Raw genomic sequence first — 288,358 nt, forward strand, 5'->3', positions numbered from 1 at the left:
TGGCAAACTCCGCTCCGACAACTTGGATGGAAAATTACTGAGGATAATAGCGGACAATATTGTCACTACTATTTGCCATATCTTCAATTTAAGCCTACTAGAAAGTGTTTACCCTCAGGCCTGGAGGGAAGCAAAAGTAATTCCCCTACCTAAGAATAGTAAAGCCCCTTTTACTGGCTCAAATAGCCAACCAATCAGCCTGTTACCAACCCTTAGTAAACTTTTGGGGAAAATGGTGTTTGACCAGATACAATGCTATTTTACAGTAAACAAATTGACAACAGACTTTCAGCAAGCTTATAGGGAAGGACAATCAACAAGCACAGCACTTACACAGCGATTGGCTGAGAGAAAATTATGATAAAAAGATTGTGGGGGCTGATTTGTTAGACTTCAGTGCAGCTTTTTACATTATCCATCATAGTCTCCTGCTGGAAAAACATATGTGTTATGGCTTTACACCCCCTGCTATATTGTGGATAAAGAGTAACCTGTCTAACAGAGCACAGAGGGTGTTCTTTACTGGAAGGCTCTCCAACACAATGCGGGTAGAATCAGGAACTGCAGCTGTCTAGGCCCTTACTTTTTTCAATCTTTACAAAACGACATGCCACTACACAGTGTGTCTGTGTATGCGGATTACTCAACACTATATACGTCAGCTACTACAGCGACTGAAATGACTGCAACACTTAACAAATAGTTGCAGTTGGTTTCAGAATGGGTGGCAATGAATAAGTTCATTCTAAATAGTTTAACATTGTATTTGGGACAAATCATTCACTAAACCCTAAACCTCAACTAAATCTTGTAATGAATAATGTGGATATTGAGCCAGATGAGGTGACATATTGATACAACAGTCTGTCCATAATAAAGCACTGCTCTGCCTTCTTAACAGCAAGGCAGGTCCTACAGGCCCTAGTTTTGTCGCACCTGGACTACTGTTCAGTCATGTGGACAGGTACCACAAATAGGGACGTAGGTAAATTGCAATTGGTTCAGAACAGGGCAGGAAGAGTAGCAGCTAATAGGGATCCAAAATAAATACATAATATAAAATGAGACATTCTGAATCAGGGGAAGATGAAGGCCCTAGACATGCATTGCACCTCTCAGGCTAATGTGACTGTTTCGTCTAACTTGGCATGGAAATATGATGACATTGCTAAAGTAGGCAAATAATTAGTAGGAAACAACTTGATGAGATCAAATATTAGGTACAGATATCCAATATGAAACCAATTTTCCCTCAGTATGACAACCCTTTTCATATGACCTAGTCTAGAACATTTGAGAAGATGAATGATATAACAAGAGCATTGAGCCATTGAACAACTAACAGGACGACTGGTCCAGACTGGTCCATTTCGCTGAATTCATCAAAATCCAGATGTGTGGGTGAGGAGGCGGAGCTATGTTACTCTCTACCCTCACAATTTTTGTCACGCGCAGTCCGTGAGATGCAGAGAACAGCGCAGCAGGGTTTGGACACAACAGTCTATATTCCATAGTTTCTACTAGAACGCAGGAATTGTGGGAAAGAGGTTACTTTTCGATATAAGTGTTGCCTTCGATTTGCTGTGGAATTCGTCCTTCGTGCAGGCTAAGGGACTCAGTAACGTAAGAGTAACACATTTCATAATGAAGACTTTATTGGAAAGAATGGTAACAACTGTAATTTGTTCAACTCGTGCAATTGTACGGAGAGAACCACATCACTCATTAACAATAACTTTTTGCCCAACATAAGATGGTTGTATACTGTACCATGATGCGAATTCTATTGTCTTGCTCGTTCATAGCCTGGGCAAACAGCCTAGACTCAGGGGTAGACGTAACATAGTAAATGTAAATCCGGGATACATACTCTAATTAGTATGATGCTGTATGTTAAGTTCCATTGGTACTAATTTGATGATGTCCTTCATCAATTTCTTATGTTATGAATTGGAATTCGTACAATATGTCACGAATCTGCAAAAACGTATGATTTGTTACAAATCCAATTTGTTGTAGCTGTAGTTAGTTAGGGTGGCTAGGTTGCTAATGTTAACATTAGCTAAGTGATTAACTTTAACTAGGCTAGGGGTTAAGGATACGGGTTAAGGGTTAGGATTAGCTAACATGCTAAGTAGTCACAAAGTAGCTAAAAAGTAGTAAATAGTTACAAAGTTGCAAATGAGCTAAAATGCTAAATTAGCTAAAAGTTGTCTGTGAAGTGATTCAAACACGAACCATTGGGTTGCTAGACGTTCACGTTATATATGCCTATCCTGACCAACCACCTTACTTTATTTGTTTTTGCCTTAGGTATCCTTCTGTCTTATGTAACCATACCAAACCTAACATTATACTAATTTATACTAATTTGAGTGTGTCAGATTTACATGTATTATGTAACATCTAGTGTGAGAGACCAGGCTGGGGCAAATGTGAAGTTCCACTGCAAACCTTCAATGTTCTGCCACTTTTGTGTCAGGCTTGTGAAGATAGCAATGGGCACAACATGTCACAAGGTAGCCTATTTCTTTACTACTAATTTACCAATTAGTAGTAAAGATCAGGATATATGTACAAATGTTAGTATGGGATTGTGTCTGTTCCTAGAGAATTGACATTGCACTTCACATTTGGTGATTGTTAGCCATATCTTTGACTAAGAAGAGATACAAAGAACTCAGATTAGAAAACATATTTTCTTTTTAGTCATAGATATGGCTAGGTGATAGTGTGACGTGTATGTCTGTTTAATGACTGGATTATGTAAGTGGGCTATGTCCACTGAACTCTAGAGGGACTCATTTGTTCCTATGTCCATGTATTGTTTACATGTGTGAGTGACACAAAGGGACGGACACAAGGGGGCAGTCAGTGCTACCATGGCATGCCCATCTCACAAACACAGCTGACCATGACAGTCTGGTGTTTCTACAGGCACATAGGCTTTACAGACCAGATGAGATGGGGTGTGTGCGTTACGTGTTGTATGCAGTTGTGCACACGGCACAACCATGCATTCTGTACACAAAATAAAACACAGCCACACAAATGCGGCCAATTAGATGTATGTGTTTGATTCAATATCAATGATGTAGATCATTGACCGGATTTGATCAGAAGACAAAGGTCACTTCATTCATTGAACTGCTCTTGTTCGATGTTGCTGTTAATAAGACAGAATGGCCCATTAGTTTAGAATGAAATTCGATAGGTTTAAGAAGGCTACCTGATTTATTTACATGGGGACCATGCTATTTAGGAAGCTCAAGACAAATGGATGTTTAAGCACAGTTTCATACAGAATAATATTTGTGTTGTGTTGGCTAGTGAGGCACGGGTTGACTCATACCCTGCAGTTCCCGCGGTTATATCCACTGGGCAGATGGGTTTAGGGTCATTAAATATTGTGTGGATGAAGGGCGGATTGAATAAAGAGAAAAAAATACCTTAAAAAATCCATAAATGTGTAATTATTGTGCAATTTATATCTATAGGCTATAGGTTTTTCTTTAATTATTTTAGGCTAAATGGCATTAGTGCGTAAGCCTATAAGCTTTAGGGCCTAACCGTAGGCGTGCCAAATAGTCTACACGCCAATCGCCACATGTTTTTGGGAATGGGAACTCGTCAATCCACAGAGGCAAAAAGGACAATGTCGCAGTTTAATTAGAGAAAAGCTGTGAAATGGAGAGTTGAAAATAAAGAGGGACAGAAAAGTAAATGTTTGGGAAAGATTTGGTGAAATGGTAGGCTAAAAGAGGATGATAGCAGCTATGTTAGGACTATATGTGATGATTGTCAAGAGCCATACAAATTCAACAGTCACAAGATGGGGACTTCAAATAGGGAAATTCAAGGGAACTGTAGCCTACTGTTCAGATGGGTTAAATCTTCAGCTGTCTTTGACTGTAGCCTACTGTTCAGATGGGTTAAATCTTCAGCTGTCTTTGACTGTAGCCTACTGTTCAGATGGGTTAAATCTTCAGCTGTCTTTGACTGTAGCCTACTGTTCAGATGGGTTAAATCTTCAGCTGTCTTTGACTGTAGCCTACTGTTCAGATGGGTTAAATCTTCAGCTGTCTTTGACTGTAGCCTACTGTTCAGATGGGTTAAATCTTCAGCTGTCTTTGACTGTAGCCTACTGTTCAGATGGGTTAAATCTTCAGCTGTCTTTGACTGTAGCCTACTGTTCAGATGGGTTAAATCTTCAGCTGTCTTTGACTGTAGCCTACTGTTCAGATGGGTTAAATCTTCAGCTGTCTTTGACTGTAGCCTACAGTGCATTTTCTATATTAGTGGGCTAGGGCCGGGTGCTGGCCTCAGATTTTTACCTAATCACATATAATCTGGTGGTTGACGATGGGTTATTAGCAATTGCAGAAGGGTGCGGGTGACCCGGGCACCACTAGTGTTGGCATGGTGATGCTGACTAACAATCTGCTGACTGGGTCCCAGAGGGTGATGCCCTGGATTTATAGGGAAGAGGAACTGCTAGTGGAGATCCTCTGCTGACTAAGGTGCACATGCAGCTAGGTAGAAGGTCAACAGCTGTTGATTATGTTACTGCTCCCAGGGGCGGATTTAGTGATTTGGAGGCCCTATGCCGAGGCCAGTCTGAGGCCACTGCCCATGTCTATTAAACACATTCATGGCTACTGAACGAAGAGCTTTTCGGGTGCCGGCTCTTTTAGATGAATGAACCAAAATGAAAAGCCTAACTGAAAAGATTTGAAATGCCCTTTGCTAGTAAGGTCTTTGTATCACTACATTGAACAGCAGTGGGCAATACTTTTGTTCCGAGGGTCACATTGAGGTGTCAGTTTTGTTCCGGACCCATTTGTTAATCAAAAGCAATTTGCGGGCCAGAAAAGGGCAGTTATTTTTAAATAGATTAGTCCATTAACATTTCTACATGTTTTCTATTTAGTTTTAGATGTTCAAGTTAGGGACCATAGACAACTCATCTTTTGTCCCATTATGGTGTCTGTGAGAGCACCGGACAGCACCATTGAGGCCATCTCCATTTTGAAGTACTCAATTTTCTTCTTCTACTACTTCTATGACTTGGTAAACAAACTTAAATGGTACATACTGCCACCTGGAGTTTGTTGTTTGAACAGGTATAATGTCCATGTTGGTGATTTACTGCCACCTGCAATTATGGAATGCTCACAAGTAGAATTCATTGGCTGAGCCCACCTGATGACCTAGATGAGATCATGTGATCCGTCCTTAACCCAAGTCCCACCCAGTTGAATACTTCAAAATGGTGGAAACGCTCAATGGCAATGACCATGCAAAAACGGGTTATTTCCAAGTAGTGATCTCTATCCATCTCTATGGTGGATAGAAATTCCGGCCAATACCTACAGTACCAGTCAAACGTTTGGACACACCTACTCATTTCAGGACTTTTCGTTATTTTTAATATTTTGCATATTGGAGAATAATAGTGAAGACATAAAAACTATGAAATAACATGTAGTAAATAATCATGTAGTAACCAAAAAAGTGTTAAACACATCTTCAAAGTATCACCTCTTTGCCTTGATGACAGCTTTGCACACTCTTGGCATTCTCTCAACCAGCTTCACCTGGAATGCTTTTTCAACAGTCTTGAAGGAGTTCCCACGTGTTACATTTACATTTAAGTCATTTAGCAGACGCTCTTATCCAGAGCGACTTACAAATTGGTGCATTCACATTATGACATCCAGTGGAACAGCCACTTTGCAATAGTGCATCTAAATCTTTTAAGGGGGGGGGGGTGAGAAGGATTACTTTATCCTATCCTAGGTATTCCTTAAAGAGGTGGGGTTTCAGGTGTCTCCGGAAGGTGGTGATTGACTCCGCTGTCCTGGCGTCGTGAGGGAGTTTGTTCCACCATTGGGGGGCCAGAGCAGCGAACAGTTTTGACTGGGCTGAGCGGGAACTGTACTTCCTCAGTGGTAGGGAGGCGAGCAGGCCAGAGGTGGATGTCCTGTACCAGTCAGGTTGATATATCAGGTTGATATGTCCTGTACCAGTCAGGTTGATATGTCCTGTACCAGTCATGCTGATATGTCCTGTACCAGTCAGGTTGATATGTCCTGTACCAGTCAGGTTGATATGTCCTGTACCAGTCAGGGTGATATGTCATGTTGATATGTCCTGTACCAGTCAGGGTGATATGTCCTGTACCAGTCATGTCGATATGTCCTGTACCAGTCAGGTTGATATGTCCTGTACCAGTCAGGGTGATATGTCCTGTACCAGTCAGGTTGATATGTCATGTACCAGTCAGGTTGATATGTCATGTACCAGTCAGGTTGATATGTCCTGTACCAGTCAGGTTGATATGTCATGTACCAGTCAGGTTGATATGTCCTGTACCAGTCAGGGTGATATGTCCTGTACCAGTCAGGTTGATATGTCCTGTACCAGTCAGGTTGATATGTCCTGTACCAGTCAGGTTGATATGTCCTGTACCAGTCAGGGTGATATGTCCTGTACCAGTCAGGTTGATATGTCATGTACCAGTCAGGGTGATATGTCCTGTACCAGTCAGGTTGATATGTCAGGTCGATATGTGTTGAGTACTTGTTGCTTTTCCTTCACGCTGCGGTCCAACTCATCCCAAACCATCTCACTTTTTTTGCATCAAACCGGGAGTGAGTCTCATCAATCGGTAATAGCTTCCGTTCAAAAGCTGGAGCCAAATTCAAAGAAACAAAAGGATTTTGAGATGCGTCAGATGATACATTTTTATGAACAAAACAGAAACCGCTCCGTTTACTGCTAATAGCGTACCTCGGAGGTAACTCACGAGTGGAGGAAGGCCTCAAGTGGAGGAGGCAAGATAACAGAGAAATGATGTATCATTAAACTAAATAATGGGAAGTTCACGAGGCCCCTGATGGATGCGAGGCCCCAGGCAATTGCCTTAGTTGTCCGCCACTGACTGCACCAGATATGATATTGTTATAAAACCATTCTTTTGCATGAGATGAGCCAAGGTTTATTATGTTTCAAACTTCCATGGCTACTTAACATCTTTATTCAGGTCTTTTATAGTGATTCCATCATCATAAACTGCATAGATTGCTCAGTTGCTCTGTAAGCATTTAAGGAGGTCACATTACATAGCCCATGGCCTGGTTCCTTATTTCACATGACTCCAGGAAGATTCTCTCTGCCAGGGTCATGCTGGTCTGGATAATGTTGATGTTGACAAGAAGTCCCATTGTACAGTATATCCAGCACTCCAGGAATGTCATGCTACACATTCTACGGGACAGAATGTGCGTAAATGGCAGTGGGGTGTGAATGAATGAATAACCAGAGTTTCTGCATACTTTGCATGCGTATCACATCCGACACAGTACTGTACGTCTTAGACTGCAAACACATCCGTGCTCGTGCTGTAAGTTCCTGAATCTATTTAATTCAGTGGAACCCAACCTTGTTGATAACTGCATGGTATTGCCATTGAGGCCTCTATATGAACCAATAATGATCTCTGGGCTCTTTCATAAATATCTGTCAATATAAACAAGCAAATCCATATAGATGACCCCAGGTCAACTTTGGGAGGAATGTGACTGAGAGAATAACACAACAAAAGTTAATCATTCTTTCCTAAAGAGTCTTTTTCTCTGTCTCTCTGTCTGTCCCCATCCCATCTTAAGCTGCAGGAAATATGTCTGTTTCCTTCAGCCTTTCCCTTCCAGGCAACATAGAAGCAGAAGCCTGTTCAAATAATGTACCCTTTCAGACCAGGGATTTCTGTATCCACGGTAAATGTGTTCTCAAGACTATGTCATTGTAGCTCCCGAAATTCCACAACTTGTTGAATGTCAGCATGTGCTTAGTTTAGGAAACGAAGCATGAACATTCCAGTCACATGGCAAGACTGTTTTCCTATAATGCCACTGAGTGTGGATTGGTTATTACTTGTTAGCCCCGTATGCATGTTCTAAGTTAGAGGTATGGTGTCATTCCGGTTGGACAGGAAGCCTGAGGATTAGTGAGCAGCAATTGGGAAAAAAGCCATCAGCACAGATCAGGATTTTGTGTTTATGGAAAATCTTAGCCTTTCTACTCCAGCACCACTGGAAAGTGCAACATTAAAAACCTTCAAACTGACCTCGAAGTTGATGTCACAACTTCAAATAGACACACACGTGATGCCATAATGTAGCTTCTGTTGGAAACAGTTGCTTCAGAGTTTATTCATGAATTATTTTTTCTGTCAGTAGTATATTTCAAGCCTGGCTTGGATAATCAATGCAAACGGATGCAGAGTTTAAAGGCACTGTAATAGAGAGAGAGTGGACAGAACACAGACTACAGCGGGAGGATATGATTCACTAGCCTGAACTGTGTGAGTCACATTTCCTCAGTAGGATGTCTTCGTAGTGTAGTGCAGAGGGCATTCTGCACATTGAGGTTTCTGCTCATGTGGACCCCACCTATTCTCAGAACCATGGTCTCTTAAAGGAGCACTTCATTGATTTTCTTCTCCCTATGCTAGAAGGAGGATACTCCAACCTCACTAATACGTCTGGCATGGATTCTTTGCATTCTTGTGCAATCACTGGAATGTGGATTTATCTACCATAAGGCAATTCCACGTTAAAGGAATTTCATTGAGACTCTGATTTTTCGCTTTAAAATGTATTCCAAACAAAAACAATTGATTTCAAAGTTTAACAAACCAAACAACTCTATGCACAATGACTACTTTGAACAATTTATACAGTAAAATAAAAACATTTACTGGAAAAACTTGTAGATGAAAAGTTTGGTAACAGTTTTATTCTGTTACCAAACTTTGCATCTGCACAGTTTTTCCTGTAAATATGTTTTTGGTAAATCTTCAGTGGAAATTGTTAAAATTAGCACAATTGGTGCAGCTCCACTTAAGAAATGCCTCATTGAGGTAAGAGTCTGACACTTGCTTTAATCTATGAAACACACCCATTGACAGTTTAAGATGTCATACCACCTGAAGTTCCTATTTGTTACTACTGGTTTGGAAAGACTCCGGCTTCTAACAAAGTTGAGAAACAAAGAAAGGGTGAGTGAGAGAGGGAGAAAAGGGGAGGGTCAGGGAAAAAGAGTCATAGAAAGAGAAATAGAAGGGAGGAAGTGTCCAAGAGAGAGAGACAGACAGGACAAAAATGTTTGTGTGTGAGGGCGAGAGAGAGACGGAGCACTCATATCAGATTCACTGCGAAGGATGTGATCATATTGGCTAACAGGCCTGAATAGCTGACTGGGTCACTCTAGGGTTGGGCAGTATCCATATTTTCATACCTTTATACTGTTCCTGTAGCATACCGGGGTATACGGTATTACCGGCAGTGCACATATGGGGCGTTATTTCTTTCCAAAAGAAAACATTTAATAAAAAATAGGCATCAGGGATCTTCATCCAGGAGGGGGTTGGTTGTCTCTACTGTAACCAATCTTGCAAGCTAGCCACTTAGCCAGCAAGTTAGCAAACCAAATAAATAGCTGGAGCCCTGAGCTGGAGATAATACATTTGGCACGTTTTAGATAGTTAACCTATAGTTAGTTCTAAGCAGTGGCTTATAACTCAAGCTTGACGGTATTGAAAATCATACCATCGATATTTTATAATACCCTGGTATACGGCAAATACGGTATACCGCCCAAGCCTAGGTCACTCCCTGTCTGTCTGTCCTCACAAAGTTGCCAATCTGTCAGTCACTAATCTATATCCCAATGGCACTGAATACTCTTTAAACCGCAGCTCCAAGCAACAATGGCACTGAATCAGTATACTCACAGAGCTGTTGCAAATTCAGCAAGTATGACACCAAATGTACTATGCATTATCCCATATTATGCTGATGGCGGTTGGTTGCAGCAAATTTTACAGAATGGCTTTTCAATTGAACATGACTATACAAAAGCCTTTAACTTTTTCAATCAAAGTCAAAGGAGGCTCGGTGATCGTCTATTAACTGTCTTGTCTATCAGTAAATTCCCCTCTTTTCACATTCGTCCATTATAACTTTTCACCTCATTTTTGTGCTGGCCCATGGGGCTTAATTTCTGCCACATGCCGTCCATCTCCAGTTGCATGACCTGCAGTCCGATCTTACGACCTCAGTGAAAGACACAGCGATAGTGACTGATATTTGAGCTTGCTGTCTGGGACAGGGCATAGGCCTACTAGTAGTGTGCCCTCTATAGAACTCTGTCCAAACAGTCAACACTCAGAACTGAAGTGGAAGTTATAGTTCACCCAACTTTAATTTCTGTTTAATCTTGATCTTATACTGAAAGTGGTACAGTTGAAGTCGGAGGTTTACATACACTTAGGTTGAGTCATTAAAACTTGTTTTTCTACCAGTCCACGCATTTCTTGTTAACAAACTATAATGTTGGGAAGTCAGTTAGGACATCTACTTTGTGCACGACACAAGTCATTTTTCCAGCAGTTGTTTACAGACAGATTATTTCACTTATAGTTCACTGTATCACAATTCCAGTGGGTCAGAAGTTTACATACACTAAGTTGACTGTGCCTTTAAACAGCTTTGAAAATTCCAGAAAATGATGTCATGGCTTTAGAAGCTTCTGATAGGCTAATTGACATCATTTGAGTCAATTTGAGGTGTACCTATGGATGTATTTCAAGGCCTACTTTCAAACTCAGTGCCACTTTACTTGACATAATGGGAAAATCAAAAGAAATCAGCCAAGATCTCAGACAAAAATTGTAGATCCACAAGTCTGGTTCATCCTTGGGAGCAATTCCAAACGCCTGAAGGTACCATGTTCATCTGTACAAACAATAGTACGCAAGTATAAACACCATGGGACCATGCAGCCGTCATACCGCTCAGGAAGGAGACGCTTTCTGTCTCCTAGAGATGAATGTACTTTGATGCGAAAAGTGCAAATCAATCCCAGAACAACAGCAAAGGACCTTGTGAAGATGCCGGAGGAAACAGGTACAAAAGTATCTATATGCACAGTAAAACAAGTCCTATATCAACATAACCTGAAAGACCGCTCAGCAAGGAAGAAGCCACTGCTCCAAAACCACCATAAAAAATATTGTACTTTTTGGAGAAATGTCCTCTGGTCTGATGAAACAAAAATAGAACTGTTTGGCTATAATGACCATCATTGTGTTTGAAGGAAAAAGGGGGAAGCTTGCAATTCGAAGAACACCATCCCAACTGTGAAGCACAGGGTGGCAGCATCATGTTGTGGGGGTGCTTTGCTGCAGCAGGGAATGGTGCACTTCACAAAATAGACACCCCAGCAACTAGCAACTAATCGGGATGGCCGATTAATTAGGGCCGATTTCAAGTTTTCATAACAATCTGTAACCGGCATTTTTGGATGCCGATTATGGCCGATTACATTGCACTCCACGAGGAGACTGCGTGGCAGGCTGCCCATCTGTTACGCGAGTGCAGCAAGGAACCAAGATAAGTTGCTAGCTAGCATTAAACTTATCTTATAAAAAACAATCAATCTTAACAATCACTCGTTAACTACACATGGTTGATATTACTAGTTTATCTAGCTTGTCCTGCATAGCATATAATCAATGCGGTGCCTGTTAATTTATCATCGAATCACAGCCTACTTTGTCAAACGGGTGATGATTTAACAAGCGCATTCGCGACAAAGTCACTGTGGTTGCACCAATGTACCTAACCATAAACATCAATGCCTTTCTTAAAATCAATACACAAGTATATATTTTTAAACCTGCATATTTAGTTAATATTGCCTGCTAACATGAATTTATTTTAACTTGGAAAAATGGTGTCACTTCTCTTGTGTTCTGTGCAAGCAGAGTCAGGGTATATGCAGCAGTTTGGGCCGCCTGGCTCGTAGTGAACTGTGTGAAGACCATTTCTTCCTAACAAAGACCGTAATTAATTTGCCAGAATTTTACATAATTATGACATAACATTGAAGGTTGTGCAATGTAACAGCAATATTTAGACTTAGGGATGCCACCCGTTCGATAAAATACGTAACTGTTCCGTATTTCACTGAAAGAATGAACGTTTTGTTTTCAAAAATGATAGTTTCTGGATTTGACCATATTATTGACCTAAGGCTCGTATTTCTGTGTGTTTATTATATTATAAGTAAGTCTATGATTTGATATTTGATAGAGCAGTCTGACTGAGCGGTGGTAGGCAGCAGCAGGCTCGTAAGCATTCATTCAAACAGCACTTTCCTGCGTTTGCCAGCAGCTCTTCGCTGTGCTTCAACCATTGCGCTGTTTATGACTTCAAGCCTATCAACTCCCGAGATTAGGATGGCAATACTACAGTGCCTATAAGAACATCCAATAGTCAAAGGTATATGAAATACAAATGGTATAGAGTGAAATAATTCCTATAATAACTACAAGCTAAAACTTCTTAACTGGGAATATTGAAGAGTCATGTTAAAAGGAACCACCAGCTTTCATATGTTCTCATGTTCTGAGCAAGGAACTTAAACATGAGCTTTTTTACATGGCACATATAGCAATTTTACTTTCTTCTCCAACACGGTGTTTTTGCATTATTTAAACCAAATTGAACATGTTTCATTATTTATTTGAGACTAAATTGATTTTATTTATGTATTATATTAAGTTAAAATAAAAGTGTTAATTCAGTATTGTTGTCATTATTACAAATATATATATATACAAATCGGCCAATTAATCGGTATCATCTTTTTTTTGGTCCTCCCAATAATCGGCATCGGAGTTTAAAAATCATAATCAGTCGACCTCTACAAGCGACAGCAACCAACTTCAGCATATTATACAAAGCTAACGCTGCATTCATAGCATCTCATATATTCGTAAATGTGAACATACAACTGGGAATAATCCATTTCAACGCCCCTCCAAATCTTAATTGATAGGTGGAACTCTTGTGTCATTTCATCCTGAGCTCCGTGATGAACTCTGACGTCACCTAGGCTCTTAGAAAAAAATGGTTCCGAAAGGGTTCTTCGGTTGTCCCCAAAGGAGAAGACTTTTTGGTCTCCACTCTGTGAAAAGGGTTCTACATGGAATCCAAAAGGGTTCTACCTAGTACCAAAAAGGGTTCTACAAAGGGTTATCCTATGGGTTATTCTATAGATAGCACCTAGTATACTAAGGAAATTACCTCAATAACAGCATTATTTGCTGTTAAATGCAACAACAAAACATTATTTATAAAAATACATCTATTAATATGGTTTCTGAACACTATAAATTGGTTATGAGCATGATAGCTGTACTTTTAGTTCATGGTTGACCCAGCTTGTTTGCCATTAGCCAATTAGGGGTTCTCACCAAGTTCAAAGCATGTGAATGGACACAACTTGTTGCTCCCAGTTCGCAAGTAGGATTTTCAGAGTTTCAGCATAAAAGGATGTTTGTTTTTCTTTTACCCTTCCTGAGTTCAGAGGAAGTTCCTCTTCGGGCAGTTCCTGATGAGTTCCTCTTCTTTTACCCCCCCTGAGTTCAGAGGAAGTTCCTCTTCAGGCAGGTCTTTGACAATGGAGACCCTGCTTTCACGATCTTCTATTTTAGTGTTGTGTATCTTTCCAATAATGCTTTGTAGTTCCTCCAAATCAAACCAATGCATAATTTACAGACTTATTTTTACATTTTGTTTCAATTGTTGTGGGTCTCTGTTTCACTCGTATGTGTCACAACATGAACATTGCACGATTTTTCTCTACCTCTAGCTCACCTTTATTGGTTGCCATGGCGGCCAAGGCATCCAAAGGGAAGTGGGAGGCCCTAAAGGAGCACCTGACCAGCAGCCCCCCGGACCCAGATGCTCACCTAGAGGCCAACTTGGAGAACGCAGATCCAGAGCTATGCATACGACTGCTACAGGTACCCACGGTGGTCAACTACTCAGGGCTGCGGAGGCGTCTGGAGGGGAGTGACCAGGACTGGATGGTGCAGTTCCTGGAGCTCAATGGGCTGGATCTGCTGATGGAGGCCCTGGAAAGGTTGTCTGGCCGTGGGTGTGCCCGCATCGCTGATGCCATCCTCCAGCTCACATGTGTGGCCTGTGTGAAGGCAGTGATGAACTCCTCCGCTGGGCTGCACTTTATACTGGACAATGAGGGATACGTCAGGACCCTGTCACAAGGTGAGAAAGAGGGCTCGTAAGAAGGGTGGCAAGAGTTTTGGCAAAGGTCTGTCTGTCTGTCTGTCTGCCTGCCTGCCTGTTGGAACATGATCTCTTTTTTTGATTGGCAGCACTGGACACGTCCAACACCATGGTGAAGATGCAGGTGTTTGAGCTGCTGGCAGCCCTCACCATGTTCAACCCACAGGGACACCACCTGGTCATGGACGCCCTGGATCACTATAAAGTAAGGTGTAACCCTGCCATCACCTTTTTTTATACAGAACAGCATAAATATACACAAAGACCAATTCTGATCATTATTTTCATATGGTTTACTTTCAAAGCAAATGTCAGCTGAAGCAGCATTGATACCCCCTTGAATTCATACAAAGTATTAAAGGAGGCCTGTGAAAATGTATTGTACCTCGTCTAAGATAAGGAAAACCTACTTTAGATAAGGCATCTCCCTGCTCTTCATGAATTAGGGATGCTGACTTATGTTATCTTCATAACTATATATCTTTGTCAGAGTGTGAAGATCCACCAGTACCGCTTCAGCGTCATCATGAACGAGCTGCATGCGACGGACAACGTGCCGTATATGGTCATCCTCATGAGTGTGGTCAACGTGATCATCTACAGGGTACAGGACCTGAGGAAGAGGGACAAACTACGCAAAGAGTTCATCGGTATCACTACCTCTTCATCATGATTTTTCAACACTCACATACATAGTGAAGCACGGGTGTGAATGGAGACCCTTTCACTACCTCCAATTGTAGTTTTGTGTATCTTCCCAATAATGCTTTTTATGATTTAGATTCACGTATTGTTTCTTGAGAAAGGTTTCCATTGCCATGTCTACTTGACCTTCCAATACTGTTGCCCAGGAAACGGAGAGGCTTAAGGAGTGTCTGTAGCCCTTTAAAGATCAACCATGCACAAATGTATTACTAGTATCAAGAAGTACCACAATAATGCGTATATACAGTAGCCTACATGGTGTAGAGTGCTTCATATGTTGAAAAATCTATCATAATGATGAAGATATTGCAGTCGTTATAAACAATAGCTTGAATACAGGAAATAGAGATGGACATTCATAGAATTAAGCATTAGAGTACTAGAATGGTCATGAACCTTCTTATGATGGCATTAAAGGTCAGCCATTTTGGTCAGGGAGTTGGTCAACCATGGTTTGCCCGTGCTGCGATAAGATATTGTGTAAAATAATGAATTTGAAGAATTTATCTGCACTGTATGTTTGTTAGTTTGATAGCCAGCCAGTTTTAGAGGAATGATTCCATTAATTTGTTTAATTGCCAGTATGCCAATGTCCAAACAATACAGTCCACAGCCATACGCTGGCGGAAATCAGTAGATGATAGGACTTAGAAAAGTTGTAAATGTAACAAGCACTGATATTGTATCAAATAATAGGGCGGCAGGTAGCCTAGCCGTTAGTGCAGTGTGATAGTAACCGAAAAGTCGCTGGTTTGAATACCCGACCCAACAAGGTGAAAAATGTGTCGATGTGCCCTTGAGCAAGGTATTTAACCTTAATTTGCTCCAGTGGCGCTGTACTACTATGGCTGATCCTGTAAACCAACACATTTCACTGCACCTATCAGCAAAATAGTTAAACATATTTTTTGATTTATTATATATACACTGTTTACACAATAGCATGTTGACATGTTCTGTTTAAATATATTTTAGATGCTTTTTATACAAAAAAATGGTATAAAACCTGTTTAAACAGTATTTATAATTATATGACAATATTTTAGTTTGACAATAATTCTATTACACAATTTATGATATATATCACATGCCTTTCTTTATAAGTAAAATCAGGATTATGCCTCTACTGCCATTAATTCAATTAGACTGGTTTGGATTTCTCCCTGTCCAATATGGCTGCCATTTTCATCCCATTGTAGAACTTTTAGGATTTGTAACATAGCCACTCTAGTAATTGAATAGGATCTCTATGTGGACATGTCAAACTGAATGAAAATGTCTAACTGTGACTTATTCTTTGTCTCGCAGGGCTACAATTACTGGATTTACTTCCAAAACTGAGGTAAGTTGAGTCTTTTGCAAAATACATTTTTATTTATTTCAAATATATATAAACTTTTTCGGAATAAGCAAATGCTCTGTTATGCACAGCACACCAATTTTCTTTCACACTGCTACTTGTTTTTTTCCTGTGGAAATACGTATTTGTGTATGTTTGTGTGTGTGTTACAGGGAGACGGATGATGTGGACCTGAACATCCAGTGTGAGACCTTTGAGGACACCATGGCATATGATGATGCTGAGATGGAGAGCATGTACGGAGGTATTGACATGAGCAGTCACCAGGAAGTCTTCGCCATACTCTTCACCAAAGTAAGCACCAATTAAGGGTGTATTTATTTGTAATTAAAACCCACAGCAGATAATACAAGTAATCTAACCCCCTCCCCTCGCTCCAGGTGAGTAGCTCCCCTGCCTCGGTGCAGTTGCTGTCCATCCTGCACGCGCTGTTGTTGTTGGGGCCGGAACACAGCGAGGTGTGGTTGGCCCTGGAGGCCCTGGCTGACCGTGCTAGTCTGCTGGCACAGGAACGTGAGTCTGAGATCAATCATCTTCATAGTCCATAAAAACATCATTTTCACCATTTATTTAGTGTGGCCATGTACGCTGACATGTTTTGGCTGGTTTATATTATGTCACTCTGACATTGTCTGTGTGTGTGTGTGTTCTTTAGCTGAAGTTGACTCCACCGAGCGCTTGATGGAACGTCTGGTGTCCTCCAAGGCTCAGCAAGGGTCACCTAAGGTCAAGGTCAAGACCACAGACAGGGGCGTTCAGATAGACCTGAGAGAAAGATTGACCGATCATTTGGTCGTCCTCGTTAAAGGATCTACCTCCCCTGTTGCCACCCCTCCTTCTCCTCCTCCACCACCACCACTACAAGGCATGGCAGCTTTCGGCACACCCCCACCCCAACCTCCACCCCCACCACTTTTTGGCTTCTCTGGGATGCTGTCCCTTCCCCCTCCCCCGCCTCTCCCCGGTCTCCCTCCTACCCAACCTCATCTACCAGGGATGGGGTATGGGAGTCCACCGCCTCCCCCACCCCTGCCTGGCATGGGTCCCTACCCACCACCACCACCACCCCTGCCTGGGATGGGTCCCCCACCACCACCACCCCTGCCTGGGATGGGTCCCCCACCACCACCACCCCTGCCTGGGATGGGTCCCCCACCCCCACCACCACTGCCTGGTATGGGCCCCCCACCTCCCCCTGGTGGTGGTGACATGATTATGGCCCAGAGTGTGCAGACGCTGGGCCGATCCTACTATGCCCCTCCACCCAAGGCGGGCCGCTGCCCCACACTACGCATGAAGAAGCTCAACTGGCAGAAGCTGCCATCCAGAGTGGTGACTGGTAAGGGACCTGTCAGATTGTGTCACCATTGAATTAAACCAACAAATACAGTTGACCCTGACAAGTGCAAATTGGATACATTTCAACTCAAGAGTGTAGTGTATAAGTCATAATTCAAATACTGTACACCATTTTGTTCTTTTGCTCCAGACAGTCACTCCATGTGGACATCGGTACAGTCAGATTCTCTGGAGCCTGACTACTCCAGTATTGAGGAGCTCTTCTGTCTGCCAGTGACAGAGTCAAAGGCCAAAGGCAGCGCCCCTGCGGTCAAACAGGAGCCCAAAGAGGTAGAGAGAGTAATCAATGTGGTCTTACCCCATCCCATTAGACTTTGAAATGGCCTTATAATCTCACTCTCTCTTCTCCCTTCATCATTATTGTCATTTTCCTTAACACATCCCCTGTTTTAATTTCAAGCATCACACTTTTTCTCCATCAACAGATTTCTTTCATCGATGCCAAGAAAAATCTCAACCTGAACATATTCTTAAAACAATTCAGATGGTGAGTATTTTCAGGCAAGAAATATGAAGAAGAGAGTCTTAGTAAAGGAGGCAACACAAGAATTGATAGGTACTGTAGAAGAGTGTTGAAATACAGTGCTTTCAGAAAGTATTCGCATCCCTTGACTTTTTGTTTTGTTACAGACAGAATTTAAAATGGATGACATTTTATGTCACTGGCCTACACGTACAACTCTATAATATCAAAGTGGAATGATGGTTTTTGAAATTTGTACCATTGAATTCAAAATGAAAAGCTGAAATGTTTTGCGTCAATAAGTATTCAACTCATTGTAATGCCTGGGATGTAGTGGAGGAAGAAGGCAGACGCAGGAAACAGAGAGTTCAGAGTAGCGATACTTCTTTATTCACCACACAGGTGAAAACGACGCCACTCAAACAAATGCCCCAAAACACAGGGGAATTAAACAGTCCCTGCACTAGAGTACACATAAAACAATCACGCACACCCAGCAGGCGGGCCGGCTGGATAATAAAGCCCAACCAATTAACCTAACTAAAACACAGGTGTAACTAATAAACAGACATGGGGGAGGAAAAGGATCAGTGGCAGCTAGTAGGCCGGTGACGACGACCACCGAGCCCCACCCGAACAGGAAGGGGAGTCGTGACAGTTATGTCAAGCCTAAATAAGATCAGGAGTAAAAATGTAAGTAGCATTGGACTCACTTTGTGTGCAATAATAGTGTATAACATGATTATTGTATGGCTACCTCACCTCTGTACACCACACATACAATTATCTGTAAGGTCCCTCAGTCAAGCAGTACATTTCAAACACAGATTCAACCACAAAGACCAGGGAGGGTTTCCAATGCTTCGCTTTGAAGGTCACCTATTGAAAAAGAAGGAAGCCTGTACAGAATTAAAATATTTCAAAATATGCATCCTCTTTGCAATAAAGTAAATAAAGTAAGTTTTACTAAAGTAAAACTGCAAAAAATATGGCAAATAAATTAACTTTATGTCCTGAATACAGGTTAAAGTCTGCTTGAAAGAGCCGCTAACCTAGCTAAGCTGCTAACGTTAGCCATAAAGCTAACAAAGTTAGTCCCAGATGAGTTTTCCAATGGGGCCCTCTTTGTCTGGAGAGGTAAATGAACGGTTCCAGCGCTGTAGGAGTTGTATCTATTATTCTGTGTTTTAGGACAAACTGGATCACTCAGAGTTACAATGCGGCAATTGTTTGCTTGTCGAGGATTATAGGCTTGAGGTGGCTTCCTTGATCCCGCAGGTAGCCAGCCTACGTAAGAAATTGGGAAAAACGCAGAGTGAAATGTTGACCTTTTCTACGCCGGTGGCTGGATGGCTTCCGCACATGTTGGATGCATCTCCGTCTTGTCGTTTGTCGTTATCCGACTGGCCGGTGTTGCCCAGGGGGTTGTTCGCCAGGGGAGCCATTTCCTGCCTCTTCTCCCCAATCTGATAGCGGAGTCGAAGGAGCACAGCAAGAGGAGCATGGCAATCAACTATGGTCGCATGTCACGAGCCATGTAAATCGAAGACAGCGGCCTGCTGCAAAGCAATACTACACTCCCAATGAGAGGCCTGGAGTGGATACAAACAACGAATAGTTTTGCTGCCCTGGGGCCTGATCTTCCTGCACCTTCGTCGCTGGGGTTACCTGTGTCTGCAGCCGCTGTGCCTACTCCGTATGGGCTTCAGGCAGAAGTCATCACACTTTTTGATGTATTGTGACTGCCGTTTCCTCTGCTTGGAGCAACAGTGAAGTGGGCAGTATGGATTTCTTCTCTTACATCTGCAAGCAGAGTCTGAACATCAGACAGGATGGCATTGTCTCCCTCAATCCGTGCAATGGCTACTGCTATAGGTTTCAGGAGTTTCAGGCTGCTTACCACTCTCCCACAAAATAAATCATCCAGGAGGATGCTCTTGATGGGGTTGTCCATATCGGCAGACTGTGATATGGACATTTCTTGGAGAGACTCCTTCCCCTACAGGAGACTGTCAAACATGATGACAGCACCACCCCAACAGGTGTTGCTGGGCAGCTTCCATGTGGTGCTCTTATTCCTCTCACTTTGCTTGGTGAGATAGATTGCTGCTGTAACTTGATGACCTTTCACATACCTAACCATTTCCTTGGATCTCTTGTAGAGTGTATCCATTGTTTTCAGTGCCATGATGTCCTTGGGTGGGTGTGATGTGAGGGTAGGACTCCTCCACTTTAGACCAAGCATTATTGTCTGTGAAAATACCTTCTGTTGTCATTGATGACTGCCTTTAGCTCACCTGCAATGTAGAGACCAGTGTGTCTGTTGTCCCTTGTGTCTGTGCACTTGTAGAATACTGGTTGAAGGGTGGAAATATAGTTCATTATTCCTTGCCCACGAACATTCGACCACCCATCAGAGATGATTGCAATATAGTGTGCTTTCTCTATGATTTGCTTGACCTTCACTTGAACTATGTTGAACTCTGCATCCAGCAAATGAGTAGATAAAGCATGTCTGGTTGGAGGGGTGTATGTTGGGCGAAGAACATTCAGAAATCTCTTCCAATACACATTGCCTGTGAGCATCAGAGGTGAACCAGTTGCATACACAGCTCGAGCAAGACATTTGTCAGCATTGCTCTGACTACGTTCCTCCATTGAGTAAAACAAACCTTCTGATTCCAGAAGGACCATGAGCTGTTGCTACCGATAAGGTGTCTGATTCATAATTTTCACCTCAAATAGAAGTAGAGGGACTTTTGTCAGAGGCTGCTTGTTGTGAGCACTGAGGGAACTTTATGCACTTGGCCAGATGATTCTGCATCTTTGTTGCATTCTTTACATATGATTTGGCACAGTATTTGCAAATGTACACAGCTTTTCCTTCTACATTAGCTGCAGTGAAATGTCTCCACACATCAGATAGTGCCCGTGGCATTTTCCTGTAAAGATCAGATTTTTTTGTTGTAAAAAACGCCAAATAAACCCTATGTACAGATAAATAGTTAAGCAGTTAGATTAAACAACTCCTTTGTAAGATAAATCTTTTCAAATGAAACATGTATGGAAACAGGCGAATTAACACTCCTCATTTAGCAGGCTCAAGCAAGCTAGATCCCACATGGTAGCAAAAACTAACTAGCAGAAATTGTTAGTTAGAAATAATTTAAACACACTTTGCTGTAGGTTACTATTTACTAATTAAGAAAAAATAATGCATGTCAAATAAAATATATTCACATCACTGAGTATTGTAATCAAAACTTACCAGAAAGAATGTAATCCTTGGCTTAGACAGTGTAGTAGTGTGGGCTCAATAGCATCTCATTAGGGTGGAAGATCTTAAGAATCAGCTGTACATGTGATGGAAGAGTGCACTGCACATGTGATGGAAGAATGCACTGTGCATGCAGAGGGTTTTAATTCCATTGAATTGGGGATAGTTTAACCAAAATATGCCACAAGACCTAGAATTGCCTTAAAAAAGGTTCACTGTTATAAGCTTTTTTGAGGAATTTTATCCAAATTCACCAAATTCCAGGGCTTAAATTCCCATGGAAAATGTTGTACAAATTCCAGAAATTTACTGGAAAGTTTCCAACCCCTTGCAACCCCTAGTTGAGAGGGATGAGGCAAAAGGAATGGAAATTAATTCTGGCTGCACAACCGATTGGCAAACGTACTACAAACTGAGAAATCATGTGACAACTGAATAAATAGAAGAATAAACTACACTATGAAACAAAGATAAATGACAAAGAATGATAGTAAAAAGCACCGTCAATGAAATGCTGGGAAAAAAGGCCAACTCAGCTCCATCATTCATTGAATCAGATGGCTCATTCATTACAAAACTGACTGATATTCCCAACTACTTTAATACTTTTTTCATTGGCAAACTTGCCAGCAACATGCCAGCCACAAACGCTGACACTACACATCCAAATATATCTGACCAAATTAGGAAAGACAAGAATTGTAATTTTGAATTCCTTAAAGTGAGTATGGAAGAGGTGAAAATGAAAAAAATATTGTTGTCTATTAACAATGACAAGCCACCGGGGTCTGACAACTTGGATGGAAAATGACTGAGGATAATAGAGGACGATATTGCCAGTCCTATTTGCCATATCTTAAATTTATGCCTACTTGAAAGTGTGTGTCCTCATGCTCGGAGTGCAGGAAATGTCATTCCGCTACCTAAGAATAGTAAAGCCCCCTTCACTGGCTCAAATAGCCCACCAATCATCCTGTTACCAACCCTTAGTAAAGTTTTGGAAAACATTGTGTTTGACCAGATACAGTTCTATTTTACAGTAAACAAATTGACAACAGACTTTCTGCACACTTATAGGGAAGGTCATTCAACAAGCACAGCACTTATACAAATGACTGATTGGTTGAGAGAAATTGATAAAAAAAGATTGTGGGAGCCATTTTGTTAGACTTCAGTGAGTGTTTTGACATTATCCATCATAGTCTGCTGCTGGAAAAACTTATGTGTTATGGCTTTACACCCCTTGCTATATTGTGGATACAGAGTTACCTGTCTAACAGAACACAGGGTTTTCTTTAATGGAAGCCTCTCCAACATAATCCAGGTAGAATCAGGAATTCACCATGGCAGCTGTCTAAGCCCCATACTTTCTTTCAATCTTTACTAACGACATACCACTTGGCTTTGAGTAAAGCCATTGTGTCTGTGTATGCAGATGACTCAACACTATTATACACGTCAGCTACTACAGCAACTAAAATGACTGCAACACTAAACAAAGAGGAGCAGGTAGTTTCAGAATGGGGGACAAGGAATAAGTTAGCCCTAAATATTTCAAAAACTAAATGCATTGTATTTGGGACAAATCATTGTGTAAATTTAGCAAGTTGAGGTGACTAAACTGCTTGGAGTAACCCTGTATTGTAAACTGTCATAGTCAAAACATATTGATACAACAGTAGCTAAGATGGGGAGAAGTCTGTCAATACTAAAGCGCTGCTCTGCTTTCTTGACAGCACTATTAACAAGGCAGGTCCTACAGGCTATAGTTTTGTCGCACCTAGACTACTGTTCAGTCTTGTAGTCAGGTGCCACAAAAAGGGACCTTTGAAAGGTATTAACATGTTGAAAAGCACCGAGCTGTCTGTTTAAAACAACTAGCACACAGTTCAGAAACCCATGCATACCCCACAAAACATGCCACCAATGGTCTCTTCACAATCCCCAAGTCCAGAACAGACCATGGGAGGCACACAGTTATACATAGAGCCATGACAATATGGAACTATTCCACATCAGGTAACTGATGCCAGCAGTAGAATCATTCTTTTTAAAATACAGATAAAAATACACCTTCTGGAACAGCGGGGACTGTGAAAAAACACAAACATAGGCACAGTCACATGCATATATACACATTATATTTGTGTTGATTTTGTGTTGTTGTTATGTGGTACTGGAGTATGGGCCTGAGGGCACACACTTAATCTGTTGTGAATTCTGTAATGAATGTACTGTAATGTTTAAAAAAAAAATTATAACTGCCTTAATTTTGCCAGACCCCAGGAAGAGTAGCTGGTGCCGTGGCATTAACTAATGGGGATCTTTAATAAATACAAATACAAAGTGTTATGTTTGCAGTAAATCCAACACATCACTGAGTACAACGGTTCATATTTTCAGGCATGGTGGTAGCTGCATCATGTTATGTCATTATGGGGTATTGTGTGTAGATGGGTGAGATAAAAAAAATCAATTTAATACATTTTGAATTCAGGCTGTAACACTACTAAATGTGGAATAAGTCAAGGGGTATGAATACTTTCTGAAGACACTGTCATTTGTATGTCCCCTAACAGCTCACATGAGGACATTGTGGCCATGATCCGAAAAGGGGACCGCTCCAAGTTCGATGTGGAGGTGCTGAAACAGCTACAGAAGCTACAACCAGAGAAGCATGAGGTGCGTGCCGGCACAGGAATCCCTGCCAAGTTCATTGGTTAATTTCAAGCGGCCACACTGTATTTCTAGATCTAAATAAATTTCCCGTTTTGATAGGGACATAGTGTTGGGAACCAAATGTTTGTTGTCAGTTTATGTTCATCGAAAGGTTTTTTCCTTCCCACCACTCAGATGGATAACCTCACGTCCTACCAGGGAGAGAGACAGAAGTTAGCTGGTGTGGACCAGTTTTATCTACAGCTCCTAGCTGTTCCTTGGTAAAGTTCTCCACCTTTTTGCTGTTCAATGAGCTAGGACCGATTCACCCTGGATGTTGACCTTGGTTGTGTGTATGTGTTTGAACTCCAGCTATGCCCTGAGGATCGAGTGCATGTTGCTGTGTGAGGAGATCAGCTCAGTGTTACAGATGATGCAGCCTAAAGCCGAGCTGCTGGATGAGGCCTGTGAGAGTAAGTCCAGGCACCAGGCTGGCTGCCCTACAACTCTCATCACCCCTACGACTAATTCAAATTCCTTTTATTTTATTCTCTTTAATCGGTTATTATTTCTATCCTATAAGGTCTGAGGGTGAGCACTCGACTGCCAAGCTTCTGCAAGCTCATTCTGGACGTTGGAAACTTTCTTAACTACGTAAGAATCCATAACATGTGATGCCATATAGTACTAAACTCAGCAAAAAAAGAAACATCATCTCACTGTCAACTGCGTTTATTTTCAGCAAACTTAACATGTGTAAATATTTGAATGAACATAAGATTCAACAACTGAGACATAAACTGAACAAGTTCCACAGACATGTGACTAACAGAAATGGAATAATGTGTCCCTGAACAAAGGGGGGGTCAAAATCAAAAGTAACAGTCAGTTTCTGGTGTGGCCACCAGCTGCATTAAGTACTGCAGTGCATCTCCTCCTCATGGACTGCACCAGATTTGCCAGTTCTTGCTGTGAGATGTTACCCCACTCTTCCACCAAGGCACCTGCAAGTTCTTGGACATTTCTAGGGGGAATGGCCCTAGTCCACACCCTCCGATCCAACAGGTCCCAGACGTGCTGAATGGGATTGAGATCCGGGCTCTTCGCTGGCCATGGCAGATCACTGACACTCCTGTCTTGCAAGAAATCACGCACAGAATGAGAAGTATGGCTGGTGGCATTGTCATGCTGGAGGGGGTACCACATGAGGCAGGAGGATGTCTTCCCTGTAATGCACAGCGTTGAGATTGCCTGCAATGACATCAAGCTCAGTCCGATGATGCTGTGACACACCGCCCCAGACCATGACGGACCCTCCACCTCCAAATCGATCCCGCTCCAGAGTACAGGCCTCGGTTTAACGCTCACTCCTTCAACGATACACGCGAATCCGACCATCACCCCTGGTGAGACAAAACCGCGACTCGTCAGTGAAGAGCACTTTTTGCCAGTCCTGTCTGGTCCACCTATGGGTTTGTGCCCATAAGCAACTTGTTGCCGGTGATGTCTGGTGAGGACCTGCCTTACATCAGGCCTACAAGCCCTCAGTCCGGCCTCTCTCAGCCTAATGCGGACAGTCTGAGCACTGATGGAGGGATTGTGCATTCCTGGTGTAACTCGGGCAGTTGTTGTTGCCATCCTGTACCTGTCTCGCAGGTGTGATGTTCAGATGTACCAATCTTGTGCAGGTGTTGTTACACGTGGTCTGCCACTGCGAGGACGATCAGCTGTTCGTCCTGTCTCCCTGTAACACTGTCTTAGGCGTCTCACAGTAAGGACATTGGCCATGTCTGCAGAGTCAGTAGAAAGGCCTCTTTAGTGTCCTAAGTTTTCATAACTGTGACCTTAATTGTCTACCGTCTGAAAGCTGTTAGTGTCTTAACGACCGTTCCACAGGTGCATGTTCATGAATTGTTTATGGTTCATTGAACAAGCATCGTCAACAGTGTTTAAACCCTTTACTGTGAAGTTATTTGGATTTTTACCAATTATCTTTCAAAGACAGGGTCCTGAAAAAGGGACGTTTCTTTTTTTGCTGAGTTTATAACCAAACACAAAAAGATGGTCTCACAACAACGTTGTTAGTTGTTAGTGAGAGAACTGTCTGTCTATCTCTGTTCTACAGGGGAGCCACACGGGGAACGCGGAGGGCTTCAAGATCGGAACCCTGCTAAAGCTCACTGAGACCAAGGCCAATAAAAGTCGCATAACTCTGCTCCACCACATCCTACAGGAGGCGGAGCAGAACCATGATGACCTGTTGAACCTTCCAGATGATTTGGAGATCTGTGAAAAGGCTGCTGGGTATTGGAAAAAGCTGTATACAACATTGTGGAGTCTAATCAAAGCTTGATACGGAGGCTATGCTAACCTTACCACGTTTATTGTTTACTTCCATAGTGTGAATCTGGAGTCTATCCAGACAGAGGTGAGCTCGCTCATCAAGCGGTTGAAAGATTCAGAGAAGAAGGTGGCTTCCTCTTCTGTGGAGGACATCAAGGAGCAGTATCTAACAGCAATGCAGGTGGGTTGCAATACCTCTCCTCACCACCAGAGAGCAGGTGAATTTGTAGTTTCGCAAAAGCTCCCCTTTAATGGTTTTAGAGATTTGTGACTTCATCGTGATTGTTGCCAGATCATAACTAAATAAATCCCCCTGAATTGACTGTCTACTCTAGGGAAGCCTGGAGGCCTGCAGGGAGCTGGAGGAGAGGTTTTTCTCCATTGACAGGAAGAAGGAGGATCTGGCACTGTATCTGTGTGAGGACTCATCCCGTCTCTCTCTGGAGGAGCTGTTCAGCACTATAAAGACCTTCAGGGGACTCTTCATCAAAGCTCTCAAGGTGAGAGAAACAAATAACTAATGGACCTACTTCACCTATTGACGTTCCTATATACAACCATTCAATTTAAGTATATCTTTCTGTGTTTATTCCACAAACCGGGTCATACATTTTGACTGCATAGGTCCTCTAATTTTGTTCAGAGATTAAATACCACATTGCTATGGTTTCACATTCTGGAAACCTGTATTACTGTGTTTTCTCTTGCTTTTTAAAATCCCAGGACAATCAGACCCGCCGAGAGCAAGCCATCAAGGCAGAGAAGAGGAAGAAACAGCAGGAGGAGGAGGATTCCAAGCGACCAAGAGGGGATAACGGGAAGATAAGTGAGTCTAACCGCCAGCCAACACTCCAAATAACACTGTTACCTCAAGGTACTCCCTGGTTACTATAGTCATAACTCAACAGTGTCCCATTACCAACATCATAATCATACATGGATCATTTGTAGCTTCTGAAAGGGATTCTCCCTGGCTGTGTCTCAATAGTCTTCAGAAGATCCCTTTCCTCGTCTCCTCCTCCACAAAATAGAAGGTTTCCATTGCCTTTAACTGTCCAGTCTTTCAGTGCAGATTAAGGAAAGGAGACTAGGAAATTATGCCACTTTCTAAGGACAGTTGACACCTATAAGTGCATGTTTGATAATTGAAATTCACCAGTCCAAATTCAAACGCACTACCAGAGCATTGCATGTATCAGGGTTGGCTGTTTTGAGATGAACCCTCTGTCCCTCAACCCCAGTTCGTAAAGCCCCCCCAGTCCAGGAAGAGGGCTGCATAATCGACCACCTGCTATCTGACATCAGGAAGGGCTATGCACTGAGGAATACCAGGCCCCGGGCCGACAGGACAAGCCTGCCCTCTGCAGACAAGAAAAGGGACAGCAGTCTGCCGGGTGAGCATGAGGATGGGTCTGGCCATTGATTCTGCTGCTGCCTTGAGCTGTTTGAAAGATATTACTAAGGCCCTGTCCAGAAACACCCTCTTACCTCTAAGCACTAGGCACTTGTGTAGATCTGAAAGGCTTGCATGTAGAATGTAGAAGAGGTTTGTAGAGGAGGTAAATGTAGTTAGTTGTGCTTTATGTTAATATCTTTAATGTATAATTGTCCTTTCTCTCCTAACCCTAGAGCAGGGCACACAGCCTGAGGGATTGCCTGCTATAGATGCTAAAGATGGAGATGAAAAGGTGACATCACCCAATGACCAAAGACAACAAGACAGAGATTCAGTCGTAGGGGAGTCCTCATCCGGCCTCCCCACACACCCCTCACTTATTTCACATTCACCCGAAACCTTAGGCCCCTCAGACCTCCATACCACCACCACCAAGGACCAGGGAACCTGTGATCACACACAGAGTGAGGACCTCAAACCTGGGATGGATTCCTTGGCTGACCGCCTGGTCGAGGAGGAGTCCCCAGAGGTGGAGAGGGTTAAGGCTGCTGATTCAGAGGTTGAGGATGTGAACAGGAATGCATTCTCAGTTGGTGGGGATGTTCCAAAGAGCGGAGACACAGAGATAGATGGGAACCAGGAAAGTGGACTTGATGGAAAGGGGTTAGAGGAGAGTCAATCATCAGAGTCCCCCTCAAACACAGCTGCTGGTGACGCAGAGCCCAAACCACAGGCACAGAAACGGGGGGATACTAAGAGACATAGAGAAGGTAATGTCTTCAGAACTAGCCTCATCTTGATAGAAAATGAACCATTCTTGCTTATCTAGATTTTTTTTGTCCTGTAAGGAAAACTTTGTTTCTTTTCTTTAATTCCCTAAAAACAGACATGGGCTATGGAAAAGGCCACACTAAACCTAAAAAGAGTTGTGTGTTACATTGAGGTAGGTTCTCCTCCTTTCAGGCTTTTCAGAATCCCAGAAACACCATCCACTAACCCTGCATGGATCTAACCAGGTAGCCTAGTGGTTAGAGCTTTGGACTAGTAACCGAAAGGTTGCAAGATCAAATCCCTGAGCTGACAAGGTAAACATCTGTCATTCTGCTCCTGAACAAGGCAGTTAACCCACTGTTCCTAGGCCGTCGTTGAAAATAAGAATTTGTTCTTAAAACTGACTTGCCTAGTTAAAAAAAACGTAATAATAAATGGGTGATTTAAGGGTCCTGTTTCACTGGTTTCCTTTCAATTCTGTGTCTTGTCCATCCTGCATATCCCTCCCCTTTCCTCAGTGACCTTTCATACACCAGTTACTGTTCCTGCTCCAACTCTCTTCCATGTCTGGGGGGTATGTGGTGTGGTTAGCCTGGCTGGCTATGGGTTGGTGCTTTATGGATGACTCCCAGGGGCTTTTTGTTGGTTGTGTATATTGTCTGTCAGCTAGCACTGGGTGGTTGGAGATTTGTAGGTTTGCCATCATTGGATCCCCCCAGTACCCAAGGTGACCTTATGATGGGAGATGTGATACACCTCGCGCCTGGCGGAACGCATACCGACCTACTGAACACTGCAGGACCTCAGTCGGACTGCCTGTTCTCCCTACCAACAACCACCACCACACACAAACACATGCACGTGCACACACACACACAGAGTAAATCATTGAATTAGATCAGATCTGGGCCAGTGGTTTTGTGGGTCATTTCTAGGTTGTTATTGATTCACTCGGTTTGAGCAACATTTTGTGTATGTTACATGTAGTGCCTAACAAGGAACAAGTCTCTATAAAAATGATGTTGCATTTGATGTTAAGAACAACCCACTGGGCACAGACGCTATCTATTCCATGTTGGTTCAATGTCATTTCATTGAAATGGTGTGGAAACAACAATGATTCAACCAGTGTGAGCCCAGTGGGAACTTACTACTACAAACTAATCCTTTTTACCAGATTTTCCCCCATTCTTTGTTTCTTTTATGAATTTTTGCCCCCATTTTTATTTGATTTTATAAATGAACATGTCAGGGAAGCAATTTGTCGTCAGTTTGCTGTAAATCTTTGTCACTCTGCTAAGGGATGTTAAAATCACAGATGTCCGCTGAAGATGACATTCCTGTGGGGTCTATGGGTCTATTATGTTCTAACCGCCAGTGTGCAGTCTGGAGAGAGGGACTGCTATGGGTCTGACGCTCAGTACACTTTCCTTGTTATGTAAACACTTGAGGCAGAAGTTGTCCTTATTCACAGATTACCATTTATCGTTCGGGCAATTCAAATATCTGACCCTAGATCAGTTGTCAGGGGACAATTCTACCGACTTCACCTGAACGTACACAGCTTCACTAAAATCCCACAACATCAAGCTTAACCTATATTTGTGTCCTTGTCTCCATAGTTTGGGGGTGCTTCCTTTCCATGCGCTCTCATCTTGTTGATTTACTTTACTTATTCCTTTCAGCTCCTAGTGTAGCAACGGGTCTCAACTGTCTATCGTCTTGTATTCTGGGTGAAATTAAATTAGCTATAGCTGTGTGGTTGGTATATGCAACAACACTGATTCTATCTTGTATCTCTATTTCTAGGTGGACGCAAGAAGAAGGACAAGACCAAAGGCAAAAAGAAACAATGAATGTTGACGCCATCTTCCAGTGCTCCACCCCTGTCTGCCAAACAAATACTATGGTATACATTAACATTATACTGTACTTACAAATATCTATATCAGCCATGCATGTTTTTCCTACTTTTTTCAAAGGATTACCTAATGAACCTAGGTGATGCTTGTTTTTCCAAAATGGAGACTTCCTTATTAACCCCCTATAGTGGGGTCTTTGTATGATTTACTACATCAATAACAGGATTTGACAATGATATGACAGGAACTGCTTTGCAACCAACCCCAGGAAGTATGGATGATGATGATGATGGGATAATTTGCATGTTACAATTTCATCATGGACATTCAATGTATTGGACACAATTTCATTGAAATATTATACATTATTTGACAAAAATCAACATGTCTATAATAATAGAATGTTTCAATTTGATACTGAGACAAATGTTTACAGTAGGTCTACATGTTATGTTTACTTGTTGATACAGACTCTCGTTTCATTTGGCAAATAGAGGGCCCCTCATTTCATTTGGCAAATAGAGGGCCTCTTTTGCCTACAGCCAAGCATTGTTGTAATGACTGTAATGAATATTGGTTCATGATCAGTTAGCCATTAAATATAAAAGGTAACAGCATAGATAGACCATAATAATAAACTCACCTGTTTTTCCAGAAACAACAATGTTATAGTGATAATTTGCTCTAGTCTCTTTTGTAACAGTTATTGTTTCTTATTGCACTCTGCATTAACACTGTCATTTAAAAAAGGCTATGCTAATCAGGGATTTAATAGGCTATAAAAATACTCTAAATACAATAAAATAATCTGATACACTCCCATGCATTTTTTTATTCGATTTCTCTATCTCGTTTATATGTGTGCTAATAGCTAGGGACAGTATGTTCACAGTTAAAATTGTTGCATATGGCCGGTCCAGTGGTTCAACATAGTGTGCGCAACGTGTGCAAGTAGTTTCGTCCAAACGAGACTAGCACTCGGAGAATGATTAGGCCTACACTATATGAATTCTCATTGGCTCTCGCTTTCGTGGTAGTCTTGACCAACGGATAAGGGTCTGACGGTAAATATAGACACGAGTTCATGTGCAGTCTAGACTACGGTTGGTGTACCCCCTCGTAATCAGGCGGCAAACCCGTTTTTGGTTAGACCGAATTCTTCTTGAGCACTGAGGGGACCTTTTTCTCATCACATACGAGTTGTCATTTTACTGCGAGCAGTGCGCTGGCGTAGGATAAATATGTCTCACAAAAGTTGTTATACAAACCCTGGCACAGGGGGGAAGCGACCTCGAAACGACAAGGGGAACAAGGTGACAGTTGTACTTGGTGCACAATGGGGCGATGAAGGGAAGGGGAAAGTGGTGGATTTGTTGGCGACAGAGTCGGACATCATTTGCAGATGCCAGGTGAGGAAATAAAATACATAGAGAAATGTACTCATTGTTATATGTGTCTGCGTTTTTCTTTATTTGAGAAGTTTACACTTGCAAGACCTTTATGTTTATTTGGACACGTTGTTTTACGCACCTGTTAACAATTACAGGTGCTCCGCTGTGCATCTCTATGCATTGTCAGTCAGTGTAAAGTAGGTGCCATTGTGAAAACTGTATCTATTGATTCATAGTGCCTTAACGTTAATTTTGTTTCCAGACGCATGAGAGAAAGCAGATTGGGCATTAACTATTTCAACGCAGCACCGTGAAATGTTGGGTTGAAAGACCCTGTGTTTATTCAAGGAAATACCTGTCTGTTGTAACATGAACCCGGCTCAACAGGAGTTAGGAGCTCTTTTTATGTGCTATAAGGGCTCTTTATATTTGCTTAAGGGCTAGGGCCCTTTTTTCAGAATTTCTGCCTGACTGATGTGCCCAGGACCAGCCATGATATGCATATAATTGGTACCATTGGATAGAAAACACTTTGACGTTTATAGAATGTTAAAATAATGTATGAGACTATAACATAATTGATATGGTAGCCGAAAATCCCATGCTCTTTCAATGGAAAGCTATGGGTCCGATGCAATTCCAGTTTCTAGAATGCAATTCCTAAGGCTTCCACTAGATGTCAAACTCTTTGTTCAAGGTTTCGGGCTTGTTTCTTCCAAAACGAGGAAGAATTTTGAGTTTTGGTACAAGGAGTCACAGTTGGAAATCAGTCTGTGGGTGCACACTTTTACTTTTCAATCATACTTCTTTCCGTATGAAATATTATAGTTTAATTCGATTTTAGGGTACCTGAGGATTGATTAGAAACGTAGTTTGGCTTGCTTTAACAAAGCGTTTTAGCGGTAGCTTTTTGGACTCCTTTGTCTGCATGTTGAACGAGTGGATTACTGAAATCGATGGTGCCAACTAAACAGACTTTTAGGGATATAACAAAACGACCATTACTATTTCCTACATTGTAGAATAATAGTGAAGACATCAATAGTATGAAATAACACATATGGAATCACATAGTAACCAAAAAAGTGTTAAACAAATCAAAATATATTTTACTTTTGACATTCTTCAAAGTAGCCACCCTTTGTCTTGATGACAGCTTTGCACACTCTTGGCATTCTCTCAACCAGCTTCACCTGGAAAAATGCTTTTCCAACAGTCTTAATGGACTTCCCACATATGCTGAGCACTTGTTGGATGCTCTTCCTTCACTCTGCGGTCCAACTCATCCCAAACAATCTCAATTGGGTTGATTGTGAAGGCCAGGTCATCTGATGCAGCACTCCATCACTCTCCTTCTTGGTAAAATAGCCCTTACACAGCCTGGAGGTGTGTTGGGTCATTGTCCTGTTGAAAAACAAGTGATAGTCCCATGAAGCGCAAACCAGATGTGATGGCGTATCACTGGAGAAGGCTGTGGTAGCCACGATGGTTAAGTATAGAGGTCGACCGATTATTATTTTTCAATACCGATACCGATTATTGGAGGACCCAAAAAAAAACATACCGATTAATCGGACGATTAAAAAAAAAATGTATTTGTAATAATGACAATTACAACAATACTGAATGAACACTTATTTTAACTGAATATAATACATCAATAAAAATCTATTTAGCCTCAAATGAATAATGAAACATGTTCAATTTGGTTTAGATAATGCAAAAACAAAGTGTTGGAGAAGTAAAAGTGCAACATGTGCCATGTAAAAAAGCTAACGTTTGAGTTCCTTGCTCAGAACATGAGAACATTTGAAAGTTGGTGGTTCCTTTTAACATGAGACTTTAATATTCCAAGGTAAGAGGTTTTAGGTTGTAGTTAATATAGTATTTATAGGACTATTTCTCTCTATACCAATTGTATTTCATATACCTTTGACTATTGGATGTTCTTATAGGCACTATAGTATTGCCAGTGTAACAGTGTAGCTTCTGTCCCTCTCCTCGCCCCTACCTGGGCTTGAACCAGGAACACATCGACAACAGCCACACTCGAAGCAGCGTTACCCATCGCTCCACAAAAGCCGCGGCCCTTGCAGAGCAATAACTACTTCAAGTCTCAGAGCGAGTGACGTTTGAAACGCTATTAGCGCACACCCAGCTAACTAGCTAGCCATGTCACATGGGTTACACCAGCCATTAGGCTGATAGGCTCGAAGTCATAAACAGCGCTGTGCTTGGGAAGAGCTGCTGGCAAAACGCACAAAAGTGCCGTTTGAATGAATGCTTACCAGCCTGCTGCTGCCTACCATCATTCAGTCAGACTGCTCTATCAAGTCATAGACTTAATTATAACATACTAACACACAGATATACAAGCTTTTGGTCATTAATATGGTCGAATCCGGAAACTATCATTTCGAAAACAAAACGTTTATTATTTCAGTGAAATACGGAACCGTTCGGTGTTTTATCTAACGGGTGGCATCCCTAAGTCTAAATATTCTTGTTACATTGCACAACCTTCAATGTTATGTCATAATTACGTAAAATTCTGGCAAATTAGTTCGCAATGAGCCAGGCGGCCCAAACTGTTGCATATAGCCTGGCAAGAGAAATGACACAATTTCACCTGGTTAATATTGCCTGCTAACCTGGATTTCTTTTAGCTAAATATGCAGGTTTAAAAATATATACTTCTGTGTATTGATTTTAAGAAAGGCATTGATGTTTATGGTTAGGTACAGTCATCCAACGATTGTGCTTTTTTTCGCAAATGTGCTGTTGTTAAATCATCCCCCAGCGTTGCATCGATTATATGCAGATAAACTAGTAATATCATCAACCATGTGTAGTTATAACTAGTGATTATGATTGATTGATTGTTTTTTATAAGATAAGTTTCATGCTAGCTAGCAACTTACCTTGGCTTCTACTGCATTCGTGTAACAGGCAGGCTCCTCGTGGAGTGCAATGAGAGGCAGGTGGTTAGAGCGTTGGACTAGTTAACTGTAAGTTTGCGAGATTGGCTCTCCGAACTGACAAGGTGAAAATCTGTCATTCTGCCCCTGAACAAGGCAGTTAACCCACCGTTCCTAGGCCGTCATTGAAAATAAGAATGTGTTCTTAACTGACTTGCCTAGTTAAATAAAGGTATAACAAAATTTAAATAAATAAAAAATCGGTGCCCAAAAATACAGATTTCCGATTGTTATGAAAACTTGAAATCGGCCCTAATTAATCGTCCATTCCGATTAATCGGTCGACCTCTAGTTAAGTATGCCTTGAATTCTAAATAAATCACTGTCACGAACCTCGCCGAAGATGGTGCCTCTTCCTGTTCGGGCGGTGCTCGGCGGTCGTCGTCACCGGCCTATTAGCTGCCATCGATTCCCTTTCCGTTTGTTTTGGGTTATTGGGTAATTGGGTACACCTGTTTTGTATTAGGGTTTGTTTGTAGGGTATTTAAGGGCACTAGGCCCGCTGGGTATTTGTGCGGGCTTGTTTTTGTTACTCTGTGTTTGATGGTGTGAGTTATTCGTGTATTTATTCTCCGGACTATTTTGTCCTGTTGTTTGGACTGGCAATTTATATACGCCCTGTGTGTTGGCGTGACTGTTTTGTTGCGCTGGGGAATACATTTGAAAAAAAGACTGAACCCTGCTCTCTGCGCCTGATTCCACCCACCACTCCTAGTTGATCGTAACAATCACAAACAGTGTCACCAGCAAAACACCCACACACCATCACACCTCCTCCTCCATGCTTCACGTTGGGAACTATACATGCGGAGATCATCCTTTCACTTACTCTGTGTCTCACAAAAGCACGGCGGTTGAAACCAAAAATCTCAAATTTGGACTCATCAGACCAAAGGACAGATTTCACTGGTCTAATGTCCATTGCTCATGTTTCTTGGCCCAAGCAAGTCTCTTCTTATTATTGGTGTCCGTTGGTAGTGGTTTCTTTGCAACAATTCGACCATGAAGGCCTGATTAATGCAGTCTCCTCTGAACAGTTGATGTTGAGATGTGTCTGTTACTTGAACTCTGTGAAGCATTTATTTGGTCTGCAATCTGAGGTGCAGTTAACTCTAATGAGCTTATCCTCTGCAGCAGAGGTAACTCTGGGTATTTATTTTGTGTTGTCGGTATTCATGAGAGCCAGTTTCATCATATCACTTGATGGTTTTTGCGACTGCACTTGAAGAAACGTTCAAAGTTCTTGAAATATTCCTCATTGATTGACTTTCATGTCTTAAAGTAATGTTTCTCTTTGCTTATTTGAGCTGTTCTTTCCATAATGTGGCCTTGGCCTTTTACCAATTAGGGCTATCTTCTGTATACCACTCCTACCTTGTCACAACACAACTGATTGGCTCAAACGCATTAAGAAGGAAAGACATTCCACAAATGAACTTTTAACAAGGCACCCCTTTTAATTGAAATGCATTCCAGGTGACTACCTCATGAAGCTTGTTGAGAGAATGCCAAGAGTGTGCAAAGCTGTCAGCAAGGCAAAGGGTGGCTACATAGAATAATCTCAAAAATAAAATATATTTAGATTTGTTTAACACTTTTTTGGTTACTACGGGATTCCATATGTGTTATTTCATAGTTTGATGTCTTCACTATTATTCAACAATGTAGAAAATAGTCAAAATAAAGAAAAACCCTGCAATGAGTAGGTGTGTCCAAACCTTTGACTGGTACTGTAAATATTTTTGCAATAGTGAGGCACCGCCCCTAATGCTGTAATGGACGGGCTGCCACTGAGTCCGTCAGCTCACACTTTATAGATTGCTAGGTAAGTTAGTCTAGCCAGCTGTCTGAACCTTGTAGTAATTATAGCAAAATGCTAATTGTTTTCTCCAAATCTTGCTTAGGCCTCCCAAAAAGCTAGAAACGGTCCTGACTGAAGGGGATACATTACTTATTTATTGGAAAGGCTCCTGTCAACATATTGCAACCAATTAGGGTGACAGTGTGGTTTCTGGGATTTGGACCCTTGTTTGTCCCCCTGTCAGTGCATCCCTTTGCAAATGGACCACAAGCCTTTGACAGTTTGCAGCCATCGTGTCAGTGGCTCCTGACCCCTTCCTATGGGATACAGCTTATAATGCATTCCATTATGCAACTCTAGCCCCACTGTATCTCTCCTACTTCTGACACCGATGTCACCCAAGGGAATTTAATCCGTGTTATAGTTATGCAAAGTGACAGAGACATGTTGGCTTTCGTCTGTGTTCTCTGATTAACACTGGGGTCTTCGGAATGTTTTGAGATAAAAGATGTTAAAATCAGGAATAATTTTAGCAGCTTCAGCATTTTTACCATTTGGTCACAAAAAAGTTACTGCAGTGGAAAAATACAGAGTTTTCCCCTGGCGTTTCATCCAAATTTATCTAGACTCTCTTGAGATGCTTGGGACATTAAGTGACCACTTTGTCCAGCGACAACACAAAACTACAAGTCAGCCGCGCCGTCGCTCCAAAATCTCCCATCAATTGGACGCCGAAATATTCTCTATCCGGTATTCAAAACCATGGCATTTTTGAAGAGTGGTGTTCAGTCATCCTAATTGAGAGTGTTTGGCAGTGAAAATGGGCAGCAGTGTCCTAAGGTCACTCAATGCTATCATTCTGAGTTGTCTGTGTAGATAAGGCTGTTTTCGTGGATAATCTAATGAATGATGTTATTGAATATCGCCAAATGGTGTTTAATCTCAGAACTTTTGTTGGCATGTTTGACTAACGTAAGTATTTTTCTAGATTCATTCTTTCATACTAGCCTCACGCTGTTCACTCCGTATTCATTTTCAGTGCTCCGGTGGAAATGATTTGAATCAAGAACTTTCTGGTCCTTTGACTGGCTTTGACTGGCAACACTAGTCTTTGTCGGAAAGTAGCCTTACAAATATGGCAGAGCGTGTTTATAGTAAGCTTCTGCTGATGACAGAGATGTATTCATGTTTATTTACTGTAATTGGCAGAGGTGTTACACGTGTTGGTCAACATTAGCACATTTCGTTTCCTCTTTGTCTTTGTCGAAGGAAGGGATTGAGACGGGTATTGGTAAACCTGACAGCGTAAATCTGTGATCCCACTGGTGGAGACGTAAGAGAGGTTCCTGCAGAAAGACAGGATTGAAATACAGCTGCAGAGGGGACACTGGAAGTAACAACATACTGTACACATCACATTTAGGACAATGATGCAAGGTCCTTATATGTAACGTTTAACATCCTCAAACAAAGATACTTCAAATTGTGTGTATTGTGAATTTTTTAGATATTACTTGCTAAATATTACTGCACGGTTGCAGCTAGAAACACAAGCATTTTTCGCCTACACCCGCAATAACATCTGCTAAACATGTGTATCTGACCAATAAATTTTGATTTGAGTGTCAGTTTGGGATGCCCCCATTCCTCCAGTGTGTCTGCCAGCCTAGGGGATAAAGAGGAGTCACATGCCTGGGGAAGCATGGATACATGAGAAGGGCATACTGCACTCCACTCCCCATATCCCAGACTACATGGAGTACGTGGGGGTGTCATGTCACCTTGTCCCGATCGTTGCTGCTGCTAAAATAGCCTATAGTCTAGTTCTGCAGACTGCCAGTTAGTTTGATCTGGGAAAAACGATTTCCCCAGGCACCCTTCCCCCCAGGGCATGTTATAGAGTGACTAGTCAGTCTTGTGTATCTGCAGGCAGGGGGGGCTGGAACAGAGAAGAGGGGATTGGGGGATGGCCTAGATAGGGGAGACTTGTTGGATTAGATAAAATAACCCATACGTTTGTTAAATTCCTGAGTGCCCTCTCTGTTCTTCTTGTTTTTCGGACCACAGGGCGGTAACAACGCAGGTCACACGGTGGTCGTGGATGGGAAGGAATATGACTTCCACCTCCTCCCCAGTGGGATCATCAACTCCAAAGCTGTTTCTGTGATCGGTGTGTACATTTCTATTCCCTATCACCAGCAGTTTGCCACTGTTCACCCTGACCAGTCACTCTGCTCTTTGGTTTGCCGGGAAGATGTAGGCCTACTGTCAAATCATTCAGTTCCAGTCCAAAGTTTGGACACACCTACTCAATGGTTTTTCTTTATTTTTACTATTCTACAATGTAGAAAATAGTCAAAATAAAGAAAAACCCTGCAATGAGTAGGTGTATCCAAACTTTTGACTGGTACTGTATGTAAAAATAATATCAAATCGCATCTATTTTTACGCAAAACATCCCTTCTGTCTCTGCAGGCAATGGTGTGGTCATTCATCTGCCAGGCTTGTTAGAAGAAGCGGAAAAAAATGAAAAGAAAGGTTGGAAGATTCAGATATCAATGTTAAGTGGTGTAATTAGCCTATAGTTTGTCTTAGAATGTTCACATTGATCATCTATTTAGAAAGGAACAGCAGTCAGCAGATGAGAGGACAGAGTGATTTTGCCTCACTATTTTATGTTTCCTTCCCACAGGCCTTAAAGACTGGGAGAAGAGACTGATCATCTCAGACAGGGCCCACATTGGTAACTAACTGTCTCATGGGAAAACAGCTGCATTTAAAAGAGAGGGCAAAGGACATGTAGTTAAGATAGCACTTAAAACAGACAAACAAGCACAGTAACGGATGTGATTATTGCTGATTGTTCGCAAATCAATTGCTAATTGATGTATATGTTTGTACTTCATGTCATTGGTGTTGTGACAACAGTTTGTCAACAGTTGTTGCAGATAATTATAGAACATGGAGATACATTTATCCCATAGACTCTCATGTTGCTCACATGTTCCAATGACACGTTCTGCTGTTGTGTTTATGTGTCCATGGCGTGAAATAACCTGTTTACCCTTTGGACAGTGTTTGACTTCCACCAGGCAGTCGACGGGCTCCAGGAGGTACAGAGACAAGCACAGGACGGGATAAAGTAAGAACAGTAAATTACACCTTTTTCTGCAGGGCTCAAACAACACTACTAAAGCCTGCAGGTGTAATGCATTGAGGTTCATTAGTTATGCCAGTGGTGGAAAAAGTACCCAATTGCATTACTTGAGTAAAGTTAAGATACCTTAACAGAAAATGACTCAAGTAAAAATGAAAGTCAGCCAATAAAATACTACTTGAGTAAAAGTCTAAAAGTATTTGGTTTTGAATTTACAGTACGTAAATATCAAAAGTAAATGTAATTGCTCAACTACACTTACTGTAGGTATCAAAAGTAAAAGTATGCATCATTTCAAATTCCTTATATTAAGCAAACCAGACAGATTTTTTTTCTTGTTTTTATAATTTACCTATATCCAGAGGAACACTCCAACACTCAGGCATAATTTACAAACTAAGCATTTGTGTTTAATGAATCTTCCAGTTCAGAGACAGTAGGGATGAGCAGGGATGTTCTCTTAATAAGTGCCTGAATTGGACAATTTGTCTGTACTGCTAAGCATGAACAATGTAACGAGTACTTCCGGGTGTCAGGGAAAATGTATGAAGCAAAAAAGTACATTATTTTCTTTAGGAATGTAGTGCAGTAAAAGTTGTCAAAAATATAAATAGTAAAGTAAAGTGCAGATACCCCAGAAGACAAACATAATTAGTACTTACATGACACCACTGAATAATGCATTGTAAGACTTGTCATGAATCATGATTCATTACAAAGGCACACAACGCTTGTCATGTCCTATTAAGCATTACCTGCAGGCTTTAAGCAAAGTGTTACCAGATTAAGTGTTTTATTAGCATTCCTGTAGTGTTGAAATATTATTTTCCTCAATTCTAGTGTTATAATTCAACATTTACTTCATACAGTATTGGAACCACAAAGAAAGGCATCGGACCGACCTACTCTAGCAAAGCGTCACGTATGGGGCTGCGTATCTGTGACCTCTAGATGATTTCAAAGACTTTTCTACGAGGTAAGGTTATGGGGAGGACCAGTTGGCATTTGGCTCTCTGGACAATAGGAACATTTATTATGAAAATAACAGTATATTCATGTTCTTCTGATGGTGACTTGGTTCTAGGTTCAAGAACCTTGCTCAACAGTACCAGGCCATGTTCCCCACACTGGTGGTAGATGTTGACGGTCAGCTGAACAAATTAAAGGTGAGTTTCATGAAGTGCACTTTTTTACGTGTTTGTTTGTGTACACTATGTGTTGACATGGCGATGGGGTAAACAACCACCCTCAGCTAGTAGAAAATGTCTGTCTGATTTGGGCATACTCCTAACTCATCATAATCATCATCACCCCATAATGACCCTGAAATGCACCACATCATGGGGTGATGTCTAAATTTAGCATCGGAGAAGCAGATGACAATTACAGTAGCTCTGCTCTCATGATCCATCTATCCATATAAACAAATCTCACCTATGCACCCTGTCTAACCTTTTAGGAGTATGCTGAGCGGATAAGACCCATGGTGCGAGACGGTGTCTATTTCATGTACGACGCTATTAATGGACCCCCTAAGAAGATTCTGGTGGAGGGCGCGAACGCTGCCCTGCTTGACATTGACTTTGGTAAGGAAATAATATACTCCCCTATGGCTGACCGTACGAGGTGGGTATAGATGCATGAATATGAGTAAGCACTGTTGGCCCAAGAATCATGGTATGTTCATAGGCATGGTATGTATCCTTAGAGTAGGTTTGTGTTTGGGTCTACACAGTCCTTGTTTACACCTGTTGACACCACATATAGTCATTATAATGGACTAAGGACATTTCAAAAGTAGACATTGCCCGATAGTTCTGGGTCTGGTGCACATCCAGGAGGCTATCACACATGCATTCCTTTAAAATCTTGCGCTCGTCTCCCAGGTACATACCCATTTGTGACATCATCAAACTGCACCGTGGGTGGTGTGTGTACAGGACTGGGCATCCCCCCTCTGAACATTGGTGATGTGTACGGGGTGGTGAAGGCCTACACCACTAGGGTGGGCATCGGGGCGTTCCCCACAGAACAACTCAATGTGAGTCGAACCCCAAACATGATACATTAAATACAATTTAGAGGAGATCTATATTGTAGAACATGATGTTAGAATTCAACTCGAAGTAGTCAAGTCTACACAGAATAGAGTAGTTGATTGCTCAGACCAGCTTCTCTGCTGTCATCCGTTCTTACAGCAGGTTGGGGAGCTGCTGCAGACGCGGGGCCATGAGGTGGGCGTGACCACAGGGAGGAAACGACGCTGTGGTTGGCTGGATCTGGTCATCCTGCGTTACGCCAATATGATAAACGGCTTCACGGCGTGAGTTTCACTGCAGGGTTTGCTCTGCTCTACGGTTGTGCAGTCCTTTATTTTTAATAGAAACGTTGGGCTACTTTGCCACCTAGTGGATCTTATTGGGAACTTTAAGCTTAGGTGCCATTTTTCAATTACATTTTCATTTTTTATTTAACCTTTATTTAATTAGGGGTTGACAAGAGATTAGAGATATATGTTACGTTTTTACCCTGTTTTTTTTCAATAACAGGTTTGCATTAACCAAACTTGATATCCTTGATGTGATGGATGAAATCAAAGTGGGAGTGTCTTATAAACTCAAGGGCAAAAAGATTCCCTATTTCCCAGGTAAGACTGACTGTCTACAAGTGTACATATTCTCTTCATACATGTATACGTGGTGAATCAAACAAAGAAGATGATGTTGGCGTTATAAGATTCATTTGGAAATTGTTAACACGAAACCTTTCTCTATATTCTGTATGACCCATGTCCCCTCAGCTAACATGGACGTCCTGCAGAAAGTGGAGGTGGAGTATGAGAAACTGCCTGGCTGGAAGAGTGACACCTCAGCCTGTAGGAAGTGGGAAGATCTGCCAGGCAAAGCCCAGAACTACATTCGCTTTGTGGAGAACCACGTTGGTGTACCCAGTAAGTATTCTCTTCCAAATGCAGGACTTACATGTTATTTTAAAAGTCAATAAATCAATACGGAATCAACTTTTTCTCTTTCCAGTCAAATGGGTTGGAGTGGGCAAGGCCAGGGAGTCTATGATCCAGATGTTCTAGGACACAACAAGACCTTTGTCCTTCTTCTCTCCATGAAGGTGAATTGAGGTGGTATGGCTTGATCTTCTCTGGTCAGATTTCTTCTGTTCTTCTGTGCAGCAGCTGCACAGACCCCAACTCCTGGACTAACAAACAGGTTCAAATGAGTGTGTGCAACCACCATGCTCTACTATACATGCAACCACCATGCTCTACTATACATGCAACCACCATGCTCTACTATACATGCAACCACCATGCTCTACTATACATGCAACCACCATGCTCTACTATACATGCAACCACCATGCTCTACTATACATGCAACCACCATGCTCTACTATACATGCAACCACCATGCTGTACTATACATGCAACCACCATGCTCTACTATACATGCAACCACCATGCTCTACTATACATCCAACCACCATGCTCTACTATACATGCAACCACCATGCTCTACTATACATGCAACCACCATGCTGTACTATACATGCAACCACCATGCTCTACTATACATGCAACCACCATGCTGTACTATACATGCAACCACCATGCTCTACTATACATGCAACCACCATGCTGTACTATACATGCAACCACCATGCTCTACTATACATGCAACCACCATGCTGTACTATACATGCAACCACCATGCTCTACTATACATGCAACCACCATGCTGTACTATACATGCAACCACCATGCTCTACTATACATGCAACCACCATGCTCTACTATACATGCAACCACCATGCTGTACTATACATGCAACCACCATGCTCTACTATACATGGTTCAAAAAAGCACAATAACGTGAGCAAATAATAGTTATATTGATTGTGTCACAGTAGTTCTTCTCTGTTGCAATTTACAAACCATGAAATTGTCTTAGGTGAGTTCAAATAGACTTGTTTCTGTTCCAATTCCGTTCTCTGCACTGATACAGCATTTTCGTCTTTTGCGGAATATTGTTTTGACTTGATATTGCCGTCATGTCAGCTAACCTACGTTGTTTAGACTTGAATTAACATTGGCCAGTATCTGATGTCTAATATAGTACTTGCATGCTAGAACTACAGCTGATATGTCAAACTATTTTGAACAATGCAATGTGCAATGGCCAGAATGAGGTAGTTGTATGACATGTTGTTGTCACGGTGGAAGTCATGTGTCCTGATACTTGTCCATGAACTGAAGTGCAATACTGTGTTTTGCTGTCCACACTATGTTGAAAAATCACAGGACCTGTTCTTTGCTTCTGTGACACATTTGGTTATATAAAACAAATGCATTGTTGTAGCAATTAGAGCTCGGTTTCTATGGATCTTTCTGCCAGTCAAATTGATTTTCCCCCCAGTAATAGTATGTCCCCCATTGACACTGTACTGTAACAGCTAAGAAAATGACACTGTGATACCCCAAAAGTTTTCTAGTGCAACACTTTTACAAGTGGAAATCTGATATGCAAATAAATCTGCTACATCACATACATTGATCTGTTGTGTATTATCTATGTTTTGTTTGTCTAGTTTGAGAAACAGATGCCTCACAAGTCCTCAACTGGCAGCGTCATTAAATAGTACCCGCAAAACACCAGTCTCAACGTCAACAGTGAAGAGGCGACTCCGGGACGTCTGTTTCTCAAACTAGACACTCTAATGTACTTGTCCTCTTACTCAGTTGTGCACCGGGGCCTCCCACTTCCCTTCTATTCTGGGTAGATCCAGTTTGCGCTGTTCTGTGAGGGGAGTAGTACACAGCGTTGTACGAGATCTTCAGTTTCTTGGCAATTTCTCACATGGAATAGCCATCATTTCTCAGAACAAGAATAGACTGATGAGTTTCAGAAGAAAGGTCTTTGTTCCTGGCCATTTTCAGCCTGTAATCGAACCCACAAATGCTGATGCTCCAGATACTCAACCAGTCTAAAGAAGGCCAGTTTTATTGCTTCTTTAATCAGAACAACAGTTTTCAGCTGTTCTAACACAATTGCAAAAGGGTTTTATAATGATTAATTAGCCTTTAAAATGATAAACTTGGATTAGTTAACACAACGTGCTATTGGAACACAGGAGTGATGATAATGGGCCTCTGTAAGCCTATGTAGATACTCCATAAAAAAATCTGCCGTTTCCAGCTACAATAGTCATTTACAACATTAACAATATCTACACTGTCTTTCTGATCAATTTGATGTTATTTTAATGGAAAATAAAAATAAGCTTTTCTATCAAAAACTGACATTTCTAAGCGACCCCAAACTTTTGAACGGTAGTGTACATCTCTGGCTCACCCCTCTGTCAAGAAAAGATAACAGTAGGAACAACTGGCGTATACTGGGGAATTGACATCATGTACCGCACTAGATTATTTAAATTGGCTGCATATCTCTACAGTCTGAAGGGGTTTCCTCTTTCTATCGCCTTACCTTTATCTGCACCATTCTGAGAACACAATAGGTGGACATAATACATAGGAAAATGTCATTCAAGGGACTTTCTTTCCACCTCTCAGAACCTGAAATCCCTCTATTTATTTGGCATCGGTGTGGATAGTAACCTGCTGGTGAGTCAGTGGTGATGGGAACATTGTCTCTATTTAGTCTCATCAGACAGGCCGGTACGACTGCACCGCCATTCACTGCTGAAATGGTGGCAATGAGGCTCCTGTTTGGCCATTTCAGGTTATCTCATTAAGACCCTTTGAAATTAAATCACAGCCACTTGTCCCTTTTACCACACCTGGTCCCCATGACCCTCCCACCTGCTCTTGAGTGTCACCCCAGAAGGCTACCGCCACCCGCTGTCACTTCCCTGAAAATAGCCAGAGACCGTGACCCAGGGATGGGCTGTGTCATTCGAAGGTTAGAGCATATTAGATACAAGCCTGCTGGAGTTTCTCATCCGGTTAGCAGGGGGCCATTGTGTCTCTTTTACTGACATTAAATCCATAGTTGCTATGAGAAAATGTTCCTGGAACTGTGTCCCTGCAGGGGAGGAACAGGAGGTATTTTCACCTGTTTCGCTACTTAATATCACTTTCTCTACTTGTACATTTATATTTATGTGTTTGTGCCTTCTTTTCTGGATGTTTGTTGTTATCCCTGTTGTGTTCCTCTGGTCCAGCAGGAGCCAATACTAACGTAATGTTGAAGCGAGGTCATATCTTTGCTTCTGGCTTTATACTGGCTGTTGGATAACTTTTAATTACCGATATTGAGGAGGATGTCCACGTTCTTTATTTCTTGTAATGTAATTTACAACAGGCTAGAGTCTGGGTTTCAGAAGCACCTCAGAAAGATATGTACGATCTAAAATGGCTCTGATTTCAAACAAAGCCATTAAATCCCATATAGAACTTGAACAGTTGAAGCACAATACTGAAATTGAGGTGAGTTACATTGCAATTACTTTAGATTGTAGTTGCATTACTATTACATTGTTGTTGTAGATTGATACTGTAGGTGTGGCTCAATTACAATAACCTTCCCAGTAGGACCCTCACTATAAGTGGGTAACACAGCAAAGACAGATTGGGCTTGAAGAGAAAAGGTGCTGTGTGTGGCTTTCTTTCACAGACTGGCACTCAGTATTTTGCACAGTAGGGGTGTCGCTGTCTTCTGTCACACCATCTGCCTCCAATTCTGCTGTTGCTCTATCTTTCTATTCACCTCACATTCTTCCTCTCTCTCTTGCTTTCTCTCTTTCTCACTCTCCCTCTTGCTTTCTGCCCCCCCTCTCTATCTCTTGCTTTCTCTCGTTCTTTCTCTCTTTGCTTCATCTGGGAAAACATCCAGTCATAATAACACTCAAAGACCTGACAGATATTAGTGAAAAATAATTTCTTGCAGCTTGAGTTAAAACATACATTAACCATACTGTGGTTTTGCCATGGAAATTCCTTTTTGAAGAGGTAGCGATGTGTAAAAGTGAAAGCTGTGGTCAATTAAAGTGTTAAATGACACCTAAAACAGTTCTCGGCAGGTGTCTGTTGCCTTGGGCAATACCGTATTTCTCTTTTAGAAGAAAACAAAACCTTGCATCACTAAATGTGTCATCACAAAGACCCAAGGGAGAAATGGTTATCTTCTCATTAATTGGATTTAAGAGCTCTATTTTTTTCTGGCTGTGTGTAATTGTAAGAAAAACACTTCAGGGGAGAAGAAGGTGCCAGATGCTTTGGCAATCTGACCTTTGCTTTGGGGGGCTGAGTTCTTACCGGAAAAAAATAATATATATATATATATACACAGTGCATTCAAAAGTATTGAGACCCCTTCACTTTTTCATTTTTGTTACGTTACAGCCTTAAATTGTTTCCCCCCACATCAATCTACACACAATACCCCATAATGACAAACAAAACCAGATTTAGACATTTTTACAAATGTATTAAAAAATACACTGCTCAAAAAAATAAAGGGAACACTTAAACAACACAATGTAACTCCAAGTCAATCACACTTCTGTGAAATCAAACTGTCCACTTAGGAAGCAACACTGATTGACAATAAATTTCACATGCTGTTGTGCAAATGGAATAGACAACAGGTGGAAATTATAGGCAATTAGCAAGACACCCCCAATAAAGGAGTGGTTCTGCAGGTGGTGACCACAGACCACTTCTCAGTTCCTATGCTTCCTGGCTGATGTTTTGGTCACTTTTGAATGCTGGCGGTGCTTTAGTGGTAGCATGAGACTGAGTCTACAACCCACACAAGTGGCTCAGGTAGTGCAGCTCATCCAGGATGGAACATCAATGCGAGCTGTGGCAAGAAGGTTTGCTGTGTCTGTCAGCGTAGTGTCCAGAGCATGGAGGCGCTACCAGGAGACAGGCCAGTACATCAGGAGACGTGGAGGAGGCCGTAGGAGGGCAACAACCCAGCAGCAGGACCGCTACCTCCGCCTTTGGGCAAGGAGGAGCAGGAGGAGCACTGCCAGAGCCCTGCAAAATGACCTCCAGCAGGCCACAAATGTGCATGTGTCTGCTCAAACGGTCAGAAACAGACTCCATGAGGGTGGTATGAGGGCCCGACCTCCACAGGTGGGGGTTGTGCTTACAGCCCAACACCGTGCAGGACGTTTGGCATTTGCCAGAGAACACCAAGATTGGCAAATTCGCCACTGGCGCCCTGTGCTCTTCACAGATGAAAGCAGGTTCACCCTGAGCACATGTGACAGACGTGAAAGAGTCTGGAGACACCGTGGAGAACGTTCTGCTGCCTGCAACATCCTCCAGCATGGCCTGTTTGGCGGTGGGTCAGTCATGGTGTGGGGTGGCATTTCTTTGGGGGGCTGCACAGCCCTCCATGTGCTCACCAGAGGTAGCCTGACTGCCATTAGGTACCGAGATGATATCCTCAGACCCCTTGTGAGACCATATGCTGGTGCGGTTGGCCCTGGGTTCCTCCTAATGCAAGACAATGCTAGACCTCATGTGGCTGGAGTGTGTCAGCAGTTCCTGCAAGAGGAAGGCATTGATGCTATGGACCGCCCGTTCCCCAGACCTGAATCCAATTGAGCACATCTGGGATATCATGTCTCGCTCCATCCACCAACGCCACGTTGCACCACAGACTGTCCAGGAATTGGCGGATGCTTTAGTCCAGGTCTGGGAGGAGATCCCTCAGGAGACCATCCGCCACCTCATCAGGAGCATGCCCAGGCGTTGTAGGGAGGTCATACAGGCACGTGGAGGCCACACACACTACTGAGCCTCATTTTGACTTGTTTTAAGGACATTACATCAAAGTTGGATCAGCCTGTAGTGTGGTTTTCCACTTTAATTTTGAGGGTGACTCCAAATCCAGACCTCCATGGGTTGATAAATTTGATTTCCATTGATAATTTTTGTGGGATTTTGTTGTCAGCACATTCAACTATGTAAAGAAAAAAGTATTTAATAAGAATATTTCATTCATTCAGATCTAGGATGTGTTATTTTAGTGTTCCCTTTCTTTTTTTGAGCAGTGTATATAAAAATATATCATTTACATAATTATTCAGACCCTTTACTCAGTACTTTGTTGATGCACCTCTGACAGTGATTACAGTCATGAGACTTCTTGAATATGACGCAACAAACTTGGCACACCTGTATTTGGGGACTTTCTCCCATTCTCCTCTGCAGATCTTCTCAACCTCAGTCAGTTTGGATGGCAGCACAGCTATTTTCCGGTCTCTCTAGAGATATTCAATTGGGTTCAAGTTCAGGCTCTGGCTGGGCCACTCAAAGACCTGTTGGAAGGTGAACCTTCGCCCCAGTCTGAGGTCCTGAGCGCTCTGGAGCAGGTTATCTTCAAGGATCTCTCTGTACTTTGCTCTGTTCAGCTTTCCCTCGATCCTGACTAGTTTCCCAGTTCCTGCCGCTGAAAAACATCCCCACAAGATGATGCTGCCACCACTATGCTTCACTGTAGGAATGGTATTGTCCAGGTGATGAGCGGTGCCTGGTTTCTTCCAGACGTGACGCTTGGCATTCAGACCAAAGAGTTCAAGCAGAGAATCTTGTTTCTCATGATCTGAGAGTCCTTTATGTGCCTCTTGGCAAACTTCTAGTGGGCTGTAAATATGCCTTTTGCTGAGGAGTGGCTTCCGTCTGGCCACTCTACCATAAAGGCCTGATTGGTGGAGTGCTGCAGAGATGGTTGTCCTTCTGGAAGGTTCCACAGAGGAACTCTGGAGCTCTGTCAAAGTGACCATCGGGTTCTTCTCCCCTGATTGCCAGATCTAGGAAGAGTCTTGGTGGTTCCAAACAACTGTGTTCTTAGGGATGTTCAATGCTGCAGAAATGTTTTGGTACCCTTTCCCAGATCTGCGCTTCGACACAATCCTGACTCAGAGGTCTACGGACAATTTCTTCGACCTCATGGCTTTTGCTCTGACATGCACTGTCAACTGTGGGACCTTATATAGACAGGTGTGTGCCTTTCCAAATCATGTCCAATCAATTGAATTTACTACAGGTGGACTCCAAGCAAGTTGTAGAAACATCTCAAGGATGACCGATGGAAACAGGATGCACCTGAGCTCAATTTCGGGTCTCATAGCAAAGGGCCTGAATACTTATACAAATAAGGCATTTCAGTTTTTTGCTAAAACAAGGTAAATGTTTTCCCTTTGTCATTATGGGGTATTGTGTGTAGATTGAGGATTTTTAAAAATTTAATCCATTTTAGAATAAGGCTGTAATGTAACAAAATGTGGAGAAAGTGAAGGGGTCTGAATACTTTATGAATGCACTGTAAAGAGAGAGAGAGAGAGAGAGAAAGAGAGGGCGAAAGAGAGAGAACGAGTGAGGGGGGTCAATATACAGTATAATATACAGTAAAGGTTTGCTCGTTAATCCATTTCTGTTGATTACGTTATACAACAGTAATACTATGAAAGCCAAACTCTCTGTGTCACAAAGTAAAGTGGTATGGAAATAAACAACCTACATATAAGCTTCCTGATCTCATAACTAAACAAATGATGACTGATAATGAAAGTGTAGACATTTAAGGAAATATAGTTTCTTTTTGAGACAAAGTCTGTGAGACAGAACAGTTAGACAGCAGTAGCCTTGTTAAGCATATAACTACTCCAAATGAGGTCAATGAACCAAAGTGGTGTCACAGAACACTGAAAAGTGTCCGAGTAGTTTTCCAATAACAAATAGCTCATGAAGCACGGCTGTGTGTGTGTTTCTCGTAGTTGAGCCAGCTGAATGGAGGCCTTTTGTCCTGCTGGCAGACCCACTCTGCTCTGACTTCTTGTTTACCGGCTGAGGCTCTGACAGGGGATTTCCTCTGTGGCAAAAAAGAATCCCTAAATCTCATCATGGAGGATTTTTACCGAAACTGTGTTGAAGTGTTGTCATTGTGGCATTACCTTTATTACACACTTACACCTTTATTACACACGTTCATGTGTACTATGAGTAGGCACACACACACTACTCCCCCACCCCACACACACAAACGCTGCTCCATAATTCTAATGCACTCCCTCCCAATTATTATGGTAAATATGTGCCAGTCATGTAACCTATCAAGAAAGAAGAGCCCAACTAATGGTTTGCTATACTGTAAACTGTAAGTAATTACCTTACATAACTAACTATTTTTCGGCATCAATTATAGACTCATATTGGGTATTAATTCTCATTTTAGCAATAATGATGATAGAATATTCTCTCAATTAAATAAAATATTCTCTCAATTACCCGTAAATACATTAGATAGATACAAAGCAAGTTGTTTCTGCCTACAGTAAAGTGCTCAATTTGATCATCATCATCCCATATAACGTTCTAGTTTAACAACACAGTCCCAGAAAACGTGGCATTTTGCATCTTGAGTGACACACTCAATGCAACGCACACACTGAACTCTTGAAACGGGTGAAAAGGCAAATGAGGTTACGGTACAGGTATAGGGTTGGCTTTAGGACCCAGGAGCGATTCAAATGTCGTTCAGACATAAGGCTCGGTTGGTTTAATGGGAGAAAGGCTAGACTTCTTGTGCACGAGGATACATTAACGAATACGCATGGACATATCTGCTGATAAATTGTCAAAGAGTCCAAGCAATGGCCCGGAATAACATTTGAATTGGTTAAGGTAAAGTACTGTGTTTGATTTCTTATTTTGTTTTTTCAGTCTTCAGTCATGCCAGAAAGGGTAGTTCCCATTGTAGTCAGTGGGATGCGGATATCTTCTTCACCCAATCTACTGCTAGGCCTAGAACTGTAAAAAAAAACGAGCCAAAATATGAGAAATATTTACAATTCGGGATATTGTTCCACTTAGCCGACTGTGTGTAATGTGTAGCTTTGTGACGCATAGCTCATTTCCACAGTAATGCACGTTATTACATTTCTTACATTATATTTACGAAGAGTTCACATAATTACTGTAAAATCTTATTTATTTTAGGTGTCGCGCACAGTGCTCGGGAAACTAAAGTCATTTCCCTGTCATGAATTGTTATGTTAGTAGTACATTTGCTTTAATGCTGCTTGGCATCAGTTGGCCACAGCAAGGAGTGTAAATCCGCCGTACAGTGTTATTAGTGACAAGTCCAATAAGTTTTCCAACATCTTTTTGTTCTTTGTTGAAGCTCAGCCTATTCACTCATTATTGTCTTGTAGCCTAATTTAGTTGAACCTTCGTTTCATTATTTTATTGATGAACCTAAAATAACTGACCGGGGCTTGAAGGTTGTTCCATTGATATATTTTCTACATTGTAGGCTAACCATTGAGAATAAGGGAACCTGCTTTTTGCAGTAGGCTAACACGTGTGCTTTAACCCTACTGTAACAATGGCCCCCACTTATTGCGTTATAGTGTGGAAACATTGTATCCATATCGTGTGTCAACCCTAAAAGATTGGCTGAAACGTTGTATTCAAACGGTGATTTGATTACAAAATGTATTTCATGAAAAGCAACCACTGTATGAAGTTCTAAATGACTTATTTTAGTGCATTTAAAAAATATATATTTCACACTATCTTTGCGTGATAGATTTGTGTCATGAGATGCCATTTGCAAAAATGATGTGATGTTAAACTGTCAGATTTACAGTGCATCTGCCTATTCTCAATTATGGATTTTGCCACAGGCGAGGAAGTGCAGTAATCACCATGATTCTTTTTGATTTTTTTACTTTTACTCCATATTACTTAGAGAACAAAATATAGAACGTTTAGGAGATAGTGAGATTGTGTGATTGTGTTGAAGCATTTAAAAACAAGATGTGATGGACAGAGGCTAGTATTCATTATCAATCTCCAGGAATAATTGAGCTGAAATTATGCCTACAGCAAAAATACCTCTCAAAACACTACAATTACATAACAGAAAAAATTACTTAAAATCCTTACACTGACAAAGTGACCGGTGAAAATGTAGCAAGGCTTTCCTCTGGTACCCAACTCAGCATCTTTCGATACCAATGTCCAAGCCAGGGGCAGGGTTATTGTGAGCATAAGGAAAAACACGCAAATTAAATCAGACACCACGCACACACGTTGTCTCTCTCACACAACTGCTATCTCCTCTTAGACATGCTCCTAAAATCTAGTGTGTGTGGATTACCTTGAGAAGAGAGTGAGCACACACTAACAAGGAGGTCAGACAGGATTCAAGGCAGATTTGTGGTGATGCCAGGGTACCACTGACAGTTTTTCGGAGGAGGAAGGGGGAGCATATTGAGGCTTAAAACAAACAAGTTGCCATGAAAATAATCCATTCCAGTTGGGAACAGTTCTCCACTAAATGTCAATATCTTTGTTTGATCATGGTCAATACTCACAGTTGTTGCTAAACATGGCAGATAAATAATTTTGAAGCCAGAAATGAGATGGTTACGAATGTCTCACATATAACGTGTGTGCCTGGGGTTGTTTTGAGGAACAGGAGACCTAAAACATAAGGAGAGTATGGAGAGTGCAAGAGACAGGCTGTGACAACTTTTTGAAGTAAGCAGTAGTGTGAACTGTTTGCCCTGTGGATGTAAATACCTCATATTTGGTTGTAGCCTGAATATGAGGAATGTCTCTGGAGTCTGCTGCTGTAGCACAGACAAGCGTATTGTGCCGGTCAGCGAGCCAAGAGGTTCAGATGTACTATCAGACAAATGGCAAGAGGAGTTGTTGTGTCAACCGCGCTTGACACACACACATTCACACAACCTCCAGATCTCATGACATTTTGACAAGGGGTCCACCCTCACCTCTTACAACCCTCAAAGCATTTCACTGTCTTTGTGTGTTTGGGAAAGATAACCCTTTGAATCCCATCAGAGGTCAAGGAGTGGGGCAGCATGAAGGATATCAGTCAAACAACATGTCAGTATTTGAGTCTTTCAACCCAATTTATTGTCTAGACAGATGAGGTCTGGAAGAAACGTCTAATCATGGCTACTTCTCAAGGGTTTACGAATTAACTAGCCACAACCACCTTAAAACAGACACTTCTGTTTGTAATCCATAGTCAGTCTCTTTTGAACTCTTTCTCACGCACAGACATCCAGTCAAGCTTACAGCGCCAGCCTAGTTGTTACACCCAGTAATAGTATCTCTTAACTAAGCTGAGTGTATTTCATATGCTTATGTTTTACAGGGAGGTAAAATATGCTGTACACTAATTGCATAAATAAGCACTCTGTTACCCATCTTCACGCTCGTCAGGAAAAATGTGGCGACTCACTCAAGGTGGTCCATTTGAAAACAAGGGGGGTGGTGGTTGCTTAGTTACCTAACATAAAAACAAACAACAATCTAAACACTGTAATTCAGAGGCGAACCACCCTGTCCAAAGTCATTAGAATTCAAGGAATGGATCTGGAAATGAGTTTTATATTTGGGTCCTGTAAATGCTCCTTCTATGCTATTCACCCAATCATTGTTCCCTTTTGCTCAGCCTGTTCCCGAACATGAGCAATTAATGCAAAGGATGTTGACAGCCTACTGAATGTGAGGATGTTGACAGCCTGCTGAATATGAGGATATTGACAGCCTGCTGAATGTGAGAATATTGACAGCCTGCTGAATGTGAGGATAATGACAGCCTGCTGAATGTGAGAATATTGACAGCCTGCTGAATGTGAGAATATTGACAGCTTGCTGAATGTGAGAATATTGACAGCCTGCTGAATGTGAGGATATTGACAGCCTGCTGAATGTGAGAATATTGACAGCCTGCTGAATGTGAGGATATTGACAGCCTGCTGAATGTGAGGATATTGACAGCCTGCTGAATGTGAGAATATTGACAGCCTGCTGAATGTGAGGATATTGACAGCCTCTTTTAAACAACTCTTAACAGAAGTTACCTCCACACTGATTACATGAGTAACGTTTGTCACGTTTCTGTCTCAATTGATTCTGGCAGATTATTCAAAGTTGCCAGACATGATTGGAAACAACAGTCAATCTGAAGAAAGTCGCACCACACAGGATTGGGGGTCTTTCTTTAGAATATTGTGTACTAGAAGGTGAGGGATCATTAGCTAACATGGTCAGTGGTCACCTGGTTAGTAACCAAACAGAACAGCAAATAAAATAGTAGGTCTAGTATGGGCAACGTGGCTGACTCTTGTATTTGCATCATTTCACCCATTTAGTGGAATGAACCTGGGGAACTCTACCTGTCAGGAACTGTACCTGGCAGAAACAGCTGCTACATGTATGAGTTGTTAGGACTAAGGGTGATTCCACATAAAAGTCCTCCCTCAGCCTTTACACTGCACACACTGGCTCATGCACATTATCTACCGTCTGCAGTTTCGGGCCTGGCAGACTTTGTATGTTAACTCAATCCATTGACAAAACTGCAGGTTTATTTGCCTGCTATCATCCTTTTCAAGGGCCAACATCTCCTGTACTTTGAAAGGCACACTTGCACAGAGCCGCTGCTGGGATGCACCCTATTCACCATAAAACCCTGCTACTCCACATGTTAATTAATGTCAAGGCATGTCCACTGACATCCCCCAAATCCCAGCTGTGGATGTGCAGCTGCGTGGCATGAAGAAGAGTCCATCCTCTTTCTTGCTGTATTTTATACACTCCCTCTCTCTTCTCTGCAGCAGCTTCCCTGGCTCCCTGACACTGGGGCGCGTGGTGCACACTCCACCATGACGAGGCCACAAATGTCGAACTAGGCGTGGCGGTGGCAGCCCTAAGGGGCCTCTGTTTTTCCTCTTTCCCTCTTTCTTTCCCTCCCTCATTTCCCATTCCTCCCTCTCGTTCTCCCTCCCTCTGTATCGGTCTTTCTCTTGCTCCTACTCTTTCTCCTTCTTTCTTCCTTCTCTCCTCCCCTCCCTCTCCTCCCCTCCCTCTCTGGCTTGGCCACGTGACCAGCTGTGAGGGCGTTGGGTTCATTCGAGTGCTGCAGTGTGTATGTGTGTGTGTGTGTGTCTGAGGGAGCGAGTGTTTTGGCCATGGGCCAAGTCTCTTTTCCCCTTAGCAGCCAGCCGGCAGTGGCGGGGTGGGCGGGTGGGGGGGGACGTGCAGGCGTCTTTGGGAAGGGTGGAGCGCTCTGGGCTGCAGGAGTGTGCCTGAACCAGGAGGAGATGTCAGTGTGAGGTCCTAAGGGACGTGTGTATGTGTGTAGTCTGGTTTTGTGTGTGCATGACATGACCATTTGTATCAGCCTATAGGTGTTTTTGTGAGAATGTGTTTACTGCACATGTTTCTATGTGCTCCCATGTGTTGGGCTGCATGCTGTTGATAAGGTGTGAGAGGAGTGAGTGTTTCTGTTTCGTACATGTTTTGTATGTCTGTTGTTGGATGATTTAGTGTTAGCTGTTTTGTGTGCATCCATGTGCTTCTGCTGGCATAATACGAGTGTGTGTTTGTGCATCCGTGTGCTTCTGCTGGCATAATAAGAGTGTGTGTTTGTGCATCCGTGTGCTTCTGCTGGCATAATACGAGTGTGTGTTTGTGCATCCATGTGCTTCTGCTGGCATAATACGAGTGTGTGTTTGTGCATCCATGTGCTTCTGCTGGCATAATACGAGTGTGTGTTTGTGCATCCGTGTGCTTCTGCTGGCATAATACGAGTGTGTGTTTGTGCATCCGTGTGCTTCTGCTGGCATAATAAGAGTGTGTGTTTGTGCATCCGTGTGCTTCTGTTGGCATAATACGAGTGTGTGTTTGTGCATCCGTGTGCTTCTGTTGGCATAATACGAGTGTGTGTTTGTGCATCCATGTGCTTCTGTTGGCATAATACGAGTGTGTGTTTGTGCTGCACGTTGGGGCAGGGGAGTTAACCACATGGGCAAGAGGGCTGTTGTTAAAGATATCTGTCGTTCACAGGAACACTGTGGTCTCTTTCTGTGCGTACCAAGGAAATCGGAAAGGGACCATCGCGCTCTCCCAGAAGTTTGGTTGATGCGTAAAATCGGTGAATTCACAAAGCAAAAGGGTGTGATGGGTCCGCACTAAAGAATGTCACATAAAGCTTACTTTGTTTTTCGAGGAGCCAGACATTAGGGATGGACATTTGACCTTTTTCAACTGTTTGAGTACTCGCACTACTTTTTTTTTTCTTCCAGTACTCTTAATAGTAAATAAATAAAAGCTGTTTTTAGAACACATTGCCTGCACTGGAATTTGTTTGTGGTGAATTTGTCTACATGCCTAGGTTTCCCATGCTCGGTCTTGGGCACCCAAAGGGGTGCACATTGAGTTTTTGCTCTAGTACTACACAGCTGATTCAACTAATCATCAAGCTTTTATCATTTGAACCTTCAGCAGTGTGGTGCTTGTTTGTAGGAGCCTATGGCTGTGGAATGGCATAGCCTTGTTTTGTTAATTTAGCAGACAAGATGCTCTTATTTCCCGAGCCCTTATCACAGTCAAGACACATTTTCTAGTAAAAAATAGAACAGAAGTGATGCACATCTCCTGTCTGGAACACTTATTCTCAAACAGTGATCATTTGAAACTGGGCTCAATTTGGAGAGTTGAAAAATATTTTTCAGGGGTACAAACCAAAAAAATCGGTCTTCTTTTCGATATACAGACATTTTGATTGAGATTATCCTGACTGTTAACAATTCCACATTGGTCACCAGTGTTTGGTGAGTAGGTCTGTTCTTAATGATTCTGACGAAAATATGAACTTTGTCTTTATCAAAATAATGTTTTAGCATATTTTCAGTCTGGAACCTGTCTATTTAGGGTGGTTATACCCTAGTCTAACCAATTCTAAATGGCACTAGCAATTTGCAAAGTAGGGGTCATCACTAGCTACCACAGCCACAAAGTCATAAACAATAAATCGTTAATCATGAACCCTGCCTGTTTCTAAATCAAATCAAATTGATTTGTATAGCCCTTCGTACATCAGCTGATATCTCAAATTGCTGTACAGAAACCCAGCCTAAAACCCCAAACAGCAAGCAATGCAGGTTGTAGAAGCACGTTGGCTAGGAAAAACTCCCTAGGAAGAAACCTAGAGAGGAACCAGGCTATGTGGGGTGGCCAGTCCTCTTCTGGCTGTGCTGGGTGGAGATTATAACAGAACATGGCCAAGATGTTCAAATGTTCATAAATGACCAGCATGGTCAAATAATAATAATCACAGGCAGAACAGTTGAAACTGGAGCAGCAGCACGGCCAGGTGGACTGGGGACAGCAAGGGGTCATCATGTCAGGTAGTCCTGAGGCATTTCTACAATTTCTCTTTTTAAAATCAGATGTTAAACTTAACCCTGAACCACACTGCTAACCTTATGCCCAACCTTTCATGAGTTTTTCTAATATAGAGACTTTGATTTTGTGACTGGCAGCTAGTGACAACCGCAAAGTAGCTGAAGCGGGAAATTACGCAATTGTTCCAAACTTGCAGCTCATTATTGTAACACATATTTCGCTACTTCAGTCAACCAGTCTATTTTACATTTGTGATAAAACTGTCGTCATCCCATCAGTTAGATATGTTTTTAAATGCATTTATTTCTGTAGGCACACTCCAGTGTGTAGAGGGAGCGCTCAGAACACAATTGAGTGAGACACGGAGGTGTAAAGGCTTTTAGGGAGCAGAATGTGTGATGCTTGGCTTGGTTTGTTTTTTCTTGTGTCCCGCAAATGCACAGGTACAAATGGAACACTAGAGTTAAAGTAAATGAAGGTTTTGGTCAAGACAACATTTTGACCAAATAGTTTTACAGTTACAGTAAAAAAAAAATATTTTATTTTTTATCTCTGGTTAAATATTGAGTTTTGACGTCTGTTTGAGTACTCGATTATTCATGCCCACCCCTACCAGACATTGATGGGTGGTGGGTGTGTGTGTAGCAAGGAGAAAGGAAGGAAGGAGGAAGAGGGGTGTATGCTGGGGGCAGCAGGATTTTTCTCTGGAATTAGTCTACCTTTTACCGTCTCTGTTCTCATTGGCTAGTCCCAGTCAATAGGGCCCTTGCTGCACCCCCCTTGCTATCACCGGATCATCTCAAAGCAATTCCTCTGGTCTGCCTATAGGTCCGTCTGAGATTCATTACACTGTACATTCCATTCTGGGTGAAAAAACATGACTTCAAATCAAATGTACAGTCGTGGCCAAAAGTTTGGAGTATGACACAAATATTAATTTTCACAAAGTCTGCTGCCTCAGTTTGTATGATGGCAATTTGCATATACTCCAGAATGTTATGAAGAGTGATCAGATGAATTGCAATTAATTGCAAAGTCCCTCTTTGCCATGCAAATGAACTGAATCCCCCAAAAACATTTCCACTGCATTTCGGCCCTGCCACAAAAGGACCAGCTGACATCATGTCAGTGATTCTCTCGTTAACACAGGTGTGAGTGTTGACGAGGACAAGGCTTTGATCCCCAATCTGTCATGCTGATTGAGTTCGAATAACAGACTGGAAGCTTCAAAAGGAGGGTGGTGCTTGGAATCATTGTTCTTCCTCTGTCAATCATGTTTAACTGCAAGGAAACACGTGCCGTCATCATTGCTTTGCACAAAAAGGGCTTCACAGGCAAGGACACTGCTGCCAGTAAGATTGCACCTAAATCAACCATTTACCGGGTCATCAAGAACTTCAAGGAGAGCGGTTCAATTGTTGTGAAGAAGGCTTCGGGGCGCCCAAGAAAGTCCAGCAAGTGCCAGGACCGTCTCCTAAAATTGATTCAGCTACGGGATCGGGGAACCACCAGTACAGAGCTTGCTCAGGAATGGCAGCAGGCAGGTGTGAGTGCATCTGCACGCACAGTGAGGCAAAGACTTTTGGAGGATGGCCTGGTGTCAAGAAGGGCAGCAAAGAAGCCACTTCTCTCCAGGAAAAACATCAGGGACAGACTGATATTCTGCAAAAGGTACAGGGATTGGACTGCTGAGGACTGGAGTAAAGTCATTTTCTCTGATGAATACCCTTTCGGATTGTTTGGGGCATCTGGAAAAAAGCTTGCCCAGAGAAGACAAGGTGAGCGCTACCATCAGTCCTGTGTCATGCCAACAGTAAAGCATCCTGAGACCATTCATGTGTGGGGTTGCTTCTCAGCCAAGGGAGGGGACTCACTCACAATTTTGCCTAAGAACACAGCCATGAATAAAGAATGGTACCAACACATCCTCTGAAAGCAACTTCTCCCAACCATCCAGGAACAGTTAGGTGACGAACAATGCCTTTTCCAGCATTATGGAGCACCTTGCTATAAGGCAAAAGTGATAACTAAGTGGCTCGGGGAACAAAACATCAATTTTTTGGGGTCCATGGCCAGGTAACTCCCCAGACCTTAATCCCATTGAGAATGTGTGGTCAATCCTCAAGAGGCGGGTGGACAAACAAAAACCCACAAATTCTGAAAAACTCCAAGCATTTATTATGCAAGAATGGGCTGCCATCAGTCAGTATGTGGCCTAGAAGTTAATTGACAGCATTCCAGGGCAGATTGCAGAGGTCTTGAAAAAGAAGGGTCAACACTGCAAATATTGACTCTTTGCATCAACTTCATGTAATTGTCAATAAAAGCCTTTGACCCTTATGAAATTGTCACGATGTTCGTAATAATGATGGTCGGACCAAGGCGCAGCGTACTTCGAGTTCCACATACTTTTAATGAATAAAGTGAAACTTAAGCATATACAAAACAAATAAAGAACAAACGAACCGTGACAACAATGCAGTGCGAACAGGCAACTAAACAAACAATATCCCATAACCCACAGGTGGACAATGATAACCAGCTGCCTCTAATTAGGAATCATGCAAATCACCAACATAGAAAATCAAACATAGAACATATAAACGAGAACAACCCCCCCAGTCCCGCCCTGACCTACTCTACCATAGAAAATAAAAGCTTTCTATGGTCAGGACGTGCTAGTACCCCCCCCCCCCCCAAAGGTGCGGATTCCGACCCCAGAACCTGAAACAAAAAGGGAGGGTTAAGGGGGGTCTCTAGTGTCGGTGGTGGCTCTGGTGCGGGACGAAGTACCCGCTCATCCGCCAGCATTGGGGGTGGCTCTGGTGCTGGACGAAGCACCCACTCATCCTGTGGATCCAACCATGGACCCAGGCTGAACACCGTGTCTGGACTGGGCATCGGCGCAGAGGAGGACTCCTGCCATGGAGCTGGACTGGACGCCGTGTCCGGACTGGACATCGGCTCAGGGGAAAGCTCCCGCCATGGAGAGGGACTGGATGCTGTGCCTGGACTGGGCACCAACACAGAAGAAGACTCTGGCCTTGGAGCTGGACTGGAAGCCGTGTTTAGACTGGGCATCGGCGCAGGGGAAGGCTCCGGCCATGGAGCTGGAGGTTTCGGACCGTTGACCGTCGCAGGAGATTCCGGACCGTGGACCGTCTCAGGAGGTTCCGGACCGTGGACCGTCTCAGGAGGTTCCGGACCGTGGACCGACGTTGGAGGTTCCAGACTGTGAAACATCACCGGAAGCTCTGGACTGGGAAGTGTCGCCGGAAGCTCTGGACTTGGGAGGCGCACTGGAGGCCTGATGCGTGGGGCCGGTACAGGTGGCACCGGACTTGTGACACGCACTTCAGGGCGAGTGCGAGGAGCAGGAATAGGATGCACCTGACTGGAAAGGCACACTTGAGGGAGAGTGCGAGGAGCAGGAACAGGACACACCTGACTGGGAAATTGCACTTGAGGAAGTGTGCGAGGAGCAGGCATAGGACGTACCTGACTGGGAAGGCACACTTGAGAGAGAGTGCGAGGAGCAGGAACAGGACATACCGGACTGGGGAGGCGCACTTGAGGGAGAGTGCGAGGAGCAGGCACAGGACGTACTGGGCTGTGGAGGCGCACTGGAGGTCTGATGCGTGGGGCCGGTACAGGTGGCACAGGACTAGTGACACGCACTTCAGGGCGAGTGCGGGGAGGAGGCACAGGACGTACTGAACTGGGGACATGCACTTCAGGGAAAGTGCGAGGAGCAGGCACAGGACGTACCTGACTGGGAAGACGCACTTGAGGGAGAGTGCAAGGAGCAGGCACAGGATATACTGGGCTGTGAAGGCACACTGGAGACCTGGTGCGTATAGCCGGCATGAATTGTACCGGAACTATAACACACTTCTCAGGACGAGTACAGGGAGTTGGCACAGGATGTACTGGGCTGGGAAGGCATACTGGAGACCTGGTGCGGAATCACTTCTACCGGAACTTTAACACACTTCTCAGGATGAGTACGGAGAGCTGACTCAGGTGGCTTTAAATCGATAACACGCTCCTTATGGCAAATGTCGTGCATCCTCCACCAATTCAATAACTCTCATTTCTCTCTCCTCCACATTCTGCCTCAACTCACTGACAGTCTCTGGTTCACTCCCCTCAACTTTCTCCGACCACTCCTCGCTCAATCTGTCCCAATATTCCTCCTCAGTCTCTGACTAACCCCTCAGCGTCGCCGACCACTCTGTGTTCCCCCCCCCAAATTTGGGTTGTCTTTTAGGCTTGCGTCGTGGCCGCGAACCCTGGTGTCGTCGCTGTCCTTCCCTCACCTCTTGCGTCTGTTTCCACGGAAGGCGATCCTGTCCTGCCAGGATTTCTTCCCAAGTCCAGGATCCCTTCCCATCCAGAATCTCGTCCCAGGTCCAGGATACTTCCTCCTCCTGGGCACGCTGCTTGGTCCTTTGTAGATGGGATACTCCGTCACGATGTTCGTAATAATGATGGTCAGACCAAGGCGCAGCGTACTTCGAGTTCCACATACTTTTAATGAATAAAGTGAAACTTAAGCAAATACAAAACAAATAAAGAACAAACGAACCATGAAAACAATGCAGTGTGAACAGGCAACTAAACATAAACAATATCCCATAACCCACAGGTGGGAAAAATGCTACTTAAGTATGATCCCCAATTAGAGACAACAATAACCAGCTGCCTCTAATCGGGATTCAAACAAATCACCAAAATAGAAAATCAAACATAGAACACCACATAGAAAATATAAACTAGAACAACCCTGGCCTACTCTACCATAGAAAATAAAAGCTTTCTATTGTCAGGACGTGACAGAAATGCTTGTAATTATACTTCAGTATTCCATAGTAACTTCTGACAAAAATATCTAAAGACACTGAAGCAGCAAACTTTGTGGAAATTAATATTTGTGTCATTCTCAAAACTTTTGGCCACAACTGTACAGGCCTGTCTGATTTGTTGAAGACTACATATGTCTTCAATGTGCCTTAAAACATCACAACGGATGTAGTCTGACCTATAGTGTGGCTCGCTGAGTTTGTACATCCTATGGAAATGTGCGTTTTATGTTGACGGACAGTTCCCCACAAAGTCTAATCACTGAAAAAACACTGTCTCGCAATCTCCCCCTTCCTGGCTTCCTCACCTTAACCTCTGCTTAGTCCTGTCAGCATTCTTTCTGTGCTGTGCAACATGAGTGTGGTTTGACAGTGGGGCTCCATGTACTGCAAGGCAGCAAGCAAAAAAGGTCACTGCAAGGTCTCTTAACTTCATGTTTGCCTCAACGCAGACAAAACATGCCTCTCTGGGAGCTGTGTACGACCTCCTGGTGAACCCCTCCGGGTTTGTTCGCTCTCTCCTACAGGCAACTCATTACACGAGACATTGCATACACACAACCTCTTGACCCTTGGCTTGCCCCTTTGTACAGCACAGATTGAAGCCCTACCAGGGCTAGAGAATAACGTGTAGATTTCTAATATTTTGCAATTTTGCCTAACTAGTTAGATTTGACTGGCCAATTGCAACCACCTTGCAATAGTACAGGATTTCTTCAAACTCTACCAATGGGAGATGACAGCCTTTAAGCAGCCTTGCTTGCAACCAAAAACCCACAAGAGTAAACCTGCAGATCCATCGATCTCATGTTTGCTTGATTTAGTTACACATTTTAGATGTGGACAGTTCAGGGATGTTTTATTTTCCCCTCTTGATAAGAAATGACTATTAATACAAATTATTAAAGTAATTGTCCAGTGTTTCCAGATTTCTATGAAGTTTGACTTATATGAGTGAAATAGTTTTCATTACCAACATTTTTGGAATTATGTATGTTAAAAGCAGCTTTTCCGTGTTGGAATAGTGTGGGCGTATCCCAACAACAGAATGGTGTGGGCGTATCCCAACAACAGAATGGTGTGGGCGTATCCCAATAACAGAATGGTGTGGGCGTATCCCAACAACAGAATGGTGTGGGCGTATCCCAACAACAGAATGGTGTGGGCGTATACTGGTCATAAAATAATAATTATACTGATAGTAGGCTGATTGGCCAGCTCATCCTCCTCAGGAGTATGACATACTTTATGACATACTTGGTCTGTTTTATATACAGTTTAGGGTGTTTTTTTGTGTGTGTTTTTTCTTCAAATTATGCTTTGGCCACAAATACAGGATCAGTCAACAACATTTATATGGGTATGAGTTAACAGAATAAGAACTTTTAAAATGACATTTTCACTGGACAGTTACTTAGCACTTGTATTGATGGTTTAACTGGAGCTCCCCTAGATATAATTTGGTGACGACTGATGGTTGCAATAGGCCTGGAGAGAGGTTTTCAAATGAAGAAATCAGAACATGGCTAACAGCTAGTTAGTTAAACAGAAACAAATAGTCTGGTGGGCTACGTTTGACTGAATGGCCATTTTGTAAACATACTTGCTCCTCCTGTCTTTCATGTCTGTTTGTTTTGGGCTTCTGAACAGTTCACTATGGGCATCTGTTATTTTTTATCCTAGGTGAAATGATACTTGATCGGTAGATCAAAAACATGAAGCTGCATAGTAAAGACAGTTTCAGGTTGTTTTATGTAATTAGCTGCTAGATGGAGCATGTAGTGTTGTGCAGTGGGGAGGGGTGTTCTGTCTGGGCTTCGTCTACAGAACTGCTGCCTCCTTCTCCAGCCCTGGGCCTTGAAGTCATTGGATGACATCTTTACCATCTCAGCACAACCACATCAACATGCTATAACCATCCTGTAATTTGTATAGACGTGCAGAAAATGTATATCTGGAATGCATCCATTTCCATACAGAGTTTGACAGTAGCAGTAGAAACACTTGGCATATTGCTGTGCTAGACAGCACCTGCTGTCTGTTGAAGCCATATTAAATCATGTGAACCTGCATTAACCCCTCTCTATATCGTACAGATCTTCTGCCAATGCATTTATAAGCTCTTTTCATGGCTAGTCATATCATTCTGATGAACAGGGGTGTCATTTAATATAATATCATTGGGTTGCAGTCAAGGGGCAGGATTTCAACAACCAGAGGATTAGGACAAATAAAGCTCTGCAAGGCTCAGCAACGGTTCTCTTTATTTTTTTAGCCTAGCACTAATATTAATCATGGTGATCATAGTGTAGTTATAGTACAATATTAGAATTTTTAGGCCTACCAATTTCCCTAATTCCTTGAATATACCTTATTTAGTTTGGTCCAACAGCAGAACACCCAACCTGTGAACCACCTTGGTTATTATTTAATTTCATACAACGGGTGTTTCTAATGCTGATTGGTTAAAACTGCATTTCAGCCGGTGTCTTTTCTGTTCCATCTGACTGCACAATCCACTGTCTCATCAGCCCAGCCAGGCAATTTGTAAACTTGATCTCCACTATAAAAATACGTAATCTCACATTTTATTTTTAGACTAACACTTAGTTTTCTACAGCGGAGGTTTGTATAAACCTAGCTGTCTGGCTCTCTGACATTCGATCTCAAGCTGTCCCATAGTAATGAACGTGTTGGGATGAGACAGACAGGCAGGCAGCTTTTCTTAGCCATTCGAAATCATGAAAAAGCTGGCATCATTTTTATGGATATATATATATACACAAAAAAATGTCAATTGAGAAAAGAAAATTAAACGAAGTGCAGCTAGCTTGTAGTCTTTCCAGCTTCAGTTTGAAGTGATTGTATTAGTTGTGTTGTTGGCTAACTCCTCTGAACAACAGTGTCCTGATGAGAGAGCACATTTTCTATGCCAGGCGAAATCGCGCCTATGGATGCATCCAAATAAATGTCACTAAGAAACTGCTTAACTTCTTGCATCGAGCAATCCCGTATCCGGGAGCATAATCATAGCCTCAAGCTCATTACCATAACGCAACGTTAACTATTCATGAAAATCGCAAATGAAATGAAAGAAATATATTCACTCACAAGCTTAGCCTTTTGTTAACAACACTGTCATTTCAGATTTTCAAAATATGCTTTTCAACCATAGCTACACAAGCATTTGTGTAAGAGTATTGATAGCTAGCATAGCATTAAGCCTAGCATTCAGCAGGCAACATTTTCACAAAAACAAGAAAAGCATTCAAATAAAATAATTTACCTTTGAAGAACTTCAGATGTTTTCAATGAGGAGACTCTCAGTTAGATAGCAAATGTTCAGTTTTTACAAAAAGATTATTTGTGTAGGAGAAATCGATCCGTTTTGTTCATCACGTTTGGCTAAGAAAACCCCCCGAAAATTCAGTCATTACAACGCCAAACTTTTTTCCAAATTAACTCCATAATATCGACAGAAACATGGCAAACGTTGTTTAGAATCAATCCTCAAGTTGTTTTTCATATATCTATTCGATGATAAATAATTTGTGGCAGTTGGGTTTCTCCTCGGAAGCAAATGGAAAAATACACGCAGCTGGAGATTACGCAATAATTGCGACGGAGGACACCAAGCGAGCACCTGGTAGATGTAGTGTAAAATGGTCAATCTTCCAATGATATGCCTACAAATACGTCATAATGCTGCAGACACCTTGGGGAAACGACAGAAAGTGTAAGCTCATTCCTGGCGCATTCACAGCCATATAAGGAGATATTGGAACACAGCGCCTTCAAAATCTGGGGCACTTCCTGTTTGAAATTTCATCTTGGTTTCGCCTGTAGCATCAGTTCTGTGGCACTCACAGATAATATCTTTGCAGTTTTGGAAACGTCAGAGTGTTTTCTTTCCAAAGCTGTCAATTATATGCATAGTCGAGCATCTTTTCGTGACAAAATATCTTGTTTAAAACGGGAATGTTTTTTTATCCAAAAATTAAAAGAGCGCCCCCTATATCGAAGAAGTTAAACAAATGCAGCTACTGTTCTGGCTGCACTGTTTGACATGACTGTAAGTTAGCTGTAGTTGGCTAGCTAGCAAGCTAGGGATAAGAATGTTGCCAGCCAGTATGGCAATGGAACATTTAGAATGAAGACCTGTGTCGCGTCCATAGATACAGAACAAAAAGACTGAACGACTGGGTCGCGTCCATAGATACAGTACAAAAAGACTGAACGACTGAGTTGCGTCTCTGGCAACCAAACCGATAGAACGAACGACCAGCTGGCTTGGGTAGCAACTCTAGTTCTGTGTCGGGACTATATCTTGTGGAAGGATGAAATAGTATGAATACATTTATCAAAATATATTTTTTAATTAAAATATGTCGATCTTTATTTGAATATGTTGGTAACTCGGTTTGCCTCCCCTCAACTTTGTCTTGGGCCTAACAACACCCGTGCCAATATATCCTTCAAACACCGGCTTCAAGGGCATTATCACTTAAACGTATTAAATGATCTTATTTGGCATTGCACAAAGTAGGCTATATATCCAAGGGACAATTTTGGTGCAATATTTCCACTGTTGATAGATATGGAGGGATACGTGGGGGTGGTAGCCGTAACAAGGTAGAAAGATTTGACAGCTGCTAAACGGTCTGCATAGTTCTGTGTCTTGGTGCCATCTGAGTAAAGACCCGGTCTTCTAATTTAACCAATAAGGCATGAGGGGGTGTGGTATATGGCAAATATACCACGGCTAAAGGCTGTTCTTGTGCACGATGCAATGCGGAGTGCCTGGACACAGCCCTTAGCTGTGGTATATTGGCAATATATCAGAAACCCCGAGGTGCCTTATTGCTATTTATTATAAACTGGTTACCAACGTAATTGTACAAATAAATATACGGTCTTATAGACCACGGCTGTCAGCCAATCAGCATTCAGGGTTTGAACCACCCAGTTTATAATTATAAATACCAGACACTTGTTCAGTAGGGTGCAACGCTACAGAAAATACAGATAGAAGTGGCAACACTACATGAATTTGTCCTTATTCATGTGTAGTAAAACTGTAATTACTCTAACATTGTATTTTGTTACATAGTGATTTAATAATTGCTTTGTAATTGTATAGTAAGTGATTTTCTGGAATAATAACTGATTGCCATTTGTAGTCCTTGTTTCTTTGTATTTTAATGTTGCTTTATCACTGCCTGTGGTGTGTTAATACAGTGGGGCAAAAAAGTATTTAGTCAGCCACAAATTGTGCAAGTTCTCCCACTTAAAAAGATGAGAGAGGCCTGTAATTTTCATCATAGGTACACTTCAACTATGACAGACAAAATGAGGGGAAAAAATCCAGAAAATCACATTGTAGGACTTTTAATGAATTTATTTGCAAATTATGGTGGAAAATAAGTATTTGGTCAATAACAAAAGTTTATCTCAATACTTTGTTATATACCCTTTGTTGGCAATGACAGAGGTCAAACGTTTTCACACACTGTTGCTGGTATTTTGGCCCATTCCTCCATACATATCTCCTCTAGAGCAGTGATGTTTTGGGGCTGTTGCTGGGCAACACAGACTTTCAACTCCCTCCAAAGATTTCTATGGGATTGAGATCTGGAGACTGGCTAGGCCACTCCAGGACCTTGAAATGCTTCTTATGAAGCCACTCCTTCGTTGCCCGGGCGGTGTGTTTGGGATCATTGTCATGCTGAAAGACCCAGCCACGTTTCATCTTCAGTGCCCTTGCTGATGGAATCTCACGATACATGGCCCTATTCATTATTTCCTTTACACGGATCAGTCGCCCTGGTCCCTTTGCAGAAAGACAGCCCCAAAGCAGGATGTTGTCACCCCCATGCTTCACAGTAGGTTTGGTGTTCTTTGGATGCAAGTCAGCATTCTTTGTCCTCCAAACACGATGAGTTGAGTTTTTACCAAAAAGTTCTATTTTGGTTTCATCTGACCATATGACATTCTCCCAATCTTCTTCTGGATCATCCAAATGCTCTCTAGCAAACTTCAGACGGGCCTGGACATGTACTGGCTTAAGCAGGGGGACACGTCTGGCACTGCAGGATTTGAGTCCCTGGCGGCGTAGTGTGTTACTGATGGTAGGCTTTGTTACTATGGTCCCAGCTCTCTGCAGGTTATTCACTAGGTCCCCCCGTGTGGTTATGGGATTTTGTCTCCCTGTTCTTGTGATTATTTTGACCCCATGGGGTGAGGTCTTGCGTGGAGCCCCAGATCGAGGGAGATTATCAGTGGTCTTGTATGTCTTCCATTCCCTAATAATTGCTCCCACAGTTGATTTTTTCAAACCAAGCTGCTTACCTATTGCAGATTCAGTCTTCCCAGCCTGGTGCAGGTCTACAATTTTGTTTCTTGTGTCCTTTGACAGGTCTTTGGTCTTGGCCATTGTGGAGTTTGGAGTGTGACTGTTTGAGGTTGTGGACAGGTGTCTTTTATACTGATAACAAGTTCAAACAGGTGCCATTAATACAGGTAATGAGTGGAGGACAGAGGAGCCTCTTAAAGAATAATTTACAGGCCTGTGAGAGCCAGAAATCTTGCTTGTTTGTAGGTGACCAAATACTTATTTTCCACCATAATTTGCAAATAAATTCATTAAAAATCCTACAATGTGATTTTCTGGATTTTTTTCTCTAATTTTGTCTGTCATAGTTGAAGTGTACCTATGATGAAAATTACAGGCCTCTCTCATCAGTGGGAGAACTTGCACAATTGGTGGCTGACTAAATACTTTTTTGCCCCACTGTATATGCAGCATTGACAAATGTGCAATAGGGTGTCCTAGTTCAAATCCATCTCTTTGTCTTACTCCAATAGGTAACCAGTGCTGTCTGAAACCTTCCCCAGCACTAGACCGCTTCTGATTTGAGTGAAGGGGACCAGCGTGTCCTCTCCTTCTGTGGGATTCCCTCAGTGGACAGAACCTCCCCCTTACCCCCATTCCTCCGCAGACCACCATGGGCGAAGTAGTCATTGTGAAGGAGGGATGGCTTCACAAACGAGGTAAATACATATTCCCTCAATCTCCCCCACCCTCTTAACTAAGGCTTTGGAAATCACACAATCTTCCATTGATTCTTCCCCTGTTTTGATATGAAATAAGTGTAGATTTCTTTGTAGATTTTTCTGCTAATTTTTGCATCTTTTTCAATTAGCCAACTTGTTGTTTTTTGACCTAAATGGGCAGATAAAGTCGTCTCACAAATTCCTGAGATTGCTTCCTGTTGTTTCAGCTCCATTCATAGATAACCAGGTCACCAATGCAAGTGATGCAATGTCTATGGTCCTCAATATTTTTTATGGTCTATAAGAATGTTTACTATTCTGAAGTATTTAATGGCCTCTACGAATGTTCATGGTCCATAAAATGTTTGTTACTGACACCTAAGGCCTGTGAATACATCCTGTTAGTGCACACACACTAGTAGAGCTTATATCAGGACTTGGGTGGGTGAAACAAAACATTTGCCCTTTTCTGGATAGAAATGCACTATTAACTTCAAAGGGTTGTTTTTCAACCTTTTCTATTGTTTTGGATTAGTCTGTGTGTAGGTTGAACTCTGGGTCTCTGCTGTGACCCAAGCCAAACCTTGTGCATGTTTTCCACTTGCACCTGCTTCACCTTTGACCCTTTCTGTGTTCTATAAACAAAGAGGACACCCCCCACTGTATGACTGAACTGTCGCCAGCGCACGCCGCCTCACCTCGACACAGCTGTAGCCACGGGGAAGAACGGATTGCAAAATGAAGGAGTTCAGAGAATGACTGACAATGACAAACGATGGTTTCAGCCACTTATGTTTGTTTTCACATATGAAATCCTCTAATTGCCTACACGGGATATTTCCGAGTGAATTCTGTTATTGGGTTGTGTACAACACCCTTTTTCAATCACAGAGGCACAACTTAACTTTCTGCAATGGAGTAGGGATAAGGGTGTGGTGGAGGGCGACAGCAGCAGTAAGACTCCTACACACTCTGTGGAAGTTGGACGGTCGAGGAGTTTGCAAGGCCAATGGGTTATTACGGGAGAATCCTCCCTCCTCCCTCCCTCCAGCCTCGGACAGTCGGACAGTGTAGCGCCGTGTCTAGGAGTTTGGGGGTCATCCCAGTTCAGCTATGCAGACAGACACCACCCGGAATGGCTCTGGGCCCTGTTCAAAAGGAAGGCAGCCGACGCTGGATTTGTGCCGCTTAGTGTGGCGGCAAGCCTGTTTTGCCCACAAGGGATTTGGGGGGAGATGTTTTTTCTCTCTCGATGTGGCCATGGTGACATCACCCATGGGAAACCATGAAGGCTGCAGGGTGGTGCTGTCAGGCTCTTTCAGCTCGGGGTGCATTTAAAAAATGCTCATGCTTTGCCCACCTGTCACTCTCAAACTTTATACAACAACTTTAGTTTAGGAGGGTCATGCTCATTAAAGCACTGTATGCCAGTCACCTAATTTAAACATGCCAATGTGCATCATGTCTCCTCTGTATGGTTGACAATATGCTGAACTGGTTTGTATGTAATGGAAGCAAGGTATATAAATGTAGCCTGAATGACCCGATTATGCCAGGTTTCTTGCTTTCATCAGATAGGGCTGTATTTTAGCGTGAAGTGGGTCAACTACTTGGGTTTAAGCGATTACTGAAGGCATTGGTTCCATCACTGCAGACCGAGTTTGGACTTTCCCACTGTTCCAGGGATAATCAAAGCCAAGGATGGATGCTAGGACGACCTCCATGGGACTCTTCACATTGAAACACGGCAGGGGCTCCAACCAAGGTGTTAGTCAACCATTGGAAAAGCTCTGAGGAAAACATCTGGACTCCCTGGAAAGCATCTACCTTTCCCTTTTTTTGCCAATATCTCAGCATGGCTCGGAGTCCTCTGATTCCAAGCAAATGAGTCATACACGAGGTAGGAGAAAAATGTGGTTTGGATGTGACTCCTGGACTCAAAATTCACAACTGGAAAGGCTTATTCTTAAATCCCATCCTCAGCCTAAATACTATTTAGTGTCCTGGCAGCTGGTTGGTTCCTGATATGGCAAAGTAGCCACACCCTTTAGCCTGTGGCTATGTGGCTTGCGATGGTGTGCCACTCTTGCCTGATCAAAGCATTCAGTTCGCAAACGTTGCAGAGGAGACGGGTACACCGAGATCAGTCTGTGGAGATTGGCAGTTACAGTTGGTGCAGAGGATTTGTAGGTTGGGGAGAGGGTGGTCATGTGTCAGCCAGGCCAACCAGTACCTTCCTTACCAAAAGCCTCCTCAGACCCGTGTGTGGTTGAGCACACTACGGGTTCAGGTGAGGCATATTGAGGAGTGGCTGCAAGGCAGAGACATACTGGTAGTGGTGGCTCCTCTTAACACTTACATATGGATGAGAAATGTGTGGTGAGTTATCAAAGGGATACACACAGCACTTACTGTACCACATTGTTGTGTTACCGAGGCCTAGCATAAGGTTCATATTTGCTTGCAAATGGGACCGCTGACCAGAGGACGACGGGCGCACTCGGTTGTCTGCTTGTGCTTGAAAGGAAGAGTTCAGAGACAGGTATGATATCTGACTGATGTTTTAACCCACTTGTCTATCTCAAAGTATAGACAGGAACTGTCTACCCTTGCATTCATTCTGCTCACAAGCAATTTGCATGGCATACTCTTTTCACAGTGATATATATATATATACAGTGGGGGAGAACAAGTATTTGATACACTGCCGATTTTGCAGGTTTTCCTACTTACAAAGCATGTAGAGGTCTGTCATTTTTATCATAGGTACACTTCAACTGTGAGAGACGGAATCTAAAACAAAAATCCAGAAAATCACATTGTGTGATTTTTAAGTAATTAATTTGCATTTTATTGCATGACATAAGTATTTGAAGTATTAAGTATTCTTACCAACCAGTAAGAATTCCGGCTCTCACAGACCTGTTAGTTTTTCTTTAAGACGCCCTACTATTCTCCACTCATTACCTGTATTAACTGCACCTGTTTGAACTCGTTACCCGTATAAAAGACACCTGTCCACACACTCAATCAAACAGACTCCAACCTCTCCACAATGGCCAAGACCGGAGAGCTGTGTAATGACATCAGGGATGAAATTGTAGACCTGCACAAGGCTGGATGGGCTACAGGACAATAGGCAAGCAGCTTGGTGAGAAGGCATCAACTGTTGGTGCAATTATTAGAAAATGGAAGACGTTCAAGATGACGGTCAATCACCCTCGGTCTGGGACCCCATACAAGATCTCACCTTGTGGGGCATCAATGATCACGAGGAAGGTGAGGGATCCGCCCAGAACTACATGGCAGGACCTGGTCAATGACCTGAAGAGAGCTGGGACCACAGTCTCAAAGAAAACCATTAGTAACACATTACGCCTTCATGGATTAAAATCCTGCAGCGCACGCAAGGTCCCCCTGCTCAAGCCAGCGCATGGCCATGACCATCTGGATGATCCAGAGGAGGGATGGGAGAAGGTCATGTGGTTTGATGAGACAGAAATAGAGCTTTTTGGTCTAAACTCCACTCGCTGTGTTTGGAGGAAGATGAAGGATGAGTACAACCCCAAGAACACCATCCCAACCGTGAAGCATGGAGGTGGAAACATCATTCTTTGGGGATGCTTTTCTGCAAAGGGGAAAGGACGACTGCACCGTAGTATTGAGGGGAGGATGGATGGGGCCATGTATCGCGAGATCTTGGCCAACAACCTTCTTCCCTCAGTAAGAGCATTGAAGATGGATCGTGGCTGGGTCTTCCAGCATGACAACGACCCAAAACACCCAGCCAGGGCAACTAAGGAGTGGCTCCGTAAGAAGCATCTCAAGGTCCTGGAGTGGCCTAGCCAGTCTCCAGACCTGAACCCAATTGGTAAATCTTTGGAGGGAGCTGAAAGTCCGTATTGCCCAGCGACAGCCCCGAAACCTGAAGGATCTGGAGAAGGTCTGTATGGAGGAGTGGGCTAAAATCCCTGCTGCAGTGTGTGCAAACCTGGTCAAGAACTACAGGAAACGTATGATCTCTGTAATTGCAAACAAAGGTTTCTGTACCAAATATTAAGTTCTGCTTTTCTGATGTATCAAATACTTATGTCATGCAATAAAAATGCAAATTAATTACTTAAAAATCATACAATGTGATTTTCTGGATTTCTGTTTTAGATTCCGTCTCTCACAGTTGAAGTATACCTATGATAAAAATGACAGACCTCTACATGCTTTGTAAGTAGGAAAACCTGCAAAATCGGCAGTGTATAAATACTTGTTCTCCCCACTGTATATATACATACACATACATGGATGATCGCTCCCCGAATAAAGGTGGTGGTACTTAGTTTGAGTTGCTGCTGTTGTAGCTATTCACATGCATACAACACAATAGTGTACAGTGTTTGCCTCTTTTAGAAGGAACTGCCTATTCGAGGGGCCTGGTTACCACACTGTAGGCTGAGCTGAATTAGATTAGGCCTTTGTGTGTGTGTGTGTGTGTGTGTGGGTGTGTGTCCCCGAGTGGGCGTGTATCAGAGCGAGTGTGTGTGGGTGTGTGTTTCCGAGTGTGTATGTGTGGGGGAGGTACAGGAGGAAGTGGATTCTTATTATAAGCCACACAGTTCCTTTGAAACCACATCCTCCTCCTATCCCAGACTGCACTGGTATCTCTTATCTTCCCTGTCACTGCACCACTATGCTCAGCCACTGTTGACTTATGTCAGCAGTCATAGAATTGCTATAGCGCCATCCACCCTATGAGAGAACAACTGGGTCCTACCACAACCCTTACTACCTTACCCTCACATCCCCTCATCAGCAGTACCACAGCTTCTCATAGTGGACCTCCCAGAATTCAGACACTCAGCACAAGAGTTGGGTAACCAGACCCAGTGTAACTCCTCACTACCCACACCAGCACATTCCCCTCGTCAGATAGGTCTGACCAGACCTCCCTTACATCCCAGTCCCAGAGTGCCAGCGGAGCCATGCTGGGACCCTCAGGAGAGAGGAAGACAAGGAAAGGCCACCTGTGTTCACCCCCTACTCCACTCCAAAGAACATCACTCCAGACACCACAGCCCACAACAGCAGCACACAGTCAGAGCACCCTATGGCTTTTATTTTGTGACTCCAATGACACATTTCTCAGAGAAACTGCTTTTCCCGAGCATGTAGTGGTTAGTGATTAACCAAATGTTTTTTTCCAGTTATTAAACAGCCAATTGACCGACGTCTGATCAATTACTTGAGTTCCATTTAGTTTTTTTTGTGAGCCCAATGCGCCGTTTCTCTGGAGGGAAATCAAATCATTCACAAGATAAATTAAGTCAAGAACTATATGGGAAGCTGGGCTGAAGGGAGCTGTTTTACTTGAGCAACCAAGTTCAGCAACTAAACGTGGCAATTAACTACACTAACCATAATCCATTGTGCCTGTTCTATTCTGGCTCGGACACAGATGGATACACTTTTACGCCTGCTACTTTAGGCTACTTTAGGTTAGATACACACACACCACATACGCCGGCACATGAGAGGAATGTAGACAACACAACGATGAGAGGAAGGGATAGAGAGTTCATTAAATGACTGAGCCCTCTCCTGTACTCCCTGTTCACCCACGACTGCGTGGCCATGCACGCCTCCAACTCAATCATCACGTTTGCAGACGACACTACAGTGGTAGGCTTGATTACCAACAATGACGAGACAGCCTACAGGGAGGAGGTGAGGGCCCTCGGAGTGTGGTGTCAGGAAAATAACCTCACACTCAACGTCAACAAAACAAAGGAGATGATTGTGGTCTTCAGGAAACAGCAGAGGGAGCACCCCCCTATCCACATCGACGGGACAGTAGTGGAGAGGGTAGTAAGTTTTAAGTTCCTCGGCGTACACATCATGGACAAACTGAATTGGTCCACCCACACAGACAGCGTCGTGAAGAAGGCGCAGCAGCCCCTCTTCAACCTCAGGAGGCTGAAGAAATTCAGCTTGTCACCAAAAGCACTTACAATCTTCTACAGATGCACAATCGAGAGCATCCTGTCGGGCTGTATCACCGCCTGGTAGGGCAACTGCTCCGCCCACAACCGTAAGGCTCTCCAGAGGGTATTGAGGTCTGCACAGCGCATCACCGGGGGCAAACTACCTGCCCTCCAGAACACCTACACCACACGATGTCACAGGAAGGCCATAAAGATCATCAAGGACAACAACCACCCGAGCCACTGCCTGTTCACCCCGCTATCATCCAGAAGGTGAGGTTAGTACAGGTGCATCAACGCAGGGACCGAGAGACTGAAAAACAGCTTCTATCTCAAGGCCATCAGATTGTTAAACAGCCACCACTAACATTGAGCGGCTGCTGCCAACATACTGACTCAACTCCAGTCACTTTAATATTGGAAAAATTGATGTAAAAAATGTATCACTAGCCACTTTAAACAATGCCTCTTAATATAATGTTTACATACCCTACATTACTCATCTCATATGTATATACTGTACTCTATACCATCTACTGCATCTTGAAATCTTTATGTAATACATGTATCACTAGCCACTTTAAACAATGCCACTTTTATTTGTTTACATACCCTACATTACTCATCTCATATGTATATACAGTACTGTACTCTATATCATCTACTGCATCTTTATGTAATACATGTATCACTAGCCACTTTAAACTATGCCACTTTGTTTACATACCCTACATTAGTCATCTCATATGTATATACTGTACTCGATACCATCTACTGCATCTTGCCTATGCCGTTCTGTACCATCACTCATTCATATATCTTTATGTACATATTCGTCATCCCTTTACACTTATGTGTATAAGGTAGTTGTTGTGAAATTGTTAGGTTAGATTACTCGTTGGTTATTACAGCATTGTTGGAACTAGAAGCACAAGCATTTCGCTACACTCGTATTAACATCTGCTAACCATGTGTATGTGACAAATCAAATTTGATTTGATTTGATTCTGCAGCATACTTAGGCAGGCTAGCCTAGCTAAATAGGATGACTAAAGACAGTATAGTATGGGGAGAACAGAGATGATGTTAGATGGTTGGCTGGCTGGCTGCTAGTGCCTGAGCAGAGATGAGATGATTACTTTAAGGAATGAAAAATTATAAAGTCATCAAATAAAACTAAGTAATATACACAATTGAAATATATTTGATTTAATAGTCATTTCCTACTTTTCTATGTGGCCCTGACCGAGACAATGGAATATTTTCAAGGTTTTGGCAGTTGAATGTTCACAATTTTTGGCTTTGTTATTTCCATGAAAAAGCACTAATAATTTAAATTTAATTATTTCATAATTAATTTAATGTTTAAAAAAAAAAGCATAAACCGTGATTGTTCTTTTAATGATTGAACTGAAACCGAACTGACCTTAAAAAGCACTAAAAGTTCAGCACTACTGGCATGTCAGTCTGTCAAGCAACACATTACATGGGGTCAAACGTATTATAACTCACACAGCTACTAGTGATTTGATGGCAATGAGAAGACATGTAGATCCTGCAATGCAGCAAGTGGCAGCCAGAGTTGGATGGATTAACTAACACAAAATCACTGTGTCCACCCTGTTGTTACGTGGAGATGTGCCCTTCCACATTTATTCAGAGCAACAATGCTGAGCTGGCTATAGGCTGTGCTCTCTTTGACAATGTTTACCGAGCGAACCACTGTGACATTCACCCCCAGCTGATGTACAACCACAACCTAGTACACTTGATCAACAGGGTGTCAAGGTGTTTGCTAGAAAACTGAAAGAAACTGCTCTGGGACAAACCAAAAACCAAAAATAAGAGGAACTTTGCCATACATCCTCCAAGATCAAGACCACCCAGAGAAACAAGCACCACCCTGCACCACCAGCCCCCACCCAGAGAAACAAGCACCACCCTGCACCACCAGCCCCTACCCAGAGAAACCAGCACCACCCTGCATCATCGGTCCCCACCCAGAGAAACCAGCACCACCCTGCACCATTGGGCCCCATCTAGAGAAACCAGCACCACCCTGCACCATCGGGCCCCATCCAGAGAATCCAGCTCCACCCTGCACCATCGGGCCGCGGGCAGAGAATCCAGCTCCACCCTGCACCATCGGGCCCCATCCAGAGTGGCCAACACCACCCTGCACCATCGGGCTGCGGGCAGAGAATCCCGCTCCATCCAGCACCATCGGGTCCCATCCAGAGCGGCCAACACCACCCTGCACCATCGGGCCGCGGGCAGAGAATCCAGCTCCACCCTGCACCATCGGGCCGCGGGCAGAGAATCCAGCTCCACTCTGCACCATCGGGCCCAATCCAGAGTGGCCAACACCACCCTGCACTGTCGGGCCGCGGGCAGAGAATCCAGCTCCATCCTGCACCATCGGGCCGCGGGCAGAGAATCCAGCTCCACCCTGCACCATCGGGCCCCTTCCAGATTGGACAGCACCCGCATCCCACTACCCCCATGCTTACAGGACAACACCCCAATCAGAAGCGACCAGCAGTCCAGAAGTGGAACGAAGAATAGAGCACCGTGCTGCAGCTGTCATGACTTCTTCCCTCTCCTTGTTCAGGCGGCGTTCGGCGGTCGAAGTTACCGGCCTTCTAGCCGCCGCCGATCCACTTTTCATTTTCCATTTGTTTTGTCTTTGTTTTACACACCTGATTTCAATCCCACTATTACTTGTTCATTATTTAACCCTCTGTTCCCCCATGGGTTTTTGTGAGTGATTGTTTATTGTATTTTCGTTCTGTCATGGTGTACGTGTATTTGACATTTTGAGTAAAAGTACGTTGATTACTCATATCTGCTGTCCTGTGCCTGACTCTCAACACCAGCTACACATAGGATCCATTACAGCAGCCGAGCTAAACCAGGCATCTGCTTAACATAATCTCCTCAAAAATCGATGAATTCCTTTTGTTAATTATCATAAATAGAATTATTAGAACTCCAACCTATTTATCATTGAGTTCAGTTTTATATAAGCTACCCCAGAAAGGATTAAAGTTAGCTCATATAAATATATCTAGCCTCATGAGATGAATAATTTGCTAATCTAAGATAAAAATTTATATATTAGCCTTTTCTGAGGCTGACAGCACCTTTGATACAGCAGTAGAAATACAAGGATATAACATATACTGAATGAAAATATAAACGCAACATACAATAATTTCAAAGATTTTACAGGGTTACAGTTCATATAAGGAAATCAGTCAAATGAAATAAATTCATTAGGCCATAATCTATGGATTTCACATGATTGGGAATACAAATATGCATCTGTTGGTCACAGATACCTTGGAGAAAAAAAAGTAGGGGCTTGTATCAGAAAACCAGTCAGTATCTGGTGTGACCACCATTTGCCTCATGCAGCGCGACACATCTCCTTCACATAGAGTTGATCAGGCTGTTGATTGTGGCCTGTGGAATGTTTTTAGATATTGGCGGGAACTGGAACACGCTGTCGATCCAGAGCATCGCAAACATCCTCAATGTGTGACATGTCTGGTGAGTATGCGGGCCATGGAAGAACTGGGACATTTTCAGCTTCCATGAATTGTGTACAGATCCTTGCGACATGGGGCCATGCATTATCATGCTGAAACATGAGGTGATGGTGGTGGATGAATGGGCCTCAGGATCTCATCATGATATCTCTGTGCGGATTCAAATGGCCATCGATAAAATGCAATTGTGTTGGTTGTCCTTAGCTTATGCCTGCCCATGCCATAACCCCACCGCCACCATGGGGCACTCTGTTCACAACGTTTCCATCAGCAAACCGCTCGCCCACACGGCGCCATCTGCCCGATAAAGTTGAAACACGGAATTCATCCGTGAAGATCACACTTCACCGTGCCAGTGGAGGTGAGCATTTGCCCCACTGAAGTCAGTTAAGACACTGAACTGCAGTCAGGTCAAGACCCTGGTGAGTGCAATGAGCACGCAGGTGAGCTTCCATGAGACCATGTTTCTGACAGTTTGTGCAGAAATTCTTCAGTTGTGCCAAATTCTCTAAAACGTTGGAGGCGGCTTATGGTAGAGAAATTAACTTTCAATTATCTGGCAACAGCACTGCTAGACATTCCTGCAGTCAGCATGCCAATTGCACACTCCCTCAACTTGAGACATCTCTGGCATTGTGTTGTGTGACAAAACTGTACATTTTAAAGTGGCCTTTTTATGTCCCCAGCACAAGGTGCGTCTGTGTAATGATCATGCTGTTTAATCAGCTTCTTGATATGCCACATCTGGCAGGTGGATGGATTATCTTGGCAAAGGAGAAATGCCCACTAACAGGGATGTAAACAAATTTCTGCACAAAATTAGAGAAATAAGCTTTTTGTTGCTTATGGAACATTTCTGGGAACTTTAATTTCAGCGCATGAAACATGGGACAAATACTTTACATGTTGCGTTTTATATTTTTGTTCAGTGTATATTGAAAAGACAGGAATGTCTAGGGGGGAGGTGTTGCTGTATATATTCAGAGCCATATTCCTGTAAAGCTCAGAGAGGATCTCATGACAAATGAAGTAGAAGTGCTGTGATGCAGATTCACCTGCTACACCTGAAGTCTCTTATTTTAGGGTGCTGCTATAGGCCACCAAGTACAAATTGTCAGTATGTGGAGAATATGTGTGTGACGTTAGATAAGGTCTCTGATGCAAACAGAAATTTATTTTCTACCTAAAAATGGTAAAGCACCCTTTGCTGGCTGTAACAGCTGCCTGTTCTTAGTAAGCTGTTGGAGAGTGTTGTGTTAGAACAAATACAATGCTAACTACAGACGCTCAGCATGCATATAGGGAAGGGCACCTAACTTGTACTGCATTGACTCAGATGACTGATGATTGGCCCAAATAAATGGATAATAAGATGATAGTTGGAGCTGTATTGCTAGATTTCAGTGTTCCGTTTGTTATTGATCCTCATTTGTTATTAAAAAAAACTCTATGGCTTTACATCACCTGTCATCGCATGGTTGGAGAGTTACTTATCCAATATAACTCAGTACCTTCAATGGAAGCTTCTCTAACATCAGATATGTACAGTGTTGGGTCGTTGTCCTGTTGGAAGGTGAACCTTCGCACCAGTCTGAGAGCAGGTTTTCATCAACAATCTCTGTACTTTGCTCTGTTCATCTTTGCCTTGATCCTGACTAGTCTCCCAGTCCCTGCCACTGAAACACATCCCCACAGTCCGATGCTACCTCCACCATGCTTAACTGTAGGGATGGTGCCATGTTTCCTCCAGATGTGACGCTTGACAGTCAGGCCAAATAGTTCAATCTTGGTTTCATCAGACCAGAGAATCTTGTTTATCGTGGTCTGAGAGTCTTTAGGTGCCTTTTGGCAAACTCCAAGCATGCTGTCATGTGCCTTTTTACTGAGGAGTGGCTTCCGTCTGGCCACTCTACCATAAAAACCTGATTGGTGGAGTGCTGCAGAGACGGTTGTCCTTCTGGAAGGTTCTCCCATCTCCACAGAGGAACTCTATATATAAAAAATGTAATATTTGGAGGATTAGAAATGATGCAGACAATTACATTGATGATCTAATACATGCATGATAGTCTTTCATGGTTGAGAAATTGTCTGACTACTATTTTTTAAGAAGTAATTGTGTGTTGAAAATGCCTAATCACTTGCATAATCTATTTGTATACACTTCAAACAGACATACAGTACCTACCCCACCAGACATGTCACTATGGCTTTCTTCACTGTACCCAAACCAAAAACAGATTTAATGCATCGCTCGGTTATGTATAGAGCCATGTCATCATGGAATGTTCTGCCACCACAGGTTACTCAAGCAAAAAGCAACTTTAACTTTAAAAACAGATACAATATGTTTGTCTTAGAGCCTCTCCTCTTTCTAAAGATCTAATTTAACTGTACTGAATATGTATACACAGTGAACAAAACATTACAAACACCTTATTATTGAGTTGCACCCCCCCTTTGCCCTCAGAACAGCCTCAATGACCTCTAACCTGTACCCCCGCACACTGACTCGGTACCGGTACCCCCTGTATATCGCCTTGTTATTGTGTTACTTTTGATTATTTTTTACTTGAGTTTATTTGTTAAATATTTTCTTAACTCTTTTTGAACTGCACTGTTGGTTAATGGCTTGTAAGTAAGCATTTCACGGTAAGGTCTACACTTGTTGTATTCGGCACATGTGACAATTAGAGTTTGATTTGAATTCGTTGGGGCATGGACTCTACAAGGTGTCGAAAGCATTCCACAGGGATGCGGGCCCATGTTGACTCCAATGCGTGCCACAGTTGTCAAGTTGGCTGCATGTCCTTTGGGTGGTGGACCATTCTTGATACAGATGGGTAACTGTTGATCATGAGAAACCCAGCAGCGTTTCAGTTCTTGACGCACTCATACTGGTGCTCCTAGCACCTACTACCATACCCTGTTCAAAGGCACTTAAATATGTTGTCTTTCCCATTCACCCTCTGAATGGCACACAGACACAATCCATGTCTCCATTGTTTAAAGGCTTAAAACTCCTTCTTTAACCTGTCTCCTCCCCTTCATCTACACGGATTGAAGTGGATTTAACAGGTGATATTATTGTCATGGAAAGAGCAGGTGTTCCTAATATTTTGTACACTGTCAATATATATATATATATATATTTTTTATCTTGTGGTCTTTCCTATATATAACTCATATTTATTTTGAATTGAATGTACTATCTCATGTCGTTCTTGTCTATTACTGTTCTGTACTTTGTCATGTATTTGTACGTTTTGTGGACCCCAGGATGAGTAGTTGCTGTGTAGTAGCTAACGAGGATCCCAATAAACTGAACTTCCTGCCTGCCTGGGTAGCTCTCCATCATTTATGCATTATTAGTGTGCATCTCAATCTTCTACTGCGTCTTCCTCGACTTCCCTCCTTTACCCCAACTGCACCGATCTGGCATTAGGGTGGAGGTGTATGGATGGATTGCTTTCACCTATCCAGTTCTGTCACTAGAAATCACTGTCCTTAGAGTATCTATTTAGCAGCACACTGCACAGGTACTTACAGCACAGTACATTATCATAGGCTCACCCACTTAAAACATGCACCTTCAAACATGTTTTCAGGCTTATGTGCTGTTTGTAAAGAAATGGGTTGGAGATGAGTGGCATTGGTGTGTGAATCTAGACAGGCACCATGCAACAACACTTAATAGACAGAGATGGATTGACTTTATAAGTTAACAGCTTGTTCATTAGCTCACTCTTTGCCCCAGGAGCATCCTGTGCACCTGCAGCTGTTGGCTATGTGAAAACACCATCCGGTCCATGCCACGTGCATGCACACACGAAAACGTGCACAGGCTCGGTAGCATGCACACACTCCGCTGCTTTATTCATTAGGCATGCCATTGCAGTGTGTGCGTGTGAAAATAAAACTATTTTCTGAGGATTCTGATCTCATCGCACCTCCTTTGAGCGGTTAACAAATGAGTCAGCAGCAGCACTGACATTAGACCTGATTGAGGTTTGTTCTTTTCTAACTGTGGTGTTTACCCATGCTGTTAGTGTGTCACTTCCTGTTTTCTAGAATCTGGTTGTTGATTACCAGAAGTACCTCTAGCCACAGTTATAAAAATAAAAAAACTGGGTGAGACCCTGTGTTTACTAGCTGCCTGTCTTAAAGCTACAGTACAGGTTGGCAACACACACCATAATGTGTAAAGAGGAGATAAACTAGCAATAATACAAATACATAAAAAGGAGAAGGAAAAGGCCTAATGAGAGAAGTTCCGTTTTCTCTGAAACCACCAGGAGAAAGGCCTCAGTTTGCGGTCAACCAGACTGTGAGAGAATCTGTCTTTCTCACACACTTGTCCAAGGTGCTATCATTACTAGCTCACCCTAGGGTCAGCGACAGCGCTGTGTTGTTAATGCTCTTCTAGGATTGCACTTTCCAAGGTTGACAGAGTATTGTCCTTTCTGATGTGATATGCACTCGCTCACTCTCTGTGTCTCTCTCTTTTGCTCTCTCAGGAGAGTACATAAAGACTTGGAGACCCAGGTATTTCTTGCTGAAGAGCGACGGTACGTTCATTGGCTACAAGGAGCGACCGCAAGACATCGACCAACTGGAGACGCCACTCAATAACTTCTCAGTAGCACGTAAGGCAACCCTATGACACTCTCTGCCCTAACCACAAAATTTTACAAAATAGTTGTGCAGTTTCTCAACTCTGGTCCTCGAGTTCCTTCGAGGTTCCACATTTTTGTTCTAGCCTTGCACTACACTCTGTGCATCCCTGATGTTTCACTTGACCGCATGACATATCTCTCGCTCGCTCCCTGTCTTTCTCTCCCTCTCTCTTTCTTCTTCCTTATGACCAGCAGAATGTCAGCTGATGAAAACAGAGCGCCCTAAGCCCAACACATTCATCATCCGCTGCCTGCAGTGGACCACTGTCATAGAGCGCACCTTCCACGTGGATAGCCCCGAGGAGAGGTAGGTTACACACGTGCACACACAGGACTCTATTTTAACGAACCTAACATAATGGTAAATCTTAGCGCTGGCGGTTGGGTCAGGGGTGTGTCCGAAGTACTTTAGCTATTTTCACAACCAGAATTATGGGCGCAGTAGCTGACGGTGTTGCGAAAGGGCTGGGTTTTGATTGATAAGTAACTTGTGGGTGTGTCTAGGCTTGATCCCTGGCTGGCCAACCAGAATGTGCTCCATGGCTAAATATGTGGTTGCTTCAAGTTGTGTATGTAAAGGATTTTATGTATTGTGTTTCACAACTCCAATTCGAGTGTTAGTCTGTTGTAGCCTAGTTTGTTAAATAGCCTACAGAAACAAAAAAACAAAATGTAGGCCTATCCCATATTTTCTAAATATGTTGAGCATAAGAAATTGCACGGCTTCAAAATGGATTCACACTGAAATAGGCCTACTGTAAAATGCATTATGTCTGAGCCATGGACATGCCAAACATGGTCCATAATCAATATTAAATTCATTATTGAAGAGACCTAAAAAGACAGTGAATAATTCTAATAAAAAATGTGTAACAAAAAACAACAACTTGTTTTAAAAAGGCTGTCTAAATACAGTTACAGGCACCATAATTCTTCCACGTGGGCATATGATATTAGGCCTAAGACGACGTAGACTATGGAGGGTTTTACACACATCCAAACTTTTCATAGGAGCTGGAAGAAGATCAACTGTAAGGAAAAAGTGGGAATGTCCACTCACTGTTATACTGCTCCCAAATATACAGTACCAGTCAAAAGTTTGGACACACCTACTCATTCAAGGCTTTTTCTTTTTTTTTAAATCCTATTTTCTACATTGTAGAATAATAGTGAAGACATCAAAACTATGAAATAATACATATGGAATCATGTAGTAACCAAAAAAGTGTCAAAGAATATCAAAATATATTTTATATTTGAGGTTCTTCGAAGTAGCCACCCTTTTCCTTGATGACAGCTTTGCACACTCTTGGCATTCTCTCAACCAGCTTCATGAGGTAGTCACCTGGAATGCATTTCAATTAACAGGTGTGTCTTGTGAAAAGTTAATTTGTGGAATTTATTTCCTTAATACGTTTGAGCCAATCAGTTGTGTTGTGATAAGGTAGGGGTGGTATACAGAAGATGGCCCTATTTGGTAAAAGACCAAGTCCATATTAGGCAAGAACAGCTTGAATAAGCAAAGTAAAATGACAGTCCATCATTACTTTAAGACTTGAAGGTCAGTCAATGCTGAACATTTCAAGAACTTTGAAAGTTTCTTCAAGTGCAGTTGCAAAAACCATTGAGCGCTCTGATGAAACTGGCTCTCATGAGGACCGCCACAGGAAACAAAGACCCAGAGTTACCTCTGCTGAGGATAGGTTCATTAGAGTTACCAGCCTCAGAAATTGCAGTCCAAATAAATGCTTCACAGAGTTCAAGTAACAGACACATCTCAACATCAGCTGTTCAGAGGAGACTGTGAATCAGGCCTTCACGTCGAATTGTTGCAAAGAAACCACTACTAAAGGACACCAATAAGAAGAAGAGACTTTCTTGGGCCAAGAAACATGAGTAATAGACACTAGACAGGTGGAAATCTGTCCTTTGGTCTGATGAGTCCAAATTTGAGATTTTTGGTTCCAACTGCCGTGTCTTTGTGAGACGCAGAGTAGGTGAACAGATGATCTCTGCATGTGTGGTTCCCATTTGTGATGACATGGAGCAGTTGGTTGTGATGGTGTGGGTGTGCTTTGCAGGTGACACTGTCTGTGATTTATTTAGAAATCAAGGCAAACTTAACCAGCATGGCTACCACAGCATTCTGCAGCAAAATGTCATCCCATCTAGTTTGAGCTTAGTGGGACTATCATTTATTTTTCAAAATGACAATGACCCAACACACCTTCAGGATATGTAAAGGCTATTTGACCAAGAAGGAGAGTGATGGAGTGCTGCATCAGATGACCTGGCCTCCACAATCACCTGACCTCAACCAAATTGAGATGGTTTGGAATGAGTTGGACAACAGAGGGAATGAAAAGCAGCGAACAAGTGCTCAGCATATGTGGAAACTCCTTCAAGACTGTTGGAAAAACATTCTTCATGAAGCTGGTTGAGAGAATGCCAAGAGTGTGCAAAGCTGTCATCAAAGCGAAGGGTGGCTACTTTGAAGAATCTCAAATATATTTTGACTTGTTTAACACTTTTTTGGTTACTACATGATTCCATATGTGTTATTTCATAGTTTTGAGGTCTTCACTATTGTTCTACAATGTAGAAAATAGTAATAAAAAAAAAAGCCTTGAATGAGTAGGCTTGTCCAAACTTTTGACATGTAATGTGTATACAGTGCCTTGCGAAAGTATTCGGCCCCCTTGAACTTTGCGACCTTTTGCCACATTTCAGGCTTCAAACATAAAGATATTAAACTGTATTTTTTTGTGAAGAATCAACAACAAGTGGGACACAATCATGAAGTGGAACGACATTTATTGGATATTTCAAACTTTTTTAACAAATCAAAAACTGAAAAATTGGGCGTGCAAAATTATTCAGCCCCCTTAAGTTAATACTTTGTAGCGCCACCTTTTGCTGCGATTACAGCTGTAAGTCGCTTGGGGTATGTCTCTATCAGTTTTGCACATCGAGAGACTGACATTTTTTCCCATTCCTCCTTGCAAAACAGCTCGAGCTCAGTGAGGTTGGATGGAGAGCATTTGTGAACAGCAGTTTTCAGTTCTTTCCACAGATTCTCGATTGGATTCAGGTCTGGACTTTGACTTGGCCATTCTAACACCTGGATATGTTTATTTTTGAACCATTCCATTGTAGATTTTGCTTTATGTTTTGGATCATTGTCTTGTTGGAAGACAAATCTCCGTCCCAGTCTCAGGTCTTTTGCAGACTCCATCAGGTTTTCTTCCAGAATGGTCCTGTATTTGGCTCCATCCATCTTCCCATCAATTTTAACCATCTTCCCTGTCCCTGCTGAAGAAAAGCAGGCCCAAACCATGATTCTGCCACCACCATGTTTGACAGTGGGGATGGTGTGTTCAGGGTGATGAGCTGTGTTGCTTTTACGCCAAACATAACGTTTTGCATTGTTGCCAAAAAGTTCAATTTTGGTTTCATCTGACCAGAGCACCTTCTTCCACATGTTTGGTGTGTCTCCCAGGTGGCTTGTGGCAAACTTTAAACGACACTTTTTATGGATATCTTTAAGAAATGGCTTTCTTCTCGCCACTCTTTCATAAAGGCCAGATTTGTGCAATATACGACTGATTGTTGTCCTAAGAACAGAGTCTCCCACCTCAGCTGTAGATCTCTGCAGTTCATCCAGAGTGATCATGGGCCTCTTGGCTGCATCTCTGATCAGTCTTCTCCTTGTATGAGCTGAAAGTTTAGAGGGACGGCCAGGTCTTGGTAGATTTGCAGTGGTCTGATACTCCTTCCATTTCAATATTATCGCTTGCACAGTGCTCCTTGGGATGTTTAAAGCTTGGGAAATCTTTTTGTATCCAAATCCGGCTTTAAACTTCTTCACAACAGTATCTCGGACCTGCCTGGTGTGTTCCTTGTTCTTCATGATGCTCTCTGCACTTTTAACGGACCTCTGAGACTATCACAGTGCAGGTGCATTTATACAGAGACTTGATTACACACAGGTGGATTGTATTTATCATCATTAGTCATTTAGGTCAACATTGGGTCATTCAGAGATCCTCACTGAACTTCTGGAGAGAGTTTGCTGCACTGAAAGTAAAGGGGCTGAATAATTTTGCACGCCCAATTTTTCAGTTTTTGATTTGTTAAAAAAGTTTGAAATATCCAATAAATGTCGTTCCACTTCATGATTGTGTCCCACTTGTTGTTGATTCTTCACAAAAAAATACAGTTTTATATCTTTATGTTTGAAGCCTGAAATGTGGCAAAAGGTCGCAAAGTTCAAGGGGGCCGAATACTTTCGCAAGGCACTGTATATAGCTATAGCCTACCATTGCTATTTGATATGCTTTGCCATGTGAAAGGTAAACAAATGGGCAAATATAGCCTACAAGCGGATTAAGCACCACAGACAGCGATCAGATCTCCCACAATTTGACAGTTTGGTCTGGCAGAGGAAAGTGGAAGATTTTTTGATCAACAAAAACAATAAGCAGTCTTTTTCAATAACTTGATGTTCCTAAACAGGCTTCCTACAGTTACAGACACCTTTCATGCGCATCACACATAATGAGTCCAAACTTTTCACAGAAGCTGAAAAAAAAGAATGTCCAGAGTAAATATAAAAGGGGAAGTTCTGTGACTGTTTTGCTGCTCTGATATTTGAATAAAACATTAGTGATGTACACTAATGTAAGGCTACTGTTTGTGCCTCCGCTGGCAAAATCAATGCCGTAACCAATTGAGATTTTGGTTGGCCTTAAATATCTCTAGTTTCACTGACTGAATGTTTTTTTGTTTTTTTTGCTTACCAAAATTGGCTTATTATTTCCATCCCTCCCACCTCAGCGCAAGCGAGTTGATGTGAGACAGGTAAATGACCAAACCTGGCCTAAGGGGGGGGAAATGAAAGTGCGTCCGTTTTTACATGACGAAATTGCAAACTAATGTTCATTTGACACTTGCGCTTCCTTAGCACCAGCCGAAAATAGAGCCCGTAGAGTCATCCCCCTCTGGTTCCTTCCATCCTTAGGGAGCAGTGGACGAAGGCCATCCAGGAGGTGGCTGATGGGCTGCAGAAACAGGAGGAGGAGAGGATGGACTCCTCGCCAGACCCCATGGACATGGAGATGTACCTCACCAAACCAAAACTTAAAGTGGTGCGTACACCCAACCCTAGCCCTAACCCTTTCTACTCAGCATTTTTTGTTACTTTAATACAAGACAAATACCAGGGGCGGAGTTTTAGATATGGTCAAATAAAGTTAATCCAACTGTTCTCAACTCCTAGACTATGCCTGACTTTGAATACCTCAAGCTCTTGGGAAAAGGCACTTTTGGGAAGGTTATCCTGGTGAAGGAAAAAGCCACAGGAAAATACTACGCTATGAAAATCCTCAAGAAAGAAGTGATTGTGGCGAAGGTGAGTAGACGAGTGTGTGCGTGTGTCTTTGTCTCAGTTTGTTTCTGCACACACTGGTATTTCCTTTACTTGGATCATGCTCATCTCCTTACTCTTTTCTAGGATGAAGTAGCTCACACGCTCACTGAAAACAGAGTACTGCAGAACTCCAAACACCCCTTCTTAACGGTGAGAGACCATTCCATTGATGTGCATCAGCAAATGTGTTCCCTCTGTTTACTGTTATCCTAATATAAATGGGTAGCATTGTGTTTCTTAAACGTTTTCCTTCTCCTTACCATTAAGGGTCTGAAGTACTCCTTCCAGACGCCTGACCGCTTGTGTTTCGTCATGGAGTATGCCAATGGAGGAGAGGTGAGTACTGTGTTGCATTTTACCGGGGGTATAGGTCTTATCAGTGAGGTGAAATACTCTGAACCTTGCAGATTAACTGTAATTGGGTGCGTGCTGGTGGCAGGGAAGTCAGGCGCAGGAGAACGAAATTGGTATAAACGGAGTTATTTAATAAATGCTTACAAACTCCGAAAACCAACATACAAAATAAAAAAAGTGGGTAAAAACCCGGCACACACCATAACATACTTGGCACCAATACATACAACGAACAATTCCCGACAAGGACGGGGGGGGAAACAGAGGGAAAATATACAATATGTAAATAAGGAATTGAAACCAGGTGAGTGTGAAAACAAGACAAAACAAACGAAACATGAAAAATGGATCGGTGATGACTTGAAGGCCGGTGACGTCGACCGCCGAACATCGCCCAAACAAGGAGAGGAACCGACTTCGGGTAGAAGTCGTGACAATGTAATTGACACAATCGCCATCTCCTTCCACCTAGCTGTTCTTTCACCTATCACGAGACCGTGTGTTCTCCGAGGAGAGGGCCCGGTTCTACGGAGCGGAGATCGTGTCGGCGCTGGACTACCTCCACTCGGAGAAGAACGTGGTTTACAGGGACCTGAAGGTAAGTTAAGGAGTCGGAAAACGTTTCGCAATGGACAATAAAAATACGTGTTCTTATTGGAACCTCCCTAACTCTCTCTCTACTGTAGCTGGAAAACCTGATGCTGGACAAAGATGGCCATATCAAGATCACAGACTTTGGCCTGTGTAAGGAGGGCATCAAGGACGGGGCCACCATGAAGACCTTCTGTGGGACGCCAGAGTACCTGGCCCCCGAGGTAAACACCTACCCATCAACCCTGTTCTTCCACTGATAGAAAGCTATCATCAGTGAATCAGAACCACTAACATAGAAGTTAAGGGTTTGAAAGCCCTTCCAGAGGATCTACTAGCCACTACTAGCCCCTAGAACTGACACTCATGTTCTACCTCCCCCTTTCCTAACACACAGGTGCTGGAGGACAATGACTACGGTCGTGCTGTGGACTGGTGGGGTCTGGGTGTGGTCATGTATGAGATGATGTGCGGTCGGCTGCCCTTCTACAACCAGGACCATGAGAAGCTGTTTGAGCTGATCCTGATGGAGGAGATCCGCTTCCCTAGAACCCTGGGGCCCGAGGGAAAGTCCCTGCTCTCTGGCCTGCTCAAGAAGGACCCCAAGCAGAGGTAAGACAGGGGTGTGTGTGAAGTATGTTTCTGCATGTGTATGTGGTGGCGTTACATACCCAAGCAAGAAAAGCAAAAATGGTGCTAAACAGAAGGGGAACTAACAAAGAGTCACTGACCAACAACCAAAACGAAACGGGGGGTTTAGGAGCAATAACAACTGGAACCTAAAAGACGTCCACTAAATTTGCCCAAGAAGAGGCAAAAAGAATCTTACACCAAACTTAAAGATAGGAAGCAAACAAAAAAGGTGGAGCAAAATTAGATCAGGGAAATCAGACAAATTAATGTTTTTCTAGAAATCAAATAAGGAGAGCCAAATAAAGGTGTTGACCCTCCACATCTCTCAAGACAACTGGAGCGCTGGGCTAGACACTCTTAAATAGCACCTGAGCCAGCACAGATGAAACGCCTTCCCACTAACGAGATGGCAACCAGCACAGGTGTAACACTGACTAAGGTAACACCAATCGGAGCGCCCTACGTGCTAATGACCAATACGTGCTAAAGCTGTCCTCCACTCTGTATAGCACTTTGTGACATCGGCTGATGTGAAAAGGGCTTTATAAATACATTTGATTGATTGAAAGTACAACCTCAAAACACCTTGCTTGTAACAATGGTCATTCAATAAATGAAGTGCTATGGCAGCCTGAAAACTAATGGCTCTTAACTATAGGTAAAGTATTGCAAGACACTGAGTCAGTGTGTGTGTCTGTGTGCGTGTGTGTCTTTAGGTTAGGTGGAGGGCCTGATGACGCCAAGGAGATAATGCAGCACAAGTTCTTCGCTGGGATCGAGTGGCAAGACGTGTATGAGAAGAAGGTATCCTTAGCTTTCTATGTGTTCTCATCGCAGGAGGTCGGTGCTACCTTAACTGGGGAGGACGAGCTCATGGTAATGGCTGGAGTGGAAGAAATGAAATGGTATCAAATACATCAAACACAGGGTTTCCTTGTGTTTGATGCCATTCGCTCCGTTCCAGCCTTTATTATGATCTGTCCTCCACTCAGCAGCCTCCACTAGTTCTCATTGTTCTCATGGTTATGACAAGTGTTATGACATGTAGGTACCCACTCCTTCCTTTTCTTCTCAGCTGGTCCCGCCCTTCAAGCCCCAGGTCACCTCGGAAACAGACACCCGCTATTTTGATGTGGAGTTCACCGGGCAGACCATCACCATCACGCCTCCAGGACAAAGTACCCTCCCTCCCCTTATATATGTTGTATGTTAAGCAAATGGGGCAGCAGGTAGCCTAGTGATTAGAGTGTTGGGCCATTAAGCGAAAGGTTGCTGGATCGAATCCCTGAGCTGACAAGGTCGTTCTACCCCTGAACAAGGTTGTTAACCCACTGTTCCCCGGTAGGTGGTCATTGTAAATAAGAATTTGTTCTTAACTGACTCGCCTAGTTAAATAAAGGTAAAATAAAAATCCACTCATGGAAACACAACATCACTATCAGCGAAGATGATTGGAGAGATGGACTATCCTGCTAGAATAGTCACTGCTTTGCCTGTCCCGTTCTTCTCATCCGCCTCTCTGCTTGTTTCGCCTGCCCGCTTCTCGCTTTAGAGGCACTAATTCATCCAATTTCAGCAAACTCTGTACACCATTCCACAAGCAAGGTTCAAAATAGCTAAAGGCAGATTTACCTAACTCTGTTGAGCTCAAAGGGATCTCCAGAGTTAGCCTGAGATGGTGTCTGATATCTGGTATTTCTGTAGGTTAACAGAGAAGTGGGGTACGGTGGTAGTTTATGCAAAAAGGCTGTATAAACAAAAAACGTGCAATGCATCGATCTACAAGACTTCAAAGAGGATCTGCCTATTTTCTGATACTGAGTGCAGTAATTTGTGCCCTGGCGGGCCATATGTTTGACACCCCTGCTTTAAAGAGTTTATGGATTTATAGCACAATGACTACCCCTAGTGGGCTTAGTAGCTTTCATACTACTAGTTAAACCACAATTTGCCTTAATTGCTTTGTTGTTGAGTTTTATTATTTTGGAACATGAATGTCAGTTTTGAATTAATTTTGCTATAACTCTCTTTCTCAAACTTGCCCTCCTTTTCCTTCCCAGATGACAGCATGGAGTCTTTCGACAGCGACAGGAGACCCCACTTCCCCCAGTTCTCCTACTCTGCCAGTGGAACAGCCTGAACCTAAACCGAAGCCTAGACCCCCTACCCTTTCCTCACCCTCTTATAGACCATACTGCTCTCACCTTAATGCCCCAATCTCTGAACAGACCTCATCCTCATAGGCCATCTATGACCTCACTCATGTTTATCTTCTTTTTTGTCTGTTTGTTCTGTAATTGTTGGGGCACATCTCAATTGTCTAGTGTGGCTTCTTAGCCTGTTCTCCTCTTCAGATGAGTCCAGGGGAGGAGAGGAGATGAGGAGTGGAAGGCCACTTTCGACTATTGAGTCTCCCTTGTTGTCACCAGTGTTTCAAATACTGTACTTGTGTTGCTTAGAGGGGAGGAGTCGGTTGCCTGCCAATAGGAACACACTTGGACTAGAGGTCAAAAGTCACTAAGATACAGTGGTGACCGGCCAACCTAATTCTTCATGGCAACATGATTTCCTGTCAATGATACATATGCAGCTAGCCTCAAAAGAGAAAAAGAGAAGCACAGTTATAAACAATCTTTGAAAATGAGCTTTTTAAACGGTACACTATCTATTTCTACAAATTATTAGCTTTATATTTTGATGGAGCAAAGGAAACATCATAGGGTGATCTTTTGAAATAGTCCTCCTTCTTCCCATCTTCTACTAGCCACCACTGCCATTGTGCTCTCAAAGACTCACAGATATTCAGAGGTTTGTGAGAGGTAACACTAAAGCTCCACACCTGGGTTGTGTTCAGTAGGGCACCACAAAGCAAAACGTTTTGAAATAGAAAATGAAAATATGTGTTCTTATTAAACAAGTTCCCGTAGCACAGGGATGGGCAACTTTGGTGAGGGTGGGGGCCACAAAAAAACGGGACTCATCACGAGGGGCCGCAGTGGCTCGCGGGTCTGCTTACCCAAATCCATACCCACACATGCAGTCAGTCCGGCCCTAGCCTTTTGAGGGGCCCTAAGTTAGAATTGCAATTCTACACATTTTGCCTATGGGAGGAGAGAGAATTTTTCAGTTTTACAGCTAATTTGCTACTATTCTACACATTTTGCCATAGGGTGGAGAGAAATGTTTTTAATATGCAGTTTTGCAGTTTTTAAATATATCTGAGTGAGAGTGACTAATAAAATCAATGTGGGCCCCCGGCCGTTAAATTGACCATAATTACTACAAGTTTAGATAGCTGGTTAGACTAACTACCAATCTATAATATCTTAGCTGACATGGGCTAATTGAGGGACTGTCAGTGACTGATATAACAAGAGAAACTGCTTATGCACAACCTAATTTCAAAATTGCACCTTGTGTATTCTACTATTATTACTCTAAACAATCAGATACTTTGTTTTTGGAAAGCTGCCCATCCCTGCCGTAGCACCTCCTGTTTGCTTTCTCCTATTTTGTGACTTCTGAACATGACCCTGCTGTCTCTCACCTCTCAAATGTTGATCCTCCCAAACACACACACCTTCTAGTAGCAGTGAGGACTAGAGTACTGAAATGGAGTCTATAGAATGATCTGTTATTCTACTTTTCTTCAGTGTTACTGGCCTCCCTCGCCTTCTGGCCTAAGCTTTCCTTAGTTAGAGTGACTACAGTACAGTGAAAGTTTGGTGAACGGGATCACACCATCTGTGAATTGGCGTGGCGCAGTGACATTCACAAAACGATGTGTGGATTATAAAGGACATTTTTGTGGGGTGTTGGTGTATCTGGCTACTTTTATGATTTGGGAAATAGATTGTTTTCATGCGAATAGCAATCTTGGTATTCCGGTACAACTCAGCGGGCAAAAGTTGCTGCTGCAACCACAGTAGGGAAGATACGTATTTTCCCTGATACATATTAGGTTGTATGGTGAAATGACTGGATGTACGTACATATTTTGTTAGAAAGGCCACTATATCCATTTACCCATTAAACAAATGGGCTCTGTTGAAATCATGTGTAAGGAACCCTTTTGTTGGTTTATATTTCTCTATCAAAGCTATAGACATATACAACTTCAAAGTACATTGAGATGAGATAGCTAATAAAAGTCACTTTTTATATCTAGCAGAAAACCATGCTCGTAGACCTGTTAGCTGCTAGCTACATGTTGATAATAGAAATCAACTTAAAAAAACAAATGTGTTTTTCTACCAGCATGCCATTGAATGCTGACACATGCATGGCTTTAACAACGGAAGAGTCTGAAGCTCGCCTGTAAAGATTTTAAAACAATTTACCAACCAAGCAGTTGCTCCACAACTATCTGGTATTGAGAGCACAGGTCACAGTCCGAACAATGTATAACAAAACTCTTACCAGCCATGTTCCAGTACATATTCTGAAGACCCTTAGCTTGGTGGACAGTTTCTGTAGACTGTGGGAAGACTACCTGGTCTAAGTAAATGTAATTGTGCAATAACATAGGGCTGTGATATGAGAGGAAAGAAGGAGCAAACATATGTGTGACTGGAATCCTCGTGAGGGTAGATGGGATAGGGGGCTGGGCAAAGCTGATACAAAATGGATGGTTTGAAATGAATGTCTTTCTTTTAGCTAGAACTGTGACCAAAGTCTTGTTTAGTTTGTGTGAGATTTACAACCTCGCCCTGACCCTTAACCTTACCGGAGTCGCACTGACTGACAACTGGGGGATATGATCATCTGAAAGGCATGCTCATGTACTGATACGAACCTTTGGAATTGAGTGTACAAAATGAATGGTGTGAATGTTCTGTTCTACCAACAAATTGACCTTCTCTTTGCTGTTAGATTGTCAACAGGTAGCCTATTATTTGTTTGTACGTTTAATTGTTCTATTATTTTGCGATCCTTTCCAGTTATTGGGTGTTTTCTCCCCAATGCTTTTAGCAACACCTCACTGAGGTCACTGTTACAGTACTCAACCCTTTTAGACAGACAGCTACTGTACATAGACAGTTACTGGTGCAGCGAAACACACCAAGGCTGTGACTATCCACCATCAAGGAAGGATGACTATGTTTTTGTGTGTGTGTACACAAGCGATTGTGCGGACAGGTCTGTGAGGCCAACAATTCAATGCATTTGTATCAGTGATTTGTCACAAACTCACTGGCTATGTATGGTATGTTAGTCAAGGAAAACAAATGAGAATCTTAACTTTTTACCTATTAAATCACAAATATTTGAGACGTCAATACCTCAATGGTCTTAATTGAATCCAAGTGAGGGTATCCACATTTTGCTAATGGTAATTTACGTTGTGTCCAGATGCCCTAGATTCTAGTTTTGTTAAGTGTTAAGGCCTTATTTAATTTGAAGTTAGTTGAAACCCCTCTGAATATAAATTATTTATTTAGGAAAAGGTTCAAAATGTTCACTGAACAATACAATTAATAATTAATGTTAAAGAAATGATCAATGAATGTAAAACATATATTTAATTTTGTTGACCCATTCCAGTTTTGTATATTTACTTATTTTTTTACTTCCTTATTTTGAAATCCTTGACCTAATTGTTGCTTATCGACCGGTGATTCACCATGTAAGTTGGGGGGGTAAGAAAATGTTAAAGAATTTATATTTAAGTTATTTCATTCCCTTTGATGCCCCCTTTGTAGATGAGAAACTGAACAATTGAATGCACCAGCTTTTGTGAACAAAGAACCAGTGTAGGCTGCTGAAGGGAGGACGGCTCATAATGGCTGGAACGGCGCTAATGGAATGGCATCAAACACATGTAAACCATGTGTTTGATGTATTTGATACCATTCCACTGATTCCACTCCAGCCATTACCACAAACCATCCTCCCCAATTAAGGTGCCACCAACCTCCTGTGCAAAGAATGTTTTCCTTTGCTGTGTGGGCATAAATGTGGCATTATTTTTCATTGGGATTCAGAAATAAAGACTTTTTGGACAAATATTATGATTTTGATTTGTTCAATTCACTCAAGCTCCCCACTTGTATAAAGAGTATATCAAGTAGCCTACAAATATTGTCCAGCACATAATTTGTTGGCTCATCCTCTGGATCTCTGTATTGGGCTGACAATGGCGGCCCAGAGCCAAGTGCAGAATCCCCAGGCCAGCCCAGGATAGGGAGCAGAGGTCTAGGGAGACAAACACAGGGTTTTCGGGGTCCAGCTGTGAGTCTAGCTCGGTTCTGGAGCTCCATGTGGAGGAAGCAACACAGCCAATTGCTGAATTCTCAATTGGCCCCTAGCCCTTATCCTAAAAAAAACAATCCTAGATTTGAAGGACATTTTACATTACATTTGGGATGTTATTTCTTCAGCTAGTTCCTCAAGGAAATTATATTTCAGCAAAGCCATATTTGGCATGCATAGTGCGCCATCTTCTGGCTCAAAAGGCTATGCAGTTTATTATTGAATGTAGTAAATAGTGAAGGTTGCATTATTTGCCGTTAATCTTAATCAAGATAGGCCCATCTTGGATAAAGTGTAATCATAACAAGATCACAAAATAAGAACACACATGAAAGGTTAAGCATTAGATTTTTTGGGGCACATAATGGACAAATTAAGCATCTAAATCATCCATGACATGATAGTTTTACAGGAAGCTGATTTGAATTCATTATTTATAATTGACCATTAACAGAAATTACACCAATTTCAATAGCCTCCTGTAGGCTACTATGTAATCAAGGGCGTGGATTTACAGGCTATCCAAAAGCGCGAGGTACAGACATGCAGTTTACCAGGCCAACCTGGCAGTCCGGGTGGGATGAGAAGGCACAGTCAATATCCGTAATAATAACAACACTTTTGCAACATTTTAATTCGTATCAGCAATTCAAAATTCGCTGTCAGCCTACACTACAATTATTTTTTTATTATAATGAAAACAAAAGACGTGACGTCATCACATAACGGTGTCCAATGCCCCTCGCGTGAATGATTTTGAAACCACATTTTCAATATCCAAAAATATTTCAGCAAGAATCTGCAACGAATCTTCGTTAGACAACGCTTGTTCATATTTATTTGGGATAGACATAGCTATATCATTCTGCATTCGGCATACATTAGAGCAGGTGCACCACCAGATAACTGAGCATCTGATATTCGCCGTTGGTCCTGCTGGGCGTTTGGAGGCGGCGCGCTGGTCAGACAGAAATGCCATAACAGCAGCATCGATATCCTCACCCGAAGTGCAAGTTGTTCACCTGGACCCGCGTAACGAGATCGATTTGAAGCCATATTTGACCACAGACTGGGCTGGTGCGACACGGCTGGTGCTGTCTATTTGATGGTGACATCGTTTGTTGCTTTTTTTTGTGGGGAGCAGCATCTGGAATATTGTAGGTAGGTCGTGAGGATTTCAATATTAGAAAATTACATTATTTCATCATGCCAGTGGCCTAGGCCTAGCTTATTTGGTATGGTCGACGGCGATATATTTTGGGTTAAAACGATAAAGATCTAGCTGGTCCTCACTGAATGGGGCAGTAGCCTACTCCAGCCTTTTGGCGCTAAACGCGCCTTTTTAATGTTAGCTACATTGATTGTAGCATTCTGTCCATGGCATCATATCGACAGTTGCATCCTCTGCCTATAGCTATTAGGCTATTGCGCCCAGTCAATTGTATACGTTGTATCGCAGTAGGACTATTTGAACTAACAATAGTGCTGGGCTGGGCATATAAGGCAGACATCATCCAGTCGGTTTGGCTTCTCACTGACGCGAGCATCCGGCACCAGCTGCGCTGTCTGATCCGGTTATTTAATGAACAAATTTAAAGGCGTTGGAGAAACTATTGAAGAAGCGAGTCAGGTCGCCTCAAGGACACATTTAGGTTGAGCTTGAATGTAACTGGGATTTCGATGATCCTATAACGGTGCATGTTTTAAAGAGGGCATGCAGACATTATGTAGGCTATCACGTGCATCTTATTGGCTACTGACACCGGCCTGTAAATGTAGTGTGGAAATTGATGCGATGCCTATTCTTAGTATGAATAATACGTGTGTTTATGAATCATTAAGATTTGCTTCAGAAATAGGTTCCATTGTTTCCATTTGAGATGACCCTAACATTTGCTTTCTTATAGTCAGTATGTTGCTACCTATTATGCAGTAATAATATTCATCACCATAGGCCTACATTGTTATTTGTTATGGGCAGCTCTGGTTTTGGGTGTCTGTAAGGCTTACTTAGCAGCAATGCCACTTTCTCGGGTGTTCACTGTAACACGGAGCTATTGTAGTGAGGATTCTAGTTAGGGACAAACTATTGAATGTGAGAAACCTCAATGAAATGTGATATTACACAAAACCGTGGTCTTAAGAAGTAATATCACAGTGCTGTAGGGATAGGGCAGGGATCTTCCATCCACGTTCTAGCTGCTATAAAGACCTCTCCATCTTCCTCTCTCCATTTATTTCTAATGTGAGCATTGTTGCCTTCGTTTTGGTATCAGAGCAACACCACCCTTGTCCATTGCAGTACATTGGCCCTTTTTTAAGCTTAAACCTCCCTGTTGAAAGACAAGCATTCAGATTACAGATCAAAGGCCTGCGATGCTGTTTGCTGCTATTAAAGCCCCTCTTCATTTCAGTGCTATATCGCTATCGCCGTGCTAGCAGTATCCCCCTGTCCTTTACAACCCTGATCTAATACACGTGACTCAGCATCCTGATGAGCAGCTAATGAGTTAAATCAGGCGTGTTAGAGCAGGGCTGGAACAAAAGCTTGAGCAGCCAGTAGCTCTCTAGGAGAGGGCTGGCCCTCTCTGGTCTAGGGCGTGGTTCCAGTGTTTTAGTTACAACGTAGCATCTTGGGCCCTCTGTTTCACATCCCTTGCCACCAGTCCCAAAGCTTGTGGTGTCATAGCAGCGCTGACTTCTAAACAGAGGGCTATGGGCTTACCTACACCACTGACCTAGCTACAGTACCATTCCCTGTTGGTGACATTGAACCATTGCAAAGGCACACTGACAGTAGTTACTGATCATTCTCACGGAATGCTTCATTAGTGTCATTTGAAAAAATGCTCTCAATCTCATTTCCACCCAAGCATAAGCCTGCCTTTGATTTTTCACTGATACCACCACCCTTTCTCATGTTATTTCCTGTGAATCAGCATCCTGCACGGCATGTTGGGACTGCAGTATGAATAGTCCTGTGAGTGAACAAGTGAACTCAAATAACAGGTCAATCACTTCATGCCCTGCTCCCTCAAGGGTGTCCATAGCCAGGCCTACGTTGAGCAGATCAATGTACAATGGATAGTGACAGCATTGAAATCAGCAGTTGATAGTTTGTTGGTTGAGTTGATGAATAGGTTACGGTTCTTTGACGTTTTCTAGACATCGTTTAACTCTATTTGCTGAAGGCTTGACAGTGTGCTGGACTTTGTGTGTTACCACAACACTGGAGCAATGTAAATATTTATGTGCCACAAAATGTCTATCTAATGGAGAGATCTGCCCATTGGATGCATTTTATGATGGCAAAAAAATGTTTAAACATATTTTAAGGGACAATTGGTCAGTATGATCGATTGTTCATAATTATGGTGATGGCTACCTCCCTGAATGGATACCATACTGTACGTTGCACGTGTCCTACCCTGACATACTGTATGCGTCTCCTGTGTGTCCCAGGATGCAAAGGGGTTTCCCAGGGGGCCTGTGAAGATGAGCGTGACATCATGGTTCCTGGTCAGCAGCTCTGGCACCCGCCACCGTCTTCCACGAGAGATGATCTTCGTGGGCCGGGAGGACTGTGAGCTGATGCTGCAAGTAGGTGACGTGGCCCTGGCCCCGACGACCTCCTTTAAAAAGCTTCATATTGATGTTACTCTCTAATCTAATGCATCATCTTACCCTCAGGCGCAGATAACTAGAGATACTATTGTATACCATGTAGTCCTCTTCTTCATGAGGAAGAGGGGGAGTCTGTGAGTAAAACTCAGTGACTACGAAGATCATTCAGAGATGGTGGCTGGAGTAGGGCAGTAAATAAAACTGTGTTGTCTGTCATGCTACACGGGAAAGCGAGAAAGGCTGAAGAGGGTTGTCTGATGGGGTAGTTTACTCACTGTCCCATGGGCACCATTAGCAGAAGGTAGTTGTGCCCATGGGACAGTGAGTCATCCACCCAGTCAGAAAAGCCTCTTCAGCCCACCTCAGCCGCTGTCTCTTTCCTGTGTAGCATGAAAGACAACAAATGGATCAACACTCAAAATATGTCAATCTATCCTCCTTCTGAAAGCATGCTCACTTTTATCCGATCATGTCAGCTATTGCTGTCTGGAGGACCTGTGCAAGGGTTTCTACAGTGCAGTAGCATAGACTAGTATTTTTAAAATTCAATCAGAGGAGCCTTCAGGGGGTGCCCAATTTTGTTGTATCCCACTTGATTCAACTAATCAAGGGCTCAGTGATTAGTTGATTAGTTCAATCAGGTGTGTTAGTGCTGGGCTAAGAGAAAATGGGAACCTCCTCAGAATCCTTCCAGAAACACTGGCTGACTATTTGTAATGGTAAAGGTTCTTTTTATGACAATCTGATTGGCTACCATACAGTAGGAAGGGGTGGCATAAAGGGGAAATGGATGTCAAACATCACAGAAATCACTGAAGTAAGCAGACGCCTCTCAACAAAGGTCTCTTATTTTGGGATGGTCAATGAGATGGTATGTCGATAAGGTTGTCATCTGGTTTAGGGCTAGCACTCTGTCTGTCGGCTGGAGATCACTACCTTCCTTATTGATGTGTGGGTGGAACAGCAACGTCATTTTACATACAGATATTTATAGCCACATTGATGTACCATTTCACTGCATAGTTCAGATGACTGTAACGTTACTCTGAACAAGACGACTGGCTATCTACTATTGGTGTCAGGCTTTGGCCAGTCAAAGCCTCAGCCCTTGATATGACAAAAAGCAACACCCAGATACACTCTGATTTGCTACTTAGAGGAAGACCTCAGTTATCAACAAAAGTCTGAAGTGAAAAAGAGGCCGTTTAGAGAGCTGGGAGTTATTAACCTTGGCATGTTCCAAAATGCGGCCTATTTTTTTTCTAATTTTTATGTACAGTATACTGTATATAGTTCCTACCAGTTGCCGTGGCGCCAGCTCGGAGATCCTGATGATGCAGAGCTGTCTGCCCCACAGTGTCTCCCGATGTGGCCATCTGTTGCCAATAGCAACAGCTGAGATGGACTTTTTCCTCACACGGCGAATGGTTGGCCTGTTGCCATCCGGGAACAATATTGTGTTATAGGACTAATGCTTTCTCACCTGCTCCTTCAATCTAAACCCAATTTGTTAGTATACCTGCACTTTAAAGTTAGTCTCATTATCCTCCCGAAGCCCTCTGAAGGGGACAAAGGTCTTCTCTTCTCTGTGTTGTGTGTAACTTACACTTCCTCCATATTGCTGGCCACAGATAACAGGCCTTTGTCCTTCCTACCTGCCGAGCCACAGCAGTGTCTCTGATTCCAGCACTATTTATCACCTTTTTTTATTTGTTTAGCGGTGAAAGTTACCTCATACATCTGGCAACAATGATGGTATTGTGTAGCTCCAAACACTATTTTGTATATATGACGCTGGTGCAACTACACCATTTTATTGAACTGGATTATTTGTAATGATGTTATTATTAATTGAAATACAATGCTTGTACAAAGCTACTGATTTGATAGTAGACTGCCATTGTGGCCCTTAGCCATTTTAGTGCCATTACTGCCATAGAGTATTTTGTTCAGTGGTATGGGGCCCCTACCTGAGGTGGTTCATGACTGAGTTGGACTACCACCCTTTGTCTCTTGTATCAGGCTTCAGTATCACGAGGTCTTTCATCATTATGTGTTTAACAGTGATGTTTGCACTGAACTAGCCTAGCAACTTGGCTAGGCAGAATGCTTTTGGTCTCTGTCTGAAGCACTCTGGATACTTGTCTGGATGGTGGCTCCTGTCATGATGTGGTTGAGTTTCGTCTCTGACCCATTTCACTTCCCGGATGTAACCACATGGAAACATTTCCCTCTAGCCTTCTCCCCTGTCTGTCACGTTCTTTCAAAATCGAACCCAGAAGCAGACCAGGACAAGGAGAGTAGGAAGAAGGTGAGTATTTATTTACAAGTGAATGTGAATGGGTAGATATATCCAGGTGGCGTAGCGGGCAGCAGTGGTGAGTTGATGGGAGTAAATAGGTGGATCCAATGGGGTAGCGGAATCCTCCGACGACCAGGCGGGAATGGGGTAAATGATCCGGGTGAGTAATGTTCATGGCTAACGATCCGGCAGGGAATGGATGTCAGGTCAGAGCTTTTGAAGGGGAGAGGTGATGATCAGGACAGGTGTGCAGATTACTGATGGGATACAGGTGCGGGTGAACATCAATCTCCCAACAAGCTAATTCGCCCGGCAACCAGACAGGGTGCGTTCCAGGACACCGGAAACACACTCCAGGACAGAAACACAGGCAAACACAGACTCAGGAAGCGGGATTCGTGACATTGTCATAGTAGGGAAATCCTTTTCAACTGACATGGCCAACTTTTTAGTAACTGTACCCATTAATGTGTTTTGTGGGTGGGGAATGTATTGAGAAATGGATAGAGAAACACTGCTCTTTAGTAGTGACTATCAAGGCAAACGCCCGCCATGGTGTTAGTGTACTCAGCACAGGCATGTTCAAGGCAGTAGTGAGTAGGAGGATGGGAATGTAAAGGACATTTTCTTTTGCTCATCATTCATACAATTCACCAAATACAACTAGATGCTATTAATGATCTAGTGTGTCATTCTCCAGTTCCCTTGCATTTGTATAGAGGCCTGTTGGACATGCATCGCTCCGATTCCTGAGACACACGCTTTTAGATGGTGGGGTTGAATTGTTCCTCTTTTAAATGGTGTTATGGTTGTGAGAGTGTTGTAACTTTTGCGTAGTCGCGTCCCACGAGAAAATAACACGTGTGGTTAATGGAATCCACGTGGCTTAGTTTGAGGAGTCTTATGATGAACTGTATTGAATTGAGTCTTTCCTTCACATGTAGTTGAGAAACAGGAGTTTGGCTAGATGTCGTCTTGGCACGAGTTTGCACTTTTGGTTCTGTTCCGTTGGTTCCCATAGGGACTGAATCAAGTATTTGACATATGCGCCTGTAACTGTTAACTTCCTAGCATGAGGGTATAGAGTATCATACACAGTATTGACATGTTGCTTACTTCATATGAGTAATGGAGGTATTGAAAATAGTCTTGCAAATTGCATCACTGCAGAATGTAAATGATAGGATTTACAGTCACTGTCATGTGTAGTAATGGTACATCTTAAGGTACAGGTGTAGGATCTTAATTAATTTGAGCCAGTTTTCTTTTGAGCCAGTTTTCTACAGCAGGAAAATAATCTTGTAGCAAGATAAAATGTGGATTATAATTCATGGACATTTTTTGTAGGGGTTGGTACATTGTTTGTAAGGGAAAATTAAGTCTTTTTAAACCTCAAATGCACTACAAGTTTAGCTTTTTCTGCATTGCAGGAAATGTATCCTGCAATAGGGTGATCAAATTAAGGTCCTCCATCTGTAGTATGAAATGTATTTAAAAAGAGATTGTAATTGTAGGGCACAGTGGAATTAAACCATCCATGGTTCTCTCCTTTTCTTTTCCAGTCTCGAAGTGTGGACAAGCAGCATGCCGTCATCAACTACAACCCTGCTACCGATGAGCACCTGGTCAAAGACCTGGGCAGCCTCAATGGAGTGAGTACCCAGGGGAGGGAGGGGTAAAGAGGAAGGTACAAGCTAAAATACTTTCAATAGAAAGTTAAACGGTCTTTGGTACAAAGACTCCCCTTACTACACACAGATAAAAAGGCCCTAGATGTTTCAGTGTTCTGTTAAGTAGTTCTAAGCTTAGCATAGTAGACAAGTGCCATTACGTGCTTGCTTAAGCTGGTTATCTATTTTACATGGGTGTGTTAATGCTAGCTAAAAGAAGCAGAGAATTATGAATAAGAGCTGTCCTATGACGTTAGAAACACAGAAACTATCTGCTCATGCTGTATGTAGGCTACTGTGCAGTGACAATGTAAATGCTAGTTCTAAGCTTAGCATAGTAGATACGTTCCATTAAGTGCTTGCTTAAGCTGGTAATCTATTTTACATGGGTGTTTATAAACTGGATGGTTAGAGCCCTGAATGCTGATTGGCTGAAAGCCATGGTACGGTATATCAGACCGTATACTACAGGTATGACCAACAACAACAAAAACGTTGAAATAACTTTTTTACTAATTATGTTGGTAACCATGTAATAACAGCAATAAGTCACCTCGGGGGTTTGTGGTATGTGGCCAATATGCCACAGCTAATGGCTGTATCCAGGCACTCCACTTAAGAACAGCTCTTAGCCTTGGTATATTGGCCATATACTACACCACTTCATGCCTCATTGCTTAAAATATACAGTGCCTTCTGAAAGTATTCAGGCCCCTTGACTTTTTCCACATGTTGTTACATTACAGCCTTATTCTAAAATGTATTAAATAAAAATGTTCCTCAGCAATCTACACACAATACCCCATAATGATAAAGTGAAAACAGATTTTAGACATTTTTGTAAATGTCAGAAATATTTTATTTACATAAGTATTCAGCCCCTTTGCTATGAGACTCGAAATTGAGCTCAGGTGCATCCTGTTTCCATTGAATTTCCTTGATCTTTCTACAACTTGATTGGAGTCCACTTGTGGTAAATTCAATTGATTGGACAGGATTTGTGAAGGCACACACCTGTCTATATAAGGTCCCACGGTTGACGGTGCATGTCAGAGCAATAACCAAGCCATGAGATCGAAGGAATTGTCCGTATAGCTCCGAGACAGGATTGGCTCGAGAAACAGATCTGGGGAAGGGTACCAAAAAAATTCTGCAGCATTGTATGTCCCCTAGAACACAGTGGCCTCCATCATTCTGAAATGGAAGAAGTTTGAACCACCAAGACTCTTCCTAGAGCTGGTCGCCTGGCCAAACTGGGCAATCGGGGGAGAAGGGCCTTGGTTAGGGAGGTAACCAAAAACCGGATGGTCACTGACGGAGTTCCTCTGTGGAGATGGGAGAATCTTCCAGAAGGACAAACATCTCTGCAGCACTCCACCAATCAGGCCTTGATGGTAGAGTGGCCAGACGGAAGCCACTCCTCAGTAAAAGGCACATGACAGCCTGCTTGGAGTTTCCCAAAAGGCGCCTAAAGACTCAGACCATGAGAAACAAGATTCTCTGGTCTGATGAAGCCAAGATTGAACTATTTGGCCTGAATGCCAAGCGTCACGTCTGGAGGAAACATGGCACCATCCCTACAGTGAAGCATGGAGGAGGTAGCAGACTGTGGGGTGTTTTTCAGCAGCAGGGACAATCGAACATCTCTGGAGAGACCTGAGCTGTGCAGCAACGCTCCAACCTGACAGAGCTTGAGAGGATCTGCAGAGAAGAATGGGAGAATCTCCTAAAATACATGTGTGCCAAGCTTGTAGCGTCATATCCAAGAAGTCTCGATGCTGAAATCACTGCCAAAGGTGCTTCATCAAAGTACTGACTAAAGGGTCTGAATACGTATGTAAATTTGATATTTCCATTTTTAATACATTTGCAAAAATGTCTAAACTGTTTTTGCTTTGTCATTGTGGGATATTGTGTGTAGATTGTTGAAGGGGGGGGGGGGGCAATAGAATACATTTTAGAATAAGGCTGTAACGTAACTAAATGTGGAAAAAGTCAAGGGCTCTGAATACTTTCCAAAGGCAATGTACCAAGGCTAAGAGCTGTTCTTAGTCACGACGTCTTATTGCTATTCTAAACTGGTTTCCAACCTAAATAGAACAGTAAACAAGTATTATTGTGTCATACCCATGGTATATTGTCTAATCAGCATCCAGGACCCAAACTACCCAGGTCATAATGACATACAACATCACAACTGTAGACCAACAGTGCTGCTGAGTAGTCAAGCAGCCATTTTCCCTTTAAATTGTAAAAGCCTCTGGAGAGTGCTGTGAGATGGGAAATTGTAGGGTCGGAGCAGGAGATTAGCTGTTATATAGTTCACTGAACTGTTTGTTGTGCAGCTGATGTAGACTTCCCTCAGTAGTAGGTGGGCAACATGGACACTTTCCAAGTAGCTTCCACTAGACTGATCATGTCAAATTAGCCCAGCGCTACCGTTAGGCTAAGGGCTTGTATCTATGCGTTGTTAAATCTCGAGCAAACATCTCCTGTTTGCATCCGGGTTGTTTTCTCTTCACATATGGTCCAGTGGGCTGTGCCACTAGTTTACCCTCGCCTTAGCCATACAGTTGTTCTTCTGTACTGGACTGAAATACCACTGAAATTCTTGCTCTTGTGTTGAAGGTGGATGAGTGGTGCACAGTGTCTATCCCAGGACCTCGTGGAGACTCATGTTACATGTGATCCTTCAACATCTCCTGTTTACAGTAACCAACTATGTTGTGTTCCCCTCTAGACCTTTGTGAATGACCTGAGGATCCCAGACCAGATTTACATTACCCTCAAGCTATCTGATGTCATTCGCTTCGGATATGATATCCTTTTTTTCCCCTCACTCACGTCATCAGTGCATAATTCTTGTGCCATATATGCGTAATCAACATTGGCTTTGGAATTTGGTTGAAATTGCTTTGTCTTTGATGTGATTGGCTATTGCCTTTAACCTAGTATTTACATTCCCATGTGTACGTCCTGGAGAAGAGCCAACACAAAGTCCCAGAGGAGGCACTCAAGGTCAGCTTTCTATGCTAATGCAAACCTCAACTGTATTCAACAATAAACCCTAACCCGGACTAGCTTTTCAGACCGTACTGGTCTACCATCGCGTCATTTAGCTGGAGCTCTCTTAGGAAACCTGAGTGTGTTGTTTTTTGAATTGTGTTGCGCCTCCTGCTGTTTCAGCATGAGAAGTACACCAGCCAGCTGCAGATGGGTCTGAGAGCCTCAGAGGGGAAGAGGGCTGAGCACCTGGATGACAGGTCCAAGCTAGAGAAGACGGACAGGAAATCTCTGTGTCAAGGTGAGCGTTAGCGAAGGCTTCAAACCTGTTTAAATGCTCTTCCACCGTATATTTCCACGGTATGTGGTTTTTTTCTATCATAAAACAAAGCTCATTAGTAGGAGGTCTAGATACATGTCGTGCTCATATTTATAGACCTGTTTGGATAACTACATGATGTGTTAGAAGCTTTGAGCTCATGACAACTCCGGGAATTGGGACATAGTGGGTTGCTCTCTTTTCATTTATCTCACTGATTAATCCTTAAGATTGCGTCAATCTAATGAACATAATATTTGATTTTGATTTAATACAAAAATCCCCATCGAAATCCGTCAGCTTAAGCTAGAGAGATCTGTTTTTGGGCTGCGTCTCAATCCACTGCATCCGCCGATGTCGCCCCTCCGCGTCTGCTGTGGAGGGACATGGTGTGTTTTTGGGCTGCGTCTCAATCCACTGCATCCGCCGATGTCGCCCCTCCGCGTCTGCTGTGGAGGGACATGGTGTGTTTTTGGGCTGCGTCTCAATCCACTGCATCCGCCGATGTCGCCCCTCCGCGTCTGCTGTGGAGGGACATGGTGTGTTTTTGGGCTGCGTCTCAATCCACTGCATCCGCCGATGTCGCCCCTCCCCGTCTGCTGTGGAGGGACATGGTGTGTTTTTCTATTTATTTTGGGATGATACTAACACAGCTGTTTAACTTGGCTGAATGATCCAGGATTATTCTGATTTATAAACTGTGACTTGGTAATATCTGGAAGGGTATGGTGTGTGAGGATGATGAGTATTTGAACTTTGCTCTGCTCCTCAATAATAAATAAATGTCCCTCGACCATGATGTCAGCATCAGCTCATCCTATTTCAACATCCTCCCCCTCTTTGTCACCCCTCTCTCTCCCTCGTCGGCGGCTGCATGCGGACACCTCCAGTCTCCATGGTGATGGCTACCGCACCCATAGTCTCAGCTCAGCACCGATGGCCTGCTTGATTTTTTTTTTGCTCTGTAATTCACACAGGCATCCCCACTGCCAATTGCTCTGCCAGAGAGTAATCCTTACGTCATAAACAGGTCACGATCAACTATCTATCTTACTAAAGGCTTTATAGGCTGCCTGTGTTGTGACCTCTGGCTGATGAGTCCCTGATACGTTATGCTTTCCCTGCGAGGCTGTGACGGCATGAGTATAATCCAGTGGATAACAACTGAATCCATCAAATCAACACACAATTATTCTCCTTGTTTACTGTAGCCTCGGCAGTAAAAACCTTGAACGAGCGCTGCCTCAAGATCAACTGGATGTGCTGGACACATTGGATGAAATACTATGTCATAAATAACAAGCTTTATGTGTGTCTGATTTGATGTATTCTAGTGGGATAGAGACAAACCTTGAATATTCTTTCTCTAAACTCCCAGTGGACCAATAGTAGATGATGACTGCTGCAGAGAAATGAGTCCTCTCGTGTGTGTGTGTGTGTGTGTGTTGCGTGTTCAGAGACTCCAACCTCCCGGCCCACTCCATTGTATGGCCAGCCCTCATGGTGGGGGGAGGAGGATGCGGCCAGCAAAAGACAACACAGTGAGGGACATCGGTCAGAGGAGGGTCACCCAGGTCAGTGAATCTTCCATTCACACCATTTTCATTTAGGAAATATCATGTAAAAATGTTTGCATTTCCTTTTTTAAAGAATAGAAATGAACAAAGAATGGTTTATGCTTGTCTTTTGATTTGCTTGTGTAGCCTCATTGGTGCTTTCATACCTATCCATTTGCAGAGATTCCTAAAGAAGGTTCAGCGTTAGATTCAGAGGTGAATGGCTCCCTGTTAGAGTACAGGGACGCCCAGGGCAAGTCCAGCTTCTCCTACCATCGGGAGCCCAGCTACTTTGAGATCCCTACCAAGGAGTTTCAGCTGCATCCCAAGTCCCCGGGGGCAGAGCTCCACGAGATCCCCACCAAGGACACGGACACGCCCCATGCCCCTTCCACCCCCACCTCGTCCACTCCCCGTGGTGCAGAGCCACGCCTCCTTCACCATAGAGTTTGACGACTGCACCCCAGGCAAGATCAAGATCAAGGACCATGTCACCAAGTTCTCCTCGCGCCAGAGGAAACAGCAGCAGGTGTCGGGCAAAACTCTGGCCACCACGCCCACTGAGGAGATGTCAGCCGAGTGCAAGGTAGCAGATTGGTTGGTGCACAGTGATGTCAGAATGATGAGAAGGCGTCCAACGTGTGAGGATGTTTACAGTGTCAAGAGTGACCAGGCCGTAAACATCAAGAGCCTCAAAGGTAAGAGAGTGGTACTTTAAAGAAGAAATGTTCATAGAATTCTGTACGGTGTTGGGAGGTTTGGGAAGGGGCTGTGTGTGTGTTTTCTGTTCCTCATTTGTGGTTTGAATGTATCTGTTTCTAGGACACCAGCATGACGATGGGACCCAGAGTGATTCTGAGGACCCGGTTTTAGGGAAAGGGAAGCAAAGCAAGTCACACCACCGAATCCAGTCGCAACATTCGATCCAGTCTGAGCTTTCCCAGTCAGAGCTGTCAGAACCGTCACAACAGACTGTGCGGTCATACCAATTAGTTCCGTCACAGCAGACAGTCCAGTCGCACCATTCAATTCAGTCTGACCAGTCAGTGCCGTCACAACAGACAGTGCTGTCAGTCCAACCACACCAGACAGTCCAGTCAGTTCCATCACAAATGTTACTCCAGCCTCAGTTTTCTCCTCCCAAACAGACCCCAGTCTCTCCTGTGGTCCCTGAGAGGCCCCTGTCTGAAAGCCCGCCTGAGGTTCGCTCCCCCACCATGGGCCCCTCTAAGCCCGACCCCCAGGAGCCACTCAGCCAGCAAGCATTCATCATCGAGTTCTTCGATAACCCGCGCAAAAAACGCTCCCAGTCCTTCACGGCCAACCCCGCCCACGCAGACTCTTACTCCACCCTCAAGGCCAAGCTGGAGCGGCGGAAGGGCGGGGAGAGGCCAAACTCCATGCACGGACACATCCCCCCCACCCAGCAGGTGACTGTTCCTCTGAAGGGCCATGGCGGGCCTCTGAGGTCGAGCTCCCTGAAAAGGGAGAAGACAGAGGAGCCCCTGAGTGGAGGTAGTGCCTCCTCTTCCTCCGGTTCTGGGCCTTCCTCTCGTGCTTCTTCTGGCATCACCATCAAGCTGTTTGGCAGTGTGGGGAAGAAGTCCAAGCTGGCCCAGGAGTTTGCAGCAGAGTTCCTGATGAAGGATGCAGCCCACAGAGCATTGTCCCCCACCAGAGATAAGACGTCTCCTCCCATGTCCGCTCCCCCGGTGATGATGATGTCACCCTCTCGCACCCGCATTCCGTCTCCCTTAGACCCCCCTTCCTCTGTTTCCTATCCCTCCACCCCCTTGCAAACTACAGCACCACGTTCCTACTCTCCAACTCCTGCCCCTCATTCCCCAGCCCTAGCCCTCTCTCAGCCCCCGTCCCGCAGCCCTGTCCAGACTGCCTCTCCAGTTCGCTCAGCCGTCCCCTCCACGACCCCTCTAATGCCGCTGGGTCTGGGGGTGTGGGGTGGACCCAAAAGCCTCCAGGGTGGTGAGGAACGAAGAAGAGGACAGTCTGAGTGATGCCGGCACGTACACCATTGAAACAGAGTCCCAAGACAAAGAGGTAGAGGAGGCACGCAACATGATCGACCAGGTGAGATTGTAGCAGCCGGAGGTTCACCTTAAACATTCTCAATTTTTAAAGTCTGTCACCACCATGACTTCTTTGTTGGGATGGTGGACCTTTTCACATGCTGCGTATAATTATTGTACTGTATCTTCTCCACTGTTTGGATTGCTACAATTCTAACAAGTGGTATAGTTCTAGAATAAACAATACGATACCTTAATAGGAATACCTTGAGGGACGCATGCTGAGAACTTCCTCTCCTTACCCAGTATCCCCTTCCACCCCGTCCTTCCTTCTACCCCTTGCAAAGTCCCATTGTCCCTTCTCTTCTCCTACCTACCTCATGCATGCTCTGTCCCTCCCTGACAGGTGTTTGGTGTCCTCGACTCACCGGAGTACAGTGGTGCCGGAGTGTATAGACCCATCATTAATGATGGCAAGGACGAGCCGGCAATGCTCCGGCCTAGTGACGCTAGCACTGTGGATCAAATGAAAGCAGTGTCTATGCATGGCTTTAACCCAGCCGCTCTCAGTGGGGCCCCCTCAGGCCCCTTCCAGGTAACCTCACCGTCCTACGCTACTGGAGAAATAAGGGACTTAATAAGTTTATTATTTGTCCTTCCTGGCTTCTACAGTGTCTCTCCTTACAATGTTAGGATTGTTCTTGGAAGGAGATTATAATGGTGGGTATCCTTCGACGTTGTGCTCTGTATAACTGCATCTAATAGTTTCCTACATGGTTTCAGGTGCCGTCTTCTAACACTGCAGCGCAGGAGGAGGGGCCTAAGTGGGTTTCTCGCTGGGCCAGTCTGGCAGACAGCTGTGCAGAACCAGGCTGTACTCCACCTCAAGGGGAATTTGCAGACGGAGGTGAGTCGTCTGCACCCACTGACCGCTCTGCTCAGAACTTATGTGAGCCAACTGGAATTAAAATATGTTTCTGAATTCAAATATGTTTCTCTTTCCTAGATTTACGATTGATGAGTCGGTTGATGCCTAGCCACAGCGTGGATAACTCTGAGTCAGATGGGAGCCAGAGTTGTAGGATCAGGAGGCTGCTTCCCCGGGTTCCCCCTGGAGACGGAGACAAGCCAGAAAGCCCCACCCCCAGCATCCTGATCCGCCACGAACCCCCCTACCCAGGCCCCGAAACCCCCCTGGAGAGGAGTAGTGGTACGCCTCGGCATCAGGACTCCACCCAGAGGCTGTGCATCCAGGATGATGTAGACCCAGACAGCTTGAGTGATGCCAGCCGCTCTGACGATGGCTCTGTACTGGAGAGGACCAGGAAGAGCCAGGGGAGGACGAGTGCCGCTACCTCGCCCGGGGACGCTGGACCTCACTATAGGGGTCAAGATAAGCTATCTCCGACTCAGCCTACCAAGTCCACCTCTTTTTACATTGGTTCTGAGGAATGCAGCTTAGGCAAGCCGGACCTGGCCCGAAGCCCTTTTCTGTCTCAGGGGCCTGATAGGGGCGAGATGCCCCTGCCAAAACCTTCCCCACCACCGTCCTCATCAGGCACTTGAGCAGCCACGAGCCCCGGAGGTTGGGCATCAAGCCGAACAACTCAGCCCCCAACCTCCACTCCCAGCAGGACAAGGAGTCTAAAGTCCCCAGTAAAGACTCTCTAGGGACTTCCTCGTTCGTCAGGCAGGAGAGCTTCACCAAGGAGCAACCCAGTGACGACATCCAGATTAAGAGGCTCCCCCACATCTCCAGTCACCCCACCCTGAGGGACATGGAGCAGAGGAGAGAGACTGCAAAGGACCCACAGCCCTTCCTCCGGGAAGCAGCAGACGCCTCTCTCTCCTCCCTGGAGGTCAAGTTACCATCCTCAGGCTCCGGACACAGTTCTAAGAGAGGAGGTTCCTCCAGTCACATGGACGACTCTCTGTCTGGGGAATCCGATGTGGATACAGCCAGCACCGTCAGCCTGGTCAGCAACAAGAACACCCACGTCACCACAGGCCCCAAGAAGAGGACGGCCGCCAGGTCCTCCTCCAGTCCGTCTGTCCAGGAGAAGGGCCACCGCCAGCCCACGGCCCGCGAGCGCCTGTCAGAGAAACGCCGCAGCCACACAGCTGCCGGTGATAACTCCAGCAGCAAGGCCGAGCAGGCCAAGCGCTTCCAGATGCGGCGCAGCACGGGGAACTGCGGTTCCCTGGAGCTATCAGAGGACCAGCAGAGTTCTGGCCAGCACTGGCCTGACACTGCCTCTGACCATGAGACCGGCTCCCGGCCCGCCAGCCGCAACAAGAAGCTCATAGCTCCCCTACAGAAAGAGGACAATGGGAAGACCCCCAAGAGTGCAGCACAGCAGGCACTGATCCGCTCCAACAGCCTGTCGGCACCACGGCCCACCAGAGCATCCATGCTGCGCAGGGCGCGCCTGGGAGAGACCTCTGACAATGATGGTACTGAGACTGACCGGGGATCCCAGAACTCAGACCACATCGTTGCTCCCTCCAAGGTGTCTGCTGACGGGAAGAAGCTCCTCTCCAGACTGGACATCTTGGCCATGCCCAGGAAGCGAGCAGGCTCCTTCACTACGCCTAGTGACAACGAGTCCTCCATCACCACCCCTTCAACCCGGCCTGGCTTCTCCAACCGGAGTGCAGAATCAACTGGGCCGGTCAGGAAGACATCAGTGGGTGAAGCAGGGGCAAAGCAGGGGGTCACAAGAGGGTCTGGAGCCCCTGGGAAGCAGCCCCTCACCCGCACACGCTCCAGCGGGACTAAATACTCCAGCACAACCAGTGAGTATTATTGAAGTTACCATTGAGTAACTTCTCAATCTGCATAGCCATGCTATTTGCTTGCACAAAGCAATGCAGAGAACACGTTTTTGTATCTTGAATTGTAATTTGTGATTTAAAAGTCATAGCACCTTTTTTTTGTAAGAGTGTAACTAGAACCTGAAGGATTCTTCAGCTGTCCCCATAGGAGAAACCTTTGAAGAACCCTTTTGGGTTTTACCTGGAACCCCAAATAATTATACTTTGGATCAAAAAGGGATATCTTATGGGGATAGCCAAATAACCCTTTTTTCTAGAAGTGTATACAGTATGATCAAATTTAAGACTGACTGGGGATTGTCATGATACAAATTCATATTTTTATGATACTGGGATGTTGTGTATGTGTTCTTAATTACTGTTTTAAGGTTACTGCTTTTCATGACCATAACTGCCTGCCTGCCACTGGCTCAATACAGACTTTCTCTGCAACTGTCAGTGCAACAGACACCTTTCCACATTACACTAAAGAATTGTTATTCATGATTTAAAAGTCCTACACAGTGTGTCACGTTCTGACCTTAGTTCCTTTGTTTTGTCTTTTGTTTTAGTATGGTCAGGGCGTGAGTTGGGTGGGTTGTCTATGTTAGTTTTTCTATGATTTGCTATTTCTGTGTTTGGCCTGGTATGGTTCTCAATCAGAGGCAGCTGTCAATCGTTGCCCCTGATTGAGAACCATATTTAGGGAGCCTGTTTTCCATTGTGTTTTGTGGGTGGTTGTTTTCAGTCTTTGTGTGTCTGCACCAGACAGAACTGTTTCGGTTGTTTTGTTATTCAGTGTTCAGTTTACTTTATTAAAAAGATGAACACGTACCACGCTGCGCATTGGTCCTCACCTTCTTCCCACGACAGCTGTTACACAGTGCTGTGAAAAGGGATTTGCCCCCTTTCTAATTGTCTCTACTTTTACATATTTTTCATGCTGAATGGTCTACAACCAAAACCTAATATTAGATAAAGGGAACCTGAGTGAACAAATAACACCAAGACATACTTATTTAATTTATTTCATAAACTAAGTTATGCAACACCAAATGCCCCTGTGTGAAAAAGTAATTGCCCCATTACACTCAATAACTGGTTGTGCCACCTTTTATCTGCAAGGACCGCGTACACAAGCTTCCTGTAATGTTTTTGGTTTTGCAGCGTTTGGTTTTCGCCAGGCATAATGGGACCCATGTTGTCCCAAAAGTTATACTTTTGACTCATCTGTCCATAAAACATTCTTCCAGGAGTTTTGATGATCATCCAGGTGCTTTTTTTTGGCAAACTGGAGTCTACTTTTTAGGCGACATGGGTCCAATTATGTCTGGCGAAAACCAGACGCTGCATTCCACAGAAAGAACCTCATACCAATGGTCAAGCATGGCAGTGGTAGTGTGATGGTTTGAGAATGATTTGCCGCCCCAGAACCTGGATGACTTGCCTTAATAGAAGGACCCATGAATTCTGCTCTGAATCAGAGATTTCTACTGGAGAATGTCAGGCCATCTGTCTGTGAGCTGAAGCTGAAGCGCAGCAAGACAAATTATCCAAAACACACAATCAAAACTACGTTAAAATGGCTAAAAAGCAACACATTTGAAGTTTTGGAATGGCCAAGTCAAAGTCCAGACGTGATCCCAATTGAGATGTCGTGGCAGGATTTGAAACGAGCATTTCCTGTTTGAAACCCTACAAATGTCACTGAGTTAAAGCAGTTCTACATGCAAGAGTGGACCAAAAATTCCTCCACTGTGATGTGAGAGACTGATCAACTACTACAGGAGGCATTTGGTTGCAGTCATAGCAGCTAAAGGTGGCAGCACAACCAGTTATTGGGTGTTGCATAACGTTGTTAATTAAATAAGTATAAAAAAATGTCAACTCCGGTTCCCTTTATCTAATATTATGTTTTGGTTGAAGATCTGATAACATTCAGTATTAAAAATGTAGAAAATCAGAAAGGGGGAAAATACATTTTCACGGGACTGTATATGATCAAATTTAAGATTTGAAAACTAATTCAGGTGCACACAAAAACACAGGGCCACTGAGTATTGAAACAAGGCCTGACAATGAGTTGAAGTGACCTTTTCCACCCTTCATAGTGAATGTGACTCAGTCTCCCTTTTGAGATGCATGCTGGTAGGCTGTATTTTGGCTTGTCCTGTAGGAGCTCAGTGTAGTTGCTACGAAGCAGTGTGATGATGCCCTCTGCTGCCTGCTTCCGTTTCAATAGAAACACAGCCTCTGGTGGAAGCAGACTGAACCAGGTTTTCCTCTAGGATTTTGCCTGTGCCTATCTCCATTCTGTTTATTTGTTATCCTGAAAAACTCCCTAGTCCTTAATGATTACAAGCATAGCCATGACATGATGCAGCCACAACTTTGCTTTATATGGAGTGGTACTCAGTAATGTATTGGATTTGCCCCAATCATAACACTTTGTATTCAGGACAAAAAGTGAATTGCTTTGCCACATATTTTGCAGTATTACTTTAGTGTCTTGTTACAAACAGGATGCGTGTTTTGGAATATTTTGTTTATTTTTAGACTTCCTCCTTTTCACTGTGTCAATTAGGTTAATATTGTGGAGTAACTACAATGTTGTTGATCCATTCTCAGATTTCTCCTAACACAACAATTAACTTTTAAAGTCATCAATGGCCTCATGGTGAAATCCCTGGGTGGTTTCCTTCCTCTCCGGCAACTGGGTTAGGAAGGATGCCTGTATCTTTGTAGGAAGGATGCCTGTATCTTTGTAATGATTGGATGGTGTATTTTCTTTTGACCCGTCTACCAATAGGTGCCATTCTTTGCGAAGCATTGGAAAACCTCTCTGATCTTTATGGTTGAATCTTTGTTTGAAATTCACTGCTCGACTGAGGGACCTTTATAGATAACTATGTGTGGGGTAAAGAGATGAGGTTGTCATTCAAAAATCATGTTAAACACTATTGCACACACAGTGAGTCCATGCAACTTATTATGTGACTTGTTACTAAGCACATTTTTACTGAACTTATTTAGGTTTGCCATACCAAAGGGGTTGAATACTTATTGACTCAAGACATTTCAGCTTTTTAATTTTAAATAATCTATAAAAAATCAGAAAACACAATTCCACTTTGACATTATGGGATATTGTGTGTAGGCCAGTGGCACAAAAAAAACTCAATTTAATCCTTTTTTTTTATTTAAGTCTGTAACACAGCCAAACATATAAAAAGTCAAGGGGTGTGAATAATTTCTGACGGCACTGATAATTAATGACCCATATTATGCAGAGCTGGTGTATTGCGTTTTTAATATTGTGGCGTAGTATTTGCAATCCCAAGGGTCTGTCAATGAATAATGTTGTTCATATTATAAAGGTGGTGCTGCTGGGAGTCCCTATTTCTGCAGAAAAACTATTATTTTTTTTAGCTGAAATGTTTTTATTTATTTTAAACACCTTTCCCCTGGAGCAAATTAGGGGGGTTGCCGCACTTCATGGCTGACCCTTTAAAACAAAACAAAAAAATTGTATGTATCCTGTAACTGCATGAGATATGGATCAAATGAAAAACCGTGCTGTTATCTGGTAGGTTCCCGTCAAAGGCAGAAGGGTTCAGACTACACCTCCACATCTGAAGAGGAATATGAGGCCAGCTCTGGAACCCCCAAACACAAACGCTCCTCCCACATGTCTGCTGCCAAACAGACCCCCCGGGCCCAGAAGGAGAAAGCGGCTGCAGAAGTTGCCCGGTCCAAGTCCGGCTCAGTGGAGTTGGAGGAGGACGAGGTCCAGAATGAGGATGACCACTACCAGAACTGGACCACACACAGCGCCGAGATAGCAAAGTAGGGTGACATAATGGCACTATGGATCACCTGGCTGAAACCACATATTGAGCCTTATGATTGGCAGCTGTAGAACATGCATTCTGTACGTATGTATTTTTTTATGTGGTCGTGACTTGTGTTTCTGTCTTCCCAGGCTCAGTCAGGACTTGGCCAAGGACCTTGCCATCCTGGCCCGTGAGATCCATGAAGTGGCGGGGGACGGGGACTCTCAGAGTTCCTCTGGAATGGGCACCAACCCCTCCCCCAGCTCTGCACCCAACACGCCCGGGCCCGCATCCACCATCCCCATTTCTAGCCGGGAAGAGGTGAGCCCGCCCACTACCCATAATACACTTCAAACATGCACCTGACCTGCACCTCACGCTATGTACAGTTATTTCCATCCCTTTGTAATGTTCTAATGCATAATACAACTGCACTGGAGCCTGTGGGAATTTTCTTCCCTCTCTATAAGTTATTTTAACCATGTGCCACTAAGATCTTACATCAAAATGATGTACAAGTCCAGTGACGCGTGCAAAGGATCCCTCATCATCATTAGATGATCATGAGCATATTTCTGTTCTCTACTGTACAGAGGCCATGTACATCTTTGCGAGGGGTCCTCCCATCTCAGGTGCATACCTCAGATACGTCTGTGTCTGTCTCTGTCTGTCTCCTGCAAAGGTTGATATTTGTTTCCTTCACCTCCCACACTCTTCAGGCTATCATCACTAATCCAAACACTCGTATGCTGTTGGATTTATCATACTGGGATGTTCTATGTGTTCTTAATGAGTTTTTATGGTGACCGATTTTCTGGACCATAATTGCTTACCACTGGCTCACTTCAGACTTTCACTGTCACTGCAACAGACACCTTTTCACCTTCCACTAATGTCGCTTTTTTTTCATGGGCTTGTATCCCAGCAAAACTCAAATTCACTGCTCACAGTTCAACTGCTCTCACTCCTGCATGTTGCCCTGGTGCATGCAATCACAAAGCACTAGTCACACTGGTCGATTTTTCTCTAGTACAGAATAACAGAGATATTGTAACTTCTTATTCTCACTGTGCCCTTGGAGTACAGTAGAAGGCCTTGAGGCACTGACTCCCTCAGTAGTCATGGCCATGTCAGTTGTTCAGAACGTGCGGACCATGCACTGATTCTATTCTCTTTCCAGCTGGTCCAACATATTCCTGAGGCCAGCTTAAACTACCAGAAGGTTCTACTATCGCCAGGTTCTACCGCTGTCATGGACCTGGATCCTAACATGAATGACCAAGACCCAAGCTCTAAGCCACGGTGGAACCGTGAAGAGGTCACTTTCCTGTCACCCTTGTTTCTCCTCCCTTTAGAATTGCACTTTCACTAATTATCAATGATTTGGAAACGTAGGCTCACTCAGAAACAAACTGGCACTCAGGCTACACAAAATGAGCTGTTGCAGTTAATTTTGGTCTTCTGGGAATTAGACTGAAGTATATTAATGTGTGTGAAACTACTTTGCGAACACTTTGGGTGTTTGACATTCACCATTTTCTTCCTCTAGGTGATTTTAGACAATCTGATGTTGAACCCTGTTTCTCAGCTCTCTCAGGCCATTCGGGAGAACACAGAACAGCTGGCTGAGAAAATGAAGTAAGGGAACTTGATGTACCTTGGCTCTTACCTTGTGTAATTTTAGCATTGTATGTTAAATGGAAAAGAGCTAGTCAATGTATTCCTCTCTGCCTGGCTCTGAAGGATTATACAGTATTTTGTATTTTGTTTCTGTCAGGGTTTTATTCCACAACAAGACTGAGGCCTGGGAGGAGATCGAAGCGAAGATCAATGCTGAAAACGAAGTCCCCATCCTCAAAACATCAAATAAGGTACAGAATTGGTAGACAGTCACATCTTACGTTGATAGTGTAAAACTGATGACATTATATGGGAAAATGTGTAATCGTAATCATTTTAATTCTACTGTCACAGGAAATCTCTTCCATCCTGAACGAGCTGAGAAGAGTACAGAAACAACTAGAAAGTAAGAGTTACACATGGGTTTTTCTTTGTAGATAAAAAAAAGAATAATAATCTTCCTAAAATGTACTGGGAATGCGATGTTGAATTGCTTTTCCTGAACAGCTTCATGTCTGCATGACCTATTCAGGACATCTAAATGAAGCTGAACACATATGATCCAGCAGGCCTACGGAATCTAATAGAACATGGAATGTTCACTTTGTTGTTGTAGTGATCAACAGCATTGTGGAACCCGGTGGAGCTGGCAGTGGGAACCCTAAAGTGGCAGCAGTGGCTACTGCTGCTTCAGGAGGACAGGCCACCAGGTCCCCCTCACGGCAGAAGAAATCCCCCAGTAAGCCCACTGGGCCTGGGGACAGACAGCGTGGTGCTGGCCCTTCAACCAGCCCCACCACCTCCAAACCCAACGCCAACGAAAGCACCAAGAGGACCACTCGAGGCCCCAAAGGGGCGAACTTTATGGCCTGATCAGAGTTCCCAGGTTTCTGTAGCATCTGCTGGTGGCGACTGCCTCCCTTCACCACACTGTCATTTGTAATGTAAAACTATCATGATATACAGTATACTGTATCTGTTTTGACTGGTAAAGGTGTACTGTAATTGAGTACCGCTGTAACTGAGTACCACTGTTTAGAATGGCTTCTTCCACATTTGTACAAGCTCAACTAAAAGTAGGCAAAGCTGAGTAAAATAAGTTGTAACTTGTTGCTTTAATAAGTGGATTGTGTACAAAATAATGTCCATATGCCTTGTCTACTTGTCCTGTACAATGTGTAGTAGCTCAGTACTGTAGGCTTGGCCAGATGCCCAAGACAAGACAGGCTACATTCTTGCACCAACTTTGTTACCATAGTAATAATCCTGATGAAAACAGTCCTAGGTGTCCATGAGAACATGTGATGGACTACTTCAATGACATGGCAAAACAGAGCAGCATTAGAGAGGTTGGTTGCAGTGTTCTGTGCTTGTCTTGTAAAATATGATTCATTGAATGTTCCTGAATGACTTGGATATTTTACTGCTTGGAAAAAAAGCTACTGAATGAACTGACGGACCACCAGTCTCCCTTTTCTCAACTTGATTGTCTGATATTGTGAATATGCTGAAGATTTGTTCTATATGAATGCTGTGCGCACAGAATGTTAGGATGGTGTGTCATACAATGTTCCAGATCCCAAATAAATGCAGTATACACTATACAGCATCAGAAAGAGGGGAAAGAGCATACTTAGAAGGCCAGCATCCCAGAGTCGCCTCTTCACTGTTGACGTTGAGACTGGTGTTTTGCGAATACTATTTAATGAAGCTGCCAGTTGAGGAATTGTGAGGCGTCTGTTTCTTAAACTAGACACACTAATGTACTTGTCCTCTTGCTCAGTTGTGCACCGGGGCCTCCCACTTCTCTTTCTATTCTGGTTAGCGCCAGTTTGTGCTGTTCTGTGAAGGGAGTAGTACACAGAGTTGTACCAGATCTTCAGTTTCTAGGCAATTTCTCGCATGGAATAGCCTTCATTTCTCAGAACAAGAATCGACTGATGAGTTTTTGGCCATTTTGAGCCTGTAATCGAAACCACAAATGCTGATGCTCCAGATACTCAACTAGTCTAAATAAGGCCAGTTTTATTGCTTCTTTAATCAGAACAACAGTTTTCAGCTGTATTAACATAATTGCAAAAAGGGTTTTCTAATGATCAATTAGCCTTTTAAAATTATAAACTTGGATTAGCTAACACAATGCGCCATTGGAACACAGGAGTGATGGTTGCTGATAATGGGCCTCTGTACACCTATGTAGATATTCCATTTAAATATCTTCCTTTTCCAACTACAATAGTCATTTGCAACAATAACAATGTCTACACTGTCTTTCTAATCAATTTGATGTTATTTTAATGGACAAAAAATGCGATTTTCTTTTAAAAACAAGGTCATTTCTAAGTGATCCCAAACGTTTGAACGGTATGGAACAAAAGAGCAAAGCCTAGGTCAAATCTTAGATTGTTCCTATGCTTCAAATTAGTAAATTGGCCCAAGATGACTGTAGGCCGTCTCCTAAATTGACTGTATTGTAGTGTGCTAGTAGCTCTGTAAAGGTAGAATGGAGCAGTTCCTTATTATACCCACTGTGTGTGTGTGTGTGTGTGTGTGTGTGTGTGCGCGCACTAAGAGCGCCTGTGAGTTATGTAGCTGTTGTGGGCTAAACCAATGTCACAGTTTACTCCCTCCATCTGCAAAGGCAGCAGGGATATGTGGGATTGTGTGTGAGGAATCCTGTATAGATGTAAGTTAAAGAATAAGAACAGACAAAAAAAAACATATTTTAAAACTATTTTGTGAAAGTGCATGTGTAACATAATTATATAGTTTAGTTGGGTGAGAGTTCAGGCTAGTTTGCCAAATGTGCACTTTTTCATTTTGAGATACACCTCATAAGCCATGCGTGGAACTGAAAATAAAGCAGTATGTTTAATTAAGCAGTAAAAACAATGACTTGTAGCTGAAATGTAGGTTTAACAGGCTGTTTTAGAGTATTGCTTATCAGTTTGATATCTGTCAAGTACTTAAGCCTACAACAGATCATATCTATGCTAAATGCAAAGCTTCTTTTTTTTTACAGTCATCAATGGTGCCATGGTGTTCACTGACCCTAAAGCTATTGAGAATGTATGGATTTGTCACCTACCCAGAACAGACATCTGACTGGCTATTGGTGTGACTATGTCACCACTGCTGCTAAGGGTGATGTCAGCTTTGGGCTTACTTCTCAATATTAATTTTGTTTTTGCTACAATGCATGTAACTCAAGTATAAGTGTATAAAAATACTGCAAAGTGCTAACCAAACTGTACGTAAATATCTGGTGGTATACATCAAAAACATGTTTTTTTTTATGACTTTGAGGTTATGTTCACACTGTTCTTCCAAATTATTTATTTAATATTTGTGTTGTACTGAATATATTTACAGATGTTATGCCATGGATTTTACATACCAGTTTGTGCACATCATGAACATTGATTTGTACCATTATATAATTTGTAATAAACTGATTTCAGTCATAAATGCTTTATTGTATTCTAGATGTTATATTTAACAACAAAAAATGATGACCTACAGAACAATTGTACACTACTGCTGCATCATGGTGTTAGTCTCTAGACAGCTGGGCTGCCTCCCACAATGTACCAAATACTGTTTGAGCTTATAGTGCTGAAACAGTGCTGTTGCTGCCCTAGGTCTGGGATTTCCGAGACTGTCACGTTGTGGGTAGGCCTACACTTTGTTGCTGCCCTAGGTCTGGGATTTCCTAGACTGTCACGTTGTGGGTAGGCCTACACCTTGTTGCTGCCCTAGGTCTGGGATTTCCTAGACTGTCACGTTGTGGGTAGGCCTACACTTTGTTGCTGCCCTAGGTCTGGGATTTCCTAGACTGTCACGTTGTGGGTAGGCCTACACTTTGTTGCTGCCCTAGGTCTGGGATTTCCTAGACTGTCACGTTGTGGGTAGGCCTACACTTTGTTGCTGCCCTAGGTCTGGGATTTCCTAGACTGTCACGTTGTGGGTAGGCCTACACCTTGTTGCTGCCCTAGGTCTGGGATTTCCGAGACTGTCACGTTGTGGGTAGGCCTACACCTTGTTGCTGCCCTAGGTCTGGGATTTCCGAGACTGTCACGTTGTGGGTAAGCCTACGCTTTGGGAAGGAGTGAAGAGTTTGGAACAAAAGAGCAAAGCCTAGGTCAAATCTTAGATTGTTCCTATTCTTATCACTGTGGCTTGTCGTAAACCAGACCCACACCAAGTCTCTACATTTCTGCTATGTGACAATATTTGAAGATTGCTGTCCAACAATGATCCCCAAGCAAACATATTTAGCAATTTTGTCAAGAACTTCAAGAATGAATAGCCTAATGTTGCCTCTGGTGTATAAAGCATGTACTTCCACAAAGTTGCTGGAGAGACACTTTAGTCCAGTAGGTGGCCGTAATGCACCATTAATGTTGGTAGCCAACCACAACATCACCACAGAAGAAAACGTGTTTCTTCTGGGCTTTCGCAGATTTGTTAGGCTAGCTTTATAAAAATGGTTACTCCCATATTTAGGCGTGATCCCGTCATTTTTGGTTAAAAGTAACAGGCTTTGGGGGGCTTTAATGTCAGGTGCAGCTAATTTAAAGACCTTTAGTAAAGCGGGAACCAGCTGGTAAGTAATTTCTGAGAAAATTGCTAGCTAGCCATCCGATTAGCCTAGCTAGTTACCTGACTGGACAGCTGCTTATATTTTGAAGACATTACAACGTTAATCGGCTACCTAGTTATCAGATGTTTACATTTTGACAGCAAAGTGGGCCACTAACGTTAGCTAATAAGTAGTGTGTCCGCTAACTAGCTTGTTTTCTTTTTTTTGGTTTAGCCAACTATGCTAGCTAGCTTTTAAATGTAGGTCAGGTCTCCAAGGATTGGATTAACACATTGGCAGTGCCTGGGTCGTTTAGCCCAAGCTCTGCGTAGAAGTTCATCCAACATTTGGCTGCAGTTAATACTTACCTAAGCAATAGCTAGCTGGCATTAAGTTGGTATGTACACAGATAGTACTATTAGATTGATGCCAGGTCTTATACTCATGCCAAGGGACAGTTTTCCAAACACACACGATTTGGGCTATACACACAACTTCATATATTCTTCACTGTTTGAACCACACACACTCACACCTCCTTTCTCTCCTTCCCCAGGCACTTTAGCCGGACGATGGACGAGCTGGTCCATGACCTGGTGTCGGCGCTGGAGGAGAGCTCGGAGCAGGCGGCGCGGGGGGGTTTTGGGGATGGGGGGGACCACGCGCTGGCTGTGGGCTGCCTGCTGAAGAGACAGGCCCGAAACGCCGTGGGAGGAAGAGACGCTCTGACAATCCCCACCCGCCCTGGGAGACTGGCCACCTCAGTGAGGGCTCCGAGTCCAGCCTGGACGAACATAAGGTGGGGAGGTGGTCTCGGACGGTCCAGGTCCTCAATGAACCTCGCATATCTTGTAATTGTAAAGGAACAGTACCTTGGTAACTGTATAGTAAGAATATTCCTTAAGAGCACAGATACTGTCAGTTTAACTGTCTAAACATGTGTTGTAACTGTTTGTCTTAATCTATTTCTCTTCCCTCGCTCCCTCCCTGTCAGGACTACCGTGCCACCACAGGCAGCGTTGCCAGCAGTAACAGCCACCCCCGTGACAACAGCGACTCTGACGAGCAGCTAGGCCCCAAGCGCCGTACCCCTCTGAACCCTGACACAGGACGTGGCAAGCGCCCCCTCTGGCAGGAGGACCTTGGAGGAGTGGGGAGCGCAGAGGGGTCCCGCAGTTTGAGACGCCGCCGCAAGGTCAAACGCATGGCCGTCGATCCCCCTCTGGAGGCAATGACCTCCAATAGCACCACCCCCATGCTAGGTCCCCCGCCTGTCCCCAAGCCCCACGGAGGGTGCAGGATCCCTGGGGTGAGTGCAGCTGAGGGCAGGGCAGGGATGGAGCTCACTGTTGGCGGGAAGTGCAGGGTGAAGAAGAGGAAACTGGCAGCCCACAGGCTCGGGTTGGAGGCGACTGATGAGGGCGTATTGGTGGAGCGTGGGGACGCCATTATGAGGCAGGCGGGGCCCAAGGACAAGATGGAGTTTGAGGAGCAGAAGGGCTCGGACGAGGACATGAGTGACAGGTGGTTAGTGTTTCCCTGCTCCTTTGTGTATGCCTATACTTTCACATGTACGCTCACCTGGTTGAAAGCAGGGTTTAGAAGGCTTGTTTAAGGTCTCCTACCTCAGAGGTTTCGCTGTATGATGGACACTGAAAATTGACTTCAGACTTTTCCCTTCTTCTTTTCCCATCTCTCCTTACACTCCCATCTTTTATCCTTTTATCGCTTTCTTTCTATCTCTCTTTTATTAGTGAGACCAGCAGTGTGAGCAACAGTAGTGATGGTGGACTGTACACCAATGATGAGGGGAGGCAAGGTAACCATCTATTTGACCAAATCTTGTCATTTACAGGGACTGGTGGAAGAAGGGGTGTGGCTGCACCCACTGGTCTACCACACCTTTCAACTTGAGTTTCATCATTAACTGAAATGTGCACAGTGACTGTAGGCCTATAACCTCTCACATGTAGACTTATGTCACCTGAACTCGTGCAGAATTAAGTATTTCTTTCAGTGCAATGATGCACGTAATGTTAATTTTGTCTCTGGAACAGAAACTTTGAAATATGATATCTTTCAGCATCTCTTGGGGGAATGCAAGTGGCCTGATACGTTATATGCAATTGACACTTTTCATAAAAGCAGACCGTATTAAAATCCCAACATTATGCATCCAAGACGAGCGGAAATCTCATTTGAAACATGTTGGATCGTTGTACAGCCTTCAGCAAGGGAAGAATCATGACCTTGTGTTAGAGCTTTTCTCCCATTCCCTGGATGTCTCATGCTGTGAGAGAAGCAGTAATGGATCAGACAACTTTACCGACGTCAACTATATTATTGACGCATTCATTCTATCAATTTGTAACATTTATTGTTGTGATTACTGATTTTTATAGGTCAGAGTTATGACCGAAGACAAGATGCATGTATCTAATTATAAACAAGTTGACTAACAAATATCCTTCCAAATATCTGAAATTTTATAAGCAGAAACACATTTTAAATTAGGCTTTTAAAAAAACATTTCCTGCACCCACTAGGGGAAAGGGGGATACCTAGTCAGTTGTGCAACTGAATGTCTTCCCGCATTTAACCCAACCCCTCTGAATCAGAGGTGTGGGGGGATGTCTTAATCGACATCCACGTCTTCGGTGCCCGGGGAACATTGGTTTAACTACCTTGCTCTGGGGCAGAACGACAGAGTTTTACCTTGTCAACTCTGCGATTCGGTTACTGTCCCAACACTCTAACCACTGGGTTAACTTCCACTATGTATGTAATTTATAGCGGTGTTATCAACAACAATAAAACATGTCTTCTAAAAGGTTAGTCAAAATGTAAACAAGTAAATGTTTTATATGGAACCTTTTTTCTCAGCCCTGAACTTTAACCTCTGCCCCCTCCTGATCTCCCAGGTGATGATGAGCAGAGTGACTGGTTCTATGAGGGGGAGCCAGGGGGGGCGTGTGGGGTGGCGGGGGTGATTCCCTGGTGGGAGAGGGAGGCAGGGGAGGAACTGGACCTGGCTGACCCGGTCTTCAACAGCATCCTCACCGGATCCTTCCCCATCATGAGCCCCGGAGCACAGAGAGGTAGCTGGACCCAGACCTGTCTGTTTATATATCTGCCTGTTTGTTTGAATCTCTGGGCCCAGTCCTGCTTCTCTCTCTCTCTTTGCATGATTGTAGAATTTGTTTTATACAACGAGTTGTGATCTGTCATATGGCCAGTAGGGGGCATTTCCTGCACAGGGTTTATCATTTAGCTTCTACAGCTGCCATAGTGTTTCTCCTATTCCAGTCTATGATGTGTGCGCTCTGCTGCCTCTCCTGTGTCAGGGTTCCAGGCCAGGCTGAGCCGGCTTCATGGGGGGCCCCGGGGCCAGGCTTCTCAAGGCAGCCCAGGACAAACCTTCAACGAGCGTCTGGGACGACACCACCAGGACCCCCACTCACACGAGTCAGTCTCCCTTACCTCCCTCGCAGTCACCCGACTTGTAGAATATCTGTCTATACATTTAATTTTTCCCTCATTCTGTATTTTTCTCTATTTGAATTGACTGTGTGCAAATAAACTTAACAAATCTGTGTCCTCCACAGCCCATGGTTTAGTCCGGGATCTAGAAGAGAGCATGGACAGGTAAGACATGTTTATCACTTAGCTGCACTTTCAGAACAGTACCGGGTATTATACATTTGTGGTTGATAATGCCCAGATGCATTTTACATTTGCTAATGGCTTTTCATTTGTTCTCTCTCTAGATGCACTGGGACTCACGGTCAGACAGAGGCCATCGGAGGAGCTGCTCAGTAAAGACGGCCAGCAGGTACAGGAGGAATGGTCCAATCAGCGAAGGATGTAGCAGACATATGATAGTTGTTCCATCCACAACAGCACATTGTTTCTAGAATGTTGCCAACAGATGGATGCTTATTTCCTGGTTGTGGTTCTGCAGGCAGACGAGTGGTCACCTGGGGTCTCTGTGTACGGGGGATGTCAAGAGGAGACGCAAAGCAGCACCCCTTGGCTTACCTCCGCCCACAGGTAAACTATTTGACACACCACTGTACTGTCACACTCCTGACTCACCCATCCATCCCCTGTTAAATCCATCTTTGGCTCTCAACCCTCTCTAATCTGGATTGGACAGCAGTCAGTTGGCAGGCTCTGCAGTCACAGAGAGATACCAGATTAACCCTAAACCAATGACTGCTGTGTATCCCAAACCACACCTGCTCCCCTCCCACCCTTCACCTCTACCTCTTAAGTTGTGTGTTTGATGAGAATGAGGAATTAAAGGGTTAATGGGTCATAACCAGGTACCCATCTTGGTTCCAGGAAGAGGATATGAAGGTATTTACCAATGGCTACAATAGGAAGTGATGCAACCGGAGTCTGCTCTACTGCCCTCATCTCTCCTTGCTACATAAGAGCAAAGGGAAAGGAAGAGAGACGAGATGTCTATTGTGACCCAGTCATTGTAGAGCAGACCGGTGCTAAATCATTAGGTTGGAGTGGTAGAGGTCAGGGGTTAAATACTGTAGCTCCATTGAGCCAAATCAATAAGCCGTCATCAAGATCATCTGCTCGTATCTCTTTCCGTCTCCCCTTCTCTTGTGTCTGTCTTTTTCTCTGTTGTAACTCTGTGTTCCTGTTCTTTTATCTCTCCTTCTCTAGGGTTGGTAGGTGAGAGTGCGGGGCCCATCCCAGAGACCAACATGGGCAACCGGATGCTGCAGAGTATGGGCTGGAACCCCGGCATGGGCCTGGGTCCGGAGGGCAGGGGCATCACCGAGCCCGTTCGGGCCACGCAGAGACCCAAGGGAGCGGGTCTGGGTTTTAAATAAGCCTCAGGTTTTAGGCCCCAACTGAACAGGCCAGTAGGCCTCGATGGAGATGGACCCTACCGAGAGCAGGGAGGACTGTGGTCAACTCTCTCTGGGAAAGAAACTCTGATGGAGCAGCAGAGCTGGATGAAGGAACAGATGCAAGTCTGCAAGAACAGTTTTAACTAATAGGAAGACCGAAAGGATCATCTGAGGTGGGAACCCCAACGCTCCATGCACTTCCACTCTTAACCAGGGCCGAAACTCATAAGGGAACTTTTGACCCTGGTTAGGGGAAGTGCATGGAGCGTTGGGGTTCCCACCTCAGATTTGTAGTTGGGATGTTCAATGTTTCTACCATGGAAAAGGGAAGGAATGGAAGAAAATACCCAGGCGTTGTTGAGTTTGATTGTACGAGACTAGCCAGGTTGTGTAGTTGGACTGTGTGTACTGCAGAGCACACTAAAAGGCTCAGTTTCACAATAATATAATTTCTCTTCAATCAACGGTTGTTCTGATATTGCACAGTATGACAAATATATTTTAGGTGAATATCACTGTACGCATCAAAATAATGTGTGTGGTGGAAGTTTATATTTGATTTTAAATATGTTTTGCGACACTGCATTGGTGTTATTCCAGGGTAATTATAATGGAATAACATTATTCCTGTGGCTTAGTACAAAAAGATGATGGCTGAAGTGTTAGCAAAGTACTGCATTAGGTTAAGGTAATTACAATTATACTACTTGTAGTTTCTCTGGTATAACGCTAATGTAATGTAACTGGCAAATGTTTTTTTAAATGGGTCTATATGGTTCCTTTTGGGATATCGGGCAGTGATATTTGATTGTAGATGACGGTTATTGGTAATAAAAATTAAGATGCCAATTTTTCTCCTCTCTGCTCCTGACTGCATGTGCTCCCATAAACAGAATGAATTGGACGGGCATCCCCATTCAAGTCGATAGTGGCATAATGGGTTGACTGGCTAGCATTGCAAGTGTACCCATAGGAGCAAAGTAGGAAGTGTACCCATCAATTTGTGGTGCGATTTGTTTTGATTCAACTCAACCGATTACAAAGAAATACATTCCATTAGCCACATCAGTTAACATAAATTCAATTAATGTTCTACATCAGCATTGAAATGATTGAATACAGTACCAGTCAAATTGCCAGGGTTAGAGGTTCCCAAACTCGGCTCTGCCCCCCCCAAACCCCCGGGTGCACATTTAGGTTTTGCCCATTTAGGTTTTGCCCTAGCACTACACAGCTGTTTCAAACAACCCATTATGCTTTTTTCTTTTTTTTTTACGGTTATGACATTTACTTTGTTTTCATGATGGTGTTCATCCATAACCGGCGGTTATATGGTAATTGTGCCGGCGTAAAGATGGTATTCCTGAGGGAAGTGGGAATAATTCAGGAAATGAATATTGAAATAAAGTCATTGTATGTATGGTATTGAAGTAGAATGTTCAACCCTGAACACTCCAGAATAGTGTTTATTTTATTAAAAAGGCAGTGCAGTTAACTTGATTTCCTGTTTTTGTTTTATGACATTGAATTAACACTTGGAAATTGTGAAAATGATCATATTGCCCTTTTTGTGTAAGAGCTGTTTGAAAAATAATTCCAGGAATTTCAGCCTGTTCAAGTGGTGTGGAGTTATTTGGACAAGATCATGACATTACAATCTGATCTGATTATTCTGACCAATGACCAGTCATCTTTTATTTGCGTGCCTATCCTACTTTGAAGGGATTAGCGGGGTAGGCTCTGGCCAAGACGATCCTATCCGCCAATCAGGGCTGTTGGGCGATCAGACTGAGCATTTCAATGGCAAAAGGAGGCATACTTATTTTGCATTAAATAAATACACAGTGTTTTATTAGACATACAGTGATCATTTAAACGTAACATTAAAAAGACTGCATGGGGGGCTTTAAAAAGAAGCCAAACAAAATTCTGTTTCCCAATCATGCTGTACTTGCTATGTATGTGTAGCAACCATCTCATGGCAATGTCTTTACAATAACAATTCCCAGAGTGTACAGTAGACCGTAACATGTTTTATAAAGTGAAAAAATGATATTGGTTACACTTTACAGTCTTCTATTTACCTGGTAAATAACAACTGAAATAGGTTTGTTAAAAAAAAGTGTTACCATTGCCAATGTAATGTTCATTAAACTTGAGGGCCTGAGTGAAACAATCCCCCTGGTATGAGCAGATTCCGTTTGTGGGTTCAGTTTGTCTTACCATGTCTCTCTTTCTTGCTCTCTCAAGCAAAAAGCAACAGAAAAATACTCCCTAAGAAAACATCAAAATAAAAAATATTTAAAAAACACGCTTCATAAACTCTCTCATGAACTCGATTGATATACACAACATGACCAAAAGTATGTGGACACTGCTCGTCAAACATCTCATTCCAAAGTCATGGGCATTAATATGGAGTTGGTCCCTCCCTTTGCTGCTATAACAGCCTCCACTCTTCTGGGAAGGCTTTCCGCTAGATGTAGGAACATTTCTGCGGGACTTGCTTACATTCAGCCACAAGAGCATTAGTTCGGTCGAGCACTGATGTTGGGTGATTAGGCCTGGCTCGCAGTTGGCGTTCCAGTTCATCCCAAAGGTGTTCGATGGGGTATGTGCAGGCCAGTCAAGTTCTTCCACACCAATCTCGACAAACCATTTGTGTATGGACCTCGCTTAGTGCACAGGGGCATTGTCAGACTGAAAGGAAAGGGCCTTCCCCAAACTGTTGCCACAAAGTTGGAACCACAGAATTGTCTAGAATGTCATTGTATGCTGTAGGGTTAAGATTTCCCTTCACTGGAAGTAAGGGGCCTAGCCCGAACCATGAAAAACAGCCCCAGACCATTCTTCTCCACCAAACTTTACAGTTGGCACTATGCATTCGGGCAGGTAGCGTTCTCCTCGCATCCACCAAACCCAGATTTGTCTGTCGGACTGCCAGATGGTGAAGCGTGATTCATCACTCCAGAGAACGCGTTTCCACTTCTCCAGAGTCCAATGGCGGTGAGCTTTACGCCACACCAGCAGATGCTTGGCATAGCGCATGGTCATCTTAGGCTTGTTCGGCCATAGAAACCCATTTCATGAAGCTCCCGGTGAACAGTTATTGTGCTGACGTTGCTTTCAGAGGCAGTTTGGAACTCGGTAGTGAGTGTTGCAAACAAGGACAGACGATTTTTACGATCTTCAACACTCGGCGGTCCCGTTCTGTAAGTTTGTGTGGCCTACCACTTCACGGTTGAGCTGTTGTTGTTCCTAGACATTTCCACTTCACAATAACAGCACTTACAGTTGACCAGGGCAGCTCTAGTAAGGCAGAAATTTGAGGAACTGACTTGTTGGAAAGGTGGCATCCTATGATGGTGCCACTTTGAAAGTCACTGAGCTCGTCAGTAAGGCCATTCTACTGCCAATGTTTGTCTATGGACATTGCATGGCTGTGTGCTCGATTTTATACACCTGTCAGCAACTGTGTGGCTGTAATAGCCAAATCCACTCATTTGAAGGGTTGTCCACATACTTTTGTATATGTAGTGTACTTGCATCAAACTCACATGCTGACAGAGAACCTCACTAAAACATGATGCTCTTGCCTCTCTCTTTCCCTTCCTCTCCCTCCCCTTCGCAAGGCTGCTACAGCGATCCCTGTATCTATGGCAAATGCAGAAGAGCTGTGTCCTCTACTTCCTCTCTATCCTCTTCCCCTATCACACACACACACACTCAGGACTGAGTGGGGTACGTGAACTCAGCGCTGGTCCAGAGGAGAGGAGAGAAAAGTCTGTGCTGCTGCATCGCTGAGCCACAGAGAGGAGAGGAAGGAAGAGAGCTGGGTAGAGCTGAAGGCACAGAGAGGAGAGGAAGGAAGAGAGCTGGGAAGAGCTGAAGGCACAGAGAGGAGAGGAAGGAAGAGAGCTGGGTAGAGCTGAAGGCACAGAGAGGAGAGGAAGGAAGAGAGCTGGGTAAAGCTGAAGGCGTTTGTCCTTGAGACTGACTGACTGACTGCAGCTGGCTGCAGGGCTCTGGAGGAAACAGGGAGAGTGAGTACTGAGTCGGACGGGGCAGGGGCTGGATGGGATGTTAAAATATGTTGTTGTGGGGTATTTAGACTGGGGGCATTTAGAGGGTATCTGAAAGTGTGTATCTAGAGTGGGGTATTTTGACCAGGGCAGTTGACTAGAGGGCATTTGGGCTGGGATAGAAATGTTTGTGTGAGTGTGTGTGTGTGTTTCCTTTGTCCAGGTGGGAGAGGTCTGTCCTGTACTCAGGTATACCCACCTAACTTAGGTTTCTATCGGCTTCCTGCTCTCCCAAAACAGTGTGTGCCACTACCCACAGTTAGTTTTGAGAATAGCTATCTTAATGCATTCCTCAATCTTCTGCCTGCATTCTAAGGTCAAGTTGGTCAGTGATGAGTTGTTCTCTGTCATTTTTCCAATACATGTTCATCCTTCATTCCATGTCGCATGGGTTAAGTAAACATTTCTTTACAGAGCTTTTACTCTCCCCATCCCTCCATCCCTCTACTGCCTCCCTTTCTCTAGTGTTGACAGATCGATAGTTATACATCTATAATTTGAAGACATCAGTTATGGCGGTCCTCCAAAGCCAGTCATTATCGTGTGTAATCTTGGAGTGGTGTTCCTGGTGTAGCTGAGACCCACTGGTCTGGCTGATTGGCTGCTGCTCAACCGATCCACCTTTATAAGAGAGAGAGGGAGAGGGAGGGGGGTGGGGAGAGGTAGAGGGCATAGAGAGAGGGACAGGTATGTGCGAAGGAGGAGAAGTAGGAGGGACAGGAGAGGGAAGAGAAAGGAGAAAGATGGAGAGGAATTGGGGGAGAGAAGGAGAGGCAGAGAGAGGACAGGGGATAGAGAGAACAAGAATGAGAATGAGGGAGAGAAAATGGAAGAAGGAGAATGGGTATAGGAACTGGAGAGAGTGAGAGAGAGGAAGAACAGAAGAGAGGTGGGATGAAGTGGGAGGAAATTTGCACCTAAAAACCCTGTGTATTAAGTCGACTGCCAGAGTAAGATTATACCACCTGTGGAGAGAGAGGTTAACTGTGAGGTGGTAGGCCAGGTAATCCGATCTTTAGAGTGTGTCTGCCTGTTTGTCTGCCTGCGTGCGTGCGTGCGTGTGCGTGCGTGCGTGCGTGCGTGCGTGCGCGCGCGTGTGTGTGTGTGTGTGTGTGTGTGTGTGTGTGTGTGTGTGTGTGTGTGTGTGTGTGTGTGTGTGTGTGTGTGTGTGTGTGTGTGTGTGTGTGAGGTTCCTGCTGTCGTCAGCAGGTGTCTGAGTTTGAGACATCATGCTGAGAGGGTCAGGTGCTGACTAACAGTATTCCACCTGTGTAAGCACCACCCTGGTGGCTTCACACCTGAGATGTGCCCCGTGATAGGCCTGGGAAGCAGGTGTGTGTATACAGAAAACACCAGATATAAGGATGACAAAGAATACAACAGAGATAAGGTGTGAAGAGCCGTGGTGACCTTGGTGAATCTTCTCCCTCCCTCTTTTTGTTTTGTTTTCTCCATATCTCTGTTCATCATTTGAGGAGAGAGGTGAGCAGACAAGAAAGAGAGATACAAAGAAAGAGAGAGAAAAGGAAGAGTATTAAGGATTAGGAAGGACAGGAAGACAGAGACGTATGTAATTTAGAGAGATATACTTCATGACCAAAAGTATGTGGACACCTGCTTGTCAAACATCTCATTCCAAATTCATGGGCATTAATATGGAGTTGGTCCCCCCTTTGCTTCTATAACAGCCTCCACTCTTCTGGGAAGGCTTTCCGCTAGATGTTGGAACATTGCTGCGGGGACTTGTTTCCATTCAGCCACAAGTGCATTAGTTCGGTCGAGCACTGATGTTGGGCGATTAGGCCTGGCTCGCACTCAGCGTTCCAATTCATCCCAAAGGTGTTCGATGGATTTTGAGGTCAGGGCTCTGTGCAGGCCAGTCAAGTTCTTCCAGACCGAACTCAACAAATCATTTCTGTATGGACCTCGCTTGTGCACGGGGGCATTGTCATGCTGAAACAGGAAAGGGCCTTCCCCAAACTGTTGCCACAAAGTTGGAAGCACAGAATTGTCTAGAATGTCATTGTATGCTGTAGGGTTAAGATTTCCCTTCACTGGAACTAAGGGGCCTATCCCAAACCGTGAAAAACAGCCCCAGACCATTATTCCTCCTCCACCAAACTTTACAGTTGGCACTATGCATTTGGGCAGGTAGCGTTCTCCTGGCATCCGCCAAACCCAGATTTGTCCGTTGGCCATGGAAACCCATTTCACAAAGCTCCCGACTAACAGATCTTGTGCTGACGTTGCTTCCAGGGGCAGTTTGGAACTCGGTAGTGAGTGTTGCAACGGAGGACAAACTATTTTTATGTGCGATGCATTTCAGCACTCGGCGGTCCTGTTCTGTGAGTTTGTGTGGTCTCACTTAGCATCTGAGCTATTGTTGCTCCTAGACGTTTCCACTTCCCAATAACAGCACTTACAGTTGACCGGGGCAGCTCTAGCAGGGCAGAAATTTAACAAACGTACTTGCTGGAAAGGTGTCGTCCTATGACGGTGCCACGTTGAAAGTCACTGAGCTGTTCATTAAGGCCATTCTACTGCCAGTGTTTCCTATGGAGATTGCATGGCTTTATGCTCGATTTTATACACCTGTCAGCAGCGGGTGTGGCTGAAATATTAGAATCCACTCATTTGAAGGGGTGTCCACATACTTTTGTATATATAGTGTGTCTGTACATAGGGAGATAGATAAAGGGAAGTGAACTTGTTAATCCTGTGCTCCTTGCTGAGAGGACATTCCATCTGTAATCCTCCAGTGGTTAAAAAAGGTCTGCTTACATGACCAGCTGAAAATACAGGTTGGTAGGTTATCTGCTAAACACAATGACAGAGGGAAAGAGAGAGAAAGAAGGTGGGGGGGGGGGGTAGAAGGAGAGGGAGGGAGAGAGAGAGGTTATACCTGTCATAGGTGAAAGCAAGTGTTCTACGTCATAGTTTCAGATCAGTGATTACTCCAATGAAGGGGGGAAGAACGTATGTTGGCTTTATAGGACTCCACTAGAGGGCAATCCAGACCAAAGTGTTTAGGGACAGCTGCAATAGGCTGGCTATGGTCCCGCAGTCACCCAACAGTGTTTTTTCCTTCCCTCTGTATTCCAAACGGGACCATACAGGGAGGGTCGTGTGAGCAGTGCAAACCATTTAAAACCATTGATTAGTTGGTTGTCACCATAGACTAAGTAACAGTTTTATGGTCAGTGGCATGATCAGGTGGTCCCAGAGGTTCTATTGCAGTTTCCCACACAGGGAGGGAACAGCCACTGGTGGCAAGGCTCTGATAGTGAATACATCCTGTTTCCTGATCAATATTTAATGTGTGAGTGACTGATCAATATTTAATGTGTGAGTGACTGATCAATATTTAATGTGTGAGTGACTGATCAATATTTAATGTGTGAGTGACTGATCAATATTTAATGTGTGAGTGACTGATCAATATTTAATGTGTGAGTGACTGATCAATATTTAATGTGTGAGTGACTGATCAATATTTAATGTGTGAGTGACTGATCAATATTTAATGTGTGAGTGACTGATCAATATTTAATGTGTGAGTGACTGATCAATATTTAATGTGTGAGTGACTGATCAATATTTAATGTGTGAGTGACTGATCAATATTTAATGTGTGAGTGACTGATCAATATTTAATGTGTGAGTGACTGATCAATATTTTGACCAATCTGCTCATCCTGGCACTAAACTATCAATCTCTCAGTCTATCTATCCAAAGACCCATCCATATAGTCTCTCCCTCCCTCCGTCCCTCTCTCTTCTACCACTCCTTAACCCTTCCTCCAGTAATCATCCCTCTATCTCTCTCTCTCTCTGTCTGTCTATCTCTCTGTCCCTAGCATGTACTATATCTGTGCAGTGAGACGATAGTGTTTGCCTACAACATGTCTAAGTAATTGATGGATTGCACTGAGTTGGACGATAGCTAAACTCATTATTCTCAGTGCGTCTCGCAGTGATGATGTCAGAAGTACCAGAGGAAGAATGATGAGGTGAGACAGTAGGGGGTTGGGGACACCAGAGAGAGACGCTCTTGGTTTAGAACTCAATCTGACAGCTGTCCCTATAGAGAGGGTGCTGGGATTCGGAAGGGAGTACAGTAAATCAAGGTGAGTTGAAATCACTGAGTAAAAACAAATAGAGTTAAATTGACCCCACTGGAGTTAGTGTTGATAACTGGAGTTGAATGGGATGGAGTACTTTTAACTCCATTAAGAGTAACCAGAGACAGGGAGTTAAAACTATGGAGTGTCCACATATGTGCGAGGGACCTCATTGTCATATTTCCCAGCATGCTCTGTTTCAGGTAGATTTTTTTAAATGGTTTGTTTCAATATCTGTGTTTTCACATGTACATTGATTGTTTTTGATCTTATGCTACACAATGATATGTAACATACATTTTCTTAACTAAACTAAGCTTAATAAGTGGTTGGATTTATTGGAACCTTTACTGAAAAGGCGGTTCCAGTTTACATGATGTACTGGGTAGTCTGTAACATCCGTTCTCTCATATCTCCTCTGACATGCATTAAGTCCTGGGTGATTGCTGGATAGCCTCCCTCTGAAATGGATACAAATAGTGACTGGATGTCATATTGTAAACCACCATAATATGACACAGAAATATGTAAATGAGACTTTACACCTCAAATGGGACTGTATAAATCCCAAAAATCTCAATAGGAGTTTAAATAACTATTGTGATTATATTGTGAGAGTAAATGTTACACTAAATAATTAACTCTAGAATACTGATCGACACTGCAGAGAGTTAAACAAGTCACAGGGTTATTTTCCATTAATACCGTACAGAGTGAAACCCAATGACGCAGAGTTAAATATCAACACTAAATATGAGCAGATACAACTCTAAAAAAATAACTCTGTTGCCAGAGTATGTTTTACTATTTTTAGACTGGGACCAAATGTTAACTGTAGCAGAGTTAAATCTTTTTCAATTAAAGTCAAATTTACTCTGCCGTTTTTTATTGTGTGAGGTTTGAGGGTTGCTTCCTCCACTCTCTCAGATTGAGAAAAACGGATGTAATCCATACTATGGTCAATGCTGACTGCTTAGTTTTGTGTTACAGGTCTCTCCTTTTCAGAGCTTTGAGAAGGTAGGCTACATAGCATCGACCTCTGGGTAGAGAGCTCATCGAACATGAGAAAGTGGGACCTTTATTTTTAATAGATTCCCCAAAAGTCTTGTCAATCTTCCTTGAAAAAGCCAATCTATTTCATATGCTGGACATACATTTTCATGAGGCTCATAAGAAATGACATTACGCTTTAGGGCACCAAATACAGAACAGTACCCGGGGTTTGTTTCATATGTTTTTTTCTTCAGAAATGCATTAAAATACATGAGTGTCTTGAAATCACAAAGTGAATAGGAACGGTCTGGTAAGGTGATGCAGGTATTGTCATTAGAGCGGACAAACTCATTTCCTGTGATATTAAACTCAAGTGGCTAACAAGAGGCCACTGTGGCCCTGCTCTTGTGGTTCTCACTGTTATGGTATTCCATCCCAGCATGACTGCTTTGTGCCATAGAAAATGTCAATCTTGCTCAAACAACGACTTAATTGATCAAATAAGTAATATTTTGCTCTCCTCTCCTTATTAAATGTGTTTATGGCTTTGTACCTGAATTAGCCAAAGTGTACGACCGAACGAATAAGGCTATAAAGAATATATTGGTAGTAACAGCTACTAAAAGCTATTAGGGGAACTTCTCATACATAAACCGTATTCTTCCTAAATGGTTTATTGAAGATCATTTCCCTGTGTTATATTTACGTTGGGGTCAAGATTTGGTGATTGTATATGATAGCAGCACTGAACACTGTCACGATCCGGCTCAAAGCCCGTAACAAAGGGAGACAACGTGGAGATAATGAGTAGCAAAATATGTATTTATTACCTAAAGCAACTAAGTATAATAGACAATGGTGTGTGTAATCAGTAATCAGTAGTGTAAGTGAGTGTTTTGCATGCATGAATGTGATAATGCAGGGTGATGAAAGGTGCCAAAGCAAACAAACAAACAAACAAACAAACAAACAAACAAACAAACAAACAAACAAACAAACAAACAAACAAACAAACAAACGGCCACCAAGAACCACAACACAATCTACAGAGGGTGTCTGCATGGAGAGAGTCTCCTCCATGAATGGGGAAGTGGTGTATTTATCCTGGGAGACACCGGGCCCAGGTGTTTCCCATGTAGCTGACGACCCTCCCAACTCCGCCCACCAGCATCCTAATAAGGAAATAACAGAGAGAATACGGCAGACAGAGTGGGAGGGTCGTCACAACACAGACACAGATATTTTGACACTATGGTAATATGACACGAAAATAGAGGTCTTTGGCCACATCAGCAGTGGGTTTGACATTTCAAAAGGACAATGCATTGTGTGACGGCCCTGAATTTTTCTGAACCGTCTCGGTGCTTCTCCTTCCAATAGGGCGCTTCCCCTTCAATTCCCAATTAAAATAGGGCTTCTGCTTCCAATAGGGCGCTTTCCCTTTAATTCCCAATTAAATAGCCAGCATCAAGCTGCGCAAACGTGGGGTTGTGATGGAGACGTGAATGAGGATGTGTTATACACTCAGTGACAAAGCGTCTCTATTGTTTTGTAGCCTAATAAAGTTTACCCAGGATCGGATCCACTCTTTGCGTCCGTGGACTACACCTCTCCGTTCTTCGTGGCCTTTCTCCGCTGGAGATCTGTTGACAGATTGGATTGTCTGACTGACTACAACCTTTTTGTATACGGTATTTCATTTGTTTTGATGTGATGTATACTGTGATGATTTATGTAGTTAGTTGTAGTTGAGGACTTAGTAAGAGTTGATACTCTTTAAAGTTGTGTGGTAAAATCATTGTTATTGATTGTATGATTAATACTGGGTTTACGCTACACTTGAATGAACGGACAAACATTGCGTGACAAAGGTCACTTGAGTTCCCTGAACTCCTTTACCGGGCTGGACTCTTTTTTTTTTATCTTTTTTTTTAGGCCCGAGGTACAGGACATTTCTGGAGGAATCAGAACGCATTGTGTTATATTATTATATGTGTGTGTAATCATTTGTTGGTAATACAGCCCACGCAAAATAATACAGTTGTTTTTCTTTCCAATGTTTTAAGGGTTTATGAAAAGTTTATTTCCATCCTGACTTTTACATAAGTCCTTTGTACCAAGTGTAGACTTGACGGACCAGATGGGACTCATTCCCTCCCAAACCAAAAGGAGAAACCAATGTTTTCTCTGGTAGGCACAACCTACCTGGCACCCCTATAAATAATAACCTCAAGTCAAAACTGTTACAATATGTAGAAAATACTTAATCCCTACTGTAAAATATGGTGGTGGATCTTTGACGTTATGAGGCTATTTTGCTTCCTCTGGTCCTGGGAACTTTGTTAAGATCAGTTGCACAATCATGAACTTTACCAAGGACCAGGACATTTCAGCCAAAACCTGGTTGTCTCTCCCAGGAGGCTGAAACTTGGCCGCAAATAGATCTTCCAGCAGGACAATAACCCTAAGCACACATCAAAATCCATAAAGAAATTATTAATTGACCAAATAAAATCAACATTTTGCAATGGCCATCTTGGTCTCCGGACTTGAAAACCTGTGGTTTGAATTGAGAGGGCAGACCATAAGTGCAGACCAAGGATATCAAGGATCTGGAAAGATTCTGTATGGAGGAATGGTCTACGATCCAGCCAAATGTGTCCAATATCATAAAATACAGGTATTTTAGGAAAAGGCTCAGTGTTGTTATCCTCACAAGGGGAGGGGGCTGGAGAATTGAAAACAGGGGATCCAATATTTTTTTTGTATTACTTGCTAAACAAAATCTTTCTCTGAGAAATTGTATTAGTATAAAAATATGTATTTTTAAAATGTTTTGAGCATACAATACAGCTCATTATTTGTGTTATTTATTTTACAGGTCTTTTTTTTGCTCATCTTTATCAAGGGACGCAATAATTCCGAACCCCACTGTACATTGTGTGCGTATATATGTGCAGGTGTGTGTGTTTTATGCGTCATATGTGTGAGTGAGGTGTTTAATGTGGAGCTCATTAGCTGTGTGATAAGAACCACTCCATGGAGTCTGGAGATTAGCAAAAAGCAGATAAGCAAAGCGATTTCTCCTTGCTTAAGTTTGTTTTTCCAGGGGTCGCTTCAGAACATGATATTGTGTGTTGTACAGCATGTGCGTATGAAAGAGGGGAGGGGGGGGGGGGCGGCGAGGTTCACTTCACGGTACACTACTCAGACTGCCTAGATTTGAATCTGAAGTGTCCGTTTCCACTGATTTGATATCAAGACCACAGAAACCCATACTGTATGCACACTTACTATTCACCCCTGCATCACCTTCCTTTGTGTTAGATGACCAGCTAATGAAATTAGAAAAGACAATTGGAAACAGTCATTGTAATCTGGACATGCGCTCCACCTCTTCCTCTCTTTTCTCCATCTGTCTTTCTCTTTTTACCCCTTTCTTTCTCTCTCTTACCTTCTCTCCCTTTCTGTGGTTTTGTGTGTGTGTATGTGCGTGTGTTTTTTGTATTCCTCTCTCTATATTCTTTCCTCTAAGCCTTTCTGATACAATAATCCAGTTGAGAGGCTTTGTGGGGTGATTTGGCCGCTGGCTGATCGCAGGCAATCTCTCTGTTAAGTGATTCACCATCCAATGATCAGATATTTCCTAAGACTCAGCTGGGACATGCTGAGGACTAACGAGGGTCCTGAGTTCTTTAGTAAAGGAAAGAAAATGAAAATATGTACCTTGTAGAGAAGACACGAGTGGAGTGTCTTCAAAGTATGCTGTAAGCATGCAGGCATAGTAATGTGTTGATGGTCTTATTTTTCACATCAAGTCAGTGTGCTCCAGTGGGAATTCTAACACCGCTTTTCACCCCTTGAACATTGTTGCTCCTCTTTGATACCTGCTCGTGTGCCAGAGGTGGCAAGTTGCCCAGAGTCACACTCCAGCGTGTGTGTGCGAGCGTGCGTGCGTGCGTGCGTGTGCATATATATGTGTGTGTGTGTCAGTCAGGGAGAGGTCAGAGCTTCTGATTAGGCACATTTTAGTGACAGATCCAGGTTTGGTGCCGGGAGATCTATGAGTTACACAGTTAGGGAGGCTTGCATCATTGAGTTACTTAATTTATGTCAATCAGGGCTTTTAAATAAAGGAAATCAACGTGCGTGTGTGTGTGTGTGTTTGGGGGTAGGGGTGGTTGGGGTGGTTGGAGGGAGTGCTGTGGCACCTGTTGTTCAGTAGGACATGGACACAACCTAGATAGATGTATGTATAGAATGTCCTTAAGGATCAGGTATCATCACAGTAGGACAAAAGCTTTCAGAACTCACTGGCCTCACTACAAACAGGCAGGGATGAGTAGGTTACTTTCTAAATGTAATCCGATACAGTTACTGGGCACAGACGTCAATTCAATGTCTATTCCAAGTTGGTTCAACGTAATTTAATTGCAATGACGTTGAAACAATGTTTACTCAACCAGTGCCAAGTGGGTAGTTACATGTCCAAAATTGTAGTCAGTAACGTAACTTTTGGATTACCCAAACTCAGTAACGTAATCTGATTACTTTCAGTTACTTTTACTTTCCCATTAAGAGGCATTAGAAGACAAAAAGGACCCATCAAATGCATTTGGTTTGTCATCATAGTGGTCTCTGACTTGTGGTCAGACTCATTCAGGTGGAAGAAACTTAAACTTGTGCCTTTTTTCAATGCTGAATTCAATGTCATTGAGAAAACAAAGGTTAAAAAAATTGCAAGTATGCTTTATCAATTTAAAAATAATCCAAGATATAATAATCACATTTTTCAAAAGTATCTGTAAACTGATTACAATATTTATGCTGGTAATGTAACTGAATACATTTTCTTTTAAATCAGATTATATGTAACTGATTACATGTAATTGGTTACCCCCCAACCCTGCAAATACGCACGAACACACACACACACACACACACACCTCAACTGCAACTCTATTCAAATGCAACAATTAATTTAAATGGCTAGCCTCCCAGGCTGTAATGTACTAATGGAAAATGTTTTTATTAGGACAAAGAGCGAGATCCTTACCAGAAATTCCGATTTAGACTCTGGCCGGCTCTCATTGGAGTAGACGGTGGCCAATCAAATGCCGACATTGTGGTACAGGGGGAGGGGCATGCAAAATAGTTCCTGGATATTCATGAGGGCCAGCCCTAGTTTAGAGTGCTCTATCATAGAGCGAGCCACAACAGTTAAGACCTCACTGGCTGGAGTGTCAACACTGCTGCTAGAGGGAAGTCAGTGAGCGCATGAGAAATAGAGACACACAGAAACGGAGAGGGAGCGAGAGAGAGAGAGACTGTTGCTCCAGTGAAAGTGTGTGTATAAGAGAAAAACAGAGATTGGTAGAGACACAGAGAAAGAGTTCTAGGGAGACACAGACCAACTAAAGAAAGAAAGAGGAATCTGACAGGGATCGTTGCTCCTCAGAGTATGGTGTCAAAGAGCACATGGATTTAGTAGAGCTGTACCTCCCTGAGTGTTTCACCTATCACCCTGACACTGAGTAAGTACATGGACTATTCTGATCCATATTCTGTATGTATACAAACTGTCGGTGGAGTGTAAAGAAAGTTAGCACAGTGATGTTATTTAGGTAATGGTAAGCATTGAACAGTGTGCGTGTGCACTACGACTTGTTGTCTCGTTCTCAAATGAAGACCTTACTTTGGGTGTTTTTATTTGCGATTTGGTGTGGTGGCGTCTTCTATGTCAGTACAAGCACATCTGTGTGAAACAAAGGTAGTGGGCTGTCATATGTAGTAGTTATTTAGGGAACAAGTGTACCTCTTGGATTTTTACTGAAAAAGAGAGTGTCTGAATGAGAGGATAACTTTGACAGATGAAACCCACATACCTGAGCTGAGGGACTAGGTCTGAGAGGGAAATAGAAGGTGGGAGGGAGGGAGAGGAGCAACAGGGTGTGAGAATGGAGAGTTGGAAGTGGCTGAGAAAGAAGATTAGGAAGTAGAGAGAGAGATGGGGTGAGGAAAGCAGCGAAATGTGTGGTATCTTACCCCCTGCAGAGCAGTGAGGATCAGTAAGGGTCCATAAACTGCTGCAGACTTTAGTCTACAGTCGTTCCACTAGTATGCTGGTGCACTGAAGAATTGTACTTACAGTTGTGATGGCTTTTGCCACAATTTTTATATACTACTGTGTACTCTTGAACTTGTTTTTATCACTGAATATTCCAACATTGTACAAGTGGAAAAATAACACAACTGTCCAAATTGAATATTTTTCTTACTCCCTGTAACAGGTTACTTAATTGATTATTCATAATTGTTAAATGAATTACCATTATCATTTTGTTTACATGTTGGTTGTTATCAATCTGCATTGTGTTGTGTGAAGCCTTAACACTGCAGAGAGAGGTACGCTTCTGTAGGTTGGTGTTATTAGCGATTTGTTGCAACACTGAAAAGCAAATCCTGTTAACCATGTGATAATACAGAACTAGACAACAGCTCAGATAAGACCCTAACCGGAGGATAACAGGATATTAGACATTGAGGAAGAGTGACTGACAGAGAGAGGGAGATTGAGGAGGGGTGAGTAGAGGATGCAGAAACAGAGCGTGCTTTTATGTTTTGTGTAACTATGTGTTGTTGATAGTGTAATTACAGTGAAAATATGTGGTCCTCTGTAGCTCAGTTAAAGCTGCAATATATATCTTCTTGGGTGACCCGACCAAATTCACTGACAGATATATAACACACACTTCTTTCTCATTGAAAGCAAGTTTTAAGAAGCAGTAGATCTGTTCTATGTGCACTATTTCTATGCTCCCCGTTCTTAAGTTACGTTTTAGCGTCTTTTACTTTCGGTTTTGTACACCAAATTCAAACCGCTGAAAATACAATATTTTTGGTTATAGAATATATATTTCACAACAGTTTAGATGGTACAATGATTCTCTACACTATACTTGCTTGTTTTGAAATTAAGTGACCTATTCAAATTTTTTGCAACCAGGAAATGGAGCGATTTCTGCATAGTGCATCTTTAATAGAACATGGCGTTTGCAACGTCAGGCTAGTGTGTTCGATTCCCGGGACCACCCATACATAAACTGTTTGCACGCATGATTGTAAGTCACTTTGGATAAAAGTGTCTGCTAAATGGCATATATAATATACAGGTATAGAAGAAGTGTTACCATGTTTATCCCCTTCCCCAGTCTGTCGAGACATAGACTGTCATTGTAAATAAGAATTTGACCCAACAGGTCCACCCCTTAACTGGTTTAACCCAACATCTCCAGCACCAACTGATTTGACCCGAGCCCTTTACACACTTAAACTAAGAGTCATCAGTGATGCTAGTGTTTCAGCTCCGGCCTGATACCTCATCTCCTATTGGCCCATTAGGAATCACCATGCACAAGACTCCTTTGACCCAAATCACTGACAAGGGGGTTAGAGGCTAAATGAGCAAGTTAAGGAGGATGCATAGCTAGAGTAACCTAAATCCACATCTACCAATACTTGACATCTTTGATAATCTTTTAGGTATGTGTTATATATATTTTTTCAAAACGGACTACTAAACGAATGGGCACAAAAAACAAAATATACCCAAATAATAATTTAAATGAGACTTGAATGTATGGTTTTTCTACCTGCCTTTTAGTCCTGCAAACAATTTGACACATTCCCTCACTCTACCTCTTTTTCCTTCCCTGTGTGTGTGTCTGTGTGTGTCCCCGGCTCTCTTGTCCTTTTGGTCATCGTCTGTATTGTGACTGCTCATTTGAGAGTGAGTGTTGCCTCCTCTCGTTGCTTTTTCCTTTCTTTCTACACACCCCGGGTTAATGGCCCAGCGATTGAGCCCTTTCTTTCTCTCCCTTTCTGTTTTTCACATTCTCTCTATCTGTCTGCTCCCATCTTTCTGTCTGACCGTCAGTCGTTTCACGCTGCATTTTGCTCTTTGTTTCCAAGGTGCAATTAGAGTTGTTTTGGATACGAACACACTCTCACACACACAGCCTGTTACTTTATAATGTTCCTCCGAGACTGTGATTTACACCCAGAGTCTATGGGAACTGCGCTAACAGGGCGTTGATTAGCTTTTTTGAAGAGCTATAGATCTGTCAGGTTTAGATACCACACCATGTTTTACCATTCCACTGTAATACTAATGCATTATGGGGAAATTCCGACCCGAGTTAAGTGCGAGTAAATGGAACGTAATTCCCTTTATGCACTTTTCTCTCTATGCATACTTAAGCATGAGAATAGCATATTCACCAGCTATTCATTTGCGGTGGAGATCACAGATATGGAGGTGTGGCTGAGGTGTCGAGAGATAAAGCCGTATTCTGACCTTGATTTAATTCCATAATTATTCCACCATCTTTTAAGCGCGAGGAAACCATGAATAAGGTCGAGCGAAACTGCCGGTTCCATGTGGAAAAAGCATCTATCTTTTTTCCGATAGAAATAATACCATTCTCCTTGCACTGTAATTTATGCATTGATAAGAGCTATTGACAAGAGCTGGGAAAACGAGTAATCCGTTTGGAGAAGGGGATTGTAAATTCACATAGCAATTGTTTTAGATTATTTTTCTTCACGATCCCTGGAGACGAATGTGAAACCAGTCATATTGAAGCAAACCAGGGGTGAAAGTAAAACAAAACAAAATGTCAAGAAAACTGTTAGTTATTACACTATAATTTATCATTACCGCATGTCAGAGGCATGAAAAATATGTGAATTGACTTGAAAACGGGTGGTATAGCCTACGCACCAAAATGCGATGTGGTTCGACAAGAACACTGACATTTTGCCAAGGCAGAGATGGGTGGCCGATACGAAGACGCACGAAAAACAGTGGACTCATAAATTATAGCCTAATAACAATTGCCAAATGTCATTAGGACTACACGTTTTGTGTAAATTATGTCTCTTTCCATTCACCACTGTTTGGAGGCTGGAAATATGCTGTTAGTGGACGAACATGCATTGGTACCCTAGTAAAGGAGCCCTTTGAAGTTATATTTATATATTTTGTAAAACTAAAATTAGAGGGTAGATCAGCTTTAAAATATTGCAGATTGTACCTTCCATCAATGTAATTGTCTGCATCATTTCCAATCCCCCATATATATTTTTGTAAATATATATATATATATATATCTCACACATACAGTTGAAGTCTGAAGTTTACATACACCTTAGCCAAATACATTTAAACTCAGTTTTTCACAATTCCTGACATTTAGTCCTAGTAAAAATTCCCTGTTAGGTCAATTAGGATCACCACTTTATTTTAAAAATGTGACATGTCAGAATAATAGTAGAGAAAATGATTTATTTCAGCTTTTATTTCTTTCATCACATTCCGTCAGAAGTTTACAATACATTCAATTAGCATTTGGTAGCATTGCCTTTGAATTGTTTAACTTGGGTCAAACGTTTCGGGTAGCCTTCCACAAGCTTTCCACAATAAGTTGGGTGAATATTGGCCCATTCCTCCTGACAGAGCTGGTGTGACTGAGTCAGGTTTGTAGGCCTCCTTGCTCGTGCATGCTTTTTCAGTTCTGCCCACAAATTTTCTATAGGATTGAGGTTACGGCTTTGTGATGGCCACTCCAATACCTTGACTTTGTTGTCCTTAAGCCATTTTGCCACAACTTTGGAAGTATGCTTGGGGTCATTGTCCATTTGGAAGAACCATTTGCAACCAAGCTTTAACTTCCTGACTGATGTCTTAATGTTGCTTCAAGATATCCTCATAATTTTCCACCCCTATGATGCCATCTATTTTGTGAAGTGCACCAGTCCCTCCTGCAGCAAAGCACCCCCACAACATGATGCTGCCACCTCCGTGCGTCACGGTTGGGATGGTATTCTTCGGCTTGCAAGCCTCCCCCTTTTTCCTCCAAACATAACGATGGTGATTATGGCCAAACTGTTCTATTTTTGTTTCATCAGACCACAGGACATCTCTCCAAAAAGTATGATCTTTGTCCCCATGTGCAGTTGCAAACCGTAGTCAGGTTTTTTCCCAGCGGTTTTAGAGCAGTGGCTTCTTCCTTCGAGCGGCCTTTCAGGTTATGTCGATATAGGACTTGTTTTACTGTGGAAATAGATACTTTTGTACCTGTTTCCTTCAGCATCTTCACAAGGTCCTTTGCTGTTATTCTGGGATTGATTTGCACTTTTCGCACCAAATACGTTCATCTCTAGGAGACAGAACGCGTCTCCTTCCTGAGCGGTATGATGGCTGCGTGGTCCCATGGTGTTTATGTATGTATGTATGTATGTATGTATGTGTACCAGTCAAACGTTTGGACACCTACTCATTCAATGGTTTTTCTTTATTTTTACTATTTTCTACATTGTAGAATAAGAGTGAAGACATCAAAACTATGAAATAACATAGATGAAACGGCTGATTCTTTTATAGAATATCTACATAGGCCAATAGAGGCCCGTTATCAGCAATCATCACTCCTGTCTTCCAATGGCACATTGTGTTAGCTAAACCAAGCTTATCATTTAAAAAAGGCTAATCTGGCCTTCTTTAGACTAGTTGAGTATCTGGAGCATCAGCATTTGTGGGTTCGATTACAGGCTGAAAATGGCAAGAAACAAAGACCTTTCTTCTGAAACTCGTCAGTCTATTCTTGTTCTGAGAAATTAAGGCTATTCCATGTGAGAAATTGCCAAGAATTCAAGATCTCGCACAACGCTATGTACTACTCCCCTTCACAGAACAGCGCAAACGGTCTCTTACCAGAAAAGAAAGAGGAGTGGGTGGCCCCGGTGCACAACTGAGCAAGAGGAGAAGTACATTAGAGTGTCTAGTTTGAGAAACAGACGCCTCACAAGTCCTCAACTGGCAGCTTCATTAAATAGTACACGCAAAACACCAGTCTCAACGTCAACAGTGAAGAGGCAACTCCGCGATGCTGGCCTTCTAGGCAGAGTTGCAAAGAAAAAGCCACATTCCAGACTGGCCAATAAAAATAAAAGATTCATGTGGGCAAAAGAACACAGACAGTGGATAGAGGAAGATTGGAAAAAAGTGTTATGGACAGACGAATCTGAGGTATTCGTATCACAAAGAAGAAATTTCGTGAGATGCAGAAAAAAATAAAAGATGCTGGAGGAGTGCTTGACATCATCTGTCAAGCATGGTGGAGGCAATGTGACAGTCTGGGGGTGCTTTGGTGGGGGTAAAGTGGGAGATTTGTACAGGGCAAAAGGGATCTTGTCACGAGAATTATGTTCTCAATGTTCATAACCAAATCAATTATACTACTCAGTCTGAAACCCATAATTTGTAGGATACTGGATGAATGAAACAGACAGAGGCCCAGCTAAAATTGTCAAAATGTTTATTCACGGGCGCGCAAGTTAATTGTACAAAAACATTCATTTTATACTAGCTCCTTACGCACATACTTTTGCACACAAACGGAATTCATATGCACATACATTTGCACACAAACAGTAGGTATCCTACGCACATACTATATCAATACCCAGCCGACAAAGATTAGGGACCGTGAGAAGCACTCACTGCCCTTTCCAAATCTCTCAATGGCCCCTAGCCAAGGTCTGCACCAAATGTTGCTCAGATAGTCTGTGTTTAAGATACTATAGAGACATATTGTACAGATACACTAATTCTGACTAAAACTACACATAATTTACTATAATTTTACTGACAGACTACACACATCAATAATAAGTGGATGATTCTAATGTATTTCATTGATTCTAATCAATTACATACAATTATATAGTTTCAGGGTGGAACATTCTGTTCATTCATTTAAATGTATAAATTCCACCAACAATCCACCCTTAATGACTAAATAATACACCCTGATACATCAATTGTATACAAGGATAATCCAAACCAATACTTGTATGTACATTCGATATTCATCAATGACTGTTATAGGCCTATATCCATTAAAAGAAACGGTGCCATCTCCTAGGCCTGGAGGCCTGTATTTGTCATCCCACTGATAATGATCGGAATCGGTCCGTACCTCACCATCTGTTGCGTCATTGACCTCTCCAGAGTCCTGGTGATCAAACCTCTCATACACGGAATCAAATAACATCCACACAGAACCAAAACACTCCTAAAGGTGAAAGTTGCCCACAACACAGTGATTATGACATTTTTCCATTTCTCAAACACACTGTCAAAACAATTTGTTAGAGACTTATTCACCCCTGAGATCTCTGCTAATTCGTGAGCTAATGTGGTTAACTTGTTATGGCTGCAATCCCACTACCGGGATCAATATGACAACTACCAGTGAAAATAGAGGGCGCCAAATTCAAACCACAGAAATCTCATAATTACAATTCCTAAAACATACATGTGTCTTATATCATTTTAAAGTTAGTCTTGTTAATCCCACCAAAGTGTCCGATTTCAAATAGGCTTTTCAGCGAAAGCACTACAAACAATTTTATGTTAGGTCTCCACCAAACCACAATAAGCACAGCCATTTTCCAGCTAAATATAGCAGTCACAAAAAGCAGAAATAGAGAGAAAATTAATCACTAACCTTGAATTATCTTCATCAGATGACATTCATATGACTTCATGTTACACAATACATGCATGTTTTGTTTGATAAAGTTCATATTTATATAAGTTTACATTGGCGCATTACATTAACTAGTTCCAAAAACATCAAGTGATTTTGCATAGCCACATCGTTTCAACAGAAATACTCATCATAAATGTAGATGATAATACAAGTTATACACATGGAATTATAGATATACCTCTCCTTAATGTAACCACTGTGTCAGATTTAAAAAATAAAAAAAAACATTACGGAAAAAGCAACCCATGCAATAATCTGAGACGGAGCTCAGAACCATAGCCAAATTAGCTGCCATGTTGGCGTCAACAGAAACCAGAAAATACATGATAAATGTTTCCTTACCTTTGATGAACTTCATCAGAATGCAGTCCTAGGAATCCCAGGTCCACAATAAATGCTTGATTTGTTAGAAAATGTCCGTTATTTATGTCCAAATAGCTACTTTGGTTAGCGCGTTTGGTAAACAATTTCAGTCAAAGTGCGTCCACTATAACGTGACAATGTCCAAAGGTTCTGTAACAGTCAGTAGAAACATGTCAAACGATGTACTGAATCAATCTTTAGAATGTTTACATACATCTTGAATAACGTTCCAATCGGAGAATTAGAATGACTTCAGATGAGCGGTGGAACGCAGGTCCTTCCCATGTGAACGCGCATGGTGAAAACATGGTCAACTCGTGGCAGTGGTGACTATTTCCTGTCTCATTCGACCCCCCTCACATTAGTCATCAGACAAAGTTCTATTGACTGTTGACATCTAGTGGAAGGCGTAGGAAGTGAGAACTCATCCATATCTTGCTGTAATTTCAATGAGAGCTTGGTTGTAAATCTGCCACCCCCAGAAAAAATCCAAACAGGAAGTGGAATTTTTCAGGTTTTGCCTGCAATATGAGTTCTGTTATACTCACAGATATAATTCAAACAGTTTTAGAAACTTCAGAGTTTTCTATCCAGTACTAATAATAATAATATGCAAATATTAGCAACTATGACTGAGGAGCAGGCCGTTTACTATGGGCACCTCTCATCCAAGCTACTCAATACTGCCCCTGCAGCCATAAGAAGTTAAACCAGCCAGGGCCTTGGTCACTGATCCGTCTGGAGCTGTGTTATCAAAAAATAAACATACAGCAATGAACCCCAATCATTCTACATACCCTGCCCTTTTCTGCCAATTAACATATCGAGAGTCAGTCTATTTTACCAGGTCATGAGGGAGGTGGCGGATAATTGGTCAGAGAACCCCTTTACTGCATCCCCAGTATCATTCACGAATCTCTGTTGATTATAATAGATGTCATTAATCCAATCCACATTTTTATTTATTGTCAACCACCAAAATAACCTAGTGGTAAAGTCTTCACCTATATGATTCATAGCTTTGAAGAAGGAAGGCTATCACTCTATTTTGCAACGCCATGCCATACCCTGTGGACGGTGCTTAATTGTAGCCAATTTCCTCCTACAACAGGACAATGACCGAAAGCACAGCTCCAAACTATGCAATAACTATTTAGGGAAGAAGCAGTCAGCTGGTATTATGTCTATAATGGAGTGGCCAGCACAGTTACTATTGAGCTGTTGTGGGAGCAGCTTGACCGTATGGTACTTAAGAAGTGCCCTTCAAGCCAATCCAATGTGTGGGAGGTGCATCAGGAAGCATGGGGTAAAATCTCTTCAGAATACCTCAACAAATTGACAACTAGAATGCCAAAGGCCTGCAAGGCTGTAATTGCTGCAAATGGAGGATTCTTTGACTAAAGCAACGTTTGAAGGACACAATTATTATTTCAATTAAAAATCATTTTTTATAACCTTGTCAACATCTTGACTGTATTTCCTATTAATTTTGCAACTCATTTCATGTATGTTTTCATGGAAAACTAGGACATTTCTAGGACAACTAGGACAAGTGACCCCAAATGTTTGAACGGTAGTGTATATACACAGTGCATTTGGAAAGTATTCAGACCCTTTTCCATCTTAATTTTTTTTTAGACTTGTTTTAAAATTGATTAAATCAAATGTTTTCCTCATCAATCTACACACAATAACCCATAATGACAAAGCAAAAACGGGTTTATCAAATGTTTTGCAAATTTGATAAAAAATATAAAAAACTGAAATACCTTATTTACATAAGTATTCAGGCCCTTTGTTATGAGACCTGAAATTGAGCTCGGGTGCATCCTGTTTCCATTGATCCAGAGCTGTCTGCCCGGCCAAACTGAGAAATCGGGGGAGAAGGGCCTTGGTCAGGGAGGTGACCAAGAACCTGATGGTCACTTTGACAGAGCTGCATAGTTCCTCTGTGGAGATGGGAGAACCTTTCAGAAGGACAACCATCTCTGCAGCACACCACTATTCAGGTGTTTATGGTAAAGTGGCCAGACGGAAGCCACTCCTCAGTAAAAGGCTCATGGCAAAAGGCACCTAAAATACTCTAAAACCATGAGAAACAAGATTCTCTGGTCTGATGAAACCAAGATTGAACTCTATAACCTGAATGCCAAGTGTCACGTCTGGAGGAAACCTGGCATCATCCCTACGGTGAAGTATGGCGGTGGCAGCATCATGCTGTAGGGATGTTTTTCAGTGGCAGGGACTGGGAGACTACCCAAGATTGAGGGAAAGATGAATGGAGAAAAGTACAGAAAGGTCTTTAATAAAAACCTGCTCCAGAGCGCACAGGACCTCAGATTAGGGCAAAGGTTGACCTTTCAACAGGACAACGATCCTAAGCATACAGCCAAGACAACGCAGAAGTGGCTTCGGGACAAGTTTCTGAACGTCCTTGAGTGGGCCCGGACATGAACCGAATCGAACACCTGAAAATATTTGCGCTTAGATGCTCCCCACCTAACCTGACAGAGCTTGAGATGATCTGCAGAGAAGAATTGGAGAAACTCTCCAAATACAGATGTGCCAAGCTTGTAGCATCATACCCAAGAAGACTTGAGGCTGTAATCGCTGCCAAAGGTGCTTCAACAAAGTACTGAGTAAAGGGTCTGAATACCTACGTAAATGTAATATTGCAGCGTTGCGTCCTGCCTAAGAACAGCCATTAGCCGTTGGTATATTGGCTATATACCCCCCCCCCCCCCGTGCCTTATTGCTTAAGTAGTTATATTTTGTTTGTTTTTATTCCTATCCTTCTGCTACCCTCAACCTCTCTCCTCTATTTCTGAAGACCATCCAGTTTGATTTCTATTTGCATATATTTTTAACTGTGCTGTTTCACAAAAGTTCTGAACCTATATACATTTTACGGACACAGTATATTTTACGTTAGATATCTTGTTGTTATTAGTCCCACCCTTCAGCTCCACTCAATCCCTCACATCTGTCTCTCAACACCATCCATATTGGATTGTTTCACAAAAGTTCTGAACCTTTCTATTCTCATAGTTTCTACAGATGGTAAATTAAAGAAACATTTATACTAAAAGTGTTATTATATTATTGATCGATAGACTACTTGCTGATTTGAAAAGTAATTGTCAATCTGCAGAGTTAGCTCCAGGTAAATGTTGCAATACTTCAGCCATCCCTTGACCTGCGTCCAAAAACAAGCTACATATGGACAGTACCAAAGCAAATGATCTAATGATTCTGTCTCTTCGCAGAAAAATCCGCGGAGCTGAGATGGTTGTATCCCCCATATATTTAACGTTCTATTGGCTGAAAGAAATAATTATTAGTTTTGAATCCGGCGTTGTTTTGTTTATCAGTTCATGAATCATGTACCATGGAACCGGTACATCGCAAATCTCCATTTTGGGTCATTAAATTAAATTGTTTTTTAAAATTTTATTTATTACAATTTTCATTAACTAATTTTGGTCTTTTAATACAAGGCCAAGAGACAATTTCCTTACTTTCATCCCTTTCCACTTGCCTCTTCCATTTGTGCGGTAATGCCTCAATTTGTTGGTTTTAATTCTGGATTCCAGAGACATTTCCATATAATTTTGTTAGCTGCATGTGTGACATAATTCCACCAGTCCTATTTATGATAGAATTTACAAAGATATATTTTTTAACCTTTTTTCAAAACAGTTTTTTAATTTTTTTATCAATTAGTTTATTTCAGTTTAACCACAATATTTGTTGTATTATTTGTTTAGTCTTTTCTGGTGGATAAATCTGAAATTGCAACCAACTTTCTATGGCTTGTTCAGAAAATAGCGTTAATTTGGAGATTATTTCATTTTCATATAAATGAAAGTGAGAGGTTGTTATCTGAATAAAGGGGAAAAGGCCTTTCTTGAACATGTGGTGAGACATTCTTACTAATCTAGCAGAGAACCAGTTTTGGTTTAAGTATACATTTTAGTATGGCTGACATCTTTAGTGAGAGGTCTAATGCTTTCATATTTAATAATTTCTGCACTTCAAATTTATATTCATTATATCAATAGGCCTGTTTAATTTTGTCTGGCTTGCCGTTCCAAATAAAATCTCATTTTATTTGCTAATATAATTAATAAAACAGTTCGCTAGGTGTAGGCAAGACCATAAGCAAATAGGTAAACTGGGATATGACTAAAGAGTTAATCAGGGGGATTTTTCCACAAATAGACAGGTATTTTCCTTTCCATGGCAGCAAGATCTTATCTGTTTTGCTAACTTTCTATAAACATATTTATTGTCGTGAGAATTTTTTTCTTTCGGAATATGTATACCGAGTATGTCCATCACCATCAGACAATTGTATTGGTAAACTACACAATAATGTAAAAGTTGTCTTTTTTTTTGATCCAATACGTAATATCACTAATAATAATAATAATAATTTGTTTGTAATCCAGAGAGGTTAGAAAAAGTATCTAGATCCTCTATGAAGCTGTGGAGGGATCCAAATTGTGGATTTAAAATAAAACGTGAATCACCAGCGTACAATGACACCTTTTTGTTTTTAAGCCTTGCATTTCTAACCCCTTAATATTGTTGTTGGATCTGATTTTAACAGCTAACCTTTCAATGGCCATAATAAATATATATGGTGATAGTGGACAACCTTGTTCTACTCCTTGACGGTTTAATACTTTCTGAGAAGTAGACATTATTTACTATTTTACAACTAGGGTTACTATACATAACTTTAACCCATTTTATAAGAGGTTCTCCAAAATTGAAAGATTCTAGGCATTTATATAGAAATTCCAGTTGTACTTTATCAAAAGCCTTTTCAAAATCAGCTATGAGTACCAGGCCTGGCTTCACAGATTTTTCAGTGTTCTATTTTTTCCAGTACTTGTCTTATATCATCTCCAATGCATCATCCATGTAAAAAAAACTGTCTGATTAGGATGAATAATATCTGACAATACCTTTTTAGTTCTATGCGCTATGCATTTTGCTATAATTTTTGCATCACCACACTGAAGTGTAAGAGGCTGACAATTTGTGAAATGGACTGGATCTTTATATTTACCACATGGATCCGGCAGGGTAGCCTAGTGGTTAGAGCGTTGGACTAGTAACCGAAAGGTTGAAAGTTCGAATCCCTGAGCTGACAAGGTACAAATCTGTCGTTCTGCCCCTGAACAGGCAGTTAACCCACTGTTCCTAGGCCGTCATTGAAAATAAGAATTTGTTCTTAACTGACTTGCCTAGTAAAATAAAGTTTTTTTTTTTTTTTTTGTAATAATCAAATCAGACCTTCTTGTTGAGTATCTGATAATCTACCATTTCTATAAGAGTGGTTAGGAGACCCAAGATATAGGCTTCTGTAGGGCTGAACACATTCAAGTGTTATAATTATATATACCCTGGATTTTCTATCATGTTAATATTTGCCACTATCGGGAGCCACCATCAGTAATAGCCACATGCATTTATAAGTGTCACTTTATTGTTCATTTCCTTCATTTCGTAGCCTACATTTTGCGTTGTTCCATTCCATTTACCTTGCTTTCCTATGTCATGTCCGTGCAGTTGTTCCTGGGGGTCGCTAGCATTAGTAGATCATATTAGGCTAAAGTTGTGCAATAATTTGGGACATGTAGACTTTTTTTCACCTTCCAATATTTAATGGATGTAACAATTGAATATGGCAATTTACAGGATGAGTCAAACCACTATTTTTGATTCACCACTATAATTTGTGCGTAAATGTTCTCCAAACAATTTTTTATTTATTCATAAATACTTTCCTATTTATAAATACTTTCCTTACCCTAAAAAATATACAAGATCTAAGTATTTTTAAATCTACCAATTGGTGCTAAAAAGGAGATAAATGTGTTTTTTTATATGGCTTTCTTTCATTGATTCCTAATATTCTGAACCATTCTCTCCATATATTCTAGTGAGACAATTCAAGGTACACCAAATTTAAAGGGATAGCTTTAGATGAAATTGACTAAAACCCTATGAAAACTCCATGAGACAATCTATTGGCCAGCAAGTAGGATGTTTTCCAGTGGCGCGCGCAAGGGAACCATGCCTGCAAAGCCAGTTAAGTCGGAATTCCAACTACTGAGAAGTGCAATGGAAAGGCATGTGTAGGAAAGGCGTACATTTCTTATTAAGTCTGAATCGGGCCTTTTGAAAGAAAAATCTATGGCCACCAAGTAATTTGAGAATGTCTTAATTCAGGTCTATGGGAAGCTAACACAGCAATATCTACCTGTGTGATGGATAGCTGATGAGAGAACAAATTGGTCTCTTCACAGTCCATTGTACTCTGCCAGCTTTGTTGGACCACTTTGGAGGCAACAATATATTAGTTAATCCAATTTAGAGCTGAAGTAGAATAAGGTTAAAGTTTGAATGACAGAGGTTTCTCTCTCTCTCTCGTTCTTTCAATATCTCTTTTTCTTTCAATATCTCTCTCTCTGTGGATTTCAAGGGGTGATAGAGCGTGGTCATGGTTGATTCTAGTGATGTTTAGGGCAGCCAGATAGTTTGCCTAACAAATGAGTGGTGGTCATTACCGTGCGGATTTACATAGCAGGAACAGAGCTTGGGTTCCACCACACAGACAGGGAGTGTGTGAGTGATTTTAAAGAGCCACTTCCTTTGAAAAGCAACAAATCCCTTTGAAAATGGCCTATGTGGCATCGATATGAGTCAGAAACATTTATTCTAGTGTCAAAATTGAATACAAAGTATAAATAGGATCATTTTGGTAATGAAGTCGGTTTCATCTAAAATGGAATAAACTAATAAATGAAGGTTGGGTTTTGATTTGACAATGTCCATTGCCCGCTAATATGGGGTGAACAGCTGCGGTGATTGCTCAACATTCCAGTAGCATCGACAGTGAGGCAGACCTGCCCAGCACCTCTGACTTTGTTTATAGGAGACAACACGTCACAAATGTCTTTATTTAAGGAATACTGCACCAAAAACCTTAGTTAGATGTAAAATTGCTCAACTAAAACATCCTCGGCAAAAACATCCAAATGTATACAGATTTCTTGAGTCATCTTAGATTCATATAGTACCACAGTATGAGTCATAAAACCTAGTGGTCAAACAAGGAAATGGTTCCAATCATTTTTCCCAAAGTGGTTTTTGGAAAAACTTAAAATAAGGGCTGAGTTTTGTATAGGTTTACCCTGGTGTGACATTTTGATACCTTGTCTGAAAGAGATGTACAGTTAACTTTTATCAATATATTCGCCTGTATTCCCCCCCCCCCCCCCACCCCAAATTAAATGCTAATTAGCTCCTAATGTGGCTATCATAAAGAACTACAAATGCCATTATGATCTGGATGAGACTGCCGAATCGAGGCAAAGGTAAGAATCTCTGCATTTTAGAATTCGAGAGTAAATAGAGCCAAATATATTGATAAAAGTCACCTTGTCCCAGAGAGATTTCCATGGTTATCAAAATGTCACGCCAGGGTAAGCCTACACGAAAGACAGCCCTTATTTTCAGTGTTTAAAAAATTCACGATGGGAAACATGAATGGTGAAAAACATTTTTGACCGCTAGGTTTTATGGGTATTATGACACCTCCACTGTGGGGCATTATTCAGGGAGTGAAATAGGCTTCCCCTGTCTACTCTCATGGGGGGGCAAACATCCATAACCAAATGCAGAATCGGTCAGGAAATACACTTCCAAGACTGAAATCTTGTTTTTCTAATGAGCAACAGAAAAACACAATCGCCAATCGGCGTGTTCAGTGGCTCTAAGAGTGGGTATGGCAACACACAATAGTGTGTGTGCTAACCTACGGCCACATGGATCAGCACAGCATTTACGTGTGCATGTAAACACCATACATTTTGGAATACTTTCACGTGCACTGTAGGTATCAGTTAGTCTACAATAATTATACGTGTGCCCAATTCATGAAACACATAACAACATTAGTGTCTATTCTGCTCTTATCTCTCACATGGGCAGGCTCATCTGTGCATCAACATGCATGAATGTAGGGGGATGAACACAAATCCATACAGTAGAATGTGAAAACGCATGGCTTACAGTTTGAACAATGCCATTAACATACAGCACTAGCATAGAAACATTACATTCCCAAAATTAATACCTCTACAACTCTAAACTTGACAGAGCTGGAATTCTGATAAAAGGACTTGGCTTCTGGTAACTGAACACAATGGGTAATATCTACTACATCATACCTTCACCGAGAGATCTGTGAGAATAAACCTCTGAGCCAGAATCTTTGTTTTGATTTCCATATGTTTGCCTACGCAATCTCCTGTTGTCATAACAAGTTGGTCTAATAGACCTCAGCTTTGCATATGTGGGAAACTGCAAACGGCTGGGTGGGTGAGCGTGGAGATGGATGGATAGATAAACTGATCAGGAGAGGGGGATAGGGGTAGGAGGCACAGAGGAAGAGGCAGAGAGTGACAGAGAATGGAGAAAGGGGAAGATGGTTCCTACCCTTTTTCTTTTTGAAAGGGATAGGGGAGGGATAAAGGAGGTTTTGGTAAAACATCGGTGCTGGAAGACTGTTGGTTATCAGTGTGTACGTGGTCAGAACAGGTATGAGGTTGTATGGGAATGCATGGGTGGGTGTATTTGTGTAGGTCTGCATAGATGTCATGTTTTCTAACTGACCGATAGATCTAGACAGAAAGGACATCATACATACATCCAAGCCAGTGTCTTAAGGTGAACGCACCAATTTGTAAGTCGCTCTGGATAAGAGCGTCTGCTAAATGACTTAAATGTAAATGTACCACCCATTATGTTACGAAATGATACCATAAATGAATCCTATGCATCCCCCCCCCCCCCTCCTGTCAGTATCCTGGGCAGGATGTCGGTGAGGGGCTTGGACACCTCCTGTCCCCCCATAAAGCGCGAGCCCTCCAGTCCCAGCCCCAGCTTTCAGGGGGACAGCCCATCTCAACCCAGCCCTGAGGGCTCCTCCTCAGACACCAACTCCAGCTTTGGTCTCCTGGGCAAGAGTCACAACCACACCAACGGCTTGGACTCACCAGGGCTCTACGGTCACACTGCGGGCATGGGGAACAATGGAACAGCCAACAGGTGCGTGTGTGTAAGGGGTTATGCTTGGGTGCATGTACCATACAGTATGTGTGTCTAACCCCTTTCTCTCTATCTCTCTCTCTCTCTCTCTCTTCCGCCAGGCGGTTTGGTGGTGAGGATGGCCAGGTGAAGTGTGAGTTCTTGCTGGATTCTGTGGCTAAGAGGCTGTGTCTGGTGTGTGGAGATGTGGGGTCAGGGTACCACTACGGAGTGGCCTCCTGTGAGGCCTGCAAGGCTTTCTTCAAGAGGACCATCCAGGGTAAGACACTTACAATAATTCACATAAACAACGGGGTTAAGAGTTCACCTGAAGTGCCCACGTGTGTTACAGTATATATGGACAGACACCAGAGGTGTATGGCTTTGTACTGGTAAACCTCCAGTAGGCTAAGTTCCTAGTTCCTGTTTTAGTATCAACACCTGATCAACTCTAAGGAAGCAAGCTTACAGGTTTCCTTACAGTGTGTGTTTGTATGTGTGTCTCATCCATATGTTTGCAGCATGTTGTGTGGGTGTTTTAACGTGATTGTCTGTGACTGTGCCTGTTCCAGGGTCATGCATGGCCCTTGTTTAGTTAAGGCTCCTTAAGCCTCCTCCGCATGCAAATGGACATACCCAGGCTCAAAGTTCATACCTGGATGTCTGTCAGATAACATTTTTTATATTAGATCAGATGATCAGATGCCTCCTGATTTTAATAGGATGTGGCAGCTCAGAGTGCTGCTGATTAGCTGACTTCCAGGAAATATTCATAGTTTTCCTCGTTAGGATTTCCTGTGTCTTTTCAGCATCTTGTTTGTTTTGAAGTGGTTTAATGAATGGTTTAAGAAGTGACAGACAAAATTGTCCCCTTTTCTTGACTGGATTTTTGTCTCGCCATCTCTCCCTCTCTGTCTTTACTTGTTTCTCTATATTTCTCTCTATCTATCCCCCCTCTCCTTTCTTTCCCACCCACAGGTAACATCGAGTACAGCTGCCCGGCCACCAGTGAGTGTGAAATCACCAAGCGGAGGAGGAAGTCGTGTCAGGCCTGTCGCTTCATGAAGTGTCTCAACGTTGGAATGATGAGAGAAGGTGAGGAAGGAACTTCTCTACGCCTCAAAGCCAAATAAATGTACTCCTCTATGTACCTTTAAAAATAAACTGAGCGTAGAAAACCTTGTTAATTCCACTTCAATTAGTGTAGATGAAGGGGAGGAGACAGGTTAAAGAAAACATGTTAAGCCTTGAGAATATTGCGACATGGATTGTGTATGTGTGCCATTCAGAGGGTGAATGGGCAAGACAAAAGACTTAAGTGCCCTTGAACGGGGTATGGGAGTAGGTGCCAGGTGCACCTATTTTAGTGTATAAAGAACTGCAACGGTGCTGGGTTTTTCACTCTCAATACTTTCCCGTGTGTGTCAAGAATGTTCCACCACCCAAAGAACATCCGGCCAACTTGACACAACTGTGGGAAGCATTGGAGTCAACTTGGGCCAGCATCCCTGTGGAATGCTTTTAACACCTTGTATAGTCCATGCCCTGACAAATTGAGGCTGTTCTGAGGGCAAAGTGGGGGAGGGGGTGAAACTCAATATTAGGAAGGTGTTCCAAATGTTTGATATACTCAGTGTACACAATCCATGTCTCAAGACTTAAAAATCCTTCTTTATCCAGTCTCCTCCCTTTCATCCACACTGATTGAAGTGGATTTTAACAATCAACATAAATAAGGGATCATATTTTTCACCTGGAATCACCTGGTCAGTCTGTCATGAGAAGAGTAGGTGTTCATAATGTTTCTGTATCCCAGTGGATCTTTATCGGTTCAGTACTATAACAGTGTTTTAATTCAATTAAGAACTACAAATCAAGATCTAGAATGTCTTTGTGGATCCAGACTCCCTCTACACAAATAGATTTGCCAACATATGGAGGAGACCTGTTGTCTTAACTTCAGAGGGAAATGTAATCCCTTTGCCTGTTTAACAGGTCCAGCGCCTTAGTGCCTGCTAGCATTACTGCTCACTGCTCAGTATTCATGTATGGTGTTAGCAGAACAATGCCCAGTATCTTTATAGGACGCTACTGGCTACGGTACCTCCGAAATAGAAAATGGCTATCTGCCAGAGTATGTGTGTGTGAACATGTCTCTATCCTCTTTCTCTCAGACATACAGTCTCTTTTCCAATGTGTCACACTACTCACACATGCGCAGAATAGAAATAGATGATCTAGAAACAACAGACATATCTTACATTCTACATCTATAGCCCCTAGAGTCTCTGGAGAGTTTTATAGTGCGTGTCTGGGGCAGCGGTCTCATGGTCTTGTGGTCAGGACTGGAGTGTGTGGCTGCCGGTGACATATTGTTGGCCAAATATAGAAGAGACCCAAAAAGGCAAAGCTTCACTGTATGAACCACTTATTGAAGGCTGCGTGTGAGCAACCGACACCTGTTTATCAAAAGGAGAGATGGAGAGAGGGAGAGATGGAGAGATGGAGAGAGGAGGGAGAGAGGGAGAGAGGGAGAGGGGGAGAGATGGAGAGAGGGAGAGAGGGAGAGAGAGGAGAGAGGGAGGGAGAGAGGGAGAGAGGAGGGAGAGAGAGAGAGAGGGAGAGAGGGAGAGATGGAGAGAGGGAGAGAGGGAGAGGGGAGAGGGAGAGAGAGGAGAGAGAGAGAGAGAGGAGGAGAGAGAGAGAGGGAGAGAGGGAGAGAGGGGAGAGAGGGAGAGAGAGAGAGAGAGGAGAGAGAGGGAGAGAGAGAGAGAGGGAGAGAGAGAGAGAGAGAGAGAGGGAGAGAGGGGAGAGAGAGGAGAGAGAGAGAGAGAGGGAGATGGAGAGAGGGAGAGAGGGAGAGATGGAGAGAGGGAGAGATGGAGAGAGGGAGAGAGGGAGAGAGGGAGAGAGAGAGAGAGAGAGGGAGAGAGGGAGAGAGGGAGAGAGGGAGAGAGGAGAGAGAGAGGGAGAGAGAGAGATGGAGAGAGGGAGAGAGGGAGAGAGGGAGAGAGAGGGAGGGAGGGAGAGAGGGAGAGAGAGGGAGAGAGGAGAGAGGAGAGAGGAGAGAGGGAGAGAGGAGGAGAGGGGAGAGAGGAGAGAGGGAGAGAGGGAGAGAGGGAGAGATGGAGAGAGGAGAGATGGAGAGAGGGAGAGAGGGAGAGAGGGAGGAGAGAGGGAGAGGGAGAGGGGAGAGAGGGAGAGATGGAGAGAGAGAGAGAGGGAGAGAGAGGGAGAGATGGAGAGAGGGAGAGAGATGGAGAGAGGGAGAGATGGAGAGATGGAGAGAGGGAGAGAGGGAGAGATGGAGAGAGGGAGAGAGGGAGAGAGGGAGAGAGGGAGAGATGGAGAGAGGGAGAGAGGGAGAGAGAGAGAGGGAGAGAGGGAGAGATGGAGAGATGGAGAGAGGGAGAGAGGGAGAGAGGGAGAGAGGGAGAGAGGGAGAGAGGGAGAGAGGGAGAGAGAGAAGGAAAGAGTTTACTGCTACCTGCTCCCTCCCCCTTCAGCTCATCAGCTTTGATTTAATCATCCCCTCAACCAGGGTGAGAAGATCAAGCATCTGTCTATAGTCACCCCTTGTTTGTGTGTGCGGGCGGGCGTCTGCTCGTGCGTGTGTCTCCTTTTTTAATTAGCTTATTTTTAATAGGGGAAGGGCATCTCCAGCACCCAGCTCTGGCTCCTATAGCAATTCAGCCCCCCCTCGTAAATTCCACCAGATGCCTTGTGGGGTTTCTGGACCTCCATGAAATGTGAACCGCTCCTCGTAACTCCCGTCGTAACCCCCCTGGTAGCGGTTCTCACAACGTGCCTCATCGTGCCTGGTAACACCCCTCTTCCTCTGGGGGGCTGCAGTAAAGGTAGAGACGGGGTGGTGTGACTTTTAACTGAGAGAGAGGTCCATGTCAGCACAACACACAGCTAATGGACAGAGACCCTTGGTCTAGAATAAAATTTGATTGAGCACAGAATGAGTGTTCCGTTTCACAATTCAGTAGGGCTGTGGACTAACAAACATTGTAATTGTTCCACTACTTGGAACACTGGTCTTACCTCATGTGATTGAATCAGAAAAATGACTTTCTGCATAGTCTCCCCTGAGCAGTGTGCATCTATCAGGTTTTTCCTTGCGTGTCGACGAGGATATGGCAGCTAATCATATCACATAGCACTAATCACATGGAAGACTTAATATACGTTTTGGGCACACTGTTGAAATAGAATGAGTAGATATCTAATTATTATATACCCCAAAATAGCTCCATTTTTTTGTTTGTTTATCTCTTTAAAGAATAAGAGCTTTTGACATCCTTTCATGACCCAGTGCCTGACTAACAAGCTTGCAGTAGGCTAATAAGTAAGGGCATTCGATGACATCAGACCATTATCCGAGGCAGCTTAAGATAGTCCCCTGTCAGTGGCTTTTCTACTACACATACAGTACATGCAGATGGCTATGTGTCAGGTCTCTCCCAGGAGGAAATTATGTCATGTAGAATGACGATCCGGGTAAGTTTTCTTGTGCTCAGTGGACATCCGTGCTCTTGATCCCGTTGGGTGTGTTTTGGGAATGTGTAAATCCCCCTTCAAAAGGTGCAGGGGACTTCAAACAGGGGTGAGGGCAGAGGGGGAAGGGGGGGGTGACCCAACACCCGCCTCCTTATCGGAACCCTCAGATCTCTCCGACACAGAGAGGTGTGTGTGTGTGTGTGTACACTGTTATCCTCCAGGGCTATTCTTGTCCCTTTGGTTGTCAGCACATTCCTCTCTGAAGAGTTACACTTAGCTCAGATGCCTATGAGTAACTCTTTGACCATCCTCATACACACACACACACACACACACACACACACACACAGAACAAACCTTACTGCCTCTAATACACCTATTGCTCCTTTGCTTTCATATAATCCAATGTGTGTCAACACAGTGAAATCCTTCCCTACACACACTAATCACCTGTCACAAACTGTAGCACCTGCCAACCGACTGACTGTGTTTCCGACCACAGTGGAAGGACTGACATCACTAAGGTCCAGGGATCCTAGTTTACCCATCTGTCCAATCCTTAATACCCCTCTCATCTCCCCAGGCCTCCGCGTCCAATCCTTAATACCCTCCCTCACCCCTTAACCCTCGCCCCTCTTATCTTACTATTGAGGGACTATTGATGTGTTAGGAATCTGAAACCACTGACCCTAGCCCAAACCCTAGCCCAAACCCTAGCCCAAACCCTAGCCCAAACCCTAGCCCCAACCCTAACCCTAGCCCCAACCCTAACTCTAGCCCCAACCCTAACTCTAGCCCCAACCCTAACTCTAGCCCCAACCCTAACTCTAGCCCCAACCCTAACTCTAGCCCCAACCCTAACTCTAGCCCCACGTCCATATCCTGGCTCAACCGTAATCCTCACCTCAACCGTAACCCTAACCTCAAACCTAACCCTAGCCTCAACCCTAACCCTAACCTCAACTCTAACCCTTACCCCTTATGCTAATAAAAGCTCTCTCAAGTCAAGATTCTCTTTGGAGGCGTATAGGGTATCACTGGATGGTGGAATGTGAGTATGGTATTGGCACTGACCCTGGAACTGATCCTGTATATAGCTTACTTACTTTCTCGTGTTCTTCTTATTTCTATTTCTCGTGTGTTTTTGTTATACTTTACTTTTGTTTTTATAGTACTACTGCAGTGTTGGGAAAGAGCAAGCGAGAAAGGAATTTCCCTGCACTAGTGCATAAAACATTTGAAACGTGAACTATGTGCGTATGTGCGTGTCCGTGTGTGTTGGTGTGTGTATGTAAAGGGACCGCTGTGACCAGCCCACACCATGTTTCCCTTCTTACCCCCTAACCTTGCTGTTAGCTCCTCATCTCCATGGCGATAAGGTTACAGCTGAGCTTGTTAAGATGACCCTGTAACATATTGTGTTACAGGGTTGATGTTGCTATGCCAGCAATGTGACTTCTCTCCAAGGCTCCCTATAATCTTAGAGATGTCACGAGGGAGAAATGTCAATCAAATGAACTTGAATAGTGCATCACTCTCCTGGTTTTGACATTGGGGTAGTCTGCTAAACAGGAGTACTGTGTTTTAGTGTACAGAAGCCAGAAGTTTTGAGAAGTTTTGAGAATGATACAAATATTAATTTCCACAAAGTTTGCTGCTTCATTGTCTTTAGATACTTTTGTCAGGTGATGTTACTATGGAATACTGAAGTATAATTACAAACATTTCATAAGTGTCAAAGGCTTTTATTGACAATTACATGAAGTTGATGCAAAGAGTCAATATTTGCAGTGTTGGCCCTTCTTTTTCAAGACCTCTGCAATCCGCCCTGGCATGCTGTCAATTAACTTCTGGGCCACATCCTGACTGATGGCAGCCCATTCTTGCATAATCCATGCTTGGAGTTTGTCAGAATTTGTGAGGTTTTGTTTGTCCACTCGCCTCTTAATTTCTTGCGTCGAGCCATCCCAGATCCGGGATCGTGACTACAGCCTCAAGCCCATTACCATAACGCAACGTTAACTATTCATGAAAATCGCAAATGAAATGAAATCAATATGCTAGCTCTCAAGCTTAGCCTTTTGTTAACAACACTGTCATCTCAGATTTTCAAAAATATGCTTCTCAACCATAGCAAAACAAGCATTTGTGTAACAGTATTGATAGCTATTGATAGCTAGCGTGGCATTTAGCGTTAGCATTCAGCAGGCAACATTTTCACAAAAACCAGAATAGCATTCAAATAAAATCATTTACCTTTGAAGAACTTTGGATGTTTTCAATGAGGAGACTCTCTGTTAGATAGCAAATGTTCAGTTTTTCCTGAAAGATTATTTGTTTAGGACAAATCGCTCCGTTTTCTGCGTCACGTTTAGCTACGAAAAAAACCTGTATCCAGGATTGTGTAAATCTATCCGCAAGCTCATTAGCATAACGCAACGTTAACTATTCATGAAAATCTCAAATGAAATGAAATAAATCTATTTTCTCTCAAGCTTAGCCTTTTGTTAACAACACTGTCATCTCAGATTTTCAAAATATGCTTTTGAACCATAGCTAAACAAGCCTTTGTGTAACAGTATTGATAGCCTAGCATAGGATTATGCCTGGCATTCAGCATGCAACATTTTCACAAAAACCAGAAAAGCATTCAAATAAAATCATTTACCTTTGAAGAACTTCAGATGTTTTCAATGAGGAGACGCTCAGTTAGATATTATTCAACCATGCTGGTCATTTATGAACATTTGAACATCTTGGCCACGTTCTGTTATAATCTCCACCCGGCACAGCCAGAAGAGGACTGGCCACCCCACATATGCTCTCTCTAATTCTCTCTTTCTTTCTCTCTCTCGGAGGACCTGAGCCCTAGGACCGTGCCCCAGGACTACCTGACATGATGACTCCTTGCTGTCCCCAGTCCACCTGACTGTGCTGCTGCTCCAGTTTCAACTGTTCTGCCTTATTATTATTCGACCATGCTGGTCATTTATGAACATTTGATCATCTTGGTCATGTTCTGTTATAATCTCTACCCAGCACAGCCAGAAGAGGACTGGCCACCCCACATAGCCTGGTTCCTCTCTAGGTTTCTTCCTAGGTTTTGGCCTTTCTAGGGAGTTTTTCCTAGCCACCGTGCTTTTACTCCTGCATTGTTTGCTGTTTGGGGTTTTAGGCTGGGTTTCTGTACAGCACTTTGAGATATCAGCTGATGTACGAAGGGCTATATAAATAAATTTGATTTGATTTGATAGCAAATGTTCAGTTTTTACAAAAAGATTATTTGTGTTGACAAATCGCTCCGTTTTCTTCATCACGTTTGGGTAAAAAAAAAAAAAAAATGAAGTCATTAAAACGCTAACTTTTTTCCAAATTAACTCCATAATATCGACAGAAACATAGCAAACGATGTTTAGAATTAATCCTCAAGGTGTTTTTCACATATCTATCGATGATAAATCCTTCGTGGCAGTTGACTTTCTCTTCTGAAGAAATGGAACGCGCATGGACCTAGAGATTACGCAATAATTTCGACACAGGACACCGGGCGGACACCTGGTAAATGTAGTCTCTTATGGTCAATCTTCCAATGATATGCCTACAAATATGTCACAATGCTGCAGACACCTTGGAGAAACGACAGAAAGGGCAGGCTCATTCCTGACGCATTCACAGCCATATAAGGAGACATTTGAACACAGCGCCTTCAGAATCTGGGGCATTTCCTGTATGAAATTTCATCTTGGTTTCGCCTGTAGCATTAGTTCTAGGGCACTCACAGATAATATCTTTGCAGTTTTGGAAACGTCAGAGTTTTTTCTTTCCAAAGCTGTCAATTACATGCATAGTCGAGCATCTTTTCGTGACAAAATATCTTGTTTAAAACGGGAACGTTTTTTATCCCAAAATTAAGAGCGCCCCCTATCTCGAAGAAGTTAAGGATTGACCACAAGTTCTCAATGGGATTAAGGTCTGGGGAGTTTCCTGGCCATAGACTCAAAATATTGATGTTTTATTTCCCAATCCACTTAGTTATCTTATGGCCTTATGGCAAGGAGCTCCATCAGGCTGGTAAAGGCATTGTTCGTCACCAAACTGTTCCTGGATGGTTGGGAGAAGTTGCTCTCGGAGGATGTGTTGGTACCATTCTTTATTCATGGCTGTGTTCTTAGGCAAAATTGTGAGTGAGCCCACTCCCTTGGCTGAGAAGCAACCCCACACATGAATGGTCTCAGGATGCTTTACTGTTGGCATGACACGGGACTGATGGTAGCATTCACCTTGTCTTCTCCGGACAAACTTTTTTCCGGATGCCCCAAACAATCGGAAAGGGGATTCATCAGAGAAAATGACTTTACCCCGGTCCTCAGCAGTCCAATCCCTGTACCTTTTGCAGAATATCAGTCTGTCCCTGATATTTTTCCTGGAGAGAAGTGGCTTCTTTGCTGCCCTTCTTGACACCAGGCCATCCTCCAAAAGTCCTCACTGTGCGTGCAGATGCACTCACACCTGCCTGCTGCCATTCCTGAGCAAGCTCTGTACTGGTAGTGCCCTGATCCCGCAGCTGAATCAACTTTAGGAGACGGTCCTGACGCTTGCTGGAATTTCTTGGACGCCCTGAAGCCTTCTTCACAACAATTGAACCGCTCTCCTTGAAGTTCTTGATGACCCGGTAAATGGTTGATTTAGGTGCAATCTTACTGGCAGCAGTGTCCTTGCCTGTGAAGCCCTTTTTGTGCAAAGCAATGAAGACGGCACGTGTTTCCTTGCAAGTAACCATGATTGACAGAGGCGTAACAATGATTCCAAGCACCACCCTCCTTTTGAAGCTTCCAGTCTGTTAGTTGAACTCAATCAGCATGACAGTGTGATCTCCAGCCTTGTCCTCGGCAACACTCACACCTGTGTTAACAAGAGAATCACTGACATGATGTCAGCTGGTCCTTTTGTGGCAGGGCTGAAATGCAGTGGAAATGTTTTGGGGGGGATTCAGTTCATTTGCATGGCAAAGAGGGACTTTGCAATTAATTGCAATTCATCTGATCACTCTTCATAACATTCTGGAGTATATGCAAATTGCCATCATACAAACTGAGGCAGCAGACTTTGTGAAAATTAATATTTGTGTCATTCTCAAAACTTTTGGCCACGACTTTACATTTGTGTGTGTGTGTGTGTGTGTGTGTGTGTGTGTGTTAAATTGACCTAAATGTGTGTGTGTCTCTCTCTCTCTCTTTTCTCTCTTTTTCTCTCTCCTTTACTCTCACCTTTTCTCTCTCAGGTGTGCGTCTGGACCGGGTCCGTGGGGGCAGACAGAAGTACAAGAGAAGGATAGACTCTGAGAACAGCCCCTACCTCAACCCTCAACACGGCCTGCCACAGAAGAGAACATGTAAGAATCAGCAGTGGAAAAGCACCCTATTGTCAGACTTGAGTAAAAGTAAAGATAAGTTAACAGAAAATGACTCAAGTAAAAGTGAATGTCACCCAGTAAAATACTACTTGAGTAAAAGTCTAAAAGTATTTGGTTTGAAATATACTTTAGTATCAACAGTAAATGTAATTGCTAAAATATACTTAAGTATCAAAAGTAAAAGTATGAATAATTTCAAGTTCCTTATTTTAAGTAAACCAGACAGCATCATTTTTTGGTTTATTTAAATTGACAGATTGCCAGGGGCACACTCCAACACTCAGACATCACTTTCAAATGAAGTGAGTCCGCCAGATCAGAGGCAGTAGGGAGGACCAGGGATGTTTTCTTGATAATTATGTGAATTTTACCATTTTCCTGTCCTGCTAAGCATTCAAAATGTAACAAGTACTTTCTGGTGTCAGGGGAAATGTATGGAGTAAAAAGTGTATGTGGAGTAAAAGTACAAATTGTCAGAAATATAAATAGTAATGTAAAGTACAAAAAACTACTTAAGTAGTACTTTCAAGAAAATAAAACACTCTCCCCTTTCTTTTTTACTCTCTCGCTTGCTCTCACTGTCTTTGTCTCTAATGACATTCTCACATTTGTGCATTTAGATATTAATAAAGTATATTTTAAATATCTCTGTCTCTCAGTTCCTCTAGGTGGTCTGGTAGAGAATAAGGTGGTCTCTCTCCTGCTGGTGGCTGAACCAGAGAGTATCTTTGCCATGCCGGACCCCACCGTCCCCGACAGTGACATCAAAGCCCTGACCACACTTTGTGACCTTGCCGACCGTGAACTGGTGGTCAACATCGGCTGGGCCAAACACATCCCAGGTAGGAAAACACACAGACACACATACATGGGTATACACACACACACACACACACACACGGGCATAAACACACATCATATTCAATATAAGACTCTTATCAGCTCAGAGTGGAGATTGTTGTGTCCTGTGTTGGATTAAGACTTTAGTCCAGAAACTGTGTGTGTGTGGTTGTGTCTGTGGTCTGCTAAGCGAAGGTAAGAATGTGGTACTTGAACATGCACCAGAGTCTAGTGCAACCTGAAAGTATTAGCAGTAGTTTCCTTCAAAATCTTAATGTGGTAGTGTCGCCATCTGTTTGACAAGAATACTCTTAAATACTCTTCGGGCCAGACGTCACTGTGGACAAGGGGCCACAAAACATGCAATGTTGTTATGATTTTCAGTTTGCTTCCATACGACTGGGTTCACATTTGTCTCCAGGGATCATAAGGCAAAATAGGATAAAACAATTGCTATGTGTATTTACAGTCCCTTTCTCCAAACGGATTACTCATTTACCTAGCTCTTATCGATAGCTCTTATCAATGTATAAATTACAGTGCATGGAGATTATATCGGAAAAAAAGATAGTAGATGTTTTTTCCACTTGGAACCGCCAGTTTCGATAGACCTTATTCATGGTTTCCTCACGTGTAAAGGTGGTGGAATTATTAGGGAATTAGGTCAAGGTCAGAACACACCGTCTCTGTAGACCTCCGCCAGACCTTCATTTATTAAATCTCCACCCCAAATGAATAGCGGGTGAATAGCATGCGATTCCCATGCTTAAATTCAAGGTCAGAATATGTGGAGAGAGAGAAAGGTACATACAAATGGAATTAAGTTCCCTTTACGCCTGCTCAACTTGGGTCTGAATTACCCCCTTAATGTTTCTGCCCTTCGTCCCAAAGGATATTCCTCGCTGCTAAGAGAAGTCTTTAGGGAGAACTTCTAGATTAGGGTTCTCCTGGATGGAAGCTTTGGAAGCAAGAGAAGCTGTTTTTAAACCTATTAAGATTAAGTTATGGTTTAGTTGTGTAGTGACAACACATATGGACCATCGGACACACACTGATGGTGGAGATAAAGAGGAAAGAGGCCATCTAGCTTCAGCCCCTTTGTTTAGTTTGCATTCCACTCTGATGTGGATACATGGTTGAGCTTGTGACAGCCCCCTGGTTTCTCTCTCTGTCTCTCTGTCTCGGTCTCTGAATTCAATTCAATTAATTTCAATTCAAAGGACTTTATTGGTATGGGAAACGTATGTTTACATTGCCAAAGCAAGTGGAAAAGACAATAAACAAAAAGGGAAATAAACACACGTTTATATTATATTATTATTGTCTATGTACAGTGCATTCGGACAGTATTCAGACCTCTTGACTTTTTCCACAATTTGTTACGTTACAGCCTCATTCTAAAATGGATTAAATATCCATTTTTCCTCATCAATCTACACACAATACCCCGTAATGACAAAGAGAAAATAGGTATTTAGAGATGTTTGCAAATGCATTAAAAATAAACAACTGAAATACCTTATTTACATACAGTACCAGTCAAACGTTTGCACACCCCTACTCATTTAAGGGTTTACCTTTATTTTTACTATATTCTACATTGTAGAATTATAGAGAAGACATCAAAACTATCAAATAACACATATGGAATTATGTAGTAACCAAAAAAGTGTTAAATAAATATATGTTATACAGTTGTTGTTAGAAGTTTACATAAACTTAGGTTGGAGTCATTAAAACTCGTTTTTTCAACCACTCCACAAATTTCTTGTAAACAAAATAGTTTTGGCCTCATTTTGAGTCAATTGGAGGTGTACCTATGGATGTATTTCAAGGCCTACCTTCAAACTCTTGCCTCTTGCTTGACATAATGGGCAAATCAAAAGAAATCAGCCAAGACCTCAGAAAAAATATTGTAGACCTCCACAAGTCTGGTTCATCCTTGAGAGGAATTTCCAAACGCCTGAAGGTACCACGATCATCTGCACAAACAATAGTACGCAAGTATAAACACCATGGGACCACGCAGCCGTCATACCCCTCAGGAAGGAGGTTCTGTCTCCTAGAGATGAATGTATTTTGGTGTGAAAACTGCAAATCAATCCCAGAACAACAGCAAAGGACCTTGTGAAGATGCTGGAGGAAACAGGTACAAAAGTATCTATATCCACAGTAAAATGAGTCCTTTATTCACATAACCTGAAAGGCCGCCGCTGCTCCAAGGAAGACGTCACTGCTCCAAAACCGACATAAAGAAGCCAGACTACGGTTTACAACTGCACATGGGGACAAAGATCGTATTTTTTGGGGACAAAGATCAAACTTTTTGTCCTCTGGTCTGATGAAACAAAAATAGAACTGTTTGGCAATAATGACCATCATTATGTTTGGAGGAAAAAGGGGGAGGTTTGCAAGCCGAAGAACACCATCCCAACCGTGAAGCACGGGGGTGGTAGCATCATGTTGTGGGAGTGCTTTGCTGCAGGAGGGACTGGTGCACTCACAAAATAGATGGGATCATGAGGAAGTAAAATGATGTGGATATCTTGAAGCCACATTTCAAGAAATCAGTCAGGAAGTTAAAGCTTGGTCACAAATGGGTCTTCCAAATGGACAATGACCCCAAGCATACTTCCAAAGTTGTAGCAAAATGGCTTAAGGACAACAAAGTCAAGGTATTGGAGTGGCCATCACAAAGCCCTGACCTCAATCCTATAGAAAATTTGTGGGCAGAACTGAAAAAGCATGCGCGAGCAAGGAAGCCCGCAAACCTGATTTTGTTCTTGCCATAATATGGACTTGGTCTTTTACCAATTAAGGCAATCTTCTGTATACCACCCCTACCTTGTGACAACACAACTGATTGGCTCAAACACATTAAGAAGGAAAGAAAGGCGCACCTGTTAACTGAAATTCCTTCCAGGTAACTACCTTATGAAGCTGGTTGAGAGAATGCCAAGAGTGTGCAACGTTGTCATCAAGGCACACACCTGTCTATATAAGGTTCCACAGTTGACAATGCATGTCAGAGCAAAAACCAAGTCATGAGGTCGAAGGAATTGTCTGTTGAGTTCCGAGACAGGATTGTGCCGAGGCACAAATATGGGGAAGGATACCAAAACATTTATGCAGCATTTAAGGTCCCCAAGAACACAGTGGCCTCCATCATTCTTAAATGGAAGACGTTTGGAACCACCAATACTCTTCTTAGAGCTGGCTGCCCGGACAAACTAAGCAATCGGGGGAGAAGGGCCTTGGTCAGGGATGTGACTCTGACAGAGCTCGAGAGTACCTCTGTGGAGATTGGAGAACCTTCCAGAAGGACAACCATCTCTGCAGCACTCCACCCCACTTGAAGTTTGCCAAAAGGCACCTAAAGACTCTCAGACCATGAGAAACAAGATTCTCTGTTCTGATGAAATCTTTGACATAAATGCCAAGCGTCATATCTCGAGGAAACCTGGCACCATCCCTACGGTGAAGCATGGTGGTGGCAGCATCATGCTGTAGGGATGTTTTTCAACCGCAGGGACTGGGCGACTAGTCAGGATCGAGGGAAAGATGAACAGAGCAAAGTACAGAGAGATCCTTGATGAAAACCTGCTCCAGAGTGCTCAGGACTGGGGCGAACGTTTACCTTCCAACATGACAACGATCCTAAGTACACAGCCAAGACACCGCAGGAGTGGCTTCGGGACGTCTCTGCATGTCCTTGAGTGGCCCAGCCAGAGCCCAGACTTGAACCCAATCTAACATCTCTGGAGAGACCTGAAAATAGCTCTACAGCAATGCTCCCCATCCAACTTGACAGAGCTTGAGAGGACCTTGACAGAGCTTGAGAAGAATGGGAGAAACTCCCCAGATACAGGTGTGTCAAGCTTGTAGTGTCATACCCAAGAAGACTCAAGGTTGTAATCGCTGCCAAAGGTGCTTCAACAAAGTACTGAAGGGTCTGAATACTTATGTAAATGTGATATTTCTGTTTTTTTTTATTTTGAATACATTTGCAAAAATGTCTAAAAATCTGTTTGCTTTGCCATTATGGGCTATTGTGTGTAGATTGATGAGGGGGAAAAAACTATTGAATCCATTTTAGAATAAGGCTGTAACGTAACAAAATGTGGGAAAAGTCAAGGGGTCTGAATACTTCCTGAATGCACTGTACAATGTTGTAACAATGTGCAAATAATTTAATTATGAAAGGGAAAATAAATAAACAGTTAAATATAGGTTGTATTTCTAATGGTGTTTGTGCTCTATCGGCTGCCCTTTTCTTGTGGCAACGGTTCACAAATATTGCTGGAAATCTCTGTCTGTCTCTCTCTCGCTCTCTTTCGCTCTCTCTCCTCCCCTCTGATTTGATGTACAGTATACATGTACATTGTGGATACATGGATGAGCTTGTGACAGACCCCTAGTCTCTCTCTCTGTCACTTTATTTATGTATATTTACATTTGTCTCTCTCTCTCGCTCTCTCTCTGTCGGTTTGGTAATTCTGTGTTTTGGAAAGGCCCTTGGGCTTCGGCCAACTCTGTTGATCTGGGCTAACTGGGAAAACTAGCCCCTCCCACAACTACACCCATGGTCAGGCTCCGATAACTATCTAACTGTCCTGCCTCTGTTGTCCAAACAACGTCAGATCCCTTTTAATATACTTTAGGAATATTTCATTTTCCAGTTGAATTTCCTTACATAAGTACTGTTACATAATTTGTCAAGGTACACAAGCATTTAGAAATCGAATGACTTTCCCCAAAAAGATGACAGCCAAGTAGATGGCAGTGGAGGTAGATATGGCCATATGTGGTTCAATTCAGGAAGGTGAACTTACATGTATGTCGAATTTTCAAGATTGCCTTTTTTTGTAACATTTTATAAAAGTACAAACTCAGAGCTTCAAAATGGTATAACATACACTGCAGTTGAGGGGGGAAATGTCAATGAGCTAAACTTGTTATCCCACTTTTGAGACTAGTAGGAGACAAAATGCCCTTGAATGATTTTCACGTTTTCTAGAGAGCCCTTCTTTGTTTCCGCCCATTCAGGATCATTCATACCCTCTTAAGCCATAGCCCCACTCATCTCTTTTAAGATTTCACATGTAAACACATGAGTGAGCATGGCATTGTCCTCCAGAAAGTAGTCTGTCTAATATCCCCCTCCATTATCTCAGCTAATCATGGATCCTGCCTTTCTCCCGATTTTACTGTAGCTCTGTGCTTTCTCCTTGGCTAAACTAGGCTATTTACTAGGTCTAACTAAGCATTTTGATTCACATTTATGGATCCCACACAAGTTTGTAATTCAGGCATATGAAAGTTCACATTTTCAAGAAAACATTTGTCAGAAAATATATATATATACACAGGACCAGTCAAAAGATTGGACACCTACACATTCAAGGGTTTTATTTATTTAAAAAAAACTATTTTCTACATTGTAAAATAATAGTGAAAACATCAAAGCTATGAAATAACACATATGGAATCATGTAGTAACCAAAAAAGGGTTGAACAAATCAAAATATATTTTAGATTTTTCAAAGTAGCTACCTTGTCACAACACAACTGATTGGCTCAAACGCATTAAGAAGGAAAGAAATTCCACAAATTAACTTTTAACAAGGCTCACCTGTTAATTGAAATGCATACCAGGTGACTACCCTATGAAGCTGGTTGAGAGAATGTCAAGTGTCATGTGTGCTCCCTCTCCGGCCTCTAGGTCACCAGGCTGCTTGTTATGGCGCACACCTGTCACCATCGTTACGCGCACCTGCTCGTCATCAGACTCACCTGGACTCCGTCACTACCCCGATTACCTTCCCTATATATGTCAGTCCCTTAGGTTCCGTCCCCAGGCGTCATTGTTTCTGTTCCAGTGTCATGTCTGTGTGTTTGTGTTTCTTGTTTGTATTTAGTTGTGTTTATTTATTAAAACACTCACTACCTGAACTTCCTGACTCTCAGCGCACATGTTACACCGAGAGTGTGCAAAGCTGTCATCAAGGCAAAGGGTGGCTACTTTGAATAATCTCAAATATCAAATATATTTTGATTTGTTTAACACTTACTACATGATTCCATATATGTTATTATTCTAAATTGCAGAAAAAAGTATAAATTAAGAAAAAACGCTGGAATGAGTAGGCGTGTCCAAAGTTTTGACTAGTACTGTATATATAATTAACATCCCTACTGTGAAGTAGGAAATGGCGTCAAACGTCCCCGATCCTGAATCCGATCACATATATCCAGTATCTCTTCCTTCGCACGCTCTCTTTCCCCAAGCTTTTTCTCTCTCTCACTCAGATGAAAGTCTTTTGGCTCTATCAGCAGTTAATGTCCTGTTCACACCCAAAACATCACCAGGGAATCACCTGTGTTTTTGTTAACGCTTGTCCAGTAATGCTTACACAACATGCTGCCTAAGCAGGTGTGTGTGTGTCTGTGTTTTTTCCTGATCAGCACTTTCTTCGTTCTCAAAGAAAGAACGAAGAGCAACAAAGCGTTCCCCTCCTGAATGCCTTGAAACTCTTCTTCTCTGCTTGTCACCAGTGTTTACTGTCAGAGTGGGAGTCTAACCTAGTCAGTCACATGGATGTGTGTATTTGTAGCCCTTTGCCAGTGGAGCGTTTGTCTGTCTGGAGTGGGGCAGCCATGGGAAACAACCACCGACACAGACACACCAGGGACCCACTTGAGGGGATAATGGAGAGAGAGAAACTGAAAGAGAGCGAGAGAGAGAAACTGAGGATGAGAGAGTGGGAGGCCGATAGCGAATGAGCAAGAAGGCAAGAGAGAGCGATAGAGTCAGCGAGATGTTGCGAGAGAGGAAGAGAGATACAGTAGATAAGGACAGAGTGATGAGGGACACAGAAAGAGAGAGAAAGTAGTCTCAGCTCTAGACCCCTGGTAGCACCGTAATGGTGGTGTCACATCAGCTCTGTTTGAGTGGCAGGCTACGGCCCATGGCTGGGGGAACCAGTGGTCCTGGCAGAGGGGCCCAGGCTGTCTTTGCTACTGCCCTAGGGGAGGTTAGTCCAGCTCGGCCACTCAGCACCCTGTCCCCCCCGCCCCTTCCCCTGTCTGGTCCTGTCATGGAGACTGACGTTGATTCTGTCTGAGGGCTATGCTGGGAGGAGATGAGCTTGGCTTAAGACCCTCTCTCACACCACACTTTGGCCTTTTTTAGGCTGCTGTAAGATGGCTGTGAAGTTATTATGTTTGTGTTTCTGTAGGGGCACAGCTGAACCCTTCCAGCCCAGATAACCCTCTCAAATTGAAGCCTGTACGTCTGTATCATTGTTCCAAGCGCTCCTCATACCCTAACCCTTAACTACAGCATTGAGAATGACATCCCATGGACTAACTGCTCTGTGTTAAGTAAGAGAACCTCTTTGTCTCTGCCGGCTTTGTCTTGTCTCTGCGGAACAGAGGACGTCTCTGATGCTCCTTTATGTGTCCCCTTGTGTGTGTCCATGTAGAGGTGTCCTCAAAGACAACGACACACACACAGACTCACACAATGCTTCTCCTTCTCCCCTGCTGAATGATCGTTCCGTACCGGAATGCTGATCCCTATCAACCAATGAAAGAGTCTGCAGACAGCGTTCCAATCAATCTGGGAGAGATAAGAGAGGAGCGGGAGCCACAGGCGTCCACATGGCAATTGTAAAAGCACCCGACCCTGATAAAAATCACTGATGGTGTAAAAAAAAATTAAAAGCCTTCCCCTCCTACTCCTCTTCCTTTCCCTCCATTCTGTAAAACTAATCTTCTGGTTTTTAATTATTGTGTGTGTGTGGAGACTACAGATTGAGTGGATATAATCATGCTCACATGGGGGTGTATCTGTTTGTCAAAGGGAGTGTCTTTATTGGATTGACAACTTATGGGCTTTCACTATTCAACTGTTCCACAACGCTGCCTCCGCCCCTCTAGCCTTAACTGACCCCTCATCCAATGACCCTTCGGTTGACCTTGGTCTAATAATTCCAATGGGTCCAGCCATTCTGACCAAAACCATCACAATTCTATTTTCAAATGCCAATGTTTTTATTTTTGGGTTGTATCTTTTCGATTTAAAATTGTCCTTCCCCTCTTTGGCCTCCCTAATTAGACCTAGCTAAAAACTCCATCTCTCCTCCATCCCCCTAATTAGACCTAGCTAAAAACTCCATCTCTCCTCCATCCCCCTTTCTTCAGGTTTCCCCTTGCTCTCGCTGGCAGACCAGATGAGTCTACTGCAGAGTGGATGGATGGAGATTCTGATCCTGCGTGTGGTGTTTCGCTCGCTGGCCCTAGAGGATAAGCTGGTGTATGCTGAGGACTACATCATGGATGAGGAGCAGTCCAAACTAGCAGGTGTACTGGACCTAAACAACACCATACTGCAGCTGGTGAAGAAATACAAAGCCATGAGGATTGACAAGGAGGAGTTTGTTGTCCTCAAGGCAATCTCACTGGCTAACTCGGGTATGGAACTTCACTGTGTTGGTGTAATTGAGGTTGAGTTAGGCATGTATTTTCCAATGGCTATTTGTCTTTTGCTAGCGTTCAATCTGCATATATGCCAACATCATCTCACAATATCATCCTTCCCCTGCCCTATCTATGTTCCTCCCTATCCACCTGCCTTCCCCTCTCCCCTGCTCCTCCTCTCCCCTGCTCCCTCTCTCCCCCTCTCCACTGCTCATTCTCTCCCCCTCCCTGCTCTCCCCCCTCCCTCTGCTCCCCCTCTCTCCACTGCTCCCTCTCTCCCCCCGCACCCTCTCCACTGCTCATTCTCTCCACTGCTCCTCTCTCCACTGCTCCCTCTCTCCACTGTTCCCTCTGCTCCCCCGCACATTCTCCACTCCCCCCGCTCCCTCTCTCTACTGCTCCCTCTCTCTCTACTGCTCCCCCTCTCTCTACTGCTCCTCTCCACTGCTCCCTCTCTCCACTGCTCCCTCTCTCCCCCACTGCACCCTCTCTCCACTGCTCATTCTCTCCACTGTTCCCTCTCTCCCCCCTCTCCCTCTCTCTCTCCACTGCTCCCTCTCTCTACCCGCTCCCTCTCCACTGCTCCCTCTCTCCCCCCCTCTCTCCCCCGCTCCCTCTCTCCACTGCTCCCTCTCTCCACTGCTCATTCTCTCCTCCCCCCGCACCCTCTCTCCACTGCTCCCTCTCTCCCCCGCACCCTCTCTCCACTGCTCCCTCTCCCACTGCTCCCTCTGCTCTCCTCTCTCCCCCCCTCTCCCTCTCTCTCTCCACTGCTCCCTCTCTCCCACTCTGCTCCCTCTCTCCACTGCTCCCTCTCTCCCCCTCTCCCTGCACCCTCTCTCCACTACTCATTCTCTCCCCGCACCCTCTCTCCACTGCTCTCTCTCTCCACTGCTCATTCTCTCCCCCGCACCCTCTCTCCACTGCTCCCTCTCTCCACTGCTCCCTCTCTCCACTGCTCATTCTCTCCTCCGCACCCTCTCTCCACTGCTCCCTCTCTCCCCCGCACCCTCTCTCCACTGCTCCCTCTCTCCACTGCTCCCTCTCTCCCCCGCTCCCTCTCTCTACTGCTCCCTCTCTCCACTGCTCCCTCTCTCCTACTGCTCCCTCTCTCTCACTGCTCCCTCTCTCCCCCTCACCCTCTCTCCACTACTCATTCTCTCCCCCGCACCCTCTCTCCACTGCTCATGCTCTTCTCTCCCCCGCACCCTCTCTCCCCCCCTCTCTCCCCGCACCCTCTCTCCACTGCTCTCTCTCTCCACTGCTCATTCTCTCCCCCCGCACCCTCTCTCCACTGCTCCCTCTCTCCCCCGCACCCTCTCTCCCCCTCCACTGCACCCTCTCTCCCCCTGCTCCCTCTCTCCACTGCTCCCTCTCTCTCCCCCGCACCCTCTCTCCACTGCTCCCTCTCTCCACTGCTCCCTCTCTCCCCCGCTCCCTCTCTCTCCACTCTCCCCCGCTCTCTCCACTGCTCCCTCTCTCCACTGCTCCCTCCCTCTCTCTCCCCCCCCGCACCCTCTCTCCACTGCTCATTCTCTCCCCCCTGCACCCTCTCTCCACTGCTCCCTCTCTCCACTGCTCATTCTCTCCCCCCACCCTCTCTCCACTGCTCATTCTCTCCACTGCTCCCTCTCTCCCACTGCTCCCTCTCTCCCACTGCTCATTCTCTCCCCCTCTCCCCCCGCTCCCTCTCTCTACTGCTCCCTCTCCACTGCTCCCTCTCTCCCCCGCACCCTCTCTCCACTGCTCATTCTCTCCCCCCCGCACCCTCTCTCTCTCCACTGCTCATTCTCTCCACTGCTCCCTCTCTCCACTGCTCCCTCTCTCCACTGCTCCCTCTCTCCACTGTTCCCTCTCTCCCCTGCTCCTTCTCTCCCCCGCTCCCTCTCTCTACTGCTCCCTCTCTCTACTGCTCCCTCTCCCACTGCTCTGCTCCCTCTCTCCCCCGCACCCTCTCTCCACTGCTCATTCTCTCCCCCCTCTCTCCACTGCACCCTCTCTCCACTGCTCTCTCTCTCCACTGCTCATTCTCTCCCCCTGCACCCTCTCTCCACTGCTCCCTCTCTCCCCGCTCCCTCTCTCTGCTCCCTCTGCTCCCTCTCTCCACTGCTCCCTCTCTCCCCCTGCTCCCTCTCTCCCTGCTCCCTCTCTCCACCCTGCTCCCTCTCTCCACTGCTCCCTCTCTCCCCCCTCCCTCTCCCTCTCCACTGCTCCCTCTCTCTACTGCTCCCTCTCTCTACTGCTCCCTCTCTCCACTGCTCCCTCTCTCCCCCGCACCCTCTCTCCACTGCTCATTCTCTCCCCCGCACCCTCTCTCCACTGCTCTCTCCACTGCTCCCTCTCTCTCCACTGCTCACCTCTCTCCCCCGCACCCTCTCTCCACTGCTCCCTCTCTCCCCCGCTCCCTCTCTCCACTGCTCCCTCTCTCCCACTGCTCATTCTCTCCCCCGCACCCTCTCTCCACTGCTCTCTCTCTCCACTGCTCATTCTCTCCCCCGCACCCTCTCTCCACTGCTCCCTCTCTCCCCGCACCCTGCTCCCTCTCTCCCACTGCTCCCCTCTCTCCCGCACCCTCTCTCCACTGCTCCTCTCTCCCCCCGCACCCTCTCTCCACTGCTCCCTCTCTCCCTCCTCCCCCGCACCCTCTCTCCCCACCCTGCTCCCCTCTCTCCTCTCCTGCTCCCTCTCTCCCCCCCCTCTCTCCACCCTCTCTCCCCGCACCCTCTCTCCCCCTCTCCTGCTCCCTCTCTCCCCTCTCCACCTCATTCTCTCCCGCACCCTCTCTCACTGCTCCACTGCTCTCCTCTCCCCCCCGCACCCTCTCTCCACTGCTCCCTCTCTCCACTGCTCCCTCTCTCCCCCGCTCCCTCTCTCTACTGCTCGCTCTCTCCACTGCTCCCTCTCTCCACTGCTCCCTCTCTCCCCCGCACCCTCTCTCCACTGCTCATTCTCTCCCCCTGCACCCTCTCTCCACTGCTCCCTCTCTCCACTGCTCATTCTCTCCCCCATTCCTCCCCCGCACCCTCTCTCCACTGCTCATTCTCTCCACTGCTCCCTCTCTCCCCCTGCTCCCTCTCTCCCCCCATTCTCTCCCCGCTCCCTCTCTCTACTGCTCCCTCTCCACTGCTCCCTCTCTCCCCCCGCACCCTCTCTCCACTGCTCATTCTCTCCCCCTCCACTGCACCCTCTCTCCACTGCTCATTCTCTCCACTGCTCCCTCTCTCCACTGCTCCCTCTCTCCACTGCTCCCTCTCTCCACTGTTCCCTCTCTCCCCCGCCCTGCTCACATTCTCTCCCCCTCTCCCTCTCTCTACTGCTCCCTCTCTCTACTGCTCCCTCTCCACTGCTCCCTCTCCCTCTCCCCCCTCACCCCCCTCTCCACTGCTCACTTCTTCCCCCGCACCCTCTCTCCCCCGCACCCTCTCTCCACTGCTCTCTCTCTCCACTGCTCATTCTCTCCCCCCCCTCTCTCCACTGCACCCTCTCTCCACTGCTCCCTCTCTCCACTGCTCCCTCTCTCCACTGCTCCCTCTCTCCACTGCTCCCTCTCTCCACTGCTCCCTCTCTCCACTGCTCCCTCTCTCCTCTGCTCCCTCTCTCCACTGCTCCCTCTCTCCCCCTCTCTCCCTCTCTCTCCACTGCTCCCTCTCTCTACTGCTCCCTCTCTCTACTGCTCCCTCTCTCCACTGCTCCCTCTCTCCCCCGCACCCTCTCTCCACTGCTCATTCTCTCCCCCGCACCCTCTCTCCACTGCTCTCTCTCTCCACTGCTCATTCTCTCCCCGCACCCTCTCTCCACTGCTCCCTCTCTCCCCGCACCCTCTCTCCCACTGCTCCCTCTCTCCACTGCTCATTCTCTCCCCCGCACCCTCTCTCCACTGCTCTCTCTCTCCACTGCTCATTCTCTCCCCCGCACCCTCTCTCTCCACTGCTCCCTCTCTCCACTGCTCCCTCTCTCCACTGCTCCCTCTCTCCACTGCTCCCTCTCTCCACTGCTCCCTCTCCACTGCTCCCTCTCTCCCCGCTCTCTCCCTCTCTCCACTGCTCCCTCTCTCCCCCCCGCACCCTCTCTCCACTGCTCCCTCTCTCCCCCTCCACCCTCTCTCCACTGCTCCCTCTCTCCACTGCTCCCTCTCTCCCCCGCACCCTCTCTCTACTGCTCCCTCTCTCTACTGCTCCCTCTCTCTACTGCTCCTCTCTCTCCACTGCTCCCTCTCTCCCCCCTCTCTCTACCCTCTCCCTCTCTCCACTGCTCATTCTCTCCCCCTCTCCACTGCTCCCTCTCTCCCCGCCCCTCTCTCTCCACTGCTCCCTCTCTCCACTGCTCCCTCTCTCCCCCGCACCCTCTCTCCACTGCTCATTCTCTCCCCGCTCCCTCTCTCCACTGCTCCCTCTCTCCACTGCTCTCTCCTGCTCCCTCTCCACTGCTCCCTCTCTCCACTGCTCATTCTCTCCCCCGCACCCTCTCTCCACTGCTCTCTCTCTCCACTGCTCATTCTCTCCCCCCGCCCTCTCCCCCTCACCCTCTCTCCACTGCTCCCTCTCTCCCCGCCCTCTCTCCCCCCTCTCTCCACTGCTCCCTCTCTCCACTGCTCATTCTCTCCCCGCACCCTCTCTCCACTGCTCTCTCTCTCCACTGCTCATTCTCTCCCCCGCACCCTCTCTCCACTGCTCCCTCTCTCCACTGCTCCCTCTCTCCCTCTCTCCACTGCTCCCTCTCTCCACTGCCCCTCTCCCCCGCACCCTCTCTCTCCCCTCTCTCCCTCTCTCTCCCCGCTCCCTCTCTCCACTGCTCCCTCTCTCCACTGCTCCCTCTCTCCCCCCCTGCACCCTCTCTCCACTGCTCATTCTCTCCCCCGCACCCTCTCTCCCCTCTCTCTGCTCCCTCTCTGCCCCTCTCTCACTGCTCCCTCTCTCCCCCGCACCCTCTCTCCACTGCTCATTCTCTCCCCTCTCCCCCGCACCCTCCACTCTCCACTGCTCCCTCCACTGCTCCCTCTCTCCACTGCTCCCTCTCTCCACTGCTCCCTCTCTCCCCCGCTCCCTCTCTCCCACTGCTCCCTCTCTCCACTGCTCCCTCTCTCCCCCTGCTCCCTCTCTCCACTGCTCCCTCTCTCCACTGCTCCCTCTCTCCACTGCACCCTCTCTCCACTGCTCCCTCTCTCCCCTGCTCTCCACTGCTCCCTCTCTCCCCTGCTCCCTCTCTCCCCCTCCTCCTCTCCCCCGCTCCCTCTCTCCACAGACTCCATGCAGATAGAGGACGTGGAGGCAGTCCAGAGTCTCCAGGATGTGCTCCATGGGGCCCTGCAGGACTACGAGAGTGCCCAGCACACGGAGGACCCTCGGCGGGCAGGCAAGCTCATCATGACCCTGCCCCTGCTCCGGCAGACAGCCGCCAGGGCTGTGCAGCACTTCTGCAGCATCAAGCAGGAAGGCCGTGTGCCCATGCACAAACTGTTCCTGGAACTGCTGGAGGCCAGGGCCTGACCAGCCACGTGGGACTAGGATCACATAGAGCAAGAATAGGGTAGTGATGTCATAAAGGTCAAGATTAATGCAGGAAGTGGTATTGTGCTGGAAGAACAGAGTGAACAGCAATGAGTGGACCTGAACGGAGACAAAATGGCTCCTTTGTGAAGTTCCAGATGCTCTTCTATTAATAAGTCATTGTTGTCCAATCCTTCTTTATGCCATTCTGGGACTGTTGTGAGTTTGACAAGGCTAACACAGCCCTGCTCGCCATTACAAACTCAGGAGGAGAGGAGGAAGGACTGACATCACCTTAGTGACAGGGATAACTGCCTTATGAGGGATTTTGATGGCAGTTCTTAATATAAACCTAAACAGTGAAATGAAGAAAGACACCCAAAACTTGAAGATCCTCTAGGATTATTATTTGTGTGAAACCAGCTCTAAGCCTGTTCATCTTGCATTTTAGTGCTTGAATAACTTTTCTTTTTTATATCAAATGAACTGTGGACAGGCTTGCCAAAGAACGGTGTGACACACTTAGTCAAAGGATGCAGCAAGCGGTCACAATAACGTATGTAAGGCACTCACCTATAATAAGTTAGGGAACTTGATTTCATTAAGTCACTGTAACTCTTTTTTTTAAACCTTTATTTAACTAGGCAAGTCAGTTAAGAACAAATTCTTATTTTTGATGACAGCCTAGGAACAGTGGGTTAACTGCCTGTTCAGAGGAAGAATTACAGATTTTTACGTTGTCAGCTCAGGGGATTTGATCTTGCAACCCTTTGATTACTTGTCCAACACCCTAACCACTAGTCCACCTGCCGCCCCAATGATTATGAAGGTGAGGGGAGATATTGAAAAAAGGCCTATATTCAATCAGCTCAAGAGTTAACCACGAAAGCAGACACCCGCATAGCGGATGTTTTGGTGGAGTCGGAGGTGGAACTCTCAAATCAGTGAGCAGCTGCTCTTCCGATCATTGTCACGAAGCCACACCCACTGGCGTTAGAAGTTCAGAAAGAAAACGTGTCGAAAGCTATATAGAAATAATGATGCTCGAATGTAAAAATCATTCAACTAATTAATGAGGGTTTCTATCATCCTAATGGAGGTATAGATTACATCTCACATTCCAGTGTTGAACTTGTAAAGAAGGCTGCATGGGTTTTCAGATAATGTGACTCGGTGCAGCCAATGGCAGTGTCCGATTTAGGTATAATGCCCGGAGCCACTTGTGGATTTGACAGCTCTTAGCGCAGTTCCATCTCCAACACCATCAAAACAGCCACTACGCAGATGTCAGCTAAAGCAGATCTGATTGAATAGAGTCCTAAAAATGTATTTATTGTTGGCTTGATTATTTTGTTTTTTCGTTTTTTATTTACCAGTGTGGCATTAACGAAGAATATTAAAGGAATAAATACAGATCATTTTCTAAAGATTAAGTCATTTTGTTTTAATAAGTAAATAAAACGTTTTGTACTAGCTTCACTACTTCACTCATGGCACTGATACCTGTACTATACCATAGCATCTAAGGCGATATAATAACGTGATGTACAGTACTTGATGACATTGAACCATGCATTGAGTTGTAGATTACACACTGTGCAAAGCACCTTTCTTTCTTATGATGAACATCTGGTGGTGGTATTTCAAACGTGTCTCTGTGTTTCCGTTTCAGAAAGTAGAAATCTTGGAAAATCACAAATGGTCAAATTAATGGAAACTAAATCGCTAGGAATGTGAAAACAGCTTTTAAACTCCCCGTACATTACGGACAACTGTATTTTTATTTGCTCCAACTGTGCGGAATAATCTGTATATTTTTGTGACAAAGTATATCATAAAGTGTGATCCAGCAATACTGTGTGAAGGGGGTGTAAATGTATGTATTCTGTATATAAAGTTCAGCGCCAACTGAGTTGTAACCCATGTTCAGATGAGATGTACACTACTACTACCATTCTCAGGACGATTCTAGGGCAATAAAGATGCTTCCAGTTCCAGAAAGAGTCTTCATCTTTCTATCTGTTATAGGTTTGTGACACAATCACATGTCCCAGTCAGACTTTTGGGAAACAGGGAGGCAGAAGGGGAGACGTCCTCATTGATGAAGAGAGGGGGAATGAAAGGAAGAAGGGAGAACTAGTGAAGGGAGAACTAGTGAAGCAATGGAGAGGGGTAGACGTGAATCATGAGAAGATCAGTGCGGAGGAGAGGTGGCGTAGGGAAAGATGCAGGTACTCTGCCTGACGTTACAATAAATAATGGACACCCACATGCTACCGCAGTGACTTGTTTCAGAAAACAGACTGCTGTCACTTTGAACGATTGTCTATGACAGGCGCCTCGTTTCTCAAGGTGGCCATAAATGTTGGCTTGAGGTGTGTCTATTGGACAGATGAGTAGGAAGTGTCGGGGCTGGTAGGGGGACGGTCCCATATGAGAGGATCCATAATTAACGACATTATTTGAATGAAGTCTAAAAGCGCCGCTGGGAACAGATTGTCAAGGTTGTTGAAATCAAGCACCTGACTTCCTCTCAGTCAAAGGTTGTGATTGCCTGACAGGATTATTGCCTTTATGAGGCAGAGACAATCACGAACTGTGTCTTTCAGCACAAACCTAACAGGGAAAACTAGGCACATATAAAAAAAAAATTGTCCTTGAAATATCAACCTGATTTCGAATTGCTTCAGTACAAAAACATAAGACGGAACGATTGCCATTAAAGGAAAAATCCGCTCAAAAATGATGTGACGCACATTTTTTCATTAGTCCACTTGCTTCAGTCCCAAAATGTTTTGCATGTCAAGTTTTCAAGAAACAATTCTAAATCAGGTGGATATTTAAAGGATTATGGTCTTATTTGTGCTTGTGCTATAAAATACACAGTCTGTGATAGTCTCTGCCCCATAAAGGCAATAATCCTGTCATAATCCTGACTGAGGGGGGTAAGAGGGGTATAGCTTCTATATGGTGGAGATTTATTAGATTTTTATAATAATGAAAATGTGGCTCTGTTGATAGAGACCTAACTTGCGTCACTACAGACCCTGGTTCGATCCTGGGCTGTATTATAACCGTCCGTGACCGGGAGTCCCATAGGGCCGCGCACAATTGGCCCAGCATTGTCCGGGGTAGGGGAGGGCTTGGCCGGGGTAGGGGAGGGCTTGGCCGGGTTAGGCAGTCATTGTAAAATAAGAATTTCTTCTTTAACTGTCTTGCCTAGTAAAATAAAAAAATACAAATCTGTAATGCTAGTTCTGAGTTGTAAGGACCTCTATGATTCCATCGAAGGAAAACTAATTGAATTCCTAGTTTTTAATTTATTTTATTTTACCAGGTAAGTTGACTCGGAACACATTCTCATTTGCAGCCACAACCTGGGGAATAGTTACAGGGGAGAGGAGGGGGATGAATGAGCCAATTGTAAACTGGGGATTATTAGGTGACAGTGATGGTTTGAGGGCCAGATTGGGAATTTAGCCAGGATACCGGTGCCATAAGTGCCATGGGATCTTTTAATGACCTCAGAGAGTCAGGACACCCGTTTAACGTCCCATACAAAAGACGGCACCCTACACAGGGCAGTGTCCCCAATCATCTAAAGGATGAGCATAGATGTTTATTACAGGAAAAAAGAAATTGGAGAATTACAATCATAAATGTTGTTGGTTTTTCAGAGTACAGATGACTGGGGCAAACCTTTCAATGATTGTGTTCAGAGTCAATATGGGAAGCATTCGCTACAGCTGCATGGCTTTCAATATAAATATATAATTGCTGGTTATTACACAAATACAGTTGGCACTCATTACATCTAGCCTACGCACATCTTCTAGTGGTTGATCAACTGTATTGCAAGCATATAGGTAGGCCTCAGTATTGCGATTGGAGATTAAAATCATATCAGTTTTAATTTCAGAGCCTTTAGAGTACCACAGTATGAGTCATAATACCCATATAACCTAGCGGTCAAACAAGGAAATGGTTCCAAACCTTTTTCTACCAGTCATTTTTCCCATAGCGGATTTTAGAAATGCTTCAAATAAGGGCTGTGTGTTGTGTAGGCTGACCCTGGCGTGAGGTTTTGATAACCGTGTAAATCTCTCTAGGACAAGGTGGTTTTTATAGAAACACAGCCTTGATTTTAAGTGTTTATAAAATCCCCTATGGGAAAAATGAATGGTGTAAAAACGATTGGAACCATTTCCCTGTTTGACCACTTTGCTTTATGGGTATTATGAAACCTTCACTGTGGGGCTCTATACCAAGGCAGGAAATAGAAACAATCATGAATTGATAAACCAAATATTGAACAACAATTCACATTTTGTATAGAAGTGGGGACTGTAAGCAGCATTTATTTTTTAAATTGTTCAATAAACAAACAATCTTGCAGAATGCGCATCCAGTGTTTGGCACTCGCTATTGCGGCAAGCATATTTTTGAATTAAAAAGTCCCTGCAAAAGATTAAAACATTCTGCCCACACCTCCACAGAAATGTGATCACATCTTCCAGTGTGCTTTCTTTTAACAACTATCATGGCCCAGTTCCAACACCTCCAAGTCATACAGCAAATAAGGCGTTGTTCCCATAAATGGTGAACGGAGGACGTTTTCCAGGCGGGTTGTGGTTCTCCTTCAGGAGCTGATAAATATAGTTTGGGTCTGATTTATCAATGAAAACATGTAGATTGGGGTAAATTGAGCCAAAGGGGTAGTATGTTGACCCCCCTTGTTTCTAGGAAACCATAGGCCTACACAAAATGTATAATTTGACCAAATATTAAGGAAGAAGTCATTGTTTCATGGAGTCTGTGAAGGAGGAAATCACATGGAAAAAGTGGTAAGTAAGTTAAGTCCAAAAAATGGATTTACTGTTGTAGAGCAGGGATGGGCAACTTTCATGGGGGTGGGGAGCACTAAACATCTTAAATCCTCATGAGGGTTCGCAGTGGCTCGTATGTCTTCTACCCACATATGCAGTCACATGTTTTGGGGGCCATAACAGCAAAACATTTTAGTGGATCCACTCTTGACAATGGAGAGACCGTTTTTTTGTTGTTAATTTCCTGCAATTCTACACATTTTGTCATGGGGTTTAGAGAAAATATTGCAGTTTTAAAGCACGTTTGCTGCAATTCTTGTCACGCCCTGACCATAGAGAGCCCTCTGGGTTCTGCATGATGTTTTAGATCATGTCGTGACTAGGGGGGTTTCTAGGTATTATATTTCTATGTTGGTGTGTGTGTATGGTTCCCATTTAGAGGCAGCTGATATTCGTTACCTCTAATTGGGGATCATACTTAGTGTGTCCTTTTTCCCACCTGCTATGTGGGATATTATTTTGTATGAGTGCCTATGTGCACGACGTATTTCATGATCGTTATATCTTTGTTGTTTTGGAAGTGTCACTATCATTAAAATGTGGAACTCTACTCACGCTGCGCCTTGGTCCAATTATTCATACGATGGTCGTGACAGTATATCCTACCAAGTCAGGACCAAGCAGGGTGCCCAGGAGGTGAAGGAGAGTTGGTCATGGGAAGAGATACTAGGTGGATGCGAGACCCTTCCTTGGTGGGAGTCAACACCGGGGTCCGTGGCCACAAACAGCCCAAGGGCAACCCCAAGATTGTTTTGGGGGGGCACAAGGGGAGGTCGGCCGAGCCGAGGAGAGAGCCAGGGACCGTCTGGGAGTCGATGGAGAAGTTTGAGGAGGGATATCGGAGAAAGATGTTGGCTAGGAGTATGCTGCAGCGCAGGCGTTTGAGGAGCGTGTTATCAGTCCTGTGCAACCTGTGCCGGCTCCATGCACCAGGCCTCCAGTGCGCCTTCCCAGTACGGTATGTCCTGTGCCGGCTCCTCGCACTCGCCCTGAAGAGCGTGTCATCAGTCCGGTGAAACCTGTGCCGGCTCCATGCATCAGTACTCCAGTGCGCCTTCCCAGCCCAGTACGTCCTGTGCCAGCTATCCGCACTTGCCCTGAGGAGCATGTCATCAGTCTGGTGCATCCTGTGCCGACTGCACACACTGGGCCTCCAGTGACCCGGAGACTCCAGCGATGGTCCACGGCCCGTAGACTCCAGCGACGGTCCACTGCCCAGAGCTTCCAGAGACAGTCCATGGCCCGGAGCTTCCAGCGACAGCCCGGAGACTCCAGCGACGGTCCATGGCCTGGAGACTCCAGCTACGGTCCACGGCCCAGAGCTTCCAGCTACGGTCCACGAACCTGGGGGCTTCCTGCGCCGGTGCCATGGCAGGAGGCTTTCCCTACGCCGGTGCCCAGTCCAGGCACAGCGTTCAGCCCGGCTCCATGGCCGGATCCGCGATCTGAGAGGGTGCTACGTCCCGCACTGGAGCCGCCACCGACGCTAGTTGCCCACCCTAACCCTCCCCATCTAGTTTCAGGTTTTGCGGTCGGAGTCCGCACCTTTTGGGGGGGTACTGTCACGCCCTGACCATAGAGAGCCCTCTGGGTTTTCCATGGTGTTTTAGGTCAGGTCGTGACTAGGGGGGTTTCTAGGTATTATATTTCTATGTTGGTGTGTGTGTATGGTTCCCAATTGGAGGCAGCTGATATTCATTACCTCTAATTGGGGATCATACTTAGTGTGTCCTTTTTCCCACCTGCTATGTGGGATATTATTTTGTATGAGTGCCTATGTGCACGACGTATTTCATGATCGTTATATCTTTGTTGTTTTGGAAGTGTCACTATCATTCAAATGTGGAACTCTACTCACGCTGCGCCTTGGTCCAATTATTCATACGACGGTCGTGACAATTCTACACATTTTGCCATGGGGGGGAGAGAGAGAAATGTTTGCAGTTTTAATATGATATCTGAGTGAGAGTGACTAACATAATCTATGGGGGCCCCTGATCGGTAATTCAACCATGATTACTACAAGTTTAAGATAGCTGGCCGCTAGACTAACCTAGCCTACCCCCCCAAAAAAAATGTTAGCTGACATGGGCTAATTGAGTGACTGTCAGTAGCTAGGTTTCCGTTCAATATGTGACCGAATTACAATATGCATATAGAAAATATGTGCATTTTCCTACCAGTGGTGTGTTTCCACCAAACGGACTAGTTGCAGAAAAACACGTGCAACACCATTTCACATATTTGATATAAATCATTAAAATAAGACAACCTGACTTAGCTTTTAAGTATTGCTTACTAAAGCATTTCTAAATAAAACTGATTCAATGGATTTTAACACACTTCTGTGAAACCCTATGCCATAATCATCTACCGTGGTAACTGGAGCTTTACCCCATGTAAACTGTAGCCATTTATTTCCCTTTAGTTTATTCGCCTAAAGCATGACCTTCATCCACATATTCATTTTCTTTCCAATTTTCTTAGCTTTTTTTGTGTCAGCAATTAAACATTGTTCTTAGGGGGGGCTAGTTACCCCCTGGTACCCTACGCACGGCTGATAACTGAGGCCCCAGGAGAGGAGGGTGGCGTCGGGTCAAAGTGTCAGTCGTAAGACTAATTGCACAGAGCATACTCTAGATGGATGGATGAATGAGTGTAGCCGACATCTCCCCCAAAATCATCCATGGGTTTATTTACCAGTCATTCAAGCTGAAAAGGGGCACGATGGAAGTCGGGCATCCAACACGTTTCGCCACATCGGCTGCCTCTAAGTGAGTTAGTGATGGCGAGTGACGTCCCAATATATCACCTACCCTAAGTGAGTTACCTTGTGAGTGACATCCCTATATGTCACTCTCTCTAAGTGAGTTAGTGTGTGTCTACCATCTCAGTCTCCCAGACACCCTGTGATGGATGGGGTCTGGAGGAGATGGGCTGTAAAGGGCTGATTCTGCCACTCTGCAATGAGATCACTTCCACAATAAAAAGCCATTGTCCCTAATCATCCCGGCGAGGTATGAATGCTGATTAGAGTATTATAAGGATGAGCGGCGCTCCCTCCCATCTAAATACGAGCTTTGGTTTGATATAAGGGCCTTTTCCCACTATAGTCAGACCACGATCCATCCATAACCAAAGCCACCAGAAGGAAGTCAGTAGAACATAACACCTGCATGGTGATGTCTCAGTCTTTTCAAACAGCAAACAATACGTTTTAGGCTTTTATATGCATCTACATGATTCACAGGGTAGCTTTATCTCTTACACTCTCATGTATAGTCTAGTGCGGTACTTTTAGTGGGCTTCTTTTCATTTAGCTAATAAGACAATGTGTTCCACAATCTTCCACATGACATAATGGAACACAGAATACTACAGGACTCAGAGCAGGTACTGCACAGTAGCAGGCCATAAGGTAGTATTGAGTTGTTACTTAGCACCACCATGTGGCAAAATAATTCAGTGCAGGCGTCACTGCATTAATGTCCCTATGACTTGGATCTGTTGTTACATCTGCCAAGGCCCCATCCATGTAATACTACCACTCATTTAGTTCTCATTTTGGAACACACCTCGAAATCCATACAGATCAGGGTGGACATTTTGAAAGTGACTTTCAAAGTGAAATTGGCCTTCACCAGAACATGCCAACTCTGGTGAATCATAAAGACACTACTACTACTACTACAACTGTTTTTCCAGTGAGGTGGAACAAGATCTAGGTAGTTACTGTTAAATGCGTGTATTAGAGAGGCATGGTACTCTGACTGGCCGTCACCCTGCCTCTCAAGGTAAGCTGATACCTGACACCTGGCTGTTGCCATGACGCTGCTGGGGGGAAGCAGGGGTTGATGGGAGATCTCTGAGGTGAGGAGGACACCATAACAGCACTCAGAAGTTGCATCTCTCTATTGCCTCTCTTTTTCACTGACCGCATCCTGACCACACCACTAGACCAAACTGCAGGGGAGCAGGGTGGACAAGACAACAGAGTACTTTGATTTTTCAAACCTTCCGAAGACATTTGCGCTCATTTGTGGGGTGTTGCAGAGTGTGTATCAGCCAAGGTAAACAGCGGTGTGAAATATTGATGGGGCAACAGGTGTGATCCCTTACCGTCGGTCAGTCCTTGCCCCCCTGATCACATGCACCTCACGGAGAGGGGGTGTCTATGCCCCCGCCACACACCACAACACGGACACCAGCACTGGTGAGGCTCTGGACTGGCCAGTCAACCTGCTCTTAATCTCTTTCCCTGTCTTCATACCTCCCTCTAGTCTCTCTTTTCCTGTCAACTGTCATTGCCTTCATGATGTCTACATTAGGTGTGATCATCTAAACTAACATATATCAGATGAAATGTAGTTTTAAAAAGATGTGGGTTTGATGCTACCAGGAGTTAAGAAAACTCTAGTCATTGTGCATAGAAAGTATGGTGTGTCAAACAAAAATGTTGCACTGTGAATACACCACAAATACTCTGGTTCAGAGAGCTAGCAAACAAAGGACAGAAATATCACAGCAGTGGGTCGGTAAGAGATGGTTGGATGAGAGAGGCTGCTGAAGGAGTGCGATCAGAGAGGGATAGAAAATAGGCCACGCCAACAAGTGCGTCTCCAGTTACCTGGTTATCTCCTCTCTCTCTCTGTGTGATCACCTTTCTAAGAAAGAGGGTTGACTTGGGCCCATTACCTTGAGCTGTAGCCCCTAGAACTCAGAGTAAGCCTGGGACACAATGGCATTTACTGATAAAGAGACCATTAGTACACAGAAAGAAACAGCTATATAAATACGATGAGTAGGTTTGTCCCAGACGTGATAGTGGCGGGTCTTTAGCATTGAAGAATCAGACAGCAAGTTGGATATTATTCCCAATTAAACAGGTTCAACTGCTGTACACTTGTGTTTCCTCCGTTCCTCTTACCCCTCCCTCTCCCCCTCTAGATCAGGTGGAGCCCACTCCTCCCGGTGGGGAGCGGGCGGAGGGGGGTAACGGGGACGGGTCTCTTTTCTACAGGGAGCTGTGGTTCATTGTGCTGATGACAGGGGTAGCCCTGGTGGTTTTAGCTATCGTTCTGGGGATCATCCTGCACAAGGCCCTGAAAAGAACCCCATTCACTCGAGAGCGCCCCCCTCTGGTGGCCCTGCCCATGCAGAAGAGGAGCCCCATGGCCGTGTATCCCCCCAGCGACTCCTACCTGGTGAGACGGCCCAACTGGGTATGTGGGAACATCCTATGAAAGAGATGGGTCATTCAACTTTAATTCAACTATATGCACTTTCATAGCATATAGAAATTCACTTTATTCAGATGAGTTTGCATACAACATTGTGGAATATTTTATCTCAGATGGGGTATATTCGGACTCTCTCAGTGGAAAACATGAGATATGTGTCAAATGTCTCGCTCTGTAACACATTCTCTCTCCTCTCAGTTTGACACGGTGCCCAACACAACAAGCTCCTCCAACAGTGTTACACTCAAGGGGTTCACCATGCACCTGGAGGTTAGAGACCAGGCAGGCACAATCTCAATGGCATACTCCCCGTGTCCTCTCTCCTCCTTCTCAACACCCATTAGATGAGAAAGCCAGCGGTTACTCCCCTCTGATCTTCTCCTCCAATGGGTTTTGAGGAGAGGACACTAGGAGTGTGCAATTTAAATTCTCCCACAGACACATACACGTCTATTTTGAACAACAGTAACTTGCTGCCTTGTCTCCTATCTGTGCCCCAAGGGAGTGGAGGACAGTAAGTTTTGGGCAGGTGGCGACGCCCCTCCCGAGGGTGAGCTGGGTATCCTTAATGTGTCCAGCCTCCACGTGTCCGCTATCCATGGCTCTGCCCACTCCCAGAATTCTCTGCGGCGCAGCGTGAGCCAGATGATGGACAGGAAGTCGCTGACAGGGGAGGAGGAAGTGTGGGACTCTCACATTCAAGGCCACGACAGCGGGATGGTGAGACACCCCGGAATCTTGGCCCTGCTTAGAGGATGTTTCTTTGTTTGTTTATTAACTCCTCCTTTCTCCCCCTCCCTCTTTCCATCCATCATCCACCAGTTTATGGAGGACGAGGAGTTTGTCGACACTATTAAAGGCTTCAGCACGGTGCGAAAGGAACACACCATGTTTACCGACACTAACCTGTGACCTGCTGTGACCTTTGAAATCCACCCCTCACCTTGTCAGGTCAGACAGGTCGACTGGAGGGGCAGCCCCTCACAAACGGAGGTCGGATGGGTACACAAAGCAAGCCATAGACATTCACTAATAACATCCTATTTGACTATGACTGCAACCGACCTACCAAACAGCACTCTTGGGTTAAATAAAAAATGGAATACAAAAAATAAAAGTCCAAATATGACTAACTGAAGATAATCCAAGAAAAGGACTTGTCTTGCAAGCCAGACTATTTGGTCATAATTCAGGGACAGAAATGTCACCATGAAAGAGAAGACTCCCGATGAGATAGAGGAACTGATAAGAGAGATAGGGAAATGTTCTAAGTGAACCTGTTCGTTTCAATGAGCAGTATCAAGGCATCCATTTATATTGAAATTTGTTTTGGGATTTCTTATAGCTACACTGACCTAAAATACAAAGAGAACAGTGTTTTCATTTTATATAAACATATTTGTATATTGACTTGCTGTTGCTCTGAATGTAAGAATGCCTTTTGATTAAGTCGCTGCACAATTTCTGTGTACAGATTGTATGTAATAAAAGTGTGGACCAATTTATTTTTGATAGCAACTTAAATGAGTAAAAAGGTGAAAACCAATAGCATGATACCAAGTCAACATATCATAATTTTATTTGAAATGAGCTCCAGATGCAATTCTGGCCCAAAAAGTTTGTACCACTAGTCAATAATATGGTTACAAAACAAAAACACTTACCGAATAAATTAATGTACTGTAGTACCACATGACAAGACATGTAAACATAAAAACCCCAAATGGGGGACGAAGTATAGTGCATTAAAAATAAACGAGTAGATATATACAAAATTTCAGGCATTTACAAAGGCAGCCTTTTTTGTTGCTTGTGTTTATATAAATATAATTCTCTAGATAAAGTGTGGATATACGCTGATATTTTTGCTCAAATAGAGGGACCAGGCGACGAGGGGCAGAGCTTCATCTGAGTCAATAACCTTCTCTGATCTCCGTGACGACGCTGTGCCGCTTCAGGACCACCCAAATTATACTACTCAATTTGACTCCAGTTTCAAGGAGTCCAAACCCCACCCAAGCGAGTATACATTTCAGTTCGGCTTAACTTTCTCATTGCAACGTGGTTCAATGCTAAGGATTCCTTTAGTGTGACATTATTGCTTACCATTCGTTTGATTTATCTGAAGTAAAAGTGCATGCAGCACATGCTAGGGCTTGTGAATGCTTTTGAAGCTAGCTACAATTGAAAGATAGTTGCATTTGATTCTGTACAGTACCTAGAGGTCTGCTGGCTTCCCTTACTAAACAAATCTACCTTCGGAGACATTCAACTGAAACCCATTACCTCGTCACACTTTAATCCAGGGAAAAGCTTCCATTAGACACCATGATTCGACTTCTAATAGCGAGGACAGAATTGGCACTACCGTGGACTTCTTACCTGGGATGTCTAGTTGCTGTCTATAGGTGTCAGGCGGCTTCTCAATACTTTGTCCAGCAGTTACTACAACAGTAGTTTTACTATAGAGCTACAAGCTGATGCTACAACAACCACTTGGCTAGGTCTTCAGGTTCTAGCCTATACTTATCTGTAGCCTTATCAATCACTGATGTCATTATACTACTACTCAGGCCTAGGTCTGACAAAACCTACTACATGGCTACTCAAGCTGCAGGACGCTGGGCTTGCTAATGTTAAAACATTCCCCCCCCCCAACAAAGAGTAACAACATCGCCACCACTGCTCTTGGTGTAGAGTAGTGATAGACTGGACGCGATCGGTTTGTGTGCGACTACAATTATTGTGCACTGAGCTTAGTTACCTGCTGACGATTTGACAGGTTTGTGGGGTACCAAGCATAGCGTTGCCATGACAGATAGTGCTGGTGAAGGTTGGCGGTTGTGGATGTAGACAAGAGGTTATAGAAATGTTGGTGTTCGAAGGATCTCTCCTGTCTTTGAACAGAAACCTCCCTACCTCCGTTACATTGTCTCCATAAGTACATACAACGATTTAGTGTTCTACTACTGTTGGACAAGAACAGATCACCGACTGATTACACCATCACTTGATCCTCAACACAACATCAAAGAGTTATTGGTTTTAAAAACAACATGGTAGGATCAACTCACAGCAATTACACCATTATTTCAACATCCTAATAATAGTGTTATATCCACTGAAATACTCAAATAACCCTGAACTTTCAGTACATACTAAGAGGTGAGGTATGAGGCAGGCAAGTTCACAGGGTCATAATGTAAATGTCACTAGGAGGGGTCAGAGGTTGACAGCTATTGTTTACATAAGAATGGTGATGTCATAAGTGGCCACACTACTGGCAGCAAAAAGTCCCTAATTTCTCTAAAACTACAGAAAAACAAAAAGCTGTACAAGCTTGTTCTTTCAGGTTACCTTCTAACTAACTTCTGTCATATTTTTTTCCATTTTTTGAGAAGTTATCAATTAAAAATACATGTTCTATTTGTGCAATTTCCCCATTGTAGTATAGAAAATAATGATTTATAACATGTCACTAGTGTAGCTCCCTAATCCTATGTACCAGCATGCAAAGACAAACTGACAGGGTTTGTGAAATGTACAAGGGGGGAACAAGGCTTCTGAATCCCACTAATACCATAGTCTGTCAATCATTAATTACTCTGATCCATAGGATCTCTGTTAAAGTGGAGCGCTCCCATTGGACTCCATGACTGATCCCACCCATAGAGGTTCAAGAAGCCTTATTTCCCCATCCCTCCTATATATACACCCCAGTCAGAGGGCATTGGCCAGTCTAACAGAGGAATGACGCATTCCAGTGGTCCAAGTGACTTCTCCTTGTCTCCTCACCCTATTTCTTACTGATGTGAAAAGACAGACTGGTGAATGTAGAGACATGAATTAGTTTCCCCTCTCAAGTTCTTTTACATTAGTGCAAACAGAGGATAGAAAACAAGTACAGAAAGACACTTTAGACAATGGAGAGTAATACTGCCAACAGGCTAACAGAGACACTAACATGCAGAGAAGACAAAACGAAGGTGAGATTATAGCATTAGAACATTAAAACACACTTAAAAATTACATGTAAAAAGGTAAGGTAAAGCATCAGGTATTAAAATGTGACTCTTATAAGTCGAGGGAAAAGATGTGGCGGGGGGGGGACGACGACTCCAACAGGAAGAGTCCACCTTAGAGGGGTGGGGGGGCTCTCCTTCCATTGGTATGTTCCAGAAATCTGCAGCTCCTGAGTGTTCCGTCCGAATGTTCTAGAACAGGGGGCTCCTCCACTAGGTCTATGTGGGACACAGTACTGCAGCGACAAGAATACACAGAAAACAGCTGTCAACCAATAAATGATCCACCAAATGAAAATATGTGCGTAAAAGAGGATTCATCGCACATGGAGGAGAGCCACTAAGGGATGAGAGGTTTGAGAAAGAAGAGAGGGACTCACTTAGGTGAACAGGACAGCACTCACGTGAACAGCTCTATAGTGCTAAAAGCTTGGCGGGAAGTGGGAGTGAGCAAGAGTGTGTGTGAGTCTAGGAGGGAGTGCGTGTAAGACAGAGGGTAAGTGAGTGTACACCATAGTCACAAGCACGGCAGAGTATACATTGAAGGGTGTCGTCTGGAAGGAGGTGTGTGAGGGGGCTCTTGACACTTTGCGTGTGTATGTTTATATACATGTGTCCATGATTGTGTGAGTCTGTGTGCCTCACAAACCTCCACGTCCAGCCCTCTCATACCAGAGCTAGCGAGAGAGCAGCGCAGCAGAGACGAAAGACAAGGAGGGTAAAGGTCAAGATGGAAGGCTCAGAACAACCTTGCAGGCCTAGTATGACACACTTCAGGGAACAAAGAACACACTGGAAGTAGACCCTCCTAACAAAATGTCCTAACCCTTGTGTCCTGCAGTAACTTTCTTCGGCACTAGGTGGTAGTGAGACAGTCAATCTGGACAAAAGCGCTGTTTTGAATGGGAGTAATATTTTCTCAAAGGAATTGAGTATCTTTGAGAATGTACATCGCCATGTGTGGTCTTTTGAATGGGAGTAAGAGTTTTGTAACTGGTAGAGAATGAGTACCTTTGAGGATGTAGTCTGTTAGGAGGCTGGGTACCTTCTCACTGTCCTCCCTCATGGCATGCAAAACTGCAGGGAAGAGCATAAAAGTGATTTGGGAGTGAATATTATGGTTATAACGCTGCTATTCTGGCATTACAGCTCAACTTTCATGTTGACTTGCTAGTTGACAGGCAAGTGTGGTTTGCGAGCAGTACTCACTCTTGGTGAGGATCTGGAGGTCTTCCACAGAGGGGGAGCCAGCCTTCTTCTCATAGGGGATAACTGTGGTCAGATACTGAGAGAGAGAGAAACACGTCAAACACAGAACGAGAGGGAGGGAGTACAAGACACTGGTTCCAGTACTTCAGAAACGGCCAGCCTCCTGGGCTTTTCATGCACAACAGTTTGTAGGGAGATGCAGAACAGCATCTCGGGACGCACAACTCGCCGATCCTCGTCTTAGATGGTTTATTGCAGCAGACGACCACACCGGGTTCCACTCATATTAGCTAAAAAACAAGAAGAAGCGGCCCGAGTGGGCGCATGATCACAAACATTGGACAATTGAGGAGTGGAAAAACATCACCCGGTCTGACAAATTCCGTTTTTTGTTGAGTCATGCTGATGGAAGAGTCCGGATTTGGCGTAAGCAGCACGCATCCTGGCCGCATCCTGCCTGGTGTCAACGGTACAGGCTGGTGGTGTTGGTGTAAGGAATGTTTTCCTGGCACACGTTAGGTCCCTTGATACCAATTGAACGCCACACCTTGTAGAATCCATGCCCTGAAGAATTTAGGCTGTTCTGGAGGCAAAGGGGGTGGGACCCAGTAATATATGGGTGTACCTAATAAGCTGGCCAATTAGTGTATATTTTAGAGGTCGACCGATTAATCGGAATGGTCAATTAATTAGGGCTGATTTCAAGTTTTCATAACAATCGTAAATCTGTATTTTTGGATGGCGATTTTGCCAAAGCACAATTGTTGCACGACTGTACCTAACCATAAACACCAATGCCTTTCTTAAAATCAATACACAGAAGTATATATTTTTAAACCTGCATATTTAGCTAAAAGAAATCCAGGTTAGCAAGCAATATTAACCAGGTGAAATTGTCACTTCTCTTGCATTCATTGCACGCAGAGTCAGGGTATATGCAACAGTTTGGGCCGCCTGGCTCATTGCGAACTCATTTGCCAGAATTTTACATAAATATGACATAACATTGAAGGTTGTACAATGTATCAATTCCGTTAGATAAAATACCAAACGGTTGCGTATTTCACTGAAATAATAAACGTTTTGTTTTCAAAATGATAGTTTCCGGATTCGACCATATTAATGACCAAAGGCTCATATTTCTGTGTGTTATTATGTTATAAATAAGTCTATGATATGATATTTGATAGAGCAGTCTGACTGGGCAGCAGCAGGCCCGTATTCATTCAAACAGCACTTTCGTGCGTTTTGCCAGCAGCTCTTCGCAAGCACAGCGCTGTTTATGACTTCAAGCCTATCAGCCTAATGGCTGGTGTAACCGATGTGAAATGGCTAGCTAGTTAGTGGGGTGCGCGCTAATAGTGTTTCAAACATCACTCGCTCTGAGACTTGGAGCAGTTATTCCCCTTGCTCTGCAAGGGCCGCGGCTTTTGTGGAGCAGTGGGTAACGCTGCTTCGAGTGTGGCTGTTGTCGATGTGTTCCTGGTTCGAGCCAAGGTAGGGGCGAGGAGAGGGGCGGAAGCTATACTGTTACACTGGCAATACTAAAGTGCCTATAAGAACATCCAATAGTCAAAGGTATATGAAATACAAATGGTAGAGAGAGAAATAGTCCTATAAATACTATATTAACTACAACCTAAAACCTCTTACCTTGGAATATTGAAGTCTCATGTTAAAAGGAACCACCAGCTTTCATATGTTCTCATGTTCTGAGCAAGGAACTCAAACGTTAGCTTTTTTACATGGCACATATGGCACTTTTACTTAAATTTGGTTATTTAAACCAAATTGAACATGCTCCATTATTTATTTGAGGCTAAGTTGATTTTATTAATGTATTATATTAAGTTAAAATAAGTGTTCATTCAGTATTGTTGTAATTGTCATTATTACAAATAAATAAAAAATAAATACATTTAAAAAAAATGTCAAAAGAAATTGGCCGATTAAATCGGTATCGGCTTTTTTTGGGGGTGGTCCTCCAATAATCGGTATCGGGGTTGAAAAACCATAATCGGTCGACCTCTAGTATATTTCAACACTACAAACCACTTAAGAACTTGAGTATAAAACCTTACCATCACCATTTGTATTTGCCTGACTACTCAAAATGAATTATTCCACTGCTCTATCGTTCGCTACAGAGACTGCCATGCTTAAAGTCGTGTGTGTGGTGACGTCAAAATGAGGGGTGTTGTACAAAACAAAAGTCATCAGCGATTGGATCATCTCTAACCAATCAGAGTATCAAAGCCAATGACACATTTTCAAAACCTAGCTTTAACTCGTGTGTTCTGGCTCTTGCCCAACCCATCGGTTTCTGGGACCAATCAGAATGTGTTTGCATTCTAGAAATCATCAGGGAGACACTCAGATCCACACTCATTGCGGAGTAGAAACTAACTTCCGTGGGCGTGGTGTATCATTTGGCCAGAGCAAGGAGTTTGGGTAGCCAGGCAATACCTGCATTTGTTCCAAATCAAGAAACGGATTATTTGCGAGAGCGTCATTGGTCGACTGATCGGAAGCTCCTAGTTCCCAGTGGGAAATTTCACTTGAATGACCCTCCAAGTCAGAATTACAAGTGGGAAACTCAGAATATGTTGTTACCCGAGTTGCGACATTTCACCACTGACCATTTACCTTTTCAACCAAGAGATGTCAACAAATCAGTTTGACATTTCCAACCGTATCAATATGGAGAATGTAGCTAGTTTGACCATATGTCAATGTTACACAAGCTAGCTAACTTTATTTTTAGCCATGTACAATCTTATTGGTTCAAGAATTGTTCAGACTTCAAAAAGGCACGTGAGCACAATGTCGGACTTACGACTTCCCATTTCCCACGAGCACACCCATAGTAATAAGGGGACGCTTGTTTGCAGGAAATAAAGACCACACTATTGGATGATTCAGCATCAAGTTCCTGCCAATCTCAAGACAGAACTCAGTTCATCAAACAGGACCACCCATACGTAAAAATGTATGCACGCATGACTAAGTTGCTTTGGATAAAACAGTCTGCTAAATGGCATATATTATTATATATTACAGTATATTACAGGAAAATCATAGGAAACAAAAAAAGAGACAAAAAGAGAAGGATATGAAAGCAGAGAAGCAGAAATGCTTAATTTGTATTTGATGGACATAGAATGAGCCAGGGGGTAAGACAGCAGAGGGCTTAAGAAATAGTTTGATAGAAAAAGTGAAAAAGAAAGATGGTCAAATAAAGAGGACATGGTGAGAACATAGTAGCAGCAAAAGCTGTAGAGAAAAAAACTGAAAAGAAGAGGATGGGTAGCTAGAGAGAGAGAGAGAGGGGCACCTGTTTGTCCCCTCCTGTGCTGCCGAAAGTTTGACGGAGGCCGTTCTGAATGACAGTGGAGAGTCCCTCCATAGTGAAGAGCTAAAAGGAGGAAGCGGAAGGAGGGAGAGAGAAAACTACCAAAGTATGAGAAACCCTCCAAAAGGACATGAGCACTCCAGAGAGCAGGAGAGGGGTATAGAGCTGGATTCCACCCTCTATTGTTTTAGGTTCTGAAAAGGAAAGGTTATCCACACGGAAGTCCAACAGTTCAAAATGGACAAAAACAATGGCAGGGTGAAGTCAGACCGCCAGGTTGTTTTATTTGACAGTCCTGTTTTCAGCTGGTATTTACTAAGACATACTAAGACAAAATGTCACCATGTACATAGGAACTAGCTGGAAAATAGCTGACTGTAGAATAAAGTGTAAGGGCAGAGACCCAACAGGGTCTGCAGGGTGAGTGTGGCAGGAGTTAGTACAGCACTGCAGGGTGTTTTGTTGCTTTTATGTGCATTTGCACCCCCCACAGTTTCCAGTGCATGCATCTTCCCTTGTGGTGCATCTATGAATGAGGGAGTGTCCACAACACACATATCTATACGCGCATGTCTGCATCACAACATTCATTATATGGATTTCAATGTATACAAAACTATGTATGCATCTGTCTCTCTCACCGTCCCAGGAACGTGTGTCCTGTCTGCCCTCAGGGCACTGCCTGTGGGCCTGGTCTTCTTCTTCTGGCGGAGCAGCTCGCGGTGCTCCTTCTGCCGGTTCTGCACTTCGATGAGCAGCGAGATGAAGCTGTTCTTCACCTCCTTCTCAAAGTCCAGCTCGTCCCTCAGAGCCAGGACCTGGATCAGCTCCTCACTGTAGCGCCTGATGGCAGTCTCCACCTCCTCCAAGGCCTCGCTCAGCTCTGAGACTGACAGACGATGCAGGCCTGACAGACGACGCAGAACATACCAACACACACTTAAACAGGGCTTGACAAATCACATTACACATGGGGGGTATCACATACTAACATACACTTACAAGGTCAGTCACAAATGTTTGCATTAAAGTCTTGATTTGATGTGCATTTACAAGTTACATAACAAACATGCAGCAATTGCTGTTCAGTTGTATCTAATGTCTATTACGTAACAATGCTACTGTGAGCCTGTATCTGCTGTTCAGTTGCACAACCCGTACATGTATACAATGTAGCTGCAAGGAGCTGTTAACACTTTAGTTGTTAGGGATTTAGATGAGAGTTAGGAGTAACTCACGGTCCTCATAGCTGGTGTTGGAGCTGGAGCGTTTGAGGTTGCTGAGGTCTTGGGAGAGCATGGACAGGTCTGACTGGGACGGGCTCTCATCATCCTCTGGGTCTGGAGACTCCTCCATCAGCTCCTCAATCTCCTCGATCACCTGCAACAAACAAACACACACAGTGTTACGGGTGTGGCTTTGTAAGTAGGAGTGTGTGTGCGTAAGGTGTATTTGAGACGTGACAGAAAGAGAGAGCGAGTGTGTGTGTGTACCTGCTCGACGGTGAAGAGTGGCTCGTCGTTGACGCAGGACACGATGATGGAGTGCATGTCCATCTGTTCCCTCAGCTCCTCATCATCATCAGACAGGTCAAGAGGCATGTTGTCCAGCTTCTGTCCATCACAGAGAGAGGGAGCAGAGATCAGAGATGGAGAGAGAGCAAAAAAGGGAGATGCAGTCAGCTTGGTGGGGAGGTGCTAGGGCGAGATATATATATATATAAAAAAATGTTCTAGCATGATATTCCAAATGCCTGTATTTTTCATTTTTATGAGCGTTTGTGTCCACGTGTTCTCATAGTGTCTTTTTGGTCTCGTCTGCTTCTGCGCAGCACACCTTCCCATTTACACACACGGCAAGCCCCTCCTAAAAATGAGAGATCCCTTGTTCCGCTCTGACAAGCGGGTTCAACTCACAATTTGCAGTTGAGGTTTGGTCCAACAGAATGGGTCATATGGTCACCAAAACACATTGAGACATTATTTTACTCTAATAGAGAAGTAACCCTCCAACTATATCCCTTTTATGTCTCTACTCCTTATACTGCACACAGAGCAGACACTACTAAAACAGGAATATCAATAAACGTTGATTTGGGAAATGTATGCTCAGTTTGTTGTGTGTGGCATTGCGTTAACACGTACCACTAGCAGCATTTTAGCCAAAGACTGTTATACTAGCTGTCTATTCTGTGTTTTATAAATCTGTAATAAGCATAAAACAATTCTATAAGGAATTGTCATCTCGTTCTGAGAAATAAGGTAGGCAACTTGATTTCAACATCTGAACAAAGTGGACAGTCCAGCATGCTGTTCAAACAGTTGGAGACGGAAGGGTGTGTTCATAACATTTCAACTGTCCTACCTTGTTAGCTAGAAAATAGATCCAAGTTGGCTACATTTAAAATATAAAACTTAGCTGGCTAGTCACTAGCATGTAGGCTTGTGCTTGAGAGATGGTTTATGAGACTTGAATACATTTTCTATAATGCCTGCTACAATAAGTCATTATTAGTGAATGTGCATCATGTATGGTTCTGGTCAAATTTGTAACAAAAAGGAATTTTCAGAGACTTGAATGCCAGATCATTGATCATTGAAAAAAAGCAGATGACACTATTTTGATTAAATTATTAGTGGGTCCTGTAGTTGTAGAAGGCTTATATTAATCCTAGGTACAATTTCACAAGCCTTCAATTCATTACATTATTGCTGACCGTTTGAAATGCAGTGTATTTGACCCTTAACAATTGTACAACAAAGCTTATATATATATATATATTTTAATCGAGGTGTATATATATTTTAATCAAAGCTCTGGAAATCAGCATTTGTCCTACCACATTTAAAAGAGGGAGATCCAACTCTTAAATAATTATAGGCCAATCTCAAAGCTGTCACCCCTGGTGAAAATACTTGAAACCCTTGTAAGTGAACAGCTAAAAGAGTTTTGATTTACTAGCTCTATTTTATCAATGTACCAATCGGGCTTCAGGAAGAAGCATAGCACAATTACAGCAGCCATGAAGGTTTTCAATGATATCACTGAAGCCATTGACAAAAAACAGCACTGTGTCTCACTTTTTATTGATCTCGCTAAGGCTTTTGATACAGTTGATCATGCTATACTAAGGCAGAGATTGTCGAGTGTAGGTCTTTCGGAGCATGCAGTTGCATGGTTTGCTAACTAGCTGTCTGATAGAACTCAGTGCACTCAATTTGATGGGCTTATGTCTGTTGAATTGTCTGTCTTGGTGTGCCCCAAGGCTCTGTACTTGGTCCTCTCTTATTCACTATTTATATAAATGATTTAGACAAAAAATGTCCAAAAATGCACAACTCAATTTTTATGCTGATGACTGTTATTTACTGTTGTGCCTCGTCTCTTACAAAAGCTTTCCAGAACATGCAAACTGCTTTTTATACTGTTCAACATACCTTGCGTCAATTGAAGCTTATCCTCAATACTGACAAAACTAAACTAATGGTGTTTTCTAATGCAAGAAATAAGGCCTGTTTTTCTTTTGAAGCCAGGAGGCGGCTAGTATCAGCTACATTTATGTCTATACGAGACTATGGGGATATTTTATATATGAATGCTTCCGCTCAGTGTTTGAGATCAATTGACATTCTTTACCATGGCACTTTGAGATTTCTTTTAAACTGCAAAACCCTTTCGCACCACTGCATTTTGTAAACCAGGGTTGGCTGGCCTTCTCTAGTCACTCGTAGGCTCAGTCACTGGTATACTTTTATTTACAAAGCCATTTTGGGTTTACTACCTTTTTATTTGTGCATTTTTATTGTTCAGAAATGTGGTGGGTACTCTTCGTTCACTGGACTTTATCCTGCTAACTGTTCCAAATGTCCAAACTGAATTTGGTAAAAGGGCTTTTATGTACTCTGCGCCATCGTCTTGGGCTGATTTGAGGCTGATTCCCTGACCTGTCAATGTTTTAAATTTGCTGTTTTATACTCTTGTGAATTCAATGGTTTTTACTAGATTAGTTGTAGTTTTTCCCGTTGTCTATCTAATTTTTTTGTAATGACTTGGTGCTGCCTATCTTGGCCAGGTCGCTCTTGAAAAATAGATTTTAATCTCAATGAGCACTTCCTGGTTAAATAAAAGGTTAAATGAAATTAAATATTGATGAAAAAAAATCTAGATATGACTTTTAAGCCATATATTTAAGCTCTAGGAGGTGCAGACCGTGTATGTGTGTGTGTCTTACCCCCTGCTCACAGAGATTGAGAGTGGGGAGATGCAGGGAGCGAATGTGAGAGGTCTTCCAGTCCACTGGCATCACATTGCCGTAGTTATCGGTCAGAGCATTCCACACGCTGAGGGAGGGAGAGGGAAAAAACGGTGAAAGAGGAATATGGTGAGGGGAATGAAGAGAATGAGAGGGTGACAAGAGAAGAATAAGTGGGGGAGAATTAATGGAGAACAATGTCAGGTCGAAAGAGGGTGAGAAACGAGGAAGGGAGAAGGAAAGAGAACATTTTCATTCACAGCACAAAAAAAAACCTTTCCAACACTGACACATCATTAGTTGGCAGTAGTTTGTCATCCTCTTTTCTCACCAGCCACCCACACACCACTTGTCTCTGTCTTTGATACAGCTCGCATCTCTCTGCTCGCTGCTAACAGCACAGGAATCTAGCATTTCTCAATGCCAAATGTATTGTCCAAGTCTTTTCTTATAAAAGGGCACTGCTTTACGTTACAGGAAAATACAGAATACATTTTCATGGACCTTTCTTCCATTTTGTACATAGATACCGCTACACAATTGGAGTGAGCATGTGTAAGATACATGCGAGGAAGAAAATGTGTTTTGCGTAAGATACATGCGAGTATGAGTGTGTGTGTGTGCGTCTGTCTGACCCTGACTGCTGCGAGCAATGTGAGGATGGGCATTGTGAACCCACGCGTCAGAAAGGCTTTGCATCAGAGAGACACTCCAATGAATAGACAGACATGTGTTATTTGCATAACCCCACTCTCTCCCTCCCGCTTGCTTTCTCACTAACACAGCATTATTACCATTAACAACATACAGTTTTGGGATAGGTTCCCTAAAAAGGGGGCAATGCAGGAACCACTTTGGCCCTGTGTCGGTGTCACCCTTTGACCGTGGCATTGCTATTCTCAACCATGCACACACCCCGCATAAAACAAAATCAAATCAAATGTATTTGGTTAGCAATGTTAATGCGAGTGTAGCGAAATGCTTGTGCTTCTCGTTTCAACAATGCAGTAACAACCAACGAGTAATCTAACCTAACAATTCCAAAACTACTACCTTATACACACAAGTGTAAAGGGATAAAGAATATGTACATAAAGATATATGAATGAGTGATGGTACAGAACGGCATAGGCAAGATGCAGTAGATGGTATCGAGTACAGTATATACATATGAGATGAGTAATGTAGGGTATGTAAACAAAGTGGCATAGTTTAAAGTGGCTAGTGATACATGTATTACAAATATGCAGTAGATGATATAGGGTACAGTATATACATATACATATGAGATGAGTAATGTAGGGTATGTAAACATTATATTAAGTAGCATTGTTTAAAGTGGCTAGTGATAAACAAGCCTCTCTGTGGCCAGTGGGTCTATGTAGCTTCATGAGTAGTTCTCCTAGGAAGTTGATCCTGAAACTTTCCCCAAAAGCATATTAGGGAATATAAAACACACACACTCCTTCCAGTCTTCCTGTCATCCTCGCTGTGTGTCTCTGCATGGAGCTAGGCCATTAGCCAACTACAGAGCTAGTTAGGAGGCAAGGCATGTCCTCCAAATGGGCAGTCACTCATGAAAGGACTTCGCTGCCCTCAGTGCACTGCTCTTTCTGTCCAAACTCCCCCCTCCACTTCCCTCACATTCATCCTCCTCACCCTAGTCCTAATAGTGGCATTGCAAAACTAGGTCTGTGTGTACATGTTCTCTCTCTGTGTGTGTGTGTGTATTTATGCGTGAATTCAATTAGCTCTTTCCCTGGAAATTGATATTACGACCAAAGCGGAGCTGACATCGCCAAGGTTGTATCTGTATTGAGTGAGACAGCTCAGGAGACCATTTTAGGGAGATGACACTGGCTGTACTGTAGACCAACATCACAGGTTAACAGATCCTCTGCCATCTCCACAAGTCTTTATTATAGTGATAGCCAAGCTACCTTTGTTATAGCATGTGTTACTTAAGCAATAAGGCCCGAGGGGGTGTGGTATATGGCCAATATACCATGACTAAGGGCTGTTCTTACACAACGCATCCCGGAGTGCCTGGAGACAGCCCTTTGCCGTGGTATATTGGCCATACCACAAACCCGGAGGTGCCTTACTGCTATTATAAACTGGTTACAATGGAATTAGAACAGTAAAAACAAATTTGTCATACCCATGGTATATGGTCTGATATACCACATATTTCAGCCAAATCAGCATTCAGGGCTCGACTCACCTGGTTCATAATATTCTAAAACAGGGACTGTTTAGTTTAGGCCTACATATGGGAGCGCATTTTATTGTAAAAGGGTACAGTGTTTCCCTCAAGATTCTTTGGACCTGACTCAAGAGCAACGTACAAGGCTGCCAATATCAAAATACACGATCTCGGTAGGCTGTGTGTGCGTGTATAGAGCAAGTTGAGGGGTGAAGAGGAGGGTTGAGCTTAGATGTCCTCTACAGATCACTGGTTTTATAAACGCTGTCCATCACATAATCTGAGCTGAAGTGTGCCCTTTCAATAACCATTAAAAAAATGTACCTCGATGTATGTGTTTTCAATTATTTAAAATGTCACGATGTGGTTCATCAGCAGTGAAGTCAATAGAGAACAGCCCAGACTCCCGTCTGTCGTGAGTTTAAACAGACTCAGATGACTTTAAAGTCAGTATACTAACTAACTACAGTGCCGGAACGGTGAAAACGAATTGCAGGTGCACATAGCTAATGCACGAGACACACCGTAGTCTAATATTTTGAAGTCACTTATGTGAAAGGAGGGACTGTTTAGGAAATCAATACATTGTCGGAACTAGAAGCACAAGCATTTCGCTACACTCGCATTGACATCTGCTAACCATGTGTATGTGACAAATACATTTAATTTGACTTTGATTTGCAATGCAAATATCAAGTTGTTTACGAACTAAAGTTGGGTCGCTAGTTACATTGAAAACACAGGTCAGTTAAGTGTTATAGCAAAGTGCTAGAAACAATATACAAATGTAACCTCTTGAAGACTCTGGTTTTGAAGTCCTGATTTTCTTAAGTTACCTTTGTATCACGTAGATTCAACACAACCGTGGCTATCTAGCGAACAACCCTGTTGGTTAAATGGCTAGTTAGCAGTAGGCTAACCATAGCAATGGTGGGCTAACGAACTAGTTTAGCAAACAGATTTCAAATGATAGGTTAACAATGCTAAAATAATAAAGTAGCACACAATTCACACTCACTCGTCGTCCTTGAGGAAATTATCTTCTGTGATAGGTTTAATGGGGGCTATGTTTTCAGTTTCAGTGTTGTAATTCTGGAAGCAAACTGTCAGCTTCTCATCGAAGTCGTGGACAAGGTCCTCCATTGATTTGAAGCTACATATCTCCCCCGAGAAGCTGTTGTCGATGTCCGAGAAATCCTCCACCAGGCCCGTGTCAGCCACGTTCGAGGAGTTCAGCTGGTCCAGTCGGTTGGGCGACCCTGAGGCCGCCTTGAATTCGTTGAAATCCTGCCAGTCTTCATCGAAGTGGGCTAACGGCGCCGCCATGACTACCGCAGGGACTCGGTTCGGCTGCCCTACCCCTGGATGGTGCTCTATCCTCGGCTATAACGAATGTGCCACTGATTATGATGAACATGGAGAAGACTGGTTAAGAAGAAACTAGTGGTCTCTGCTGACGTCACGCGTGGTGGGTAATCCCCCCCTCTTCGATTGAAGATCAACATGTTTTTTTTGTGGGGGGGGGGGTATTTTTTTTCTCAACATTTTATATTGTTAGACTGTTTAAAACTATGGGACTGTGGTCAGTAGCTTGCTTTACAGGATTCTTAGTTAAAATGCACATTTGGCTTATTTCACCTATTGTTTCAAACTGGAGGAAAAGGTCAAACAAATGAATAATCGTTGAATATTGTCTCGAGTATTAAGGCATTGAACCATAGACTGTTGTATGTAGGCTATGTTATGTAAATAAAATGCTATGGAAAATGTTATTGCAAGCATATAATTTCCCACCTGGTGGCGGTGGTGCGCTAATGTAAAGAGGAATGGAGAGAAAGGTCTATAGTTGAGAGATTATGCAATTACTCTATGGCCTGTATAATACATGGAGAAAACGACTTCACAAACGCACCTCAAATTAGAAATGTATTTCAAACAAGATTGTTAACTTAAAATAGTCACAATTTATTGGTAGCAGTTCTTGTTTATCCCTAAATTTGGCATTTGATCCCCTCTGATGCACACACTACTATGCCTCTTTGCTGCCATGCTGTTTCTCTGAATTACACCAATGTCATCAAATGTTCAAGTGTGTGAACCAGTCAACAGTACTAACAAAGTTAAACACAGGAAAATGAGGGCTCCTTTCAGTCTGAGAACTCAAACTTTCCTCTAAAGTCTGTCGAGACATGTTGCCTCTTTACACAAACCTAAAGTCAGTTTAGCTCTGTACTCCCTCATGGTTATGGGGAACTGTGGATAGGATTGGATAATGTAAACTGATCCAATATCTGTAATCCAGCCCCTTGATACTTCCATGTTGGGCCACAGCTCTTTTTCAAAACCCTGAAAGCTTTATTGAAAATATGCACACAACACTTCTCCTACACAACGATACAAAACAGTACAATCACTTTTGTAAATAAAACAAATGCAAACAGATCCCCGTCCCACAATTACTCTTTTAATCTGCTACCGTAAACCCTTACTCCCCCACCCAGCCCCAACACCTCCAGAGAGAGAAATAAGATAGCTATTAGCATCAAATCATAAACAGTCCTAGAAACTCCAAGACAAAGGAAGAGTAGACACCAAGTTGCATTCAGACATAGCATGTCACCAGCAGGTGAATTATAACTTTGTGAAAGCTTTTGGGTTCTTCACTTTTTATTTGCCTCAACTCCTCAGACATGACATAAGGTGTGGATGGGCAGTTCAAGTCCATTCAGGGGTCCAAGAGATGGAAGGTTCTAGAATGGGAAAAGCACCATTCCAGAATGTGAAACACAGATCGTGGAATCACACATACCTACAGAGCCACGATCGAGTCTCAAGTGCTTTGATTTTGGTAGGGGTAGAAACAGCAAACGCAACCAACAGTGGCACAAAAAAAAGCACAATTTTTTTGTCCTGGACATATTCCACAGAGACATGAGTATTGAATCACTGCACAATGTCTCACTTTTAAAAGACGAGGGGTGGACATTTTAAACCTGATTCTTAAGGTAACACACTCCCAAAACATAACTCAACCCACTCATATTGGCATGAGTGTTACTGTGCATATTCACTATTAATATGTAAGAAGTAGTGGATAAGTAAAAATGAAACCCGAAAGACAAAACTAATCATAAGATGAATTAAAAAAAATATATAGGACACCAGTTGTCTGGTTATATTTTAATATGATAATACAGGGAGAGAGAATGAAATTATATAATGAGAACAAAAAATGAAAGTAAGAAAATATTTCATAAAAACGGACAGAAAAGCGTTCTTTTTAAACATTTAATATCAGTCCATAGCAAATAGTCATTACATACCCCGAATCGGGAGGAAGAAAGCTCTGTATGGTGCCTTCATCACTGAAAAGGAGGACTTGGCTGGAGAGAAAGGGGTGTTGTGCAGAAATCAGTCTTGCTCAGTAAGGGCTGTAAGCCTATGTAAGATGGAGCAGCTATGCCTGTGTATATGCCGGAGGTTGTGTTTGGTTCTGTATGCTTAACAATAAGAACGCTGCACTACTGTGTACTGTGTAGGGTGCATGGAAGTGTGGCGTGAGCCAGATTCCAATATGATCACTTCCACCCATAAAACCTTGCCTATACCTATCCAGCTCTGTCAAAGGTGTGACTAGGGGTAGACCTCAGTGACGTGTTTTGGGCGTACATGTGGGTGTGTGTCTGGAGGGGACAGGCGGGGGTGTGTGTGTAAAGGGGAAAACTCTGTAAAGCTGTGAATTTTCCCACAAAACTGATCCAACTCCGGTATCTCAGTGCCATTCCAATGGTAGGTGTTGTTAAGGAGAAATATATAAAAAAGCAAAGTCAAATGTAAAAAGAAAAGCCCAAGTAAAAAAAAAAAAAAAGAGTTTCTACAAAATGGCTCTCCAAGTATTATTTGTTCCACAGATAGAGGTCGCTCTGGGGTTTTGGATTAATTTGAAAATGGATTAAAATCCTCTTTATAATTTCACTGGGGGAGGAGGGGGAAGCATGATCTTCTGCTGGTGTGCATGCCCCTGCATTCACTCACCTAAACAAAAACCCAGAAGTTCACCCATACACACAAGCTCATCCATACACACACACAGAGGAAGGACAGGTGCAGTCCTCAGTGTACGGCAATAGTTGCATGTACAGACCTCTACATCCAAGAGTATGTCATTCTTAGAGATACTCAACACGAGGACTGGTTCACGCTTGGCCCTACAGCGGAGACGCAACCACACTACACCAGCTACCACTGACCTCTCACCTTTGACAGCTGACCTTTACCCCCTCCCAACAGGCAGATCTAGTGGAACTGTGAGCTGTGCGGTTGATAGCTTAAGCTCGGAAGCGGGAGATAGGGGGAGTCAGAGGGTGCGACTCGGGGGACATTGGCGCGAGTGTGTCCGTGTTAGACTTTAAACAAGGGATAAAATTAGCTTTTCCTAATTGAGAGAGTATTCTTCACACTAAAGCACTCCACGGCCACTACTCCTAGTTCAACCCTAGGATTCACCTGTTAAATGATAACAATAAGAATGCTATGACTATCGTAAAAAAAAAAATCAAAGTAAGCATAGCCTTTGAGTTTTTCTTTGTCGGTTGGTTGGTTTTGTGTTGATTTTCTGCTTTCATCCAACAACTCAAGTGCGAAGAAAGGAGCAAGAGGAGAAAGGAGAACAGAAAAACTAATAAACGGAAGAGTTGCTATAACCCCCTCCACCCCTTTTAACACCCCATCACCCTCCCCATGGACACACACGGGTAGGTGAGAGAGACAGATGACAGACACGGTCCAATCCATGTAGATGGTCTGTAATGGCTGTCTGAAGGGGTCAGGGGCGTGATGCTGTGCCTGAGGCCCAGGGAAGAGGTGGGTTTCCAGGGGAATATTCAGGGGAGAGCCCCTGGTGTGGCTGTGGCCTTGCTGGGAAAGGGGGTGGAAGAAGAGGGAGCCAGCAGGGAGTACCAATGGATCAGATCGATTTCCCAGGTCACTGGTCTTCCAAGTCACTGGTTCTGGTTTTGGATGAAGACCTAGTTTTGTAAGAGTGTTTTCATCCTCACCTCCATAGTTTTGCCCGGTCATGAGACAATTGATTTACTTTTCTGTTTTGTAAGGTTTTGGATTTCGTTCTCGTTTTGATGTTTATTTCTTGTTGGTTCGTTTTATTTCTTGATGTAAAAGAGAATAAGTTTTCCATTCCAATGTCACCATCAACTGTCCATGTTGCTGCAGTTCTCTGGGGAGAGATGAGAGTGACATAATTACCTGTAAAACTTTTGCCCTTACTACGGCCATTGAACTAACAAAATGCTAGCGGTATTTACCATTGAGCCCGTCGACCACCTGTGTGTCGAGGAAGGGTGCGGGGCCCCAGACACGCACAGTGCCGTCGTCCGAGGCGGAGGCCATGAGGCCTGGGATGGCGGGGTTCCAGCTAACGCAGTTGACTGTGCGAGTGTGCCCTGTTAGTTCAGCAATGGGTAGCTCACTGCGTCGGTGCCAGATATAGACCTTATGGTCTTGGGGGGGTGTAAGAGAGAGAGAGAGAGGGGGGGTTACAATGGTATTAATATAGAAAATATCAGCCATATGTCAACCTTCCTATGATATGCTGAAAAGGTTGCTGTATTTGTGTGCTTATGTATGTGAGAGATGGAGACATGGGTTGAGCCCATAACTGGAACACAGCCATAGTGAGGGACACAGTGGTGAACACGTTTGTTGTAGGTCTCAACAACTACAACACTAATCCTAAGTTTGAGGAGTAGCTGTGGTCAGTGCCTAAAATGGCTGCTGTTGGGTCTGTGGGTGGTACCTTCGCTGCCGCTGGCAATGAAGTCTTCATTGTGGCCTCCGAAGCAGGAGTGGATGGTGTAGAAGCCCTGGGTCACACCTTGGTACTTCCTCACCAACACTCGGTCCTGCAGGTCCCAAAGATGCACTCCCTGTAGGGGGAGAATGGAGGGAGGAGGGGAGGAAGGAGAGGGAGCAGTTAGACACTAAACACAGCCATTAGCACTGGTACATTCTCCTCCATCTCCCTCACACAAACAGACACTAGTCCACACGCACACACAGAGAGAGACAGACACGCAGAGTACTGCTGGTACAGTCCTTTCAGTATTCAAGTATAGCACCCTCTCCCCATTCACCTGAGTTGCTACATTTAACAAAGCTAATCTTCCGTTCTTGGAAACAGTGAAAGACATGATAGGATGGTCCTCCTGAACTCTGTAAAAGAGGAATTCACAACAGAGATCAATCACTGATCTGTGTTCTGTTCAATGATATCTGTATACAGACAACTTCATATGTAAGAGGAGTCATTCTGAAGGTATTACTTGGTCCAGTAAAGCTTCCTTTAGGTCTGTTAATAATCTATTTATAAAACATGAATAAAAAGTAGGAAACAGTTAGTAATTCATGTATAATTTGTTAATGTATTCATTATGCATGTATAAACCATGCATGTATAAACCATGCATGTATAAACCATTTATTACTAATACTTCTGAACCATTTTGTTGTTGTTAATCTACTGAATAATAGTCAGGAGGGTGATTGTGATCTGGTACGGGGAGAAACCGCAGCCCTCACATGTTTCTGTCCGTTAGGTCCTCAAAGTTGTAACCCCGGATCCGCTGGTGAGTGTCTGATGCTAGCACAGTCCTGCCGTCCCCCACACACCAGAGGCACTGCACACGCACGCCCTCCCACGAGTCCAACAGGTTACCATCCAGGTCCTGGCAATCATACACACAGGCCAGAAACAGGTAGAAAAATCAGACAGACAGATTCAGACACACAAATACACAGTTTGTAATATACTAGATCCTGACAGTCTCTGTTCTGAAGGTCAGCAGGTTCTTGTCAGCTAATCAATGAGAAGTGAGGGTGCATATCTAAAAGTAGTCTGTCCATTTACTGTATTGTATTAGTCCCTCCCCGCTGCAGTATAATTCATTCCTGCTGTCCTGTATCCTCCTCACTACTCACACACTGGCAGGACAAACTGGAAGAACCAACTGACGCTGGTATATCTGGTGGATAGATCACACACACAGCAAACTGGTAGAACACACTAATACACACATCCTCCTTTTACAATACTTACACACTGGTAGAACTGTCCCCTCTGTCCCCCGGTGACAAAGCGTTTCCCGTCAGGGTTCCAGGCCACACTGGTCAGACTGTCCTCGTGGGACTGGCTCATCTTGGTCCGCAACTCGCCCGTCTACCCACCAGGGCACAAACACCACTCAGTCAGTACACAGACACTGAAGAGTTCCCAGCCTGGATGTCGACACACTGATGCGGCTGGCTTCCGGGTTAAGTGTGCATTGAATCAAGAAGCAGTGCGGGTTGGCTGGGTCGTGTTTTGGAGGACGCATGGCCCTCGACCTTCGCCTCTCCTGAGTCCGTACGGGAGTTGCAGCGATGAGACAAGACTGTAACTACCAATTGGATACCACGAAATTGGGGAGAAAAATGTGTAAAAAAAAAACAGGCCCATCTAAATCAGGTACTCTGACCAATAAATTACATTAATTGATGTGTTTCTATTTATTTAACTAATTATTTAGTTCAATCAACCCTTGTCCTGGACGGCTGCAGTCTATGCCTGTACAGATTTTTTTTACCTGCACTAACATACTGTTTTGCCATCCAGGGTATGTGTGTGTGTTGCCATACCTGGACGTTCCAGAGCCAGAGTTCGGAGCAGTCATCGGGTCCGCAGGCGATCAGGTAGGCGTCGTCAGGGCTCCAGGCCAGGTAGGACACACCGTAGGCATGGCCCTCTAAGGTCCGCAGCAGCTTCAACTGGTGGCTCTCCTAGACAGCACACACAGACACCAGGCTCTGGATTAGAGTAAAGCACTAACGGAAAGACAGTAGATGGTGGCCATCTTTGCCATTAATGCAGCAGATGACTCCTATAAGGCATATAATGGGAATGTACACAGCCGATAGTGTGGGGGATTTGGGCTCAGTGTGGTACTCACAGGGTCCACCTGCCAGATGATGACGGTGGTGTCTTTGGAGCCGGTGGCCAGCTTGGTGCCGTTGTTGGAGAACTTACAAAACCACACCTCGTTACAGTGCTCTGTGAGGATCTGCTGCGTGTAGCACGGGAACTGCTTCCTGTGGACAGTGCCAACCAGGAGAGACGTCAACCAAGGTCAATCGGTCAAATAAAAGGGAGAGAAAGAAGAAAATGAAGGACAGTGGAGAGGGACAGAGAGAACAAGGTAAAGAATGAAGAAGAGCGGATAGAGAGGCTACTGATGGGAGTCAGTCATTTATTCCTCGTGTCCCTAATAAAAACTTTTTTTTATTTTTTAAACTAACTCTGCATTGTTGGAAAAGGACTCATAAGTAAGCATTTCACTGTTTTTCTACACCTGCTGTTCACAAAGCATGTGACAAATAAAACGTATGTGGTAAATGATTGAGGGTGATCTTTTCTGTTCACTTTACGACTCTTGCAGTGCGCAACATTTCTGAAATCAAAAAACATCGTAGCATTCCAAAAATATTGCAGGTCGCTACTGCATTACATGCAACTGATCTGGGCTCGAGTTTTTCCAGGTCAGGTCAAGAGGTCAGGAAAGCTCTGTATCACACACAAAGACCCTGTATTTAAACACATGCCTTTCTTTATATCCACATAAATGATTGCCTCCATCTTTACCGATGTCTACAGCAGGCATCGTAAAAAGGAGAGGTTTTCAGGTTTTGTTTTTTGCACATTTCAGCTGTGTTTGGCAGAAAATGTCACCCTGAGTGTGTTGCTGACCGGCTGCAGACGTGGTCCAGGAGCAGGGAGACAGAGTCCAGGCTGCTGTCCAGTTTGGTGTTGTGGTAGAGGCAGCGGTCCCTCTGCAGCTCCACAGCCTGTCTCAGCAGGGTCTGCAGCCTGCGTGGGGGAAGCATCACCGACGGGGGCAGGTACGCTGGAGAGGGAGTGGGTTGGAGAGAAGGACAAGAGACGGGAGTCAAACTATAGTCCAGTCTGAAGTGCATCCCTAGACCCCTGTGAAGCCCTGTGTGACTTTGTGTATATGGTGTCATGAGGCTGTATGTGACGTAGTGTGTGTATTTTTGTGTTTATATGAAATGTGTGTTTGTGTGTGTGTGTGTGAGTGGTGGAATGTGGCCAGTGTTCTCACTCTGTAGCTTGTCAAGCAGTCGGCAGCGTGAATTTGCGCCTTTGCCGTCCCACTCTGCCTTGGCGCGCAGGTCCTCTGCATGGCTACACATCAGATACCTACACAAAACAAAAAACCAGTCAGACTACAACATACTCCACTGGGCAAATACTTGTTATGCATGACCTCTAATAACAGTTTAATTAACCTGTACACGCTGGTTATTACTCCAAAGCCACATTGAACTCTCACTCATCTCATATGTATTTACTGTATTCTATACTATTCCACTGTATTTTAGTCCGTGCCGCTCTGACATCGGTCGTCCATATGTATATAGTATTAATTCATTCCTACTTAGATTTGTGTGTATTGGGTATATGTTTGTAATTTGTTAGATATTACTTGTTAGATATTAGTGCACTGTCGGAGCTAGATGCACAAGCATTTCGCTACACCCGCAATAACATCTGCTAATCACATGTATGTGATCAATAAAATTTGATTTGACAATGTGACTGATCAACCACTGACGCAAATTTGGTTGTTAGTTTTTCTTGATAAATGTAGGTTTCCACTGACTGCTTGAGAGACAGAGTGGCATACTTAGTGAGCATGCGGATGCATCTGATATTGACTCATTGATTGATTATTTTATTTACCCACTGAATATTTGGATCCTGTCCCGAGTTGTACTTGACCGTGTGACAGTTGATGATTGACTTACGTATTGACTTATGTAAATGGTGCGATTGATAGACAGGCAAACCCTCTGAGGATGCTGTTTGCACATATTGATCAGACAGCGGATTGATATGATTGGTAGAAACGGTAATGTGACACTGACTGACTGTGTGGAGCACTGATCGGTTGAATCATCTGATGATTAAAGTGAACGAAAGGTAATGGCGTACCCGCTGAGAACATGGATGCGGTCCGTGTTGTACTTGAGCGGCGTGAGCTCTCCCCTGAGCACCTGCAGAGCCTCGAGAACCTTCCCGTCCTCCAAATACTCCAGATACTTCTGCTGCAGGAGCAGGAACTTCATACGCTACAGAGAAAGAGGGAGGGAGAGGGGTAGATGAAGGAGAAGAGAGAAAGGTGGAGTAGGAGGTGGTGAGAGACGAAGAAATTAGAGAAATGGAGAGAGGGGCAGGAGGGGGGGTTGATAGATTATGTAGACAAAGGATGAGAGAAAAGGGGGAAGAAAAAGATGAGTAAAAAGGAGAGAGAGAGGAGAAACAAATGAAGTAAGCAAGTGGTGACAAAAGGGTTTCATAAAAAGCGTTGGGAGCCCAGAAACATGACCAACAGATTTTAGATGAATAGTAATTAGCTCATTTCAGAACATAACACCTCCAACAACTCTGATCCTGTGCTTCAAAGGGTGCAGGCACTCATACCAGAGAGAAAGAGGCAAAGTGAGAGGCTCGACTCTGCCCCAAGATCTGTCTGAGCGAAAATACAGCGAGAAGCAGAGGAAGTGGGGATTATTGGTATGGAGGTCAATGAGAGAGTTGAATTTGGTCAACATAAAATGTTATTGCTAATTTCCTATGCAAGGCTGATTTGATCGGATAGAAGTTCAATATTTAGGTTGTTAGAAATGTATTTATATACGTGGCATTGCAGAAACTTAGAAAAAATATATTTTAATTCAGAGTTGTGCCTGTTGTTTACACAAAGTCTTAACAAAGGGGCCCCCCAGGGGTGTGTCCTCAGTCCTCTGCTGTACTTCCTGTTCACCCACAACTGCGTGGCTTTAAACGACACAAACATCAAGTTTGCTGACCTGATAAACAACAATGACGAGTCAACCTATAAAGAGGTGGTAAGTGAACTGGCATTGTGGTGTCATGACAACAACCTCTCACTCAACGTCAGGAAAACAAAAGGAGTTTATTTTTTACTTCAGGAAGCAGAGGAAACATGCCCCGACCCAAATCAACGGTAGAGTCACAAGTTACGTTCCTCGGCGTTCACTTGTCATGAAACACCACCACTCGTCCAGATGACGCAACAGCACCTCTACTTCCTAAGGTGGCTGAAGAAATCTGGCATGCCGACCCAGGTCCTCTCTAAATACTACAGCTGGACAATCACGGCCTGGTACAGCAATTGCGCCATCCACAACCACAAGGCCCTCCAGCAGCTGGTGAAGACAGCCCAGTACATCACTGGGACCGCGCTCCAACCCATTCAGGTAATCTACTCAAAACGGTGCCCGATGGAAGGCACGCAGCATCATCAAGCTTTTCTCTCCCTTAGCATGGGGCAGCCGGTATCGGAGCATGAGGTCTGATTCCAACAGGCTCAGAGACAGTTTCTATCTACAAGCCATCAGACTGCTGAACACTTGAGCTGGACTGACCACCTGCTCTGATTCTCCTCCGCTTAGCACACACACACCAGACTCGTATTACACTGTTCAGTTTATACACTGCCCCCACCATCCCCAAAACACATGTAAATATTGGAGTATAAATTGTGCCTTCCTGTATTATCCTTATGCTAAAAATGTTATTATATTCTACTGCCATTTACTTTATTTCTTATCGCATTGTCGATAAGGAACCTGCAAGTAAGCATTTCGTTGGACGATGCATACCATGTGTATCCCGTACATGCGGCTAAAAAAAACGTGAAACTGGTTGGCTAGAATGTTCTCGCCTCCTCCTGCATGCTTTCCGCCTTCGTGGACACTTATGCCCATTATTAGAGCAGTCAGTCCCACATAGTTCATCTTTGCTCATACCGATATCATTTGAGTGACAGGCAGCATTAACATGGTGACAATGAATTGGGGAGGTATTGGTTGGCCTTCGTGTCATGTGGTGGGCGTTGGCTTAACCCCAGAGATCTCACAGTGCCAGCTGTAACTAGCCACTTCCTTGTTAACTTAATATTTGTGACCACAAACAAGAGTGTTAACCAGTCAGAGTATTTTGGTCAGTGCTGACATTTATGGTATTTATTTATTTAACCAGGCAAGTCAGTTACCTACTCCGGCCAAACCCGGATGACGCTGGGCCAATTATGCGCCGCCTTATGGGACTCCCAATCACGGCTGGTGGTGATACAGCCCGGAATTAAACCAGGATCTGTAGTGATGCCTCTAGCAATGAGATGCAGTGCCTTAGACCGCTGCGCCACTTGGGAGCCCTATTATTAAAGGAATCCATCTTATCTTGGGCTTGCCACAGCCCAACAGACGAGTTACCGCACCCTAACATAGACAGACGTGTGTCCAAGTGCACAACACACACAACCTGTCAGAAGGACCAACACGGTTTGACCTTTTCAATTATAACCATGACTCTGGCATATAAAATGACCATTGTTAAGTGTCCACCATAATCAGCTTGACATAACTTGCATACCTTCTTGCTATATGGCAGGGCAGAAAACGACTATTCCTTTTTAGACATTCATAAAACAGGATATAGTTTACCTCGAGTTAAAATGAATTGTGCAATATCAAGCCTTTGGTTCACCAGAATAAAACTCCACAGGCGCTTGACTAAGCCACAGGAGACCATTTTGAGATCTATCCTTTTCATTCTACTACTACTGACTTTGCTGATAGCTACATTGAAGAAATGTGATTGATGATTGCGATATGTGGTTGTCCCACCTGGCCACCTTAAAATGAATGCACTAATTTAAGTCGCCCTGGATAAGAGTGTCTGACTCAAATGTATCCTGTCTCCTAATGAGCTAGCAAGGTCTAATCCTCATCATTTAGCCTAGCTGCAGTCCTCCGTGTTCTTTAGATGACATCTGAACGCGCTGTACCCGTGGTAGAGGCGACTCCCCTCATTAACAATCTCAGAAGAACAGCTGAATGACAAATGAGCTCCATCATAGGGCTCCACCAGAATATGTATGGATATTAGATGATATACAGAAAACAAAATGTACAAGACATACAGTTGACTGAAAATCTACAATGAACCCACTAACCACATTTCCATCTACAGTCTTTATGCAACAAAATTCATACCATATTAAAAAATATCACGACAGCTGTGATAGAAACAGGAAGTTACGTTAAAATTGTATAAATGCCAACATAATTTGTTTGTTCGATATGGTGGGATCTTTGTCTAAAATTAATTATACAAGAAAATGCAGTGGAAACACCTTTGAGCAAATATTGATATAACCATCATATCGAAGTAAACTCAAGTGTCACGCCATGGTGTCCTCCCACTACGACTAGGGAAAACATGCAGTTTAAATTAGGCTACAGATGAAAAAAAGTTACGAACTTCACAGGGTAGTGAAAGTGCATGGTATGAGTTCAATGCTCCTTTCCAATAAAATGCCACAGGTCTTATTCTGGTGACATGATGATCAATGCTTGACTGCCAAGTTGACAAATAAAAATATTGTAGCTCTTATCAATAATCTCATTATGTAGACCAGCCTACCTGCACTGCATCTGCGAGTTGTTGGCTACAGTGCACATGCCAAGACCAGAGTAGGCACATTTGCTATCTAACGCAACAGCTTGTGACAAAACGATCGTTAGAGTTGAAAATGTGATGGAAACACATTGAACATTAGATTTTTATTCCGTACATGAAAATTAAGCGAAAAAAAGTACATTTTTGTGAGCACTAAGTCATCACGCACTGATTTCTATCTGCAACAAGTCAGTTCGATGGAAACACACCACTGGTGGGGAAATTCACATATTTTCTTTATGCAGATTTTCAAAAATTTTGCATGAAAATCTGTCACCAATTAGATGAAACCTAGCTACTAATAATGCAAAATTCTTTAAACACTAACAATGTGATTATACAACTGTGTTTTTGTTGCATAATAATATTGGTGGAACATTTTACTGATAATCATTCCATACACTTAGCATCTGACCAGCAAATTATTAAATGCAGGATACTATACCCCCATATATGAGGATATCTGTTGTAAACATTCCATTCAGTCCGTCCGAGGTATTCTGGAACACTTGAAATTCCAGTCAGAATGGATCCGCCTCACAAGAGGGACTTTCTAATCTAGAACAGTCAGGTTGGGGACGGAACCGTTCTAGAACCCGTGGTCCCCTTTCACTGCGTTGATGACTGTCATTCAGGTCAGGTTTGGGCTTACCACAATAGCGTTGGGAGAATGCATCAGTGCCCTCAGCTCGTTGAGATCATTCTCAGCCTGGACCAAAACAAAGAGAGAGAGGGGAGACAAATAGTTGGCTCAGCACTTTCAAGCCACAAAAACGACAAATCAAAACAGTTGACCACTACAATAACCACACTCTTTCTCAGTGGAGGAAGTCAATAACTGTCATTGTCATGGTGGGTGAAGCCATTTTGTGGCTACAGTTCAGATAATGCTCAGTAATATCTGTACTTTTATGGGATTAAAAAAATATTATGAACATTTTTTACAAGCCTTATTTGCCCAAGGCTCTTGGAATGGGAGTATTGTGGCAATGTAGAAGAGAAAGTAATTACACAAACAACTCTAAGATCCCTACTAGGAACTTAGCAACCTATATTTTCATCAACAAGTTCCAATATTTTATTGATTGGCACAAATGGTTATTAACAGCACTGTTTATGTATTCCATATGTAGCTTAATGTTGGTGTTGTACATGTGATAGATACTTAGTAACATAACCATGTTAAAGGTACTCTTGAAGAAAATGTGTGCAGGCTATGCCTAACATTAAAGGTGCAGGTGTAACTATGGTAACGTGGGACCCACCTTTTCCCACTCCCCCTCCATGACGTTGTTGCGGAACTTTGTGGCTGAGGTATGTTCCAGTCTGCAGCCCGACTCCTGCATTAGCAGGTCCACTGTTTGACTGCAGAGAAGAGAGTGGGGAAACATTTTTTATTTTTGTTGACCTTTATTTCACTAGGCAAATCAGTTAAGAACAAAATCTTATTTACAATGACAGCCTACACCGGCCAAACCCTAAACAGGATGACACAGGGCCAATTGTGAGCAGCCTTATGGGTCTCCCGATCATGGCCTGTTGTGATACAGCCTGGGACCGAACCAGGGTCTTAGACCGCTGCACCACTCGGGAGCCATAAAAACATTACCTCAATGTTTACAGCAAACATTAGCTGACCATTTGAAAGAGACGGACATTAACGTACAGATGTAAAGGAACTAAAATGTCAGCCCAAAATCAATTGACCACGGAGAGATTAATTAAACATGAATTGCCTAAACATTCATAGCAAACAGCTTAACATTGGCCAACAAGACAGCCAATGAACCTGATGTTATACCAGACCGACAGACAGGGAGAGAGACAGGCATAACATAATCTAAACCATATCCAACAATAAATTATAATTCATTAGTAATAATTAGTTATAATTATAGACTAGACCTGTTAACTGTGTGTACCTTTTCTGTAAATCTCTATAAATGTGCTGAGAAGGTGTCTGTGATAAAATGGAGTGGGGCTGTACTGACAACATAGCATGATGACATCATCCTCATGTATCAAAGAAGAGTGTGGTGCAGCAGTGTTTACAGCGTCACCCTGCTGAGTTCAGACACCATTCTCACGTTCCATCCCACTTTTGAAATGTAGGGGAGTCAGTTCCATAGCAGATAATGCATGTATTTATCCCCCATACAAACATACCCAAACAGGCTCTCTTAGCAGCTCCTGTAATGGCAGTTCTACTGGCGAGCAGTAGTAGGCTGGGTCTATCAAACACTGCATTAACAGTCCATTATGGTGACATGGGCCAATTTAGCCATGGAGGGCTCAAAATATTGTGTTCCTCCTATCTATTATTAGAGTCAATCAACGTTTCTAATCTATAACAGCTGAATAGATGCGCATTTCACAGCAGCCATGAAATCATTCCCTAGTGGGGAAGTCATTCTGATTACTTTACTTCATTACCACCAATATGTTTTTCTTCACTACCACCAATAATGATACGAGTTAAACATCGCTCTGATTTTGCATCTGGGGCTATAAAATGGTGATTGTGTCCAAATTTAGACGACTGCCATTGTTGACATGGATGTCATATTTATTTGTCTGCAAATAGCAACGCCAGAATAATATACGCGGTTAGAAAGATATAACCACTGGTTTAAGAGGCTGTACCATGGTTGTTGTTCAAGACGACTGCCGCTCAAAAGGTTTCAAAAGAAACACTGACCCTGTTTTCTACTTTACAGCAATGTATCAAGCAAACTCCTTTAATGACGTTATCTTTGTAAACACCAAATGTCAATGTCATGAAAACACGCAAGCAATCGAAAGGGCCAAATATGGGAAACACAGGGGAATGAAAACAAATTGACGCTGTCAAACAGGGTATTGTTATTCTCCCTACGCACTTTTGCACAATCCTCTAAAAACGCAGGCATTTAATTTCTGACACATATTCTAACGTTACACGGTGCCACCACAGTATAAAATAGGCGAAATCGATAAGGTCATTTCAAACAGGCTATGGTCATTTACATCCTTAGTAGCCACAAGTCAATATATATTTTGCAGCATATTTCGCTGGATTACAAGGTGATGTAATGCGATTTCCACCCGTGTAACAAAATACATATACAACTCACAACACGCAGTTCAACTAGCCCTATAAAGGTTACTCTGAAAAAAAGTTAGTGTGGGGTCAAGGTAGCCAACCAAATTATGAACTGTCTTGAGTTTTTATTCTGTATAAAAGGTCAGAATAACAATCGTAACGAAGACTAGTGGTTCTATCGACCTACCACTCCGTATTGTGCAAAATGGACCCCTTCTTCCTCCGACTAACGTTAGCTTGCTAACTACCCCCTCCCCCATGTTTGTCTGTCAAACGCAGAATTCCGTTTATCAACGGCCACCACGCAGTTCGCCATTTGAAAAAAAACCTCACAAATAAATGGTATTTCATGAATCATGTGCTTTGACATGTTGGGGTTTTTTCCTTCCAATGACACGTCGTGTAAACTTACTTTAGCCCTAACCCGTGGAGATGTTGTCCTATTAATCGGATGACATCTTCCTCCGACTGCGAAAGGCGTTTCTTCTTTTTCATGGAGCCGACCTCCGAACCAGAGGCTGTGGAAGTCCCTGAGCCCGGTCCGGCTCCGTTATTGGTACCGACACCATTCCCATTGTTTGTGCTGACCAGAAGCCCGTTGAAGTGCGTTCCCCCAGCCGAGGATGACTCCCCGTTTTGCGCGCTGTTCAGGCAGGAAAGCTCTGAATCCTGTCCCTGTCCTGCCCCGTTTGACTGCATGTTATTGCCGCTGATATTGTTGACAAGGGTCCGGTTAAAGTGAATAGCAGAGGTGGCTTGGTGATGTGGAGAAGTAGTAGCAAGTCCCAAAACAACTCCAGAAAGGCCTGTCGCAACTGTTGAATCCCCGGACTCTCCTGCTCCCTCCGCCGCCGAGGCTCGGTGTTTCTTCCGTGGGGGCGGCGACGCTCCGCCGGTGTCCGAGTCGGAGGAGGAGGAAGCGGAGGCCAGAGTTTCCTCACCGAGAGCGGCCGTGGTTAGAAGCCGGCGAAGCCCCGGGTGGGAAAGGAGGTTTTAGCTCCCAGAATTTAGACTTCGTAACCCGGCTGAGAACGCACTGACTCCGTGATAGTTCCGTCAATCGCTCCGTTTTTGTTGTTGTTTCTCTCAACAGCTGCAACCCCCTAATGGAGTCCAGACACGCTGACGTAACCGGAAATTCCTATACTACCCTGCTTCCGGTAGAATTATATAATGCATGGGTGGCGCATTGGGACCAATTTTGCATATTGATTATGGTTTTATGATAGCTTTAAAGAATTTATATTAAAATTCCAGGCAAAAATTGATTCATAAAATCCTTTTTTTTAATTGGAGGAGTCGCAATGGCTTACATTCAAATTAAATAAAATTGTATTTGTCATATGCGCCGAATACAACAGATGCAGACCTTATCATGAAATCCTTACTTAGAAGCCCTTAACTAACAATGCAGTTAAAAAAATAGAGTTAAGAAAACATTTACTAAATAAAGTATAAAAAATATCAAATCAAAAAGTAACACATGAAAATTACATAACAATAACGGGGCTATGTAGGGGGTACTGGTCCAGAGTCACTGTGCGGTGGTATAGGTTAGTCGAGGTCATTTGTAAAGTCACTATCCATATTCAGAGGAGATGATCACTTGCACTCAGTGGCGGAACTTGAATTTTATACACCAGAAACCAGACCAGAAATAATACTGCAACTCAGTCATTTCACTGTGCTGAGGATTGCTGGAAATACTGTTCTGTACAAGGTTCAAATACACACAGACCTAATAAATGGAAATGAAAACATTTTTAGTTAACACATTATACATACATAATATTTCAAGTGGCATTATCTTACAAAACCTGAGCTCAACTGTTTGAAAACAATAATAGAACATAAAGGATAATCATACTCAAGGCAAAACAAGTCCTGTCACACTAGTTTAGTCATAATATGGACTTTGGGTGGAGTGACATATGTTGTTCTATGAAGTAGTTGCCTATATCTGAATATACACACAGTAGCTAACATCTTTTACATGTACCCATCAATGTAAAAAAAAAAAAGGTATGATTTCATCTTTCAGAGAGCAAGCTGTGCTGCTCATTATCAAGGTGTATAAGCTAATAGACCTACTTTCTCTACTTTTTCACTTGGACTATCAGTTGCCAGAGAATCCAGATGTGGCTATTGGAGTACAAAAGTGAGTGTGTTTTTGTTTTTCTTAATATGTAGAAACGGTACGCTTGCCTATGCTCTAACTGTACGCTTGCCCATGGCATTTAAATTTAAGCCGTTAAAACATGTCTCTAGTGGGTTCATATATATAAGAATGATGACTCCATGTGTAATCTGTACTATGTCTGTTGTATCAGCAGGTGTGGATCAGGAATGGCCCACTACTTGGTGAGGCAGTGCTGTAGTGGTGGTGGGACCAGTGCTGTTGCTACTTTCATGAAGAAGGTTAGTAGCTCCCCCTTCCCTTTGACAAAGATAGCCCTCTCCGGATGAAGTGGAATCCATACTCCTTCATGATGTTATAGCAGTCCTCCACCACCTAGGGGCAGTACATCATAGGGTAATGACAGATAAAAATGGTCCACAGGTCTATATGAGAAAGTGACGTTTTCAATAAAAATTCGGAAGCAATCTCTCCCCATTGAAAGCAGTTCAGCCTAAAACTGTTTAGTAAATCCTGAATTCCAGCAATAACAACACGCATACAGTTTCAGTCAAACGTTTGGACACATCTACTCATTCAAGGGTTTTTATTTTGACTGTTTTCTACATTGTAGAAATGCAGAGAGTGTGCAAAGCTGTCATCAAAGCAAAGGGTGGCTACTTTGAAGAATCTCAAATATACAATATATTTTGATTAGTTTAACACTTTTTTGGTTACTACATTATTCCATGTGTGTTATTTCATAGTTGGTACAGGACGGTAGGCAGGAAACAGGAGACAAAGGGCTGTGAGACATAGGTTTAATCCTAGACACATGAAAAGTGGGATTGAATACAGAGGGTGCGAGGCAACAGAAGAAAGCAGAGGGGCTAAGGATTTTAGAGATGGGGAAAGGGCCGATGAAACGGGGGGAAAGTTTACGCGACTACACCCGGAGGGGCAGGTCCGGAGTGGAAAGCCATACCCCTCTGTCCGAGCCGATAGTGTGGAGCAGGGGCCCTTTGGCAATCCGCCTGTCGCCTATACCTGGATGTGGTCTTTAGAAGAGCGACCCGGGCTCTCTTCCAGGTACGGCGACAGCGGCAGACGAACATCTGGCGAGAGGGTATCCCAAGGAACACTCGAAGGGCGAGAGACCAGTGGCCAAGCAGGGAAGGGTGTTACTGACATATACCAACCACACAAGTTGCTGGCTCCAGGTGGTGAGGTTGGCGGAGACGAAGCAACAAAGAGCCGTCTCCAGGTCCTGATTGGCTCACTCCAACTGGCCATTAGATTGGGGGTGATAACTAGAGGATAGGCAGGCTGACGACCCTATGAGGGTGCAGAACGCCTTCCAGAACCGGGAGGAGAACTGAGGACCACGATCGGAGACCATGTCGACCGGAAGTCCATGGATCCGGAAGACCTGCTGCACCATGAGCTGAGCCACCTTCTTGGCTGAGGGTAACTTGGGAAGCGGAATAAAATGGGTGGCTTTAGAAAATCAATCCACCACCGTCAGGATCATGGTGTTGCCATCTGACGGAGGAAGACCAGTAACAAAGTCCAGGGATATATGGGACCAGGGGCGGTGAGGAACTGAGTGGTTGAAGAAGGCCAGCCGGAGTTTGCTGCAGAGTATTATTTTGTGCACACACAGTGCAGGCAGCAACAAACGCGGAGACGTCAGAAACCATGGAACACCCCCAAAAGCGTCGTCGGATGAAAGCCAGGGTCCGACGGGAGTTTGGATGACAGGTCAGTCTCAAGGAATGTGCCCATTCCAGGACCAGGGAATGGGCAGGGCCCGGAACAAACATCCAATTAGTGGCTGGGAACAATGCGCCTTACGGACCAGGTTCTCTATACCTCAGACAAGTGCAGCCGCCAGACAGGAGTTAAGGAGGATTGTCTCTGGGTCAGACGGAGTAGCAGCGAGGCTATACAAACGTGAGAGTGCGTCAGGCTTCACATTCTTGGATCCCGGGCGGTAGGAGAGAGTGAATTTGAAACAGGTAAATAACAGGACCCAAAGAGCCTGCCTAAAGTTGAGGCACTTGGCGGTGCGGAGATATTCCATGTTTTTATGGTCAGTCCACACTAAGAATGGGTGTTCTGCCCCCTCCAACCAGTGCCTCTACTCCACCAACACCATCTTGATGGCGAGGAGTTCTCGATTATCATAGTTCCTTTCAACAGGGGTAGGACGATGGGAGAGAAAAGCACAGGGGTGCAGCTTTTGGTCCTGGGCAGAACGCTGGGACAGGATAGCCCCCATTACGACATCCAAGGCGTCAACCTCCACCACAAACAGAGGGGACAGGTCCAGATAGATTAAGTTGGGGTCTGTAGTGAATCAATGCTTGAGGTCCGAGAACACCTGGTCAGCTGCTGGAGACCACGTGAATGGAACCTTGGGAGAGGTGAGTGCTGAGAGGGGGGAAGCCAGGGTGCTTTAACCCCAGATGAAGTGGCTGTAGAAGTTAGCAAATCCCAGGAAATTTTGCAGCTGCACTATGGATGTGGGTTGAGGCCAATCCACCACCACTCTCACCTTATCTGTATCCATCTGTATATGTCCTGAGGTAGACAAACACGAACTGGTTCAGCATGTCCCGGAGCACATCATTGACCAGGGCCTGGAACACAGCGGGAGCGTTGGTCAGTCCAAATGGCATAACCAAGTACTCATTGTGCTCACTAGCCATGTTTAACGCTGTATTCCACTCATCACCTTCCGTATCCGAACCAGATTGTAGGCGTTCCGAAGGTCCAACTGTGAGAATAGGGTCGCTCCCTGAAGAGGTTCGAAAGCCTAGGAGATGAGTGGTAGAGGGTAACGTTTTTTAACCGTGATGTCACGATACACAGGTGCAGGATTTTGTCCTTCTTCTCCACAAAGAAGAACCCTGCATCGGCGGGAGAGGCAGATGGACGAACATTCCCTGCAGCGAGGGAGTCCTCAATGTACTTCTCCATAGCCTTGGTCTCTGGACTCGACATGGAGTAAAGGGACCATGTTGAAGACCTCCCAGAGGTCCAGGTACTCCGCGGGAATGGCGGAGATATCCTAGGCTTCTCCCAAGCCTGCAGGAAGACATCCCGGGGCAGGCTGTGCCGACTTAAGGCAATGTGCATTGCAGAATGGGCTCCATCCCACGATAGAACCAGTAGCCCAGTCACTCAGGGGATTGTGCTTCTGGAGCCATGAATACCCCAAAACCATGGGTACATGGGGAAATTCTATAAGCAGGAACTGCATACACTCACTGTGATTTCCTGATACTCGTAGGTTGATAGGAAGAGTATTGCAGGTGACTCTACCAATAGAGCGCCCTTCCAGCTCTCTGACACCCATGGGAATGGAGAGGGGTTGAATGGAGATGCCCAGCTCCAACACCAAGGTAGCGTCGATAAAGCGCTTGTCGGCCTCAGAGTCAATGAGCACCCAAAGATATTTGGCCTGGTCACCCCACAACAGGGTGTCATGGAGAGGGGTACGAGTAAGGGGAGATTGGAATAACTTTGTATGGCTCACCAGAGTACTCGTACCTGCAGATGAGCCTGGTCTTTTTAAATGGACAGGTGGAAATATAATGTCCTGTAGTCCCACAATACAGACAGCTCCTGGTGCTCAATCTAGCCCTCAATCTAGACAATCTAGCCCTTCCCAGAAGCTTGGGCTCTGGAGGAGGTGAGTCGACTGCCCTCTGTGATTCCCATTGGGCACTCAGGTGACATCGGATTTCCTCTGTAAGGTGGACATCGGGAACTTCCGGTATTCCTCGGAGGCGAGGTGGGAGCAGTGAGCGAGCGAGTGTGACTGGGAACAGAACTCCTCTCCCTCCTACGTTCCCGTAGCCACCCATTAATCCGTAAGGTCAAGGCGACGAGGGAGTTGAGGTCCATGGGAAGCTCCCGGGCTGCGAGCTCATCTTTAACCTCCTCCGATAATCCGTGAAGGAATGTGTTGAAAAGAGAATTCAGGTTCCAGGCAATCTCAGCGGCCAACGTGCGGAAATCTACTACGTAGTATGCCACACTATGGGAGTTTTGACGCAGTTGGAGTAGCTTCTAAGCAGCCTCTCTCCCAGACAATGGAGAATCGAACACCTTCCTAACAAATTTCCCAGCTAATGAGAAAACAGTCATGATGTTTCATTTCAGATTTAACAAGACAACCGTGGGGCTAATTTGAATGGGCACCAACAGTAGATTTTTGGGGATCTTAATATCCGTACTAGTATGCAGTACTCATGTGACGTCACAAGGTTTTATAAGGGTTAGAATGAAAAAGAAGGTAGTAGACATGTGAGGAAATGGGACAATGTGCGTTATCTGAATGTTGCCCATCACCCCTGTAGACTCCATTCTGCTGGCTATGTTGACTGTGTTGCCCCAGATGTCATAGTGAGGTTTACAAGCACAGATCACTACAGCCAACACAGAGCCCTTATTCAGACCTAAGGGGGAGAGGTATGTTATGGCACACACACACACACACACACACACACACATAGATAGATGCGAAGCATGAAACTGTGGAAGGACTGGTTGAGTTTGGTGAGAATTATTTACCTTTATTTAACTAGACAAGTCAGTTAAGAACAAATTCTTATTTTCAATGACGGCCTAAGAACAGTGGGTTAACTGCCTTGTTCAGGGGCAGAATGACAGATTTTGTACCTTGTCAGCTCGGGGATTCGATATTGCAATGCCTTCGGTTACTAGTCCAATGCTCTAACCACTAGGCTACGCTGCCTCCCCAATGACCCTGCATGGCCAGAGCAATGTCTGCCAGGTCAGCTAAGTGCTGCCAAAGCTCTAACAATGACTAGAGGAGCAATAGAGCCTTCATCATTATCCTCATCACAATCATCATCAACACCAACAACACCATTAGCAATGCTGTTATCCTCTACATGATCGGTGTCCCCCCCGCGTGTCGGTTGAGCTAACGTGCGCTAATGTAATTAGCATGACACTGTAAGCAACAAGAACATTTCCCAGGACATAGACATATCTGTTATGGGCAGAAAGCTTAGATTCTTGTTAATCTAACTGTACTGTCCAATTTACAGTAAAAGAATACCATGCTATTGTTTGAGGAGAGTGCACAGTTATGAACTTGAAAATGTATCAATAAACCAATTAGGCACATTTGGGCAGACTTGATACAACATTTTGAACAGTAATTCAATGGATCATTGTATCAGTCTAAAACTTTGCACATACACTGCTGCCATCTAGTGGCCAAAGTCTAAATTGTGCCTAGAGTCCTAAGTCATATGGCCTTTCTCTTCCATTTCAAATAATATTTTTTTAAACGCATGCTTTTTTCTTTGTATTATCTTTTACCAGTTTTAATGTATTATATTCCCCTATATTAATTTCACATTTCCACAAAATTCAACGTGATTCCTTTCAAATGGTTTACAAAATATGCATATCATTGCTTCAGGTCCTGAGCTACAGGCAGTTAGATTTCTGTATGTCATTTGAGGTGAAAATTGAAAAAAGGGGTCCGATCCTACATTGAGCTTGATGAGACATTCTGTGTATTGAGCTCAGTGTTATCAGTTGCTATGGTTACCGGATCTGTTTGTATTGCTCTCGAGTGTGACTCCATACAAAGAAGAGAGACCCCCCCCCAACCCGACCCAAAGAAAGTATTCCTCCCACCCCCTCCCATCCCACCCAGCAACCAAGGTTGTTTATCAGTCCCCCTCCTAACCATCCATCCCCTGAGTCTCCCCTTACAACCCCCAATCACCCCCATCATCCCCCACAAAGACCAGAGACCCCAAGTGCCACCCCTTCCTCGTGGGCCTGAATGCAAAGAAAGTAACAAAAGTCTAAATAAATATATATTATTGGTTTGTATGTGTGGGGCTTCAGCAGAGACTGTTCTTTACAGAGTCAAGTAGATGTCATCTAGATGTGCAGGGAAAATAATGTATGACCTTCCTGGGAGTGTGTATACCTTTATTACCATATAATTTGTGTATGTTCTCTATAGCTATGTACTTGAAAATGTATCAATTGACCATTTCGGCACATTTGGGCAGACTTGAATCAAAATGTTGTGCAGTAATGTAACACCATGCCCAAACAGGACTCGTTGCATGCACGAGCGTTGCTAAATAAATGTACACATACATGTTATTCAATCATTGCACCCACACTGCTCACGCGCACCAACTAGCGTCTGTGTTGCCGGGCGCTAAAATAGGTGATTCTATTTGTGACGCAGACCTCGCTGCAAGTCCTGCCTCTTCCATCTGCTCCTTGGTTTTTAGAAGCATGTTCCCATGGGGGTGATTGAAAGATGAACTGAGGTCGGTTGTGGCAATGCACCTTATATGAAAGTTAGTTGCCAATCGCCATATAAAGTACAAAGAAGAAAAAGTTTCCTGGAAGGAGGAGAAATGACTGGAAACGATTCGGTTGACCGTTTTATGTTTGGATTATTTGTCAGAGTAGAGGACCTTATGTATTTCAGGTAAAATAACAAGTCAATATTTATTACCCAGGACAAATTAGCTATCAACAGAAAGCTAGCTAGCTAAATAGGACAAATTAGTTAGAAACTACAAGCTAGCGAGCTACATTGCCATAAATGGTTAATGCTTTAATGCTTTTCGACCTGTCCCCAAATTAATTCAATTGGTTCAGAGTTCGTTTTGATAATTCAACCTACGTGTCGTGGTCGCGTTTGGTGTAGGGGGACAAAATCAATTTGCACACAAGTCCGGTTTGGGCATAGTGGAAACTGGATCAGTCTGAAACTTTGCACACACAATGCTACCATCTGGTGGCCAAAATCTATATTGTGCCTAAACTCCCATGTGATTTTATGGCCTCTTGCATTTCAAAGATGATGATTTTATTTATTTATAGGAAACACATGTTTTTTGTTTCGTATTATCTTTTACCAGATCTAATGTGTTATATTTTCCTATGTTAATTTCAGATTTCTACAAACTTTTTCCAAAGCAGTGGTTCGCGCTTTCAGTTTTGCGTGAATGCTTCCATCAATCCACGGTTTCTGATTGGGGAATGTTTTAATAGACGCTGTGAGTACCACATCACCGATGCACTTGCTAATGAACTCGCTCACCGAATCAGCGTATTCATCAATGTTGTTGTTTGACCCAATGTGGAACATATCCCAGTCCACGTGATCGAAGCAATCTTGAAGCGTGGAATCCTATTGGTCAGACCAGCGTTGAACAGACCTGAGCACGGGCGTTTCCTGTTTACTTTCTGTCTATGCGCTGGGAGCAACAAAATGGAGTCGTGGTCAGCTTTTCCGAAAGGAGGGCGGGGCAGGGCCTTATATGCGTCGCGGAAGTTAAAATAACAATGATCCAGGGTTTTACCAGCCCTGGTAGCACAATCGATATGCTGATATAATTTAGGGAGTCTTGTTTTCAGATTAGCCTTGTTAAAATCCCCAGCTACAATAAATGCAGCCTCAGGATGTGTGGTTTCCAGTTTACATAGAGTCAAATGAAGTTCGTTTAGGGCCGTCGATGTGTCTGCTTGGGGGGGAATATACACGACTGTGATTATGATTACGCTAACTGGGCATTAGTGGCTTATTTATCTTAAGGCTTTCCTACTTGTATATTTAAAAATCAATTATAAATATAACTTCATTGGATTATATCTACAACTAAAAATATTTAAAAAATTGATAAACTTACCTCAAAATAGTTTTGTTGAAATATCTCCCAAAGTTGTCATGACACAAAGGAAATCCTTCGTTGAGCAAGAGCAGTGGCAGCCAGGGAAAGTGTTCTGAAAATAATTTGGTGACATATTGTGGTCTTTATGTGAAATACAGGGGGCGGTTACCCCAGGGGGATAGTTACCCCCTAGTATCCTACACAGCATGTAAAAATAAATAAAAAACCCTGCAACTTACATTTTGATGACATTCAGACATTCGTGTTACTGTTGACAGTAAAAAGTCCTCAGAAACATACGTCTTCTCCAAATAAAATTTTATTGGTCACATACACATGGTTAGCAGATGTTATTTATTGCGAGTGTAGCGAAATGCTTGTGCTTCTAGTTCCGACAGTGCAGCAATATCTAACAAGTAATATCTAACAATTCCACAACAAATACCTAACACACACAAATCTAAGTAAGAATGGAATAAGAATACATAAATGTATTGATGTCAGAGCGGCATAGGCTAAGATGCAACAGATAGTAGTATAGAATACAGTATATACAAGTGAGATGAGTAATGCAAGAACAGGCAGGGGTCAATAATCCAGTGTGGTGAGGCAAGGTACAGAATGGCAGGCAGGCTCAGGGTCAGGGCAGGCAGAAAGGTCAAAACCGTGAATAACTAGAAAACAGGAACTAGAACAGACACGAGCAAGGGGTAAAACACTGGTAGGTTTCACAAAACAAAACAAACTGGCAACAGACAAACAGAGAACACAGGTATAAATACACTGGGGATAATAGGGAGGATTGGCAACATCTGGAGGGGGGGGGGTGGAGACAAGCACAAAGATAAGTGAAACGGATCAGGGTGTGACAGTCAACAGAGAATAAATGTATTTTAAAAAACCTGCGTTGGGCTATGTGGAAAAAAGCTAAATTAGTGCTGTATTCACATCTCTCCCAAATGAACCTTGTGAACAGCTGTATTAATCATTTTGAGCAATAGTGGACCTAATTGATTCCAACATTGTAAATAGACCTTAGGAGGAATAACCGGCCCATCCAGGTGATTTGCCTTTATTCATGCTATCCAATGCCCTTTTGAGTTCATTTAAAGAGATTTGGGCTCCCAGCGAGGTGTCTTCCTCTGTTGAGAGAAGAGGAGTTCTTAATTATTTTAGATAGGACTTAGTCTGGCTTGGTGTGAATTTAAAATCAGAGGTGTACAGTTCTTTATAGAAGCGGGAGAAATCTTTGATTCATTTGGGTTCTGATCGTACTTCCCTGTTTCAGATTCAATAGTTGCTATATCAGCTAATTGATCATTACTGCGTACCTTGTTGGCCAGTAAACGACTGGGACGATTACCATGGACGTAATGGTTGAGTCTAACTCGATGGATGGCAAATTCTGCTATCTGTCTTATCGATAAATTAAGTTCTGTCTTGACTTTGGAAAGAGTAATAGCTACCAGGTCTGAAAACAGTGTTCGTTGTGAACTTAACAATGACCTTAACAAACATTTCCAAATCTGATATCTCCTTTAATTGTGATTTATTCCAGTTTTTTTTTTTTATAAAACCTTTGGTGGCATCTCATAGAATCCGAGGGTCATCCACTGAATTTTTATTGATCATTATTAATTTATTTAGTTCAATTTCAAATTGATCACAGAATGTAGGATTTTGTAGTAATGAAATATTGAAATGCCATCTTGTGGCTCTTTCAGGAGATTCTGAAATTTGAAGTTGGCAGTAGTAATAGTGGTGGTCAGTAAAGCGCATTGGTCGAATTTCTATTTGCTTGATTAAAGACATGTAGATAATAGTATGTAATCGATTTGTGAGATTGATTTATGCCTGTTTGAGTAGAAAGTGTACTGTTTTGCTTTAGAGTTATGAGCTGACCAGGCTTCAGTGAGGTTGTAATCAGAGAGTATATGCTAGAGAGCCTTGGTTGCTTGTGGATTATTGTTGTTCTTATTAGATTTGTCTCGCATGTACAAAATAGCATTCATGTCTGTCTCAATAACCAGATGGAATTGCAGATATTTATTAATTTGGAGCGTACACATTAATAAAGGCAATCGTCTTTCCATGATGGATAACTTTAGGGAAAGTGATTCTGCCTTCTTGGTCTTTACCCATGATGGTGATGTTCTGTTCCTTATATATCGTTATGATTACACCTTTAGTTTTGTTTGGGGCTGATGAAAAAGCAGACAGTTTGTACAAATGGTTCTCTATTCTTTGTGAGTCCTTTTGGAGCAGGTGTGCTTTTTGGAGCAGGTGTGTTTCTTGGAGCAGGTGTGTTTCTTGGAGCAGGTGTGTTTTTTGGAGCAGGTGTGTTTCTTGGAGCAGGTGTGTTTCTTGGAGCAGGTGTGTTTCTTGGAGCAGGTGTGTTTCTTGGAGCAGGTGTGTTTTTTGGAGCAGGTGTGTTTCTTGGAGCAGGTGTGTTTCTTGGAGCAGGTGTGTTTTTTTGAGCAGGTGTGTTTCTTGGAGCAGGTGTGTTTTTTTGAGCAGGTGTGTTTCTTGGAGCAGGTGTGTTTCTTGGAGCAGGTGTGTTTCTTGGAGCAGGTGTGTTTCTTGAAGCAGGTGTGTTTCTTGGAACAGGTGTGTTTTTTGGAGCAGGTGTGTTTCTTGGGGCAGGTGTGTTTCTTGGAGCAGGTGTGTTTCTTGGAGCAGGTGTGTTTCTTGGAGCAGGTGTGTTTTTTGGAGCAGGTGTGTTTCTTGGAGCAGGTGTGTTTCTTGGAGCAGGTGTGTTTCTTGGAACAGGTGTGTTTCTTGGAGCAGGTGTGTTTCTTGGTGTGTTTCTTGGAGCAGGTGTATTTCTTGGAGCAGGTGTGTTTCTTGGAGCATTGTATATTACATTTACATTTAAGTCATTTAGCAGACGCTCTTATCCAGAGCGACTTACAAATTGGTGCATTCACCTTATGACATCCAGTGGAACAGCCACTTTACAATAGTGCATCTAAATCTTTTAAGGGGGGTGAGAAGGATTACTTTATCCTATCCTAGGTATTCCTTAAAGAGGTGGGGTTTCAGGTGTCTCCGGAAGGTGGTGATTGACTCCGCTGTCCTGGCGTCGTGAGGGAGTTTGTTCCACCATTGGGGGGCCAGAGCAGCGAACAGTTTTGACTGGGCTGAGCGGGAACTGTACTTCCTCAGTGGTAGGGAGGCGAGCAGGCCAGAGGTGGATGAACGCAGTGCCCTTGTTTGGGTGTAGGGCCTGATCAGAGCCTGGAGGTACTGAGGTGCCGTTCCCCTCACAGCTCCGTAGGCAAGCACCATGGTCTTGTAGCGGATGCGAGCTTCAACTGGAAGCCAGTGGAGAGAGCGGAGGAGCGGGGTGACGTGAGAGAACTTGGGAAGGTTGAACACCAGACGGGCTGCGGCGTTCAACATGGTTTCATGGTATATCAACATGGTTTCTTGCTAGAATATCAAGACAGCTGGAACATTTAATAGGACAGTTTAGGCCTTTCAAATTCTAAGAGAGAATAGCATTGCCATTGTTAAAACATTTTTTTAAAAGTATTATTAAAGATGTAATTGTTATCTTTAGTGTTAATAAGCCCATTGATGTGAAACAAAAAGCATGACCCACAGGAAACCCACCCATTGGTTATTCCCCACCCAGAACCGCCCTGTGAACCATTCCCCCACTTCCTTAAATATTAACTCTCTTAAGCAGCATTGGGGGGGGGGTCTTAAGGTATTGTGAAAGAAAGAAACTAAAACATGAAATAAGTAAACATTCTTGGCCTTCCTGTAACATCGGGTGGTGTAGGTGTCCTGGAGGGCAGGTAGTTTGCCCCCGGTGATGCGTTGTGCAGACCTCACTACCTTCTGGAGAGCCTTACGGTTGTGGGCGGAGCAGTTGCCGTACCAGCCGGTGATACAGCCCGCCAGGATGCTCTCGATTGTGCATCTGTAGAAGTTTGTGAGTGCTTTTGGTGACAAGCCGAATTTCTTCAGCCTCCTGAAGTTGAAGAGGCACTGCTGCGCCTTCTTCACGATGCTGTCTGTGTGGGTGGACCAATTCAGTTTGTCTGTGATGTGTATGCCGAGGAACTTAAAACTTGCTACCCTCTCCACTACTGTTCCATCGATGTGGATAGGGGGGTGTTCCCTCTGCTGTTTCCTGAAGTCCACAATCATCTCCTTAGTTTTGTTGACGTTGAGTGTGAGGTTATTTTCCTGACACCACACTCCGAGGGCCCTCACCTCCTCCCTGCAGGCCGTCTCGTCGTTGTTGGTAATCAAGCCTACCACTGTTGTGTCGTCCGCAAACTATGATTGAGTTGGAGGCGTGCGTGGCCACGCAGTCGTGGGTGAACAGGGAGTTCAGGAGAGGGCTCAGAACGCACCCTTGTGGGGCCCCAGTGTTGAGGATCAGCGGGGTGGAGATGTTGTTGCCTACCCTCACCACCTGGGGGCGGCCCGTCAGGAAGTCCAGTACCCAGTTGCACAGGGCGGGGTCGAGACCCAGGGTCTCGAGCTTGATGACGAGCTTGGAGTGTACTATGGTGTTAAATTCCGAGCTGTAGTCGATGATCAGCATTCTCACATAGGTATTCGTCTTGTCCAGATGGGTTAGAGCAGTGTGCAGTGTGGTTGAGATTGCATCGTCTGTGGACCTATTTGGGCGGTAAGCAAATTGGAGTGGGTCTAGGGTGTCAGGTAGGGTGGAGGTGATATGGTCCTTGACTAGTCTCTCAAAGCACTTCATGATGACGGAAGTGAGTGCTATGGGGCGGTAGTCGTTTAGCTCAGTTACCTTAGCTTTCTTGGGAACAGGAACAATGGTGGCCCTCTTGAAGCATGTGGGAACAGCAGACTGGTATAGGGATTGATTGAATATGTCCGTAAACACACCGGCCAGCTGGTCTGCGCATGCTCTGAGGGCGCGGCTGGGGATGCCTTCTGGGCCTGCAGCCTTGCGAGGGTTAACACGTTTAAATGTTTTACTCACCTCAGCTGCAGTGAAGGAGAGGCCACATTTTTTGGTTGCAGGCCGTGTCAGTGGCACTGTATTGTCCTCAAAGCGGGCAAAAAAGTTATTTAGTCTGCCTGGGAGCAAGACATCCTGGTCCGTGACGGGGCTGGTTTTCTTTTTGTAATCCGTGATTGACTGTAGACCCTGCCACATACCTCTTGTGTCTGAGCCGTTGAATTGAGATTCTACTTTGTCTAGCTTAGCTTGTTTGATTCTACTTTGTCAAGCTTAGCTTGTTTGATTGCCTTGCGGAGGGAATAGCTACACTGTTTGTATTCGGTCATGTTTCCGGTCACCTTGCCCTGATTAAAAGCAGTGGTTCGCGCTTTCATTTTCACGCAAATGCTGCCATCAATCCACGGTTTCTGGTTCGGGAATGTTTTAATCGTTGCTATGGGAACGACATCTTCAACGCACGTTCTAATGAACTCGCACACCGAATCAGCATATTCGTCAATGTTGTTGTCTGACGCAATACGAAACATATCCCAGTCCACGTGATGGAAGCAGTCTTGGAGTGTGGAATCAGATTGGTCGGACCAGCGTTGAACAGACCTCAGAATGGGAGCTTCTTGTTTTAGTTTCTGTCTGTAGGCAGGGATCAACAAAATGGTCGTGGTCAGCTTTTCCGAAAGGAGGGCGGGGCAGGGCCTTATATGCGTCGCGGAAGTTAGAATAGCAGTGATCCAAGGTTTTGCCAGCCCTGGTTGCGCAATCGATATGCTGATACAATTTAGGGAGTCTTGTTTTCAGATTAGCCTGGTTAAAATCCCCAGCTACAATGAATGCAGCCTCAGGATGTATGGATTCCAGTTTGCAAAGAGTCAAATAAATTTCGTTCAGAGCCATCGATGTGTCTGCTTGGGGGGGAATATATACGGCTGTGATTATAATTGAAGAGAATTCCCTTGGTAGATAATGCGGTCGACATTTGATTGTGAGTAATTTTAAATCAGGTGAACAGAAGGACTTGAGTTCCTGTATGCTTTTGTGACCACACCACGTCTCGTTAGCCATAAGGCATACGCCCCCGCCCCTCTTCTTACCAGAAAGATGTTTGTTTCTGTCGGCGCGATGCGTGGAGAAACCAGCTGGCTGCACCGACTCCGATAGCGTCTCTCCAGTGAGCCATGTTTCCGTGAAGCAAAGAACGTTTCAGTCTCTGATGTCCCTCTGGAATGCTACCCTTGCTCGGATTTCATCAACCTTGTTGTCAAGAGACTGGACATTGGCGAGAAGTATACTGGGGAGTGGTGCACGATGTGCCCATCTTCGGAGTCTGACCAGAAGACCGCTTCGTTTCCCTCTTTTATGAAGTCGTTTTTTTGGGTCGCCGGCTGGGATCCATTCCGTTGTCCTGGGTGAAAGGCAGAACACAGGATCCGCTTCGCGAAAGTCATATTCTTGGTCGTACTGATGGTGAGTTGACGCTGCTCTTATATTCAGTAGTTCTTCTCGGCTGTATGTAATGAAACCTAAGATGACCTGGGGTACTAATGTAAGAAACAACACGTAAAAAAACAAAAAACTGCATAGTTTCCTAGGAACGCGAAGCGAGGCGGCCATCTCTGTCAGCGCTGGAAGTGTCCATAAAGTACCCTCAATGTGTATTAAGCATTTAGGTGCTCTAAACTATGTACAAAGAAAGAAAAAAGTAGAGTGTATGTGCAGGAAATGCAGGCTAAAATCTTCACAATAATTAATCTTGGCCTGTAGGCCAAGTCCTCCTGGGAGATACATTCAGAAGTGTAAACAGAGGTGGACAGCCATGAAAAAAAGGATTGTGTGGTATCCCATTTGGGACTGGCCATCTATTCTAAACAGTTTAGCCCACGTAATGCACTGTAGCCCCACAAGGAAGCAGCCCCAGTCTGTATGACACTTTAATATATTGTCCATTGTTCATTAATTGACGTGAAGTTATCATTATCTAAATGTCCTGGACCATAGGCAATATAATGAGAATGAAGTCCAATGTTCAGCAATAATAATAAGTGTTCCTTTTACCCAATTGAAGGGTGTCCTCATTGTTTTATGCTGAGGGCAGCATCACAGCCATGGGCTAGGCTGCATGATTGTGCATGGACAGAATACCTGAATATAGCTGTCGGCTTGTCCCTTTTGTGTGTTGGGCTTGATGTGTTTCTTAAGGAATTATTGAGCCTCTTTGGCAGTGGAAAACGTGTGTTGTATTCTGGAAGGTTATGATGAGTTTTGCCGGGTGGATGAAGCCGCATCTCAGGTTTAGCTAGCAAAGCTCTGATCTCACCTCATTGTACTATAGGTCGTCATCTGTTTCAGCAGTTCGGCACTCAGATCTGGGTAGATGCTGATCCTCTTCTCCACATAAGTAAGAGCTCCCGATTCCGCTTTGAGACGAACAATTTGCCGTTTGACTTAAAAACTGTGGATTCTAACAATCATACACTGGGATCTGTTCCGGAGGGAACCCGTGCGCCTTGCTTCTCCAGACAAAACAACTCATAGAAATGATTGGTCATGAAGGATGTTGGGTTGCCCACTTCCATACCAGTTTCAAGTCCTATGACCATTGAATCCATTGAATTCACAGGAATGATTTTTGAGTGATTGTGTTTTCTTTTTTAGGAGATTGATTTCCCCTTAGCTTAGTTTGCGCTGTGTCCAGGTCATGGAGTCACCCCTTTGTCACATTGGCCGAAAAATGGGGAAGCTCGCAAGCCGAAGAACACCATCCCAACCGTGAAGCACAGGGGTGGCAGCATCATGTTTTGGGGTGCTTTGCTGCAGGAGGGACTGGTGCACTTCACAAAATAGATGGCATCATGAGGAGGTAAAAGTAGGTGGATATATTGAATCAACATCTCAAGACATCAGTTAGGAAGTTAAAGCTTGGTCGCAAATGGGTCTTCCAAATGGACAATGACCCCAAGCATACTTCCAAAGTTGTGGCAAAATGGCTTAAGGACAACAAAGTCAAGGTATTGGAGTGGCCATCACAAAGCCCTGACCTCAATCCTACAGAAAATTTGTGGGCAGAACTGAAAAAGCATGTGCGAGCAAGGAGGCCTACAAACCTGACTCAGTTACACCAGCTTTGTCAGGAGGAATGGGCCAAAATTCACTCAACTTATTGTGGGAAGCTTGTGTAAGGCCAGCTGAAACATTTGACCAAAGTGAAACAATTTAAAGGCAATGCTACCAAGTACTAATTGAGTGTATGTATACTTCTGACCCACTGGGAATGTGATGAAAGAAATACAAGCTGAAATATATAATTCTCTCTACTATTATTCTGACATTTCACATTCTTAAAATAAAGTGGTGATCCTAACTGACCTAAGACTTATTTTTTACTAGGATTAAATGTCAGGAATTGTGAAAAACTGAGTTTAAATGTATTTGGCTAAGGTGTATGTAAACATCCGACTTCAACTGTACGTGATATTACATGTTGAAAATTCTTAAAAAATAAGTCAGTTAATTCATATTTATTTTCCTAAACTAATATCCAATTATTCAGTTACTGTACTAAAAAGAAACACACACACACACACACAGTGGGTTTAGATGACTCACACTGTCAAAGTGTGTCTACTTGTGTGCAGTCACCGACTCCCCCTCATCTACGGAAAAAAAATCGCAGCAGCCCCACCTCTAAACTACTTCCCGTGGCTATGTAATCTTCTCATCATTTGACTGTCTGTACAGCTCCTACAGAGGAGAAACAAAACTGAAGGGGAAGAAAAACATTTTACAGCTCGCTGTATTTTTTACCCATACCCTTTCTTTGGGAGTCTCTCTCCCTTCTTGTTTGTATTTTCATTTTCCCTCTATCTTTTTACTCCCCATTCCTTCTCTCACCCCGTCTCTCTTAGAGCCCTGGAAGTGAATGCAGTAAGCCAAGGTAAGTTGCTAGCTAGCATTAAACTTATAAAAAACAATCAAAATCACTAGTTAACTAACTACACATGGATGATGATATTACTAGATATTATCTAGCGTGTCCTGTGTTGCATATAATCTGACTGAGCATACAAGTATCTAAGTATCTGACTGAGCGGTGGTAGGCAGAAGCAGGCGAGTAAACATTCATTCAAACAGCACTTTCGTGTGTTTTGCCAGCAGCTCTTCGTTGTGCGTCAAGCATTGCGCTGTTTATGACTTCAAGCCTATCATCTTCCGAGATGAGGCTGGTGTAACCGAAGGGAAATGGCTAGCTAGTTAGCGTGCCCTAATAGCGTTTCAGATGTCACTCGCTCTGAGCCTTCTAGTAGTTGTTCCCCTTGCTCTGCATGGGTAACGCTGCTTCGATGGTGGCTGTTGTCGTTGTGTTGCTGGTTCGAGCCCAAGGAGGAGCGAGGAGAGGGACGGAAGCTATACTGTTACACTGGCAATACTAAAGTGCCTATAAGAACATCCAATAGTCAAAGGTTAATGAAATACAAATGGTATAGAGGGAAATAGTCCTATAATTCCTATAATAACTACAACCTAAAACTTCTTACCTGGGAATATTGAAGACTCATGTTAAAAGGAACCACCAGCTTTCATATGTTCTCATGTTCTGAGCAAGGAACTGAAACGTTAGCTTTCTTACATAGCACATATTGCACTTTTACTTTCTTCTCCAACACTTTGTTTTTGCATTATTTAAACCAAATTGAACATGTTTCATTATTTATTTGAGGCTAAATTGATTTCATTGATGTATTATATTAAGTTAAAATAAGTGTTCATTCAGTATTTTTGTAATTGTCATTATTACAAATAAATAAGCAAATAAAATCGGCCGATTAATCGGTATCGGCTTTTTTAGTCCTCCAATAATCGGTATCGGTGTTGAAAAATCATAATTGGTCGACCTCTAGTTCAGGCAGCATGTTGGTGACCAGTGCTTCATCTCAAACACCCTAACCTTCTAGTCATGCACCTCAATTTTTCACAGGAACAGCTTAGGTGACTCACATGTCTGGCAAAGTAGTAGAAGCTTATCCTCATGATAATGACTATCACTGTCATCAGGTACTTGGAAGGGACTACAGATGTCCTGAGGACACAGAGAAGACGGGGGAGAGCGAGAGGGAACATATTGAGTATCCACGGCTTTACACTTTACCTACCTACCATTTCAGTACATGTTTTTAGCACCACTTGAGGGGTTATTGTTCCTCACCTGTAGCTGGTAAATCGTATGAAGTCATATAGTTTGTAGATGTCCCTACAGCTGTAGATGTTGATGACACCCGTTGTCACAACGACCAGCAGCATGAGCCCCAGCTTGACCAGCTGGCTGACCCCGCACCAGTATATGGTGGTCACCACGAGTGACAGCACCGCCATGTAGCTGTGGTGTTTGGGGTTCTCGGAGCAACTCCCTATTCTATCCACTCTTTCCCCTTCTCCTCCTCACTTACGTCTCTTCGTTCTCTCTCCAGCAGCTCCAGGTTCAGTAGTCTGTTCAGCTCCTGTTCACACTCCCTGGCTTCCGTCTTCTTGTTTATCTGACGCTGAGGGCTTGTCACAGGTCAAAGGTCATAAATAGGCTCACAGTGAAATTCACACACTTTAGTCAAATCTATAGGAAATCTTAAACTGAAAAATTGAAAAATCAGGGTCACAGTGTTTCTTGGTAGATTTAAACAAATCTACTTTGAAACAGAAGTATGCACCTCACACACATGGTTATGGGATTAAAAATGTTGAAATGTATTACATTTTGAGTTATGTACATCAGAGAAGACTGAAATATAACAAAATCATTTGACATAGAAACACCGGATTTTCGGCAGGTTTTTAAAAATAATGTTTATTATAAAATTATGAAAAATATTAAAAACATTCCACCCATGAGGTCACTAGGTAATTTGACTGCAGGAAAGGGCTACCTGTTAGGTGTACCTGTGTGTCTTCCTGTTTTCACTCTATTGGCGTGGCCCGGACTGAGCCAATGCTCCCATTGGTCTATGTGGTGTTAATCAACTGGGGAGAGTTTCCATTCTGAAAAACGAGGGGGGAGATAGAGGGAGAGGAATATAAAACATTTCATTTACAGAACCATGCTAGACAGAAAGAGGTCATCTCTCACCACCCCGTTGAGTCTGTTGACCTGGGTGGTTTCCTTGGGGACCAGTAACAGGTAGGTGTCTATGCCTTTCTCCAGCAGGTACTTACACCTCTCCCCTTAGTTTCCCAGCTCTAGGTCAAACTCTCCATAGTCCTCTGGGAGATGTGGACACGCAGGGAGAACACGTGCACGCATGCACTCTCGTCCTTCCCCTAACTTACGAGACGGCCTCCACCATGGCCAGGCCCATTATGATGGCGCAAGCTGTGTGGTCGTCACGGTAACCAGGCAGGCCACAGATACAGTAGTAAGTCTCTCAGGATCTTGATACACAACTGGTGGTGTTGCTGCATGGAGGGGGAGGGTGGAGAGAGGAGAGAATCAACGACAGACATGATATGAATGTATGTCATGAGCTGTGTGTGTTTGTGAGAGAAATAAACAGTGTATTTTAAAAACAGCACAAGGAAGTCGGATGAGTGTGAAAGTCTCATAACATGACATATTGTCGTGTGAGATGAGGAGAGGGAGAGAACAACACAAGGAGACTTCACTTGCTTTGGCAATGATAACATATGTTTCCCATGCTAATAAAGCCCCTTGAACTGACTTGAAACAAGGCCATGGAGAGACAAAGCAAGACATACACGCTGAGGAAAGCTGGTTAAAACCCACTAAATCACCAAACAGGATACTGCAAGAGAGACAGAGACAGAGAGAGAGAAGGGGGGGGCAGAGAAAACAAAATTGCTTAATAGATGTGTTCTGATAAACTGGCTGCACCCATCTCTCAGAAGCCTCCACTGCCTCTTTGGTACTCTGGGAATGCTCTCTCTCTATAGGGCCCATACTGTTTGCTCCACAAATAGTAGCAGTCAGGACAAGCGTAGTAGAGGATGGAGGGCACGATTATTGTCTCATCAGCTGCAGTGACTTCAGACTGTAAATCGAGCAGCACTGAGTGTTCCAGCACATTGCTAACAGCTATAGGTGACAGCACACCTGTAAAGTGGTAAAAGGTCAGTGGGGCATCAGGCCACACACACACACACCTGCTGGGTACATAGCTGCGGGAAGTAGTTTGGGGGTGGGGCTGCTGCGGTTTCTTTCCGTAGGTGAGGGGGAGACGGTGACTGCACACAGGTACAACACCCAGTTAACCAGGAGCTGGGGGAGAGGGGCAGATAGGGGGAGGCATGAACATATCAACATGCTGCTGAAGAGGAAGTTGTGACTGACAGGTTATGAGGGGTGCTGTGGGAGCATTGTGATGCTCAAAACCAATATATGCTTGACCCGAAAATGTGGTCGGAGGCGTTGTATGGATGTTGTGACGCAATTGCGAAGCCTCTGGAGGCATGCAGAGGCCAAATTGAGCTCAGTACCGCATCACCATGTGCCGCCCAAATGATGTAACAATGCGGAGGGCTCCCTATAGCTCTGCACTGACATGATTGGTTGATGGTAGGTGGGGGTGGTAGGTCCTGTATAAACACAAACTCACTTCCTTGACAACAAGCTCTGCTTCAACAACAATCTTCAAAAAATAGCCTCAGCTGTGTCCCACAGATCCCTGCAAAGCTGGCTTGCCTAACCTGATACACAAAGGCAACTGATTAGCTGAGTTTAGAGTGTTGTGTGATGTTTCAGGTCTTCTCCCCTCTTACCGGCCAGTGTTTCACTTACACAAGCACCCACCTCCCATTCTGCCCACACCTCCCAATCTCAACCCACGTCCATCTCTCCTTTACCTGTCTGAGCAGCATGGTTCCCTGCAGGCTGTCCTGGTGCTTCCGTGCGATGATGACCCCCAGCACCAGTGTGTGGTTCCCACAGGACAGGGCTGTGAGCAGCAGGAGATGGACCAGGGTCAGTGAAAGGAACCAGGGTCTGGTAGTTCAGCCCCACGTGCACGGCTATCATCAGCAGGACTATGTATGGTACCTTAGCGCAAGCAACAGATGCCGCAGGGAGCTTGCACAGCGTGTAGAGTACAATAAACCCCGCAAGGCCAACTGCCAGTACCACGACCATTGCAAGTTTGTCCGTCGCACACAACGAGGTCGGCAGTTGAGAAGTGAGGAAAACACCACCAGCACGAAAAGAGTTTCCTGTTGCTCAGTGGTGTAAAGTAGTTAAGTAAAAATACTTTAAAGTACTAGTTACGTAGTTTTTTTTGGAATCTGTACTTTACATTTGACTACTTTTACTTCACTACCTTCCTTAAGAAAATATTGTACTTTTTACTCCATACATTTTCCCTGACACCCAAATGTACTCATTACATTTTGAATGCTTAGCAGGACAGGAAAATGGTCCAATTCACACACTTCTCAAGAGAACATCCCTGGTCCTCCCTACTGCCACTGATCTGGCGGACTCACTAAACACACATGCTTTGTTTGTAAGTTGTCTGAATATTTGAGTCTGCCCCTGGCTAGTCGTAAATTGAAAAAAAAAAAATAAGAATTGTGCCGTCTGGTTTGCTTAATATAAGGAATTTTAAATTTAAATGTACTTTTGCTACATAAGTATATTTCAGCGAATACATTTACTTTTGATACTTAAGTATATTTTAAATCAAATACTTTTACTCAAGTAGAATTTTACTGTATTACTTTTACTGGAGTCATTTTCTATTTGGGTATCTTTACTTTTACTCAAGTATGACAGTTGGGTACTGTTTCTACCACTGCTGTTGCTGCCGTCAGAAGACCTGGCAGAGCCGTTCGAGGGACTCAGCCCAAAGGTGAGACGCATGACGCTTGGCAGGCACACGCAGCAGCCAGGCGTATGACCTGCCCCATGCCCAACGTGACTGCTGCTCAACATTCTCCTGAATCATCTGTGTCTTGGGGAAGGGATGGAGCAGGGAATGGAGAGAATAAGGAAGGGAGAGGTTGGTAGTTCTCATACATCCATCATTAAACCCAAAACCCAGTCCTGCAGCCTCCTAATGACCATCCTCATAATCAAAGACAAATGATACACACCTTTATTTATACTTCAAGTTTATTGGGATTTGTTAGGTCATTAACCTGCCATATAATGTCAATGTATTCTGTAAAGTCTCAGTAACGTACAAATACGTGCACACATACACACAGAGAGAGAATTAGCAGAGATAACACAGTCTGCTGCTGGAAGCCCCTGTCTCAGGCTCCCAATCCACATGTTTTTCCCAGGGCCACTACCGCTGCCACCAGTACTCCTACTGTCCCCAGTCTTCCCAGTGCAGCAGTTCCTAGCGCTGCTGTTCCCAGTGCCCCCGCTCCGAGGGGTGCAGCAGCCGCGGTTACTGTTTCCATGCCGATTCCTCCTATCAGGCGGGTCCCTGTGAGGACCTCACCCCTCAGTTTAATCTGAGTGTGGAACGGACTCTTTGGTGCACCCAGTATAAAGGCCCCCACTGCAACAAAGGTCACTGTTATTATTTCTGCTGGTCCCAGAATGACAGTTCCCAGTGCTAGACCCCAGAAGCCTAGCACCGCACCTACTGCTACAGAGCCTAGAACTACTAGTGTCGTCGCTCTGGTTCTATATTCCGATCCAGCAGCAACACTCGCAGCCCCCAGTGACACCCCTGCAGCCGTGGCTCCCCTAACAGACCCCCTATGCTGCCCCCCGACCCCAGCAAAGCGCATACTGGTAGAATGAGTCTCAGGGTACAAGAGGATGCCACTGCCGCCCCCACCGCCACCCTCGCTGCCCCCTCTGGTCCCAAACTCACCACAGCCACTGTTCCCAGAGCAGCTCCTAGCAATCCTGCTGCCAGGGTCCCCACCCACAGCACTGACCCCAGCATCACAGTCACCTCTGACCCTGTCCCACCTGTATCCCCCGTACCCATAGGGAAACCTACTATTGCCACAACAACTGAGTATAGCAGTAACCTCTCTGACCATTTGCTGTTTCCTTCGGCTCTCTGCTGTATTCTTCTCTCTGATAGGGCCTTCAGTAGGACACAGAGGGACGAGATAGCAATGGCCATAGTAAATAGTCCTGTGATGACGCCCAAACGGCCCATCGCCACACTGAGGTAGAGAGTAGAGAAAAGAACAGAGAGGACCGCGGTCATCTCATTCACGTAAGTGTAAGGGTACACTAGCAGGACCATGACGCACTGGACCAGGAAGTGGCCCCACACGGGGAGTGCGCCCACAAGTGTTCCAGTTACCACGGCTCCCACCGTGATGGTGACCCCTCCAGCAATCTCCGCCGCCTTTGCTCTAGCTCCACCTCCTCCTTCCCTCCCCATCAGTCGCATCACCATGGAGGCGAGGAGAAGTCCGGTTCCCATGGATACCAATGCCGTAGTGAACACCAGGCACGTGGCTACCGCTCCCACCCCCGCCACGCCAACCTCTCCTGCTGCTCGGGCAGCGGTGATCATAAGTGGTCCAGTAGTGGTCAAGTAGGGTTCGGCTGCAGCCAGAGCCGTGTCTCCGATGGCGAACCCAGCCGCTACACTCCTCAGGACCACCTCCACCATTCCAACCACACCTAAGGAGAGACAGAATATGATTCTCTGCTAAATGACTTAAATGTAAATGTAAAATGAGTATGAACAGTTCTGGAAGAGCTACACCCACTTTGAATATACCTAGAGTCTAGACTGAGACCACTCATATTGTCCACCAGGTGTCAGTGAAGGACAAGAGTAGAACAACCAACACGAGAACGCACTGTCACTGAGCTGAAAAAGCTCAATCAAATAAAAAAATGTTGGTCACATACACATGGTTAGCAGATGTTACAGCTATAATGTGAATAGATATTGTATCATTATGGAATGCAGTGACGTGTGGGAAACTTGTTAATAACCAGGCCAGACAACAAAACTGTCAGTAATACACTCTTCCTTCCTTGTCAAGACTAGTCACTCTGTCACGGTATACGGAAACCACACCGCACCCGATCTCTTAACACACTGAAATTCAAACCTGAAAGAGTGACTGACTTACCCGAAAAGTCAACAAACTAAACTCAACAGACCATTTCTGTCCATAGTGTAACGTTATGACGCACAAAGTTTTGGCTGCAATATTCAATGGTGTTTCTACTCAGAGTTTATTGCTCTTAACTCAACTCTGTCATGCCTGCAAGCTCCCTAGGTTTTATTTTAAAAAGCAGGTTCTTACTAAACCTATTGGATAGAATATGTGCTAACAGGTACACGGAGACAGAAAACATACAGAGTAAAATTACAAATCAAAGTTACTTTGAGTGTTAAACTACTACAGACGCGAGTACCTTACCCTGGTCTGTTCCTGCCATAACAGCAAGTGGATCCACTGACTTCCTGTCTTTAGCTCCACCTCTAGGATTCTCATGACATGTGACAAGCACTGCAGTTTTTCCAGTAACTAACCCATTATTATTATTTTTTTTTTTTTAAATAATAAATAATATATATATATATATATATATATATATATATATATATATATATATATATATATATATATCGTTTTTCTTAGTGGCCTTATTACTGTCATTCTTGTTATTAATGTATGACAAGTTGACACATTTATTTTATTACTACTCATTCTTAGACTCCCTTAAGAACTTGCAATGCAAGTAGGTCGCGGTTATGTTTTTCAAAATTCATTTCTCAAGATTTTGTGTGGAGCAGTGAGTATGTCACGTGTCACATCTGTACTTCAAGGAAAGGAGGGAAGGATGCATTTATTTGAATATTATTCTAACAGGGTTTAGGTTCCTTCATAACCGTAATTGCTTCCTTTCCTTCTCACCCTGTCACCGCCCCTCTTTTGTCAGCTGACAACAACGCGCTGGATCATGTGATAACCGCTTCCTCAAATGTGTGATCAGATGTGGTTTGTATTATTTTCAAAGCAGAGCATAGGCGACACCCTTGAGGCATTAACCGAACGCTGCTTTGCAAGCTGTAAAAAAATAATAACCCAGTGAGTATTGAATTCATTCTTGCAAATTTTGATACAGGATTTGTGCTAATTGAATGTCGATTCTTGTTAAATGTATTTGCATCTAAAGTTGCATAGTATCTGTATCAGGCTAAAGTTACTAGACTCCCTTTGAAGAACCAGTCATTGTTACAATGTATCACTCTTGCGGTGTTCTGCTAAGTGATGCGTAGCTACAGTAGTAATTCAAGTCGCTGTTCCCTATCCAAGGACTATATACTTACTGTACGTTACTTGAAATCTATATCAATACGTCAAACCAACTAACATGTTCTCATGTAGGCTAATGGTCAGATTATCAGGGTATTACTATAATGTATCTGTCGTTTCTGCCTAGCTCTGGGCCATATTGTGTCATTAAGTTTTATTTTGTATCCTGGTTTATTTCGTATCCTGGTATTTGCTTGTGTTTCAATGTATGTACTGTGCATATGCACAAGCTAACCATTCCTTGAGTTCAGTTATGATCAGGTGACTTGTACAGCTCAGGTATTATTAATGTGTAGTGTTTGTCTTATAATGGTAAATGGTTAAACAGGTTAGTGTTGTCACGCCTTCTTTGTTTTCCCACCCCTCCTCCTCTCCTACCTCAGTTGGCAGTTGGCACACCCAGTCAGTCATGTGACTCAGGTGTATCAATACACACTGCACATTGACTCTATTCAGTTATGTAGAATGTCCACCAGGGTCATGTTCATTATGCCTGTACAGAAGCAGATACTTTCAAATAAAAGCCATTTACGTGCATTCCTTGTGTTTGGGCAAATCTGGATACATCCCAGTTTTAGTGACTTTGTCCTGTAACAAACGTCTGTCTCTTTCAGGAATGTGATTTGCAGTAGCATTGTGTGTGCTGGCGCTCTTCGTGGCCACCCTGGCCCTGGACAATGGTCTGATGAGGACCCCTCCTATGGGCTGGTTGGCATGGGAACGCTTCCGCTGTGACATCGACTGTCAGAACGACCCCAAGAACTGCATCAGGTAAGACCAAAAATAGGATTCTGAACTCTTCCCATTCTTGGGAATGCCTTTCATAACAAGGAAAGGAGACAAGGTGAGAAAGAGATTTCTGATGCAACATTGACACTTAAAAAAAATAATATAGGCCATAGGAACTCCTGACATTTTCCTCTCTCCCTCTGCTTCGTCCTCCCACAGTGAGGTTCTGTTCCGGGACATGGCAGACAGGCTGGCTGAGGATGGTTGGAGGGAGCTGGGATATGTCTACGTCAACATAGACGATTGCTGGGCCTCCAAGGACAGAGACAGTAATGGACGCCTGCAGGCTGACCCTAAGCGGTAGGCTACTGAACGGAGAAACACACACGTTTTGTTCTCACAAGCACGGTTAATGTTTACAACTTTATTTCACTTGTATCTCATGTATCTTATCTATGTATTGCCATAGTTGTCTACTGTCAGGTGGAATATATCTATGTTGAGGTCGTTGACATGTATTGTACCAATATATTGAGGTCACTGACTTGTCAGTCATATGATACTCATATAGCCCATTCTCTTAGGTGGGGTATATTGGCTTTATTGTGCTTAAACTATTGTCTGTATGAATATGTGTAACATGTCTAACCTGTGTATCTATAACCTTCTCTCTCAGGTTCCCAAGTGGGATCCCCAACCTGGCGAGCTACATCCATGACCGGGGGCTGAAGCTGGGTATCTATGGGGACATGGGCACACTCACATGTGGAGGTTACCCTGGGACCCCCCTGGACAAGATCACTATAGACGCTCAGACTTTCGCTGACTGGAAAGTGGACATGCTGAAGTTTGACGGCTGCTACTCCAACGCTACGGAACAGGAGCAGGGTGAGGAAGGGAGGAGAGTTGGAGGCATGAGTAGGGGGAGAGTTGTGGGTGGACATACTGAAGGTTGAAACGGGAGATAAGTGGTTTACTCAACCCTCAGTTGCTTGCTTGATACAGACACTGTTCTTTCTTATAGGCTACCCTGCCATGTCAAAGGCTCTGAACGCTACCGGACGCCCCATTGGCTACTCATGCAGTTGGCCAGCCTACCAGGGTGGACTCCCACCCAAGGTTAATCAAATTTCATTTAAATAATTCTATATTTTTGTAATAAGTCAATCCAGTTTATATACAGATCATATTTAAACATTTTCTAAGTTGACCTCTTCTACATTTGTTTCTCAGGTGAACTACACCCAACTGGGAGAGATCTGTAACCTGTGGCGTAACTATGGTGACATAGAGGACTCGTGGAATAGTGTGCTGAGCGTTGCTGATTGGTTCTTCAACAACCAAGACATCCTGCAGCCTGCAGCTGGACCCGGCCGGTGGAATGACCCTGACATGGTCTGTCTTTGTCAAACTCTCCATTTCACTTAGAGGAAATGTTGCTATTCAATGAATTAACCAATTTGTCGTGCATATTCAGAGTGAGGAGATGACCGAGGTATGTTTTAGCTTCTGGCTGAACTGACTGTGTGTGTATTCTAGCTGGTGGTCGGGGACTTCGGGCTGAGCATGGATCAGTCTCGGTCTCAGATGGCTCTGTGGGCCATCATGGCTGCTCCTCTCTTCATGTCCAACGACCTGAGGACCATTAGTAGCGGGGCACGCACCATCCTGCAGAACAAGGTGGCCATCGGCATCAACCAGGACCCCATGGGCGTCCAGGGTAGACGCCTGATCAAGGTAAGACCCACATATATCTTATATTCTTATCATGGTCAAATATTCCTCCTGAGTTGTTGTTGAGCTGAATCGAAATGTCCTCAAACTTATTATTCTCTCCTCCTTCGATCTTTTTTTTTTCTCTCTCTCTCTCTCTGTACCTTGCTTCCTGTCTGATTCTCAGGAGAAGAGCGGTATTGAGGTGTTCTGGCGCCCTCTGTCTGATAAGGCCAGTGCCTTAGTGTTCTTCAGTCGTCGTACTGACATGCCTTACCGCTACCAGTCCTCCCTGGGACAACTCAACTACACCACTGGCAGCTACAAGGTCAGTCTGGTCCCGGTTTCTCTAAGTCATATTGCTGGCGTTGCCTCAATCATGCCATTTCATATCTCCTTTTCTCCTTCATGTCCCGTAATCTCTCACCTTCCTTTCTCCAGATCTATGATGTGTTTGCGGAGCGGGAAATGCCCACACTGAAGGACTCCACACACTTTGTTGTGTCCATCAACCCCTCGGGTGTGGTCATGTGGTATATCTCAGCCCCTGCTGACCAGGACCAGGAGAACACTCACATCGGGGGAAAGCTCAGGGGACCCGCCTTCCATCGCCACGCCAACGGTATCTCACCCATCGTACTGTAACCTTCCCCTTTGTCTTTGATGTCTCCTTAAGATGATACCTGTTTTCTCCCAGCTCTACTTTTTCACTAATCCAACATAATATAAGCCATTTAGCAGACTTTTTAATCCAAAGCGATTTAGTCATGTGTGCATACATTTTACGTATGGGTAATCCCGGGAACATTCTCATCAATGAATACCTCAAGGAAGGAAGGAAGGGAGCAAAGTAGTTCTTTCCAGAATGGACAGAGCAAATGCTATTTTAATGTTGTTCCACAAAGATGACAGTTGTCTCCCTGAGATGACATCACTCTACTCAGGAATGTTCTGATTATGCAATCGGCAGTAACCATGATGATGCTGGTCACTGCCACTGTACGCACTGTAGTTTCGTATTTTCACGAGTTTTAATTTAAAAGGTACTCCTATTTTCATTGCACTAGTTTTTAATGTTCTGGATTTTAGGCCTCTGGTGGGAAATGTTTTCAAGGAATATCAGGAAATGATCAGATAGCTTATTTTAAATGATTGATGCTGTGAATGATTTTTGTATTTTCTTAAGTGTTCAAAAACCAATAAACACTTTTTTTCCAGTGTGTATTGTCTTTTCTTTGTTCCTTTTAGTCTACTCACTGAAGCAGTCCTGACTTTCTTTAGATTATTTTGCATTTCTTGTTTTACTTGTGGACTGCAATTCAGCTGCCGAGTACAGTAAGGTCTACACACAATTGGACGGTACGAAGACAGTGACTGGGCAGTTTGTTTGTAGAGGACACAGAAATACAAGGTCACATTAAAGTTGTGTACAGTACTACTACTAGTCATCCTTCCATCTAGCTCTGACAGTGAATGATGACACAGACCAACTGCACATAGAACTAGAATGAGATTATATTTCTATGCAACCGTCATTGTGATGTGACTGATGTCTGATTGAACTCTGCTGCAACAGAACTCCTAATTACTTAGGACTTGCAAGCTCAAAAGATGCTTTTAGGAAACCCGTCCCAGGTCATTTTGAAACGCATTTATCATTATGGCAGATTTTCTGAATTATTTGAAAAAGCATCCTGTTAAGAAACCTGTTAGAACCCTTTTCAGAAAAATGTCCATGTCGTCCAACAGCCGTTGGCCACCACCGTCCCCCCAGAACCTGGTTGAATGCAGCTCTTTGGCTCCCAACACAGTGGCTCCCACCCAGGAAACACCCCTCCAACAGCCACAATGGTCCACCTAACTTCAACAGGCCTTCTACTACACCTTTCAATAGGCCCGTGGAAACACCACCCCTCAAAGTGGCTACATCCACCACCTCTCCTAGTAGGTACACCAGCCCATCCCTTCCAAGTTGGTATCCTACCTCCTGTGGCCCAGCTCCAGTCCTGTAAGGGGACATTATATTGACTATGTGGACTGGACTTAGGGACCACAGGTGAACACCAAGTGCTTCCCTCCACTGGCCTCATCCCTCGATGAAGTACAGTCGTGGCCAAAAGTTTTGAGAATAACACAAATATTCATTTTCACAAAGTCTGCTACCTCAGTTTGTATGATGGCAATTTGCATATACTCCAGAATGTTATGAAGAGCGATCAGATGAATTTCAATTAATTTCAAAGTCCTTATTTGCCATGCAAATGAACTGATTCCCCAAAAAACATTTCCACTGCATTTCAACCCTGCCACAAAAGGACCGGCTGACATCATGTCAGTGATACTCTCGTTAACACAGGTGTGAGTGTTGACGAGGACAAGGCTGGAGATCACTCTCTTATGCTGATTGAGTTCAAATAACAGACTGGAAGCTTCAAAAGGAGGGTGGTGCTTGGAATCATTGTTCTTCCTCTGTCAATCATGGTTACCTGAAAGAAAACACGTGCCGTCATCATTGCTTTGCACAAAAAGGGCTTCATAGGCAAGGATATTGCTGCCAGTAAGATTGCACCTAAATCAACCATTTATCAGGTAATCAAGAACTTCGAGGAGAGCGGTTCAATTGTTGTGAAGAAGGCTTCAGGGCGCCCAAGAAAGTCCAGAAAGCGCCAGGACCGTCTCCTAAAGTTGATTCAGCTGCGAGATCGGGACACTACCACTACAGAGCTTGCTCAGGAATGGCAGCAGGCAGGTGTGAGTGCATCTGAGGCAAAGACTTTTGGAGGATGGCCTGGTGTCAAGAAGGGCAGCAAAGAAGCCACTTCTCTCCAGGAAAAATATCAGGGACAGACTGATATTCTGCAAAAGGTACAGGGATTGGACTGCTGAGGACTGGGGTAAAGTCATTTTCTCTGATGAATACCCTTTCGGATTGTTTGGGGCATCTGGAAGAAAGCTTGTCTGGAGAAGACAAGGTGAGCGCTACCATCAGTCCTGTGTCATGCCAAAAGTAAAGCTTCCTGAGACCATTCGTGTGTGGGGTTGCTTCTCAGCCAAGGGAGTGGGCTCACTCACAATTTTGCCTAAGAACACAGCCACGAATTAAGAATGGTACCAACACTTCCTCCGAGAGCAACCATCCAGGAACAGTTTGGTGATGAACAATGCCTTTTCCAGCATGATGGAGCACCTTGCCATAAGGCAAAAGTGATAACCAAGTGGCTCGGGGAACAAAACATTGATATTCTGGGTCCATGACCAGAACTCCTGAGACCTTAATCCCATTTAGAACTTGTGGTCAATCCTCAAGAGGTGGGTGGACAAACAAAAACCCACAAATTCTGACAAACTCCAAGCATTGATTATGCAAGAATGGGCTGCCATCATGTAGCCCAGAAGCCAATTGACAGCATGCCAGGGTGGATTGCAGAGGTCTTGAAAAAGAAGGGTCAACACTGCAAATATTGAGTCTTTGCATCAACTTCATGTAATTGTCAATAAAAGCCTTTGACACTTATGAAATGCTTGTAATTATACTTCAGTATTCCATAGTAACATCTGACAAAAATATCTAAAGACACTGAAGCAGCAAACCTTGTGGAAATGAATATTTGTCATTCTCAAAACTTTTGGCCACGACTGTAGAGCCAAATGGATGTGGACATGGTAGAGGATAAAACAGTCAAGAGCAGGAGCTGTTCAAAAGGAGGAATGTCTCAGGAAGAGAAGGAGAAGCTTCCTGGAGCCTTATGCCAAGAGAAGGAGGTGCTAGGAGGCCAAGAGGAGGGAGAAAGTCAGACCTCCATCTCCACAACCTCTTTCGACAATCAAGTTCTTCTAGAAAGCTTTAACTTCGATTAAGCTAATGGCTTAGTTTGTCAGACCCCTAATGATCTTGTTACACCACAAGTGTGGGTTTTAATCTACGCAATACGTTTTTTTTTATAAAACAATCTTGGGTTCACACTATACACATTCACAACAACCATATGCTCAGTCCCAGAGATAGTCCTTGCTGCTAGAGAGTCGTTAAGAGGGCCTCTGCCACCACCCATCGGTTGCTCATCTGCCATTGGTTTGTGTGTTTTGTCGGTAGTTGTTCGGCAGTCGTTCCTCGTCGTCATAAAGTGTGTGGCACCCAGTCCATGGTCTGGTCCAGTGCAGGCGACAGATGGGGGGGAGAGGAAAAAATGCATGAGCAGGGAGCCACTGGTCCCCCTTTGGTTGCAAGGTCATTGACAGCAGGGTGTGACGTGGCCCCGGTGATGATAGCGGCAGTGGTCTTCCTTCTCCAGCAGCCGACCCAGAGTCGTCTTCTTCGTTGGGGTTTAACGGTGGTTGGCATCCAATAGAATGTTGCAGTATTTCTACTTTATCTGCTACATACTGTATACTACTCTACTTACCCATATCCCACTATGCAAACTACAGAGTTCTTCCAACATCTTCTATAGATTCTCTGCAGTTACGTCTTGGACTTCCAGAAAACATCTGTCCGCTTTCACATTAAGGGCAATTCTCTCAGACCTACTTTCTACTTGCGCAGCGCAATTCACGACCATCGCGGCCAAGAATCTGGATTTATCAACGCACAGTTTTTGGGGTCCACACACTGACATGGGAACATTCACTATTGCCATTGGCCTTTCAAAGCAACAGAGGGAGTGTTCCCTCCCTCTCCACCCTCAACCCTTCTCACTGCCTCTCCATGCGTAACACCCTGTCCTACTCTGACTTTAGCTACCTGTATGCGTTTTACTAACCTGGCATTCTGTGGACCTGGCTTCAGGACTACCTAAACAGTTACTACTATGCCGCCGGGGCTCGACCTCCAGACATCCACCACATCTCGACTTCTTGCACACTGACGCTACATGGCCAAACTTCTGGCTGTGAAAACACTAGGGAGATGTTAGAGCATGTGCTAATCAGGGAGAACCTCCAAATCAAGGCACAGCATCACGGCCAGACTGTCCTCCCTCTAGCCACCTCGATTTCTGGTTAATCGTCAGGCTCCACACATGCTAGGAACCTTCGGAAGTTGTTCAACCTATAAGTATAGGCACTGTTATCACCCCCCTGAGAGGATCTATTTTCTAGTTTACTCTCCACCCACCCCGATAACTCAAATTGATCAGACAAAACCCCATGCTTGACTTTGTCCTTGAATCACACTCCAATTATTGAAGAATCCTCGTGGACACGTCGTGGATTTCTATTTCCTGACTCTGTTTCTGTTAAGGTTTTCTTCCGTCGAAGGAGAGTCGGACCAAAATGCAGCGTGATAATTTCCATACATGTTTATTGAACGACAAAAACACGAACAATACAAAAACAACAAACGGAACGTGAAAACCTATACAGCCTATCTGGTGACTACAAACACAGAGACAGGAACAATCACCCACGAAATACTCAAAGAATATGGCTGCCTAAATATGGTTCCCAATCAGAGACAACGATGATCACCTGACTCTGATTGAGAACCGCCTCAGGCAGCCATAGACTATGCTAGACACCCCACAAAACCCCAAGACAAAAACGCACCACAAAAACCCATGTCACACCCTGGCCTGACCAAAATAAATGAAGACAAACATACTATACTTCGACCAGAGCGTGACAGTTTCCTTTCCACTCTTCCCAGACACGGGCTTTTCCACATTCTCTTCAACTCCCTCAAACTCCATTTCACTCCCTCCATGGTTCCTTATTAACATAGGCATTGCAACATATTTTAAATGAAAGATCACTGCAAACTCAAAAAAAGTAATTAATACACACAAAAAGGAATGATCTCCAATTGGGTGAAAAATAAAGGAGGGCAACAGGTGACATGCAGTATGTGCTTTGCATAACAAGCTCTGCAACTATGTTACTATTTTGTAATAAATTACAATTGTGATTTATTTTAAAAAATCCACTTTGTGACTAGCTCTACTATATCAGACAGTTTGTAATTGTGAAGGGTAAGCTGTGCTCTGAAAGAGGCTGTGCTCTGGCGTCCTACTATCAAGTCCTTGAACAAGACTTTCACAGCAAGAACACTGAGGATTGTTGTTTAGTCTGTGCTGGTCTTAAAATAAAACACGCACACATATCACACACACACACACACCAGTGGGTCTCGGCTTCCGAACCACTATCTGGGAAGCTCTATCTGTGTTAAGCCAGTAGAGGTAGCAGCAGACCACGGTGCAGTGCTGTTGAGAAGTTTTTTTAATGCGGCTTAACAGCAATGGAATTGCTGGAGTGTCAGACGCAGAAACAACCAATCAAACAAGCTGTATATGGTGTGATTTGACTTGAATGACAGACACAGACAGACTGACGGACTGAGACAGACGGATTGACTGATCTCATCCCTGTCTGTTCTCCCTCTTTTGTCCTGGTTTTCACTTCCTTTTCTTCTCTTCCCTCTCCTACTTTATCTGTTCATTCCTACACCCCCCCAGTCTTTCTTTACTTCATTCATCTTCCCTCCTCTTCCTCTGTTCCTCCCTCTCCTTCTCCTCCTCCTCCTCCTGTGCTTTGTGATTTGTATTGTGTCTGACCTTGGCCTTAAAGGAGTGTGCACACAGACCTGATTGCAGCCCTTTGTCTGGTCACATGATTGGATGGTAGACGCTCCAGTGGGGAGGTTGTTGTGTGACACAAGTAAACTCAGGGAGCTATTTATCCGGCCAAAGGGAGGAAGGGGTTCTCCTATTAGCACGCATGCACACATATATAAGCTTACTTGATTACTCTTCATCGCAATGAGAGACCGAGGCCCCATATGTATGCTATAGGGCCTTGGATATGTAGAGGACACAGTATGTGTTGTTGTATGCTATAAAGCTTATTTTGTCTGAGTATGTTTCAGATTAGCCAAACTGGGTAGTTTAAGAATAGATGCATTGGTACGCGCAGCAGTGGAGGCTGCTGAGGGGAGGATGGCTCTTAATTATGACTGGAAAGGAGCAAATGGAAACCATGTGTTTAATGTATTTCACATTCCACCTATTCCGCTCCAGCCATTACCACGAGCCCATCCTCCCTAACCTAAGGTGCCACCAACCTCCTGTGACGTGCAGTTATGTGCTGCTGCAAATGCAAACACACAAGGACACACATGGTGTGGCAGGTCGTCTCAGGCCACGTTTGGTGTGTGTATTTGGGGGAAAGGGATCTTTGCCTTCCGTTCTTCTCCTTTCACTTATCTCAGATATCCGCCGGCTGGGCAAATGTGCCACATCTCTCATTGTCAAGGTCTCTACCGTTTGGGAACAAGAAGAGAGGGAGAGAGAAGCAAGGGAGTGTGAGTGAGGGAGTAAGAGAGAGATGTAGCAAAAGAAAGAGTGTATGAGAAGGAGCAAGTGGGTGAAGGAGGGGGAGAGATAGATGAGAGAGAAAGAGATGTGAAAGCAAGGGAGGGAGGGAGTGGGGAGGACAGTGTGTTCCTGCCGATACACACGTAGGCCCACAGCTGCAGAGCTGCAGTTGCCACTCTCGTCCCCCTGCACCCACCCCCTACCACCCCCAAATCTGGTCCTTCCCCACCTCCCCCATCGTCACGCTCCCAGTCACGCTCTCTGCCTCTCGCCTCAGTCACTAAGAGAGACCTGACGTGGAGGGGCTCGACCACATGGCGCGTGGCTACATCATGGGGGCTGGGGAAGATGGATGGGGGTGGGATGGAGGAGAGGGAATGTGGATCATCCTGCTTTTCAAAGATGGCATGACCCCCCTTCACACACACAAACACACACACACATACGAAGTATACAATCCCCAAAAGAGGATTGTCAAGCTGTGTGTGCTTGTACGATTCTGTGTCTGTCCTTGCACAAATGTTTACATTCCTATAAATATTGTGAGTACTATAGCCTACTGTGTTAACATATGGCAGCACTGTGTGTGTGTGTGTGTGTCCATATGCTCAGCCTTCAGACATCTCTGCCTCGACACGATCTCACATTTCATATGGAAACACGCACGCACGCACGCACGCACGCACGCACGCACGCACGCACGCACGCACGCACGCACGCACACACACACACACACACACACACACACACACACAGGTCCATATGAGGTCTTCACCTGCTCTTTCTGTGAAATCATCATCACCCCCACCTCACCATCCAGCACTGCTTGGCTGTATGGGCTGCTGCTGCTCTAATACACTGTGCCATCCCATTGGCTCAGAGGGAGTGATGGAACACCAGACAAAGAGCCATACTGTATGATCAAATACAATATTGTATAATGTAATTTAATGTAATAATTTAATGCAGTATTTGGATAGGATTTTTCCAATGTCCAACTGTTCATATGGTAAGAGTGGGTTGTAATGTTTGATTTAATTACAATTTATTAGGATCTCTTTTAGTCCTCATTTTGACTAATCTTTGCAGGAGACAATAGCTGTGTTCGAATACTCAAACTAAACACACTAACGGTACTATTTGTGACATATATTGAGTAAAAAGTATGCTTATTGGTCATAGTATGGATATAGTTAGCATGCCAAAAGTTCCCGGATGTCGTGCTAAATTAGCCAAAATTCGAGGGTACACAAGCAGTGGACACTTCCTGTGCTTTTAGAGTGCATAATGCAATACTTTAGAAAATGGGCGTGGCTTCACAAAATGTTCATATTTGAAAAAAATGGCAGAAAATATAAAGTCGAAGTCTGACGAGACTGGATACAAATTCATTGCTTTAAGTAATTATAATAAATGTTAAGAAAATGTTGAGCAATGTAATAAAAAAGTAATGACTTTTCAAATAAGTTACGTTACACATTATGTTTGCTGACAATTTGTCAGCTACTTTAGCCTTACAAACTGCTTAGCATACCATTACAGCCATTGCTTGTATGTACCGGTATGTTAGCTAGCTACCTAATGTTAGTTGGCTATTAAAACATTGAACTTTCCAGTATATTGACTATATGCTATCTAACTAACTACTCAACGTTTATTGACTTGATTATTCATGTCATTCTTACCTTAGCTAAGTGGTATAGTCGTTGTGCATTCTCAATGGACATTGTTAATGAAGTTGTAAGATGTCTAGCTTGTAATTTGTTATGCTAACAAGCTAGCAAGAAGTTGCATAGCAACAGCATCAACTTCCAGTAGACAGGTGAACCGCTAGTACACTTAACTGAAAGGATACCGTTTGTTTAAAATATACTAAAATTAACTAATAGCATATAGATTATATTATATACTCATTAAGTATTCAGTATGCAGTATGTCAGTATGGATGTTCGAACACAGCTAATGTGCTGCTGGGTAAACTAGGGTTGTTATTATTTCAGCAGCAAGGCAGGTGCGGTATCATATCAGCGTACGTGAAAGAGAGAGAGCAAGTCAGAATGTACCATTTTAAAATAATTGCCAGATTCTGGCTTTTACATTCACAATATGTTTCTGTAATATGTACAATATATTTCATACGTGATGAATAATCTTTTCTTTAATATGTGATTTGTTTGCCTTTTTATGACTATGTGTAGGCCTATATGGCCATATATGGTGTATTTCTAGCCAAAGCTAACGGGATATTCCACTGCTGTGTGATTTTTATGAATGAGTTTCCCATTTGTCCGGCAGTGGCTGCTGTTGATTCAGCGGAACAGCCTTGGCCATGTTGCCAGGGCTGTGTACAAGGCGAACTGCACGTTGCCGTGGTGTTAAGTTTGTGCGTGGCGACGTGCCAGGCTGTCAGCTGCCTACTGGACGCAAGCCAGAAGCCACTGACACACACACACACACGCACACGCATGCACACACGCACGCACGCACGCACGCACGCACACACACACACACACACACACACACACACACACACACACACACACACACACATGATTGTCTGCAAAAGAATACACACACATACACTCAGAGAGCGCATGATAACTGAGCTCTGTTCTTTTCAATCCCTTACATTCTCTCTCCCTCTCTCTTTCTGTCTTTCTCTACCCTCAGTCTGTGACTTTCTGTCCCTCACTGAACATTGTCAATTATATACAGGCCCACAACTCCAGGATGGCTTCCTTCAGTGGAAACACATATGCCTGCCTGTGTGTGGGTGTGTGTGTGCGCATGGTCTACTCTGTACTGGTCTGGTCTGGTCTCATTTTAACGCTTTATTTGGCGCCCTCCCTTTGTTACTTTCTCTGTCTGACTGGATTCAAACTCCAGTCTCCAGGCACCAATACAAAACACAGGCTCCCCCCAGGCTCCCACAATATGGACCAAGACCACAGTTGGGCCAATGTCAACACACCAAAAAATCCCAGAATGGTTGTCGGAAGACAGAGAAGAGAAGGTGAGAACAGCGAGTGTTTAAGATGGAATTCAGGCACGTTACCAGGTAACATTTGAGCCAGATGTAAACCGGAACGCACATGATGTCAATGTGCTTACAGTACTGTCAGATGTCTCAAATTAGAATTTGGCCCTAGGTTAGCAGTGAAGGATTTAGGATCATGGAAATGGAAATGGGGGAGGGGCCTATAATAGCCTTTGTGGGTTGTGTTGGTAATAACGTTGCTGATTTATTTTTGATGAAGTGCTTTAGAGTGCATATTGAAGGACAGGGAGAGTCTTGTGATCTGGCCATCCGGTGCAGTCAATAAAAACAGAAAAGGCCATTGCCAGCTAAGACCTTTCACTGTGACAGACTAGTCCAATCCACGTCCACAACTCCGACCGTCAGTCAGTCTGTCTGACCCGAAGCAAGACACAAAGATATCCTCATGATATCATTGTGAAACACGATATGACAATGATATTATCACTATATTATCATCACAGTTTTTTCAATGATATTATCACTATATTATCATCATGGTCTTTTCAATGATATTATCACTATATTATCATCATGGTCTTTTCAATGATATTGTGGTGATCTTTGCTAATATGAGCCACATTTCAATTCCCACCAAGTGGGTTTACCCTATTGGCCAAATGCGTTTGGTGTTTCCCTTTCACGCCAGAGACCCAGTTGGCTTCCCTGTCCCTCCATTCACTACACGCACCCAAACTAGTTGCCTCCTAATATATTCATACACAAGACCATAATGGCCTAATGTGCTTGTTTCTACACACTGAAGAAGGCTGCAAAGCCCTGATCTAGTAAAAAAACAACAACAAAAAAACATGTTTCATGTGACATCTCTTTGATTGGGGACCCCTCACACCTTTTACATGTCTGAAATGTACCCTAACCTACAATATCTCCTATCTCCCTTTCTCTCTGAAGGCCTGCTTCTGTCAGCACCAAGGTGAGCAAGTCTCCTTACGTAAGCCTGTTGACTTTGCCTCAGGTATGTCGCTGGAGTGGTTAAGTGATCTGTGTGTGTCCTGTCTTTGGTCCAACCCTTTGTCCCTGGTTAGTTCCAGAGGGAAAATATCAAACCGTGCATGTGGGGCTGACCTTCAGTCTCCTGACATGCTGCTGTGTGTCACTGCAAGCGTAATGCCTCTAAACATTAACCCTGGGGAAAGGCACAGTTTAGTCTAATGGAGTTTGTGTGTGTGTGTATGTGTGTTTGTGTGTGTGTGTGTGTGTGTGTGTTTTTTTTTCCATTTCTTATGTAAGAATCAGTCTCAGCCACTGGTTTACGGCATGACACTCTTAGAAATGTTGCAGATTATTTCAGCTGTTAATAAAATACCTGCTGTAAGCGTGGCACTTGTAACACTGATTAAGTTTTGTCTGCTCTCCCTCAAGTATCTATCTGGAGATCAGAGTCTAGATAGAGGGCATGAGTGAAAGCAAAAGAGAGGTGTAGAGAGACTTGTAAAAAGAGTAAAAGAAAGAGAGAGAGGCAAATGGTGTTTCATTTTAATGTGTGTGTGTGTGTGTGTGTGTGTGTGTGTGTGTGTGTGTGTGTGTGTGTGTGTGTGTGTGTGTGTGTGTGTGTGTGTGTGTGTGTGTGTGTGTGTGTGTGTGTGTGTGTGTGTGTGTGTGTGTGTGTGTGTGAGAGAGAGAGAGAGAGAGAGAGAGAGAGAGAGAGAGAGAGAGAGAGAGAGAGAGAGAGAGAGAGAGAGCGAGCGGGAGGGAAATTCTTCCTCGACTTCCATAATCTGTTCCATAATCAGTTGCTTATACAGTTGGCCAACCGCACAGTTCAGGGGGCAGAGAAGAGCAGAGTCCCTCTGACGCTGCTGCATGCTGGGGCCTTCCTGCACAGTGGGACCTACATGCATGCCCTCCTGCACTGTGGAACTCACCTGCACAATAGGGCCCACCTTAACATTGGCACCTGCACCATGGGCTCATCTGCATACTGGGACCTGCAAACCTAGCCATCCTGTGGAGCCCACAGCACAGAGGGAATCTCTAGACTTGCTTTCACAGCCTCGAAGCAAGTATGTGACCAACAAATACATAAAAGTCCTAATTTCTCTGTTACAGAGACTGCAAGCCACAAATAAGAAAGCTGATCAAGTGGACAAAGAATATGTGAAGACCTTCATGTACAGTACTGTTTATTTGAGTCATATGCCTACTATGCCAACAAGTAATACAGCGAGCAAAGTGCCATTACATTCATGGCTTTTAAACATTGTGCCATTGTAGTTTGGCAGGCTAACAGTACAGGCACGTAGCTGTATAACGAGCCAGAATGTAACGGTCTGTCACAGCTGTGGTGGCTTTGAGGCAACAGAAGACTCACAAAACAAGTCTATGCCTCATGCTTAGCCAATCATCTAAGAGAGTGTTTCCAATGTGCATCAAATTAATTACCATTAGCTTGCAGGTGGCTGAATATGAAATGAATTTAATTTAAATATGCCTTTTAGTGTTTTCCCTCATTTGGAGGTACCCTGATGGCACCTTTTTAAACTTTTACTAATGATAAGCATAATGTAAGGATTCCTATTGTTTGATTTCAATTTATCCACCTATAATGACTATGTAATTTGCATATCCAATCAGCATTATATCATAATGTCCTTTACCTGACTGGGTGATATGACATATGACATAGACTGACCCAGTGTTGGGGATCAGACACAACACCATAGACTGACCCAGTGTTGGGGATCAGACACAACACCATAGACTGACCCAGTGTTGGGGATCAGACACAACACCATAGACTGACCCAGTGTTGGGGATCAGACACGACACCATAGACTGACCCAGTGTTGGGGATCAAACACAACACCATAGACTGACCCAGTGTTGGGGATCAGACACAACACCATAGACTGACCCAGTGTTGGGGATCAGACACGACACCATAGACTGACCTAGTGTTGGGGATCAGACACGACACCACAGACTGACCCAGTGTTTGGGATCAGACACGACACCATAGACTGACCCAGTGTTGGGGATCAGACACAACACCATAGACTGACCCAGTGTTGGGGATCAGACACAACACCATAGACTGACCCAGTGTTGGGGATCAGACACGACACCACTGACCCAGTGTTGGGGATCAGACACGACACCATAGACTGACCCAGTGTTGGGGAGACTGACTGACCCAGTGTTGGGGATCAGACACGACACCATAGACTGACCCAGTGTTGGGGATCAGACACGACACCATAGACTGACCCAGTGTTGGGGATCAGACACGACACCATAGACTGACCCAGTGTTGGGGATCAGACACGACACCACAGACTGACCCAGTGTTGGGGATCAGACACGACACCACAGACTGACCCAGTGTTGGGGATCAGACACAACACCATAGACTGACCCAGTGTTGGGGATCAGACACGACCATAGACTGACCCAGTGTTGGGGATCAGAACTGACTGACCCAGTGTTGGGGATCAAACACAACACCATAGACACCATGTTGGGGATCAGACACAACACCATAGACTGACCCAGTGTTGGGGATCAGACACAACACCATAGACTGACCCAGTGTTGGGGATCAGACACAACACCATAGACTAACCCAGTGTTGGGGATCAGACACAACACCATAGACTGACCCAGTGTTGGGGATCAAACACAACACCACAGACTGACCCAGTGTTGGGGATCAGACACAACACCATAGACTCAAATGATCCAAGTCTTCCTATTCCTTCTCGACAACATTGTTTAACTGTCTGTCATTATAAGGCTCTCTATCATGTAAAGGTCCTGCTTATAAACTGCTCTAGGATGAGCTTTACAAACCTGATTTAGACCATAAACAAGTTGTGAAATTATAATACTGGTCCTGGACCTGTGCTTGTGTAGCACATGAAGATGTGCAAATCTTACTTCTCAGCCTAAAGTGTCCGCAATTCTGCCACCGAATAGCTAGCTTCAGGAGGGCGGTCACGTGTGCTAGCAAGGGTTCGAGGCGAGCCTCGGTGTGAGCCGAATCATGAGGAAGTGGTACTCGCTAAGTATGCAGCGTGACGTTCTTTACTCTTGGAGTAATCTCCAGTCTCCACCAGCACAACTCTGGTACCATAATCTGTATTGAGTATTGGTTGAGTTGAGTCCGTGGCAGAGTTTCCTGGAAGCTGACCGCTCTCCTGTTATTTGGTCTTGCTGCTCAGAGGGTACATTAGGTCATTGCAGGAGAGAGAGGAAAAAAGAGAGAAAGAAAGAATGAGGGGAAAAGAGAGAGGGACAAGTGCACATACAGTGGAGACCTTCTGATGCTATACTGAACATACTGAAACATATACCATGGGAAATGCGCTCTTATCGACCAATCACTAGCAGTACAGGATGATTGTAGTATCTCTTATTAGTGGGATTTGGTTTTGTAGCTTTTTGAAGTTGTCATTCAGCCTGCTCATTTGAAAGGATTGGACCTTGTGTGTGTGTGTGTGTGTATATGTGTGTGTGTGTGTGTGTGTGTGTGTATATACTGTATGTCTGTAGTGTCTGTCTGTGTCTGTGTCTAGTGTCTGCATCTGTGTGTGTTTAGTGTCTGTGTCTTCCAGTCTGTTATCTGAACACCTCTATATAAGATGTTGCAACAGACAGTCTCCTTTACTGAATAACCAGCGGCCAGTAGCTTGGAGAAACTTTTACATTTTTTCAACAGGAAAACTGTGATTAGCCTAATCTCTCACCTTGATATTTATGTCACTACACACAAACTGCTTACTCCTTAACTTCTTTGAAGTACTGAAAAGCGGCTATTGTTGGAAGAGAACCCCCCCCCAGACTTATCACCGGAGCGAATAATATGTTTGGAAGTATGGGACAAAGGAATATGAATTTGAGAATGTTGTAATGGGAATAATGATTGGAACGATAGGAATTTAAGTGATTGGAGTGGAAACGTTAAGAATGTAAATATTCTCATTGTGGTCATTTTTGGCATAGGAATGAGACAGACACAGTGTGAGACGGAGGGTAAATATGATGGATGGTAGATTACCTGAGACCAGGTTTCCTTCTGTAACTGTCTGCTTGCCGTCACAGGAAAAACACATGGTCACACACACGCACACACAAACTGTCAGTTTACGTTGATAGAATGGAGTTGACTATACTTAACACGTGGAAAATATGACAACCGTGTTGGTCACAAGACTTCGCTGCAATCAGGCAATGCCAAATATTTGCCTTTTTCATTAAATCTCCTCCCCCTCTCTCCCTAATGGTGGTTTGTTTGCTATACTAGGGAAGTTTGTTTAGTGGGAGCTCCATTATGGCTACAAACTGCTTGCTCTGGTTAACCTGTTCTGCACTGTTATGTGTGTCACCACCATCTACCCTACTGACATACTATTCGTATTAATGTATCATGCCTTGTTACACACATATTCTTAACTCACTGATCATAATAACAATAATGACAATGGTGACGATGGTGAGGATATGGGCAAAGGTTGGAATGACGATGATAATGGTGACAATGATGCTGATTATGACATCTCCAAACATTATGATGTAATCTCCTTGGCCACAGTTTTACAACGCCACATATTTCCTTCGCCGTTGGAGAACGTCATTAAAGGCTATACTGTTGACTGCCACAAGCCCATAGTAAACACAACATCTATCTTCCTTAGCAACTCAGCCCTGCCACTTTACAGCCGGACCCAATTACAGTAGCTCTAATTACTGGAGTGTGTGTGTGTGTGTGTGTGTGTGTGTGTGTGTGTGTGTGTGTGTGTGTGTGTGTGTGTGTGTGTGTGTGTGTGTGTGTGTGTGTGTGTGCGTGCGTGCGTGCGTGCGTGCGTGTGTGTGTGTGCGCGTGCGTGCGTGCGTGCGTGCGTGAAGTCAGACGGTACTTCCCTTGGCTAACCTATACATTTCAGCTACTGTAGCGTGGACTTCAGCAGGTGTATCTTGTGTATCCAGCACATTAAAGATTATCCCACACATGAGATCCCTCATTCAGTTACATCAAAGTTAATGGAAAGACACTGGAGGAAACATTCAAAATGGAGGAGAATGAAGTGAGAATGACAAAGAAGAGAGATATTTCCAGAAGTACCACGCCAGCAGAGCAGAGCCACTTTCTAAGAACCTGTTTTCTCTTTCCCCTAACTCTTTCCTGCCAACGTTCAGAGTTATATTTGGCTTCTTTCAACTCTCTGCCCTCATTTGTAAACGGCCACTTCCGCTGCTAAGCCAGGCAGGATGGTGTAATACAGTATGTTGTAAAAAAAAGTTTTAAAATCCTGTTGTTTTTATCATAACTTACTGGCATCCAGTTACCTGCAAGTTTCTGTAAAACAAAAAAAAAGTATAGTAGTTACCGTACATTCCAAAGAAACTTTGGTTTAACAGTACATTACTGTAAACTTTAGGATTGGGATATTTACAATTACTTTAACAATTACAGCGAGTGCTAGGCTGTTGAGAAAGAGAGAGAGACAGAGTGATTGTTTATTTCACTTTTGTTTATTAACTATTTCACTTGCTTTGGCAATGTAAACATATGTTTCCCATAACAATATAGCCCTTCAACTGAATTGAAATGAGAGCGAGAGGCAGAAAGCGATATATATAAATAAAGAGAGAGACTAACACAGAGGGTGCAATGAATACTAAGGTTTAGACTGGAGGATAGAGAGAGAGAGAGAATGGTTAAAGGAGGGAGAGAGGCCAAAAGACACACAAAGGGAGAGATAAACACAGAGTACAACGAAGGGAAACGGGATGGAGGAGAAATGGAGATAGAAAAGAGACAGAGAGGGAGGAGGAGAGACACATGAGAGGAAGAGAGGGCCAGCTAAGGTCAGAGAAATGGATAGATCATATGAGATAGAGACAGAGGACAGAAAAAAGGTCAGTCTTTTGTGCTGATGAATTACTTTTCCCTGGCCAATGTTTCCTGATTGTTGGTATGTGCATAGGGGCTTCCCTGTTATTATGTACTGCATTGTTTCAAATGCCACTGAAACGCTTATGTGTGCGTCGGTGAATTGAACCTTTTTTTAACTAGGCAAGTCAGTTAAGAACAAATTCTTATTTACAATGACAGCCTATCCCGGCCAAACCCTCCCCTAACCCGGACGACGCTGGGCCAATTGTGCACTGCCCAATGGGACTCCCGATCATGGTTGTGATACAGCCCGGGATCAAACCAGGGTCTGTAGTGCAATGCAGTGCCTTAGAACGCTGCGCCACTCGGGAGTACCATAAGTGTGAGCAGGGGATATCTTCCATGTCTCCTGTCCTTTATACTCACCTTGGCCTTTTATGCTCACGCTTACTTCTGCTGGTGTCCACTGCATGGTGTTCCTCCGAGAACTCTATGATATTCAGTGACACACGGGCGCCAGGGCTATAAATTGTCTGATGTTGGGGTGTGTGTGTCTTTTTTTATCTTGCCCCATGCTCTTGGCAATACATCTGAAAATTCATAGCGTGGCCCAGTGCATGAATACACACACACACACACACACACACACACACACACACACACACACACACACACACACACACACACACACACACACACACACACACACACACACACACACACACACACACACACACACACACACACACACACACACACACACACACATGCTGACATTGTACATGGACGCCGTGCATTGCTAGCATTGTTGAGAAAGTTCAGGTTAATGTTGCTGCCAAGAATTGGTTGGCTCTCTCTTCCATTAAAGTCAGATCTACTGATACCTGAGGAGTAGCATGGGGTGTGTAGGATTTGGCTATGTGAGGTTTTGGGGGAAAGGGGGTTAAATCAAATCAAATCTTATTGGTCACATGCTTCGTAAAACAACAGGTGTAGATTAACAAGTGAAATGCTTACTTACAGGTTCTTCTCAACAATGCAGAGAGAAAGAAAATAGAGAAATAATAGAAAAGTGAAACACATAATTATAAAAGTAATAATAGATACACAATGAGTAATGATAACTTGGTATATACAACGTGTACCTGTACCAAGTCCATGTGTAGGGGTACGAAGTAATTGAAGGAGATATGTAGCTAAAACTAGGAATAAAGTAACAGATGTTAAACAGTAGCAGCGGTATATGTAATGAGTCAAAAAAAAGGTTGTGCAACATGGGTTATTGCAGATCGTCTGGGTATCTATTTCGTAAACTATTTAACAAACTATTTAGTCTTATGGCTTGAATCTGTTCAGGGTCCTGTTGGTTCCAGACTTGGTGCATCGGTGTCCCTTGCCGTGCGGTAGCAGAGAGAACAGTCTATGACTTGGATGACTCAAGTCTTTTACAATTTGTAAGGCCTTCCGCTAACACCACCTGGTATAGAGGCCCTGGATGGCAGGGAGCTCGGGCTCCAATGATGTACTGGGCAATGTGCACTACCCTCTGTAACGCCTTGTGGTCGGAAGCCAAGCAGTTGCCATACCAAGTGGTGATACAACCAGTCAAGATGCTCTCAATGGTGCACCTTTTGAGGTCCATGCCAGATCTTTTCAGTATCCTGATGGGGTAGAGTCTTTGTTCTGCCCTCTTCACGACTGTGTTGGTGTGTTTGGACCATGATAGATCCTTAATGATGTGGACATCCCTGTTGATGTGAATGGGGTGTGCTGGGCCTTCCGTTTCCTGTAGTCCACGATCAGCTCATTTGTCTTGCTGATGTTGAAGGAGAGGTTGTTGTCCTGGCACCTCACTGCCAGGTCTCTGACCTCATCCCTATAGGTGGTCTCATTGTTGTCGGTGATCAGGCCTACCACCGCCGTATCGTCTGCACACTTAATCATGGTGGATACGTACTGTACGTGGCCACGCAGTTGTGGGGGAACAGGGACTACAGGAGGGGACTAAGCACACACCTCTGAGGGGCCTCCGCATTGAGGGCCTGCGTGGAGGATGTGTTGTTGCCTACTATCACCACCTGGAAGGCATCCGGTCAGGATATTTAGTTTAGTCCCAGGGTCCTTAGCTTAGTGATAAGCTTGGAGGGCACTATTGTGTTGAACGCTGAGCTGTAGTCAATGATCAGCATTCTCAGCATTCTTTAAGGGAGGGTTGCAGAGTTTTCAGAGACAAATCATTCTCTGTCCATTTCATGGGGAATACAGGAAGCAGTTACAGGCATAGGTCACCCAGAGAAACAGACACAGCAGTCCTTGATTTTGGTTCATTTGGATAGTAGAACCAAAACTACACCTGCTTCAGTATAGCAACCTGCAGATGTATCAGTGCCTTCACTTCTGCACAGCATGGCTTCCCCACATGTATAGAGATAACCTGTTCAATTAGGTAGCACTCTTTATCATGGTCCTTCGAGACGGATATGAACAATTACCTGAAAAGCACCATCTACCCTAGCTTCAGGTTTCTGAAGAGACAGACCAGTTGGGGATGTATGTGTAGCAAGATGTTGGTAGTTTCAATAACACATTGTGTTGTTGTGACCCACTGTGGTAGAGATGGAACGTGTTACACATACCATGCCTCAGGCCGTGAGAGTTGGGAGGGTCCTGTGGCAGCCAACACCTCTTAGTTTACAGAGACACACGTTGCTAAAATAAGACACGCTTACAGCAGAGGGGGGAGTGGAAGAGAGGGGAGAGGGTAGGAGATGGGGAGATGGTAAGAGAAGAAAGTAGAGTAGAAGAGTGGAAGAGAGGGAAGGAGAGGGGAGAGTGGAAGAGAACAGAGTAGAAAAGGAGGGGGTGGTGATCTAGTGTCAATGAATGCATGTACCCCCTTTAAGAGGGTAGAGGAGTCTCCTATTTCAGGGAAAGAGAGAGGGAGGGAGAGCAAGAGAGTGTGGAGTAATTATTAAGAATAATCTTGATTCTCCCTCCCCCTCTCTCTTTCTCTCTCTCATTAGAATATGAAGAGTTGTTGCAACCTGGACTCAGGGGTAGATGTAACATAGTAAATGAAAATCAGAGACTCTCAAATTAGTATGATATGTTACGTTTGGTATGGTATGTATTAATTTGTGGATGTCCATCTTCCATTTCATATAATATGTTACTATTTACAATTTGTAAGATATGTTACGAATTACAATTCCGATTTGTTGTGGCTAATGTTAGCTAGGTGGCTAATTCTAATGTTAGCTAGGAGGCTAATGTTAGCTAGGCTAAGATTTAAGTTTAGGGGTTAAATTTAGGGTTAAGGTTAGGAGTTAGGTTAAAGTTGGATTAAGGGAAGGGTGAGCTAACATGCTAAGTAGCAGTAAAGTAGCAAAGTTGCTAATTAGCTGAGATTGAGGCATTGATTGTGTATGTGTGCCATTCAGAGGGTGAATGGGCAAAACAAAAGATTTAAGTGCCTTTGAACGGGGAATAGTAGTAGGTGAGAGGCGCACCGGTTTGTGTCAAGAATTGCAACTATGCTGGGTTTTTCATGCTCAACATTTTCCTGTGTGAATCAAGAATTTTATTTTTTAATTTTTTTTTATTTCACCTTTATTTAACCAGGTAGGCTAGTTGAGAACAAGTTCTCATTTGCAACTGCGACCTGGCCAAGATAAAGCATAGCAGTGTGAACAGACAACACAGAGTTACACATGGAGTAAACAATTAACAAGTCAATAACACAGTAGAAAAAAAGGGGAGTCTATATACAATGTGTGCAAAAGGCATGAGGAGGTAGGCGAATAATTACAATATTGCAGATTAACACTGGAGTGATAAATGATCAGATGATCATGTACAGGTAGATATATTGGTGTGCAAAAGAGCAGAAAAGTAAATAAATAAAAACTGTGGGGATGAGGTAGGTGAAAATGGGTGGGCTGTTTACCAATAGATTATGTACAGCTGCAGCGATCGGTCAGCTGCTCAGATAGCAGATGTTTGAAGTTGGTGAGGGAGATAAAAGTCTCCAACTTCAGCGATTTTTGCAATTCGTTCCAGTCACAGGCAGCAGAGTACTGGAACGAAAGGCGGCCGAATGAGGTGTTGGCTTTAGGGATGATCAGTGAGATACACCTGCTGGTCCACCACCCAAAGGACATCCAGCCAACTTAACACAACTTTGGGAAGCATTGGAGTTAACATGGTCCAGCATCGCTGTGGAACACTTTCGACACCTTGTAGAGTCCATGCACCGATGAATTGAGGATCTTCTGAGGGCAAGAAAATACTCTGTGTATAATAGCTTGAATATTAGGCTAAATATTGAGATCACTTTCATGTAGAGTATGTGCAATCGATAGACTTACCTAGTATTAAGCAATTAGGCTACATCTGAGCCACTTCAATATTCGTATCTATTAAGCCTCTAGGCTACTATTATCTAATAGCTCAAGCATTTCACTGTCGCCTAACCAATAACCTAAAGGTGAACACATTGGTTATATGGCAAAGCTTAACTTGCTACTTCATGTTTAATAATTTGCATACATTTGATTATTGAATTATTTAATTGTAGAATACCTGCAGGCCTACTCAATAATGATTAGTTGAGTAATTACAAAAACCCTTGTCATCATATCCTATTTTTAAGTCATGTATATATTTTCTATAATGAACTAGCAACTTTGACTTTATTCATTGTTGCTCACAGTTTACACAAACTGAAAATCTGAATTTACATAATCAAACATTACATACAAAATAGAACAAGAAAATACTGAGAATACATAACACATGGCAAAAATACCGTATATTACAAACAAATACCTAACAGGCAACAGAACATTTTTTCTCTTGATTGGAAAACTGGAGTATGTAAATTGTTTTTTATTTTTAAATTAATTACTTTGAATAGCTATTATCATTTAAGCGCTACAGCGAGTTGTTTAGCCTATATTCGGGAATCATTTTCAGCACGGGACAGCTCCTGTAACAACACAGTCAAGTTTCACTTCGTAATACATGCACTGCATGGTGTTTTGGGAAACTGGTGTGACGTCTTCGGCCGTTATTTTTATGATGCATCGTTACAACACTTGTAAGTTTAAATTCCATCGCCATTGGGAAACCGGGCCCTGGCTGGTTAAATGCACCTGTGCACTTCTCTCTTGGTCCCCTCCAGTTGGGTTAATGCTGTTCATACAGTCTGTGTACACAGGAAGGGAAGTGAAATCCCCCATTATACCCAACGTTTGCTGATACATTGATTCATTCAGAGTCCATGACTTAATGTTTAGGGAAAGTAAAAAATACATTTAAAAAAACTGGGCCTGTTTTGTCTGAAATAATGTAGTCTATGCTGTGCTTGTGGGTCAAGGATAGCAGGTGGTCTTATTGCTTTAGTCTGGTTACATACCAGGGGCCAAAATTTGATACTGTAGGACTACAGTAATAATACTTAAATGTGTGTCTCTAAGAACCATCAGCGTCTCAGATATTGTAGATTTCACACATTTGGTATTGATATCTCAATATTCTGTATTCTATTGCATGTACTACACAAACGCCACAGACTCCCACAGAAGTTACTAGAGTTTGTGTGTGTGAGTAAATGTTTGATCTCCTCTCTCTGATGCACACACTCATCTGAATATGATAAATATTTAATTTAGTCTAGTCTAGAACGTGTTTGTGTGTGTGTGTGTGTGTGTGTGTGTGTGTGTGTGTGTGTGTGTGTGTGTGTGTGTGTGTGTGTGTTTGTGTATTATCTACGACCTTGGGCTCATGCCGGCCAAACAAACCGGAGCACGTACACAAACAGCGACGATGGCAGGTTTCCCTGTTGTCCCGAAAGGGGTAGAACAAAAACCTTAAAAGGATCTCCTTTCATTATATACTTTAAAACAGGATATAAAGGTGGTAAGAGTATTGATCATTGATCAGCTTTCCATTCTCAATGCCTGAGCATAGTGTAAAGTAATTAAGTAAAAATACTTTGAAGTACTACTTAAGTCGTTTTTTTAATATCTGTACTTAATTTGACTATTTATATTTTTGACAACTTTTACTTTTACTTCACTACATTCCTAAAGGGAATATGTACTTTTTACTCCCATAATTTTTTCGGGACTAGCTCCTCACGTGTTTATGCTAGACTTACCGTTTCTTGCAGTGGCTTCAGCTCAATCCCCTCTTTCCGCAAATAAGCTTCTGCCTATTATAAATCCTTCTTTTACCCCTTTTTTCTACCCAATCGGTAGTAGTCTTGTCTCATCACTGCAACTCCCATACAGACTCAGGAGAGGCAAAGGTCAAGAGCCATGCATCCTCTGAAACACAACCCAACCAAGCCACACTGGGACTTGTGAAAGCGGTGTTTTTCTACACATGAGAGGATCTGGACAAGAACATTGCATTAAAACCGTCTGTAAAACCCAAAACGTTTGAGCAACTCATATAACCCCTTCATCAAAAGAAAACAAGATAGTGTGGTTTGTTTTGCTCTACGACATCCACAAGCTGACACCCACGTCCTACGTCCTAATTTCGAAGATGTCTTCTCACAAAACCGACTGTCCAGACTGAACTGTTTGCTCTATGACCAGTGGTGTGTATTCCTGGATGCCAAGGGAAGCCAGGCTTCCCAAAAAATGTACGAACAAAAAAACATAAAATACTTTGTATTTTGTCTCTCTGTGTATCTCACCGGAGAAAGCATCCGAGTGAGCGAAACAGCGCCCCTCTGTCTCAGTATGTGTAACCCATCTATCTTATGCTGTCTGGTCAAAAAGAGTATGACATTATTGCCGTCCGTAGCACTGAATGCAAGGGAAGCCAGCAAGCATAATAATAATAATAGCCAATCAGTGTTGAGCTAAACTGAGTAAGCTCAAGTGTGAATGCCCAGTTTGGATTTGGCTTCACACCAATCACATCACATCAAAAGCTAAATGTAATTTACAGAAATAAATTGAATTGTTGCATCTTGTTGTGTCGATGTCCTCCGGTGGTTAGCTAACTAGCTAAATTAGCCATGGATAGAGATAGGGATTTGGACTTGTGGTTTTACTTAATTCTCCATACTGGCCAATGATTATAATGGTGATTTTGATCCAACCATAAATGAATACATTGTGCCTCTGGGCTGAGAGGATAGAAATTCAATATGTAGCTAGATGTAGTAGGCTACTGTTAATTAGCTGGCCTGGCACATCGTTGCCCATGAAAGGAAACTAGGCAAGTAGGACAACAAAAACAAAAATTTGGCAACATGAAAGAGAGGAGGATGTCAATGGAGTTGGATATCTTAATGAACGATCTTTCCATGTACTCTTATAATCTCCACCCGATGCAGCCAGAAGAGGACTGGACACCCCTTAAAGCCTGGTTCCGCAATAGGTTTCTTCATAGGTTCCTGCCTTTCTAGGGAGTTTTTCCTAGCACTTTGTGACATCTGCTGATGGAAAATAGGATTTATAGGGGCCTCCCGGGTGGCGCAGTGGTCTAAGGCACTGCATTGCAGTGCCACCAGAGATTCTGTGTTCGAGTCCAGGCTCTGTCGCACCTGGCTGTGACCGGGAGGCCGATGGGGTGGTGTACAATTGGCCCAGCGTCATCTGGGTTAGGGAGGGTTTGGCTGGCAGGGATATCCTTGTCTCATTGTGCACTAGTGACTCCTGTGGTGGGCTGGGCACAGTGCATGCTGACCAGGTCACCAGGTGTATGGTGTTTCCACACAATGCCCATGTGGCTGGCTTCCAGGTTGCAGTGTTGCTTGGTTGGGTTGTGTTTCAGAGGATGCATGGCTCTTGTCCTTTGCCTCTCCTGAGTCTGTATGGGAGTTGCAGTGATGAGACAAGACTACTACCGATTGGGTAGAAAAAAGGGGTAAAAAAAGGATTTGATTTGATTTAGAGTTTCTCTACAAGTAGGGTGCAGAAAAGGGTGCAATAGAGATCCCCAATTCGGGGCGTTCCTGGATTGTGAGCATTCCTGAAAAATGATCATATGGTACCATCTTTATTCATTTTGCATTACCATAGTACAATGGCAGTATACCAGTATGGAAAAGTTTCTGATAAGTCAGAAGCAGGCTACTTTTTGGTTCTAGTTTGTCTGTAACATCAAAGAAGAAGGGAAATAGTTTCTTTGAAAAAAGGGGTAATACTTTTTGTATTAATAGTAGCGTTTTTTTGCTCATGTTTGGGTTCCCTGTGTTGCCAACCTGAAATGTGGGAGAATATGAGATGTATGGTTGCCAAATCTTTGGCATTTTGTAATAATTTACAGTATTTATAGTCAAGGGGTGTTGTGCTTGTTTCGGTCTGCAGAGGGAGCCACTCACTCTAGTGGTTGCTAGCCTGCCTAGTCGGTGAGCCATTTGAATGGGAAATCCAACTGAAAACTGAAAACTGAAGAGAAAAGCACAAGATAAACAAAGTATTTTAAACATTATCATCACGGCCAGTGAGTTATAAAGCATAGGATATGAAACACCAAGTTAAGCGGAGTGTAATGATATCATTGTTGTTATTTTTATATTGTGTATTAAAAAAATTATACATTTATAAAAGTCTGTTAGCATAGAAGCTAACGTTGGCTCAAGTTAGCTCCAGTGAAGCTAGCCTACCGCAGTCATGGCGACAGGACCAACAAAGATCTCACAGAGAGTAAACAAAGTGAAACATTGTAACTTGCTGTTTTTAGGGATATGTTGAGAATTACATGATGAAAATGTGTCTATGAGATAAGATGATAATTAATACCTTTATACAGATTGTTTAGTAGTATGTTGGCTATTTAGAATTGTATAAGAGTAGCCAAATCAGTTGAATGAGAGAGTGACAACTGAAAACTGCATTGAAGAGAGAAGCACCAGATAAACTAACTATTTTAAATCTTCAAGGTTTCAGACCCCCTTCATTCTTTTCACCATACAGTGGTTCCTCAATTAAAAGTTTCGGGCTTATGCTTCGACCGTTTGTGGTAGATGGTGGCAGATTGTGGTAAATTGCATCATTCTGTCATTATCACAAGGAGGAGTTAGAATGCTGATCTATCGGTAGTCTAAACTGTGGCACAAATTTACCATATCCAGGTCCCAAGGTTTAAGAGGGTACACAACAGTACTAGGCCATGTGTGTTGTGGTTATTCACTATGAGCTAAAGGCTTTGCCACTGCAGAGCTAGTGGTCAATATTGCATTATGTGAGTACCATAAATTACAATGTTTTTGGTCCCTTTACCTGAAATACGGCGGTCCACAGACCATCAGAATGCATTGTAAACAACTACCATGTTTTCATGTTTCACTAAATGCTGCTAGTACAACATCATGGTATTTTTTCATTCTACCACCACGGTTAATTTTTGTACCATGGTAGCTAGTACAATGAAATGGGGGTGGTGTTCATGTAGGAACCAATGGGATGCTCGAGGGGGACGTTCCTGTAGATGAAAGAATTCCCACGTGCAGGAATGCCCTTAATTGTGGGCTGCAGTTGCAAACTATTGCTTGCACGCACACACACACAAATGGCGCTGGAATAGTGGAGGCTGCTCCTGTTTTCTTTGCGACTCTTCGTGGTTCTAAATCAATAGTTGTTTAGTACGAAAATGTCGGAAACATTAACTTACTTGACCAAGCTGTAGGTCTGTTTGTTACATGCAATATGCTTTGTGGACTTCACTGGCCAGATGTTTCTCTCCAGTTTTGTGATGAAACAAAGATGTGGTTGAATCTATTCTGCCGCTGGGTCTTCTTATTGTCTCCGCCTTAGGCCTATATACTGTATCACGGTGGCAAGGCATATGAACTAACAGGTCACAACATATATGTTGCAATACAGCATTTTTTTCTGGCTTGGCTTCCTCATTGGTTTAACCATGCACCACTACTCTCTATGACATAAACAAGCTTCAGGGGAGTCCTCAGAAGGTAACTCAGTACGTGCTGTAAAAAGTGAACAATGTGAATAGAGTGTAAAAAGTGGCATAACCAAAGTGACTAAATATGGGTCTAATTTATTATTATTATCTGAGTTTTCTCCTTGATATAGGACACACACTTCAAAACCTTATTCCTTATGATTTATTTTTTGACTGTCTGTTTTGCCATTGATTAATGTGTAATTCAATGGATTCCTATGGGCTATATCAGTAAAGGACAAATTCAATATTTTATCAAATCATTTTTACATCTTTTTTTTATACCAATTTTATCCTAAAACTCAAAATCAAATGGCTAAATAATAATGTTATGACCATCTTAAAATAATTCCATATGTTAGCTTTGCAAACCAAGGGCTTAGACCAACAGTAATTTGATGTACAGCATTTACTTTAACACAAGCATGACAGTTGAGTACTTATTCCACGAATGAGCATGAGCTTTGTGACGCAGCGAGCCCCCTGGTGCAGCGAGTATCCGGATGCAGCAAGCTCTCTGACACAGCAGTGGGCCCTCTGATGCAGCTTAACACACAGCCCATGTCTGACTGATGTGGGGCTAGATGTCTTAAATGGATTTGGCTATAGCTATCCATCCATGAACATTAAACCCCTAAATATGGCACAGTAAGGAGATTATGGTTGATCCCCTTAGTGTTACAGTATATAATCCTAATGTATAGGCAATATATGATCGACATGTAACGTAATGCGACAAGGTCACAGTTAATACTAGTCAAATTAGAAGGAAACCAAAGAATCATAGAGACCAATGACGCACTACAGAGCCTGGGGTAATTCCTTATGATGTCATCTGTTTTTATATTCTGTTTCAGGTTCTTCTGTAATGCAGATGTATTATTTCTGTTTGTTAGGCTTAGGGGGATTATCACTGTACACTTAGACCACGTACCCTGTACATATGTGAGAACATGGAAGGGCTGAGGGAAGGTAATGCATCAGCTCTGTCCTATACTGAGTCTCATACTGTAGGAACACAAATTCCCTCCAATGTCTTTATCTCACATACTTACTTTGCATGCATAGAGGATAGTCACCAGAGAATTCTGTTATCCCATGTTTCTTCCTCAGCATCAATCCCATGCTTTTACTCTGACACGCACGCACGCACGCACGCACGCACGCACGCACGCACGCACGCACGCACGCACGCACGCACGCACGCACGCACACACACACACACACACACACACACACACACACACACACACACACACACACACACACACACACACACAAATACTTTATTTGAATCTACAAAGTACATTACAGTCGAGAAGGATTTAAACATTTAGAAGGATATGGATATCTGGATACAGAAAACATCTTCTTCATATAGCTAGGCTGCCTTTGACAGCTGACATAGAGCAGTACCTTGCTAGCTGCTTTGCCTTTGTTCCAAATATCAGCACCACAAGTTTGCACTGATAACCAAGGCTGTTCAGGCGTGACACGAGGGGCTGGAATTTCAAGCAACTTGGCAGCAAAGGTCTTCTCCATGTAGTGGTCAAAAGAGCAACTCACTTCCTAAATGCAGCTGCGGAGTCAAAATTGACCATATCATAAACATTAATGGAAAAAATATATACTTATTGGTCTTAATTTAAAGTTATGGTAAGGTATTAGGGTTAGCAGTGTGGTTAAGGTTAGGTTGGATGACTTTGTGGCTGTGCCAGCTAGTGACCGCTCTGCAGAGCTGCCTCCAGTTAACGAGTTATCTCAATAAATGCTAACCTGGTTCCAAATTTGGCCTACTCCCACAACATCAAAATCTGGCATATTTGGTATACAAGAAAACATATCATCAACATCAAACCAGCCTCACAAGAGAATGCTTGTGAATGTGCACTGATGGAGGGACTGCCTGTCTCACTTCAGTAGCTATCAGGAAGACCAGGCGGGCATGTCTAGCTATGTACAGGTCCTTGCATGAGGGGCCTGTCTCACCTCAGTAGCTATCATGAAGACGAGTCGGTCATGTCTAGCTATGTACAGGTCCTTGTATAAATGGCAATCATTAACAACATGTGCGCGTGCGTGTACATACACACACACACACGCCCACATAACTTGACCCCACACCTCTGGCAATGCTCAGTGAAGCAGGGGTTATCACATGTAAATTATTTAAGTGGTCAGGAATAGGCCTGTTTTAAAGAGAACATGTTGGGAATGTCTTAATCTCAACCTACAGCGGCCCCCCGGCCCCCCGGTCACCTAATCCCTCAGAAATGTCTGCTGCTCCTGGACACTGTGTCTCTGTGTCGGCTCTACTACCAGTAATTAGCCATGGATAATTAGCCTAGCCACTGACTGCCCCACTGCCTTGAGCCAATACAATACCAGAACTACCACATACCCACAGTAAATTAGGGTAGCCTCTAGACCAGCACAGGGAGCTAATACAACAATAAAATGACACATAGCTAATTAGTCTACTGGAAGCCTTTGGTATATCTCAATCACGCCACCAGTAATTGCCCTTGGCGAATTAGCGTGGTTGCTAGCCTATCCCATTAGACCAATGCAACTGACATTGCAGGTAATTTCAGATAGATGTAAACACAGCTATGACCACAACACCCTCTGGTATATATGGTATATATACAGTGGGGCAAAAAAGTATTTAGTCAGCCACCAATTGTGCAAGTTCTCCCACTTAAAAAGATGAGAGGCTTGTAATTTTCATCATAGGTACACTTCAACTATGACAGACAAAATGAGATAAAAAAATCCAGAAAATCACATTGTAGGATTTTTTAATGAATTTATTTGCAAATTATGGTGGAAAATAAGTATTTGGTCACCTACAAACAAGCAAGATTTCTGGTTCTCACAGACCTGTAACTTCTTCTTTAAGAGGCTCCTCTGTCCTCCACTCGTTACCTGTATTAATGGCACCTGTTTGAACTTGTTATCAATATAAAAGACACCTGCCCACAACCTCAAACAGTCACACTCCAAACTCCACTATGGCCAAGACCAAAGAGCTGTCAAAGGACGCCAGAAACAAAATTGTAGACCTGCACCAGTCACACTCCAAACTCCACTATGGCCAAGACCAAAGAGCTGTCAAAGGACACCAGAAACAAAATTGTAGACCTGCACCAGGCTGGGAAGACTGAATCTGCAATATGTAAGCAGCTTGGTTTGAAGAAATCAACTGTGGGAGCAATTATTAGGAAATGGAAGACAGACAACCACACAGGGGGACCTAGTGAATGACCTGCAGAGAGCTGGGACCAAAGTAACAAAGCCTACCATCAGTAACACATTACGCTGCCAGGGACTCAAATCCTGCAGTGACAGATGTGTCCCCCTGCTTAAGCCAGTACATGTCATGGCCCGTCTGAAGTTTGCTAGAGAGCATTTGGATGATCCAGGAGAAGATTTGGAGAATGTCATATGGTCAGATGAAACCAAAATATAACTTTTTGGTAATAACTCAACTCGTCGTGTTTGGAGGACAAAGAATGCTGAGTTGCATCCAAAGAACACCATACCTACTGTGAAGCATGGGGGTGGAAACATCCTGCTTTGGGGCTGTTTTTCTGCAAAGGGACCAGGACGACTGATCCATGTAAAGGAAAGAATGAATGGGGCCATGTATCGTGAGATTTTGAGTGAAAAACTCCTTCCATCAGCAAGGGCATTGAAGATGAAACGTGGCTGGGTCTTTCAGCATGACAATGATCCCAAACTCACCGCCCGGGCAACGAAGGAGTGGCTTCGTAAGAAGCATTTCAAGGTCCCGGAGAGTCTCCAGATCTCAACCCCATAGAAAATCTTTGGAGGGAGTTGAAAGTCCGTGTTGCCCAGCAACAGCCCCAAAACATCACTGCTCTAGAGGAGATCTGCATGGAGGAATGGGCCAAAATAGCAGTGTGTGAAAACCTTGTGAAGACTTACAGAAAACGTTTGACCTCTGTCATTGTCAACATTTACATTTAAGTCATTTAGCAGACGCTCTTATCCAGAGCGACTTACAAATTGGTGCGTTCACCTTATGACATCCAGTGGAACAGCCACTTTACAATAGTGCATCTAAATCTTTTAAGGGGGGGGGGGGGTGAGAAGGATTACTTTATCCTATCCTAGGTATTCCTTAAAGAGGTGGGGTTTCAGGTGTCTCCGGAAGGTGGTGATTGACTCCGCTGTCCTGGCGTCGTGAGGGAGTTTGTTCCACCATTGGGGGGCCAGAGCAGCGAACAGTTTTGACTGGGCTGAGCGGGAACTGTACTTCCTCAGTGGTAGGGAGGCGAGCAAAGGGTATATACAGTGCCTTGCGAAAGTATTCGGCCCCCTTGAACTTTGCGACCTTTTGCCATATTTCAGGCTTCAAACATAAAGATATAAAACTG

At 43.7% G+C, this 288,358-nt stretch overlaps 11 protein-coding genes and 1 pseudogene across 20 annotated transcripts; 8 read left to right on the forward strand and 4 right to left on the reverse strand.

The window, feature by feature from the left end:
- The first annotated feature begins 1,454 nt into the window (after positions 1-1,454).
- Positions 1,455-31,172, forward strand: LOC115107833 (inverted formin-2-like). 3 transcript variants are annotated; one of them, XR_003860273.2, is made up of 22 exons: positions 1,455-1,623; positions 13,723-14,138; positions 14,249-14,364; positions 14,650-14,809; positions 16,173-16,206; positions 16,377-16,518; positions 16,605-16,737; positions 16,880-17,563; positions 17,714-17,853; positions 18,009-18,070; positions 23,903-24,005; positions 24,177-24,262; positions 24,354-24,454; positions 24,565-24,635; positions 26,107-26,285; positions 26,382-26,505; positions 26,660-26,824; positions 27,048-27,150; positions 27,566-27,718; positions 27,954-28,490; positions 28,684-28,805; positions 30,301-31,172. XR_003860273.2 is itself a non-coding variant. In XM_029631495.2 (22 exons), the coding sequence occupies exons 2-21, from the start codon at positions 13,742-13,744 to the stop codon at positions 28,660-28,662; spliced, it is 3,546 nt and encodes a 1,181-aa protein (XP_029487355.1). In that variant the 5' UTR covers positions 1,455-1,623; positions 13,723-13,741; the 3' UTR covers position 28,663; positions 30,301-31,172. The 3 variants fall into 3 exon arrangements, 2 of the variants coding, with proteins under 2 accessions (XP_029487355.1, XP_029487356.1); XM_029631495.2 differs by lacking the exon at positions 28,684-28,805 and adding an exon at positions 28,607-28,663; XM_029631496.2 differs by lacking the exon at positions 28,684-28,805.
- A 120-nt stretch (positions 31,173-31,292) lies between these two features.
- LOC115107834 (adenylosuccinate synthetase isozyme 1 A) lies at positions 31,293-44,240 on the forward strand. Its single transcript, XM_029631498.2, is given in 14 exon segments — positions 31,293-31,762; positions 38,591-38,693; positions 38,999-39,061; positions 39,216-39,266; positions 39,599-39,665; positions 40,550-40,626; positions 40,629-40,656; positions 40,765-40,846; positions 41,140-41,266; positions 41,567-41,721; positions 41,879-42,003; positions 42,230-42,327; positions 42,481-42,630; positions 42,716-44,240. Coding segments are annotated over 14 exon segments (1,347 nt in total). The 5' UTR covers positions 31,293-31,594; the 3' UTR covers positions 42,769-44,240.
- Positions 44,241-51,198: 6,958 nt separating this feature from the next.
- On the forward strand, positions 51,199-97,031 carry LOC115107835 (RAC-alpha serine/threonine-protein kinase). Of its 2 annotated transcripts, none has more exons than XM_029631499.2 (14): positions 51,199-51,354; positions 69,627-69,812; positions 83,859-83,987; positions 84,210-84,324; positions 89,038-89,164; positions 89,296-89,427; positions 89,530-89,595; positions 89,713-89,781; positions 90,272-90,397; positions 90,486-90,614; positions 90,788-91,002; positions 91,740-91,827; positions 92,099-92,201; positions 93,084-97,031. In XM_029631499.2, exons 2-14 carry the CDS (start codon positions 69,767-69,769, stop codon positions 93,161-93,163), a joined length of 1,425 nt encoding a protein of 474 aa, XP_029487359.1. In that variant the 5' UTR covers positions 51,199-51,354; positions 69,627-69,766; the 3' UTR covers positions 93,164-97,031. The 2 variants fall into 2 exon arrangements, with proteins under 2 accessions (XP_029487359.1, XP_029487360.1); XM_029631500.2 differs by having other exon boundaries at positions 84,213-84,324.
- Positions 97,032-98,091: 1,060 nt separating this feature from the next.
- Positions 98,092-123,503, forward strand: LOC115107836 (centrosomal protein of 170 kDa protein B-like). The gene is given in 23 exon segments (XM_029631501.2): positions 98,092-98,436; positions 100,738-100,875; positions 104,764-104,853; positions 107,612-107,690; positions 107,831-107,889; positions 108,058-108,175; positions 109,651-109,767; positions 109,931-110,159; positions 110,161-110,447; positions 110,572-111,703; positions 111,705-111,837; positions 112,183-112,371; positions 112,560-112,683; positions 112,783-113,283; positions 113,286-114,572; positions 118,181-118,436; positions 118,573-118,744; positions 119,017-119,055; positions 119,604-119,741; positions 119,973-120,061; positions 120,201-120,294; positions 120,398-120,449; positions 120,660-123,503. Coding segments are annotated over 22 exon segments (5,547 nt in total). The 5' UTR covers positions 98,092-98,436; positions 100,738-100,770; the 3' UTR covers positions 120,917-123,503.
- Positions 123,504-124,452: 949 nt separating this feature from the next.
- On the forward strand, positions 124,453-131,675 carry gpatch2 (G patch domain containing 2). The gene is given in 11 exon segments (XM_029631505.2): positions 124,453-124,649; positions 125,182-125,321; positions 125,324-125,424; positions 125,620-126,152; positions 126,380-126,444; positions 127,547-127,723; positions 127,970-128,090; positions 128,231-128,270; positions 128,393-128,457; positions 128,587-128,675; positions 129,309-131,675. Coding segments are annotated over 11 exon segments (1,551 nt in total). The 5' UTR covers positions 124,453-124,599; the 3' UTR covers positions 129,479-131,675.
- An 8,513-nt stretch (positions 131,676-140,188) lies between these two features.
- Positions 140,189-187,507, forward strand: LOC115107838 (estrogen-related receptor gamma-like). Of its 2 annotated transcripts, none has more exons than XM_065008809.1 (8): positions 140,189-140,386; positions 160,556-160,801; positions 160,903-161,060; positions 161,759-161,875; positions 170,568-170,678; positions 171,359-171,541; positions 179,745-180,014; positions 185,262-187,507. In XM_065008809.1, exons 2-8 carry the CDS (start codon positions 160,569-160,571, stop codon positions 185,504-185,506), a joined length of 1,317 nt encoding a protein of 438 aa, XP_064864881.1. In that variant the 5' UTR covers positions 140,189-140,386; positions 160,556-160,568; the 3' UTR covers positions 185,507-187,507. The 2 variants fall into 2 exon arrangements, with proteins under 2 accessions (XP_064864881.1, XP_064864880.1); XM_065008808.1 differs by lacking the exon at positions 140,189-140,386 and adding an exon at positions 143,921-144,229.
- Positions 187,508-194,224: 6,717 nt separating this feature from the next.
- Positions 194,225-198,294, forward strand: si:ch211-57i17.5 (usherin). 3 transcript variants are annotated; one of them, XM_029631513.2, is made up of 5 exons: positions 194,228-194,605; positions 195,340-195,614; positions 195,831-195,902; positions 196,134-196,352; positions 196,455-198,294. In XM_029631513.2, exons 2-5 carry the CDS (start codon positions 195,435-195,437, stop codon positions 196,542-196,544), a joined length of 561 nt encoding a protein of 186 aa, XP_029487373.1. In that variant the 5' UTR covers positions 194,228-194,605; positions 195,340-195,434; the 3' UTR covers positions 196,545-198,294. The 3 variants fall into 3 exon arrangements, with proteins under 3 accessions (XP_029487372.1, XP_064864883.1, XP_029487373.1); XM_029631512.2 differs by having other exon boundaries at positions 194,225-194,605; positions 196,134-198,294; XM_065008811.1 differs by having other exon boundaries at positions 194,225-194,605; positions 195,340-195,596; positions 196,134-198,294.
- Positions 197,189-212,141, reverse strand: LOC115107840 (fasciculation and elongation protein zeta-2-like). Of its 2 annotated transcripts, XM_029631509.2 has the most exons (9): positions 211,692-212,141; positions 208,447-208,555; positions 205,709-205,828; positions 205,454-205,595; positions 204,857-205,122; positions 204,198-204,278; positions 200,864-200,939; positions 200,666-200,731; positions 197,189-199,890 (listed from the first exon to the last, which is right to left on the reverse strand). In XM_029631509.2, exons 1-9 carry the CDS (start codon positions 211,997-211,999, stop codon positions 199,874-199,876), a joined length of 1,185 nt encoding a protein of 394 aa, XP_029487369.1. In that variant the 5' UTR covers positions 212,000-212,141; the 3' UTR covers positions 197,189-199,873. The 2 variants fall into 2 exon arrangements, with proteins under 2 accessions (XP_029487369.1, XP_029487370.1); XM_029631510.2 differs by lacking the exon at positions 204,198-204,278 and having other exon boundaries at positions 211,692-212,138.
- Positions 212,142-213,005: 864 nt separating this feature from the next.
- Positions 213,006-228,360, reverse strand: LOC115107839 (WD repeat-containing protein 26). 2 transcript variants are annotated; one of them, XM_029631507.2, is made up of 14 exons: positions 227,783-228,360; positions 225,554-225,653; positions 224,941-224,997; positions 220,734-220,870; positions 219,841-219,938; positions 219,450-219,624; positions 218,674-218,812; positions 218,363-218,503; positions 217,785-217,904; positions 217,268-217,413; positions 216,823-216,901; positions 216,486-216,615; positions 215,995-216,189; positions 213,006-215,906 (listed from the first exon to the last, which is right to left on the reverse strand). In XM_029631507.2, exons 1-14 carry the CDS (start codon positions 228,067-228,069, stop codon positions 215,881-215,883), a joined length of 1,830 nt encoding a protein of 609 aa, XP_029487367.1. In that variant the 5' UTR covers positions 228,070-228,360; the 3' UTR covers positions 213,006-215,880. The 2 variants fall into 2 exon arrangements, with proteins under 2 accessions (XP_029487367.1, XP_029487368.1); XM_029631508.2 differs by having other exon boundaries at positions 219,468-219,624; positions 227,783-228,161.
- Positions 228,361-247,340: 18,980 nt separating this feature from the next.
- Positions 247,341-249,988, reverse strand: LOC115107485 (adenylate cyclase type 3-like; annotated as a pseudogene).
- Positions 249,989-251,216: 1,228 nt separating this feature from the next.
- LOC115107319 (uncharacterized) lies at positions 251,217-253,549 on the reverse strand. Of its 2 annotated transcripts, none has more exons than XM_029630718.2 (2): positions 253,481-253,549; positions 251,217-252,725 (listed from the first exon to the last, which is right to left on the reverse strand). In XM_029630718.2, the coding sequence occupies exons 1-2, from the start codon at positions 253,497-253,499 to the stop codon at positions 251,740-251,742; spliced, it is 1,005 nt and encodes a 334-aa protein (XP_029486578.2). In that variant the 5' UTR covers positions 253,500-253,549; the 3' UTR covers positions 251,217-251,739. The 2 variants fall into 2 exon arrangements, with proteins under 2 accessions (XP_029486578.2, XP_064864884.1); XM_065008812.1 differs by lacking the exon at positions 253,481-253,549 and adding an exon at positions 252,826-253,460.
- A 501-nt stretch (positions 253,550-254,050) lies between these two features.
- LOC115107842 (alpha-N-acetylgalactosaminidase-like) lies at positions 254,051-258,042 on the forward strand. Its single transcript, XM_029631514.2, has 9 exons — positions 254,051-254,152; positions 254,995-255,151; positions 255,329-255,469; positions 255,786-255,997; positions 256,134-256,228; positions 256,343-256,504; positions 256,649-256,846; positions 257,010-257,150; positions 257,264-258,042. The coding sequence occupies exons 2-9, from the start codon at positions 255,066-255,068 to the stop codon at positions 257,465-257,467; spliced, it is 1,239 nt and encodes a 412-aa protein (XP_029487374.2). The 5' UTR covers positions 254,051-254,152; positions 254,995-255,065; the 3' UTR covers positions 257,468-258,042.
- Positions 258,043-288,358: the final 30,316 nt, after the last annotated feature.

Source organism: Oncorhynchus nerka, linkage group LG24 (genome assembly GCF_034236695.1).
Source record: "Oncorhynchus nerka isolate Pitt River linkage group LG24, Oner_Uvic_2.0, whole genome shotgun sequence".
In the NCBI taxonomy this organism is placed as follows: Eukaryota; Metazoa; Chordata; class Actinopteri; order Salmoniformes; family Salmonidae; genus Oncorhynchus; species Oncorhynchus nerka.

Excerpts from the sequence above, each read along its gene's own strand:
- LOC115107833 (XM_029631495.2), top strand. The coding sequence starts at position 13,742 with ATGGCGGCCAAGGCATCCAAAGGGAAGTGGGAGGCCCTAAAGGAGCAC. Across the intron at positions 16,207-16,376 it reads GATTTACTTCCAAAACTGAG|GGAGACGGATGATGTGGACC; the intron begins GTAAGTTGAGTC and ends TGTGTGTTACAG. Across the intron at positions 26,286-26,381 it reads ATCTGTGAAAAGGCTGCTGG|TGTGAATCTGGAGTCTATCC; the intron begins GTATTGGAAAAA and ends TTACTTCCATAG.
- LOC115107835 (XM_029631499.2), top strand. The coding sequence starts at position 69,767 with ATGGGCGAAGTAGTCATTGTGAAGGAGGGATGGCTTCACAAACGAG. Across the intron at positions 69,813-83,858 it reads GGGATGGCTTCACAAACGAG|GAGAGTACATAAAGACTTGG; the intron begins GTAAATACATAT and ends TTGCTCTCTCAG. Across the intron at positions 91,828-92,098 it reads AAGACGTGTATGAGAAGAAG|CTGGTCCCGCCCTTCAAGCC; the intron begins GTATCCTTAGCT and ends TTTTCTTCTCAG.
- LOC115107838 (XM_065008808.1), top strand. The coding sequence starts at position 144,174 with ATGGATTTAGTAGAGCTGTACCTCCCTGAGTGTTTCACCTATCACCCT. Across the intron at positions 161,061-161,758 it reads CTTCAAGAGGACCATCCAGG|GTAACATCGAGTACAGCTGC; the intron begins GTAAGACACTTA and ends TCCCACCCACAG. Across the intron at positions 161,876-170,567 it reads CGTTGGAATGATGAGAGAAG|GTGTGCGTCTGGACCGGGTC; the intron begins GTGAGGAAGGAA and ends TTTCTCTCTCAG.
- si:ch211-57i17.5 (XM_029631512.2), top strand. The coding sequence starts at position 195,435 with ATGACAGGGGTAGCCCTGGTGGTTTTAGCTATCGTTCTGGGGATCATC. Across the intron at positions 195,615-195,830 it reads TGGTGAGACGGCCCAACTGG|TTTGACACGGTGCCCAACAC; the intron begins GTATGTGGGAAC and ends CTCTCCTCTCAG. Across the intron at positions 195,903-196,133 it reads GGTTCACCATGCACCTGGAG|GGAGTGGAGGACAGTAAGTT; the intron begins GTTAGAGACCAG and ends CTGTGCCCCAAG.
- LOC115107840 (XM_029631509.2), bottom strand. The coding sequence starts at position 211,999 with ATGGCGGCGCCGTTAGCCCACTTCGATGAAGACTGGCAGGATTTCAAC. Across the intron at positions 205,123-205,453 it reads CAACACCAGCTATGAGGACC|GCCTGCATCGTCTGTCAGTC; the intron begins GTGAGTTACTCC and ends GTCGTCTGTCAG. Across the intron at positions 204,279-204,856 it reads GGACACACGTTCCTGGGACG|CTCTTCACTATGGAGGGACT; the intron begins GTGAGAGAGACA and ends TCCTCCTTTTAG.
- LOC115107839 (XM_029631507.2), bottom strand. The coding sequence starts at position 228,069 with ATGCAGTCAAACGGGGCAGGACAGGGACAGGATTCAGAGCTTTCCTGC. Across the intron at positions 217,414-217,784 it reads GGGGACAGTTCTACCAGTGT|GACCTGGATGGTAACCTGTT; the intron begins GTAAGTATTGTA and ends TATGATTGCCAG. Across the intron at positions 216,902-217,267 it reads GACCTAACGGACAGAAACAT|AGTTCAGGAGGACCATCCTA; the intron begins GTGAGGGCTGCG and ends CCTCTTTTACAG.
- LOC115107842 (XM_029631514.2), top strand. The coding sequence starts at position 255,066 with ATGAGGACCCCTCCTATGGGCTGGTTGGCATGGGAACGCTTCCGCTGT. Across the intron at positions 255,470-255,785 it reads CTGCAGGCTGACCCTAAGCG|GTTCCCAAGTGGGATCCCCA; the intron begins GTAGGCTACTGA and ends CTTCTCTCTCAG. Across the intron at positions 256,229-256,342 it reads AGGGTGGACTCCCACCCAAG|GTGAACTACACCCAACTGGG; the intron begins GTTAATCAAATT and ends TTTGTTTCTCAG.